This window comes from Anomaloglossus baeobatrachus, chromosome 5, assembly GCF_048569485.1.
Source record: "Anomaloglossus baeobatrachus isolate aAnoBae1 chromosome 5, aAnoBae1.hap1, whole genome shotgun sequence".
In the NCBI taxonomy this organism is placed as follows: domain Eukaryota; kingdom Metazoa; phylum Chordata; class Amphibia; order Anura; family Aromobatidae; genus Anomaloglossus; species Anomaloglossus baeobatrachus.
This window is the reverse complement of record NC_134357.1, coordinates 166,549,036-166,837,393: the sequence shown is the minus strand read 5'-3', so window position 1 is coordinate 166,837,393 and position 288,358 is coordinate 166,549,036. Positions and strand designations below refer to the sequence as shown.

The following is a 288,358-nucleotide window of genomic DNA, read 5'->3' as shown; positions in this document are numbered from 1 at the left end:
AGCCTTAGGCTGCTTTCACACTACGTTTTTTAGCATGCGTCATGAACGTTTTTTTGCTGCAAAAGCGGATCCTGTTTTTGCAAAGAAAAACGCTTACAAACGCATGTGTTATTTTGCAGGATCCTGTCACTTTAAGTTTATGGGCGGGCATTGGAGTCATGTGATCTGGAGTGAGGAGAACTGAACGTGAAGGGAGCCGACATCTGACAGCTGCGGAGGCTCGTAACCAAGGTAAACATCGGGTAACTTGCTTGGATACCTGATATTTACCTTGGTTATGAGCGTCTGCAGCTGGTAGGAGCAGGGCTGCCTGCTCACTGCACACGTAACTAAGGTAAACATCGGGTAACTAAGCCCACGGTTACCCAATATTTACCTTGGTTATGAGCGTCCTCCGCTCTCAAGCGGGGGAGAGAGGAGAGAGAGGGAGGGGGAGAGAGGGAGGGGGAGAGAGGGAGGGGGAGAGAGGGACTGATCACGCAAGGCTGGTTTCTGGGCATGCTCAGTAGAGCAAGCAGGATCCTGTCTATCAGCATGCCAGTGTTCACATACGTTTGCGTGCAGTATAGTCAGGATCCAGCAATTTGCAGTATTTGGACGCAGCTCAAAAACGCTACAAGTAGCATTTTTGAAAAAAGTTAAAAAACTGCAAGTCGCTGGATCCTCACTATAACACACAGCACGCAAACGCAGGTGAGCGCATGTTGACGTGAGTCCATTGCAAATGCATTGAAATGAAAATGCATTTGCACTGAATCCGTTTTTGCGTTAAAAAAAACGTTCATGACGCATGTTAAAAAAACTTAGTGTGAAAGCAGCCTTATTTTACTGAAATATATTTTTGGGGTTTTTTGTGGCTATTTCAGTAGTCCTAGGAGCCCATTCATTAAAGGGTTTATCATACTTTTCTAGTGTAAAACACTTCTAAACATTAATTTTTATTAGAGAAAATGAGAATAAAATCCAGCAAAATAGAAATGACAACACAGGAGGTTAGTCTGAGACTAGTTTCGGCAAAAGCCTTCTTCCAGTCTGAGTAGAGTAGCTCTCTCACACAGCATACTAATGAACCACATTGCGATTGGCATAATTAGTTTTTACAGGTGATCAATGTGGAGTGTGGAACACCCAGTCTGCTGGAGTAAAGAATAAAAAAAGAGGAAAAACAAGTTTATATATACATACAAATAATAGAGAGACACATAAAAACACTACCTGCCGGGTAGTCATTATAAATATATAAAGGACATATATAAGGATGCAAGTTTGAAGAGAGGAAGCAAAATCAAAAAGAAAAGTATCAAGCTATTCAATAAGCATATATAAGGTGATCACAAAGCAAGCACCTTCAATAAATATGTTTTTAATAGCATGAAATAAGGTCATATCTAAGATTTAACCCTGTAGGAAACCGCGTTTCCAATGAGAAAACCCACTTGGATTCTCTATTGAATAGGGTTCTTTTAATGTCACCACTAGAGATGAGCGAACCGGCCCCGATTCGGCTCGAGGTCGGTTCGCAACGGAGGTCCCGTTCGAGTTCGGCTCGTCGAACGTTCGACGAACCGAACTCGAACTGCATAGGAAACAATGGCAGGCAATCACAAACACATAAAAACACCTAGAAAACACCCTCAAAGGTGTCCAAAAGGTGACAAACAACTCACAACACATGGGAAAGTGACAAGGACATATACTCATGTGAAAACAAAAGAGCTGGACAAGGAAAAAGAGGAGGACACACAGATATATGAGTATATGCAAGGAAACATCGATTCCATTATTGTGCAACTTGAGCCCTGCTCATTTTAGGCTTCCAATCTGGATAAATTGCCTGAGCTCGCCACGTACGCCTTAGGGATCTTGTTGTGTACTGCAGCCAGCGTTCTCTCGGAACCTGTCTTCAGTGCTGCTGGGGGTCTGCTGGCAGATAAGCACACGTGTCTGTCCACTGACAATGTGGACATGGCTCTCAGAGGACTTTTCTTCCCCTGGGTTATCCAGGGGACGGGAAAGGCACGCGTATTTTTGAGAGTGCTTCATGCAAAGCATCTTTTTCTTTTTCAAAAGGGGGCTCAACCGATGCCAGTCAAGTGGGGTGTGTGTGGCCCAGTTAGTGGCAACGAGGGAGACTGTGGTTGGAGTCCCCTCGCTGTGTTTCTAAAAGAACCAAGATGAACAAGTCATGGCTCTCAGAGGACTTTTCTTCCCCTGGGTCAGCCAGGGGACGGGAAAGGCACGCGTATTTTTGAGAGTGCTTCATGCAAAGCATCTTTTTCTTTTTCAAAAGGGGGCTCAACCGATGCCAGTCAAGTGGGGTGTGTGTGGCCCAGTTTGTGGCAACGAGGGAGACTGTGGTTGGAGTCCCCTCGCTGTGTTTTACATGCTTTTAGAAGGGCATGACATGGCTTAGAGGTTGACTTTCAGCATCTGTAAACTGTTGGCTACCAAAATGCTGCCTTTCCAACCTTTTTAACCGAGGATTTTCGAGACCTTATGCCCATCGCAGTGCCCCAAGAGCCGATGCCCAGGCGCCACTCCTTCAACAAAGGCGTGCACGCTCTACACCAGCATGTCGCACTAAACATCACAGATTCCTTGAGAAACTCTGTGTGACAGGGTGCTTTTCACCACAGATAATTGGCCCAGTAAGCATGGACAGGGGCGTTACATGTCGCTGACTGGGCAATGGGTTACTGTGGGGAGAGATGGAGAAGGGTCTGCTGTACAAGTCTTGCCGTCCCCACGAGTTGTTTCAATCCTTCTTCTGTATGTAGAAGTTAATACACTGCTTCTGCCTCTTCAACCTCGTGTGGGTCCTCCACCTTGGCGCAAACCCTGTGTGGTCAGGCCACCCTTCCTTGTAACTGCGCACAAGGACTACCACACACCTCCTTACTATGCTGGCAGCAGAGCTCAATGCCATCAGGCGGTCAAAGGTTTACTTTCAAATGTATGGGAAATGTGAGTCACACCGCTGAGAAGTTGTGGACGGTTAGCTTTGGAGACCGAGTTTCATCAATGGTTGTCTCCACTCGACCAGCAGCCAGGGAAGGCCGGGTGCGACAATGATGCAAACATGGGTGCGGCCCTTCGCTGTGACAATGTGACACACGTGCCTTGTGTGGTTCACGTGTTGAACCTGGTTGTCCAGCAATTTTTAAAGCACTATCCTGGCCCACATGGCCTTCTGCAGAGAGCACGGTGTAACGCCTTCCTTGATCCACACACTCAGATGGGCTGTAAATGATAGGCTAGAGGGAAGCCACTCACCAAGCAGGACCCCTAGAACCCTGAAACCCTTTAACCCCTATACAGGGATTAGGAATTACACAGGGCCCAAGGTGATTAATACCTGTGGAAGGCTGCAGTTCCAGAGAATAGTAGTCAGGCAGGGTCAAAACATTAATTGAGGAACAGGAACAGAATGTGACGGCCAGGACTTAATCAGAAAACAAGCAGGGGTGAAATGCGGATCGGCCAACAAGGTACATAAACAGCAAGCAGGAAAAGTAGTCAGGTAACAAGCACACAAAATCATAAAACTGAACTGGGGGTAAAATTAACCAGAGGTTCATAGCTATGTCTGGCAGTGGTCTGCAGACAGGATGGGCATAAAAAAGGGTGTGGTGTCTTCCCATTGGTTGTAGCTGAATGATGGTATTTCATCTGTGAGATACCCACCAGCTACATTCAGCCAGAGATTCTGCATCTGTCAAGGTACTGCAGCCCAGTGGGTGAGCATAACCTGCGTCCACCTGCGCCGCTGGCATCGACTCCTCTCCCATCATCAGCACTATTCATGAAAGGAACACGTTGTCACCTGGCGACCGGAGTACAAATTGACGGAGCGGACTCCGTTGGTGACTTAACAGCCGTGTGCGGCAATGATGCAAACCTGGCTGCGGGCCATCGTCAGGGCAATGTGACACACGTGCCTTGTATGGCTCACGTGTTGAACCTAATTCTCCAGCAATTTTTAAAACACCATCACGGCCTACATGGCCTTGTGCAGCGTGCACGCTCGCTATGTGCTCACTTCCATCGTGCGCACACAGCAGCTCAACAACTTTCGTCGCTACAGAAGTCTTTAGGTCTGGTGGTTAAACGCCTGAAATGCGATGTGCCCACACGCAGGAATTTGAATCTGCACATGTTGCAGCGTTTGTGGCAGCACCGCCGAACCCTGCTGCAATACGTTATGACATATAGCCTGGGATAACTTGATCCAGAGGTGGTGCAGATCACGCTGCTGGAGTGGTGTCAGATCAAGGACCTATGCACCCTGCTACACAGTTTACAAATGTCGACGAAGATGTTTAGCACTGGCAATGTCATTCTCAGCGTGACAATTCTGGTCATCTACAGGATGGAGCACACTGTAATTATTATTCGGAGTCAGGTGTTGGGACAAGAGGAAGGGGAGGAAGTACAGGAGGAGTCATATGCGGAAGGGATAACAAGATCTACGAGGTCCAGATGGTCAGCGGCACCTATGCGGCAGTCATGGTGAGGGAGAGGGATTAACAAGGGCACATAGTATCAGCAAAAAGTGTTGAGGAAGGTGCAGGAGCCCATGAAGAAATGGAGGACGAACTGGCGATGGGCATGGAAGACTCAGCAGATGAGTGAGAGCTTGCTCACATTTCGGTTGTGCGAGGTTGTGGGGAGAGGGCAGAGGAAGGAGGCACGATTCTCACGTCTCTGCCACCAACACACCAAGGACTTGGTCCTCCTGGATGCACAAGACACATGAGCGCCTTCTTGCTGCACTACCTACAACATGACCCTCGGATTGTACGAATTCAAAGTAATCCAGAATACTGGGTTGCCACACTGTTAGATCCCCGGTACAAGACAAAATTTGGCAAAATAATTCCTGCCATAGAAATGGACGCACGTATACAGGAGTATCTGCAGAATGTGGTACGCAATCTTAGATCTACTTTTCCACTAAACACCAGTGCTGCACAGAGTGAATCTCAACGCTTTGTCATGGATAGGAGGAAATGGTCTTTTACTTGTCCACATCTGAGGGACCGAGGGCTGGCTGCTGTGCTGAGATGGCGTTGAGTACGGTGTCCCTGCAGAGTTGCACTTTTGGTCATATACCAAAATGAGTTGAAAAAGGACAGATGCTGGTGGAAAGGGGAACAGGTGTGTTGGAAAGGGGAAAAAGTTTTGGTCCGTGGATTTGGTGGTTAAGCAACAGTAACATTTGCTGAAGAAACACCATCTGTTACAGTGGGACTGGCAGATTTGGATAAAGTGGTATATACTATGTTACCGCTATATAACGAAAATTAATAAGAAAAGAAAGAGAAAGGTATATATCCCCATCAGCAGTCAGTGTCCACCGTGCTCCCAGTTGGAAAAGGAGAGGTTGGCAACTGGAAGGTTTGGTGGAGGATACAGAGCTGTGTGGCTATGAAACTAATAGTAGCCTGAACCGAGTTAGACGCCATTCGGATCTGGAGACTGGGAGCCCTGTTAGCGTCACAGGGTCCACATGCCCACCCAGCCCAGGAACTCCCTGTTAACAACACAGGGGCTATTGAGTACGCTGACCGTGTGCGTAGGGGCACACCTGTGGACAGCAGGCGCATCAGCAGCAGCAGGCCTGTTAATGCCACTGGGCTGCACAAGCAGGACTGGTAGGACAGGAGCTGGTCTTAACCGTTCTGCGTTACCAACTGTGGTGGTGGCCTGCATCGACACCCTATCCTTGCCTACCTCTGGCCTAAAGCCGCAATGGGTTCAACACATGGAGGTGTGCTCTTTCGGAGCATAATAGAAGACTGTGCACCTCCTTGTTGGCTCCAGCCCCTTTTATAACCTGGGTCCGCCCCAAACCAGGGTGAACCACAATGCACCTCCTGGAGACAATAGTAGAGTGACACGTCATGAGTGGCATAACTAGCGTCCTATTTGGAAACGCAACTTCAATGATGACCTCATGGCTGCCATGACCCAAACACCTCACCAGTCATCGTCTGACCAATAATAATGCGGTGACAAGTCATAGGGGTGGGCCTCTGCAAGCCATTTGGGAGGACACCTGATGCCCTGTGGTCTATATGGGACCCCCACATCAGGGGCAGGGCCAAAGAGTTTATTACCGGACATAGTCTCTGATGCAGTAAGTGCCTGGGCATGCTCAGTAGCATGAAATACAGTCTCTGAAAAAAGACTATCAGCTTTAGCATGGTGTCTAGGCACAAAACAGGACTTAGACCCGGCACGGAATGCAAGCACCTGTGCAAAGAGGCTTTTCACACTTAGTGTGGGAGCATGCGCTGTATCCCGAAATGAAGACTTAGCGTCAGGAATGGCACAGTCAGGCTGAGCATACTCACTAGGCGAAACACTATAATTAGGCTGCAGCTGGGGTAAATCGGCACACGCATGCGCACTAGCTGCCTCTCCACACTTAGACGTGGAGGGGAAATTGCTCTTGGAGATGCTGTCTATGAACAGAAGGAAAAGCTAAAGGAAGCCTGACTTTCTATCCCTCCGAATTATCAAATGCAGCAATGAATTCCCTGAGTTTGCTATAACATTAGCGTAGCAAAATGTGCATGAGGGTGTCATGTAGAGGTGCTAGAAATAGCTTGGCACCAGTGGGGCACTAATGGAATACAACAGCCAGTTCTATGATGCCACTAAATGGCAGTATTTTTTGCTATCATTATAGCTTATTAAAAACAGAGCAGGAGGGTGTCCTGCACAGGTGCTAGAAATAGCCTGGCACCAGTGGGGTACTAATGGAATACAACAGCCAGTTCTATGATGCCACTAAATGGCAGTATTTTTTGCTATCATTATAGCTTATTAAAAACAGAGCAGGAGGATGTCATGCAGAGGTGCTAGAAATAGCTTGGCACCAGTGGGGCACTAATGGAATACAACAGCCAGTTCTATGATGCCACTAAATGGCAGTATTTTTTGCTATCATTATAGCTTATTAAAAACAGAGCAGGAGGGTGTCATGCAGAGGTGCTAGAAATAGCTTGGCACCAGTGGGGCACTAATGGAATACAACAGCCAGTTCTATGATGCCACTAAATGGCAGTATTTTTTGCTATCATTATAGCTTATTAAAAACAGAGCAGGAGGGTGTCCTGCACAGGTGCTAGAAATAGCTTGGCACCAGTGGGGCACTAATGGAGTACAACAGCCACTTCTTGTATGCCACTAGGTACACTGACTGTTTGCTAGTATAATGCCTTAGTTAAAAAAAGTTGGAGTGTGCAATGCAGGCAGACGTGCTGCAAATATCTTTACAATAGTGTGAATAGACAAAAGTCCAATAGCCACGTTTAGGATGCCACTAGGTACATGACTGTTTGCTAGTATAATGGCTTAGTTAAAAAGAGTTGGAGTGTGCAATGCAGGCAGACGTGCTGCAAATATCTTTACAATAGTGTGAATAGACAAAAGTACAATAGCCACGTTTAGGATGCCACTAGGTACACTGACTGTTTGCTAGTATAATGGCTTAGTTAAAAAAAGTTGGAGTGTGCAATGCAGGCAGACGTGCTGCAAATATCTTTACAATAGTGTGAATAGACAAAAGTACAATAGCCACGTTTAGGATGCCACTAGGTACACTGACTGTTTGCTAGTATAATGGCTTAGTTAAAAAGAGTTGGAGTGTGCAATGCAGGCAGACGTGCTGCAAATATCTTTACAATAGTGTGAATAGACAAAAGTACAATAGCCACGTTTAGGATGCCACTAGGTGCACTGACTGTTTGCTAGTATAATGGCTTAGTTAAAAAGAGTTGGAGTGTGCAATGCAGGCAGACGTGCTGCAAATATCTTTACAATAGTGTGAATAGACAAAAGTACAATAGCCACGTTTAGGATGCCACTAGGTACACTGACTGTTTGCTAGTATAATGGCTTAGTTAAAAAAAGTTGGAGTGTGCAATGCAGGCATACGTGCTGCAAATATCTTTACAATAGTGTGAATAGACAAAAGTACAATAGCCACGTTTAGGATGCCACTAGGTACACTGACTGTTTGCTAGTATAATGGCTTAGTTAAAAAGAGTTGGAGTGTGCAATGCAGGCAGACGTGCTGCAAATATCTTTACAATAGTGTGAATAGAAAAAAGTACAATAGCCACGTTTAGGATGCCACTAGGTGCACTGACTGTTTGCTAGTATAATGGCTTAGTTAAAAAGAGTTGGAGTGTGCAATGCAGGCAGACGTGCTGCAAATATCTTTACAATAGTGTGAATAGACAAAAGTACAATAGCCACGTTTAGGATGCCACTAGGTACACTGACTGTTTGCTAGTATAATGGCTTAGTTAAAAAAAGTTGGAGTGTGCAATGCAGGCATACGTGCTGCAAATATCTTTACAATAGTGTGAATAGACAAAAGTACAATAGCCACGTTTAGGATGCCACTAGGTACACTGACTGTTTGCTAGTATAATGGCTTAGTTAAAAAGAGTTGGAGTGTGCAATGCAGGCAGACGTGCTGCAAATATCTTTACAATAGTGTGAATAGACAAAAGTACAATAGCCACGTTTAGGATGCCACTAGGTACACTGACTGTTTGCTAGTATAATGGCTTAGTTAAAAAAAGTTGGAGTGTGCAATGCAGGCAGACGTGCTGCAAATATCTTTACAATAGTGTGAATAGACAAAAGTACAATAGCCACGTTTAGGAAGCCACTAGGTACACTGACTGTTTGCTAGTATAATGGCTTAGTTAAAAAGAGTTGGAGTGTGCAATGCAAGCAGACGTGCTGCAAATATCTTTACAATAGTGTGAATAGACAAAAGTACAATAGCCACGTTTAGGATGCCACTAGGTACACTGACTGTTTGCTAGTATAATGGCTTAGTTAAAAAAAGTTGGAGTGTGCAATGCAGGCAGACGTGCTGCAAATATCTTTACAATAGTGTGAATAGACAAAAGTACAATAGCCACGTTTAGGATGCCACTAGGTACACTGACTGTTTGCTAGTATAATGGCTTAGTTAAAAAGAGTTGGAGTGTGCAATGCAGGCAGACGTGCTGCAAATATCTTTGCACTACTGTGACTACACAAAAGTCCAATAGCCACGTTTAGGATGCCACTAGGTACACTGACTGTTTGCTAGCATAATGGCTTAGTTAAAAAGAGTTGGAGTGTGCAAAGGACAGGAGGGTACAGTGCCAGGATTGTGGGGCTCTGGGTAGAGGAATGGAAGCTAATAGACTACCAATAGAAGGTGCTTTTTTTTAAATAAATCTGATCTGGTGTTTTTTTTAAATTTCTTTCAGTTTAATATCTTGTTCTAAAATGGGAAGGTATTATTTAATGATTTTAACCACTTCTGTATATTGCGGACTATAAGTGGTAGAAAAGACAATATTTCCCTGGGATAGAACATTTTTTGTTTTTTTATTTTTAGTTGACAATAATTGTTCTCTAGGAATTTTATTAACTATAGAGGCAGCACGATGTAGACTCCAATCAGGATATTTACGTGATTTTAATCTATGGCAGATTTTAGATTCTTCCTCAGAATAGATATTAGGAGTAGAACTGTTTCTATTTAAACGTATTAGTTCACCTACCTTGATTATATGGAGTGGATGACAAGATTTTGCATGTAAAATGCTGTTAGTAGCAGTTTTTTTTCTGTATGGTATAATGTCAATTTTGTTGCCATCCCCATTGGCTTTGAGTGTAACATCTAAAAAGTTGACTTCCATTGGATTTGTGTAATACGTGAATTTCAGATTATAATTATTAGTGTTGATTTAGTCAATGAATGCTGGAATATCAGAAGACGGACTTGCCAAACAAATAGCAGGTCGTCTATGAATCTTCCCATCCATGCCAAATTTTTCTTAAAGGGATTGTCATCACTATATAGATGGGACTCTTTCCAATCAGACTTCACAGTATTTCCCATGGATGGGGAGTACTTCGCTCCCATTCAAACTCCATTTAACTGGAGAAAATATTTGGAGCAAAAATAGAAATAATTATGAGTTAGAAGGTAATTAACCGCATCAACAAGAAATTTTTTATATCACGTCACACGATAACCAATGAAAATCATCTTTCCATCTAAATTGATCAAAAATTGACACCACAGCTTTTGTATCGCTCAGGTAACTTGGTATTTTAGTTACTAATGGTTGCAGGTAGAAATCCACCCATTCACTTAAATATTCACCCAGAGATCCAATGCCTGCCACAATTGGTCTCATGGGAGGAGGAAAAATTTCCTTGTGGATTTTTGGTAAGGAGTGGTATATAGGGAGAGTGGGAAAATCTACCAACAGATATTTTTTAATATTTTCTGTGATAGCTCCACTATATAAAGCCTCCTCCAAAAGTATTTCCAAATCCACTTTATATTTTTAGTAGGGTCTGCAGACAATTCAGTATATTGTTCCTGATTATTCAAATCATTAAAATTAAGAATTTTATATAAGCCACCATTTAACAATACCACTCCCCCTCCTTTATCACATTGTCTAATAACTAAATCGGTGTTATTTTTAATCTCATCTATACATTTGTATTCTTGTTTAGTAAGGTTATGTAATCTCGCATTGTCTGATAGTATTTTTTATTTAATTCAACAAGGTCTCTCTCAACCATTTCCTGGAAGCTATCTAGGACACCAGGACGAGATTTCAAGGGATAATCTCTCTTATTGGGTGTAGAGAACAAATCATTTAGACTGACATTATTGACTGAATTCTCAATATCCAAAGCATTCATATCTGAAAGAATTTTTAAATCTGAAAATGACAAAAAATGTCTTTGGTAGAGTCCTGTATATCCTCCTGGACAGTGGGAGAAAAATCTTGGTCAAAATTGCACTTCAAAGTAATGTTCCTGGCAAAATGATTAATGACCAATATAGTTTGAAAAATATTAAGTTGATTTGTAGGGGCGAAATTGAGACCTTTGGCCAGTATGGAAATCTGTTGTTCAAAGATAGTGTAACTGGACAAGTTCCACACTGGACAATCTAGTTGTACCGCTTCTTTGCTGTTCTTGTCCAGTAAGTTTTTCCTGCGGTGTTTCCTGCCGCCTCTCTTCCTTCTGCGTTTTTTGGAATAGCACCATATTTATTGAAAGATTTAGATGAATTGGCACTAAAGCCTGAGGCTGCAGAGGTATTCACTGAGTCATCAGAGCCCATTGAAGTGTCCTCAGCAATGCTAGAATCATTGAATGACACTTTATTCTGAGACCGTGTTTTTTTTTAGAATAGAATGGAATTTTTTAGGCCACTTATATATATTGCCCATCTTATAGTCCTGTACATCACGATGAAATTTATTTTTCTTAATTTCAGTAATTTCTTTCTCCAGTTTGGTTAATTTTTCATTCATGTTATCCTGTAATTTCTTAAAATTAACGTGATGTGAAAATTTCTTCAGCAATTCATTCATAACATTAATTTCCCCTTTTAATTGTTCCAGTACTTTATCTTTCTCTTGAATGAGCAATGAAATAAGTTTTAATGAACAGTCCGATAATATACTTTCCTACTGCTGGTTGAATTCTTCACCATACTTTGCGGTGGTGTTTTTTTTTTATACGTAGTCCCCTTGGGATCATTTTTCTTTTTTGAATAGCTTTGCAGTGTATTATGGTCCCACCAGACTTTAGTTTCCTTATGGAGTTTATATTCCAATTGCTCAAACAATTCTTCCATTGTTTGAGCAATTGGAATATAAACTCCCTTCTACACCCTGTGGATTGCTTCATCCAGGATTGCGAGCGGGTCCCACCAGTGAACATTAAAATCCAGCTGCTATAAGGGTAAGACAGCTCCTCCATTATACCTTTGTTTTGACTTCTAAACATTGTAACATTTTTCAATGTAAAGTTGAGCAAAAATGTTACGATGTTTGACATTTTCACACCAGTCCTCGACAGTTTTGCCAAAATGGACAGAGCATGGGTGGGACAAGGCATGGCAGCATTGCACTCCAAATTCATAACAATTTATGCCAATTTGGTGGCATAACGTCCACCTGACATTTTACTCCAGTCCCTGGAGTAGTATTTGTAGTGGAGTCTCTTAATTAATTTGTGTCATCTTACCCCACAAAGCCCAATATTAAAGGCCCAGTCACACTAAACAACTTACCAGCGATCCCAACAACGATACAACCTGATAGGGATCGCTGGTAAGTTGCTAGGAGGTCGCTGGTGAGATGTCACACCAAGCGACGCTCCAGCGATCAAAGATCTGTTGGCAAAATGATGTCTGCCAGATCAGTGTTTTTTTTAACAAGGGAGTCTATGGAGAATGGATCCATTAACAGATTGCAATGGATCCTGTAATAAGATATTTATCAATGGACAAAAAAATTGTTCTAGAACTTTTTTGAAAATGGATTTTTGCAGGATCTGTTCTAACAGATGAATACAGGACAATTAAACTCAGACTTACCTTTGTAGCATCCCTGCGGTACCAGGTGCCACAAATGTAACAGTGGAAATCCAAACCCCGGAATATCCATGCCAGTCAACACATCAGCACCTTCAGGCCATGCACACAACCCCAACAAAAAAATGGGAGACTATGTAGCAACAGGTAAAAGGGATGGGCACTGACTGGATAGTCACCACCCAATCTATAGGGAGAGACCCAGCAAGGTGAGGAGCCAGTGGTCAGTTGGGAAGTTGGCGGGAGGAAGCCGTTGTTCAGTCAGAGAGAAGGAAGTGAAGGAAAGAGTCGGAGTTGAGAGTAGTAGTCGGAGGAGTGAAAGAGTGAAAATACAGAAAGAAAGGAAAAGACCTGAAGTAACGATGGAGTGCTGTAGCAGGAGTGAGGGAGTGTGGAGTAAGGAACCGGTACTCCAGGGACCGTGAGTTACCTGTGAAAGTGGAAAACTCCAGGAACCGCAGGATGCCTGTGGAAGTCCTCAACCTAGGCTCACAGAACTCATTACAAGGCGGGGTGCAGACCCTAGGACAGCGGGGCACTTTTGATCAACTGTTAAATCTGCCAGGCGACAAGATCTCCAAAGAGTCTGAAGCATCAGCAGCAAGGAGTGAACCAGGGACTGACCCCTTAAATAGTCCAGGCTGCCTGCAATAGGACCAAGACAGAAACAGAAGGGTTCCCAAGCAGCTCTAGGCCACAGGAGCCCATCAACAACAAGTGTGCATGGAGGACAGGCAACCCAGGTCACAGCTGGCACGGACAACAAGGGGAGCAGGAACACCTGGATCCGGCACCAGCGGGTCCAAACACAACTAAAAACAAGGCAAGTTAAAACTGCAATACTATTGAGGACTGTTTCCTTACCGCTTCCATACACACACATTGACTGTTCCCTCTTATAACCTCCATCATCCACTGCTGGGGTCCAGCTCTGCTTGCGGAGGGCCCAATACACCTAGGCTACACTACTCCATCAGCCCCAGTAGAACCCTGCAGCGGCGGCTCCAATAACCTGGCCGCACACAACAAGTGGCGTAGTCAACAAACTCTTAATTTTATTTTATTTTATTTTTACCCCTTTTTATTTGGACCGACCCCCCAGGGTCACGGAACCGGACATCGGCCACGACCACGAATCCCCTGAGTGTCACACACACCCGAGTACCCCATAACCCTGGGGCATCACACCCTGGAGTAGCGTGACTAACCTACTACCTGGTATTCAATGGTATTCACTAGATCCTCAGATGGTGAGGATAGGCTGGACTGTAGGTAGTTACCAGGTACTACTCATAGGGCAGTTCCTGGACCTGCAACAACTGTTCGACGGGTAAAGAGTCAAGAAAGGAGTATGAGATACAGAAGGAACAGGCAAAGCCATAGTCAAAACATAGTCACCATCCAACCTGAAGAAACTGGAGAGGATCTGCAAGGAAGAATGGCAGAGGATCCCCAAATCCAGGTGTGAAAAACTTGTTGCATCATTCCTAAGAAGACTCATGGCGGTACTAACTCAAAAGGGTGCTTCTACTCAATACTGAGCAAAGGGTGTGAATACTTATGACCACGTGATATTTAAGGTTTTTCTTTTTTTATAAAATTTGCAAAAATGATGGTGTACAGAGTGTACATTAACGAGGAAAAAAAATGAACTTTTTTGAATTTACCAAATGTCTGCAACGAAACAAAAAGTGAAAAATTTAAAGGGGTCTGAATACTTTCTGTACCCATTGTACATTTTGTACTCTAAGATGTAATGTTAACGGAGAAATAAAGAAAAAAAACACTGCCCACCGATCTCCGGAAGTGTTTTGTTTTCAGCCCACAGCAAGACACTTCCGGAGGTGGTGGGCGGTGCTTTTTTTTTTATTTTTATTTTTTACATCTAAAATGTAGAATGAGTTATTTGCAATTGTATTAAAATCCCTTTTCTAACCTCATAGGCATCTACTGTACGATGACATTTTTTATGAAGGATTTAGAGAACTATTTGGACATAGACCCAGACATACCACAAATTTTAGAGCACAGTAAACTAAATGTCCTATTTCGAATAAAACCAGTTTGTCTATGATCCTATAATGATATTCTAATTGTTTGAAGCTGATATGGTGCACTTCACTTCTAAATCTAGTCCTCTAAGACAGTAATAAATGTGCTTTTTTAAAAAAAAAAAAACAAAGAAAACCAACTAAACAATAAACTATTAAATTTTACTTATTTTATTATTTCAGCTAATAAAGTGTATCTTATAAGGTAGATGTTCTGTGGTAAAATTTGAAGAAAAACTAGTAATGAGAAGCTGTTACAAGGTCAAAAGTGGTCATTTTCATTCCCCCTACTCCCTGAGTAGGACATGCTTTTGTTATATGGTGCCAGAGATATGGCTCTGTGTTGCCCTGGCCTATCAGGTCGTCACAGGGTATTGTGCAATCTGCCCTCCTGTGCAATATCCACCTCCTCCTTGGTTACGGGTCCCTAACCATTGGTGTTGCCAAAACCAGCTAATCAAAATCCTAGGAACACCCACCAGACACACCAGTGGACGGCCTAAGTGGAATAGGGTCTCCCACTTGGGGGGTTGGTTAAGGGGAGGTCTGGAGTGTCAGGAGTAGGCAGTGTAGTGTTGGAGGTGAAAGTGAGAGGAGGTCAGGAGCTGGGCTCCTTGGAACTACTAGGTAGCAGACGCTGGTCTGGGCCTGGTAGGAGCTTCACCCCCGGTCGCAGGGGATCGTGACAAGGGGCACGGCGGCCTTGCACCATCACTGGGCTGGGGCCAGGGCATGACATGGTACGTGAACCTAGGTCAGGGAGTAGCTTCAGGCAACCTGACAATTTACCCGACGAGAACGGAGCCTTCAAGATCGGCTCTCCACCCGCTCCAAAATTGGAGTACTAGCACGAGGGGATAGGACTTTCCACACATACGGTCCAGAAAATCCCAAGCGTGAACCCTGAGAGCAAGCTCCCTCAGTTAGCCATACTGGGGAGCGGGACCCAACTAGTTTCAAGCTACAGGGACCAACCAGAAGGAACCAAGGTGGCAAGGGAAAGGTCGCAGATCAATGAGCAAAACCAATAGAAACAGGACCCAAAGGTCCTCTCAGTGGCAGCGGTGTCCAGAACTTTGGTTTACTAAAGTTGTCGGAGTCAGCGTTATTGGACTGAGTGAGTACGCAAGTGACCCTTACCTCTCCAAAGACACCTCCCTGTCACCATCACTGAGTCCCGGGGCATCTACCCCTACCCGTGGAGGGGTTAAACACTTGGCTGCCCAATCCATCGCCACTGGGTACTCCCAGCCGCAGCGGTGGTACTCCACCTTACCACACACCACGGGTGGCGTCACAAACTCTTAATTTACTACCTCAATGTAAATACCCCCCATCATTCGAGTGGCCGCGAGACATCCCCCCCCGGGTCCGGACGCCCCTCAAGCTACCGCGGATCCGGATCAGAGCAGCTCGGCTGCTGACACGGGGGCGGTACAGCTCTCTTTATTTAGTGGTAATTGTGATGAACTTTGCCAACAGTGTGTGGCTCTATAACTGCATATGTTGTACAATGCACCATGTGACTAGTAATGAGACTCCAGGGTCAATGTGTTGACTGAAAGCCTTTTTTTTAAAAAAAAAGAAAAAAAAAAAAAAAAAGGTAAATTTAGTGCATTTTCACAGACTTACATTGAGAAATTGACTTCTGGTCCATACAGAAAACTCTTTGCGATCCAGCAAGGCATGTGGTGGGAAAGTAAACTGGAAAAGCGCTGATAATGTAGGAAGATAAAAATAAATACCGATAGGTCACTGTACAAAAACTTCCGAAATAGAATACAAAACCAAAGAAGATGGAAGTAGAATAGAATAATGAAGAAACAGTAAATTTTATTTGTTAAAATTGGCAAACTATTAAAATACACACAATGAGACAATGACAGAATAAACTGAACAACCCCAGACCAATAATGGAGAGGATCACAGCATACAGATAGTGTGCAAATGAAGTCACATGCATAGGCAGGTTACGGAGCTTATAACCAAAGTAGTTACTAAAGCTGTCCACTAGATGGTTGTGGTGTGCAGCTAAACCTATAACATAGTTTTTCTATTTTACAAATATGCATGAATTTTACTTGTAATCATAGAACACATAATCTATCCAAATTAACATTATAGATAGTTTACTGTGTGAGCCAAAAAAATAACCAAAATGTTAAAGTGGAAAGTTAAAAGTGGGAATGCATAAAAATATCAGTATAGAAATAAATCCAAGTGGATCCCACAAATAAAAGACAAACCAACCACAATCACATGTAAGGTCAGTCACGAAAGGACCCCGATGCATGGTTCACAATACCTTCTTTTAACTAATAAAATGTACTGTTTGTTCAGTATTCTAGTCTACTTCCCTTTTTTTTGTTTTCTAATGTAGTAAGATAGTGATAAGAGAATATATTTAAGGCCCTGTCACAGAGATAAATCTGTGGCAGATCTGTGGCAGATCTGTGGCAGATCTGTGGCAGATCTGTGGCAGATCTGTGGCAGATCTGTGGCAGATCTGTGGCAGATCTGTGGTTGCAGTGAGATTGTGGACAATTAGTGCCAGGTTTGTGGCTGTGTACAAATGGAACAATATGTCCTTGATTTCACTGCAACCACAGATCTGCCAAAGATTTATCTCTGTGTGTGACGGGGCCTTTAGATTTGTACTGTGTACATGCGCACTACCTTTGCAAGATAAGAAATAAGGATACATGCTAAGCGTGCTGGGTAATTTTTATTTTCTGCTAAGCCAGTACCGTAAATTCGCATTGATCTTTGTGTGTACCCATGCAGAAATATTCTTCATCGTAAAGCTCATTCATGTTCCCACACAATATGGTACTTACTTCATGATGCCTCCAAATTGCCTCCATTTATTCTATGTCCCTCCCCTCTTTCTCTCTCTCTCCCCTCCTCTCGTTCTCTCCTCTTTCTTTCTCTCTCCCCCCCTCTTTCTTTCTCTCCCCCTCCTCTCTTTCCCCCCTCTTTCTTTCTCTCTCCCCCTCCTCTCTTTCTCTCTCTTCCCCTCATTCCCCTCTATCTCCCTCAGGAGTGGCGGAGGGTGGGGGAGGAGGGAAGAGGAGTGGGAGGTGAGATTGGGGATAGCTACCTTACAGAAAGGATCTAAGCAGCAGGATCACAGCAGATGGGAGAGGCAACATATGAAGGAGGCAACAGATCAGGGAGGGTGAGAGGTGGGAGAGGGGGCAGCTGATGAAGAGGATGAGAGAGAAGGGCAGTAGATCGGGGAGGAGGGCAGCCGCAGATGGGGAGAACGGTGGCGGATGGAGGGGGAGCAGCAGATGGAGGAGGGCGGTGGTGGATCGGGGCAGTGGCTTACTGATGGGGCATGTGCAGGGATTGCTCTCCTCAGCTTCCACGGACGGAGTGAAGCTGAAGGTGGCGGTCACCTACGGGTCACCGACCCCATATCCACGGTTATTGGAGAGATCTGTCACAAGGCCGGTCTCTCCAATCAGAGCTGGTGGAGCTGGGGGAGGGTGACCCAGCTGAGGTCACACAGCTCCAGCCAATGATCAGTGCTATAGCTGCACTGATCATGGCTGGATTTCAATGTTTCAGCCATTTTCAATGGCTGAAGCATTACAGTGGTTGTGGTTGGCTGACGAACGCTGCTCAGCCAATCACAGCCTCCGTAGGCCCGGGGAGGAGGCATCACCCCTCCTGAGGTCAGACAGAGGTCCCCTCCTTCCCGAATCTGCGGTTTCTGTACACAGATTGCCCTCACTGGGGCTCCGGGACCGCAATTTCGCCATGACGTACTGGGCACGTCATGGGTCCTTAAGTACCAGGGAGTGACGCATGTGGGCTGACTCTGTAAACAGAGTCCACATGCAGGGAGGGGGAGCCGAGCATCTGCCCAAGCATCTCGCCGGTACTCGGAGCTCACCGAGTATACTGAACACTGAGATGCTCGGGTGAGCACCGAGTAGTGGCGAGCATGCTCGCTCATCCCTACTTGGGAAGTCATGCACAGCACCACCGATAATCTCGCGCCTGCGCAAATACATCACCCGCGCACGGGAAACTGTTTTTATGCTCGTCCCGCGATAGGGGCACAGCGAACTGCGCCTGCGCAAGACTACGCCAGCAGCGAGGATGACGATGACGGCGGCGTCATCCATGTCAGTCATGACAGGAGGACGGCGAACAGCGGCAGGAGGGGGGAGAGGAGCCAAAATAGAGCCCACCCATCTTGTCAACACAGTTAATTTGCATAGGAAACGGTGAGATTTTATAAAGTTATTGGGGTCTGCAAGGGGAGTCAGGGAACAAGGTGCACCTTCATAGAATGCAGCCCAGGAGCTGCAGAAGGTGATACTTTTGTTTTAATAGTGAAAAAACTGGTGACAGGTTCCCTTTAATAATCCTCATCCTGCCCCCCCCTTTTTTTCTTTAGTAAGGAAAGGGATTAGAGTAGGGAACATTATTAATGTCCTGCATACTGGCCCCTTTGCTTATTAATATCCTGAATTTTAACCCATGTAATTAATAAAGTCCCCAATCCTGGCTCTTCCTTTAGTGATGCCTCCCATCCTGGCTCCTTTCTTTAGTAATGTTCGCCATCCTGACCCTATGTTTTAATAATGTCCCCCATACTTGCCCCTTTCTTTAATACTGTACTCATTCCCTGCCCCTTTGTTTAATATTGTCTACCATCCTGAACCCTTTCTTCATTAATATTCCCTATCCTGGCCCTTTTCATTTATAATGATGGCCACTCTAAAACATTGACGTTGTTATCCTTAAGTAGAGATGAGCGAACCGGTCCCGGTTCGGCTCGAGGTCGGTTCGCCGAACGGAGGTCCCGTTCGAGTTCGGCTCGTTGAACGTTCGACGAACCGAACTCGAACTGCATAGGAAACAATGGCAGGCAATCACAAACACATAAAAACACCTAGAAAACACCCTCAAAGGTGTCCAAAAGGTGACAAACAACTCACAACACAACACAAACACATGGGAAAGTGACAAGGACATATACTCATGCGAAAACAAAACAGCTGGACAAGGAAAAAGAGGAGGACACACAGATATATGAGTATATGCAAGGAAACATCGATTCCATTATTGTGCAACTTGAGCCCTGCTCATTTTAGGCTTCCAATCTGGATAAATTGCCTGAGCTCGCCACGTACGCCTTGGGGATCTTGTCGTGTCCTGCAGCCAGCGTTCTCTCGGAACCTGTCTTCAGTGCTGCTGGGGGTCTGCTGGCAGATAAGCACACGCGTCTGTCCACTGACAATGTGGACATGGCTCTCAGAGGACTTTTCTTCCCCTGGGTCAGCCAGGGGAGGCGAAAGGCACGCGTATTTTTGAGAGTGCTTCATGCAAAGCATCTTTTTCATCTTGAAAATGGGGGTCAACTGATGCCAGTCAAGTGGGGTGTGTGTGGCCCAATTAGTGGAAACGAGGGAGACTGTGGTTCGAGTCCCCTCGCTGTGTTTCTAAAAGAACCAAGATGAACAAGTCATGGCTCTCAGAGGACTTTTCTTCCCCTGGGTCAGCCAGGGGACGGGAAAGGCACGTGTATTTTTGAGAGTGCTTCATGCAAAGCATCTTTTTCATCTTGAAAATGGGGGTCAACTGATGCCAGTCAAGTGGGGTGTGTGTGGCCCAATTAGTGGAAACGAGGGAGACTGTGGTTGGAGTCCCCTCGCTATGTTTTACATGATTTTCGAAGGGCATGACATGCCTAAGAGGTTGAGTTTCATCATCTGCAACTTGTTGGCAACAGAAAGGCTGCCTTTACACCCTTTTGAGACCGAGGATTTTCGAGACCTTATGCCCATTGCAGTGCCCCAAGAGCCGATGGCCAGTCGTCACTCCTTCTCCAAGAAAGGCGTGCCCGCGCTACCACAGTAGGTCCCACACAACCTCACCGATTCCTTGAGAAACTCTGTGTGTGACAGGGTGCATTTCAACACAGATACTTGGACCAGTAAGCATGGACAGGGGAGTTACATGTTGCTGACTGGGCACTGGGTAACTATGGTGAGAGATGGAGAAGGGTTTGCTGTACAAGTCTTGCCGTCCCCACGACTTGTGTGTCAATCCTTCCTCTGTATGTACAAGTTCCTCCACTGCTTCTGCCTCCTCAACCTCGTGTGGGTCCTCCACCTTGGCCCAAACCCTGTGTGGTCAGGCCACCCTTCCTTGTAACGGCGCCCAAGGAATCCCACACACCTCCTTACTATGCTGGCAGCAGAGCTCAAGGCCATCATGCGGTCAAATGTTTACTTTGAAATGTAGGGGAAATGTGAGACACCGCTGAGGAATTGTGGACGGGTAGCTCTGGAGAGTGAGACCGAGTTTCATCAATGGTTGTCTACAGTCAACCAGCAGTCAGGGAAGGTCGGGTGCGACAATGATGCAAACCAGTCTGCGACCCTTCTTCAGGGCAATGTGACACACGTGGTTTGTATGGCTCACGTGTTGAACCTGGTTGTCCAGCAATTTTTAAAACACTATTCCTGCCTACATGGCCTTCTGCAGAGGGCACGGTGTAACGCCTGCCTGGATCGACACACTCAGATGGGCTGTAAAGGATAGGCTAGAGGCAAGCCACTCACCAAGCTGGACACCCAGAACCCTGAAACCCTTTAACCCCTATACAGTGATTTGGAATTACACAGGGCCCACGTTGATCAATACCTGTGGAAGGCTGCAGTCCCAGAGAATAGTAGTCATGCAGGTTCAAAAACATTAATTGAGGAAGAGGAACAGAATGGGATGGCCAGGACTTAATCAGAAAACAAGCAGAGGTGAAATGCGGATCGGCCAACGAGGTACATAAACAGCAAGCAGGAAACGTAGTCAGGTAACAAGCACACAAACTCATAAAACTGAACTGGGGGTAACAGTAACAAGAGGTTCATAGCTTTGTCTGGCAGTGGTCTGCAGACAGGAGGGGCCTAAAAAAGGGTGTGGTGTCTTCCCATTGGGACCAGAGTACAAATTGATTGAGTGGACTACGTTGGTGACTTAAAAGCCGTGTGCGGCAATGATGCAAACCTGTCTGCGGCCCTTCGTCAGGGCAATGTGACACACGGGCCTTGTATGGCTCACGTGTTTAATCTGATTCTCCAGCAATTTTTAAAATACCATCCCGGCCTACATTGCCTTGTGCAGCGGGCACGCTGCTATGTGGTCACTTTCATCCTTCGCACCCAGCAGCTCAACAACTTTCATCGCTCCGGAAGTCTTAGGGTCTGGCAGTTAAACGCCGGAAATGCGATGTTCCGACACGCAGGAATTGGAATCTGCACATGGTGCAGCGTGTGTGGCAGCACCGCAGAGCCCTGCTGAAATACGGTATGACGTATACCCTGGGCTAACTTGATCCAGAGGTGGTGCAGATCACGCTGCTGGAGTGGTGTCAGATCAAGGACCTATGCACCCTTCTACACAGTTTCCAAATGTCGACGAAGATGTTTAGCACTGTCAATGCCATTCTCAGCGTGACAAATCTGGTCACCTACGTGATGGAGCACACTGTAAGCATTATTCGGAGTCAGGTATTGGTCCAAGAGGAAGGTGAGGAAGTACAGGAGGAGTCATATGCAGAAGGGATAATAAGATCTACAAGGTCCATACGGTAAGCGGCACCTAGGCAGCAGTTATGGTGGGGGATAGGGATTAACAAGGGCACATAGTATCAGCAAAAATTGTTGAGGAAGGTGCAGGAGCCATGAAGAAATGGAGGACGAACTTGCGATGGGCATGGAAGACTCAGCAGATGAGTGAGAGCTTGCTCACATTTCGGTTGTGCGAGGTTGGGGGGAGAGGGCAGAGGAAGGAGGCACGATTCTCACCTCTCTGCCACCAACACACCAAGGACTTGGTCCTCCTGGATGCACAAGACACATGAGCGTCTTCTTGCTGCACTACCTACAACATGACCCTCGGATTGTACGAATTCGAAGTAATGCTAACTACTGGGTTGACACACTGTTAGATCCCCGGTACAAGACAAAATTTGGCGAAATAATTCCTGCCATATAAAGGGACGCACGTGTACAGGAGTATCTTCAGAAGGTGTTACGCAATCTTCGATCTGCTTTTCCACTAAACACCAGTGCTGCACAGAGTGAATCTCAACGCTTTGTCATGGATAGGAGGAAATGGTCTATTACTTGACCACATCTGAGGGACCGAGGGGTGGCTGTTGTGCTGAGATGCCATTGAGTACGGTGTCCCTGCAGAGTTGCACTTTTGGTCATATACAAAATGAGTTGAAAAAGGACAGATGCTGGTGAAAAGGGGAACAGGTGTGTTGGAAAGGGGAAAAAAGTTTTGGTCCGTGGGTTTGGTGGTTAAGCAAAAGTAACATTTGATGAAGAAACACCATCTGTTACGGTGGGACTGGCAGATTTGGATAAGGTGGTATATACTATGTTACAGCTATATAACGAAAATTAATAAGAAAAGAAAGAGAAAGGTATATATCCCCATCAGCAGTCAGTGTCCACCGTGCTCCCAGATGGAAAAGGAGAGGTTGGCAACTGGAAGGTTCGGTGGAGGATACAGAGCTGTGTGGCTATGAAACTAATAGTAGCCTGAACCAAGTTAGACGCCACTCGGATCTTGAGACTGGGAGCCCTGTTAGCGTCACAGGGTCCACACGCCCACCCAGCCCAGGAACTCCCTGTTAACATCACAAGGGCCATTCAGTACGCTGACCGTGTGCATTGGGGCCACACCTGTGAACAGCAGGCGCATCAGTAGCAGAAGGCCTGTTAATGCCACTGGGCTGCACAAGCAGGACTTGTAGGACAGGAGCTGGTCTTAACCGTTCTGCGTTACCAACTGTGATGGCGGCCTGCATCAACGCCCTATCCCTGCCTACCTCTGGCCTAAAGCCACAATGGGTTCAACACATGGAGGTGTGCTCTTTCGGAGCATAATAGAAGACTGCGCACCTCCTTGTTGTCTCCAGCACCTTCTATAACCTGGGTCCGCCCCAAACCAGGGTGGACCACAATGCACCTCCTGGAGACAAAAGCAGAGTGACACGTCATGAGTGGCATAACTAGCGTCCTATTTGGAACCGCAACTTCAATGATGACCTCATGGCTGTCATGACCCAAACACCTCACCAGTCATCGTCTGACCATCAATAATGAGGTGACAAGTCATAGGGGCGGGCCTCTGCAAGCCATTTGGGAGTGGCCTGGCCACATTGTCAGGACACCTGATGCCCTGTGGTCTAAATGGGCCCCCCACATCACGGGCAGGGCCAAAGAGTTCATTACCAGACCTAGTTTCTGATGCAGTAAGTGCCTGACCATAGTCAGTTGCATGAAATAAAGTCTCTGAAAAAAGACTATCAGCTTTAGCATGGTGTCTATGCACAACACAGGACTTAGACCCGTCACAGAGTGCAAGTACCTGTGCAAAGAGGCTTTTCGCACTAAGTGTGGGAGCATGCGCTGTAGCCCGAAATGAAGACTTAGCCTCAGGAATGGCACAGTCAGGCTGAGCATACTCACTAGGCGAAACACTGGAGTTAGGCTGCGGCTGGGGTAATTCGTCACACGCATGCGCACTAGCTGCCTCTCCACACTTACACGTGGAGGAGAAAGCAGCCAGCTGGACAACCCGAGGCACAGGCCTAAATGGCAGCTGATGCCTGGGCGCAACTGAAACCCCAGCAGGCTGCTTGCGTTTAAGGCGTTACCGTTTTGTAACAACAAATAACATCCAAAAGAACAGGTGTACTTCTTCCCATGGATAATCTGATATGATCCCTTTTTTCATGGACACGACCATCGCTAACAAATGTAGATGAGGCCAAATCAGCAGCTGCTTCAATGGATCTGAATTGCTCCATAAAGTGGCCTCTCCTCCACCCCAATTTCAAGATCCCAAATACTCCATTCCTCTGTGGTGTCAATCCAATCGCACTTGCTTCCTAACAGCTCTCAAGTTTCCACCAGCCCTGCTGAGTATGGGGTGACAGAGATGGTTGAGTTTGCATAGCTGTTCAGTCGCACTATAGCCTGGGAATCAGAGGTCTGCTCCAAAGCTGCAATGAGTACAGACAAGGAAGTTATTATTATTTTTATCATTATTGATTTATAGAGCACCATTGATTCCATGGTGTTGTACATGAGAAGGGGGTTACATACAGAATACATATACAAGTAACTATAGACAGACTGGTACAGAGGGAAGAGGGCCCTGCCCTTGCGGGATTACATTCTAAAGGATTTTTGGGAGGAGACAGTAGGAGTTGTTTAGGTTGAGCGTCAAGTATGTATGGTGGTGGTGTCATTGAAGGTTATAGTCATTTCTGAACAGATGAGTTTTCAGATTCAGTTTGAAGCTTGCGTGTGTAGCAGATAATCTAACGTGTTGAGGTAGCGAGTTCCATGAGACAGGGGAAATGATCTGCGCAGATAGCCTGAAGCTTTGTGACTGGGATCCAGGCCCCGATGAAGAAGGTGCTGAGCCTAATCTACACCCTCATTTCCAAATAGTAAATCCTCCTGGTGGAGACAATGGGGAACATGATGAGGAGCACAGATACCTGATTGGAAGGACAACTTTACTATTGGGTCAGGGCAGGAAGAGGTTGTCTCGGAGGACTCAGGATGAGGGGAATGAAAACACACAGGGTTATTGATGAGGTTGGAGACAATACTTACTGTCAAACCAAAGTCAGCCAGTCGATGAGGTCAGCAGAGGAGGTGGAGGAGGATGCTATTGACGACGAGGTTACGTTGCGTCTTCCTGGCCAGAGACAAAGTACTGGAAGCACGTCAACAACTGAATCCTGGACCACAACTTTGACTCTGAGCAGATGTCGTGTTGGCTATGCAGGTCGCATGGGCTGTAGGCCTTTCCTAGCCTGTGAATTTTTGGACATCGCAAAGATCACCCAAGTCATGGAATCTGTAAGATTTGTCAACAATCTGTAAGTAGAAGGCAAAAACTCACACTTTTGAGTACTTCCTACATGAAGTATCACATGGATATGAATTGACAGCGTGAAGGTGTATTGCTCAGCTTTAGCAACTGTCAACGCAATATGCTTATTTGCCGTTCATTGCATGCATTGTTGCAGACTACACACAAGGGGCTGCTGTTTTTTTGGATCTGCCTTTGGTCACTATAGCAATAGAAAATTGCTCTTCGGGGGTGGACTTGGAGATGCTGTCTATGAACAGAATGAAAAGCTAAAAGGTGTGTGTTACAGCAAGGAGCCACCGCGGAAACACTTTGTTCAATTGTGAGGGGAGTTGTGTTGTACTTTGATGATGAGCACTGTAACGTCAGTGAGCAGCATCCTGTGCCACAGACCAACATTCTTACAGTGCTGTCTATACTGTTTACCGTGAGAGGAGCGTAAAGTCTGTATTTCTGGCAACTGGACATCACAGTACCCGGGTACGGTAGGCTGTGCCCAGACAATAATGCGGGCACAAAACACTTTGTTTTATTAGCAAAACACATATCTGTTCTGGGTAGGCCGACTATATAGACAATAAGACTTGCTGCCTCTGCACTGTCAAATTGTCACGTACAGTTTAAATCATAGAGGGACAGCAACACATGTTTGCATTGACTGTTGCTTTTCAAGATTTCCATGACTGTGTTGCAGAGCTGTGTGGTTTGCATTCACACTGTTATCATCTGCAATATCTGTGAGGCTTCAGCTAACAAGGGTATTCAGGGGGGGTCATGTGTTTTGTCTATGTTTAGGTAGATAACTTGGAAGCTCTTGTGATGCGCCACTGGTAAGTCGTGTTCACACACACACACACACACACACGCACAAACACACAATTACTGCTACACAGAGGGATTAGCAGGTAGTAGGCAACAGAATAGATTGTTCAATTATTTTAATTGTGTGCATGGTTCTTATTGTTTGTTTTGGTAAAGTTAAACAATCATTTATCAACCCAACTGGCTAGAGTCCTTTTCCTTTTGCCTGGTTTTGCTGCATACTGGGGAGCCCACCCTGTACACGACTTAAAATGAAGCATAAGTCGCAATGTGAATTTCACTGTGCTACAATGCGGACTAGCGTGCCTGTGCAACCACCGCCTGCCCCATCAAGTGCATCTGCGTGCTCTTCATCCTCTGTGACTGTGGGGACAGCAGTCACACATGGTTTTTCACACTGAACTTCCACTCCTTAACCCGCAACAGGGAGTGTGATTGGCAGGTCATCACTTGTTTTGGAAGTGGAAACAGAAGGTATTGTTGAGCTGTCAGACATCGAGAGAACCATCATTGGATGCAGGCTACATTATATCCACGCCTGCACCTTCGTCACAGATTGCCTGGACTACCTGCAGTTAATTGCATTCCAGAAATGGAAAGGAGTGTAGAATGCACATGTGTTGTACCTTGCTTGGCAGCAAAGGAACACTAACTTAGTATTCCAGACAATTTTAGGAAGGCAGAAAAAGAGTCAGCTCTTTGTGCAAATTAAATAGCGTGGCAAAAGTGGACAGATGGGTACAGTGGCCGTGTTCTGTGGGTACCAGGACAGTAAAAGAAGCCTCACTTTCTATCCCTCGTAATGATCAAATGCAGCAAGGAATTCCCTGAGTTTGCTATAAAATTAGCATAGAAAAATGGGCATGAGTGTAGAATGCAGAGGTGCTTGAGATTGCTTGGCACCAGTGGCACAATAAAGGAGTCCTACAGGCATTTTTTGTATACCACTAAGTGGCAGTATTTTTTGCTATAATTATAGCTTATTAAAAACAGAGCAGGAGGGTGTCATGCAGAGGTGCTAGAAATAGCTTGGCACCAGTGGGGCACTAATGGAATACAACAGCCAGTTCTATGATGCCACTAAATGGCAGTATTTTTTGCTATCATTATAGCTTATTAAAAACAGAGCAGGAGGGTGTCATGCAGAGGTGCTGCACATAGATTTGCACCAGTGGGGCATTAATGGAGTACAACAGCCACTTCTTGTATGCCACTAAGTTTACTCAATTTTTGGTATTATAATGTATTAGTAACAATGAGTTTGAGTGTGCAATGCAGGCAGACGTGCTGCAAATATCTTTGCACTAGTGTGACTAGACAAAAGTACAATAGCCACGTTTAGGATGCCACTAGGTACACTGACTGTTTGCTAGTATAATTGGCTTAGTTATAATGAGTTGGAGTGTGCAGAGGACAGGAGGGTACAGTGCCAGGATTGTGGGGCTCTGGGTAGAGGAATGGAAGCCTGCCTTTCTATTCCCTCCTAATGGGGAAATGCAGCGACGAAATCCCTGACCTTAGCTACACAGACGCTGTCTCTGTTTTCAGGACCTGTCACCTATGGCTCTGACCCTGCCGGTACGAGCCCTTAAAAGGACTGATAGATAGTGCTATCCCTATGCTGTCCAGCGTATCCAGTATCGGCGATAGGACAAAGGACGGAGCTGCGCCAGTGATGTCTGACACCAAGGACGCAGAAGAGATAATGGCGTCCGGACGGGCAGATACTCGTTTTTATAATGCAGGGACATGTGACATGGACATCCTATCACACATGCCGTTGCTTCTCTGGCTAAAAGTCCACTTAGCTGTGTGGGTGTCTGGGATTGGCTGACATGCTGGCCCGCCCCACAAGACGCGCGCGCTTAGGGAAGGAAGACAAGGAAAAAAAAAAGCGATCGCCATTATACAAACAGCAGTGATCTGAAGGCGCTGTTCACGCACACTATACACTGAAATGTAATAATAGTGTGAGTCACAGAGTGACTTACACTATTACAGTGGAAAGCCAGCTAGGAATTAGCTGTTTTTTGCTGCTAGAACCGTTCTCGAACGTTTCTAGAACTATCGAGCTTTTGCAAAAAGCTCGAGTTCTAGTTCGATCTAGAACAGGCCCCAAAATCACTCGAGCCTAGAACTGGAGAACCTCGAACCGCGAACCGCACTCAACTCTATCCTTAAGCCACTTTGTAACCAATTTGGCAGTATGCTTTGTTTCGATTTGGAAGACCATTTCCACTCAAGCTTAAGGCAGGCTTTGCACACTACGACATCGCAGGTGCGATGTCGGTGGGGTCAAATTGAAAATGACGTACTTCCGGTATCGCATGCGACATCGTAGTGTGTAAAGGCTCGATGATACGATTAACGAGCGCAAAAGCGTCGTAATCGTATCATCGGTGCAGCGTCGGCGTAATCCATGATTACGCTGACGCGACAGTCCGATGTTGTTCCTCGTTCCTGCGGCAGCACACATCGCTGTGTGTGAAGCCGCAGGAGCGAGGAACATCTCCTACCGGCGTCACTGCGGCTTCCGTAGGATATGCGGAAGGAAGGAGGTGGGCGGGATGTTTACATCCCGCTCATCTCCGCCCCTCCGCTCCTATTGGCCGCCTGCCGTGTGACGTCGCAGTGACGCCGCACGACCCGCCCCCTTAATAAGGAGGCGGGTCGCCGGCCAGAGCGACGGTCGCAGGACAGGTGAGTCCATGTGAAGCTGCCGTAGCGACAATGTTCGCTACGGCAGTTATCACAAGGATATCGCAGCTGCGACGGGGGCGGGGACTATCGCGCTCGGCATCGCAGCATCGGCTTGCGATGTCGTATTGTGCAGAGTGCCCCTAAGTTCCTGGCTGATGTCTTGAGATGTTGCTTCAGTATTGCAACATAATCTTCTTTACTCATGATGCCATCTATTTTATAAAGTGCACCAGTCTTCCTGCAGCAAAACAACTCCAAAACATGACGCTGCCATCCCAGTGTTTCACAGTTGGGATGGTGTTCTTCGTCTTCAAAGCTTCTCTATTTTCGGGGTTGTGGAGTTGGAGTCAGAATTAGAGAAATTGAAGAGCTGGAGTCGGAGGTTTGGTTTACCGATGCCACAGCCCTGCATAGAAGTATACCAGATATCTTACAGCAAAGATATGGTTAGCCACAGGCATATTTATGTATCTTTGAGCAGGGATGTGGAAAACATCAAAAGAAGCTGAGGTATAGTGTACAATAGCTCCAAGAAATCAGTCTTGAAACTTAAAAGGTTTTTTGCACCCAGTTCAGACTTAGAATGGTGTTCCAAACGTTATTCGTTATTGTTAGTAGTTTTTCGTTTGTGAACCCTCCCCACCACACCTATTGCCAATCCATATAATACGCATAAATAGCCTGGGTCTCAGCTTCCCATACACGGTAAGTTTTTTAACTGCATGAGAGGACACACACAAGCTAGGGACCCCAACGTAGAGAAATACTTTGGCGTAGTGTTGGGGCTCTATTGCATTGATCAATTCAGTAGTTAAATTTCTCTTGATTCATATGTTCATGGCAGTAATGCAGATTCCATTTTTCACATTTTCACTCTTCATATAGCTATTGGATTTTTCAAGTCAGTATTCACACAGCAGTTTCTGCTATTCCATGTATTCCCCTTACATAGTCACTGGTGTGCATACCTTATCTCCCCATAGTGATGTTTTTTTAGGTTTTTTGCACCCAGTTCAGACTTAGAATGGTGTTCCAAACGTTATTCGTTATTGTTAGTAGTTTTTCGTTTGTGAACCCTCCCCACCACACCTATTGCCAATCCATATAATACGCATAAATAGCCTGGGTCTCAGCTTCCCATACACGGTAAGTTTTTTAACTGCATGAGAGGACACACACAAGCTAGGGACCCCAACGTAGAGAAATACTTTGGCGTAGTGTTGGGGCTCTATTGCATTGATCAATTCAGTAGCTAAATTTCTCTTGATTCATATGTTCATGGCAGTAATGCAGATTCCATTTTTCACATTTTCACTCTTCATATAGCTATTGGATTTTTCAAGTCAGTATTCACACAGCAGTTTCTGCTATTCCATGTATTCCCCTTACATAGTCACTGGTGTGCATACCTTATCTCCCCATAGAGCCTATAAGCATGGACGCATTAGTAAGTTGAAGTTTGACAGAAGTTTGTCTCAGCAGAGTTTAGCAGATTTAAGTTTGTAACTTGTAGCTTGACTCTGAATTTATTAGCAGAGACAAATTAGTAACTTCTTTTTAGACATGTGGCACCCCTGAGGCTTCAGGTGTCACAGAGTACTGCACCTCCATTAGGGTGTAGTACTTATCCTGGGTCAAAGGAAGGTTGGTACCGGTTCCACACACCTACATACAGTTACAGTGGGCTTCCCTCCCCAATGGGGATCGGGTCAGGGTCGGGTCATAGTAAGGGTTCATTATAGCGGTTGGGTTTACATGACACCACCGCACCAGGGACTCCCCGATCCACTGGAACCGGGACTCAGGGTCAGGGAGAAGCAACCACCAGGGGGAGTGAGGAGTAGACAGTGGGAAGAGCAGGTTGACCTAGTGAGAGTAGTGAGCTGGCCGGTGGCAGCGGCTGGGGGCAGCAGCTTGGAACACACAACACAACTACAAAGAGAGAGAACAGCTACAGACACAGAGCAGAGTGGACATGCCGCAAGGCAGCTCTGTGGGCCAAGGCGTTTTCAACTTGGTCGCTGGGGAGAATCAGGCGGCTGCTTCCACAGGACCAGCGCTGTCGGGGTACAGAACCCTATGGCAGGCATACTTCACGTTGTCTAACAACTCTGCAAGGGTCGCGGGAACGACTAGGAAAGTAACCGGACCTGTCCCACCGAGTCTGGAGCCAAATAGCATATAGGATCCGGGGCTGAGGTCTTCGACCGGCCCTACATCAGAAACACGCTATAAGCATACAGAACAGGACACTTTACTGACATCGGGATCCCCAAGTGCTTCACGCCACAGGGATCCGATACTTAGTGCATCAAAGGAGGAAGGGCCAATAGGCTGACACACACCGGACCTAACCTTCCATGGATACGGGATTTGCTAGAGCTCATTGTGGCAGAGATTGGTACTCTTGGGCAGCACCTGAACTACCTGTGAGTAAAAGACCTGGAACCACAGCCCCTATCTCTGCCTCTCCTTTATCGGCGTCGGCGCTCAGCGCTGCGGTACGAACGGGGACTACCACCACCTTCGGCCATCCGCCATCATCCTCCCCGGGGTATCCCCACTCCGCCTGTGGGGAGCGACACCATCCCGGCTGCGACCTTCACCATCAGCCCCGGAGAGCAGCACCCTTAGTGGTGGTCCATCCCTTGCCATGGACCACAGGTGGCATCACAATTAGAGAAGAGCCACCCCCCTAGTGTTCGAGTTTGGTTCGCTTCGTCGAACAGTGGGTGTGTTCGTCGAACGTTCGTCGGACACCGTCGAACCCCATTGAAAACAATGGCAGGCAAACACAAACACATACAAACACATAGAAAACACCTTCTAAGGTGTCCAAAAGGTGACAAACAACTCAGAAGACACCACAAACACATGGAAAAGTGACAAGTACATATATTCATGCTGAAAGAAAAGAGCTGGACGAGTAAGAGGAGAAGACACAGATATAGGTATGTCATGCCCTTCTAAAATCATGTAAAACACAGCAAGTGGACTCCAACAAGAGTCTCCATTTTTTCAAAAAATTTGGCCACAGACACCATTTAAGTGGCATCAATTGTCCCACAGTTGCAAACTTAAAATGTTGATTTGTATGAAGCACAATCAAAAATACACAAGCCTTTACTCTCCCTAGGATGACACAGGGGTAGAAAAGTCCTTGCGGATCCATGACTTGTTCATCTTGATAAACGTTAGTCTGTCCACATTGTCAGACGCGTGCGCTTGTCTGTCAGCACACCCCCTGCAGCACTGAATATACGTTCCGAAAAAACGCTGGCTGCAGGACACGACAAGATCATCAAAGCGTAAGTGGCGAGCTCAGGCCATTTTTCCAGATTGGAAGGCCAAAATGAGCAAGGCTCCAGTTGCACAGTCATGGCATCGATATTCACTTGGAGATACTCCTTTATCATCCTCTCCAGGCGTTGACTATGTGTCAGACTTCTTGTGTCTTGTGGCCTTGCAAAGGATGGTCTAAAAAATTCATGAAACGATTCCATAAAATTGCTGTTACCATCAGGTACGGTGTTGCTGGTACGGTTTGAGTGATGATGACTCAACAGTCCCATGGTTGGCAAGTTAGAACTGTGCGACTCACTCTGTGCACCACTGGTGTTTAGTGGAAAAGCTAATCTCATTTTGTGTAACAGCTTCTGCTGATACTCCTGCATACATGCCTTTCTATGGCTGGAATTATTTTGGCAAATTTTGACTTGTACTGGGGATCTAAGAGTGTGGCAACCCAGTAGTCAGCATTACTTTGAATTCTGAGAATCTGAGGGTCATGTTGTAGGTAGTGCAGCAAGAAGGCGCTCATGTGTCTTGTATATTCAGGAGGACCAAGTCCTTGCTGTGTTGGTGGCAGCAATGTGAGAATCATGCTTCCTTCCTCTGCCCTCTCCCCCCAACCTCGCACAACAGAAATGTAATCAAGGTCTCCCTCATTTGCTGAGTCTTCCATGCCCATAGCCAGTTCGTCCTCCATTTCTTCCTGGGCTCCTGCACCTTCCTCAATAGTTTGGCTGCTACCATGCGCCCTTGTTAATCCCTCTCCCCCACCGTATCATGCCTGCCGCCTTGGTGCTGCTGACCGTCTGGACCTTGTAGATCTAGGTATCCCTTCCGCATATGAATCCTCCTGTACTTCCTCCCCTTCCTCTTGTCCCACCACCTGACTCCGAATACTGTTTAGAGTGTGCTCCAGCATGTAAATGACTGGAATTGTAATGGTGATAATGGCATTGTCAGCGCTAAACATCTTCATCGCCATGTCGAAACTGTGCAGAAGGGTGCATAGGTCCTTGATCTGAGACCACTCCAGCAGCGTCATCTGCCCCACTTCTGGATCTCGTTAGTCCTGGCTATATGTCATAACGTATTGCACCAGGGCTCAGCGGTGCTGCCACAGTCGCTGCAACATGTGGAGAGTCGAATTCCAGCGTGTCGGCACATCGCATTTCAGCCGGTGAACCGGCAGGCCGAAAGACTTCTGGAGCGATGCAAGTCGTTCAGCTGCGGGGTGTAAATGGCGGAAGTGAGCACATAGTGACCGTGCCCTCTGCAGAAGCCCATGTAGGACGGGATAGTGGGTTAAAAATTGCTGGACAACAAGGTTCAACACGTGAGCCATACAAGGCACATGTGTCATTGCCCCGGTGAAGGGCCACATCCAGGTTTGCAGCATTGTAGCACACAGCCTTCCCTGGCTGCAGGTTGAGTGGAGAGAACCATTGATGAAGCTCAGTCTCCAGAGCTGACCACAACTAGTCAGCTGTGTGACTCACATTTCCCAGACATTTCAAAATAAAGACAGCCTGATGCCATTGAGCTCTGCTGCCAGCATAGTAAGGAGGTATGCGGGATTCCTTGTGTGAAGTTACAACACGGGTGGCCTGACCAGACAGGCTTTGGGCGGAGGTGGAGGACCCAGATGAGGTGTAAGAGGCAGAAGCAGTTGAGGAACTTCTACATATAAAGGATTGACGCACAACTCGTGGGGACGGCAAGACTTGTACAGCAGACCCTTCTCCATCTCTCACCATAGTTACCCAGTGCCCAGTCAGTGACATGTAACGCGCAAAGGCAGCATTTCTGCTGCCAACAGCTTGCAGATGCTGAAAGTCAACCTCTTAGCTTTGTCATGGCTAGGAGGAAATAGTCTTTTACTTGTCCACATCTGAGGGACCAAGGGCTGGCTGCTGTGCTGAGACAGCATTAAGTAGGGTGTCCCTGGCAAACTGCTGGTCTGTGAGGAAAGTGCAGGCGGAGACATAATGTTGCCTTCATTCAAAGGTGGTGCTCTCAATGTCTGAGAGAGCTCAACTCCAGCAGCTGTTTCCACTTCCAAAACAACTGGCGACCTGCCAATCACACTGCCTGTTGCGGGTAAAGAGGTGGAAGGTCTGCGTCCAAAAGCATGTGTGACTGCTGTCCCCATAGTCACAGAGGATGAACACTTGAAGGGGCAGACGGTGGTTGGCCCGCTCCGCTAGGCCGCATTGTAGCACAGTGTGCTTCCCACTGCGACTTATACTTCGTCCATGAGCCGTCACATAGATATGAAGTACTCAAACTAGTGAGTTTTTGGCCTTTACTTAGAGATTGGCGGCAATTCTTACAGATGACATGAGTTGGGTGATCCTTTGTGATGTCAAAAAAGGAACCAGGCTAGGCAAGGCTTAGAGCCCATGCGACCTGCAGCGCAACCCTGACTTCTGCTCAGAAGCAGAGCTGTGGAGGGTGCAGTTGTTGACGTGCTTCCAGTACTCCGTCTCTGTCCAGGAAGGCACAACCTAACCTCGCCGTCAGTAGCATCCTCCTCCACCTCCTCTACTGACCTCATCGACTGGCTGACTGTGGGTTGACAGTAAGTGGGATCTCCAACCTCATCATCACCCTGTGTGTTCTCACTCCCCTCATCCTTAGAGCCAACCTCTTCCTGCCCTGACCGAATAGTCAAGTTGTCGTTCCAATCAGATATCTGAGTCTCATCGTCATCAGCATGTTCCTCATTGTCTCCACCAAGAGGAGTTACAGTTTGGGAATGAGGGTCTACATTATGCTCAGAACCTTCTTCATCTGGGCCTCGATCCAACTCACAAAGCTTCTAGGCATCTGTGCAGATCATTTCCTAGTCTGGACTCACTGCAGCTTTGGAGCAGACCTCTGATTCCCAGGCTATAGTGTGACTGAACAGCTCTGCAGACTCCAACATCTCTGTTACCCCATACTCAGCAGGGCGGGTGGAGACTTGAGAGCCTGTAGGAAGTAAGTGCGATTGGGGTGACACTTCAGAGGACTGGAGTATTTGGGATGTTGAGGAAGGTGAAGTGGAGGAGAGGCCACTTGATGGAGCACTTGAGATCCATTCAAGCACCTTCTCTTTTTGTGCCTCATCTACATTTGGTAGCGATGGTCGTGTCCGTAAGAAAGAGATCATATCAGATTATCCACGGAAAGAAGTAGACATCTTATTTTGGCTGTAAGATGGTCTTTTTTCAGCAGATGTTATTGTTGCTTTACCACCTACACCACGGACACAAACTATTTTTCCCTTTCCAACATGCATGTTCTCCTTTCCACCAGCATCTGGCCTTTTGCCACTCATTTTGTATGTGAACAAATTGGCAACTGTTTGTTGCAGTTAAAAAGTGGCTACTACAGATGGAGAGGTGGGGTAGCTTTCTTGACAGCAGTGCTACGCCACTGACTATCACACACTGACACTATGCCCAAGAGATTGCCTGGACTAGTTGCAGTTAAAAATTGTCTAGCAGAAATGGAGAGCTGGGCTATATTTGTGGAAAGCAGTGGTACGTCACTGACTATCACACACGTTGTTACTATGCCCCAATTACAAGTAGTCCCTAATCCCTAAACCGATGTGTAGATTGCACTGTATAAGTGTATAGCGCCCACAGCAGCAGCAGTAGCGGGAGCGGTGACTTACACACACCTGCAGCACTGAGATAATGGCGGTGATGGGGAAAATGGCCGGGTCTTATAGGGCAAGGACATCTGACATGTACAGCCAATGAAACATGCCCTTGCTTGTCTGGCAAAAATCCACTTTGCTGTGTGTGTGTCTGTGATTGGCTGACAGCCTGGCCTGTCCCACTGTACGCGCGATTAGGAAAAAAAAAAATGGCGATCGCCTTTCTTTCAGCACTCAACAGCACTGATCTAAACCCCGTCCCCCCCGCACACTATACGCTGAATTTTGATAATATTATTACAGTGACTGACAGTATTACAGTGAAAAGCCAGCTAGTAACTAGCTATGCTTTTGGTGATCAAACCGTTATCGAACGGTAACGCGAACGGTCGAACGTTCCGCAAATTGTTCGATTTCATCGAACGACACGAACATTGCCCAAAACAACTCGAATTTGAAATTGGCGAACGGTTCGATTCGAACACCGCTCATCTCTAGTCACGATCTAAAAAGACTTTCCTAACTGTCACTACCACCCCCATCCTCCATCCTTTCTCCCGCCTTCCTTCCCTCCTGTATGTCTCGGGGTCACGAACCCGGGGCAGGCCAGCCCGTCACGACGTAGATTATTTGCACCCTCGGCCCGGCGATGTGTTGGGTTAAAACCCCTCGACCCCGGGGTGTTACAGACACAGCAGAGCTGAGAGAGTAATAGCAACAGAATGCTGGAAATTATGTATAAGTTGCATAGGGATAATTAGCCATCTCCTTCATTGGAGCAGAGTCTACTGGAAGATGGGGCTAACTCCTCCAAAAGCATAAGATAGCAAGGTGCTACACTTCATGATTGAACACATGGCTGACTGAGGTAACCTTAAAAGACTTTAGGTGAGAATATTGGAGATGCTTTCGGGACTAAGGCCGGTGTCCCACTTGCGATTACCACGCGTATATCTCGCGCGAGTTTCACGGTGCATCACCCGTCATGGACTCACACGCTGCTCACAGGAGCGAGTCGGCTGCATAGAGATGCATGCAACCGACCCGCTCCTGTGAGCAGAGTGTGAGTCCGTGACGGGTGATGCACCGTGAAACTCGCGCGAGAAATATGCACAGTAATCGCAAGTGAGGCACCGGCCTAAGAGAGCTACCCAGAACACATAGAACAAAAGGAGCCAACCATAAGGGAGGGGTGCAATGGCTGGCACTGGAGCCAGGACAGGTGAGTAACATATAGACTCAAATCTGTTCATTCTGTTCATAGATTCTGTCAGATATTGCAGCTCTTCTTTATTTAAATAAATTGGAATTGCAATACTCCGGAAAACCTGTAGACACATATTGCACTATTGTTTTTTTTCAAAGAGCCATGATATTTCTACTCAAAAACAACCCATTTAAACTCATCTGTTCCCTAAAATAGACCCTTATGCCGGCGTCACACGGTACGATATATCGGGCGATATGTCGTCGGGGTCACGTCGTTGGTGACGCACATCCGGCATCGTTAGACATATCGTACCGTGTGACACCTCCGAATGACTGAACGAGCAAAAATACTCACCTTATCGTTGCTCATTGACACGTCGTTTATTTTGAAAATGTCGGTCCTCCTTCTGTGCTCCGGTTGTTCATCGTTCCCGAGGCAGCACACATCGCTTCGTGTGACACCCCGGGAACGACGAACACAGCTTACGTGCGTCCCGCCGGCAATGTGGAAGGAAGGAGGTGGGCGGGATGTTACGTCCCGCTCATCTCCACCCCTCCGCTTCTATTGGCCAGCCGCTGTGTGACGTCGCTGTGACGCCAAACCTCCCTCCCCCTTCAGGAAGAGGATGTTCGCCGCCCACAGCGTCGTCGTCCGGGAGGTAATTGCGTGTGACAGGGGGTTAACGACTTTGTGCGACACGGGCAACAAATTGCCCATGACGCACAAACGACGGGGGCGAGTACGATCGATCGTGCGATCGCCCGATAGATCGTCCCGTGTGACGCCGACATTCCAAGGATGGTGAGATGCTTGAGATCTTGGGTTAAGCAATAAGGAAAGGACATACAGTATATGTGGATGGTTGTCATTGCTGTAAGAGATTATTTATTGTCATTCATGTTATTTTAGACTTCTTATTCACAGTTTGGTAATTGAAAGGTTTGGGACTTTGCTTTCTATCACTTGCTGCAAGCCACCCTATGAGGAATATAATTGGATCTGGCAGTGAGCGCCAGAGAGAATGAAATGTATTGTTTCTGGTTAGCCTAGCGGTGCTGTGTAATATAAAAATGATTCAAAATAAAATCAATGCCATGATTTACATATGCAGAAACCAGATCTATATTCTACGGAGAATAAACAGAACATTTCCTAACTGAATCAGAAGCAATGAAATTATACCAGAACAATTGTATGTATTGGTATTAGGCTCATCTTACTTTTGCAATAAAATATACAGAATATAACAATTATAGTTAAGAGTTCAGATAGCACTAACAGGTTTTAACGCTCAAGCCAGTTTGGCTCTTTTAGTATGGAAAAGCAGAATTATTCTCTTGGAACAAGGATTCTGGGGTATAAAACTGTACCCCTAATGTGATGCACTTGGACTACTCAGATCGTCACAGGGTACTGCACAAACTGCCCTTCCCGTGCAGTATTCAAATCACCCGTAATTGTGGGTCCCCATCTTGCAGTGCTGCCTCCAACAGCAAATCAAATCCTAGATACACCCTGCACCACACCCAACAGGCACACCAGTGGACGGCTTAAGTGGAATAGGGTCGCACACCTAGGGGTCAGGTGGGGGAGGTGAGGAGTGTAGAAGAGAAGTGGGAAAGAAGTGTGGTAGCCCTCGAGCTAAGAGAAGCTCAGAGGAAGCTGGGAGTAGTGGCTCCCATGGGAAGTTGACTAGGTTGCAGACGGTGGTCTGGACCTAGAGGAGTCTGATCCCCGTTCTCAACCCGGCAATTAACCTGCGGAGAACGGAGCCTTTATGGACTGTTCCCACTGGCTTTAGAATCGGGGCATTAGTGCAACGAGGGGGATAGGGCCTTCCAAACAAGCAGCCCACTGAAATCCCAAGAGTGAGCCCTGAGAGCAGGCTCCCTCACTTAGCCACAGTGGGGAGCGGGACCCGGCAAGTTTCAAGCTACTGGACCACTACGGAGAATCTAAACCTTGTGTCAGGAGGCAGGTCACGGATCACCAGGGAGCACTGCAGGGGACGGGACCCGGACGAGCTCCCCTTTGAGAGGCAGCGGCACCCAGAGACTTGGTTTAACTGGTTGTCAGCGTCTGCTTATTTGCTGAGTGAGTACCTGAGTGACACCCCCTTCACGGCACCCCGTAGCATCATCCAGAGTCCCAGGACCTGCCCCAAGCCGTGGAGGGCAACAACACCTTGCTGCCCCACTTCATCACCCCGGGTACTCCCAACGGCAGTGGCGGTACTCCCAGTTACCGCACACCACGGGTGGCGTCACGAACTATACCTCCCCTGTAAATACCCCTTTCACTTTAGAGTGTGGCCCCTAAGCCCCCGTGTCCGTAGATCCTCGAGCCATAAATGGACAACACCCCCGGATCCGAGCGGTTCAATCCACTGCTGGGGCAGCACACCTCTAAAACGTCTGGCGTCACGAACATGTGATATATAAAAAGTTTTGATTAGATGATGAACTCACACTGCCAGATGACAGCATTACCATCTACGCTGTCAATGGGTTACAAGTGACTCAAATTGGGTACAAGGAGGTGACCATTAAGGTGGGATGGGTAGAGTTGGAAAGACAAGGACTCATTGTCGTACAGAATGACCTTAGTGATCGGAACCCTAAGATTATTTTGGGAACAAATGTCATTGAGAACTGTATGGGAGAAGTGTTGTTTTTACTCCAACAGCTATCTGAGACTGCAGGAGCAGGGCAGCAGAGAGTCCTGCAGCATGAAATCCAAGCCCTCCTGCAGCGGCAATAGGTAAATCACTTCGGAGGTGAAATTGGTTTTGTACAAGTAATGGATTTGGCCCCCCTTGTAGTGCCCCCACGGAGCAAGATGATGATATGGTGCAGGGCAGCCGTAGGCTCCCGTGGACAAGATTACCAGGCAGTGGTAGAGCCCCTGCCCTCAGAGCATTGGCCACAGTGTTAATGGCCAGAGGGGTAGTCGATGTCCGGAAGGTGAGGGTGCCCGTGTGAGTGTTGAATTGGGGGGGGGGGAGGCAGAGGAGGTTACATTGCCCAGGTATGCCACAATTGCCAAGCTGTTTATAGTGAACACAGATTCCCTCCATACAGTAAGTGCCCCAAACCCATCAGATCAGTCCCCTAGTGACAGTCCCACAGTTAGAGAAGTGGTGCCAGGAGTTACATGTGGGCACCGACTCTACACCTTCACATCAGAAACAAAGGGTCTACAGGTTTGTGCAGGAGTACGAGCAGGTCCTTAGCAAGCATCCTCTTGATTTTGGGCGGATAAAAAGGGGTACAACACCACATACCCACAGGCGCACATCCACCCATCAAGGAGAGGTATAGGCCCATACCACCTGCCCATTACCAGTGCGCCAAGGACATGCTTAGAAACATGAAGGGGGCTGGGGTCATCCGTAATAGTTGCAGCCCATGGGCAGCTCCCCTGGTACTAATGAAAAAGAAAGACGGCACTATGAAGATGTGAGGATGTGTGTGGATTACAAACAAATCAACAAGATCACATATAAGGATGCCTATCCCTTACGCCGAATTGAGGAATCGTTTGCTGCCCCGAAGTCTGTCACTTAATTCTCTACTCTTGATCTTACTAGCGGATATTGGCAAGTGGCTGTTGCTGAAGAGGACCGTGAGAAGACCGCCTTTGCTACCCCAATGGGACTATGTGAGTTCAATAGTATGCCGTTCAGGCTATGTAATGCACCAGGAACGTTCCAGAGACTCATGGAGTGCTGCTTGGGTCACTGCAACTTTGAAACTGTCCTGCTCTACTTAGATGACGTCATCTGGAACACCTAGCGGAAGTATTCAAAGCCCTATCCAGGTATGGGATGAAGCTAAAACCATCTAAATGTCACCTACTGAAGCCTAAGGTCCAGTACCTGGGACATGTGGTCAGCGCCGAGGGCGTGGCACCAGATCCTGAGAAGATCACAACCATCCAGAACTGGCCAAGGCCCAATACTGTCAGAGAAGTGCTGCAGTTCCTAGGCTTGATGGGGTACTACCATACGTTTGTCAAAGGCTACACTATGATGGCGGCCCCCTTACAAAATCTCCTGGTGGGGCAATCCAAGCATGGCAAGCCCACTGGCCCTCCGTTCAAGTGGGGTGAGGAACAAGAAGATTCCTTTGAGCAGATGAAGTTAGCTCTGACGGGGGATGAGATCCTTACATATCCCGATTACAGTCTCCCATTAATACTGTACACGGATGCCAGCAACGTAGGATTAGAAGCGATCCTGTGTCAGGTGCAGAAGGGCAAAGAGAAGGTAATTGCATATGCCATCAGGAAGCTGAGGCCTACAGAAACCCGCAGAACTATAGTTCTTTCAAGCTGGAGATCTTGGCACTCATGTGGGCCGTAACCGAGAGATTTGTAATGCCCTGGCAAAACCAGGTAGTCACACATAGGCCCCCGCATAACACCATCTCTCACCTAGGTTACATACAGCCGACATGAAACCCTAGCCACCCCCCTCAGGGCAAGACAGGCACACCAGTGGGCGGGACCAGGCGGTTAGGAAACACCCACCTAGGGGTCTAGACAGCCCGGGGCGGGAAAATAGATCAGATCAGATAAAGTCTAGAGTTCAAGTTGAGAAGAGTGGAGGCTGGGGCTAGGTGTAGCTCCAGCAGAGGTGAAGCTCAAGTTGACAGGTGCCAGGGTCGGAGCCCTGGTACCTTGGCTAGGTGGCAGATGGTGGTCTCTGTCAGCAGGCGACAGGAAGACGGAAGACGGAGATCCGAGGTGGAACGGGACAGGGTTGGAGCCCGCCGGTACCGACACCGGAGAACCGACCCGGAAACCGTGCACAGAGTGGGTACTTGGACCCTGAAGCCAGGACCGGAATCAACGGCCTAGCTAAATTAACCAATTGAGGGCAGGATTTTAGGTCTTGTTCCAACCAAAGTCCCAAAAGCAGACAGCAACCCACAGAGAGGGATAGGGTAACCGCCAGGGCCCGGTAGATCCCACGGGTCAGCGTCAGCGGGCACGGCTCCTCAGGTACACAACAAACCGGGAGCAGACTCCCGTTTTCCATACCGGGAAGTCCAGCACAACCAAAAACAGTGCAGAGGGAAAAGACAGCGACCACCAGCCCAGGTGGGGGACCAGAGTACAATCGGCCACGGTGGCCGGCCACCAGCACCTTGATTTACCAAAAGACTCATGTGATTTATTCAACTGTAAGTTACCAAACATCCCCTGGTACGTCCGGTCGTGCAGGCCCCTGCCATCGCCATCCCCTGTACAGAGCCACTGGACCCCGGGGCAACCATCCCTACCCACGGAGGGGTTAACATCCAGCTGCCATTACATCTCCCGCGGGGTGTCCCACAACAGCAGCGGTGGTGCCACCTTTCACCACACACCGTGGGTGGCGTCACGAACTGAGTACGGCCAAGCCCGTATAACTACGCCCCACTTTTCATTTGGCGTGTCCGCGTGACCCCCGGGTCCGGAGGATCCCTCGAGCCACACAGCGGGTCCGGATCCGAGCAGCCCGGCTGCTACAGGCGTGGGGGGCGGCACACCCCAAAAACTGGCGCCACTAACAGAATTGTAACCCATCCAACTACCTGGTGGAAGTGCGCCTTGTTTTGGACAGTCAGCGGTGATCCGTTGAATAATTTTGAGAGGTCGCCATTTTGCCGCCATTTTTAGGTGCGAAAAACGACAGCCCAGCGTCTTATCCCCTGAGAAAGGGCGCAAAGTTGAAGCCCCGCCCCCTGGGAACGAGGCCGGAAGGAAACAACACCCTGAGGCCGAAAACGAAACTAACCAGCCACACAAGGGATTGCTTGCAAAAGACCAAGGGGGGGGCGGGCATAGAGTCTGCAGCATGTGACCCGAGAAGATAAAGGGCAGAGACGCAAGAACTCTGCGACCTTTTTGTTCCTGGATACCAATGGAGAAGGATGGCTGATCTGTCTGGCAATCCAATTGTGGAGGAACCCGTGTCCTGAACAGCCGACTGGGTGGAAGCCCAGACAGACCGCATGTGCCGCAGAATCCAGGCCCAGGTCAATTTCCTGCTAAAGCGATGGACGGCCGAGATGAGGGAGCTAGCTGCAGCCGTTCGGGCCCGTGAAGTGGAGGCGACCTCGGAGGAGCGGGTAAGTGACCCATGCCCCTATGTCCCACCGGGACCGGCCCACCAGGCCAAGGAGCTTGGTCTGCCCCCGTCCGCCACGCCGCACCCTCGCTGCCCGTACCTGTAGCCGACACCCCGCTCGGTCCGCTGCCACAAGCCACGTTAGCGGTACCCGTTCAATCCGCTTGCAAGGACCCGCCTGCAGAATCCTCAGGCCGTGAGCACGCCACCACCCCAGCACCCGCACCAGTTCCACACCAGACTAAAACCTGGAAGAATCCCCCTCCGGTCCTGAGCCAGACTGCAGCCCTGATGATGCCACTCCCGGTCGCAGAGAAGGCAGCGCACTCAAAGACAACGGCCCCGGTAGTCCGCCCGGCTGCAGCAGAGGTGGCGCCCGACCGGAAGTCAGCATCGGCAGAGACGCCGACCGCTCCCCAAGTCCGGGTCTCGGCTGAGGCGCAGCCGGGATGCACTTGCGGGGCAGCAGAGCGGGCCATGACACAGTGGAGCCCTCCATTGCAAGTGACGCTGGTTGTAGCCGTCACGGAGGGTATCCGGCTTGGCTGGGCCCTGCCCCTGCACAAGAGGAAGTGGAGTATAAAACCGGTACACCATATTGGGAGCAGCAGCGGTACCAGTTAAAGAAAGAGATTGCTGCTCAGGAGAAGAGGAAGGTGGAAGTGTTATCCCGAACATACACCGAGAAAAGACCACCTTCTGGGTGCGGGTCCCAACATACCAAGGCCAGGTCCGCACTTTAATGCCCAAAGAGGTTGGGGCTTCATATACGAGCCGGGCCTGGAGGCCGAAATCTTCGTCTCCCGTAGAGATGTGGCCCCTCACCTACCAGTTGGCCACCCAGATCAAGACCTGGAGCCCGGAGAAATGGTCTCGTATACCCGGCACTGCGGAGAAAGGGGATGGTTCGCCCTCGACATGAGGAAGTGGGTGAAGATGGGTGCCCAGCTGCACATCTACCCCTCTCCGCCATCTCCAGACGAAGTTTAAGGTAGCGGAACCCCGGCTACCCCAGTTGTGAAAGTCCCCGTTGGGACCGTTCACCATAAAGTTCCAGATGTTTTAAAACAAGTTTTACAGTTTTAAAAATGGACCACGGCCGTGAACTGACAGGCCAACCCAAAAACTATTGGGCCTTGTAAATAATCCCTGACCACCTTTCTCATCCCGCCGCAGTCTCTGGAGAGGCTGATTGGAGGAAGGGCCTGCGGTAGAGTAGGCCGAGGCCCAGTCACCATTGAGACCGGTGACTATCCTCCAGGCCAGGGGTCCCCGGACTTGGGGCCCGTGACAAAAGACTGCCGGGTAAGGAACTTTTTACCCGGCCCGTGTGGGCGACACCCGGACCTGTTCCTGGACTTGGGCAAGGGGTGCGCACTAGTGCTTAACGGGGGCACCAGGGGCAGTTTGTTTTGGGTGGGGGTGCGGTGAGAATTGGCCCGGTCCGTCCTGCCCCGTTTTAGTTGTGTAACGTTTAAGAAAAGTGCCTCCCATAAGGGAAGAAAAAGAGAATTGTACGAATGTTATTATCCTTGTTATCCCCGATTTTATCTTTTCAGTTGCTGTTAAATAAATGTTGGTGGTCGGCAGCCCGCGGACGGTCTGTATTAAACCAAGGGGGAATGTGACGCCCTGGCAAAACCAGGTAGTCACACATAGGCCCCCACATAACACCATCCCTCAACTAGGTTACATACAGCCGACCTGAAACCCTAGCCACCCCCCTCAGGGCAAGACAGGCACACCAGTGGGCGGGACCAGGCGGTTAGGAAACACCCACCTAGAGGGTCTAGGCAGCCCGGGGCGGGAAAATAGATCAGATCAGATAAAGTCTAGAGTTCAAGTTGAGAGTGAAGGCTGAGCTAGGTGTAGCTCCAGCGGAGGTGAAGCTCAAGTTGACAGGTGCCAGGGTCGGAGCCCTGGTACCTTGGCTAGATGGCAGACAGTGGTCTCCGTCAGCAGGCGATGGGAAGATGGCAGCTGGAGATCCGAGGTGGACCGGGACAGGGTTGGAGCCCGCCGGTACCGACACCGGAGAACCGACCCGGAAACCGTGCACAGAGTGGGTACTTGGACCCTGAAGCCAGGACCGGAACCAATGGCCTAGCTAATTAACCAATTGAGGGCAGGATTTTAGGTCCTGTCCCAACCAAAGTCCCAAAAGCAGAAAACCACCCACAGAGAGGGATAGGGCAACCGCCAGGGCCCGGTAGATTCCAAAGGTCAGCGTCAGCGGGCACGGCTCCTCAGGTACACAACAAGCCGGGAGCGGACTCCAGTTTTCCATACCGGAAAGTCCAACACAAGCAAAAACAGTGCAGAAGGAAAAGACGGCGACCACCAGCCCAGGTGGAAAGCAAGAGTACAACCGGCCGCGTTGGCCGGCGACCAGCACCTTGGTTTACCAAAAGACTTGTGTGATTTATTCAACTATGATTAACCAAACATCCCCCCTGGTACGTCCGGTCGTGCAGGCCCCTGCCATCGCCATCCCCTGTACAGAGCCACTGGGCCCCGGGGAAACCATCCCTACCCACGGAGAGGTTAACATCAAGCTGCCATTACATCTCCTCCGGGGTGTACCACAACAGCAGCGGTGGTGCCACCTTTCACCACACACCGTGGGTGGCGTCACAAATTGAGTACGCCCAAGCCCGTACAACTACATCCCCCTTTTCATTTGGCGTGTCCGCGTGACCCCCGGGTCCAGAGGATCCCTCGAGCCACACAGCGGGTCCGGATCTGAGCAGCCCGGCTGCTACAGGCATGGGAGCGGCACAGATTCAAGCACTACCTGGCCTCCACAAAATGTATCGTGTACACGGATAATAATCCACTGATCCATCTGGACACGGCGAAGCTTGGAGCACTAGAACAGCGTTGGGTTGCAAGATTGTCGAATTATGATTTCACCATAAACTACAGGACTGTTCGCAAGAACACCAAAGCGGATGCACTGTCCAGGATGCCCCATTTGTCTGATGATGGGAAGGATGAGGATGACCTGGAGGATATCGAATTGCCTGCTTTCCAACGGCCCGCTAGTGTACAACGGCCCCGGTTCCATAGCAATCAGCAGGAGGCAACCTTCAATCTGTTACCCCATCACGGTTGGCAAGAAGCCCAGGATGGTGACCCTGCGATCAGGCTGATCAAAGCACTGTTAGACCGAGCTGGCTCCCGTCTTGAACCAGGCGCTCCAGAAGAAGCCAAAAAGCTGTGGCAGGACAGGAGTCAGCTATATCTCCACCAAGGCAAGTTATGCAGGAGTCTGACCAATCCTAAGACGCACAAAAGAATCTGCCAGATAGTGATACCCAAAACGTATGTCCCGGTGGTCCTGGCGGCGTACTACCATAGAGGAGGGCACTTTGGATGGAAGAAGGTGGAGATGTTGTTGAGAAGTCGCTTCTACTGGATTGGGATGAGAGATTCCATAGAAGCATGGTGCAGGAACTGTGGTCCTTGCGCCTTGAGGAGGCAAGATGGCACCAGTCAGTGAGCACCACTCCAACCAATAGTCACCAAGCAGCCCCTAGAGATTGTAGCTTTGGATCACGTCAAGCTAACCCCAAGCAGGAGTGGGTACACCTATGCACTCACGATGGTGGACCACTACTCCCGATTCCTGCTCGTGGTACCGGTGAAAGATCTAACTACCAGCACAGTGGCAAAGGAATTCCAAGCGCACTTCTTCAAGCCGCATGGGTATCCCGATCAGGTCCGCACCGATCAAGGTCCGGTGTTTGAGGCTGAAATCTTCCAGGAATTCTGTAGTCTGTACGGGTGTAAGAAGATACGCACTACACCGTACCATGCTCAGACGAATGTAATGTGCGAAAAGATGAACCACTTGGTGATTAACCTGCTGAAGACTCTACCACTTGAGGAGCGGAACCAGTGGCCTGAAAAATGGCCAGATCATGTTGACATCTACAACATTCCTGTGGGATCCACCAAATGTGCACCCGCTTACCTGATGAGAACCAGAACTGGGAGACTCCCAGTGGACTTAGGCAGGCTTTACACGCTGCGACATCGCTAGCAATTGCTAGCGATGTCGAGCGAGATAGCATCTGCCCCCGTCATACATACGATATCTGGTGCTTGCTGCCGTAGTGAACATTATCGCTACGGCAGCTTCACACGCACATACCTGGTCGGCGACGTCGCTGTGACCGCTGAACAATCCCTCCTTCAAGGGGGAGGTGCGTGCGGCATCACAGCGACGTCACCGCGATATCACTAAGCGGCCAGCCAATAGAAGCGGAGGGGCGGAGATGAGCGGGACGTAACATGCAGCCCACCTTCTCCCTTCCGCATTGCCGGTGGACGCAGGTAAGGAGATGTTTGTCGTTCCTGCGCCTTCACACACAGCGATGTGTGATGCTGCAGGAATGACAAACAACATCGTATCTGCATCAGTAACGACATTATGGAAATGAACGACGTGACACAGATGAGCGATTTTTTACGCTTTTGCGCTCGTTCATCATCGCACCTAGGATTTACACATTGCGATGTCGCTACCAGTGCCGGACGATATATCGGTAGCGATGTCGCAATGTGTAAAGCCCGCCTTAGAGATGGAGGTTGAACTGCCTGAAGCTTACTCGTCCGAAGCGGATTGGGACTCACGTTGCCAGATCCAGTATAAGCAGATTCAGAAGTATGTTGAAGAGAATTTGAATCAGAATAGAGAAAAGCAAGTAAGGAACTTCAACAAGCAGACAAAAGCTACTTCCTTCTCACCAGGTGAGATGGTACTGAAGAGGAAAACAAAGTTGCACAAATTGGATGACCAATGGGAGAGGGAACCTTACATGGTGCAACCATCCAACTTTGACAACCAAAAGACTTGCCTCATCAGCAAGGACCAGGGAAGAACCATGTCTACTGTCTCCCAGGACCACTTGAAGAGATGTCCAGAGCCCTTAAGAGTTGCAGTTGAACCTAAGCCCCAACCTCAGGTGGTGGAAAAGAAGAAGAGGACGATCCGTACCATTCTAGGTGACTTTCCAGAAGACTGGCCCATGCAAAATGGAGCAGTGGTAGTCCCTATGTTAACATTCCCACAACCCGTGGAAGAACCAGAACAGGAAAGGCTTACTGACACTGCACCCACTCCCGCACCTAGAGTAGTACCTGTACCCTTACCACGCACACGTAGAGTCCTACCAGCCACACCTGCCACTGAGGGCGAGGAACTTGTAGGAATCATTGCCATATCACAGGGGGAAGAGGAGGGTCCAGAATTCAGAAGGTCGACCCGGGTTAACTTTGGTCAACCCCCATTGAGATATAGAGATTGATGGTAGGGGTACTAGGCTATCTAAAGTTAAAAATGTTAGAAATCTGTGTTTTCTTTTCTTATTTTCCAAAATTTGATATTTTTCTTGAGCAATATAATAAGTGGTGGTTATATGCAAAATGATGATTACAGGTTTTAATCAACAGAGTACTTTACCTGAATAAGAAAGTTGATATGATGTTTGCACCTGGTGCATGGACTCCGTTTTCCTTTTATATATATAGTAGTAAAAATGGACCATGGCTGCGGGACTGGTTGCGGCCAGCACAGACTTGTGCTATTGTAAATAAGCACCTCCTGTGCCTACCAAAGTTGTTTCAAGCTACCGGACCACTACGGAGAATCTAAACTTTGCGCCAGGAGGCAGGTCACAGATCACCAGGCAGCACTGCAGGGGACGGGACCCGGACGAGCTCCCCTTTGAGAGGCAGCAGCACCCAGAGACTTGGTTTACCCGGTTGACAGCATCTGCTTATTTGCTGAGTGAGCACCTGAGTGACCTCCCCCCCTTCACAGGACCCTGTAGCATCATCCATAGTCCCAGGGCCTGCCCCTACCCGTGGAGGGCAACAACACCTTGCTGCCCCACTTCATCACCCCGGGTACTCCCAACGGCAGCGGTAGTACACGGGTGGCGTCACGACCTATAACTCCCCTGTAAATATCCCCTTTCACTTTAGAGTGTGGCCCCTAAGCCCCCGGGTCCATTGACCCTCGAGCCATGAACGGACACCACCCCCGGATCCGAGCGGTTCGACCCGCTGCTGGGGCGGTACACTAACACAAAACCCGGCACACAATTTATTTTCGTTTGCATTTGTACAAAATTCAAGAGAAAATTAGTTATTTGCCTCTGTTTCAAATAAGGGTTATGCAAAGGCACAGTAAAGGCCTCATGCTCCTCATTTGGAGCCTTGCTGTCTTCAACCATGTACATGAACACTTAGATATACAGTAATGTGCAACTGTTTGCTTTTAAAAATGGAATTGTTAAGAGTAAAGATGAACAGACTCGCAGATAATTGGGACTGGCAACACGGATCCGGGTGTCGCTACTCGTGGCTCAACGGTCTCCAGACCCGGGGGCTCAGGGTCACTCTAAAACATGATGAGGGGTTATTTACAGGGGAATTAGTTTGTGATGCCACCCGTGGTGTGCGGTAGTAGGGTGTACCGCCGCTGCCATTGGGATTACCCGGGGTGATGGAGTGGGGCAGCCAGATGACGTTACCCTCCATGGGTAGGGGAAGGCCCCGGGAGTCTGGATGGTAGGATGGAATGCAAGGGGAGCGCAGGCTCGCTGGTAGCAGGGGCTAATCAGGTACTTACTCAGAAGGAAAGCAGACGCTGACAACGTGGTAAACCAAGTCTCTGGGTGCCGCTGCCCTCCTGGGGGAGCTAGTCAGGGTTCCATCCCCTGCAGTACTGCCTGATGGTCCGGAGCCTGCCTCCGTGCACAGAATTTTAGTAGTGTCCAAGTGGCCCGTAAGATTGTAGCCGTCCGGGCCCCGCTCCCTGCTACCGATAGTAGAGGACCTTGCTCTCAGGAGCTCACACTTGGGATTTCAGTGGGCTGATTTGCTTGGAAAGCCCTATCCCCCTCGTTGCGCTAGTGCCCCCGATCTCTGAGCTTCGTGGGGACAGTCCATAAAAGCCCTATCCTCCGCAGGTTAATTGCCGGGTTGCTTGAAGCCTCTCCCCGACCTAGGGCCCAGTACTCCGACGTGCTTTCGGCCCCAAACCGGCTATTGGACTGCAGTGGCCGACCGCCCTCCTAGACTAAGCCAGGCACCCAGTCCCAATATCCCGCGACTGGGTCTCAGACTCCTCCGGGTCCAGACCACCGTCTGCAACCCAATCTGCTCCTACCCTGGGAGCGCTCCAACTCCCAGCTTCCTCAATCTCCTCACCGCTCAAGGGCTACCACTGCTCTTTTTGCTCCCCTGGAGCTGACTGACTTGTCACCTCCCACCACCCTGCCTGACCCCTAGGTGGGCGGCCCTATTCCAGCTTAGCAGCCCACTGGTGTGCCTGACAGGGTGTGGTGTGAGGTGTGATTGGGATTTTTGGATGCTGATGGAGGCAGTGCTGCAAGTTGGGAACCCAGAACCACGGGGGGTTGAGTCCTGCACTGGGAGATAAAGAGCGTGCAGTACCCTGTGATGACCTGACTAGTCCAGGGGCGTCACACACGCACTGTGTACTCACCAAAGCTCAGTGTTGTAACGTCCTGGATGTGGATTCACTGGGCTGTGCACCGGACTTCCCCAGAGAGGCAACCCGGAGCTAACCCCTATACAGGGACTGTTCGGTCACCCCGCCAGAGGGCATAAATGCACGGTAGCCGGAACACGGGAGGTACGAAGTCCAAGTCCTATAGAAGTCTGCAAGAGTCCAAAGGGAACCGTAGGCAGGACGGATGACTGGAACCGGGTTCAGGTGCCGAGTAGAGACAACAGGCAGGATCCGGATCCAGACGAGATGTGCAGAGCGAGGTAACCAGGGCCCGGTGACAGGATCCAACTGACGGATGATAGCGGAAACCACAGTAGACAGTCACGGGACACTTCCTGGAGAACTTCGCAATCGGGACAATGTCAAGGCGGCAGACAGGCTCTGAGGAAGTGACAGCGTTAAGTCTAGAGACAAAGTACAAAGGGACCTGAGCACCTAGCTATGGGAACACGTTGATCAGGCGCCGCCCACCTGAAAAGGGAAGTCTTATATACCCTGCACCTGGATAAGCCATATCCTGTTCCAGGGATGATGGGCCTATAAGACAAGGTGAGTGAGCGCGGCCCCACCCTAATACACATGCATGAAGCCTGGGACAGGGCGCAGAGGAGCCGGGGGCAAAGTCCTGAGCCGCAGCAAGCCGGGGGGGACTGCCGAGCAGGGAGCATGAGGGACGCAGGAGAGCATGCACGGGAGCAGCGGCCGCAATCGGTGAGCACGTGGACCGGATCAGCGGGTACGGAGCGGCACCGTGATATTGAAACAGGATCAGTGGGCACGGAGCAGTGTCGGGACACCGAGACCGGATCAGTGGGTAAGGAGTGGTGCCAGGACACCGGGAGCGTGACAAGTGTATGTATGGGATATGAGCAAATCTCTGCGTCCGCAATGATTCCTCCTCTGCTCATCCTGAGTCTCCTCATTCTGAGCCTCATCCTAATTCTCCTCATTCATAAACCAGTGGATAGGCAGGGGGGGGGGGTGTGAAGCCCCCCTTGCACTATTATAGTGGACAAGAGGAAACATCACGGGCGCAGAGATCTGCTCATCCTGAGTCTCCTGGTTCATGAATCAGTGTCGGACAGAGCCGGAAGGCTCAGAACGAGCAGATCTGTTCATCTTGAGCCTGGTTTAAGAAATGTGCAGCACTCCACTGAGTGGGCACAGAAATCTGCTCATCCTGAGCCTCCTGGTTCATGAATAGATGTGCAGCACTTTGACAGTGACAGTGCCGGCAGGGGGGTGCGGGCTGCACTCCCCAACCCCCAGCCAGCACTGTCGGTGTTAAAGGGCTGGTGGGAACCCAGGTATGACCTCCAGTGAACTGAGTGACATCACTGCTGCCAGCCGTGTTCTTCTTTTCAGTGTTTCCTGCAGCCTGGAGAGATCGGCCATGTTTTTGGTCTCTCCAGGTTCGGATGCGGCAAAGCCAAGACTGTCATGGAACCACATGTGGTTCTGCAGGGGTGTTTTTTGGAGTTAATAAAAAGAGGAAAGACGGTGCTGTATTTTAATTCAAATAAAGAATTTTTCTCCATGTTTGTGTTTATTTCTTTTTACTTATAGGATTAGTGATCGGGGTGTCTCATAGAACCCTTCCCATCACTAATTTTGGGCTTGATGACAGTTGTGCCCTGTTATTAACCCCTCATTACCCCGATTGGCACCGCTTCAGGGCAATCGGGAAGAGGCGGGTAAAGCGCCGAGCTTGTCGCATCTAATGGACAATATTGGCAATCGGTTACAATTTGCTATTTTTATGCTGGGGGCCCTAATAACAATAGGCCTCCCCAGTCTGAGAATGCCAGCCCCCAGCTGTCGGACTTTATCATGGCTAGATATTAAAATTGAAGGGGACCGCACGCCGTTTTTTTTAAATTATTCATTTAAATAGTTAAAAAAAGAAAAAAGCAGCATGTGGTTCCTCTTTTTTTATTTTGATACACAGCTTAGATAATCACAGGGCTGGGGGCTGCACCCTGTAGCCATATGCTAAATCTGTGCTGGGTACCGTAATATGGGGGGACCCCTCACCAATTGTTTTATTTATTTATTCATTTTTATACCACGATACTGACCCGCAGACAGCGCCTGTCATTGGCTGCAGGCAGACACTGTCACACTGGCTGGGGGCACATCTGACTGCAACCATTCATAGATGCCAAGGCGGTCGGTGGGCGGGGAAAGCAGTGCATATGGATGTGCAATGAAGAGCGGTCTAGGAAGTGAAGGAGAGGCTGCAGGAGCAGCGTACAGCCACAACAGAGCCTCAGTAAGTATAAAGCGCTCACTTCATTCTTATTTTGTTTACTTTTCCTTTATTTTTTTTTTCATTTATTGAGTGCTGAATCTGGATCAAACACTTGGAATCCCGGGCCCAGGTCCTGCACCCGGGTATCTTTGAAACCACGCAGATCTGGACTTTTACAGTCCGGGTCCGCTCATCAGTTAAGAATTTATCAATTAACAGAGTACAAAGTTGTATGAACCAACAAGAAATCTAAATCAAATCAATATTTATAGTGATCACCCTTTGATTTCAAATGAGCATCAAGAGATGGAAGGATTTGTTCAAGCCTACACTGACAAGCAAAAAGGTAACAATGTAACAATTGAACTTTTGACTTTCAATTTTCATATCTCACCATCCACTACTGCTTTACTGTAAATTTGATTCTACCTTTATTTTTATAGACAATAACCTCCGCATAAACTTGACTTGCAACTATTTGGCTGTCAGGATTCTGTTTTTTCTGTTTATCCTTTTTGGGCTTTTTGCCCTTTTCCAAAATGGCATCCCCTGCTTCCTTCTTCTCCATGTGTTCTGTATCCTCTTGCCTTTATAAATCCAATCCAGCCTCCAGTCCTCTGCTTGAGTATTCTGCTTGGTTTCCTTTTCCTAGTGGCATTTCAAGTTACTTCAGAAAATCCTGTGTGAAACTCCTGTTGCTACTGTTCAGAGGTTCTGCCACCTTCTGCTCACCTGCTGCTGATTTGCCCCTGCTGTAGCTCTTGCCTGACCTGCTTTTCAGACACGTAAGCTGGCTTACTTAAAGGGAACCTGTCAGCAGAAATTTCCCCTAAAACCTAACAGATTCCCCCTCTGCAGCTCCTGGGCTGCATTCTAGAAAGGTCCCTGTTATTATTGTGCCCCCTTTCTGACCAAAAAAAAGATTTTATAAAGAGGTACCTTTTTGGCTTCGGATTCTATAAATCTGACACGGGGGCGGGCAGCCTGATGGCCGTTATTCTGCCCCCTGGTCCTGTATGCCGCCCCCATCGCTGATTTCCATACTTTTGGACGCCGCCCACTGCTCCAGCCATCCCCGCGCATGCCCAGTGCCAGTCTCACGGGACTGAGCACTGTGACTGCTGGTGACGTGTGCGCAGGCAAGTGATTATGGGCGGGACTGTGACTGTTATCAGCAAGTACCCGCCCATAATCTCGTGAGCGCGCAAACCTCTCCAGCGTCACACTGTGCTCAGTGTAGATGCTAGACTGTATGGGCTGCTTCCAGGGATGACATCCCTCTGTCACGTGATAGTATTTTGAACACGCCCCTATCACGTGACAAAGGGACGTCATCCCTGGATAAAATAAATAATTAAAAAAAACGACGTGCGGTCCCCCCCAATTTAGATACCAGCCAGTATAAAGCCATACGGCTGAAGGCTGGTATTCTCAGGAGCTCCACGTTATGGGTAGCCCCGCAGCCTAAAAATATCAGCCAGCAGCTGCCCAGAATTGCCGCATCCATTAGATGCGATAGTTCTGGAACTCTACTCGGCTCTGCCCGATTTGCCCTGGTGCGTTGGCAATCGGGGTAATTAGGAGTTAATGGCAGCAACACATAGCTGCCACTAAGTCCTAGATTCATCATTGCAGGTGTCTGAGACACCCTCAATGATTAACCTGTAATTTAAAGTTAATAAACACACACAACGAAAAATCCTTTATTTGCAATAAAAAAACAATAAATACCCTCGTTCACCAATTTATTAAGCCCCAAAAACCCATCCATGTCCGGCGTAATCCACGGAGGTCCCGCGTCGCTTCCAGCTCTGCTACATGAAGTTGACAGGAGCTGCAGAAGAACACCGCCGCTCCTGCCAGATCCACACAGCAACTGAGGTGAGCCGCGCGATCAGCTGTGCTGTCACTGAGGTTACTCGTGGCCACCGCTGGATCCTCCACCTGTGACAGCAAGTCGCCCGAGTGACAGCGATGAAGTCACAGGTGAGTTGCGGTCTCGGGGGGAGGACTCCAGCTGGCCGCGGGTAGCCTGAGTGACAGCAGCGCTAATCGCGCTGCTCACTTCAGTCAGTCACTCAGGGTATTAGCGGTCACCGGTGAGTCCTTCACGGGTGACCGCTAATCAGTACGCGACACCCAGACAGAGCCGCGGTATGACAATGAAGTCGGGGTAAGTTCACCTGAGTTCATTCTCATCGTGCAACTCAGTCTGCTGTCAGCCGACATGTATCAATGACATTGTGCATCACACACGGAACATTTCACACGGACATTACACGTACTCAAACACAGCCATTCCACACATGCACACACGGCTAGCATACGCCATCACACGGATGTCATATGTACGGGAGAAACACCCCTAAAAAACGGAACACGGACCCGAAAAACAGAACGTGTGACACGTACGTTTTTTATGCAGAAGTGTGTTTTAGGCCTAAAGGCTTCATTTGATATTTTTACTGTGTGTTTATGTACTTGTTTGTTTTTCCGCTGCACTTTTTTGCTAATCACCTTGTGTTACAATACAAACTTTATCACCTATAAACCAGGTTCAATTGTGTCTATTGCTCCACGCAAATAGATTCCTGAGGTATCTATTATACTTATTACATGGGCATAGGATTAGTTATGCAAATTCTTGTCATGTCACTGCATTGTTACTGTTTTGCTTCTAAAAATCAAATTTTATTTTTTTTATTTAGTTAGTATTGCGTAAAGCCACCTTTTGGCTTTAAACACTGCCTAAATACTTTGATCATAGTCAAGAGTGTCTTGACCGAAGTTTGATCCCAGGTCTCTTCTACACATTCCCAATGTTGGTCCATACTGGTCGACTCACTTGGGTATGTATACAGCTTTATCTTCAACTCTACCACATATGTTCAATTAGGTTGAGGTCTGGAGACTATAGCGGTCAATCTAACGTCTCTACTTAATTGCCATTGATCTATTTCTTCTCCAGTCTTGATGTATGCTTTGGATCCTTGTCCTGGTGGAACACTATGTCGTCCTTTTCAAACCCATAGTACTCAAGTGTACAAAGTAACTTGTCTTGTTGGATACTCACATATAGCTCAGCATTGAGACCACATCAATCCTGATCAAGTATCCAACGCCTTTGGCTGTGAAACAACCTAATATCATCAGACTGCTTCCACTGAAGTTGACAGGTCCTTCAATTTCTTGATCCATTTGCCCCTTTTTCCCTTGTTTCTTCCAGATGCATTTACACCCATCAGAGGCTTGACTATTTACTTTTGTCTCATCGCTCCAAATCACATGTTTCCAATCTTCTACTGTCCATTTTTCAGATTTCTTTGCAAACTCAAGCCAACACTTCTAATGATGATATTGAAGTCGAGGCTTTTTTGCCTTTTTTTTCTTGCCACCATTTCATCTCACTATTATAAACCACGAGCCACGTCCACTGTCGTCTTTGTCGCACCAGAACTGATAGACCTCGTGAAAACCCCACTTGTTTACTCTTATATTTTCTCTGAATGTTCACCTCTTGGATTTCGAATGGATGGACGGACTTCATTTCATATTCTTCCACCTGTCATGGCACTCATATGATGCAGTTTGACAATTATCTTGGCTGAGAGACTGCTATCTATGAGCTGAATGATGTTGTTTATCTTTTTTTGGTAAATCTTTATGGCTGATCCTCGATTTGAACCAGTGACCTTGGAAATCATCCTAATAACACACTAAGCTATTAGGGAATATAAAAACAGGTTGTAATTTGTAGTATATAGGAAGAAATACATTTTTCCACCACCAGGTGCAAAACAGTAACAATGCAATCTGCATAACTAATCATGTGCTAAATGCCTGCAAGTCAAATTTATATATGAGATAGCCAAGATAATTGTCTACAAAATGATGGTAGTGTCACATTTGAAGCTGTAGTGGATGATGAGATATGGAGCATGATTGTTACCCTTTTGCTCGGCAGTGTATATCCACATTAGATCTGCGATTAGTACCCCAAGATGTTTGAAACAATTTCCGTGCCAAGTTCCCTCAACAATCGCATATTCATGTACCTAAAGAAATTGCTTTAATGCTATTCTAATGGCAAAGGGTTGTCATTAGTGAGGGGTGAGCACTAAAATGCTCGAGTGCTTGGTAGTCAAATAAAGCAGGTTGTACACTTGGACGGTCTTGACTTAAGTAACGAGCATAATTAAAGTCAATGGGAAACTTGACAGAAAACTGGAAATACAGCAAAGAAAGAACCTGACCACGGTGAAGGTAAGTAGAGTAAAATTTCAATTTTATTTTTTTTTATTAAAAAAAATCTGATTAAGGCTTAGCATAGCTGAAACAAATTGGTTTCTTCATCCCAGTTGTTTTTATGCATTTTGGATGTCTGACTGACAGATGTTTTTAATGGAAGAATAAATTGAAGTTTTACTCTATTTACCTCCACTGTGGTCAGGTTCCTGCTTCACTGGATTTCAAGTTTCTGTCATTTCATACCTGCCCAGGTGTATCTGTGAAATCTACAGGAGCCAGGAATTGGGTGAACAGGGAAAGCTGACATTCTTCTTTTATTGTGGTAATGAGAAACTTGAGTATTTTTCCAAAAGACTTTAACAGGAAGGCTGGAAGCCTTGAAAATAACTGAAATGGAATGAGAATAGCATGGGGAAGATGATTATATGCATCTCTGCTTCCCAATTTGCTGATGGGAATTAAATAAATAAATCATTTAAAAAAATGATGTGGGGTTCCCCCTATTTATGATAACCAGGCAAGGTAAAGCAGATAGCTGAGGATGATCTTTTCAGGCTTGGGACACCCTTGCTTATTTTGCTCCTTCCCAGCCTAAAAATACCAGCCTACAGCCACCCCAAAATTGGTGCCTCACATTAGTTGCGCTAAATTTAGTACTTTGCCTTGTTCTTCCTGATTGTCCTAGTGTGGTCACAATTTTGGTAACATTTTTGGGGGTTGATGTCCCCTGTGTTGAGTCAGCTGGCATCTCCATTTCTACCCTAGTAAGTTAAAAGAAAAAAAAAACACAGAAAATGAGTTTATTTGAATAAAGACTCCCCCACACTATCCCTCTTTGACCAATTGATTATAAAAAATGTTCCCATTAAACTCCTCCATCATAGTCCATGATCCACGGGTGCAGGTCTGGTGACTATGAGTAGCACTAAAGTTTTCACAGACACCGGGTAGTGATGACAATTCTCATCAGAGCTACTGGCTCAATGCTGCACTCAGCAAGAGCCGGCAGCTCTAATAAAAGTTGAATATCTGTACTTTACTGTTATTCACAGTCGCTGGAGCTGTATTTATGGATCATGAACTAGGATGGAAGAGGTGCTTGTGAACATTTTTAATAATAAATTGGAAAAAAAGGGGATAGTGTGGGGGAGTCTTTATTCACATAAACTATTTTTGTGTGTCTTTTTTTCTTTTTCATACTGGGTTATGTACAGTAATGGGGTTGTTTGATAGACTCCTCTCCATTTCTAACCCCTGGCCTTGATACCACTGACATTACACAGCTGACATCAACCTCAAAAACTATTACCCCAATTGCCACCACACCAGGGCCATCGGAAAAGCCAGCAAATCATCAGAATTGGCACATCTAATGGATGTACCAATACTGGCGTGGCTGCGGGCTGGTATTTTTACATTAGGTAGAGGCCATAGTTTATTTAGTTACTAGCTGTCTCCCTCTCTGTATGTCTATCTATCTTTCTATCTCTCGCTGTCTGTGTCTCTGTCTGTCTCTTTCACTTTCTTTCTCTCTCTCTCTCTATCTGTCTGTCTTCTGTCTCTGTCTGTCTGTCTGTCCGTTTGCCTCTTTCCCTGTCTGCCTCTTTCCCTGTTTGCATCTGTCTGTCTCTGTCTGTTTGTATGTTTCATTGTCTCTCTTTTCCATTCTGTCTCTTTCTTTCCTTGTCTCTCTTTCCCTATCTGCCTCTGTCTGTCTGTCTTTGTCATTCTCTGTCTGTATCTTTCCCTGTTTGTCTCTCTCCCTGTCTATCTCTTTACCTGTCTTTCCCCATCTGTCTCTTTCGCTGTCTCTGTCATTCCCTGTCTGCCTCTGTCTGTTTGTCTGTCTCTTTCCCTGTCTGACTCTGTCTGCCTCTTTCCCTGTCTGGCTCTGTCTGCCTCTTTCCCTTTCCCTGTCTGCTTCTGTGTGTCTGACTCTGTCTGCCTCTTTCCCTGTCTGTCTCTATCTCTCTCTTTCCCTGTCTGCCTCTATCTCTATCTCTGTCTATGCCTATGTCTGTCTGTCTATCTTTGTCCGTCTCTCCACTGACATCATATTACCTCACACAAAAGCTTCTTATACTAAGAATATCCTTCGTTGTCTACAGCAGCCAATTAGGGCTCCTATTAATGACCTGTAGCTCCCTTCACTTTAAAGGAGGCAGATTTTTTAGTGAATAACTGTAAAGCACAGGGTTACATTTTTCCCTCAAAACATAGTCTACGATGTTCCCTGAGTCAAATAAGGTATCTGTGCAAAATTTTGTGATTGTAAATGGGACGGTGCAAATTCCTTTAGCAAGCATACATATATATAGCTGAGTGTATATGTGTGTGTATGTATTAGATTTCACACGTACAGTAACTACACATGCAAGGCACATATATATCCATTAGACATATAATTAGTGCTTTGCGTGTGTAGTTTACTGTATTTGTTAATAAATAAAATAAACTATGTATGGTCCCCCATATTTTTGATAACTAGCCAAGGTAAAGCAGACATCTGTGGGCTGATATTATCAGGCTAGGAATGTCAATGGATATTGGCCTTTTCCCAGCCTAAAAATACCAGCCTGCAGCCTTCCTAGATCTGGCGCATTATAGTAGATGCTCCAATTCTGGTGCTTTGTTTGACTCTTCCTGATCGTCCTGCTGCAGTGGCAATCGGGGTAATATTTTTGGGATTGATATCAGGTGCGTAATGTCAGCTGGCATTAAGCCCAGGGGTTAGTAATGGAGAGGGTTCTATCAGATATCATTATTACTAACTCAGAAAGTATAAAGAGCAAATAACACACACAAAAAATATTTTATTTTAAAAAACACTCCCTTGAAGATTTCTCAGCAAAAAACCTTCATTGTCTTCTATTATACAGTGGAACCTTGCTTAACGAGAACAATCCGTTCTGGGACTGTGCTTGTTATTCAAGTTACTTGTTCAGCAGAGCAAGATTTCCCATTGGAAATCATTGCAATGCAGATAATTCGTTCCACAACTTGTTAAATGTCCCATCCTGGTCCCTTCTTCTATCATTCTACACATGCATAAACGCACACAAACACGTACAAACACACACAAACACACAAGCACGCATGCACACGCACATATTATATGCTCACCTTACCTTCCGTTCCATTCCGGGAATGACGAACAACAGCATTCCTGCGTCCTCTGGCAACGAGGTGGGAGTGACGTGAATACGGCTGCTCTCTGCCCCTCCACTTCTATTGGTGGCCCGCTGAGTGACGTTGCCGTGACGCTGCACGAACCGCCCCCCTTAAAAAAGAGGTTGTTCGCCACCAACAGCAACATCGCTAGGAAGGTAAGTCCGTTTGACGCGTCCTAGCAATTTTGTCCGCCACGGGCAGCGATTTGCCAGTGATACACAAACGACAGGGGCGAGTGCAATCGCTAGCGATGTCGCAGCGTGTAAAGTGCCCTTTAGATTTGTGACTTGGATCAAAAATGGACGTGATTTTTTTCTTGTGGACATATAACCTAAATAAAAAACACAGGCATGTGAACAGCAACATGGACTATAATGGGTGTGGTGTGTGCTCTGTCTGTGAAAAACATTGATAATACATATATGTGAGAAATGAATTTGGGAATGAGGCCGAAGGATTTCCGTCATATTGGAAGCATAGCGGGGATGGGTGTTTGGGAAACTGTGCAAACAGATATTTGCAAGAAATTACACATTTCTCGATTCTTTTTTTGTGATAGTTTTTATTTTCCTAGAAGAAGACAGGCATTACAAGAGTTATGGACATGATAGAAAAAATAATATTTCTAGCTTATAACTTATAAACTTTAAATTTACATATAATTTATTGTGTGCAGTATATAGTTTAATAATTGTTTATACTTTCAGAAAACCCTAATAACTATAAATCAGGCAGATAGGAATTAAACCATTAACTATGTATTCTGAAGGCCTGATACATGCCTCTGTCAATATACACATCTCGCCTTTTGAGTACTCAGACTATGTGTGTACATAACATCTGAAGCTGTCTTTAATTGATGGTGGCATTTCTTTTGAAATGATTAGCAATAAAAATGCATAAATAATTCAAGTGGAAGTCATTAATAGCCAAAGCTTAAAAACAAGGATAATGGAAAATCTAAGAATCTGGAGAGCGGGAAAAAGAATAACAGACTTCATCTTATCTTGTAGAAAACGAAATCACAATGAAATATAATGCCTATTTGGCGCAATGAAAAGATTCTAACTATATTAATACATACAATGTTTACTGCTTTAGCAACAGAACAATGTCAAATACTGAATGGCAAACACAGAAGAAAGGATATCCTATTGCAAAGATCAAGATGGGCATCCCATGATGGTGCTGGGTTTTAACCCTTAGGGTATGTGCGCACGTTGCTTTTTACCTGCTTTTTACCTGATTTTTTGCTGCTTTTTCTTCTGCTCTGTTTAATGCCAAAATGGATGTGTTCTTCTATTCAAGCAAAGTCTATGGGAATTTGGGTTTCTTGTTCACACTATGTTGTTCAAAATGCTGCCTTTTTGAGGCAGAACTTTGGTCAAAAACTCAGCTTTTCAAAGAAGCAACATGTCAATTGTTTTTGCCATTTGGGTTTTGCACTGCAAAGCTGAGTTTTTGACCAAAGTTCTGCCACAAAAAGGCAGCATTTTGAACAACATAGTGTGAACAAGAAACCCAAATTCCCATAGACTTTGCTTGAATAGAAGAACACATCCATTTTGGCATTAAACAGCGCAGAAGAAAAAGCAGCAAAAAAACAGGTAAAAAGCAGGTAAAAAGCAACGTGCGCACATACCCTTAGGACACAAGGGCTTAGTTTTTCATTTCTCTTTATTTTCATGACCCTTGTACTAAATTAGAACTTGATTGTTTTGGGGTTTTTTTTTGTTTGCTTGCTATTTAACAATGTAGTTTTTCTGAGGAAGGGAGTCCTGTAATGATTATGTGCACCCAATAGAAAAGGAGATGGAATTTATGAATGGCTTTTTTTACGTGGGACCGGTTTTCTTTTAATGGCACATTTTTTAGGAGAACATTTACTGTATGGTAAAACTTTTATTAATACAGTTTTGAAGAGTTTCATTTTGATGCTTTCACCTTGTGGTATAAATGACATTTAACTTTATTTTGTGCAGTATTTTTTGCAGTACAGCAAAATCCTACAGTGGGGAAAAAAAGGTATTTAGTCAGCCACCAATTGTGCAAGACCTACAGAAAACGTTAGACCTCTGTCATTGCCAACAAAGGACATATAACAAAATATTGAGATTAACTTTTGTTATTGACCAAATACATATTTTCCACCATAATTTGCAAAACAAATATTGCAAAATCAGAAAAGGTGATTTTCTGGATTTATTTTCTCATTTTGTCTCTCATAGTTGTGGTCTACCTATGATGTCAATTACAGGCCTTTCTCATCTGTATAAGTGGGAGAACTTGCACAATTGGTGGCTGACTAAATACTTTTTTTTTCCCCCACTGTAATTAGATAGAACTTCTATACGTTTTACTTCTCTTGTACAATAAATTTGTATTGGTGTCACCATTATCTGAGAGTCATAACGTTTAATTTTCTTTCGACTGTGTATGGACTGTGTATGGCCACCACAGTGCCGTACATGCACAGCAGATTACACAAATTCTTTGGTGGCAATAACATAAATATATTAAATATAGGGCCTTAAAAAAGTATTCATACCATAGGAAGTTTTCCACTTTTTTCCATGTTACACCCACAAACTTAAACGTATTTCATTGGAATTTTATGTGATATACCAAATAATTGTGAAGTAGAAAGGATATAATACATGGTTTACTAAATATTTAAAGAAATATAAATTGCGATGTGCATTTTTTATTTAGCCCCCTGAGCCAATACTTTGTAGGATCATCTTTCATTACAATTACCGCTGCAAGTCTTTTGAGGCATGTCACTGCCAACTTTGCTGACCTATAGGATTGAATACAGTATTTGTCCACTCTTCATTGCAAACGTGCTCAAGCTCAATGAGATTGGATCGCGAGCATCTGTGATCAATTTTCATGTCTTGCCACAGATTCTTAATGTAATTAGGTCTGTTCTGTAATTGGGTGTAGCGCTGACATCCCTGAAGAGACACCAACTTACTCACAACCCCGGCCGGGTTGCTTCCTCCCACACTGCCATGTGGCTATCCACGTGTGCTCCTGCTTCCTATTCCTCCTGCACGCAGCTCAGGTCTTCTAAGGCTATGTGCGCACATTGCGTTTTTTTGACGCTGCATTTTTGTGCATTTTTGGCCAATAAAAACGCACAAAAACGCACCCGCGTCGAAAAAACGCGTCAAAAAACGCATGCATTTTTACCGCGATTTGGTGCATTTTTGGCTGCGTTTTGTTGCGTTTTTGATCTCTGCATTTTGCTGCGTTTTTCAAATGCATTGCATGGGCGGAAAACGCAGAAAAACGCAGGAAAGAATTGACATGTCCATTTTTTTTTTCAAGCTCAAAAACGCAGCTTAAAAAAAAAAGTTGTGTGCGGACAGCAAAAATGAAAACTCATAGACTTTGCTGGGGAAGCAAAGTAATGCAGTTTTGAGGCCAAAAATGCACCCGAAAAACGCGCAAAAACGCCGCGAAAAACGCACTGTGCGCACATAGCCTTAGAGTGTGTGTAATGCCTGCCTGGATCAACAGACTCAAATGAGCTGCAATGGACAGGCAAGAGGGAAGCCACTCACCAAGCAGGACCCCTAAAACCCTTTAACCCCTATACAGGGATTTTGAATTACACAGGGCCCCCGTGATCACTACCTGTGGAAGGCTGCAGTCCGATGAGAATAGTAGTCAGGCAGGGTCGAACTAGGAAAGGCAAAACAGGGACAGAATCACACAGGCAAGGACGTAATCAGAAAACAAAGCAAATTCGGATCGGGCAGTGTGGTACAAAAACAGCAGGCAAGAGGATAGTTAGATAACAAGCAGAAGTCAGAGCACCAGAATCACTAAACAGAACAGGGCGGGACAGGAACCAGGAATATAGAACTATCTCTGGCAGTGGTCAGCAGACAGGATGGGAAATAAGAAGGGTGTGGTGTCTTCCCATTGGTTGTAGCTGAGTGATGGTAACTTCAGCAGGAAGACACATGCCACTTACAGTCAGCCAGTGGTACTGCTGATCCCAAGGAAGCCCAGCACAGTGGATGAGCAGAGCCTGCGCCCACCAGCGCAGCTGGCATCGACTCCTCTCCCATCACCAGCACTATACACGCCAGGAACACGGCGTTGCCTAGTGATCAAAGTAGAAGTCGTTGGAGCGGACTTCGGTGGGGACGTAGCAGTGTGCTTAGGGCACGCGCACTAGCCTTCCACTTAAGGAGCTGGCACGCTATTTTCAGGAAATGCCTCTCCGCCTATGGCAGAGAGGCACTATGTATTTAAGACACCCTCTCATTTGGGGAGGTGCCTGTGTGGCGCCCCTGAGGCTCAGTCACCACAGGGTTTTGCATCTGACTTAAGGTGCAATGCTCATCCGGTTAAGAAAAGGTTAACCATTGGTGTTTTCTAGCTTAAACAACACAGCCAAGATGAGAAATTCCCGATTGCTGGGACAACCACTAGTGAGTAATCAGAAGTTGGGGGATGCCTGGAGGTGGGCGAGCACACACAGTTTCACTTCAGAACAGCTTTACCTCAGAACAGTTTGGATGCAGGAGAGAGAACAGCTTGAGGCAAAGAGCAAGGCCTCTGGGAGGATGCCGAACGGCTCCCCCCAGAGGGGCCGACTGGGTACCGATCAGTCAGAGAGAAGCAGGAGATGACTGGGTGGAGCTGTGAGACAGAGAAGCAACTCGGTGGCCAAAGGGGGAGCCCCAACAGCCCCTTCAGGACCAGCACCTCATAGGGTGCAGAAACCCTAGGGTAGAACATACTACACGTTGGACTATCAGAATCTGCCAGGGAAGGGGGATTTCATGTTCCATTGCCCACCACAGAGAACCCAGAGCACAGAAGTATATAGAGACAGGAACCACGGCCATGGTCGGGTCCATAACAAGTTTCGTGCTGCCTCGTATGGGATGGCAACTAAAGCCAAGGACACTGGGGTCCCCAAGTAGCTTCACGCCATGGTAATCCACACTACAGAGCGCAATGTAGGAAGGTCTCTCACGCTTCACAACACCGGTTCTGACCTCTGATTCATCTGGGATCGGCTGGGGCCCATTACAGCGATGACCGGTACTCTGCGGGTATGGCACTCGAACTGTGAGTAAAACACCTGGAACTGCACCCCCTGTGTGAGACTCTGATTTGCCGGTGCCGCCGCCCCGTGCATCGGCGACAACGGCCCTTCCCCCTTCCTCACAGTCCTCCCTGGGGCTCGATCCACCTGTGGGGAGCTGGACTATCTGAGCTGCAGTAACATCAGCCCTGGAGGAGAGCGACATCTCCCAGCGGCGGCTAATCCCTGGCCGTACACCACGGGTTGCGCTGAAAAGCAAACCCCTATCCCCCTTGGACTCTATTTGCCTGTAGCCGACGGGGCCACGGAGTCGGGTCAAGCCATTCACAGCAACCCCACAAAACCACTGGCCTGGTGATGAGTATGCCCTGCAGATCCCATGGGGTGCTACACCTACACAGTGTCTTTAGTTAGTTTGGCTACCAGTCTGCTAGCTAGTTGTCAGGTCCAGTTATCCCTGTGTCAGTCACCTGTACCTGCCTTCCCTTACCTATCTGTTTGTGCCATCCCACTATGCCTGTCCGGACCTGCCTACCTGTTGCCAGCCTCAGCCATCCTGCCTGTACCTGTGCCTATACCTGAGTCCGTCTCCTGTCCTTGGGGTCACCTGCCACAGTCCTGGTCACTGCCCTGGTAATGGTACCTGGCGTCCGCCTTGTGGTAGGCGCTTAATCAAACTCACCCACTAGAAGGTAAGCCCGATTCCCCTCTGTGGCCAAGTAAGTCCACTAATCCCGCACGTTGCCCTTACAATGGCTGCAAGCGTTACACTAGGCCATTCAGATGATACAAAAATCAATTTAGGTACAAATTTTTAAAAAAAAAATTATTGAAGTTTGCCTATCCCAACATGATTTGTAAACTTGATTAGTTTAGCAAAACTCACCTAAAATGTTAAAGATCTCATAAGCCAGAGAAGAAGAATCACATAACCTCAGATGCAGCACAACGGCCTCCACCATAATGTCCTGTACATACAAATCAGAGTGAAGAGGGGGTTAATGCCGCGCATCAGCCAAAATGAAGATGTAGCATGTTGATGTTATAAACGTATTCTTTTATTCCATCGGTCTACGCGTTTCGAGGATACACCTCTTCTTCAGGACCAGTGCATCAACAAAAGTGTGTATTTTTCTTTTCCTGATCTACCTCACTGATCTGTTGGTATTACACTATCAGCGCTCCTTATTTTTCAGTTTTTCAGTTTATAATGTCCTGTAGGCATCCCACCCTATATTACAGCCCATCATGATCATTGATCACCCATAACCACTATAAAAGTCCAAGCAGAAGATGCGGTCACTAATTTGTGGGGAATGTGGAATGGAAAGGTAACAGCAAAACATAGTCAAAACTCAGAGAAACATAGAACACAGATTGTGTGAAGAAGATGATATATCGCTTTAATTACAAGAAAATTCATAGGGAGAAAATGGCTATTTTAAGAAGGAGATAAGAGACACTGAGACTGTTAAACCGTCTGTGCTGCAATTCACACTTACACTGTATATGTGACTGTGACTTAATCAGACATCTTTGTGATCTGACAAATTTACATTGCTCAACACCATTGTCTTGCACCTGTTCAGTGGTTCCAAGTACTGCATACAATATTGCATTTTTTTTAATTTCTGTGTCAACCAGATTTCATCACCGAAGTTAATTTTGGTTAATTCAGTAACATTTTGGACTGAAGGATTAACTCATCCCAGTCACAGCAGGATGTTACCTCTGTCAGTGACACCTTGAGCCAGTGTTCGATCCATTCCACCTTCACCGCCTATGTATTATTTTATTGTATGATGACTTATTTTTTTCTATGATGCTGTACTTCAGGAGCTAAAGAAGATATTTTATAAGATAGTGTTCCTGTTGTTGAGTTGGATGAGAACAGTCAGCATTTGGATTGGGATGAGGCAGAATATAAGAGGAGGATTTGACTGACATGTTAGTAGTGGTAGAAGTTGCATTTATTCCAATGTGGTAGTAGTGGCCCTGGTACTAGTGCCAGTCAATGATGAGGTACAAAGAAAACTAGCGCTTATGTCACAATGTGACTGCAGGATAGTGAGGGACAGGGGACTCCTAAACTATCCCTCACTCTAGGGGACTCTAGGCTATCCCTAACCTTCGGATTATACCTGATGGTGGAGATGCCAGAGTCACATGCCTTACTATTCTCCTTACCAGAACTAATCTGTTCCCACCCTCAGGGAAGGAAGGGGCTGGAGTGAGATGGTAACACAGATAAAGACCAATAGGGGAAAACCCAACCTCAGACATAATGCAATCTCACAGGAATAAACAATAGGACACTAAGCAGAAAAGCAAGACAAGGAAAGCAGCAACAAAAGGACAACAAGGGTTAACACCACAACTGCTCACAGCAATAATGCACAACAACCACCAGTAAGTCTGGATCACAACACCTCACCAGAGCAGTATAGAGATGATATTGCTGCAATTAAAGGAAGAGTCCATCCAACTGAATACAGATTTTACTTCAGAATTGAGAATTGTGATAACGACTGTTCAATTCTGTCAGAGAAAGTAGCAATTTTGTCTGATAAGATATATTAAAAAGTTGCTTATTTTCATGTGTACTATTGATTTCTAAAATAAAATTAAAATGAAGGTTACTCTTTAACATAGGAATTCATTTTTTAAAAAGAAAAAAGCAATTTCTTTTAGGTCCTGTGAAGATCCTTCAACATTCTTAGGATGTTGTTAAGGTGCAGTCAATAGAAACAGTAAGAAAATGGAGGCCATCCTTAAACCAGCCAGGTAGGAGCAGAATGACAGAATTAAGAAACTCTTTGTATTACTAACCTTCTTTTCCCTTTTACTTACTGCTTTGCCTATGTGTCATCAGTAGAGATGAGCGAACCGGTCCCGGTTCGGCTCGAGGCCGGTTCGCCGAACGGGGGTCCCGTTCGAGTTCGGTTCGTCGAACGTTCGACGAACCGAACTCGAACGTATAGGCTATAATGGGAGGCAATCACAAACACATAAAAATGCATGATAAATGTACACAAACAGTTAATAAACATTGCCATAACACTTACCGGTCCTCGCGATCCCTTCTGCACTCTGTCTCCTGCCGCTATTCCATGCGATGATCGCTGAATCCTCCCGGTGACCTGCACTGCCAGCAGAGATGCAGGACCTATCGTGACGTCAAAATAGCCATGTGACCAGTCACGTGGCTATTATCTCATTGGCTACAGACTGGTCACATGACTATGACACGTCATGTAGGACCTGCGAGTGCATCTCTCCGGTACACGGTGCACATATGTGTATCGCCGTGTACCGGCGACATGCTCTAGCACACGGTCGACTCCCCGTTCTGTTAGGGACCGGCTGACACAGCCGGTCATTAACGGAGATCACCGTTGCCATAGCAACGCAGTTAGCGGTGACGTCACCGCTAACCGCGGCTCCGAGAGCACCGTTGCTATGGTAACGCGTCTGTCAGCGTTACCGCTAGCAGCCAGCACTGATCACTCACGGAGTGAAGGCTGCACGCTGCTTCCCGATTGTAGTGATGATTGTAGTGAGGATGAGGTTCCCCAGCCCCAAGTGATGAGCTGGTGAATCTCATCCTCACTACAATTGTCACTACTACTACACTAGAAAGAAAGAAGACAGAAGAGCAGGATCGTGGAGGGCTGACAGGGGGTAATAAAGATGGAGTCTCTAATGTGTCTGTGTATTTATTTCTATTAAAGTATTTTTTCTCTGTGTGGTGTTTTTTTTAACCCTTTATTGGAGATTCTTAATGGCCGGGTCAAACGTGCCTGACATTAAGAATCTCTGGCTTAATACTGGCTAGTAAAACAAAGCCAGTATTAACTCATGATTACCCAACAAGCCACCCGGCTCCAGGGCTGTTGGAAGAGTTGGATACAGCGCCAGATGATGGCGCTTCTATGAGAGCGCCATTTTCTGGGACGGCTGCGGACTGAAATCCGCAGCAGAGGCGCCCAGAAACCTCGGGCTAACCTGTGCTGCGGATTCCAATCCCCAGCTGCCTAGTTGTACCCGGCTGGACACAAAAATGGGGCGAAGCCCACGTCATTTGTTTTTTAATTATTTCATGAAATAAGTGAAATAATTAAAAAAAAACGGGCTTCCCTATATTTTTGGTTCCCAGCCAGGTACAAATAGGCAACTGGGGGTTGGAGGCAGCCCGTGGCTGTCAGCTGTATCTGGCTAGCATACAAAAATATGGCGAAGCCCACGTCATTTTTTTGGTGGGCAAAAAAATTCTGCATACAGTCCTGGATGGAGTATGCTGAGCCTTGTAGTTCTGCAGCTGCTGTCTGCTCTTCTCCATACAGACAGACAGCAGCTGCAGAACTACAAGGCTCAGCATACTCCATCCAGGACTCTATGCAGAAGTTTTTTGCCCCCTGAAAAAATTATGTGGGCTTCACCATATTTTTGTATGCTAGCCAGGTACAGCAGGCAGGTACGGCTGCCCCCAACCCCCAGTTGCCTATTTGTACCCGGCTGGGAACCAAAAATAAAGGGAAGCCCTTTTTTTATTATTTCATGAATTTCATGAAATAATTAGAAAACAAATGCCGTAGGCTTCGCCCCATTTTTGTGTCCAGCCAGGTACAACTAGGCAGCTGGGGATTGGAATCCGCACCACAGGTTGGCCTGAGCTTTCTGGGCCCCACTGCTGCGAATTGCAGTCTGCAGCCGCCTCAGAAAATGGCATTTTCATAGAAGCGCCATCTTCTGGCGCTGTATCCAACTCTTCCAGCACCTGCCTGCTATACCTGGCTAGCATACAAAAATATGGCGAAACTCACGTCCTTTTTTTGTAGTTTTTTGGCAAAAAAAATAAAAAATGCTTCCCTGGATTTTCCATTGCCAGTGAAGGTAACACCAAGCAGTGGGGGTTAGCAGCCAGTAGCTGCTTGCATTACCCTTAGCTAGCAATACAAAAAATGCAGCGGGAGCCCATATTTATTTTTTTTAATTATTTATATAAATAACTAAAAATAAAATGGGCTTCCCTGTATTTTGATTGCTGGACATCACAGTGCTGTAAAAATAAATCTTTTAAAAAATGACGTAGCGCTCCGCGGTATTTTTGATTCTCAGCGCAGATAAAGCAGACAGCTATGGATTGCCACCCCCATCTGCCTGCCGTTACCTTGGTTGGCAATCAAAATACAGGGAAGCCCATTAATTTTTTCTATTTAAAAAATAGTTAAAAAAAAAAAAATGACGTTGGGTCCCCCCATTTTTGATAGCCAGCTAGGGTAAAGCAGACGGCTGTAGCCTGAAAACCACAGCTGGCAGCTTTACCGTGGTTGGGGATCCAATGTGGAGGTCCCCTCAGGCTCTTTTTTATAATTATTTTATAAATATTAATAATTACACAAAAAAAGTAGGGTCCCCTCCAAATTGGATCACCAGCCAAGGTAAAGCGGACAGCTGTGGTCTGGTATTCTCAGGGTGGGAAGGTCCATAGTTATTGGGCCTTCACAGCCTAAAAATAGCAGGCCGCAGGCACCCCAGACGTGGCGCATCCACTAGATGCGCCAATCCTGGCGCTTCACCCCAGCTCATCCCGTGCCCTGGTGCAGTGGCAAACGGGGTAATAAATTGGGTTGATACTAGCTGTAAAGTCACCTGAGATCAAGCCCAGCAGTTTGTGATGTCATGGCGTCTATTAGATACCCAACATCATAAACTGTCAGTACTAACAAAAACAAAAAAATCGACAAAAGAAATTTATTTGAAAAAACAGTCCCCAAAACATTTCCTCTTTCACCAATTTATTGTAAGAAAAAAAATAAAGGGGTCCCACGACGACTCTGGACCATCTAGAATATGGGGGGGAGACACTCAGGGAACGTATCCCCCATTTTCTAGGAGTGCGGACCCTTCATGTGAGGAGTGTGGGTGCAATGAATCTGCACTCACTCTCCCCGGGTCCACAGCAGCAGAGTCCATGTCGTAATGGTTGCTACCAAAGCTGCAATGCCCTGCTCATGAGGTAAGGGCATGCCTAATCAGGAGAACTACTGTAGAGGAAGCTCTGCTCACTGGTATATAGGTGCTCAGAGGTAATAATAGATAAAATTAGTGAGTAACCTCGGCACTCTAAATCTCCCAGACTAAGTCAGTAAGTCACAATGGATAGTAATGCAAAATCACTCTTTATTGGTCCATATTAAGAACATTTTTTTTTTCATAAGCATATATGTTTTTGTCTAAAACAAGTTACAAATGACGTTTCGGCCTGAGCCTTCGTCAGATTGGACTTAGCTGCATGTAATCATGAAAAATGACAATAATCAGTATCACATAAGAGTGAGAGAACAATAACATAAACTCGAACAATGTAGAGGTACAATTGGGATGCAGCAAAAAAATTGCAACACAGCAAGAAATGAAACACATGATACAAATGTCATAATACAGTACAAGGACAATATAGTAATGACAAATATGGGGTCAGAGTAGACTTAGACAGCTCTGGTACGAAAGAGATGTCAATCATAAAGTAACATGTGCAGTAGGTGTAGAGCTACAGTATGCATGGCAGAGCTAATGGGTAGACCGACCATAGAAAAAGTGGAGAAAAAATGGAGAAAAAGTGGAGAAAAAGTGGAGAATAAATGGAGAAAAAGTGGAGAAAAAGTGGAGAAAAAGTGGAGAAAAAAATGGAGAAAAAGTGGAGAAAAAGTGGAGAAAAAGTGGAGAATAAATGGAGAATAAATGGAGAAAAAGTGGAGAAAAAGTGGAGAAAAAGTGGAGAAAAAGTGGAGAAAAAGTGGAGAAAAAGTGGAGAAAAAGTGGAGAAAAAAATGGAGAAAAAGTGGAGAAAAAGTGGAGAAAAAGTGGAGAAAAAAGTGGAGAAAAAAGTGGAGAAAAAGAGGAGAAAAAAATGGAGAAAAAGTGGAGAAAAAGTGGAGAATAAATGGAGAAAAAGTGGAGAAAAAGTGGAGAAAAAAATGGAGAAAAAGTGGAGAAAAAGTGGAGAATAAATGGAGAAAAAGTGGAGAAAAAGTGGAGAAAAAGTGGAGAAAAAGTGGAGAAAAAGTGGAGAAAAAGTGGAGAAAAAGTGGAGAAAAAGTGGAGAAAAAGTGGAGAAAAAGTGGAGAAAAAAATGGAGAAAAAAATGGAGAAAAAGTGGAGAAAAAATGGAGAAAAAGTGGAGGAAAAAGTGGAGAAAAAGTGGAGAAAAAATGCAGAAAAAGTGGAGAAAAAGTGGAGAAAAAGTGGAGAAAAAGTGGAGAAAAAGTGGAGGAAAAAGTGGAGAAAAAGTGGAGAAAAAGTGGAGAAAAAATGGAGAAAAAGTGGAGCACCCTTTGGTGCCTTTCATGTGGCACTAAGGGGTGCTTAGCTTTGTATTTAGCCAAAAAAATGAAAAAAAAAATGACGTAGGGTTCCCCCTAGTTTTGTAGCCAGCTAGGGTAAAGCAGACGGCTGCAGCCTGCAGACCACAGCTGGCAACCTCACCTTGGCTGGTAATCCAAAACTGAGGGCACCCCACGCTGTTATTTTAAATTAAATAAATAATTTAAAAAAAAAAACACGTAGGGGTCCCCCAAAATTGGATCACCAGCCAAGGTAAAGCAAACAGCTGGGGCCTGATATTCTCAGACTAGGGAGGTCCATGGTTATTGGACTCTCCCAAGCCTAAAAATAGCAGGCCGCAGCCGCCCCAGAAGTGGCGCATCCATTAGATGCGCCAATCCTGGTGCTTCGCCTCAGCTCATCCCGCGCCCTGGTGCGGTGGCAAACGGGGTAATATATGGGGTTAATACCAGATGTGTAATGTCACCTGGCATCAAGCCCTGGGGTTGGTGAGGTCAGGCGTCTATCAGATACTCGACATCACCAACCCAGTCAGTAATAAAAAAAAAATAGACGACAAACACATTTTTATTTGAAAAAACACTCCCCAAAACATTCCCTCTTTAACCAATTTATTAGAATGAAAAACAAATCCAGGTCTGCTGTAATCCAAGGGGTTGCCATGACGATCCACACTGTCCCAGTCAATGAAGAGCAGGATGTTCCCCATTGGCTGGGAGAGCAATACAGTGACCTGAGCTAACATCAATGAGTCAGCCCAGGTCACTGCAGGGGATGACAAGTGCTGCTGTCAGCGAGGTACATTACCTGCGCTGATCTCCAGCACACTGACAGCCCCTGTCACTGAGTTCAATGACCGGCGCCTTCACAGCCAAATATCGCGAGAGGTCCGTGACGTCACCGCTAGTCAGTCTCGGGTCGGAAGCGAGAGGTGATGTGACAAGCGGCGGCCATGGAGGACAGTGACAGCGCTGAGGTCGGGATGGCGGGACTTCATCACCGCAGGTAAGCCGAGCGGGACCATGTGTGTGTGTGTGTGTGTGTGTATGTATGTATGTGTACGTGTGTGTGTGTATATGTGTACATGCCGCGGGCAGGAGGGGGCGGAGTGAGCTGAGCGGGGAAGTGTGGGCTTCCTGCACGTAACTAAGATAAACATCGGGTTACTAACCAAAGCGCTTTGCTTGGATACCTGATGTTTATCTTGGTTACCAGCTTCTGGCAGGCTGCCAGCGATGGCTCCTGCACACTGTAGCTGTAAAAAGCCCTGCTTTTTGCTGCTAGAACCGTTCTCGAACGTATCTAGAACTATCGAGCTTTTACAAAAAGCTCGAGTTCTAGTTCGATCTCGAACAGCCCCCAAAATCACTCGAGCTTAGAACTGGAGAACCACGAACCGCGAACCGCGCTCAACTCTAGTCATCAGTTATGGCATTCTGTATATGAACTCTACACTCAAAAATCTGTTATATGGTAGAAAAAGAACTGTCACTGATCTGCATTGCAGCAAATCCCTGATCAGCTGTGACAGTCCTCAATGATACGTTAATGTGTGACACCACCCTGCACTCCACGGATGGCATCTCATCAATTGGCTTACACTGATCTCTTCATCTCATCAACTCCTATTCATGCATATTTGGATATTTGTGGAATCCAGAAACAATGTAGAAGAAATGTGAATAATTACATTGTGACAAATCTCAACATACAGAATACTGTTCAACCAGTTGGAGATTTTCATTTTTAATGTGCTGCCAAGAAATGGTGTTATAGTCGTCACTCAGCTGTTTCAGTTCCAACTTTTTTAGTTTACCAATGCCATACATAAAAGGGGTGAACTGTTGCCAATATTTGTTTTAATTACAGTGTTCAGTTCTTGTAGGAAAAGCAAATGATCCAATAAATCTTTAAATTTTCAAGATACATGTCTATTAAAAATACAAAATATACAAAACTTCTTATTGCAAATTGTAGCTAAAATAATTTGTCTAAATCGCTCTGCACTACTAAGTACTATGAGGACTTCATGATCTGCAAAATGTGTATATACCCATCCAAGGATATATGTAATTAGTTACTAGTGATGAGTGCACCTGTGGATATTCAGGTTTGCCGAAAGAGTACAAACTAAACAAAAAAATTGGGCTTGGCAAGCAAAACTTCGTGCTGAACTTGACCTTCGAACAATGAACCCCATACAAGTCAATGGGTACGAGAAGTTTGTGGCTATAAAATGACTCTAGTAAGTGCTAGCGGGCTGCAAATGGAAGTTAAATTCTAGTAAGAGCAGGATAGTTTTACATACTGTGTTTCCCATAGATTCAGGCTGCAATCAGACTCTTTTATGAACCCATTGCTTAAGGTTAATCAATATTCCCTGCTTCCCCCACCCACCCTCTGTGCCAGTGTCTGTAATTCCTTGCAGAATGCTATAGCTGCCCTCCACCTTGTGTCCACGACTGTGATTGGTTGCACTCAGTTTGCTGTATAGTAGTGTAAAAATAAGTAAATAAAAATTTTTAAAATAATGTGGTGGGATATCAAAATAGAGGGGAAAAAAGACATAGGAGTCCCCCCATTTTTGATATCCAGCCATGGTAAAGCAGACAGATGGGGGCTGATATTATCAGGATGGGAGAAGCCATGGATATTGATCCCCCAGCCTAAAAATACCAGTCTGCAGCTGCTAAGAATTGTCGCATTTATTGGATGCAACAATTCCTGCGCTTTACTCACACATTTCAATTGCCCTGGTGCAGGGGAAATAGAAGGGGTTAATGACAGCTGTGATTTGTCAGCTGCAATCAAGTCCTGGATTAGTAATTTTGAGGGCTCTATGAGATTCCCCATTACTAATCCTGTAAATGAAAACAAATAAAACACAAACACTGAAAAAAATCCTTCATTTGAAATGAAAAACACACACGCTCTATTACTTCTTTATTAATGCCCAAAACACCCTTGCAGACCAGCATAATTCATAGAAAGTCCCAAGACAATCCCAGCTCTGCTACATACTAAAGTCGCAGCGTTCGGGCACATTAGAGAACATGACTGCTCGCTGCAGCTTCAGGCAGACACAGACTGAGCTGCAGCTGTAAGTGGTGACATCACGGAGTTTATCTGGGGTCACAGCTGGAGGCTGCCATGGTACCTGTGACGACAAGTAAACTCGCCTCAGGTGAACTTATTAATTCAGTGACATAACCTCAGGTGAACTCATTGAGTTGAAACAAACCTGAATCTCCTGGTAGAAAACCACATTTTTTTGTCAAGAGATGGAGATTTGGTGCTGGAATACATACACAAACTTCCTGCACCAACTCCGGCAAAAAAATACATCTTGCATCTTCTGGGAAAAAAACGCAACTAAACGCGATGTGATTTTGATGCATTTTTTGCCAAGAGATGCAGATTTGGAGAATAAATTCCAGCACCAAATCTGCATCTCCTGGCAGAAAATTGCACAAAAACCACGGTTCTGACGCTGTTTTGATGTGGTTTTCTGCCAGGAGATGCAAATTTGGTGCAAAAATGTTGTGCAGGCATCTCCTGGCAGAAAACTTCACCTTAACTGCATTTTTTTGCCAGGAGATTATTTATTATTATTATTATTATTATTTATTTATTTATATACCAAATTTCTGCACCAAATCTGCATCTTCTGGCAAAAAATTAGCAATGAATCATGATGTGATTTTTTTTTTTTTTTGTGCGTTTTTTTTTTACCAGGAGATGCAGATTTGGTGCTGGAGTGTTTGCAACCAAATACTTAATGTGCACATGGCCTAATCCGGTAATCTGGCATTGAGTTCAATGAGTTCACTTCAGGTCAGTTCACTTGAAGTCACAGCTACAGTACCATGGGAACCTCCAGCTGTTGCTCTCAGGTGAATTCAGTGACATCACCACTCACAGCTGCGGCTCCATCAGTGTGTCCCTGGCAGTCGCAGTGAGCGGTCACGTTTCCTAATGTGACTGCGTACTGCGATCTGAAATGTAGCCGAGCCAGGAACGTCAAGAGACCTCGTGTGGATTACGTTGGACCTGCATGGGGTTTTGGGTTGTTTTTTTTAATAAAGAATTTTTCTCTCTGTTTGTATTTGTTTCTTTATACTTACAGGATTAGTAATGGGGGGGTCTTAGAGACCACTGCCGATTTACTACTCCAGGGCTTAATGACAGCTGACAAATCACAACTGCCATAAACCCCTATAGTACCCCGATTGCCACTGCTACTCAGGTCAATTGAGATGAACTGCGGGCTGCTATTTGGGGAGGGCCCATTAACCATTGGCTTCCCCAGGATGAGAATACCAACCCCCAACTGTTGGCTTTATCTTGGCTGGGTATCAAAATTGCAGGGCATCGCACACCAGATTTTTAAATTATGTAATAAAATAATTCAAAAAAGCCACATGGGGTCCCTCTTATTTTGATACACAGCCAAGCATGGTTGGATGCTGCAGCCTATAGCCGTATGCTGTATCTGCGCTGGGTATCTATGTACGGAGCCCCCTGCATCATTTTTTAAATGTATTTATTTATTTTTGCACTTTACTTGGGCAGATAGAAAGCGTCTGTGGGGGCAGGCAATCAGATGCCAGCACGTCGGTAGTCTGACTGCAGCCAATCACAGACACTGTCACAGATGTTGGATGGAGGAAACAGTGCATATGCATGAGATGTAAAGAGTGGACCTGAAAGCAATGTTGCAGCCATGCCGTGGACAAATTTGTCCTGCTTTAACCATTTTGTTTCCTTTTTTTACTGTTATTTCCATGGCCAATCACAGCTGTGATGGCTCTGGAAGTGCCCACAACTTAAATGTTTGCTGATTAGCTGCTCTGCAACCTTTCAACAAGCTTTATTCGGGTGAAAAACCCGAACAGAAATCGGATGTATAGTCAAAACTCTGTATTTGGGGTTCAGCACCGAACACAAGATTCGCTCATCCCTAGTTGTTACAGTATGGCCTGTATGCCATCAGCTGTCAGTATCCAATGAGGAAGATTACTGCAATGGGAGTGATATAAATTTATAATAATATGTTAGCTCCCCCTAGTGGCGGCTGAAGGTAGCCAAAATTTTAGTGACTGTAAAAAGGGATTTGGAATTTATTGCAAAAACAAGATCTATAAAGCTATTATTCAGCGCATAATTTGGTGGGGAAAAAACAAAGAACAGGCGCACTATATTATGATCCATAGATATATAAACATTGATGACACTCCGAATTTCCGCATGATTAACTACATATCTCCATTATTATTACCATATTAAATAAATATATATAATTTGTCTTACTGATCATGCAGATCGTCTGGACTATATTTTGGACAATCGTATATTAACATATATATTATGATCCATAGGTATGAATCAGGTTTAAGTTTTCATTCTCTAAACAGCATACCTTATAAAATGTCATGTGATTGCTTGCTATAGCCAATGCTGACATTTTTTCTAAGAGACAAGTTTTAGGCATTAGGTCTTTTGTATGCACCTCTGCTTCAATTTTTTTTCTTTAAATTATATAGGTAGATTTGTACAACTAATGTCTCAAGAAATGTGAAAAGTCAAATATTTCTCTAGGAAGTTTGTTTTGCGTTTTCACAAACAATGATTTCACTTGGTGAAAGAGGTTGAGAGTTTTACTTTAACAAGGTTAATGCGTTGTGTAATGTCATGAATGGCAGAAATTAGTTTACTTTACTACAATCACAAGTGTGATTTATATATTCAATATATTACTGTAAAAATGTATTTTACTGGTTAAAGGTCAATACGCCAAGTCTCGTTATCAACATATAAGGCTACACTGTGTGGTATCTGGTTTAACCTGGATACATCACAGGTTCAAAAATATTTGCTTTCAAATAGCTCAAAATAGGATATAGGCACCTTTGGGGACAATTGTTTAGGTTACTTTTTTATGTAAAGGCATGTATTTTACACTAAAATATTTTTTTCAATTGGGTTTCATTATAATTTTTGCAGTTTGGCTTTTGCAGGCTCTTGCTCTCCTGCAAGTTGCTTGCTTCAGAATGAGTTAACTGATTTTTTTGAGCTTCTCTTAGTAGAGATCTGCAGTAACAAATCTGAAGAAAAGTTAAGACAAAAAATATCTAAGGGTTAGAAACCTCCCGTCAGAATGGACTTACGGATGGATTTTCAGTTAAAGAAGAATTTTCAAGTTTGGGCATTATCCCCTATCCATGGAATAGGAGGTAACTTCCCATTCCCAACAACCGTTGCTCTGAAGAGCCCAGTGTAAATGGAGCAATAGTCAGTCATGTGCAATGCCACTGCATTCATTTTGAGGGTTTTGCTCACACTGGTGTATAGCTCAGATGAACGCTGTCCAATGTTTTATCAGATAGCACTCGCTCCATTGTTATATTATGGGGAAGTGGTGACCAGCGCTTTTTTCTCATGGAGATTCAGAAAGAGAATAATATCTCTGTATGCTGCGATTGGCAGTTTATATTGGACAGCGCAGAACAATTCAAGTCAATGGGTACTCGCAAAACATCGGACTGTACTTGGATGTTATCCGAGTGCCATAGGGTCCGATAAACTGCAAGAGAGACAATGGAAAAGATGGAGTAATTAAGTTCTCTGGCTTTTCCACTCCTGTAATTCAATTTACCTTGCAGGAGAAACAAATCACAGTAAGCTGACTCTCGGCTCATACTTGGAGTTTGATCTGAGTGTCATTTGCATTCTCTCGCATTAATTTACTCTCGTCTGAGCATACCCATAATGGTACCACTGGAGGCTGTAAAGCTTGCACTCAGCTCGTGTTTAGAACATCTTGAAGAATGGTACAATAGTGAACACAGTAGACCAATGCTCTATTTACATGACGCTCTTCATAGCAATGGTTCTTGATATCTGTGGTGATCCTAGTGGTCGGAACTAGAGATGAGCGAACCGGTCCCGGTTCGGCTCGAGTTCGGTTCGCCGAACGGAGGTCTCGTTCGAGTTCGGTTCGTCGAACGTTCGACGAACCGAACTCGAACTGCATAGGAAACAATGGCAGGCAATCACAAACACATAAAAACACCTAGAAAACACCCTCAAAAGTGTCCAAAAGGTGACAAACAACTCACAACACAACACAAACACATGGGAAAGTGACAAGGACATATACTCATGTGAAAACAAAAGAGCTGGACAAGGAAAAAGAGGAGGTGACACAGATATAGGCATAGCACGCCCTTCTAAAATCATGTAAAACACCGCAAGGTGACTCCAAGCGGAGTATCCCTTTTTTCCAAAAATTGGGGCCCACACACACCCACCCCTTCAGTGGCAGAACTTGTGCCCTAGTTGTACACTTCACAGCTAGATTTGCATCAAGCACATTCAAAAATAAGCTATACTTAACCGTCTCCAGGATGACACCGGGGTAGGTAGCAAAGTCTTTGCTGAACCATGACTTGTTCATCTTGGCTCCTTTTAAAAAACACAGCAAGCAAGGGTTACTCCAAGCGAAGTCTCCCTTTTTTCCAAAAATTGTGCCCCACACACACCGACCCATTCAGTGGCAGCACTTGTGCCCTAGTTGTACACTTCACAGCTAGATTTGCATCATGCACATTCAAAAATATGCCATACTTAACCGTCCCCAGGATGACTCCGGGGTAGGTAGCAAAGTCTTTCCTGATCCCAGCTCTGTTCATCTTGGATCATTTTTAAAAAGCACAGCAAGCAAGGGTTACTCCAAGCGGAGTCACCCTTTTTTTCCAAAAATTGTGCCCCACACACACCCACCCATTCAGTGGCAGCACTTGTGCCCTAGTTGTACACTTCACAGCTAGATTTGCATCAAGCACATTCAAAAATAAGCTATACTTAACCGTCCCCAGGATGACACCGGGGTAGGTAGCAAAGTCTTTGCTGAACAATGACTTGTTCATCTTGGCTCCTTTTAAAAAACACAGCAAGCAAGGGTTACTCCAAGCGGAGTCTCCCTATTTTTCCAAAAATTTTGCCCCACACACACCCACCCATTCAGTGGCAGCACTTGTGCCCTAGTTGCAAACAGGATGTTTTGATTTGCATCAAGCACATTCCAAATCCACAAGCATTTACTCTCCCCAGGATGACACAGGGGTAGTAAATTCCTTGTGGATCCATGACTTGTTCATTTTGATGAACGTTAGTCTGTCCACATTGTCACTGGACAGACGCGTGCGCTTATCTGTCAGCACACACCCAGCAGCACTGAAGACACGTTCAGAGACAACGCTGGCAGCAGGACACGACAAAATCTCCAAGGCGTAAGTGGAGAGCTCTGGCTATTTTTCAAGATTTGAAGCCCAAAATGAGCAAGGCTCCATTTGCAAAGTCATGGCATCGATGTTCATTTGGAGATAATCCTGGGAGATTCACTCCCTGCACCTGCACGGTTGTTTGGTGGAAAAGCCGAGCTAAGATTGAGTAACAGCTTCTGCTGATACTTCTGCATACATGCGTCCCTTTCTATGGCTGGAATTATGTCACAAAATTTGGACTTGTACCGGGGATCTAATAGTGTGGCAAGCCAGTAGTCATCATCACTTCTAATTTTGACAATACGAGGGTCATGTTGGAGGTAGTGCAGCAAGAAGGCGCTCATGTGTCTTGCGCAGCCATGCGGACCAAGTCCACGCTGTGTTTGTGGCATAGAGGTGCTAACCGTTCTTTCTTCCTCTGACATCTCCCCCCAACCTCTTTCAACTGAAATTTGACCAAGGTCTCCCTCATCCGCTGAGTCTTCCATGTCCATGGACAGTTCGTCCTCCATTTCTTCATGTTCTCCTGCACCTTCCTCAACATTTTGCCTGCTACCATGCGCCCTTGTTGATCCCTGTCTCCCATGGTCCCATGCCTGCCGCGTTGGTGATGATGAACGTCTGGACCTTGGTGATGTTGTTGTGTCTTGCGCATATGAATCCTCCTGTAGTTCCTCCCCTTCCTGTTTTCCCACCCCCTAACTTCGAATAGTGTTTAGCGTGTGCTCCAGCATGTAAATGACTGGAATTGTCATGCTGATAATGGCATTGTCAGCGCTAAACATATTCGTCGCCATGTAGAAACTGTGAAGAAGGGTGCATAGGTCCTTGATCTGAGACCATTCCATCAGGGTGATCTGCCCCACCTCTGCATCTCGTTGGCCCAGGCTATACGTCATGGCGTATTGCACCAGGGCTCGGCGGTGCTGCCACAGTCACTGTAACATGTGGAGAGTCGAATTCCAGCGTGTCGCCACATCGCATTTCAGGCGTTGAACCGGCAGGCCGAAAGACTTCTGGAGCGATGCAAGTCGCTCAGCTGCGGTGGTTGAACGGCGGAAGTGAGCAGACAGTTTTCGTGCCCTGGTCAGAAGGCCATCTAGGCCGGGATAGTGTGTTAAGAATTGCTGGACAACAAGGTTCAACACGTGAGCCATACAAGGCACGTGTGTCACCTTGCCCAGGCGAAGGGCCGCACCCAGGTTTTCAGCATTGTCGCACACGGCCTTACCAGGCTGCAGGTTGAGTGGAGACAACCATTTATTAAACTCGGACCGCAGAGCTGACCACAACTCCTCAGCTGTGTGACTCTTATTCCCAAGACATGTCAAGCTAAAGACCACCTGATGCCGTTGCGCCCTGCTGCCAGCATAGTAATGAGGGGTGCGTGATTCCTTCTGTGCAGTGAGAATGCTGGTGGCCTGACCAGGCAGGCTTGGGGTGGAGGTGGAGGACCCAGATGAGGTGGAGGAGGCAGAAGCAGTGGCGGAACTTGGACAGACAGAGGATTGACACACAAGTCGTGGGGACGGCAAGACTTGTGCAGCAGACCCTTCACCATCTATCACCATAGTTACCCAGTGCCCAGTCAGCGACATGTAACGTCCCTGTCCATGCTTACTGGTCCAAGTATCGGTGGTGAAATGCACCCGTTCACACACAGAGTTTCTCAAGGAAGCGGTGATGTTGTGTGCGACATGCTGGTGTAGCGCGGGCACACCATTCTTAGAGAAGTAGTGGCGACTGGGCATCTGGTACTGGGGCACAGCGACAGACATAAGGTCTCTAAAATCCTGTGTGTCCACCAGGCGGAAAGGCAGCATTTCAGTAGCCAAGAGCTTACAGAGGGATAAAGTCAACCTCTTAGCTTTGTCATGGGTCGCAGGAAATGGCCTTTTATTTGTCCACATCTGAGGGACAGAGATGCTGTGTGTAGACGGTGTTGAGTAGGGTGTCCCTGGAAAAATGCAGGTTTGTGAGGAAAGTGCAGGCGGAGACATGATGTTGCCTTCATCCAACGTTGGTGCTATCGATGTCTGAGGGAGCTGTACACACGCACTTGTTTCCCCTTCCAAACCAACTGACGACCTACCAAGCAAACTGCCTGTTGCGGTTACAGTGGTGGAAGTTGTGCGTGGAAAACCAGGTGTGACAGCTGTCCCCACAGTCCTAGAAGATGAAGAGCGTGCGGATGCACTGGAAGGGGCAGGCGGTGGATGGTTCGCTCCGCTAAGCCGCATTGCAGCACGGAGAGCTTCCCACTGGGACATATGATATTTATTCATGTTACGATTCATGGAAGAAGTTGTTAAACTGCTGAGGTTTTGCCCTCTACTAACAGAATCACGACAAATTTTACAGATCACATAATTTGGGCGATCTTTTGCTATGTCAAAAAAGGACCAGGCTAGGCAAGGCTTAGAGGGCATGCGACCTGCTGAGCCCCCCCGACTAGTGCTCAGAGGCAGAGTGGTGGCTGAGGATGCAGTTGTAGACGTGCTACCAGTGCTCCGACTCTGTCCAGGAAGGCGCAAGGTAACTTCGTCGTCGGTTGCATTCTCCTCCACCGCCTCTGTTGACCTCCTCGAGTGCCTGACTGTGGGTTGACAGTAGGTGGGATCTAGAACTTCCTCATCAATTGTTGTGTTTGCACTCCCCTCACCCTCAGACCGAGCCTCTTCTTGCCCTGACCGAATATTTAAGTTGTCATCCCAATCTGGTATCTGCGTCTCATCGTCATCAGTATGTTCCTCATTGTCTATAACAACAGGTGTTACAGTTTGTGAAAAAGGGTCAACATTATGCTCAGAAACTTGGTCCTCACGGCCTGAATCAGAGTCACAAAGGTTCTGGGCATCACTGCAGACCATTTCCTGGTCTGTACTCACTGTAGCTTGGGAGCAGACCTCTGATTTCCAGGCTATAGTGTGACTGAACAGCTCTGCAGACTCAGCCATCTCAGTTCCACCATACTGTGCAGGGTGGATGGAGACTTCAGAGCTGGGAGAATGCAAGTGTGATTGTGCTGACAACTCAGAGGACTGGTGTTTTTGGATGCGGTAGTTGAGGTGGCGGAGAGGGCACTTGTTGGACCACTTGAGATCCATTCAAGCATTTTCCTTTTTTGGCCATCATCTACCTTTGTTTCAGTTGTTCGTGTCCGTAAAAAAGGGAGCACATCGGATTGTCCATGGTAAGTAGTAGACATCTTACTTTTGCTGGAAGATGGTCTATCTTCAGCAGATGATAATGGAGCTTTGCCACCTTCCCCACGGACAAACCCTTTTTTTCCTTTTCCAACACGCCTCTTCCCCTTTCCACCAGCATCTGTCATTTTGCCACTCATTTTGATTGCGACAAGATTGTGCACTTAAAATGTGGTATTAAAAATTGAGAGGTGGTGTAGATTGCAGCGGTGGTCTAGCTTTATTAACAGCAGAATAAACAACAATAATTATCCCTGACAATGCAACTACGGCCCTTAATTTGCTAGTATAATAGCTTTGTAACAATGAGCTTGGATGTTCAATGCAGACGTGCTGCAAATATCTTTGCAGTAGGGAGACAATACAGAAGTCCAACAGCCACTTTTAGGATGCCACTAAGTTCACTCAGTGTTTGCTAGTATAATGGCTTAGTAACAATGAGTTTGAGTGTGCAATGCAGAGGTGATGCACATAGATTTGCACCAGTGGGACACTAATGGAAGTCCAAAAGCCACTTTTAGGATGCCACTAAGTTCACTCAGTGTTTGCTAGTATAATGGCTTAGTAACAATGAGTTTGAGTGTGCAATGCAGGCAGACGTGCTGCAAATATCTTCGCACTAGTGGGACAATACAGAAGTCCAACAGCCACTTTTAGGATGCCACTAAGTTCACTCAGTGTTTGCTAGTATAATGGCTTAGTAACAATGAGTTTGAGTGTGCAATGCAGGCAGACGTGCTGCAAATATCTTTGCACTATTGGGACAACACAGAAGTCCAACAGCCACTTTTAGGATGCCACTAAGTTTACTCAGTGTTTGCTAGTATAATGGCTTAGTAACAATGAGTTTGAGTGTGCAATGCAGGCAGACGTGCTGCAAATATCTTTGCACTAGTGGTCCAACAGCCACTTTTAGGATGCCACTAAGTTCACTCAGTGTTTGCTAGTATAATGGCTTAGTAACAATGAGTTTGAGTGTGCAAAGGGCAGGAGGGTACAGTGGCAGGGTTGTGGGTCACTGGGTAGAGGAAAGGAAGCCTGCCTTTCTATCCCTCCTAATGGGGAAATACAGTGAGGAAATCCCTGACCTTAGCTAAACAGACACTGTCATCTTGTGTAGCTGTTAAACTCTGTTTTCACGGACCTGTCACCTATGGCTCTGACCCTGCCGGTATGAGCCCTTAAAAGGACTGATAGAAACTTCTATCCCTATTCTGTACAGCGCTGTGTATAGAGCGTACACAGCAGTATCGGAGATAGGAGCTGCGTCAGCGGTGACTGACACCAAGGACGCAGAAAGCAGATAATGGCGTGCTGGAGGAAAATGTCCGTTTTTATAATGCAGGGACATGTGACATGGACATCCTATCACACATGCCGTTGCTTCTCTGGCTAAAATGTGTCGCCCTGGGCAAGCCAGGGGACACAGGGCACACACCATCACACCCCACACTCCAGGTAGGCACATCACAGCTAACCAGAAATCCTTGTTGCCTTCCTCCAGGAGTCTGATGATGCACACCAGGGGGTGGGCCAGGCGGTTGGCTCCGCCCACCAAGGAGCTCACAACTCTGGAGGCAGGAAGAAACCAGGCAGTCAGCTCAGGGACGAGCTTGAGTAAACAACAGAGTTCAGCTCAGGGAGGAGAGGAGCTTAGAAAGTGAAAGTGAAAGTAGAGAGTAGTAAAGGAGAAAAGCAAGTAAGGTGACAGAAGAGAAAGACAGCCTGAAGGGTCCAGCTTGGTGAGGGCCAGAACAGCAAGGTCAGCGACGGCGGTGACTGTCTGGAGGGGGACCGTTTGGAAGTTCCTGGAAGGACCCCATTGGCTGTGTGCCCGGTGGTCTGGAGCAGTGTTCCGAAGGACAGTCAGCACCAGGGCAGGGGCCTCTCAGACCCCGGCAAGGCTAGGAGTCGCCAGATTTGCCAAATCCGTCAGTGACGGGGACGCAGCTCCCCCAACAACCAAGTCCCGAGTGAAGGCAACAGCCCAACCTGAACCGGGGAGACACCGCCACCGCCAGGGCACCAGTTTCCCCAGGGCCAGCGCCTGCGGGCAAAGTGTAGAGCTCCTCCGGCCCAGATTGCAGCCGGGGAGCGGGTAACCGGAGGGAATCCACCGATACCACAAGTCAACACAGGTGCAAGGAAGAGAGACATCACCGTCACCTACCGGGAGTGCAGGTGCAGCCGTCTGTGGGACCGTCCTACCAGCCGTTGGTTTACCGTACAAACTGTGTCCGTGTGTCAGGCTGAGTGAGTACCACAGTGCCGCAAGGCACAGCGCTGCCCCCCGCGTCCCTGCGCCCACCGGGCCCTACACTTTACATCTCATCACTGGGCCCCGGGATCACCAACCCCTACCCACGGAGGGGCAACACAACACCTGGCTGCTCCGCATCACCATCCCCGGGACCCCCATACTGAGCAGCGGTGGTGCAATCACCACAACCGTGGGTGGCGTCACGAACTATAACAATCCCCACACCCAACAAACACCCCCCTTTCACTCACGGGCGAGGAGTGTCGCTCGAGAAACCCCGGGATCCGGCCCACAGCTCGAGCCACCAGGAGCAGCTGCCGGACCCGAGCAGAAGGGGTGAGCGCGGTGTGCTGACACCCTCCTCCCCGCCCGCGACAACTTGGCGTCACGAACAGGATCTTACCGCTCTGCCGTCTGGTAGAGGTGCGCCTTGTTACCGCCGGAGGTATCCGGCAGAAAAATTTCAGAAGCCGCCATCTTTGGCGCGAAAAGTTCCCGCTCGAGCGTCTTCTCGAGCAGTAGAGGCGCGAAGGCCAAAACCCCGCCCCGAGAGAGGAGGGGCCGGAAAGAGCTAAGGGGGACGAAATGGCGGCTGGCCGCATGTAAGCGCGGCTATGGAAGCAGGGACGCCAGGACCCTGCGGCCATTTACTGGTTCCTGGAAGAGGCCGCTGCTAAAGATGCTGAGTCCGACCAACAACACCGTGGTCCCCGCGCCTGGCATGGCGGCGTGGGTGGAAGTCCGGACCGTCCAGCTAAGCAGCCGTCTGCAGGTCCACAGGCAGCTCCTCCTGGAGGAGCGGGAGGCCGACATGGTGGAAGTGGTGGCTGCTATGTGGAGATGCGAGGTGGAGGAAGATTTGGAGGAACGGGTAAGAGACCCACGTCCCTGTATTCCCGAGGGATCGGCTGTTGCGGCTGAGGGGCCCGGCCTACACCCGTTCACCCTGGGTCTCAGCGTCCCATACACGGTAAGTTTTTTAACTGCATGAGAGGACACACACAAGCTAGGGACCCCAACGTAGAGAAATACTTTGGCGTAGTGTTGGGGCTCTTCTGCATTGATCAATTCAGTAGCTAAATTTCTCTTTATTCATATATTCATGGCAGTAATGCAGGTTCCATTTTTCACATTTCATTCTTACAAATAGCTATTGAATTTTTCATGTCAGTATTCACACAGCAGTTTCTGCTATTCCATGTATTCCCCTTCCATAGTCACTGGTGTGCATACCTTATCTCCCCATAGTGATGTTTTTTAGTTTTTTTGCACCCAGTTCAGACATAGAATGGAGTTCCAAACGTTAATCCTTAATGTATTAGTTTTTCGTTTGTGAACCCTCCCCATACACACCTATTGCCAATCCACATTATACGCATATATAGCCTGGGTCTCAGCGTCCCATACACGGTAAGTTTTTTAACTGCATGAGAGGACACACACAAGCTAGGGACCCCAACGTAGAGAAATACTTTGGCGTAGTGTTGGGGCTCTTCTGCATTGATCAATTCAGTAGCTAAATTTCTCTTTATTCATATATTCATGGCAGTAATGCAGGTTCCATTTTTCACATTTCATTCTTACAAATAGCTATTGAATTTTTCATGTCAGTATTCACACAGCAGTTTCTGCTATTCCATGTATTCCCCTTCCATAGTCACTGGTGTGCATACCTTATCTCCCCATAGTGATGTTTTTTAGGTTTTTTGCACCCAGTTCAGACATAGAATGGAGTTCCAAACGTTATTCCTTAATGTATTAGTTTTTCGTTTGTGAACCCTCCCCATACACACCTATTGCCAATCCACATTATACGCATATATAGCCTGGGTCTCAGCGTCCCATACACGGTAAGTTTTTTAACTGCATGAGAGGACACACACAAGCTAGGGACCCCAACGTAGAGAAATACTTTGGCGTAGTGTTGGGGCTCTTCTGCATTGATCAATTCAGTAGCTAAATTTCTCTTTATTCATATATTCATGGCAGTAATGCAGGTTCCATTTTTCACATTTCATTCTTACAAATAGCTATTGAATTTTTCATGTCAGTATTCACACAGCAGTTTCTGCTATTCCATGTATTCCCCTTCCATAGTCACTGGTGTGCATACCTTATCTCCCCATAGTGATGTTTTTTAGGTTTTTTGCACCCAGTTCAGACATAGAATGGAGTTCCAAACGTTAATCCTTAATGTATTAGTTTTTCGTTTGTGAACCCTCCCCATACACACCTATTGCCAATCCACATTATACGCATATATAGCCTGGGTCTCAGCGTCCCATACACGGTAAGTTTTTTAACTGCATGAGAGGACACACACAAGCTAGGGACCCCAACGTAGAGAAATACTTTGGCGTAGTGTTGGGGCTCTTCTGCATTGATCAATTCAGTAGCTAAATTTCTCTTTATTCATATATTCATGGCAGTAATGCAGGTTCCATTTTTCACATTTCATTCTTACAAATAGCTATTGAATTTTTCATGTCAGTATTCACACAGCAGTTTCTGCTATTCCATGTATTCCCCTTCCATAGTCACTGGTGTGCATACCTTATCTCCCCATAGTGATGTTTTTTAGGTTTTTTGCACCCAGTTCAGACATAGAATGGAGTTCCAAACGTTATTCCTTAATGTATTAGTTTTTCGTTTGTGAACCCTCCCCATACACACCTATTGCCAATCCACATTATACGCATATATAGCCTGGGTCTCAGCGTCCCATACACGGTAAGTTTTTTAACTGCATGAGAGGACACACACAAGCTAGGGACCCCAACGTAGAGAAATACTTTGGCGTAGTGTTGGGGCTCTTCTGCATTGATCAATTCAGTAGCTAAATTTCTCTTTATTCATATATTCATGGCAGTAATGCAGGTTCCATTTTTCACATTTCATTCTTACAAATAGCTATTGAATTTTTCATGTCAGTATTCACACAGCAGTTTCTGCTATTCCATGTATTCCCCTTCCATAGTCACTGGTGTGCATACCTTATCTCCCCATAGTGATGTTTTTTAGGTTTTTTGCACCCAGTTCAGACATAGAATGGAGTTCCAAACGTTATTCCTTAATACACCCGTTCACCCTGCTGCCTCTCCCGCTACCCGCGTTAGCTGCTGCTGCCCCGCCACTAGGCCCGCTACCACCACCACCGGTAGCGGTACCCTGCCAATCCGCCCCGGCGGACCGACCTGCAGCAGAAGCTCATGACCACCCTGAACCGCTTCTATGGAAGAAGCCAAAGGCTGAGCCCGTCAGCAAAGATGCACCGGAGGCACGGCGGGGATGCAGCTGCCAGGAGGCAGAGCAGGCCATGTCACAGCGGGGTCCCTCATTACTGAAGGTGCCGGTCGTAGCCGACACGGAGGGACTCTGGCTGGGCCCGTCCCTCGCACATGCTGAACCGGAGCAAAAAGAAAGTGCTCCCGGCTGGGAGCGACGGCAACAGCAGCTGCGCAGGGAGATCGATGCCCGAAAGGGGTGTAGAGCGGATGTGCATGCCCGCATGAATATGGAAGAAGATCGCCTGCAGCGAGCTACCATTGGGGTCCAGAGCGGTGCACCATGTGAAGGTGGCACTAGAGCCCCACGATTGAGGATGGACTGCTAAGCCGGCGGTCCTCCGCCTAAAAGTTGTCCCCGTTGGGACCACCACTGAAGTTGTTGTTTGTTTGAAAGTTTGAAAGAAAATGAAGAAAAATGATACCGAGTACTTAACCTGATTTGCTTTTGTGATTGAACCGGCTGGAGCCGGCACCGTTGTCCCCGTGGGGACCGTTTAAGTTTATTGCATGGGAACTATCCATGGACAAGCCCGTGAACTTGCAGGGCACCACAAACGTTAAGTGGCTTGTAAATATGTTGGGTACCGTTACCGTTTCCGCAATACCGTCTCCGGAGAGGCAGGTTGGAGGGAGGGCCCTCAGCAGAGCAGGCTGGGGCCCAGCCACCAAAGGAACCGGTGGCCACCCTCTGGAGGGGAAGGACAGATCCCGCTCGGGTAACTTGTGCTGGACTGTGGGTCAAGGGGTGCTGCCTGGGTTTTAGGGGCAGCATCAGGGCCAGGTTGCTTGGGTGGGAGAGAGCGGAAACCGTGACCGTATACCGTTGCAACGTTTAAGTAAATGTGCCTCCCGTCTTGGGAAGAGTTTTGATTAAAAAAATGTATTTGTGTTTGCTTAACCCTTGTTACCCCTTTTACAGAAAAATAAAACCGGTGTAGGACGGCAGCCCGCGGACGGTCTGCATTTTTCTAAGGGGGAATGTGTCGCCCTGGGCAAGCCAGGGGACACAGGGCACACACCATCACACCCCACACTCCAGGTAGGCACATCACAGCTAACCAGAAATCCTTGTTGCCTTCCTCCAGGAGTCTGATGATGCACACCAGGGGGTGGGCCAGGCGGTTGGCTCCGCCCACCAAGGAGCTCACAACTCTGGAGGCAGGAAGAAACCAGGCAGTCAGCTCAGGGACGAGCTTGAGTAAACAACAGAGTTCAGCTCAGGGAGGAGAGGAGCTTAGAAAGTGAAAGTGAAAGTAGAGAGTAGTAAAGGAGAAAAGCAAGTAAGGTGACAGAAGAGAAAGACAGCCTGAAGGGTCCAGCTTGGTGAGGGCCAGAACAGCAAGGTCAGCGACGGCGGTGACTGTCTGGAGGGGGACCGTTTGGAAGTTCCTGGAAGGACCCCGTTGGCTGTGTGCCCGGTGGTCTGGAGCAGTGTTCCGAAGGACAGTCAGCACCAGGGCAGGGGCCTCTCGGACCCCGGAAAGGCTAGGAGTCGCCAGATTTGCCAAATCCGTCAGTGACGGGGACGCAGCTCCCCCAACAACCAAGTCCCGAGTGAAGGCAACAGCCCAACCTGAACCGGGGAGACACCGCCACCGCCAGGGCACCAGTTTCCCCAGGGCCAGCGCCTGCGGGCAAAGTGTAGAGCTCCTCCGGCCCAGATTGCAGCCGGGGAGCGGGTAACCGGAGGGAATCCACCGCTACCATCAGTCAACACAGGTGCAAGGAAGAGAGACATCACCGTCACCTACCGGGAGTGCAGGTGCAGCCGTCTGTGGGACCGTCCTACCAGCCGTTGGTTTACCGTACAAACTGTGTCCGTGTGTCAGGCTGAGTGAGTACCACAGTGCTGTAAGGCACAGCGCTGCCCCCCGCGTCCCTGCGCCCACCGGGCCCTACACTTTACATCTCATCACTGGGCCCCGGGATCACCAACCCCTACCCACGGAGGGGCAACACAACACCTGGCTGCTCCGCATCACCATCCCCGGGACCCCCATACTGAGCAGCGGTGGTGCAATCACCACAACCGTGGGTGGCGTCACGAACTATAACAATCCCCACACCCAACAAACACCCCCCTTTCACTCACGGGCGAGGAGTGTCGCTCGAGAAACCCCGGGATCCGGCCCACAGCTCGAGCCACCAGGAGCAGCTGCCGGACCCGAGCAGAAGGGGTGAGCGCGGTGTGCTGACACCCTCCTCCCCGCCCGCGACAAAAAGTCCACTTAGCTGTGTGTGTGTCTGGGATTGGCTGACATGCTGGCCCACCCTACTACACGCGTGCGCTTAGAGAAGGAAGACAAGGAAAAAGAAAAAGAAAAATGGCGCTCGCCATTATCCATACAGCAGTGATCTGAATGCGCTGTTCCCGCACACTATACACTGAAATTTCATAACAGTGTGAGTCACAGAGTGACTTACACTATTACAGCGGAAAGCCATCTAGTAATTAGCTGGTCTTTTTGCTGCTAGAACCGTTCTCGAACGTATCTAGAACTATCGAGCTTTAGCAAAAAGCTCGAGTTCTAGTTCGATCTAGAACAGCCCCCAAAATCACTCGAGTCGCGAACTGGAGAACCTCGAACCGCGAACCGCGCTCAACTCTAGTCGGAACATCACCAATTATGAAGTTACCCCCTTTCTTGTGGATAGGTAATAATTTGTAAAGTTGAGAATACTCCCTATGGGCTCGGTCATACAAGCTATTACAGTCATATGAAAAGTTTGGGCACCCCTATTAATGTTAACCTTTTTTCTTTAGAACAATTTGGGTTTTTGCAACAGCTATTTCAGTTTCATACATCTAATAACTGATGGACTGAGTAATATTTCGGGATTGAAATGAGGTTTATTGTACTAACAGATAATGTGCAATCCGCATTTAAACAAAATTTGACCGGTGCAAAAGTATGGGCACCCTTATCAATTTCTTGATTTGAACACTCCTAACTACTTTTTACTGACTTACTAAAGCACTAAATTGGTTTTGTAACCTCATTGAGCTTTGAACTTCATAGGCAGGTGTATCCAATCATGAGAAAAGGTATTTAAGGTGGCCACTTGCAAGTTGTTCTCCTATTTGAATCTCCTATGAAGAGTGGCATCATGGGCTCCTCAAAACAACTCTCAAATGATCTGAAAACAAAGATTATTCAACATAGTTGTTCAGGGGAAGGATACAAAAAGTTGTCTCAGAGATTTAAACTGTCAGTTTCCAGTGTGAGGAACATAGTAAGGAAATGGAAGAACACAGGTACAGTTCTTGTTAAGCCCAGAAGTGGCAGGCCAAGAAAAAAATCAGAAAGGCAGAGAAGAAGAATGGGGAGAACAATCAAGGACAATCCACAGACCACCTCCAAAGACCTGCAGCATCATCTTGCTGCAGATGGTGTCAATGTGCATAGGTCAACAATACAGCACACGTTGCACAAGGAGAAGCTGTATGGAAGAGTGATGCGAAAGAAGCCGTTTCTGCAAGCACACCACAGAGTCGCCTGAGGTATAGCAAAAGCACATTTGGACAAGCCAGTTACATTTTGGAAGAAGGTCCTGTGGACTGATGAAACAAAGATTGAGTTGTTTGGTCATACAAAAAGGTGTTATGCATGGAGGCAAAAAAACACAGCATTCCAAGAAAAGCACTTGCTACCGACAGTAAAATTTGGTGGAGGTTCCATCATGCTTTGGGGTTGTGTGGCCAATGCCGGCACTGGGAATCTTGTTAAAGTTGAGGGTCGCATGGATTCTACTCAGTATCAGCAGATTCTTGACAATAATGTGCAAGAATCAGTGACGCAGTTGAAGTTACGTAGGGGATGGATATTTCAGCAAGACAATGATCCAAAACACCGTTCCAAATCTACTCAGGCATTCATGCAGAGGAACAAGTACAATGTTCTGGAATGGTCATCCCAGTCCCCAGACCTGAATATCATTGAAAATCTGTGGGATGATTTGAAGCGGGTTGTCCATGCTTGGCGACCATCAAATTTAAATGAACTGGAAATGTTTTGTAAACAGGAATGGTCAAATATACCTTCATCCAAAATCCAGGAACTCATTAAAAGCTGCAGGAAGCGACTAGAGGCTGTTATTTTTGCAAAAGGAGGATCTACAAAATATTAATGTCACTTTTATGTTGAGGTGCCCATACTTTTGCATCTGTCAAATTTTGTTTAAATGCGGATTGCACATTTTCTGTTAGTACAATAAACCTCATTTCAATCCAGAAATATTACGGAGTCCATCAGTTATTAGATATATGAAACTGAAATAGCGGTTGCAAAAACCCAAATTGTTATAAAGAAAAAAGGTTAACATTAATAGGGGTGCCCAAACTTTTTCATATGACTGTATATGGGGCTTGTGCTGCCCGAGTAAAAGTTGGACAGCACTCTGAACAACATATTTTAATATGACTGCTCAGATAACAATAGAGTGGAAGATAAATGAAAACGATCCAGCAAAGAAACATCGAGGGTCCAGTAATTTAAAACTTGGCTTGTATTCCACTACAAAAAGGAGGAATTTGAGAAAAAAAAAAAATTGGCACTGCCGATACGTGTGTTACTCATGGCCTAAACGTTTGCTATGAATTACTCCAGTATATGCTGATGGAATCATGACTCTAATTAATGCACCTGTTCTGACAATTGCTTGTTAGAGGAAGTGGTTATTGCAGAGCAATAGTAAGTAATTCTAACCAGATGGTAAAAAATTTAGAACCTGGAAGTTTCTTTTGTAGATCTTTTTTCATTCTTCTTGCTCTCTACTGTTGGCAGCAACTCCAACTGGATCTGTGTGAGACTCTGCAGAGGCATTGATTTATAGAACCTTTAGTGCTGTGATCTTTTTCTCTACCCTTCTAGTTTTGGAGTTTACAGTCACGCTGTTAAAGGCACACAGATTTATTTTTTTTTTGATTGGCAAATTTTATTTATTTATTTTATTCACTTATAAAGCACTTTTAATTTCATAGTGCTTTACATACGTGATAATCACAGTCCCCACTGGGACTCACAATCTAAATTCAGTATGTTTTTGGAGTGTGGGAGGTAAACAGAGAACCAAGAGGAAGCTCACACAAACACGGGAAGAACATACAAACTCCTTGCAGATGTTGTCCTTGGTGGAATTTGAACTCAGGATTCCAGCGATGCAAGATTGCAATTGCAGTACCATCCACTGAGCCACCATGCTGCCCATGCACTGTCACAAGGAGATTTTTGACGGTTGTTGTATATTTTTGCTGTGAGCGGTTGTGGTGTTGTAGTGCCAGTGTCCCTGCACTACTGTTTCTCATGATTAAAGCCATGTTGTGCCTGACACGCGTAGAAGCAGATGTGGCGCCCTGGACAAGCCAGGTCATCACAGGTACTACACCAACACACCCCACACCCCGGCTAGGCACACTGAAGTCAAACACAAATCCTTGTTGCCTTCCTCCAGGGGCTGATGTCCACACCAGGGGGTGGGCCAGGCAGTTGGCCCCGCCCACCGAGGAGTTCAGTCCTGGAGGCGGGGAAAAGGCAGTCAGATCAGTTTTGGAGTTGAGTTAGTGAAGTGGTAGTAGAGGAGACTGACCGTGTCCGGGTGCGTGGCCCGGGCACATACAGCAAGGTTGGCAGACGGGGGTGACCGTCTGCAGGAGAGGCTGATTGGAGTGAACCGTAAGGACCGGGGACGGGCGGTGGCCCGCCGGTACCGGATCGGGGAGTGAAGAGAAGCTAGCACCATTCGGCAGGGCCTACGGACCCCGACCAGGCTAGGAGTCGCCGTAAAACCAGTCAAATCCGTTAGCGAAGAGAACCTCCGGGGTTTCCCAGCAGTCAAGACCCGATTGAAGGTAACAGCTCACACCGTAAAGGGAAACACAGTCACCGCCAAGGCTACAGTTCCCAGGGCCAGAGCCTGCGGGCAAAAGGGGCTCCTTCAGCATCCATCCAAGCTGGGGAGCGGGTTACCAGTGGGAAGCCATTGGAACTGTAAACACAACACAGGTGCAGGGAAAGGCAGTCACCATCAACCTACCGGGAGGAGAACAACCGCAGCCGCCTGTGGGACCCATCCATCTAGCCGTTTGTTTGACCAGAGACTCCGTGTAAATTACTGGCTGAGTGAGTACCACCGTGCCGTGCGGCACAGCGCTGCCCCCGCGACCCTGCACCTCACCAGGCCCCGTAACCCGCCTGTCATCCCCAAATCTTCCCCGGGGCCCCGGGACAACCAACCCCCCTACCCATGGAGGGGAGAACCAACATCCAAGCTGCTCCCTGTCATCGCTCTCGGGATCCCCGTCCAGAGCAGCGGTGGTGTCACAACTTCACCACAACCGTGGGTGGCGTCACGGACAATATCCCCCAAACCACCAAACCACACACCAACCCCCCCTTTCACTCATGGGCAAGCAACGCCGCTCGAGTCCCCGGGATCCGGCCCACCGCTCGAGCCATCACCGAGCAGCAGCAGCAGCAGCCGGACCCGAGCAGTGGGTGAGCGCAGTGTCCCCTCCTCCGCCCGCGACACAGACACTTAGCTGGTCTACTTTTGGAGATAAGTGGATGTTTTTCCATCGCTTTTAACTTTTATTCCTAATAAAGCAATGTTTTAAATTTTACTGAGCGGTGCTCAAGACCCCAAAAACAATCCTGCAATTGCACTTGTTTTGTAATTTCACCGCAATTGGAATTTTTTTTCCCATTTTTCAATACACTATATGGTAAAACTAATTATTTAATTCAAAAGTACAACTCGTTTCACAAAAAATAAGCCCTCACATGGCAATTTTGATGGAAAAATAAAAAAGGCTCTCGGAAGAAGGGGAGGAAAAAATAAAATTGAAAAATCGCCCGGGGGGATAAGGGGTTAAAATTAATGCAGCTTATTATTAAACATGAAGAAATGGATTTATACAAAATTAAAGTAGACATTAATAACTTACATCTTACAGGAGTATTCAGAAAATTATTTGCGGTTACAATAAAAAATCAATGACAATCTATCTAATTTGTAATCTTCTATTACAGAGACTAAAAAGAGAAAATTACAAACAGATCTGGATGATTATTCAAGAAATTAGGTTTATAATTGGAAGAAAAAAAAAACACATTCCATCCTAAAGAAACATACATATAAATGGGTCTTTACCAACAGCAAAGTAAGCACTGAAATTGATCTTTCTGCACTTACTACCTCAGACGATTTTTCTGACTCATATATGAGTTCTATGAGAGACCACTCCAGAAAAAATTACAAATCCAAGACAAATTTTTATTCATAAGATAATCTTCCAAAAAACACGGAGGAAATGGGAAGGTAGAAAACATAGGAAGAAGAATACACCGTATTTTCCGGCGTATAAGAGGACCTCCAACTTTACCAGTTAAAATATACTGTAGAGTATACTCAATTATAAACCGAGGCCCCTATTTTACCACAAAAACCTAGGAAGCCTTATTGACTCGAGTATAAGAATAGGGTGGGAAATACAGCAGCTACTGGAAAATTTCAAAAATAAAAATAGATCCCAATAAAATGTAATGTGTCCATCCTTGTCCCCCCTTGTGGTAATGTGTCCATCCTTCTGCCCCTTCAATAAATTTTATTCTCACCTATCCTTTGCTCCCACAGTGCCCTTAGCTGCTTCTTGCAGACCACAGGCACTTAGAACTCTCAGTGATCTCGTCCGGTGCACGGAGCCGCCGCTGCAGGCTGCTATCATGGCTTTACCGCAGTTGAATGCTTTACGGCGGCAATTCCACAAAGCATTCAACTGCTGTAAAGCCCTGAAAGCAGTGGCAGCTCCGTGCACCAGACGTGATCATCAAGTGGTGTGTAAGGTGTTAAATACTGTTTGTATAGAGTCTAGTGCAAGGGTACAAGGAAAACAGAGACACAGGTTTGCTAAACAGTTCTTGTATTACAACATACAAGTGCACAAAACATGAAGGGTTAAACAGTTGCAGGGTGCAGAGGCTGGGAACAAATTAAGCAGGAATGGATCCTCAAAGTTCAGCAGAAATGTCAAAGTATAATTCAGTTTCTCTTACTGTACTTGTAAATGTCCATGGCAGAGCAGAAGGGTCCTGTGTGAACACGAGTACCAGGGATCCAAAACAGAGGATGGCAGAAAAGTAGTTCTTCCAAAGACTTCAGGAGACCAGGTTACAGGCAGACTACAAACAGGATTCAGGAGCACTGGTCCATCAGCTGAGATGGCTTAAGCAGGTAATTGGCAGGGAACAGGGCGGGAACATAGAAGCTGAGAAATTCAAATTGACTGAGGGCAAAGGTGAGGGCAACAGAACAGGAAGCAAGATGGCCAATGAAGAAAAAACAGATCAAAGCAAAATGACAAAACAAGGCAAAAAGTCAGAAAACCTCACATGGTGCTTCTTGCGGACCGCAGACACATAGACCCCTCCATGATTGCATTCAATATACAGGGCCACTGCTGCTGTCAGCACTTTACTGCAGTTGAATGCTTTGCGCCGTCGTCGTAAAGCATTGAAGTGCAGTAATGCCATGATGGCAGCCTGTAGCGGACCATTCACCGGACAAGACCACTGAGAGGTCTAAGTGCCTGTACTTTTGCAAAGATTTTCAGGGGTTAAAAGTCATATTATACGCCGGAAAATATGGGCCTGCCTGCAATTCCAGACATCAGAAACACTAGAACTACCTATCTGTAATCTTTCTAGTTACATGCTCTCAGAAAGTCAAATTTCTCTATTGTCAAAGGGAGTTTAGGATTTTCCCCCACCAATAATTTTGATATTTTTAGAACCATTTTGGACATTAATACTTTGGCAAGGAATATTACATCAAATGTCTTTTTCTGTAGGGAAATAACAGCTTAGAAGTTCATCAAGGCAGATCTGTCCCAGAGTAGAGGAAGGATTCAACAAATTGTAGTATTCTAACATTTCAGGCACAGAAAACACTTTTGCATCTTAACTATGCAATTAGATTCTTTTTCCATTATCTCAACCATGAATGATAGTATCACAACTGCAAATCCATTTTTTTACCCTTTACAATCTCGTTCTGTGGCTTTGGACCAATACCAGGAATTGTTGACAAAGGAACTTATTGAATTACACAAAGGGACAAAAGGAAATGACAAGTGAGAAGACAACCTAACCATTAATGAACACAAAGCGTTAAATTAGTTTAAAAATAATAAAGACCTTTTAATAAGCAAGGATAATAAGTAGGGGCATTATAGTTATCCTTAATTTGGGATTATATAAACAAAACTTAAACCTTTTGTTCTTGAAAACCAGGATGTAAATCATGAAATGCCCAGTGATCCATCCCCAGCACTTAATAATCTCATATTAAAATTATTGGCGAAAGCACTTTCCATGGGGCTATTATTCAAAAGATCATGCATTATCTATATGTTGATCACCCTATGATATCCATCTATCATTCGCTCCCCAAGGTCCATTAAAAACCTCCTAGACCCATATTTTCATTCACACGGTCTCAGGGAGTAAACCTTGGAGCTTGGGTGGATCATCATCTAAAACCCCTGGTACAAATTATCCCTAGTTACATTAAGTCACAACCAACACAGGTAAAGGAGTCAGCTGGGGACTTTTATTCTCCGGCTGGGAAGTTCCATGGTTACTGGGCTCTCCTCAGCCTAAAAATAACAGCCTGCAGCCACCCCACAATTGGTGCATCCATTATCATGCTTTACTCAGCTCATCCTGATTGCCCTGGTGCGGTGGCAATTGGAGTAATATATTGGATTGATGTCTGCTGTGATTTGTCAAAAATCACAGCTGCCATCAAGCCCTGGGTAGGTAATGGAAATCTATGAGACCCCCTCCCATTACTAACCCGGTAAGTAAAAAGAAAAAATACACAAAAATCCTTTATTTGAAATAATAATAAAAAGCTTCACCCTCCTCCACCAATTTATTAACCCCAAAAACACCCCGGAAGGTCCAACGTAATCCACACGACTTTCCACAATGATCCCAGATGTGTTAAATCCAGAAGCCGCAGTGATGGAAAATGCAATTGATCATTACAGCTCCTGAGAGACACTGAAGGCAGTGGGGGACCGGCTGTGAGAAGTGGTGATATCAGTCAGGTCACCAGAGTGCACAGATGGGTTCCCATGGTACCAAGTGTGACTACCAGTGAACCCACTGCTGGATTATGGGACACAGCGGCATGGCAATCCAGAAGTTGGGTCACTGGAGTTCACACTCAAGGACTCCCCTGCTGCCCTCAGTGAACTCAGTTGAAATAGCTGCCGGATTGACGGATTGCTGTGTGACCGTGTCCCACAATCCAATAGTCCGGCAGCAGGTTCAACTGAGTTCATGGAGAGCAGCGAGTGAGCCCCCGAGTGTGAACTCTGGTGACCTGACTGCCAGATTGTAGGACACATTATACAGCAGTCTAACAGCCAAGTATCTCTGAGGCCCAGAAACCTTAAAGAAGACTTTAAAGATTCCTGGAGTTCCCAGCTGCTGGGACATATGGAGGCTGTGAAGTCTGGTAAGAGTTTACAGCCTCCAGATATCCCAGCAGCTGAGAACTCCAGGAACCATAAAGGCCCCCTTAAAGTTGCCCAGTTGACAGCTGCTGCAAGACCTGGTGGCTGTGAGCTCTGGCAAACTAAAACATCAGTGCTCACAGCAACCGGGTCTCCCGGCAGCTGTGCGGTCCAAAAACCTTAAAGAAGCCTTTAGGTTCCTGGAGTTCCCAGCTGGGAACTCCAGGAACCTTAAAGTCTGACTTAAAGGCTCCTTTATGTTTCTGGGCCACACAGTTACCAGACTGTCAGTCTTGCACTGCCGCCGTCAAATGTAGTACGACAGTGAGATCACCTGAGATTACTTCTGGTGGTTCTCACGGTACCTTCTGTGTGAGCTGCCAGCTGTGATCTCAGATGAATTTAGTGCTGGATTGTCAGACTGCACTGCTGCCGTAACACGCAGTCTGTTACGGGGGGCTGTCTGATAATAACTTAAAGGAGTATCAGACAGTCAGGGTCCACCGTGCAAAGACTCTGCTGCAGACTATGGCAGAGTGCAATACCTCTGTTAACTCACAGAAGGATATAATAAGTAAGTAAAGCAATTCCTCCCTTACTTGGAGGGTGTGTGGAATGATCTCTGTTAATAATCACAGAGACAAAGGCAATGTGTGCGAAATAGCACCTACCTAGGTCCGCTCTTCTAGTGGTGCAAAAGAGACGAACAGCAGCGTAAGCCGCACAAAGCTCCTACCTGCGTTCGCTCCACTAGTGTGCGAGGACACGAACCACTAGATATGGCACCTGCCTAGGTCCGCTCTTCTAGTGGTGCAAAAGAGACGAACAGCAGCGTAAGCCGCACAAAGCTCCTACCTCTGTTCGCTCCCCTAGTGTGCGAGGATACGAACAACTGCCAGGCGCAGTATAAGGAACGTTACCCTAGCGGCAACGTCCACCTACGAGTCGAATCACAAGGCCCAGCCAGACCATGTGCCTCAGGCACCTGCCTATGTCCGCTCCCCTAAGAGGTAAGGATACGGACAGCAGCCGAAGCTGTAAGGTATAAGAACACTACCCTGCCGGTAGCGCTCACCTAGCATAGACAGAGGAATGCCTAGAGGAACGCACACAGAGCGTCTACTCTTATGCATGAACCAAGAGGACTGAGCGCCATGCGGCGTGTGTCAGGGTCTTATATAGACTCTGTGCCTCATCCAAGATGGAGGACACCAGAGCCAATCCGCTGCCAGAACGACAAGAGTGACGTCATGCTGGCCTATCACCGAGCAAGGCGTCACAAGCACATGACCAGCGACCAATCGGCATAGAAGGTGTCAGAGACATGTGACCTCGTGTCAGCGATGATGTCACCCGCACATGTGCAATGGCTCCAAGATAGGACTTAGTCTCCAGCGCTCGCACATGTGCAGTAGCAAGAAATCTGGACATAGTCTCCAGTGCTCGCAGCAACCGTAACAGTACCTCCCCCTCAAGGGCCCCCCTCCCGGCGACGCAGGTAATCGGCAACTAAGTCGGGAGCATGGACAGCCTCCTCAGGCTCCCAAGAGCGATGTTCCGGGCCGTAGCCCTCCCAATCTATCAAGAAGAACCTGCGCCCTCTAACCATCTTAGAACCAACTATGGCTCGTACCTCATAGCTAGAGCGAGAGGAATCAGAAGCAGGAGAGTGCACTTCACGAGCGTGAGGTAAAATTGCCGGCTTTAGCAGTGAAACATGGAATTTGTCATGGATCCTAAGATGGACGGGTAACTTCAATTGGTAGACTACAGGATTTACCTGTTGAAGAACCTCATAAGGACCCAGGAAGCGAGGAGCAAATTTGACAGAGCTCACTCTAAGTTTCACGTTTTTTGCAGAGAGCCACACAAAGTCCCCTGGAGAAAAGACAGGAGCCGGGCGACGAAACCGATCAGACACCGTCTTCATACGGTCCTTAGCTGCTTGGATTGACTCTTGAGTCCGATCCCAAACCTCTCTGGCATTAGTTGCCCAGTCGGCCACAAGAGGAGGAGGTGCAGCAGCGGGAAACGGTACAGGTACCCTAGGGTGTTGCCCATTATTGAGTACGAACGGTGTCTGCCCAGTGGCCTCAGCCAGCGAATTGTTAAGGGCAAATTCTGCCCAGGGTAGGAGGGAGGACCAGTTATCGTGGTTCTCAGCAACAAAGTGTCGAAGGTATATAATCATGGATTGATTGGTACGCTCAACCAAACCATTGGTCTCCGGATGGTATGCCGAAGATAGATTCAACTCAATTTGCAGAAGGCTACAAAGATCTCGCCAGAAACGGGAAGCAAATTGCGGGCCTCTATCACAAATGATACGATCTGGCATCCCGTGAAGCCTAAAGACATGCTTGAGGAATAGTTTGGCTAGTACCCTGGAAGATGGGATTCTCGATAACGGTACGAGATGAACCATCCGGGAGAAATGGTCCGTAATGACCCACACAAATCTATGTCCCTGTTAACATGGAAGATCACCCACAAAGTCCATGCCTACCACCTCCCATGGTCTATCTGTCACTGGTAAAGGATGCAAGAGCCCAGCCGGTCTCTGCCGTAATGGACGGTTGCGAGCACACGAGTAGCAGGAACCGACATATCTCTTGACGTGGCTGGCTAAGTGTGGCCACCAATACCACCTCTCCAGTAACTCTCGTGTCCGCCTAATACCAAAATGCCCACCCACCTTTGAGGTGTGGGCCCATGACAGTATATCATTCTGTCGATCAGGCGGAACAAAGGTCTTGCCCGGTGGGATTTGGTCTAACGTCACAGGGGAGAGCGTATGAAAAACCCTGGAGGGAAGGATAAGACGAGGTTCGTCAATCTCTTCCTGGGTAGAAAGCATAGAGCGAGACAGGGCGTCTGCCTTGTTATTCTTACTCCCAGACAGATAGTTGATGGAGAAGTGAAAGCGGGAGAAAAACAAGGACCAGCGGGCTTGGCGAGGATTCAGACGCTGAGCGGTTTGTAAGTACGTCAGATTCTTATGGTCTGTATAGACCTGGAAAGGATGTTTCGCTCCTTCCAGCAAGTGACGCCACTCCTCCAAGGCTAATCTCAAGGCAAGCAGTTCCCTATCCCCAATGGTATAGTTTCTCTCTGCCGGTGAAAAGGTTTTATCAAAGAAGAAACACGGCCTTTTTCTACCTGCACCGTTCTTTTGATACAAGACCGCACCAGCACCCACTGAAGAGGCATCAACCTCTAAGAGGAAGGGCTTACTCTCATCGGGTCTTTGAAGAACGGGAGCAGTTGAAAAGTGTCTTTTTACTGCCTCAAAAGCCTGAGATGTCTCAGTAGACCAGGCTTTGGGATTAGCACCTTTCTTAGTCAAGGCCACCAAAGGGGCCACCAAAGTAGAAAAATGGGGTATGAACTGCCTGTAATAATTTATGAATCCTAAGAAGCGTTGCACCGCCTTCAAGGAATGAGGTTCGGACCATTGCAGGACAGCAGAGAACTTTGCAGGATCCATAGCCAGGCCCTCTTGTGAGATAATGTAACCCAAAAAAGGCAATGAGGACTGCTCGAATACACATTTCTCGAGTTTAGCAAACAATGAGTGCTCCCTTAAACGGGAAAGGACACGAACGACATCCTGACGATGAGTCTCCAGATCAGGACAAAAAATCAGGATGTCGTCCAGATACACCACTACTGAGGATAACAGTAAATCCCTGAACACATCGTTTACGAAGTCCTGAAATACTGCGGGTGCATTACATAACCCAAAAGGCATGACGAGGTATTCATAGTGACCGTCTCGGGTGTTAAAAGCGGTCTTCCATTCGTCACCCTTTCGAATTCGTACCAAGTTATACGCACCCCGCAGATCCAACTTCGTAAAAACTTGAGCTCCTCTCAGTCTGTCAAAGAGCTCCGAAATTAAAGGTAATGGGTATTTGTTCTTTATTGTGATTGCGTTGAGACCCCTGTAATCTATGCAGGGACGCAAATCACCCTCTTTCTTCCGAACAAAGAAAAACCCAGCTCCCGCGGGAGAGACAGACTTACGAATGAACCCCTTCTCTAAACTCTCTCTTATATAGGTCGACATGGCCTCCGACTCAGGTATCGACAGGGGGTAAACCCTGCCTTTAGGTGGAACCGAACTTGGGATAAGGTCTATGGCACAGTCATACGGCCTATGGGGTGGAAGAACCTCAGCACCCTGTTTGGAGAACACGTCAGCGAAATCCAGATAGGGTGTAGGTATGGGAGAGAGATCAGTAGATGCAACCGCAATGACCTTAGGTGGTAAGGGAAGACATCGAGACTGACATTTCGAACCCCAACTAATAATGCTGTCAGACTCCCAGTCAATGTGAGGAGCATGAGTCCGAAGCCATGGAAGACCCAGAAGGACGTCGTCTATACCCTCAGGCAAAACAAGAAAAGAAATCTCCTCTATGTGACCCTGAGACAGGGAAAGGCGCAAGGGAACTGTCCTCAATGTCAGACAACATAGTTCCATTAACAATACGGACAGGAATAGGCGCCTCTAACATGATAGAGGGAATATTGTGTCCCTTTACAAATCCTGAGGACACAAAAGTCCCGTCAGCTCCGGAATCCACAAAAGCCATAATAGGCCATGTATTCTCAGATAACGAGAGCTGACCTGGGATACAACACTTAGAGGGTGCAGAAGACGTCTCTAGTAACCCCCCTCTAATGGTTACTAGGCCAGGGAGTTTCCCTGACGACTAGGACACTTGTTGGCATAGTACCCAGCCTGACGACATACGTAACATATAGGAGGACCAGACTTGCGTAGTCTGGAGGACGTATGACCTAACTCCATAGGAGTGGGAGATGTTTCAGATGCTGAGGAAGATGGTAGTGGACCCTCAACAACTGGAATAGCCCGATGCTTAGGGCGTGAGGAAGAGACCTCGAGTCTACGTTCCTTATGGCGTATATCGATCCTCGTTGCTACTGTGATCAAGTCCTCCAGAGAAGCAGGGACCTCACGAGTAGCAAGAGCATCCTTGACATAGCCTGCCAACCCTCTCCAGAAGATAGGAATCAACACCTTCTCTGGCCAATCTAGTTCTGCCACCAGAGTTCTAAAAGCAATGGCATAAGAACTAGTGGATAACGAACCCTGAGATAGATCTAACAGTCTCAGGGCCGCATCATGGGTAACCTGCGGACCCATGAATACCGCCTTAAGAGCATCAAGAAAGTCTTGATGTCTCAGAGTAACCACATCAGAGCGCTCCCATAGGGGAGTCGCCCATTCTAAGGCGGGCTTTGCACACTACGACATCGCAGGCCGATGCTGCGATGCCGAGTGCGATAGTGCCCGCCCCCGTCGCAGCAGCGATATGTGGTGATAGCTGGCGTAGCGAAAGTTACCGCTACGCCAGCTTCACACACACACTCACCTGCCGTGCGACGTCCCTGTGGCCGGCGACCCGCCTCCTTGTTAAGGGGGCGGGTCGTGCGGCGTCACTGCGACGTCACACGGCAGGCGGCCAATCAGAGCGGAGGGGCGGAGATGAGCAGGATGTAAACATCCTGCCCACCTCCTTCCTTCCGCATATCCTACGGAAGCCGCAGTGAGGCCGGTAGGAGACGTTCCTCGCTCCTGCGACTTCACACACAGCGATGTGTGCTGCCGCAGGAGCGAGGAACAACATCGGACCATTGCGTCAGCGTAATTATGAATTACGCCGATGCTATACCGATGATACGATTACGACGCTTTTGCGCTCGTTAATCGTATCATCCAGCCTTTACACACTGCGATGTCGCATGCGATGCCGGAAGTGCGTCATTTTCAATTTGACCCCACCGACATCGCACCTGCGATGTCGCAGTGTGCAAAGTGCCCCTTAGGCTTTGTCCTGAAGTAAGGAGATGATAAAGCCTACTCTGGACCTCTCCGTAGAGAAGCGAGAAGAGTTGACCTCTAGGTGTATCTGACACTGACTAATGAAACCACGACATGATCTGGCATCGCCAGAATATCTGTTTGGCAGAGCAAGTCGAGGATCATGTGCAGCTGTCACCATGGTCTGAGGTTTATCCTCTATACTCTTGAGCCGTGACTCAAGTACTTGTATGTAACGGTGTAACTGCTGATATTCTGCCATAACTGCCAGACCCTTGGCTCAGTCCTAATGTTACGGGGGGCTGTCTGATAATAACTTAAAGGAGTATCAGACAGTCAGGGTCCACCGTGCAAAGACTCTGCTGCAGACTATGGCAGAGTGCAATACCTCTGTTAACTCACAGAAGGATATAATAAGTAAGTAAAGCAATTCCTCCCTTACTTGGAGGGTGTGTGGAATGATCTCTGTTAATAATCACAGAGACAAAGGCAATGTGTGCGAAATAGCACCTACCTAGGTCCGCTCTTCTAGTGGTGCAAAAGAGACGAACAGCAGCGTAAGCCGCACAAAGCTCCTACCTGCGTTCGCTCCACTAGTGTGCGAGGACACGAACCACTAGATATGGCACCTGCCTAGGTCCGCTCTTCTAGTGGTGCAAAAGAGACGAACAGCAGCGTAAGCCGCACAAAGCTCCTACCTCTGTTCGCTCCCCTAGTGTGCGAGGATACGAACAACTGCCAGGCGCAGTATAAGGAACGTTACCCTAGCGGCAACGTCCACCTACGAGTCGAATCACAAGGCCCAGCCAGACCATGTGCCTCAGGCACCTGCCTATGTCCGCTCCCCTAAGAGGTAAGGATACGGACAGCAGCCGAAGCTGTAAGGTATAAGAACACTACCCTGCCGGTAGCGCTCACCTAGCATAGACAGAGGAATGCCTAGAGGAACGCACACAGAGCGTCTACTCTTATGCATGAACCAAGAGGACTGAGCGCCATGCGGCGTGTGTCAGGGTCTTATATAGACTCTGTGCCTCATCCAAGATGGAGGACACCAGAGCCAATCCGCTGCCAGAACGACAAGAGTGACGTCATGCTGGCCTATCACCGAGCAAGGCGTCACAAGCACATGACCAGCGACCAATCGGCATAGAAGGTGTCAGAGACATGTGACCTCGTGTCAGCGATGATGTCACCCGCACATGTGCAATGGCTCCAAGATAGGACTTAGTCTCCAGCGCTCGCACATGTGCAGTAGCAAGAAATCTGGACTTAGTCTCCAGCGCTCGCACATGTGCAGTAGCAAGAAATCTGGACATAGTCTCCAGTGCTCGCAGCAACCGTAACACAGTCCAACAGTCCAGCACTGAATTCACCTGTGGTCACAGCTGGTGACTCACACAGAGGGTACCATGAGACCCACCAGAAGTGACCTCAGGTGAACTCAGTGCTGGAATGTCGGACTGTGCTGATGCCATGGCACGCAGTCGGACAGTACGGCACTGAATTCACCTTAGATCACTTCTGCCAGCTCCCATGCAGTTTTGAGTGTGTCCTGGAGGCAGTGGTGAGCGGTCATGTGTTCTAATGGTACCGCTCACCATGGCCTCCGGATGTTGCAGAGGTGGGATTGTTGTGGGACATCGTGTGGATTACACTGGACCTGCAGATTTTTTGGGGGGTTAATAGGTTATTGAAAATGGGTGTGTTATTTATTATTTCAAATAAAGGATATTTGTGTGTTTGTGCTTTTTTCTTTTTACGTACAGCGTTGGTAATGGGGGTGTTTCATAGACACCTCTCCATTACCAACCCAGGGCTTGATAGCAGCTATGATTTTTGATAAATCACAGCTGATATCAACCCCATATATTACCCCAATTGCCACCACACCAGGACAATCGGGATGAGTTGGAAAAGCGCCACAATTGGCGCATCTAATGAATGTGCTAATTGTGATGCAGCTGCGCCCAGTAAGCATGGATATTCCCAGCCTGAGAATAAAAGGCCCCAGCTGTCACCTTTATCTGCGTTGGTTATAACAAATAGGTGGTGAACTGCACATTTTTTTTCACTGCACCTTTTAATCACAGTAATGCCAGTAGCAAATATGGCTACAGCATTACTGTGATTGGCAGGCAATACCCGCATGTTTAGTGGCTGAAAATCAGGTGCCAAACATGTGGGAAGGGAACTCGAAACTCACGAGGCAAATACCAAAATACTCGATTAGTATCAAATATCTCGAGTACCTTAATGTTAGTTTGAATAAAGAATAGTGCCTAATATTTTCACTCATCACTACTTAGGATATAAGCCAAATCAGAATCTCAATTTGCAGACACTGTGTTTTGGGGTATTGCCACTCATCAGTGCAAAGTATGAAATCTGATTTAGCTAGGTGAGAGGCTAAGAATGGGATCTTGGGGTAAAGTTTCTCCTTGTGGAGAGGGACATATCAGGTCTGGCATGCCAGTATGAGGAGACTTTAAAGGCACCAAATGCTCAACGTAAGCATGTGGTCTTTGGCTAAGTTCACATTTCCGTTGTTTTGCATCAGTCACATGCATTGCTTGATGCATGTGACTGATGCGCTGTACAACGGATGACAAAGAACAGAATTCTTTGTCGGACTCTGTTGTGTGCGGGGGGGAGCGGAGTATAAGGGGGCGGAGTTCGGGGTGGGTGGAGCCGAGTGAGGCCGTGCACTGAGGACGTTAGTGCCGCGGGGACTGCAGGGCTGGGGACAGGTGAGTGTGTGAGTGTGTGTGTGTGTGAGTACATGCTGAGTGCGGGAGGGGGCGGAGATGAGCGGGGAAGTGTCAGGCTCCGTGCACAGCCAGGGTAAATATCGGGTAAAAGCAAAGCACTTTTTGCTTGGCTACCCAATATTTATCTTGGTTACCAGCATACACCGCTTAGCGCTGGCTCCCTGCACATGTAACCACTGTAAATATCGGGTAACTAACCAAAGTGCATTGCTTGGTTACCCGATGTGTATCCTGGTTACGGGTGCAGGGAGCCAGAGAGCGCATGCGCAGCAAAATCCTATGGATCGCGCTGCTCAAAAACCGTTACAGGCTGCGTTGCTCCCGCCCAGTGGTCAGTTAAAAAACGACTGACCGCGACGCAGCGGATACAACGCAGCATCATCAGTCGCAATCCATCACTAATAGAAGTCTATGGGGAAAAACAGGATTCCTGCAAAATATTTTGCAGGATACCGTAATTCCTCAAGGCGACAGATTGTGACTGATGCAAAACAATGGAAGTGTGAACCTAGCCTTAGTGTTTTTATTTGAAAGGAGGCAAACTGATTTAGAAGGGGTTCTCCGATTACTGGACAACCCCTCTAATATGGGAGTGCTTGCTGTAGAAATACCTCACAAAACCCTGATAAACAGTGATTACTACAGAGGAAATAAAAGATTAATGGTAATTCCAATCAACTGCAGTTTTGTGTAAAAATATTTTGTTGTAGGGAAAGATTCTGAAATAAAATAGAGATGTTATCATCCAGACATTCTTTATCTAGAGAGACTTGTATAAACATCCAAGAGAAAAGCTGATGGTGAATGAGAAAGTGACTAAATGCCTCATTATTATCCATTTCCTCCCCGCCCCTGTCAGCTCTCTCCTCACAACACCAGACATAGATCAGAAGGAGGGGAGGACTCAGGAGACTTCTCACAGGAACGCTCTATGAGGAGGTGACCATGAATGGAGTGTGCCTGGAGAGCTTCTCAGATAAGGTCCACATTTGGTTATGATAGAGTGAGAAGACGTCTGCTCTTACCCCACACATCCTTGACAGCAGCTGGGTCTTCCTGCCCCTGAGAACAAGCAGCATGTCTGGTGAGTTACCTGCTCCTCTGACACCTGTAGATGAGCCTTGACAGTAGAATTTCTTGGCTGGAAGTTCTTGACAGGATGCATGTGTGTACACTTACACTGGAAAAGGTAATAAGAGCAATATGGGATTAACCACAACACAAAACCAAAGCAAATGACTTTTTTTTCAGTATTAAGGGAAACCTGTTTGGTTTCTTTATCTCTGTGTAAGCAATCATGTACTTTCTGTGCTCCTTTGGGTGGTGGTGAATACACTCAGGGCAGCAGGAGCTAATCAGGGCTGCACATGACCTTCTGAGGAGCAATGCTATAACTATGTCAGAGCTCTGGTCAGCCAGTCTCTACTATAGCTGACCTCCACCTGGGTGACTGGAGCATGGCTGTCCTCAGACCTGGGCACCATGAGCAGGTTGTAGTCACAGCTGCTCAGTCTGTTTATAAAGCAGATTTTCCTGCAGTTTATAATTACAATGAATGCAGCTGATGTCTTCAGATCAGGATTAGCATTAGGCAGGGATCGCTTAGAATCATAATGATTTATTATGGATGTGTCTGTGAAAAGATATTCAGTGTTTGTATGTGTATAAATAAATATGCTGGCTGTAGGTCAGTAGCAGTTTTCTATGTTTCTTATTTCTCTCCCTGCCCAAACAAGTTGTATGTTTCTCAGATAATTCCGCCAATTCCTGCTACCTAGGTAGACTCCTAAGACTAAACTGTCTTAATAGAAAGCATTGAAATATCTCTAAAATTGCTTGTCTGATATCTATCTAGACAGACATAATTATATTGCTGTTGTATATAAATAAATAATGAATGTTTTCCGTCTTAATTACTGAAATATTACTTCCGCCAGATCTGTGTAGACCACTGCAGTACTGAAATGCATGACTTTGTAGAATAGGGAAATGTGCAACCAATGATGGACATGTTTTCTGCTTGGGGTTAAAGGGATCCTGTCAGGTCCAATATGCACCCAGAACCATGAGCAGTTCTGGGTGCATATTGCTAATCTTTACCGAACTGTCCCTGTATGTACAACCCCTAGCAAAAATTATGGGCTTACCTGGTTCTGAGGATGTTCATTCAGTTTTTTACTTTTGTTTAAAAAAAGCAGATCACAGACATGGCACAAAACTAAAGTCATTACAAATGGCAACTTTCTGGCTTTAAGAAACACTAAAAAAAAATCATGAAAACATAATGAGCTAGCCAGTAACTGTTACTTTTCAAGACCAAATGTAGCGCCCCTGAGACTCAGGAGCTACAAGGAACTGCATCCTGTCAAAGATGCAGGATCTACCCCCCTGGAACCCAGAAGACCAGTGCCGGTAACACCAAAACATTCATACAATCCCTGTTTTCTCCCCCCTCCCCTCCTCCAGCTTCAGAGTAAACGGTAATAGAAAATGAGTGGGACTCAGCACCAATATGGATGAATAAAAATCTTCATGCTTTATTTGAGAAGTTTAAAAATAAAGAAAAAGGTCACAAATCATCCAAAATCGCCATGCGACTTGCCATGCGGCGCATGGCGATTTTGGATGATTTGTGACCTTTTTCTTTATTTTTAAACTTCTCAAATAAAGCATGAAGATTTTTATTCATCCATATTGGTGCTGAGTCCCACTCATTTTCTATTACCACAACTCCTTGTCAGCATGGAATAAATGAATACAAAAGTGGTCAGCTGCAGCCCCGATATTGCAACAGGATGGGGGATGATCAAAAGAAATCGGGTTAAATGCTGCGCTAAAAACCACAATCCAAAGATATATCGTGAATTCCTTTTCTGACCTGTGAAAATAAAGAAAAGGAATTCACGATATATCTTTGGATTGTGTTTTTTAGCGCAGCATTTAACCCGATTTCTTTTGATCATCCCCCATCCTACTAAGAAATAACAGCAGTTTCTCGTTTTTCACGTTTACCATTGATTTATGGTAAAAAAACCCCCAAAAAACAAAGGTTTGACAGTGAAATAACCAGTGGTGCATAGCGTTGCCAGAATGCACTGTTGTAACTGCCCTGAAGCCGCACATTCTGCTCACTTATGTAAAGAGGAGGTGGAGTCTGAATGTTTTACCTGCAGTTAATTCCTTTATGATTTCAGCACTACTGTTCCCAGCATTTTATCCTGTAGTTAACCCCTTAACGACCATGGGCAGTAATATTACGTCCTAGTGGTCATAGTGTTAATCCCCGTGGCTGCTGCAAGCAGCCTGCAGCAATCAGTGTACATGTCAGCTGATTTATACAGCTGACATGTGTACCTGCCAGGCACGAGTGGAATAACGTTCCATCTGTGCCTTTTAACCCCTTAAATGGCGCTGTCAAGATGTGACAGTGCCATATTAAGAGATCGCGGTAGATCTGTACTCACAGGCAGATACCGGAAGTCACGTGACGTGATCACGTGGATCTAGTGGTTGTCATGGTAGCACAGGGTCATTTGATGACTCTTGTAGCTCACATGACTCAGGTTCTGTAAGAAACCGCCAAATAGTGGCTGTAACAAGAGATGATCATTTCTCCCTGTCCGAGTGGTGCACAAAACCTCCATCTCTTGGCAAAAAAATTAGATTTTTCTGCCACAAGATGCAGGTCTGATTGAATTCCGTTCACCTGAGGTGAGTTTTCCTGCATTCACTGGTGGGCTCCCATGAGAACCTCCAGCTGTGACCACACATAAATTCAGTAACATCACAGCTGTGGCTCTGTCAGTCTCTGTCTGCAGCCACAGCAAGCGGTCATGTTCTGTACCCGCGCCCTGCAATTGCAGGATGTAGCAGAGCCAGGATCGTTGTGTGACCTTGTGTGGATTATGTCAGAACTGGGTGTTTTGGGAGTTAATAAAGGAGTGCAAGAGGGTGTTTTTTAGTATTTTATTTCATATAAAGACTTTTTTCAGTGATTGTGTTTATTTCTTTTCACTTACAGATTAATAATGGGGGTCTCATAGACACTTCCCATTACTAATTTAGGGCTTAGTGGCAGCTGTGAGCTGTCATTAACCCCTTACTTCCCCATTTCTGCCGCACCAGGGCAACTGGAATGAGCCAGGTAAAGTTACTGGATTGTTGCATCTAATGGATGTGACAATCCTGGGTGTCTGCAGGCTGCTATTTTTAGACTGGGGGCCAATAACCATGGGCCTCCCTAGCCTGAGAATACCAGCCTCAATCTATCTGTTTTATCTTGGCTGTCTATGAAAGTTGGAGGGGGCAATTCTTTCAAATACAACACCTCCTTAACAATAGCCCTAAGGTCACTAGTCCCCCAGCTGGGGACTATAACTCAGTTAAAAATTATTTCCAAAATAGCAAAATTGAAGGTCTTTCCTTCACCTATAATTTATTAAATGCTCCCTCCAGAAGATAAACAGCTTTCATATATGTCTAGGTGGGAGAGGGAGCTTTTTTCCCCACTCCCGGTCCAAACCTGGCACTCCGCCACAAGATGGATCCATAGATTCTCTTCGTGTCTTAACGACATAGAACAAATTAAAAAGATTCACCTAAGGTGGTATAATTTTCCTACTAAATTAGCGTCCTTTCTGCCCAACTTTTCCCTGCTTTGCTGGAGGGGTTGCAACCAGAGAGGTACGCTCAGCCATATGTGGTGGTTCTGCCCCAAGATACTTGAGTTCTGGAACATGGTTTTTGATGTGATACAGGTGGTTACAGGCCTTCGGCTTTCCCCCTCCCCAATCCTAGCTGTCTTACATATGGGCATAGACTCGATCCCTGACCCTTTCAAAAGCACTATTTCCCATGTCTGCCCACAATTAAGAAAATGTATAGTGCATAAATGGAAATCTCCACTCACACCAACCAAGGCAGAGTTGATCGAGAGGCTGAATATGCATTGGGTGTATGAAAAAAGTTTATTCTATGGTCTACAGACGAAAACTTAGTCATTAGGACTTCTGGGCCTCCTCCCCTTTTACCTCTACGCCTTCTTCCACCACTGCCCCTTTTTTTTTTTAAGCCCTCCACATCCCTCATAAGCTTTGTTGGGCAACAAAAAAAAGTGACAGGGATATTGCTATGTATAGAATATATATCTTGTGGCTGCTGTTCTCCCCCCCCCCCCCCCCCCCGCCCTCTTACCCCCTCCTCCCACCCCATCAGTTAGTGTTTCATGATCAAAAGGGGCATTTAATGTCTCGCAATGATACTGCCTTTATGCTCCTAAGTGTAAATGCAAATGTACCTTTTGATTCTCTTTGTATTGTTTGCCTTTATAGCTGGAATTTTCAATACAAACTCTATGATTAAAAAAGTTGGAGGTGACCACACACCGTTTTTTTTTTTTTTTTTCTCATTTTATTTAAATAATAATAATTAATAAAAATGCATGGGGTTTCTCTTATTTTGATACACAGCCAAGGTAAGTACACAGCTGGGGGCTGCAGCCTGTAGCCATATGCTTTATCTGTGCTGGGTATCATAGTATGGGGGAACCCTATGCCATTTTTTTAAATTATTTTAACACCAATATAGCCACATTCACAGCATCTGTGATTGGCTGCAGTCAGGCACGCTGCCTGACTTCCACCAAGCAGAAGCCGGGACTTCAGGTGGGCAGAGGAAGCAGTGCATATGTATAAAGGATAATGAGCGACCCCACAAGTAGTGTTACAACCACCGGAAGACTGGTAAATCTAATGTGCCTGCTTTTCCCCATTTTTATTTATTTATTTATTTTTTTTATTTACCCGAGTTGCCGGATCCTGATGATGACTCTGGGATCAGTCACCGAGTACTTTTGAACTTGCGCGGATCCGAACTTTTACAGTCCGGGGCTGCCCATCACTAGTAGGGATCACATATTACACTACTGCTCCTATACAAGGGGATGGAGTGGGAATCACACTTTACACTAATGCTCCCATAACTGCGCCAATTCTGTTAGTTGGTGCTGCTCATTGTATCATACATAGGGGTTACATACGCAGCCTGTATTATATGTGATGCTATTTGGTACTGGGATCAGAGTTGGGTATCCCATATAATAGGAGCAGTGGTTTGCTGGATATGAAAAATAGAGGGAACCCGTGTCATCTCTCATCTCTCTGCTGTACCTTGGCGGGTTATGAAAAACAGAGTGAATCCAACACTTTTTTTATTTGATTTATTCAGAAAAAAAAACAAAACTTGGGCTCCCCCCATTTTTCATATCCAGCACAGGAACAGCAGCAGCTGCAAACCTCAGCTATCTACTGTACCTTGGCGGGTTATGAAAAATAGAGGGGATCCCATTTTTTTTTAATTTATATAATTAAAAAAAAAATGACATGGGGTCCCCCCCATTTTTCTAAAGTCAGTCGAGGTACAGTAGACAACTGGGGGCTGATATTATTAGGGTGGGAAGTTCCATGGTTATTTGGCCCTTTCCAGCCTAACATTAGTAGCCTGCAACCACCCCAGAAGTGGCACATCCCATAGATATGCCAATTCTAACGCTGGACATGGCTTTTCCCATTGCCCTTGTGCGGTGGCAAATGAGGTAATAAATGGGGTTGATGCCAGCTGTGAATTGCCAGCTGACATCAAGCCTTGGTATTAGTAATGGGTGGGCGTCTAGCAGTCACCCCCAATAGGAATTCCATTATTGAAAGTAAATAAAAACATTTATATTAGAACAAACCCCCGAACTCCATCCCTCATTGACCAATTTATTTAAAAATTTATTAAAATACAAAAAGTTCTCAGTAATCCATTTAGATGGATGTCCCCCGATGTTCTCCAAAGTTGAACCTGAAAAGAGAACTAGAAATTAGTTAGATAAAAACAAAAGACGCCCTCTTTTCCAATTTACTTCGCTGTCAGGGGTGCACACACCAGTGTGTGCGTGTGTGCCTGTAGGGGCAATGACATCACAGGGGCAAATGAGTTTATTTACCCGACCCTGTGACGCCACTGTCGCACGATATCGCTACCCACGACCGGGTCACGCGACACTGACATCACAGGGTTAGGTGAATCTATTGTGAACTCACCTCACCTGACCCTGTGCCGTGCAATCCAGTGCTGATGTCGCGGGTCGCTCGGCAGTGACATCTTGGGCTCAGGTAAGATGAACGCTGCTGTCGGCTTGTTCAGTCTATTCTCCAGGTGATCGTGTCATGTCCTCCAATCAGCTGTTCCTGGTTACGGTCTCCACTCCTGTTGTGACCGCGCGTGCTCCCGCGGTTACAACGAGAGCAGAAGATGCAAGGGCGCATGCGCCTCCCTCTCAACCACAAGACAAGAATAGCAGGGGGTAACATAATCTTGACAAAGATGGTGCCAGAGATGAGCGCTATGGGCAGGCGCCAACTCCAATGCCATCTTAGTGAAGAAATTAGTAAAAGGCTTTTCTAGTAAAATTAACATAACAGAGAGGGGGAGGAACAGGCAGGGGGGCGGGAATCACTTTGAATACCCCCAGCTAATTAGCTGATCCTCAGCTGTTGTCACTCAACAAACTACAGATTTTAGAAACGTTACTTTCTTGGATTTCAAAACCTATACATCCAAGCTGTCAACTAAAGATATGTATAGAATCAACATGATAGCGCCAGTATAGCACTGGCTTCAGGCTATATACAAAAATCCTGATGATTGGTTCACTTTAATCACCATCACCTGTTCAATACTAAGGAAATCCTGAAAACATTCATTGGTGGTGGGCTTTGAGTATTGGAGTTTGGGAACACTGCTGTAGATAAATTCCTTTAAAGCACCACTTCAGTGATTTTTAGTTTTATTTTATTTTTTTCCTCCCCAAACACCCCCTAAGTATTATACTTAGCCTCTTTTTTGGCGCCACTTTGGTCTTGTGGTGCCATCTTGTGGCTGTAACTCCTGACTTGTTGGAAGTCAAAAGTCATGTCACAAGCACTCACTACAACTCTGGGAACCAATAATGAGGCTCTGAATTGCATTGATTTGTGATCTCTAGTGTGCTCCATGAAACACTGGAGCAGCTGGCAGGTCACAATTCGCTGGAGACCAACAGGAATGGTAGTGACTGGTGAGGAAGCTGCTGAATTCAGGACAAAGGCCAGGGGTTTTAAATTTATAGCCTCACTCCAGTGGTGCAATAAAAAAACACTGGAGTGGTGCGCAAAGCTTTGGGTCACTTATGGCTGTTATGGTTGTTTATGCTGTTTCGGCACCTCAGGGGATCAGCTAGTGAAGCCCACAATCTGTTGAAACATAATCTGTGTTCTAAAGTAGCACTTTCCATGTGATCTCTGCCGTGTTCAGAAACAGTGTACACCACATATAGCGTAAAAATTGCGTAACAAATTGTCATTTCAAATTACCCTTGCTTACGCCTTTGTTAGCAGAAAAGCCCTACGTATTTTTTGTTTTCACTGACTAATTTTATGAACTTCTGTGATTTGTAGTTTGAGAGCTAAAAATGCTCACAACACCAATAGGTAAATTACTTATGGAGTTTAGTAAACCAAATGCGGTTACTCGGGTCTGTTTCGGCTTTTTGGGCACCTCAGAGGTTCTACAAATGCAAAATGGTAATCAAATTTGCATTCCAAAAATTATATAGCACTCTTTGCATTCTGAGACTTGCCATGTGCCCAGACATTAGCTTTTGACCAGATATGGTGTATTGCTGTGTTCAGGAGAAATTGGATAACAAATTATGGGATGTATTTTTTTTCCCATTACCCCTTGTGTAAATTATAAATTTGGTGCGAAAAAACTGTATTTTTAGTGGAAAAAATGTAATTCCCCTCTCCTTTCCCCCACATTTTAAATGTTATAATTAGTATAAAGTTTCACGAATCACCTGTAGGTTAAAAATGCTCAGTACATTGCCAGATGAGTTCCTTGAGGGGTCTAGTTTCTGCTGTTTTGGCCTGTTAGGGGCTCTGCAAATGCGCCATTGCATTCACAATCTATTCAAGACAAATTTACGCTCCAAAAATCAAATGGCCCTTTTTCCTTTCCGAGCCCTGCCATGTGCCCAAACTGCAGTTTTTTAACTACATATGGGTTATTGCCAAGTTTGGGAGAAATTGTTTAACAAATTGTGTTTTTGGTTTTTTTTTGTTTTTTTTTGTATTCATTGTGAAAATTACAAATTTGAGGCTAAAACTTTTTAAAAGAAAAAAAAAAATTCATTTTACATCCACATTTTAAAAATTTTTGTGAAGCACCTATGAATTCAAAATTCTCCACACCCCTAGATGAATTCCTTCATGGGTCTAGTTTCTCAAATAAGGTCAGTTGTGCAGATTTCTTTTGTTTTTGGCTCAGGAGCTCTGCAAATGAAACATGGTGTCTGCCATCAATTCTAGCCAAATTTACCCTCCAAATACCAAATTTTGCTTCTTCCTTTCCAACCCTTGCAGTTTGTCCAAACAGAACTTTTCTGACTACATGTGGGGTATCACTGTGCTCAGAGGAAAGTAACAAACTGTGACATTCACTTTATTGTATTACCTCTTGTAAAAGTGAAAAATTTGGGGCTAAAGCAATATTTTCATGACACTTTTCAGTATGATAACCAAATGTTATCATATTCTGTGTCGCACCTATGGGTCCAAAATTCTCACTATACCACTAGATAATCATTGAGGGCTGTTGTTTCCAATATTGGGTAAGTTGTGAGGGGTTTCCACTGTTTAGACACTTTAGGGGCCCTGAAAATGTGATATAGTAAATGTGACGCCCCTGAGTGTCAGATGCCACAGGGTACTACATCTAACCCCAGATTCCTGGAAGACCAGTGCTGGTAACTAACACAACACACACACACAAATCCACGCCCTTTTATCCAGACTGGGTGACAGGCTAGAGCTGACGTTTCTAATGGTACCAATTTTTTGCAGATGCTACATTTTGATCACCTGTTATTGCATTTTGCACAAAACTTGCGGCGACCAAAAAACATAATTTTTTGCGTTTTGGAATTTTTTTGCCGCCACGCCATTTACCGATCAGATTAAATGTTTTTATATTTTGATAAATCGGGCATTTCTGAACGTGGCGATACCAAATATGTGTATTTTTTTTTAACCCTTTAGTTTTCACTGGGGCGAAAGGGGGGTGATTTCAACTTTTAGGTTTTTATTTTTTTAAAACTTTTTTTCAAGTTGTTTTTTTTATTTTTTTTTTATTTTATTTTACTAGCCCCCTTAGAGGACTATATGGATCAGCAATCTGATCGATCTTCCATATATTCAGATCTCAGCTACAGAGCTAAGATCTGAAGATATGCTGCTTTACTCTTAGTGCTGGCACTATGCCACCACTGAGAGAAGGTGACTCATGTTGGCTACAGGCGTCATCACATGACCCTGTGCTACCATGCAACCACCGGAAGTCACATGATCATGCACGTGACTTCTGGTGGGGGCGGGGTAAGTAAAAGTAATGGCCGCGCACATATACATCTCGCTGCCAGATTTTGGCAGCGAGATGTAAGGGGTTAAAAGTTGTGGGTGGAAAGCGATTCCACTCGCAACTAGCAGGCACATATGTCAGCTGTTGAAATCAGCAGGCCACGGCGATGATAGTGACACGATCCATGATGTACCCAGTACATCATGGGTCGTTAAGGGGTTAATTTTACTAGTACTGCTAGGGGACTATAACGATCAGCAGTCTGAATACTCTTCCATTTCTCCAGATGACAGCTGAGAGCTGCAGAAAAGGAGCTCTCATTTTACAAACTGCAGTCTGCTGGCTGTAAGAGGAAGTGACTCATGATAGCTACAGGAGTCATCACATGACCCTGTGCTACCATCGGATCCACGTGATCACATCACGTCACTTCCGAAGGAGCCGGGTAAGTGAAAGCTTACATCGTGCTGTGACCTTTTCACAGTGTGCTGTAAGGGGTTGACAGGCACGAGTGGGTAGCGAATCCACTCATGCTTTATTGCCAAATATCTCTGCTGTTAAAATCAGCTGACATGTGCAGCGATCACTGCCGACTGCTGGCGGCAGCAGGCCGGCATTAACCTGACATGATCCATGATGTACCCAGTACGTCATGTGTCGTGAAGAGGTTAAAGCAACAGTTAGAGGAATAATGTATGATTTTTCTTCTTTTCATGCCATTTTGCATTAATTCCTGTGTAGCACTTGAAGATTTAACAAACTTCCTCACAGCAGTTTTTAAGTATTTGAGAGGTGTGTTTGTAATATCACTTTTTTTTTTAGTTTTTAAGATATAGACTCTTCAAAGTCCATTTGAATCTAAATGCAGTACAGACCAAAAGTTTGGACACACCTGATTCAATGAGTTTTCTCTATTTTCATGACTATTTTCATGAAAATTGTAGATTCAAATTGAAAGCATCAAAACTATGAATTAACACATGTGAAATGAAATACAAAAAAGTGTGACACAACTGAAAATATGTCTTATATTCTAGGTTCTTCAAAGTAGCCACCTTTTTGCTTTGATTACTGCTCTTGGCATTCTCTTGATGAGCTTCAAGAGGTAGTCACCGGAAATGGTTTTCACTTCACAGGTGTGCCCTGTCAGGTTTAATAAGTGGGATTTCTTGCCTTAGAAATGGGGTTGGGACCATCAGTTGTGTTGTGCAGAAGTCTGGTGGATATACAGCTGATGGTCCTACTGAATAGACTGTTAGAATTTGTATTATGGCAAGAAAAAAGCAGCTAAATAAAGAAAAACGAGTGGTCATCATTACTTTAAGAAATGAAGGTCAGTCAGTCCGAGAAATTGGGAAAACTTTGAAAGTGTCCCCAAGTGCAGTGGCAAAAACCATCAAACGCTACAAAGAAACTGGCTCACATGAGGACCGCCCCAGGAAAGGAAGACCAAGAGTCACCTCTCTAACAGCAGCTCACGTTAGAGACCAGGTCAATGCCACACAGAGTTCTAGCAGCAGACACAAATCTAGAACAACTGTTAAGAGGAGAATTTGTGCAGCAGGCCTTCATGGTAAAATAGCTGCTAGAAAACCACTGCTAAGGACAGGCAACAAGCAGAAGATTCTATTTTGGGTTAAAGAACACAAGGAATGGACATTAGACCAGTGGAAATCTGTGCTTTGGTCTGATGAGTCCAAATTTGAGATCTTTGGATCCAACCACCGTATCTTTGTGCGACGCTGAAAAGGTGAATGGATGGTCTCTACCTGCCTGCTTCCACCGTGAAGCATGGAGGAGGAGGAGGAGGTGTGATGGTGTGGGGGTGCTTTGCTGGGGACACTGTTGGGGATTTATTCAAAATTGAAGGCATACTGAACCAGCATGGCTACCACAGCATCTTGCAGCGGCATGCTATTCCATCCGGTTTATGTTTAGTTGGACCATCATTTTATTTTTCAACAGGACAGTGACCCCAAACACACCTCCAGGCTGTGTAAGGGCTATTTGACTAAGAAGGAGAGTGATGAGGTGCTACGCCAGATGACCTGGCCTCCACAGTCACCAGACCTGAACCCAATCGAGATGGCTCGACCGCAGAGTGAAGGCAAAAGGGCCAAGAAGTGCTAAGCATCTCAGGGAACTCCTTCAAAACTGTTGGAAGACCATTTCCGGTGACTACCTCTTGAAGCTCATCAAGAGAATGCCAAGAGTTTGCAAAGCAGTAATCAAAGCAAAAGGTGGCTACTTTGAAGAACCTAGAATATAAGACATATTTTCAGTTGTTTCACACTTTTGTTAAATATTTTTCATTCCACATGTGTTAATTCATAGTTTTGATGCCTTCATTGTGAATCTACAATTTTCACAGTCATGAAAATAAAGAAAACTCTTTGAATGAGAAGGTGTATTCAAACATTTGGTCTGTACTGGAAGTCCCTAAAGAAACAGATCTTGTCAATTTTTTGAGAAAATGAAAATTTGCTGGTAATGTTTTAACCCTTTATAATATCCTAATAAAATAAAATGTTTATTAATTTTGCACAGCATGACTAACTGGTTTAAGAGTACAAGAATTAAAGGTTTCAAATTTGCCTGAATTCCGATATGTTTTTCTTGATTTAAATTTACCACTACCCTAAAGTATGTGTCATGAAAAAACAATCTTCAAATCCCTGAAATAGGTTGGAGGGTTCCAGAGTTACCACACAGTGACACTGGTCAGATTTCAAAAATTGTGCTTGGTCATTAAGATCAAAATTGGCTCTTTTACTAAGGGGTTAATGATGCATTTCTGGCAACCTTCAGCCTCCACCAGAGGGCGCTTTGTACATACTGTGTGTTCATATACAGTTGAAACCAGAAATTTACATGCACATCTGTCTTTTGAGATAGTGTATGTTTTTCTGACATGAAATCAGAATAATATTTTTATGTTTTAAGTCAATTAGACACCAAAATTATTTATATTTGCCAAATGCCAGGAGAGAGAGAGAGAGATATGGGACCGCCCATATGATGATGTCATGTCTTTGGAAGCTTCTGATATGTTTATTGGCAACAATTAATTAGAGACGCACCTGTGGATATATTTTAATGCACACCTGAAACACACTGCTTCTTTGTGTAGGATTATGGGAAAATCAAAAGAAATCAGCCAAGATCTCTGATGCAATTTACAGATATCTGAAGGTACCTCTTTTATCTGTACTAACAATTATACCCAAGTACAAGCAGGATCGGAATGTCCAGCCAGCATACCACTCAGGAAGCAGACAGATTCTGTGTACCAGAGATGACTGTGCTTTGGTCAGACATGTGCATATCAAGGCAAGAGCAAAAGCAAAAGACCTTGTGAAGATGATGGCGGAAGTTGGTAAGATTGTGTCATTATCCACAATGAAACAAGTACTTTATTGGCCACTCTGCCAGGAAGAAACCATTACTCCAAAAAAATAGAATAGCCAGATTAATGTTTGCACATGCATACAGGAACAAAGACTTTAGTTTCAGGACAGGTCTCCAGAAATTACCATTGAACTGTTTGGCCATAATGACCATCGTTACGTTTGGAGGAAAAAGTGAGAAGCTTTGAAGCCTAATAACACCACCCCAAATGTGTTTTGGGGTTGTTTTGCTGTATGAGGGACTCGTGCACTTCACAAAATAGATGGCATGATGAGGAAAGATTATGTAGCAATACTGAACGAACATCTCAAGACATCAGCCAGTAACTTAAAGCTTGGGCAGAAATGGGTCTGCCAAATAAACAATGACCCGAAGCATACTGCCAAACTGGTTACAAAGTGGCTTACGGATAATAAATATGGATGATCGAATACCCTATTTTTCTCTTCGCCGAATATCCGACGAATACCTAACGGCTATTCGAGTATTCGCAAATGTTCAACCTCCAATGTAAGTCTATGGGAAACCAGAATAATTTCATGTTGGACCTGTCGGTGACCTGTGGTGACTGAGGAAAAGGCTGAAATGAATGGGAAAAGGCAGAAACAGTATGGGCACAGCCTGTAGAAGGTGTGTGCCTGCATTTCTGCCCCCTCCCAATTCATCCAAGATGACAGGACGCACACTAACGTACCCTCTTTCTCTGATTACTGTTGCATGTGCCATGACACATGCGACAGAAAACTCCTCCCCGGGTCCAGCTAAGTCCCCCCCACCCCATACCACCCGGTATTTCCTGGTGTTCCCCCGGAGTTTTTACCTTTTTGCATCGTTCATCCCTACCCCCGCGTCCTGCCTTCTTCACAATAAACGCTGGGCGCATGCGCAGAGAGCGGCTGTCCGCTCAGCTTCCTGTGTTCAGTGAAAGCTGCGCACGCTGGCTGCACGGACACTGCTGCTGTGGACCCGGGGAGGGTAGGTGCAGATTCTTTGTCGTTGTGGGACTTCCAAAATGGATTACAGGGATTTATTTTTATTTACAGTAAATTGGTGAAAGAGGGAATGTGTTGGGGAGTGTTTTTTCAAATTTTTTTTTTCTATTTTTATTACTGACAGTTGGTGATGTTGAGTATCTGATAGACGCCATGACATCACCAACTGCTGGGCCACCGCACCAGGGCAACGGGATGAGCTGGGGTGAAGCGCCAGGATTGGCGCGTCTAATGGATCTAATAGATCCACATCTGGGGCGGCTGTGGCCTGCTATTTTTAGGCTGAGAAGGGCCAATAACTATGGACCTTCCCACCCTTAGAATACCAGACCACAGCTGTCTGCTTTACCTTGGCTGGTGAACCAATTTGGGAGGAACCCCATATATTATTTTTTATTTTTTTTTTTATTATTTACCGTATTTTTCGGACTATAAGACGCACCTGACCATAAGACGCACCCTGGTTTTAGAGGAGGAAAATAGGAAAATTAAAATTTTAACCAAAAAATATGGTCATGACAAACTGTTATGGGGCGAGGATCTGCTGCTGACACTGTTATGGGGGTAATGTCCCCAAATTCTCTACTAAGGTACCCCATTCTGATAAGGATCCTCCTGCCTTGTATATGATCCTGCTCATATACCCCCCATCCTGCTAATAATATACCCCCCATCCATCCTGCTAATAATATACCTTCCATCCATCCTGCTCATGATATACCCCCATCCATCCTGCTCATGATATACCCCCCATCCATCCTGCTCATGATATACCCCCCATCCATCCTGCTCATGATATACCCCCCATCCATCCTGCTCATAATATACCCCCCATCCATCCTGCTCATAATATACCCCCCATCCATCCTGCTCATAATATACCCCCATCCATCCTGCTCATAATATACCCCCCATCCATCCTGCTCATAATATACCCCCCATCCATCCTGCTCATGATATACCCCCATCCATCCTGCTCAAGATATGCCCCCATCCATCCTGCTCAAGATATGCCCCCATCCATCCTGCTCAAGATATGCCCCCATCCATCCTGCTCAAGATATGCCCCCATCCATCCTGCTCATGAAATGCCCCCATCCATCCTGCTCATGAAATGCCCCCATCCATCTTGCTCATGAAATGCCCCCATCCATCCTGCTCATGATATGCCCCCATCCATCCTGCTCATGATATACCCCCCCATCCATCCTGCTCATGATATACCCCCCATCCATCCTGCTCATGATATACCCCCCATCCATCCTGCTCATGATATACCCCCCATCCATCCTGCTCATGATATACCCCCCATCCATCCTGCTCATGATATACCCCCCATCCATCCTGCTCATGATATACCCCCCATCCATCCTGCTCATGATATACCCCCCATCCATCCTGCTCATGATATACCCCCCATCCATCCTGCTCATGATATACCCCCCATCCATCCTGCTCATAATATACCCCCCATCCATCCTGCTCACGATATACCCCCCATCCATCCTGCTCACGATATACCCCCATCCATCCTACTCATGATATACCCCCCATCCATCCTGCTCATGATATACCCCCCATCCATCCTGCTCATGATATACCCCCCATCCATCCTGCTCATGATATACCCCCCATCCATCCTGCTCATGATATACCCCCCATCCATCCTGCTCATGATATACCACCCATCCATCCTGCTCATGATATACCCCCCATCCATCCTGCTCAAGATATGCCCCCATCCATCCTGCTCATGAAATGCCCCCATCCATCCTGCTCATGAAATGCCCCCATCCATCCTGCTCATGAAATGCCCCCATCCATCCTGCTCATGATATACCCCCCATCCATCCTGCTCATGATATACCCCCCATCCATCCTGCTCATGATATACCCCCCATCCATCCTGCTCATGATATACCCCCCATCCATCCTGCTCATGATATACCCCCCATCCATCCTGCTCATGATATACCCCCCATCCATCCTGCTCATGATATACCCCCCATCCATCCTGCTCATGATATACCCCCCATCCATCCTGCTCATGATATACCCCCCATCCATCCTGCTCATGATATACCCCCCATCCATCCTGCTCATGATATACCCCCCATCCATCCTGCTCATGATATACCCCCCATCCATCCTGCTCATGATATACCCCCCATCCATCCTGCTCATGATATACCCCCCATCCATCCTGCTCATGAAATGCCCCCATCCATCCTGCTCATGAAATGCCCCCATCCATCCTGCTCATGATATGCCCCCATCCATCCTGCTGGTGTCTGCAGCATCGCGTCTTCCTGTCTGTGCCGGCGGTAAGCTGATCGATTCTGGTGGATACTAGCGGCGCGCACAGCGATGACGTCATCGTGGTGCGTGCCGCTAGTGTCCAGATCAGCTGACCGCCGGCACAGACAGGAAGACGCGATGCTACAGGGGGGCGGCTCCACACACGGTGACGGGTGAGTACACTGATTCACTGCACCCCGCGCTGATAATGATGCACGGGGGGCAGTAAATATAGCCGCACATGATCACTCCTGGCTGTAGTTACCAGGGGTGATCACGGCCGGCTGCTAATTATGCACGCACCCCCCCCCCCCCGCCCATCACCCCGCCCACCAGTCAGCGCCGGTTTCGCTGAGAGATGATGGGCGGGAGGATGGGCGTGCATATGTAATGAGCGGGCCCACGTGGTCACGGCAGGCTTCTACAGCCTGCTGGTGCTGCCGATGACCCGCTCCACCGCGGCACCCTCATTCCCCGCACCCGCAACCTTCTAGTCAGACCATAAGACGCACCCCCCACTTTCCCCCAACATTTGGGGGGAAAAAAGTGCGTCTTATGGTCCGAAAAATACGGTATTTATAAATTTATAAAAAAAAAAAAGCCTGGGGGCCCTCCAAATTGGATCCCCCACTAAGGTAAAGCTGCAAGCTGTGGTGTACAGGCTGCAGCCATCTGCTTTACCCTAGCTGGCTATCAAAAATGGGAGGGAACCCCACGTCGCTTTTTTTTTTTTTTAAATTATTTATTTTTTGGCTAAATACAAGGCTAGGCACTCTTTTTAGTGCCACATGAAAGTCACTAAAGAGTGCCAGCTTAGAATATGCAGGGAGGTGGGACATTTATTTATGTGTTTGACATCGGTCTGCCTGTCTATATATCCTTTTTATCTATATCGATCCCTCTATATCGATCCCTCTATATCGATCCCTCTATATCTTTCCATCTATCCGATAGAGGTATAGATAGATAATGGAGGGCTAGATAGATGGATGGAAAGAGGGATAGATGGATGGATGATATTACAGCTTTTATTTTTGATGTATGTGTTTCCCACCCAACAGTATGTGTGATGGAGAAGTGAACCTGCAGGAGCTTGGATCTGAGTTTTCGCAGGGTCGCGAGCTTACCGACATCACCGACTGTGAGAAATTACCTTGAGTTACCCCTGCAGCATCGTTCACGGAATGAGGCTGCATTCAGCACTCGCTCACAGACATCGCTGAATCAGTATTGAATACGCCGGACCTGGATATTTGAGGGGTTAATAAAGTGGTGACAGAGGGACTTTTTGGTGTTTTATTTCAAATAAAGGATTTTTTGGTGTGTGTTTTATTTACTTTACTTACAGATTAGTGATGGCATGTCATAGACACTGCCATTACTAATCTTGTACTTAGTGGCAGCTATAGGTTGCTATAACTCCTTATTACCCTGATTTCCACCGCATCATGGCAATCAGGAAGAGCCAGTGACACGCCGGAACTGTCGCATCTAAGGGATGCGACATTCTCGGGGTAGCAGCGGGCTGATATTCTTGGCTGTGAGAGGGGGGGCCGTAACCATGGCCCTAGCCCTCCCCAGCCTGAGAATACCGGCCCACTGCTGTGTGCATACCTCAGCTGGGTATCATTTGGGGGGACCGCTCACCGTTTTTAATTATTTATTTATTTATTTTACTACACAATATAGACCCGCCCACAGGCGGCTGTGATTGGTTATCAGTAAGACAGCTGTCACTCAGCGTGGGGGCATGTCTGACTGCAAGCAATCATAGGCGCCGGTGGGCAGGGGATGCAGGGACTACGAGATGGAATAATGTATGGCCGGCATTTTCAAAAGCAGGAGAACCCGCCACAGTGTGACAGCTGTGCAGCTCCGCACCCGTGATCGGTGAGTAAGAAAGAGAGAGGGAGAGACCGACTGACTAAAATGGCCGCTGGCTTATATAGCCCCTATGACGCTGTGCGGCCAAGGCAATCATGGTAACACCACAACAAAGATGGCTGCGGCATTACTGTGAGGGCAAGCAACATCAGATGTGTTTATTGGCTGGAAAAAGGCGCCAGGAAATCCAGAAATGAAAATGAAAGTATCGAAGCGAATACCACATTAGCCGTCGGATATCGAATACCTTGAATACCCCATTATCCATCGGATACCGAATAGTGGCAAATACATTTGCTCATCCCTAATAATAAAGTCAATGTTTTGGAGTGGCCATGATAAAGACTTGATCTCAATCCTGTTGAAACTTTATGGGCAAAGCTGAAAAGGCCGGTGCGAGCAAGGCAACCTACAAACATGGCTCAGTTACACCAGTTCTGTCAGGAGGAATGGGCCCAAATTCCTACCAACTATTGTGAGAAGCTTGTGGAAGGATATCAGAAACGTTTGACCCACATTATACAGTTTAAGGGCAATGATACCAAATACTAATTAAATCTATGTAAACTTTTGACAGAAAATAATGAAAATACCTTAAACCTTTTTCTCTCCCTATCCCTCTCTCGTTATTATTCTGGTATTTTCAAATATAAATAATTTTGGAAATCCTAATTGACCTAAAACTTGAAAGGTTTATTCTGATTTCATATCAGATAGTGAGAAAAACCTGCATGTGTATTTTTAGGTAGTATATGTAAACTTCTGGTTCCTATTGTATAGCGGTGAGCGAGCCCTGCCATTCTCGGATGCTCAGTACTTGTGAACAGAAGTTGGATGCTTGGAAGGGCGTGACTCAAGCACCAAAGTATAATGGAATTCAAAGATTTTGTGCAAAGTGCTCAAGTCTACCATTGACTTTCATTATGCTTGGCATCCAACTGCTCTTAACGAGAACCGAGCATGGTAGTGCTAGCTCATCACTATTAACATATAAAAATGATACAGTAAGCGCCCTCTATTTAGAAGTGAAGCTTTGTGTCAGAAATGTGATATTTAATGAGGGGCGAACGTGCTTGGTACTTGATTAAGCATCAGTGTGCTCTGCCAAGTATTGTGGGTGCCCAGATGTGTTATTCATGAAACATTGAACACAAAGCACAGGCTTGCTTCAGTGAGTGATGTGAGCAGGCACCGCAGTGTGACCCACCTGCGGTCTCTGAATGGCACTCACTGGGGGTAAAAGAACATTTTTGGATGTAGTGTCTCCAAAAATCACCCAGACCGCCCTTCCTTTTGGAAATGCTCTGTTTATGCCTGGCTGTATGTAGGCGGAGAGCTGAATTTGCCAATCGTTGACTTTTATTATACTCTGTATTCGAGTTGAGCTTATCTGAGCGTCTGACCAACTCAACTCAACTAATGAGCAGTCGATCATCATAATGTTCACTCACCATTTTGAGTACTGTACTGCTCGCCTTTCATTAGTGATGTTCTAAATTAAAAATAAAAAAAAAATGTATTTCTCCATCAGTGCTGAATTTAATTTAGACAAAAAGAAATATTCAGTTTAACCCTGACCTCTAGTCCCCTTGTGATATTGACAACCTACCATTTCACATTGTTCTTCCATTCACAGTAATTTGTGATGTATGCAGCTTTATTTGTATATACCTAAAGCTCTACTTTTTTTGGTCATTAGAACGAGCGGCAGCTGTTGCTGGTGGTGTGGTAGGTGCTGCACTTCTGTTGCTTCTACTTGGCATCGGTATTTACTTCTTATGGAAGAAAAGGTGCTTTGGACCATCCTATGAGGAACTCTTGAATGTGAGCACACCGACACACACCGAAATCATAAACGTTGAAGAAGGTGCTTCTGCTTCATCAATCCATGCCAGGGAAACGGGGTGAGACTTCTGTGATCCTACTGAGGTTTGTTACATGGACCCAGTATGTAATTTTTTTTTATCTTAAGATATATTGATTGTTCCTCGAGTTTCATATTTTACGTGATATTAAAGGTAAAAATGTTTATGCACCATAATATTCCTTAGTTCAGTTTTCAATGTTGATTAGTATTAACTTTGGAAATCAAAGGATGTAAAGAAATGTCAATGCTCTGCAAATATTAAAAAAAATAGCCAATTTTAAAACATTTCAATTAATTCAGTATCGGTTATGTGCACCACTTGCAGGATTAGGATGTAAATACCTATCCATATGGTTAATAATGGTTGAGGAATGTTCTGCCATGCTAATTGCACTTGGACATCTAAATCATCAAGCTCTACTGTTGGCCGCTCCCTTTGCTATTGCTGATCAATTGTCTCCCCTCAAGTCCGTCTGGGATGTAAGTCCAGAGACTCTGTAGACCAGGGGTCTCAAACTCGTCAGAGTAAGTGGGCCGCACATAAAAAAAATTTAGGGCATAGGGCCGCATTCCTTTCAAATTTAATACAATACAATATAATTGTTAATCAATTATTTCAACTATTATAACAATGCTACATTAGTATGCGCTGAGAATCAAAAATACCGTGAAGCAAAACATCATTTTTTTATATTATTTATTTGTCAAAGAGAGTGGGCATCTGTGATTGGCATCAGCATCAAAATGTATAAGCAGATTCCAGGTTATTCCAACAGCCAAGCACAGACACTCATTCTCTGTCACAGCATTAAAAAAATTACATAGCGCGCCGCAGTATTTTTGATTCTCAGAGCAGATAAAGCGGACAGCTATGGGCTGCCACCCCCAGCTGCCTGGCTTTACCTTAGCTGGCAATCAAAATACAGGGAAGCCCAATTGTTTTTTTAATTAAATAATGAAAAAAAAAAAAAAAAAATGCGTGGGCTCCCGCCATATTTTGATCACCAGCCAGGTAAAACCAGACAGCTGAGGGCTGGGATTCTCAGCGTGGTAAGGCCCAAGCATTTTGGGCCCCCCGCAGCCCACAACCGCCCCTGGAAATGGCGCATTCATCACAGCGCAGTTTCCAGGTGCTTTACCTGGCTCCACCAGCGTCGCTGGTGGCAGTGGCACGCTGGGTAATAATGGGGTTAATACCAGCTTTGTATTCTCAGCTGGTAGTAAACCCGAAATTCATGGTGTCATGTCAAATTAGATGTGACCACTATGAATTTTTAGTAAACAGTAAAAAAAAACTCAACACAGAGAAAAATATTTTTATTAGAAATGAAACAAAAAACACATTTAGGGACTCCATCTTTAAAAAAAACAAAAAAAAAAAAGCTTCCCTCTGACGTAGTCCAAAGTCAATGTCAGCTCAGCTTCATCGCTCTGAACAGATGAGCGTCTGTCCAGACCGACAAGAAGGCTGAGACTGAAAGTAACATTTTACGGTCTTCCAGTCACCATCATCATCAAAATCATTTTTATCATCATCATACACACACACACGGCAATCATCATCATCATCATTATACACACACACACAGCCAACATCATCATCATACACAGCCATCGTCATCATCGTCACTCACAAACAGCCACCACCACAATCATCATCAGTCACTCACTGCCACCACCGCCATCATCATCAGTTGCACACAGTCACCACCACCATCAGTCACATACAGCCACTACCGCCATCATCATCATCATCATCATCAGTCGCACACAGCCACCACCACCACCATCATCATCAGTCACAAACAGCCACCACCGCCATCATCATCAGTCGCACACAGCCACCATCACCATCATCAGTCACAAACAGCCACTACTGCCATCATCATCAGTCACACACAGCCACCACCGCCATCATCATCATCAGTCACACACAGCTACCACCGCCATTATCATCAGTTGCACACAGTCACCACCACCATCATCAGTCACACACAGCCACTACCGCCATCATCATCATCATCAGTCGCACACAGCCACAATCACCATCATCATCAGTCACAAACAGCCACTACCGCCATCATCATCATCAATCACACACAGCTACCACTGCCATCATCATCATCAGTCACACACAGCCACCATCATCATCATCATCAGTCACACCCAGCCACCACCGTCATCATCATCATCATCAGTCACACACAGCCACCACCGCCACCATCACTATCATCATCAGTCACAAACAGCCACTACTGCCATCATCATCATCATCAGTCACACACAGCCACCACCGCCATCATCATCATCAGTCACACACAGCCACCATCGCCATCGTCATCATCAACAGTCGCACACAGCCACCACCGCCATCATCATCAGTTGCACACAGCCACCACCGCCATCATCATCATGAGTCGCACACAGCCACCACCGCCGTCATCATCCTCATCATCATCAACACACAGCCATCATCATCATCATCCACACACACATACAGCCATCATCATCATCCACACACACATACAGCCATCATCATCATCCACACACACATACAGCCATCATCATCATCCACACACACACACAGCCATCATCATCATCCACACACACACACAGCCATCATCATCATCCACACACACACAGCCATCATCATCATCGCACACACACACACACAGCCATCATCATCATCACACACACACACACAGCCATCATCATCTCATCACGCGCACACACACACACAGCCATCATCACACACACGCGCACACACACACAGCCATCATCACACACACACACAGCCATTATCACACACACGCACACACACACACACACAGCCATCATCACACACACGCACACACACACACAGCCATAATCACACACACGCGCGCACACACACACACACACACACACAGCCATCATCATCACACACACACACACACACACACACACACAGCCATCATCACACACACACACAGCCATTATCACACACACGCACACACACACACACACAGCCATCATCATCACGCACACGCACACACACACACAGCCATCATCACACACACGCACACACACACACAGCCATCATCATCACACACACACACACACACACACACACACACACACAGCCATCATCACACACACACACAGCCATTATCACACACACGCGCGCACACACACACACACACAGCCATCATCATCACGCACACGCACACACACAGCCATCATCACACACACGCGCACACACACACAGCCATCATCATCACACACACACACACACACACACACACACAGCCATCATCACGCACACACACACACAGCCATCATCACGCACACAGCCATCATCGCACACACACACAGCCATCACCATCACACACACACAGACACCACAAACGTTCTAACGTGCCCTATGCTCTTGTTCCTTTTGCTGCCCTCGCCGGCAAAGCAGCTGACGTCAGCGCTGCTCGGGTCGCGCTGCTGAGCACGAGTTGAATGCCGCCGTCGATTGCTTCACCCTGACATCTGATTGAACTCCGCTTTTGATTGCTTCTCCCTGGCGGCTTCTCCAATGCGGAAGTGCGGCCGGCCGCGGCTGCAATGTGAAAGAGCGGCTGGCGACCGCTAAATGACTGGAGGCAGTGGAGGGCAAATATCAAGTGTTCTGCACTTTGTCTGTGGGCCGCATAAATCAGACTGGCGGGCCGCATGCGGCCCGGGGGCCGCGTGTTTGAGACCCCTTTTGTAGACCATGGTAGCACATTTACCCCATGCAGATTGTAAACAGTATCACAAGTAACATGAGGCCTGACATTGATGGGTTGAAACCTGATAATGTGACATTCCCTCATGAAAATCTTTTCATGGCATTATTGACATGGTCTCCAGATTATTCTATTTTATTTCATCCAAGACAACAGCAGGACTCCTCACTGAAGAGGATAGAGCTTAATTCCAGGTTTCAATACCTGTACACCTGATAGCCTTTGGGGCCTGTGGCACGAGGTCAATGGAACACTTGTAGCTGGACGCCTGGCTTGTAGTCCAGTGTCACACAAACGCCTTGGTGTCTGACTTCTAATTTCATTTGAAGTACAAAATGGATCACTCTGCAATTCTTCAAATCTGACAAGACCATGTAGGCAACATTAAGAAGCGTCCTTCACGAGGAAATGTCACACCAATCAAACTCCCAGGTTTATAGTATGAAGGGGCACAATGTATGGTTGCCGAACTCCTCTTATATTCATTACAGGTACACTAACCTTTCGCTGCATTGATTTGGTCGTGGAACCATTGGTGTGCCTATTTTTCACCACCAGGCTATATACTGCTTGTGTTACTATGAGCAGGATACAAGGTGATTTCTACTTTTTTTTTTTTTTTTTTATTTCTAATAAATCACCCATGTTGTATTATAAACAGCATGGTCCAGTTTGATGAGCATCAATGGTCTGATGTTTGCTCCTGGTCTATTTGCTGAATCCTCATAATCCTCCTGCTCTGATGTGGATAACTCGTCTAATGTCATTCATAGATCACTGTGAATGTCGTGCCTGTACAGTTAAAGTGCAGTCACTCATAGCTCAGTCCTAAGGTTGGTGCATGCGCACTGTAAAGCTTTGCTCTGCCTATAGTATTTACTGATAAATCAGGTTAAGGTTGATGGCTTTAGTCTACATTGGGAAAACCAGCTGACAGGTTGCTTTCAAAGCCTTGTAATAAAGAAATAAACAAAGGCCCAGATTCATGAAAGTGTTATCCCCAGTTTTCTAAAGTGAAAGGCTGTTTAAATGTTCACAAATTTTTGTGCAGCTCGGAAGAATTTTGGTGGTTCCACTCCAGTAATGGAGAGTGGCGCCAAAATGAGTGGGATGGGACTTGGCAAAGCCTGCAAGTCTGATTCGTGAAATTTGTCAAAAGTGGTGTAAACTTCGCAAGAAATATTCTCTAGTTAGGTACTACAGTACATTCCTGGTGGAGATGCACGGCGCTTGGAAGAGGCGCCTAATTAAGTGGCATGTCTCAATGAATTAGACGCATTTTTCTTCAACACACCCCTTCATTTAGACTCATGTGATACATACCAGTCTTAATGAATCGGGGCCAATAAGCAAAGGCTGCAAATCATAGGTCACTGCTGCTGTGTTTGTCCCTTAGGCCAAAATTTGCCAGCACCTCGATATAGGGGTATTAATAGGGTTTTCTCATGAAGATAGTTAATTTTAAAGTTGATTTTAATCAATAAATCTTATAATAATAATAATGTATACAACTGGATGTGTTTAAAAAAAAAAAAAAAAAAAAAAAAGTTCCTGTGCAGAGATAATCTTATATATGTGACCCTGTTACCGTGTCAAAAAATAAGCCCTTCCCCAAAAATAAACCCTAGCAGGAATTTATGGCCTTTCGGAGCAAAACTTAAATATAAGCCCTACTCCGAAAATAAGCCCTAGTCACGGTTCAATTATGAAGTGTCCATGCAGCAAAAAAGTTAAAGAATACAGCAGGACACTTCATTATAGAAAGCAGACACTCCTTAAAGAAAGAAGACTGAAGACCCTGAAATCATACTCACCAGACGTTGAAGGGGAGGACCTGCAGCAGAACACACTCTCACACATACACAATCACACATCAGAGAGCGCATGCGCACTCTCCACATACAGCAGTACTGATTGCTCCTGGCCGGCAGAGGAGCCTTGGACACAGTGCGGTGGAACACATAGAGGATCTGTGGTGGAACGCATTGACGCCTTCCACTGCTGAGTTATCCATACATTCCACTGAACTGCGTCCCATCTTCCCTTGCTGGCCGGATGCGGTGTGTGTGTGTGTGTGTGTGTGTGTGTGTGTGTGTGTGTGTGTGTGTGTGTGTGTGTGTGTGTGTGTGTGTGTGTGTAAAATCTGATGTATGCGTATTCGTATGTGTATGTGATCTAATTTATGTAAGTGTGTTGGCCAGAAGGAGGGGAGGACAGTTTGTAGCACACCTGCGGAGAGCACCTGCCAAAGATAGCAGGAAGACCTGGGAGCCACACAGATGTTTAGGGTCTGGTAAATGTGTCTCCTGGGAAGGTCTGGTCTGCTTTTTTGGGGGGTTAAACTTACCTCCAACCATGTTTCCCCAAAAATAAGACCTACCCAAAAATAAACCCTATCACTTTTTGGGGGGCAAAAAAGTATGACAGGTCCTTGTTTTTGGAAAAACAGTGTGTACTGTGTAATGGACATCTCTGACTGTACAGGGACATGGTATGATCATGCCACATCTCCTGGGCAGGGGAGGATGTAAAAGAATATATAGATAGTTTGATGCCACAGGAGTGCTGATCCTGTTCGGGGACGCCACAGGGCTTGTTCAATATGGCGAACAGGTAATGTCAGTTTTATTATATGTCGTGACGCTACTCATGGCTTGCCGTCAGGGATGTGGATGACCGCCGCTGCAGGTTTTACGAGCGTCTGGGGCTGATGGGGTCTGCAGCCAGATGATGTAGCCTCCCGTGAGTGAGGCAGGCCCCAGGGGCTCGGGTGAGCAGGGTAGCGGGTCCCGGAATAACACAGGCTGAGTCCAAAAGTCTTTCAACTGTTTTTTACTCACTTCAGATGTTGTTGTGAGCTAACCCGGGCGTTGCTGTGATTAACCAGGTAAGACCAGAGTGCAGCGTGGACCAAGTGAGATGGCTCCAGGCTCTGTCCCCTTATGAGTCCCTGTGTTGCTGCTGAGGCTCAGATTCTGTAAGGTTGGTGAGGTACTTGTAGTTCCCCTCACCGGCAGGTTTAGCAGGTAGTTAAACTGGAGTCTGCTCTAGGGACTTGTACCCCGTACGTGCCTAGTCACCAAGAGCACCGTACTCTGTCTACCAGATGACCGTTTTCCCCCGCTAACCGTTACTACCCCGTGCAGGGTCTGACTAGTGGCCGCGCACGTATTCCTCTCGCGACCGCTGCTCACCACCACCAGACTGGCTCTCTTCCTTATCCTGACAACCTCTGCACTTTAGCTCCCAGCCCCTCCGCTACACCCCTTGATAAGATTTGAAGGCCAGTCCGCTCCTGAGACTGCCCAAGGGTCCCATCTACTGGTGTGGGAGAACTGGTTGCTATGTGTCTGTGCGTACACACCTCGTTCTGACCCTTAGGATTACCTGGAAGTACTGTCCCAGCATGAGTGCAGTACTCAGTGGTGCCTGATCGGGTCAGGGGCGCCACAATAGCACAGCATGGGATCATATCTGATTTCTTATTTTGAGGTAAAGAATTTCTTTACCTTTTTTTAAAAATTGTTTTAGCTCATAGAAACAATTTACTATTCAAAGCTGTAATTTTTGTATACTTTATTACTTCCTCCTCAACTCAAAAGATGTGGTGTAATCAGACTGTATTCTGTGCATGGGCAGACACTGTCATTACACTGTACACAGTAGGGGCACATATATGATTATATCAGCACAGGAATTTTTTTTTTTTAAATACATCCAATTGTATAAATTATTATTATCCTATGATCTATTGATTAAAATTAAACCCTTTAACACTAGAACTTCTGAGGTAGTCATTTTGACTACTTTGCACTATGTATTTCTATATAGGTGTCACGAGTCCAGTAGTTCTAGTGTTAAGGCACTTGTAGGACAAATACTATGGCAGCAGGAGGCAACGTTGGGCCCTGGCTCTTAAACAAACAAAGAAAAAATATCAGAAAGAGACAAACAAATTTTTAACCAATCATTTCTCGCTAAACTATAATGGGCTGCCTCTCCAATAACCTGATATTAATATATGATTATGAAATGACAAAGATCAAAATTAAAATGCAGCTTAAAGTGGAATTGCACAGGTTCTCTATAGCTGGAGTGTCAGTCCCCAGAACAGACTGCCCTGGTACTGAATGCACACAACTTTAGAGAATACTGAAATAAATATATATTTTTTTCTTTTGTACTAATAACAGTGATTTATAACTGTTACAGTAAAAAATTGCAGTTTTTATTTATAGCCTTATCTACTTTTCTGACAATTCAAGGAATAAAAGTGTGCCCTTCGTTGTGCCACCAAAGTTTTATGGAAGAGACTGGGTTGGATTGCAGAATGGAGAACGCATTCAGGACGACAATGAGCCCTATGTTGCCCCAGATTTCCTTCCTCGATCATCATTCTGTTCTATGGGTAAAGTTATATTGTTAAAATTGGGGCATATTCTCGAGAGTGAATGTTATTAGTAAAGCCCTTTGCTAGACTAATGAAGAAATGTTTTTACTGCTTGGTCTTATTATTTAGGGTGATTATGATTTGGGTGTTTACTTTACATATTATTGACTGTATTATTTCTCTTAGGTGGAGCATATGTTCTGGGTTCCATCAACCCGGCTTTGTATAAATATCCAGAAGACAACAAAGAAACAGATTTTCCAGAGGGAAACATTGGCCGTATCTGGTTTGCTGTAGAATATGAATATGAGACGGAGAGGCTGGTGGTGTCACTTATCAAAGTGAGGAACCTCCAATTCAGCTCCGACTCGTGCAACCCTTTTGTGAAAATGCATCTTCTGCCTGATGAGAGACGTTATCTACAGTCAAAGACAAAGCGTAAAACCTTGAACCCACAGTTTGATGAAAATTTTGTGTTCCAGGTACATACTGATATAAAGCGTTTGGGACTAAAGGTACCATCACACTAAGCGACGCTCCAGCGATCCCATTAGCGATCTGACCTGCTAGGGATCACTGGAGCTTCGCTACATGGTCGCTGGTGAGCTGTCAAACAGGCAGATCTCACCAGCGACCAGTGACCAGCGACCAGTGACCAGCCACCAGCGACGCGTGGAAGCGATGCTGCGCTTGGTAACTAAGGTAAATATCGGGTAACCAAGCGCTTGGTAGCCAGAGTACACATCGGTTTAATAAGCAAACCGCTTTGCTTATTTACCCAATGTGTACTCTGGCTACGAGTACTCTGGCTACACACTTTTAAGGCCACGTCTCACTAAGTGACATCGCTAGCAACATCGCTGCTGAGTCACGGTTTTTGTGACGCAACAGCGATCTTGCTAGCGATGTCGCTATGTGTGACATCCAGCAACAACCTGGTCCCTGCTGTGAGGTCGCAGATTGTTGCTGAATGTCCTGGACCATTTTTTAGTTGTTGCTCTCCCGCTGTGAAGCACACATTGCTTTGTGTGACAGCGAGAGAGCAACAATCTGAATGTGCAGGGAGCCGGCTTCTGACAGCCTGCGGTAAGCTGTAACCAAGGTAAATATCGGGTAACCAAGCAAAGCGCTTTGCTTGGTTACCCGATATTTTTCTTGGTTACTAGCGTCCACCGCTCTCAGGCTGTAAGTGCCGGCTCCCTGCTTCCTGCACTCGTAGCCAGAGTACACATTGGGTAAATAAGCAAAGCGGTTTGCTTATTAACCCTATGTATACTCTGGCTACGAGTGCAGGGAGCCAGCGCTAAGCGGTGTGCGCTGGTAACCAAGGTAAATATCGTGTAACCAAGCACTTGGTTACCCTGATATTTACCTTAGTTACCAAGCGCAGCATCGCTTCAACGTGTCGCTGGGGGCTGGTCACTGGTCGCTGGTGAGATCTACCTGTTTGACAGCTCACCAGCGACCATGTAGCGACGCTCCAGCAATCCCTGCCAGGTCAGATCACTGGTGGGATCGCTGGAGCGTCGCTTAATGTGATGGTACCGTTACAGCTATTGATAACTATCGCTGCATATGGCCTTGATCGGCAATTTCCCGTACCATGGCTGTTGCCTGCCATACAGTCATAAGACAATATTATACTAGGAAACAGCTGATACTGGGTGTGTAAATCGATTTCACTGCACACAAACTAAAAAAAGTAGGCACTTGACTTTAACCCAAATAATTACTATCTCCAGAGTATAGAATTCTTGCTCAGAGAAGCAGTTTAGTTCTGGTTGCATCATTATCATTGCTTTCTATGACATTGCATTGTAACGTGTAGAAAGCCTTTAGTGGATCTTAAGTGATTTGGACTAAAATGTGTTCTAAGTCTTTTCATGTCACTTGGAAACTTCCATTTGTACAATTTTTTTATAGTTTATATGAAATAAATGTAAAATTAGAACTAAAATGAAAAAAAGATTGCACATTTATTCTTCCTATTTGACAAGTGAAAAGACTGAAAGTGAAGGACGGACTGAGCATAGGCATCCAGTAACATTCTTATGACTGACTAGATATGAGAAATACCAACTTTCAGGTTTTTCAGGATTGTTCTCTGTATTGTCAGGTTCTACCTTTTCTCATTCATGTGCTTGGAATTTTTCTCATTCAAAATCTTGACTCTGTCTGGCCTGTGTTCTGTGATTAGAAGTATCTCATTCTGCTGTCTTCTCAGATCTTCATGTGGCTTACCATACCATAGCTAGATCTTTCCTTGGGAAAGAAAATTAATATAATTACTGCTTCTAGTTTCAGTATTAAGCCATTGGCATAGCCAGAGGGGCTTGTGGCCCAGCAAATAGATGCCAGGAGTAAATGGCGCTGTGTGGCTTCTTGCCAACCTGCCAATGTATAAGAATCTCATCTTGGAAGTTTTGGTAGAACGCTATGTTCTGCATAGTCTGGTAATATGTCAACAGTAAGGCTAAGAACACACGGCGAGTAAAATGGAGCAAGTGGAATGAGATACAAAAATCACATTCCGTTCTGACCAATGTTACTCTATGGGGTCGCTCCCATGAGTGATTTTTTTTTTTTTCTCAGCCCTAATCGGACCGAGAAAACCATTGCAGCATGCTGTGGGTGGAATCCGAGTCATTTTCACTCGCACCCATACAAGTCTATGGGTGCGAGAGAAACATTGCACTGCACTCACTTTACATCGGAATGCAGTGCCATATACGGATCAGCTGATAATGGAGCAGATAGTTAGATTAGTCCCTCCCTCTCCTCCACAGCTGTGCTCCGATCGCAGGATCGCATTACAGATAATGACACTCGGCTTACACTCACAGCAGAGCAGGAGCCAGGGGTCATTAGCATAATGCATACGATACTCTCACATCTGATGCTAAATGCCTGTGTGTCCTCAGGCTTAATATTTTGTTACCAAAGTATATTAGCACTTTTTAATTGATGGAGAATCCAATTACTACATCCCCTATATGCCGAAAATTAAAAAGGTAAGGTAAAGGTGGACATACACATTAAATGCCGGTCAACCAAATGCTTGCTTGTGTCGTGCCCCAATGCAGCCGAGCTGCTCGGATCCGGGCGGTCCGTGGCTCGAGGAGTCCCGGATCTGGGGTCACCGTCGATCAGTTTTAAATAAAAGGAAAATAGTAAAAATATAGTCCGACTACGCCACTCGCAGTGCTCAGCCAGGGATGGTATGGCCGCTGCTGCCGGTCCTCTCTGGGGATGATGGATTGGGCAGGGTGGATGATGAAGCCCTCCGTGAGTAGGGCTTTTCCCCAGGGGTAGGTAAGGGTTAACATGGAGGAACAGGGAAATAACTCAGTCCAGACCGGGAAATGCAGTTTTGTTGTTTTTCTTACAGCTGGGTTCGCACCCTGGAGACGTGCTGGATCCCAGATGTGCCCGAGTCCTGTGTCCCTGTGCCAGCAGACCTGGTGCCACTCGCCCACCGATACACTCGTGTGTGTGTGTGTGTGTGTGTGTGTGTGTGTGTGTGTGTGTGTGTGTGTGTGTGTGTGTATCCTCCCAGGCTTGAAGCACCCGGAGGTCCATCTGGTGTCTGGGTCCTGCCGCAGGCAGCTTGGACTATTTAAGGGAATATGTCCCGGTCTTGCCTTTGCTGCTGATGCCTCGGACGTTAGTGGTGGCAGATGAGTCCTGAAAACCCACCCGTCTGGCAGAGTTAACAGATGACTTGAAGTCCCGGTCTGTTCTGGGATCTGCACCCCATGCGTGCAAAGTACTGGGAGCCCTGGATTTCCACCCCCACAGGATTCCACTGTCCCTGGAGCTTGATCTCCGGCTCTCCAGCTACTTTTTCCCCTGAGTGGCTGATGTTTCTCCTCAGGCCCTGGCAGTGTCTTTACTCCTACTCCGCCGGCTTTCTTACTCCTCACTTTTCTTTCAGTTTCCTTCCTCTTTCTCTGTGTCTCAAGATTCCTTTGTCTGTCTTGACACCTGTTCTGTCAACTCTCTCTCTTCCTTACTACTGCTCACTACCGACTCCTTTCAACCACCCTCCTTCTTCTCTCTTTTCTTCCCTACTCTCGTTCTGCTGTCTACCACCACCCCCCCCAGTCCACTCACTTCTCCCCCAGGTGGCTGCCTGTTCACTAACAGTGTCTAGCCTTGTCACCTGGTTCTAAGTGTAAGTATCCTGGAGTGCTGCTGTGTGTACTGACTGTTAAAGTTACATAGGACCAGATCTGTTACAGTGATGTTACCTTGTTTTGTGACACCTGGTTACCGCAGGGGCATCGCACTTGGCCAACAGCTTTCAATTACAAGATTTAACTCTCATTGCAAGTGTTCTGGATAGGAAGAGGGTGGTAAGCCTTCTCCTTCCCCTATCTGAGGATTTTAAAGGGATTCAGTTAGCCAGTTTTTACTATTTGATCTGAAAGTGTCACGGGCGGGGAGGAGGGTGTCAGCACACCGCGTTCACCCCTTCTGCTCGGGTCCGGCAGCTGCTCAGTGGTGGCTCGAGCTGTGGGCCGGATCCCGGGGTGTCTCGAGCGACGCTCCTCGCCCGTGAGTGAAAGGGGGTGTTTGTTGGGTGTGGGGATTGTTATAGTTCGTGACGCCACCCACGGTTGTGGTGATTGCACCACCGCTGCTCAGTGTGGGGGTCCCGGGGATGGTGATGCGGAGCAGCCAGGTGTTGTGTTGCCCCTCCGTGGGTAGGGGTTGGTGATCCCGGGGCCCGGTGATGAGATGTAAAGTGTAGGGCCTGGAGGGCGCAGGGACGCGGGGGCAGCTCTGTGCCTTGCGGCACTATGGTACTCACTCAGCCTGACACACGGACACCGTTTGTACGGTAAACCAACGGCTGGTAGGACGGTCCCACAGACGGCTGCACCTGCACTCCCGGTAGGTGACGGTGATGTCCCTCTTCCTTGCACCTGTGTTGACTGATGGTAGCGGTGGATTCCCTCCGGTTACCCGCTCCCCGACTGCAATCTGGGCCGGAGGAGCTCTACACTTTGCCCGCAGGCGCTGGCCCTGAGAAACTTGTGCCGTGGCGGTGGCGGTGTCTCTCCAATACGGGTTGGGCTGTTGCCTTCAATCGGGACTTGGTTGTTGGGGGATCTGCGTCCCCGTCACTGACGGATTTGGCAAATCTGGCGACTCCTAGCCTTGCCGGGGTCCGAGAGGCCCCTGCCCTGGTGCTGACTGTCCTTCGGAACACTGCTCCAGACCACCGGGCACACAGCCAACGGGGTCCTTCCAGGAACTTCCAAACGGTCCCCCTCCAGACAGTCACCGCCGTTGCTGACCTTGCTGTTCTGGCCCTCACAAAGCTGGACCCTTCAGGCTGTCTTTCTCTTCTGTCACTTTACTTGCTTTTCCTCCTTTTCCACTTTCCTTCCTTCACTTTCACTTAGTTGTTTACTTTCTCACTTAGCTCCTCACTCCTGCTCCTCCCTGAGCTATCTCCTCACTCAAGCTCTCCCTGAGCTCTTCTCACTTGCCCTGCCTGGGCTATCTGCCTGGTTACTTCCTGCCTCCAGAGCTGTGAGCTCCTTGGTGGGCGGAGCCAACCGCCTGGCCCACCCCCTGGTGTGCATCATCAACCTCTGGAGGAAGGCAACAAGGATTTGTGGTTAGCTGTGATGTGCCTACCTGGAGTGTGGGGTGTGGTGGTGTTGTGACCTGTGTCCCCTGGCTTGCCCAGGGCGACACATTAGCAGCATAATATAGGGACTGAGAACTGGATTCCAGTGATGACACTTTGCTCAGCAGCTTGCTGTAGTTTCAATACAATCACTTTTTTATCAGACTAGGTGTCACATGCAACCCAGTCCAGCTAATCTGTGTAACCCCCCCCCTCCCCACCACTGATTGTCAGCTTACTGACAAGTGACAATATACATTGTACACTGGTAATCACTAGTGTGGGCGAGGTTATATGTGCCGCCCCCATGCCAGCAGCTGAGCTGCTCGGATCTGGATCCGCAGTGTGGCTCAAGGGATTCTTCCAGACCCGGGGGTTACGCGGACACTTCAAATAAAAGGGGACGTATTTGTAAGGGATTTGCTGTAAACTGTCTGTGACACCACCCACGGTGTGTGGTGAAGTATGGCACCACCGCTGCTGTTGTGGGCACCCCGGGGGGCGATGGGATAGCAGCTGGATGTTAACCCCTCTGTGAGTAGGGATGGATGCCCTGGGGCCCAGTGTCTCTGTGCTGAGGGTGGTGATTGCAGGGGCCGGTCAGACCGGGGAATATTAGTTTACTCATGATAAAATAATCAGACGAGTCCAGTGTTAAACCAAGTGGTGGTGGCCGGCCGCCGCAACTGGGTGCATTCGGGTCCCACACCCGGGCTGATGGTCTGTGTCACTTTCCTCTGCACTACTGTGAGCTCTCTTTGGGCTCTCCGGTATGGAACACGGAAGCCCGCTCCCAGAACTACGGGTGGGAGCCGTGCCCGCTAACTCTGGCCCTTGGGATCTGCCGGGCCCTGACAGATGCCCTATCTTCCACGGTGGGCTGTTGTCTGCTTTTGGGACTTTGGTTGGGACAGGACCTGTAATCCTGCCCTCAATTGGTTAATTAGCTAGGCCGTTGGTTCCGGTCCTGGCTTCAGGGTCCAAATACTCCCTCTGTACACGGTTTCCGGGTCAGTTATCTGGTGTTGGTACCGGCGGGCTCCAACCGTGCCCCGGTCCACCTCTGATCTCCGGCAGCCATCTTCCCGTCTCCTGTTTGACACGGACCACCATCCGCCACCTAGCCAGCACGCTGGGGCTCCAACCCCAACGACTTTCCACTCTGGCTTGCACTTGAACTTCCACTCCTCTCGACAACTCCACTCCACTTGAACTACAACTTCACACTCTCAACTCTTAACTCAACTGACTGTTTTTCCCGCCCCGGGTTCTCCAGACCCCTAGATGGTGTTTCTCATCTGCCTGGTCCGGTCCACTGGTGTGCCCTTCCTACCCTGGAGGGGGGGGTTACTAGGATTTTGTCTGCTGTGTGAAACCCAGGGGCCTATTCTGTGGGACTACCTGGCTGTGCCAGGGTGTCACATTCCCCCTTAGTTGAATGCAGACCGTCCACGGGCTGTCCAACCACCACAGTTTATTGTAACCGGGACTGGAATAAGAAAAAGGGGTAACAAGTATAATAACATTAATACATAAAAACATATTTCTTCCCTTTTACGGGAGGCACAATTCTTAAACGTTGCAAACATAACGGACCACTTTCTCATTGCACCCACCCAAAACAACCTGTTCCCTGGTGCCACCGTTAACACTGGTGCACACCCCTTTTCCCAAATCCAGGAACGGGTCCGGGTGACGCCCACACGGGCCGGGTAAAAAGTTCATTACCCGGCAGTCCATCTCAAGGGCCCCAAGTCCAGAGGGACCCCTGGCCTGGAGGTTAGCCACTGGTTGCATTAGTGACTGGGCCTCAGCCTACTCTTCCGCAGACCCTTCCTCCAATCAGCCTCTCCAGACACTGCGCCATGTGCAACAAGAAGATAAATGGGGGTATCTACAAGACCCAAAAGTTTCTGGGTTGGCCTGCCAGTTCTCGGCCATGGTCCATTTAAAACAAGGGCATTTTTCTTTAACTGGGGTAAACACAACTGGGGTAGCCGGGAACCGCTACCTTTTACTCATCTGTGGTTGAAGATGGTGGAGGGGGGTGGAGGCACAGATTTACATCTTCTTTCGCCCACCTTCTTACATCTAGGGCGAACCACCCCCTCTCTCCGCAATACTGGGTGAAAGAGACCAGCTCTCCTGGCTCCAGGTCTCGATCCGGGTGGCTCGTAGGCAGATGGGGGGCCACATCCCTTCGGGATACAAAAATCTCGGCCTCCAGGCCCGGCTCGTAAAAGCCCCATCCCTTTTGGGAGTTGAAATTCCGGACCTGTCCTTGGTAAGTCTGGTCCCGCACCCGGATAGTTGCCTGCCGGAGATTGACCTTCTCCCGGTAGGTGCGGGTTAATACCTCTGCCTTCCTCTTTTCTCGGGCAGCGATTTTAGTCTTCAGCTGCTGCCATTGCCACTCCCAGTACGGGGCACTGGTTCCGTGCTCTGCATCCTCCTGCTCAGTGGCTCGGCTCATCCGGATACCCTCACTGCCGGCTACGACTGGCCTCATTTGTGGTGGAGGGTTCCGCTGACTCGTGGCCTGCTCTGCCGCTTTGCAGGTGCTTCCCGGCTGCGCCCCAGCCAGGACCGGGTACTGGGGAGCGGTTGGCGTCTTTGCTGCGGCCGTCTCTTGATCGAGTGTCGCCTCCGTTGCGGCCGGGCGGACTGCCGGAGACGTCGTCATCAAGCGCACAGTCCTCCTCGGGAGTAGGGTAACGTCATCCTTGGTGCAGCCAGGCTCTGGGCCGGAGGGGATGTCTTCCGGGCTTTGGCTTTGCGCGGGGCTGGTACAGGTGTCGGAGCGGTGACTGGCTCATGGTCCAAGGACCCCATTGCGGGTACTCGTGGGCAGTTGTAAGGGGTACCGCTGCCGTAGCTTGGGGCAGCGGACCGAGTGGGGCACTAACTGCAGGTGCGGGCAGCGAGGGAGACTAAGTGGCAGACGGGGGCAGACCGAGCTCCCCAGCCGGTTGGGCTGGTTCCGGTGGAACATAGGGGCGTGGGTCTCTTACCCGCTCCTCTGAGGCCATCTCCTCTTCGCGCGCCCGGACGGCTGCAGCCAGATCCCTCATCTTGGCCTTCCATCTTGCCAGCAGGAAATTTGCTTGGGCCTGGATCTTGCGGCACATTTTCGCGGTCTGGGATTCCACCCAGTCAGCAGTCCCGGGAGCAGGTTCCTCCATTTTCGGGTTGCCAGACCGGTCAGACATCCTATCAAGATGGTGTCCAGGAACAGAAGATGGCAGAGTCCTGGTGTCCCTGCCTCTTATCTCCTTGGGTCACATGCCGCAGTTTTCCGCTTGCCCCCTGGTTTTTCGGGAGCAGACCTTTTTCGCGGCTCTCAGTTTCGTTTTCGGCCTCAGGAGTCACTTCCTTCCGGCCCTTTTCCCAGGGGGCGGGTCTTCAACTTCGCGCCCTTTCTTGGGGAAGAAGATGCTGGGTTGTTGTTTTTCGCACCCAAGAATGGGGGCAAAGATGGAGACATTTTCAAAAATTGTTGCAGCGGAATACCGCTGACAGTCCAGAACAAGGCGCACTTCCACAGGTAAGTGGATCGGTTCGTATCCTGTTCATGACACCAAGTTTTGAGGTGTGCTGCCCTCATGCTAGCAGTCGAGCTGCTCGGATCTGGATCCGCAGTGCGGCTCGAGGGATTCTTCCAGACCCGGGGGTCACGCAGACACTTCAAATAAAAGGGGACGTATTTGTACGGGATTTGCTGTAAACTGTCTGTGACACCACCCACGGTGTGTGGTGAAGTATGGCACCACCGCTGCTGTTGTGGGCACCCGGAGGGCGATGGGATAGCAGCTGCATGTTAACCCCTCCGTGGGTAGGGATGGATGCCCTGGGGCCCAGTGTCTCTGTGCTGAGGGAGGTGATTGCAGGGGCCGGCGCACCCGGTCAGACCGGGGAGTATTAGTTTACTCACGATTTAAATAATCAGACGAGTCCAGTGGTAAACCAAGGTGGTGGTGGTGGCTGGCCGCCGCAACCGTGTGCATTCGGGTCCCACACCCGGGCTGATGGTCTGTGTTCCTTTCCTCTGCACTACTGTGAGTTCTTTTTGGGCTTTGTGGGACAGTGTTATGCAGGGGCCTATTTTGTGGAGCTACCTGGCTGTGTCAGGGCGTCACATATACAGGGCTCAGTATTCCGATCACTATATCTACCACAGAGAAAATGGGGATTCTATCAAAACTGCAGCAAGCAGCGCAGTGATGCATACCACGAATTGGGCTCTTTGTACTAACATCACCCTTCTCTCAGATTTCATGAATGAATGTCAGCAGGTTAGGTGTGTTGTTGTGTTTTTTGTTTTTTTTTTTTTTTTTATTAAGTTACCTGCACCGCAATGTTTCTGGATATCCACTGTAACATGGTGTACTGATTTGAGTAGAGCAGTGTTAAACTACGTTTCACAGATTGCCAAATGGATGATTTCCCTGCTACACTGCAAGATTTTCAATTTAGTACAGCATTTTATGTTCCACAGGTTTCTGGAAAAACATTGCATCAAAGGACTCTAAGGTTTTCTGTCTACCATGTGGATAAAATAAAGAAGCATCACCTATTAGGACAAGTTATCTTTCCTTTGAAAAATGAGAACTTGAGTGATGATGGAAAGCTGGTTATTTGGAGAGACTTAGAACAAGAAAATTTAGAGGTAATTCATTATGTAAACGACGGCCACAATACTGTGGTTTTTTTTTTTTTTTTTTTTTTGTTTTTTTTTTACATTATGATAATCAAATGAAGCCTTATGAAATATTTCTGTTCTCTCCCTTTAAAGCCGCCATCTGAGTATGGAGACATCCAGTTCTCGCTAAGCTACAATGATTACCTTGGACGCTTGACAGTGGTGGTGCTCAGAGCTAAGGGTATTCAGTTCCAAGAGGAACGTGGTGTTGTTTGTGAGTACAACATTTTCATTATTCCTTTGTAATAACACTTTAAAGCACAACAATTAGTACAGTGTGGAATATTATATTTCTTCAGCGCTCTATTGGGAGACCCAGACGATTGGGGTATAGCTGCTGCCCTCTGGAGGCCACACAAAGCACTACACTAAAAAGTGCAAGGCCCCTCCCCCTCTGGCTATACCCCCCCGTGGTATCACGGGTTCTCCAGTTTTAGCTTTGTGTGCGAAGGAGGTCAGACATCCACGCATAGCTCCACAGATTTTAGTCAGCAGTAGCTGCTGACTATTTCGGATGGAAGAAAAGAGGACACATATAGTGTCCCCAGCATGCTCCCTTCTCACCCCTGGATGGTGTTGTAAGGTTGAGGTACCTATTGCTGGTACAGGGCTGGAGCCTGACATGCTGTTTTCCTTCCACATCCCCCTGAGGGGCTCTGTGGAAGTGGGATCCTGCCGGCCTCAAAGCTCTGATGCCGGGCTCCATCCACAGACCCATTTGAACCTGCTGGATAGGGAGCTGGAGTACCGTTCAGGGACATGGCCCTGCACCATTACAGGTACTCTGTGTCCCCGTACACACAGGCACAGCACACTCCAGACTTGCTGGGTGTGCTAGTGCGCCGGGGACAGTAAAGGGTTACAGTCACTGCAGCCTTGCTGAGTGACTTTATGTTTTGGGAACTACCGCGCCGGACGCTCCGGGAGCGGCGGCGCGGCTGGGACTTGTAGTTCGCCGGGGACTGGGCGCCGACCGCGCTTTTACGGCGGCGGCGCTTATAACTCCAGTCCCCGGCTTCTGCGGCCTAGTGCCGCTTCGTTCCCGCCCCCTCCCTGTCACTCAGGGAAGGGGACAGGCGCTGAACAATCAGCAGCGCCGAGGGCTGGAGCCTTTTTACATGCTCCAGCCCTCTCACTGCACACTGTCGGGCGCCGGATTCCCGCTCTGCCTTGGGGCACGCCCACGGCCCGCCCCTCCTCACACGAGCTGGGGAAGAAGCCGGCAGCCATTACAGAGCTCGGGGCACCAAGGCAGGACAGTGGCGTTCATACACCCGCTTATAGGCGGGCGGTAAGGGCACACATAGTGCTGACCACAATAGATATGCAGTGTATACATGTGTTGTTTTTAACTGCATAGGTCGCTGTATGCCCGCTTGGGGAGCGACTCATCAGCAGCAGGAAAGCAGGTGTGCTAAAGCACAGGCTTTCTAGGCTGCTTGTTTTGCACGACTGAGGTGTTCATTTGTGTTTATGCTGATATGCTATACCTTGCACTGTACAGTCGCTAGTCTTAGCTATATTCTTCTGGAATGGCTAGACTACAGCAGCAGAAAACCAAGGGTGCTGGGGCACAGGTTTTTTTCTATGCTGCTTGTATTGCAGGGGCTGCAGTGTGCATTTGTACTTGTGCTTGTATGCTATACATTGCACTGTATGGTCACTCTTCTGGGCTATATTCCCCTAGATGACCAGTCTACAGCAGCAGAAGAGCAGAGGTGCCAGGGCACAGGCTTCTACGCTGCTTGTATTGCATGTGCTGCAGTGTTCATTTGTACTTGTGCTTGTATGCTATACATTGCACTGTAGGGTCACTCTTCTGGGCTATATTCCCCTAGATGACTAGTATACAGCAGCAGAAGAGCAGGGGTGCCAGGGCACAGGCTTCTATGCTGCTTGTATTGCTTGTGCTGCAGTGGTCATTTGTACTTTATGCCTGTATGCTATACATTGCAATGTACGGTCACCAATCTTGGCTATATACTTCTAGATAGCTAGTCGGCAGTGGCAAAAAAGCAACACAGTTTTCAGTGCTGTTTTTACTACATGGGATGCTGTTCATGACACCGTCCCATTGTGTGCATGCTCCCCTGTAGCACGTCGTCTGCCGGGGTCTCTAGCACTTCGTCTGCCGGGGCTCTACTAGTTGTGGCCAAAGAAACCTCCTGTCAACCCTGTCCATGGACAGGGACGGAGTAGTCATAATTTAGAGACTTGCACCCATGGGCAATCTACTTGAACAAAAGGCAGCTCTTCAGGGCTTTGATACTGACATCGCTCTCAATCCGGATACACCGGGTGGTACCGCCAGGAATGATCCTATACCGTCCACCAATGGAAGGTTGGATCTTCCTCCCTCAGCTCCCCCAGTGGAGATAGGAGACGAACAGGAGAAGTTCCTTTTCAGTGTCTCACGCAGATATTGAGTATTTTTCTGGCCACGCTGACTTCAGAGAAGCAGTCCAGGAACACCACGCTTACCAGATAAGCGTCTTCTCCAAACGTTTTTAGGATACACGTTATCCCTTTTTTCCCCTGACGTGGTCAGCGCTGGACCCAGGGTCCAAAGGTGGATTCTCCAATCTCCAGGCTTGCATATAGAGCCATAGTTGCACTGGAGATGGGGCTTCACTTAAAGATGCCATTCACAGACAGATGGACTCTGGTTGAAATCTGTCTAGGAGGCTATCGGCGTGTCGGTTGCTCCGGCATTCACAGCCGTATAGGCAACCTAACCTTTTCAGCGGTTCTTGCGCAGCTGGCCTTGAGCACATGTACATCTGTACCGCAGAGGCGTCCGTAACTCCGCAATGTCTGCACGGCGACTTACCCTATTAATGCTGTCCTAAAAGTACAGTCGAGGTTTCGGTCCTTCCCAAGCTCGGGCAGGTCCCAATTGTCCTCGTGCAAAAGGGCTACAAAACCTCAGACGGGCTCAGATTCCGGCCGGGCTCAATCACGCCCAAAGAAGGCAGCCGGAGGAACCGCTACCAAGGCGGTCTCCTCATGACTCTCAGCTCTCTCCCTCTCTCCGCATCCGCGGTTGATGGCAGACTCCCCCGCCTTTGGCGACATTTAGCTGCCACAGGTCACAGACCGGTGGGTGACGGACATTGTGCTCACGTGCACAGGACAGTGTTCTGTTCTCGTCCTCCGACTCCATTCTTCAGAACGGCCCCACCTCTCCACCGAGCAGATGCCCTGCTGCAGGCGGTGGACGCTCTAAGAGCAGAAGGAGTGGTGATCCCTGTCCCCCCTCAGGAACGAGGGCGAGGGTTTGTACTCCAATCTCTTTGTGGCTCCAAAAATGGACGGTTCCTTCCGTCCTGTTCTGGTTCTGAAACTGCTCAACGAGCATGCGAACGCCAGGCGGTTCCGGATGGGATCCCTCCGATCCGTCATTGCCTCAATGTTTCGAGGAGACTTCCTTGCCTCAACAGACATCAAAGATGCCTATCTCCACGTGCCAATTGCTACGGAGCACCAACGTTTTCTACGTTTTGTGATAGGAGACGAACATCTTCTGTTCGTAGCTCTGCCATTCAGTCTGGCGACAGCCCCACGGGTGGGCACCAAGGTCATGGCAGCAGTGGTAGCAGTCTTGCACTCTCACGGAGTGATTCCGTACTTGGACGATCTACTCGTCAAAGCAACCTCCCTCGAGGCATGCCAACGCAGCCTGAATGTTACGCTGGAGACTCTCCAGACTTTCGGGTGGATCATCAATTTGGCAAGGTCAAATCTGTCTCCGACTCAATCACTAACGTATCTCGGCATGGAGTTTCATACTCTATCAGCCATAGTGAAGCTTCCGCTGAACCAGCAGCGTTCACTGTGGACAGAGGTGCAGTCTCTCCTTCCAGGCCAGTCGCACCCCTTAAGGCGCCTCATGCACTTCCTAAGGAAGATGGTGGCAGCCATCGAGGCAGTTCTCTTTGCGCAGTTTCATCTGCGCCAACGGCAATCGGACATTCTCCGCAAATGGGATGGGCAGTCAACCTCCCTGGACGGGAAGTCTCCCTTTCCCTGACGGCCGAGGACTCGCTGCAATAGTGGCTTATTCCCACCTCATTGCCATAGCCCCCATCCTGGGCAGTGGTCACGACAGATACGAGTCTGTCAGGGTGGGGAGCAGTTTGTCTCCGCCACATGGCTCAGGGGACGTGGACTCAGCAGGAGTCCACCCTTCAGTTCGATGTGCTGGAAATCGGGGCAGGGTATCTTACCCTATTAGCTTTCCAAAAGTGGCTAGAAGGGAGCAGATCCGAATCCAGTCGGACATCTCCACAGCGGTGGCATACATCAACCACCAAGGAGGGACACGCAGTCAGCAGCCTTCCAGGAAGTCCGGCGAATCCTCATGTGGGTGGAGGACACAGCATCCACCATATCCGCAGTTCACATCTCGGGCGTAGAAAACTGGGAAGCAGGCTTCCTCAGTCGCCAGGGCATGGACGCGGGGGAATGGTCCCTTCACCCGGACGTGTTTCAGGAAATCTGTTGCCGCTGGGGGGGGGCCGGACGTCGACCTAATGGCGTCTCGGCACACCAACAAGGTCCCGGCATTTATGGCACGATCGCGCGATCACAGAGCTCTGGCGGCAGACGCCTTAGTGCAAGATTGGTCGCAGTTCCGGCTCACATATGTGTTTCCACCTCTGGCACTCTTGCCCAGAGTACTGCGCAAAAATCAGATCCGATTGCAGCCGCGTCATACTCGTCGCACCAGACTGGCCGAGGAGATCGTGGTACCCGGATCTGTGGCATCTCACGGTCGGCCGACCGGGGTCACTACCAGACCGACCAGACTTACTGTCTCAAGGGCCGTTTTTCTCCATCGGAATTCTGCGGCCCTGAACCTGACTGTGTGGCTTGTGTGTCCTGGATCCTAGCGTCTTCAGGATTATCCCAAGGGGTCGTTGCCACCATGAGACAGGCTAGGAAGCCCACGTCTGCTAAGATCTACCACAGAACGTGGAAGGTTTTCTTAATCTGGTGCTCTACTCAGGGAGTGTCTCCCTGGCCATTTGCATTGCCTATCTTTCTTTCCTTCCTACAATAGGAGTTAGAAAAGGGCTTGTCGCTAGACTCCCTCAAAGGGCAAGTCTCAGCACTATCCGTGTTCTTTCAGAAGCGTCTAGCACGTCTTTCTAAGGTGCGCACGTTCCCGCAGGGGGTTTGTCATATCGTACCCCCGTACAAGGGGCCGTCGGATCCATGGGATCTGAACAGGGTTCTAGTTGCTCTCCAGAAGCCGCCTTTCGAGCCTCTGAAGGAAGTTTCTTTTTCTCGCCTGTCACAGAAGGTGGCGTTTCTCGTTGCGATCACATCGCTTCGGCGAGTGTCTGAGCTGGCAGCTCTGTCATCCAAGGCTCCCTTCCTGGTGTTTTCACCAGGACAAGGTAGTGCTGCGCATCATTCCGGAGTTTCTCCCTAAGGTAGTATCCTCGTTTCATCTTAATCAGGATATCTCCTTACCGTCCTTTTGCACTCATCCGGTTCACCGGTATGAGAATGATTTACGTTTGCTAGATCTGGTGAGAGCACTCAGAATCTACATTTCACGCACGGCGCCCGTACGCCGTTCCGATGCCCTTGTCGCTCGTACGCGCAAGAGGTTGCAGGCTTCTAAAGCCACCCTGGCTCGATGGATCAAAGAACCAATTCTGGAAGCCTACCGTTTTGCAGGGCTTCCGGTTCTTTCAGGGCTGAAAGTCCATTCAACCAGAGCCGTGAGTGTGTCCTGGGCGCTACGACACCAGGCTTCGGCTCAACAGGTGTGCCAGGCAACTACCTGGTCGAGTCTGCACACTTTCACCAAACATTTTCAGGTGCATACCTATGCTTCGGCGGATGCCAGCTTAGGTAGAAGAGTCCTGCGGGCGGCAGTGACATCCCCGTAGGGGAGGGCTGTTTTGCAGCTCTAACATGAGGTATCTCTTTACCCACCCAGGGACAGCTTTTGGACGTCCCAATCGTCTGGGTCTCCCAATAGAGCGCTGAAGAAGAAGGGAATTTTGTTACTTACCGTAAATTCCTTTTCTTCTAGCTCTTATTGGGAGACCCAGCACCCGCCCTGTTGTCCTTCGGGATTTCTTGGTTGTTTGCGGGTACACATGTTGTTCATGTTGAACGGTTTTTCAGTTCTCCGACGTTATTCGGAGTTAATTTGTTTAAACCAGTTATTGGCTTCCTCCTTCTTGCTTTGGCACTAAAACTGGAGAACCCGTGATACCACGGGGGGGTATAGCCAGAGGGGGAGGGGCCTTGCACTTTTTAGTGTAGTGCTTTGTGTGGCCTCCAGAGGGCAGCAGCTATACCCCAATCGTCTGGGTCTCCCAATAAGAGCTAGAAGAAAAGGAATTTACGGTAAGTAACAAAATTCCCTTCACTGCTATGAAAATATCAAACTGCATATATCCACTAAAAACAATAAACAATTTAGTCCAGCTTACATGTTGTAAGAGGGCTGCTGGTCATGTAGTCGATGAGAGGTATGTGTTGCAGAGGTGGTTATCTTCTGTAATGTAAGCCTGGGAGCAAGCTTCAGTACATGTAGTACTGGCAGAATATTAGGGCCGGGTTTTACGAGCAGCCGGAAAGACAGGCGGGTCTGGCTGCTCACATACAGTACTTCACCTCTAGGTGTGGCTTTGGATATAAAAGGAGACCAGTAGTCTCATATGGTGTCTGTGTCGGAAGGTGGGTAGACCTTCAGTGTAAAGCTCTGTTTGAGAAAGAGGACTGCTTATCTTGAGTGGGCGATCCCGCTGTACCACAGACTTACTTTCTTGTTTTTACCTTTTATGCTGGAAAAGGTTTGCTTGATGTTTTCTCCTGGAGCTGTTTTTATGAGACGTGTGAATAAACCAGCCGGACTATTTAAACAAAAAACATTCCTGTTATTACCTCATCCCGCAGCTGAGTGAGAAGCCTATTCACACTGTGTAAGAGGGATGCAGAGCAGCACACTTATTAGCACAGAAAAATATAATATAAATCTTGTATTTTATGCTGAAACATTAAATTAAATGAACACATCAGTGTCTTCTATATGTTATGGGACCTCATTGACCCTTAATCGTAGCATGGCATAAGAAAGACACATACAGATATTAATTATTCTTGGACTGCCTATAGACTATAAATGTCGGGGCAGTCCACAATTTACTGTGCGCTGACATTACAAAACATCAGTACAGAGTAAGCAGCTTGCACAAAGTTCTGCTGCTTTGGGGGTGCAGAGCTGGCTGTATGACACAGCCAGACTCCCAACACAGAAGATGAATGATTTATTAGTATGTCTATCTTCTCGATCACTGTATACACAGAGCAGAACCAGTGCTTGTGCTTACAGATCAGGAAGCATTAACAATGCAGTGGTCACTCTGGATTATATTATTATTATAAGGATTATTACACAAATTGGGGGTAGGGTGCACTACATAAGAATCAAATCAATAGATCACAGGCCAAGCAGCTTGTACATAAAACATACAGAAACAATTCTTTACTGAACAGCTTCTAATGAAAATAACCAAGCTATGTCTACTTTTCACTCCGCAAATGGCCACTCTGAGGTTATGGCCACTCTGAGGTTAAACTATCTTCAGATACTTATATCTGTCAGCTTCCCTATCTAACGGAGTCAATAATTGTCAGTCCTAATAAACAAATACATTCTGTGTTATGATATATGCAGCAGTTTCACAAACTGTTACGCTAGAAATTGGGTATGATGCTGTTGGCAATCTCACATCACTGTGTACTGCACAGTTAAGAAGGAGACAAGGGCCCTGCTCACTCAGATCACCCACGAGACTTGAACTTCTCCCTTCGTTATTTGACTATGTGGTCAGAACTCCAGACTGGCATGGTGTCTGGGTTGACCACAAATTCGGGGCTCTGGATCTACTTCTTGCAGATGACAAAACTCTTTCCTATCCAGGGTGTCAATAGTCATGGTTGATTACTTTGCAGAGCGATGAGCAGTCCGCACACCTGCTTGCACATTGGCTTTTTTTTCGCGCCAACTCCTCCTTTCCTATGACATCCTGGGCATTATTTTGCTGCTGTGCCACTGTTGTCACCTGACTCTTTGTCTCCCTTTAACTCTTCACTCAAGGAAACTGCTTTGTCATTGATTCATTCTGGGTGTTGTCTTTGGCCAACATAGTGCAACTTTCTCCTACCAACCCCGTTAAATCTGATTGGATGCACTGACTGTCTTGTCCACTTCCATACACTCCTCCCTTTTGGACCCAGTGATTATCACTGGGTGCAGGAAGAGCAGGGACTGTTGGGTTCTCCTAGAACTCTTCAGCTCTGATATGCAGGTCGGAAGCTATAAATCCCATGCAACTGAAGAAAATATACCAGCCCCAGTACAGGGGAAGACTGCAATAAAAATGTATTTGGTTAAGTTCTCACCAAATACTCATCGAAGGAACGTAGTCTTACTATGTTAAAATTAGAGATGAGCACATCAGGCAAGATTCAAATTCACCTATTTGCAGATTTATTTATTTTTTCTCCCCTGGTAAACTCTATGGAGAAGATATTCTCCATGATTTTAATGTCACTATGCTCAAACATATCTCCAGATCCCAGATCATACTAAACTTAATATAAAAAAATAACAAAAATATCTATTCTCACATCATGTCACGGTCGTCTCCCTTTGATAGGATCAGGCTCTGAGTCTTAGTACCATCTGATACTCTCTACACATTAAATGTGTTTTTTCCTTTTGGCATACACGGGGTTAATGTCAGTTTTCTCATTGCTCATTACCCCTGATTAGGTGTTTCCACTGATAACAACTCCCAACCTGGATAAATACCCTCTGCTCACAGCAGAGGGTGCTGGTTACTCAGAATTAATTCTGGAGCTTTGTCTTGAGCAGGAAGGAGGTGTTTGCTGCTGCTGCTGCTGGCATCTTCAGTTATTTGGTGTGGATGTATCCTGTTGTTTAGTTACCTTCTCCCTTACCTTATTTACCCACTATACACCTTCTCGTAGCCACCCTGATGTTTGTTTTTTTTGGGGTGCGTGAGTTTGTTATCCCCCCCCAGTCTGCGCTGTTTTTCGATGGGGTTTGTAACTACTCTCCCAGCCTGACCCTTTGGTGATGGGTGTGTAGGGTATTACATCAGGGTCTAGAACAGGCTATAGGGACATGCTGGGGACCCAGACCTCACTACCATTGAGTGCACCTCTGGGGTGAAGGTCAGCTCAGGGTCCTATCTAGTCTGAGGGCCAGCTTAGGGGTCCCTACCCAGTCACTTCATAGTCACCAGTGTGACCATCACGTATCCAATCCCTCTACTCTCATCAGCTGTCTGGTCCTACCTGCATCTACAGATTGCCATCACCCATGTCGAATCCCTGTGCCTATCATGTGGGGCCAGAACTTAAAGCATTAATAGAACTTGCACAGAACCCTCTTGAACCCTCAGCAATTCCACTACAATTTATCTGCTCTTATCCAGTTAAAATGCCACCCAAAGGTCCTCTATATGGGGGGCACAGTGTGAGTGTAATAAATTAAAAATACAAAAAAAAACTTAGAATAAGTGAAATAAACCTAAAACATTGGGAAAGGATACATTTCCTATTTTTCCTTTCACCTATGACAGCACCACAAGAAAGGGGATCCTCTCATCAAGGACTGAAAACCTATATAGTACAAGTGTAAAACCTCTTCTAAACCCCCCCTACCGCCCCACCCCAACTGCATGAGTTGGTTTTCTGTCCTTGAACGGAAACCTACACACTACACAAAGGCCTTAGAAGAAGGGTTCACTGCCCTCCTTATCCAAGACGAAGCATCCCCTTGAAGAAGATGCTGCAGCCCCCAAAGGATAAAGTGCCAAAAATAGCTGTAGCCATGGCCAAAGTCATCTAAAAGATCTACATTACCTTTTGAGGACATGGGAGTAATTGGTACTCAAGTCGAGCAATTTGTGATGCTCGAGTGTTCGTCTCACCTAATGAGCAGAATGGAAGTCAATGGGAAATTCGATAATTTTTCCACACTCTTTCCCAGGTGGGAAAATTTGCTGAAATGGATTGACACAGCACTTATATAGAATGGGAACAGCATGGGGAACATGCCTGAATACATATACTTCCATATCGCTACTGGAAAAAATGTTGTCCAGAGTATCCGCCACTTTTACAGACTGACAGTAAAGTGACTCGCCCACCCCAGGGCTCTGGGACACCCGGTGCCGGGCCGGACTAGTCCGGGGGGTAGTCAGCGGTGGCAGGCCCCGGCTCCGTGACCCTGGCGGGGTCAACTAATATGGCGGTTGTGGGGATGGTGATTATAATTAAGTTTATGGAAGATTTGTGAATCGTGACGCCACCTGTGGATTGCGGCTATGGAGCCGCCACTGCTGGATAGGGCCTCCGGGGCTGATGTAATGGCAGCTGGGATGGTTCTGCTCCCCACAGGTGGAGCGGTACCCTGGGGCAACCGTTTGTGCTTATGAAAGTCTATGCAATGGTGGGGGGCGGTGCAGGGCCAATCAGGTAGTGTAAAAAACCGACACAAACAGTCTCTTTACCTTCTTTTCTTTTACTTGGCAACAGTTTAGTCCTGGGAGACTGTCACAGGTTGTAAGGGTGCTCCGGTCGGCCTGGAAGTACCTGGGGTGTTCTCCTTGGCCAGTCGAGTAATGAGGCCTACTCCCTGCTCTTTCTCTGCTTCTACAGGACCCTGCAATCTTGATTTAGCAGTGGCCCTCTTGCTGCTGGGACTTGTGGTACGTCTGGTGCTTCTCTTCTGGAGTCCACACCGGGCCCCTGTGATGCAGCTGGACCTTCGGGTTCTTTATGGGGCCAGGGGACCTGCAGCCCTCCTGCCCGTCGGATTCGGCTACCGGGGAAGGGTTTTACACCCTGGCAACCACAGACTCCGACGTCTGATGTTTTGTTGCGTGCTCTTCTGAGGCGAACAGGTTATGACCCGTCCTCCTCTAGCATCTTCTCTATGGGCCTCGCTACGGCTCCTGCTTTCCTGGGCTGAGCTAACCTAGCTCCAAACCCCAGCACACACGACCGTACTACTCAGCTCCTCTCTCCTTGAACTTCCCTCACAGACTACCTAACTCCTCCCCCAGGTCAGGCTTAAGGAAATGCTCCCTGGAACTCCAGGTTTAGAGCTCCCTCTGCTGGCCTGAGGGAGAAACGGTGTTGAATGTTGGTACTTACTGGCCAATAGACTTCCCCAATTACCTCCAGGCTCAGCATTAATCCTTTGGAGGGGCAACACTGTTGTGGCAACCAGATGCTGGGGCGCCACAAAAGCATTTCATACTGTAGATGACAACATGGATTTAACAGGAAAAAATGTTAAGACACATTCTTCCCTGTATAATAACTTGTTTATATAAAGCCAATTTAATTAGAGAGAAAAAAAACACTTTCTCAACCCCTTAGGCTATGTTCACACTTAACATTTTTGCGCTCCTTGCAAAAAAATGCTGAAAAAAAGCTTAACGAATGGACTTTCTTCTTCTTTCAAAAATACTGCATTTTTCCATTTCACCCAAAACAGGAGAATCCAGAGTAATAAATTGTGCAATATAGAACAATATTTATTGGTGTACAAACATGCAAGACACACAAAAGGAAAAAATGGCCATTATAAAACCCCATTAAAAACACCATAGACAAGGGGAAGGTAGCCTTAAAGTGGGACAGGAATACAACTACATAGATGTACAATACAAGTAACCTGAACTAGTAATGACTGTCTCATATACAATATACCATGCATTAATACATCATGTGTAACACTTAAATCAACAAAAGAGACATGAATTGTTGCATCTTGCCATAAATTGCAGTTATACAAGAAGTCAAAAGAGGCTGTAGTGGATATATCCCAGGATTCCTAGTAATATAGCCTATACAGTGCAAACATGGCACAAAGCAGTAAACAGGTCACTGGAAGCAAAAAGGTGCTATATGAAAGTACTACAAGTCCCAGTAAGGGGATCCCCATGAAGATAAGCCCCCTAACCATCCAACGCACGTTTCGCCATTATATAAATACTCTTGTGGATACAGCTTCATCAGGGAGGGAATCTCCTTCCCTGATGGCCAGATTACGAGTGGCACAACAAGGATCTTTAAAAGATTTTCCTCAGGCTAAGGTGGATGGTTGTTCCTCATGTGCTGGTTAAGCCATCATGCAGCCCCGAAGGCTTCACAAACATTGAAGCAGGGGGCTTCCAAAATTTCTTTTTTTTTTTTTTTTTTTTATAACCAACCAACAATGTTTTGTGTACTGAGGAAATCATCCAGCCCTTTTTTAAAAGCTGTTATAGTATCTGCCATTACAACCTCTTGTGGTAGTGTATTCCACAGTCTGACTGCTCTAACTGTAAAGAACCCTTTCCTATTTAGGTGTCGGAATCGCTTTTCTTCCACTCGCAGTGAGTGCCCCCTGGTCCTTAGTATTGTTTTTGGAAGAAATAAGTCATGTGTCAGTCCTTTATATTGACCACACATGTATTTATACATATAAATGAGATCTCCTCTGAGACGTCTTTTTTCTAAGCTAAACATATCTAACTTTTTCAACCTGCCATCATATGGGAGGCCTTCCATTCCTTGTAATAGTCTAATTGCCCGCCTTTGAACTGACTCTAACTTCTGAATGTCCTTTTTAAAATGTGGAGCCCAAAACTGGATCCCGTATTCCAGATGTGGCCTTACAAGTGATTTATAGAGGGGTAACAATACGTTGGGATCACGGGATCTAATCTCTCTTTTTATACACCCTAAAATCTTGTTTGCTTTAGCATTTGCTTTTGACATTGAGTGCTGCTGCTCAGCTTATTTGTAATGAGAATACCCAAGTCCTTCTCCTGTTCTGTAGTCCCGAGTTTACTTCCATTTAATGTATACGCAGCTATAGGATTACTCCGTCCTAGGTGCATTACTTTACATTTATCAACATTAAATCTCATTTGCCAAGTATCTGCCCATTCTGACATCTTATCCAGATCTTTTTGTAATATTGTACTATCCAGGTCAGTTTTTAATATCCTACATAGTTTGGTGTCATCGGCAAAGACTGACACTGTACTATCAATCCCATCCACAAGGTCATTAATAAAGAGAGTAAAAAGAATCGGTCCAAGCACAGATCCCTGCGGCACCCCACTGCTGACTATAGCCCATTTAGAGAATGTACCATTTATGACTACTCTTTGTTTCCTATCTCTTAGCCAATTCCTTACCCAGTTGCATATTGTGTCCCTTAGTCCTTGCTTCTGGAGCTTTAGTATAAGGCTATTATGTGGTACAGTATCAAATGCCTTTGCAAAGTCCAAATAAATCACATCAGCTGCATTACCAATATCCAGGTTTGAACTTACCCCCTCATAGAACCCCAACAGGTTGGTTAGACACGACTTATCTTTCATGAATCCATGCTGTTTGTCAGTTATCATATTATTTTCTGCAATATATTTTTGCATGTCATCCCTTAAAATGCCCTCAAAAACTTTGCATACTACTGATGTCAGGCTTACTGGACGGTAGTTGCCTGGATCTACCCTCTTACCTTTCTTAAATATCGGTACCACATCAGCAATCCTCCAATCCTGAGGCACCAACCCCGTTACAAGTGAGTCTAAAAAGATGAGATACAGCGGTCTGTCGATTACGGAGCTCAATTCCCTCAATATTCGTGGATGAATGCCATCTGGCCCTGGGGATTTGTCAATGTTTAATTTACTCAGACGTAGGCGTACTTCATCTTGTGTTAAATTAATTATATCGGGTGGTGGACTTTGATTTTTCACTTGTTGAATGATCCCTGGTACAGTCAGTTCCTTGGTGAATACAGATGAGAAATGCCTATTTAATATCTCAGTCTTTTGTTTGTCCTCTATAACTAACTTGTTATTATATTTTAAGGGTCCGATACTATCCTTTGTTTTCCTTTTGGCATTAATGTATTTATAAAAGATTTTGGGATTTATTTTAATGTCATTGGCGATTTTTGTTTCAGTAGCTAGTTTTGCTTGTTTGATTTCTTTTTTGCATTGCCTATTGATATCTTTATACTCCTGCAATGCTATTTCTGTATTCTCAGCCTTTAAGATTTTAAATGCCCTTTTGTTTTTGTTTTATTATACTTTGTACAGTCTTATTTATCCATAGTGGTTTCTTTTTATTCCTGGACATTTTATTACCAGAGGGTATACGTTTTTTACAGGACTCTAGTAGTATATCCTTAAACTTACCCCATTTATGTTCGGTATCCCCAGTTACCATGACTTTGTCCCAATCTACACATTTAAGCTCTTCCCTTAATTTGTTGAAATCAGCTTTCCTAAAATTCCAGGTTTTAGCATTCCCCCTTTGAAATGTTCTATTGAATATTATGTCGAAGCTTACCATATTATGATCGCTGGTGCCCAAGTGCTCCCGGACCTGTAGATCTGAAATTGTATCCGGTCTATTTGACAGGACCAGATCTAGCAAATTATCTCCCCTGGTCGGTTCACCTACCATCTGAGAGAGGAAATGGTCTTGAATGGTAGATAAGAACTTACAGCTTTTAGCAGAACCAGAAGATTCTATGTCCCACTGTATGTCTGGATAGTTGAAATCCCCCATAATAAGAACCCGATTATTATTATTAGCTGCCTTTTCAATTTGTTCCAGCATTTCACCCTCTATTTGTTCAGGTATGTTAGGAGGCTTATAGCAAACTCCAATTATCATTTTTCCATTATTCCCCTCCCCATGTACATTTACCCATACTGACTCTACATTGTTGCTGTTCCCCTCAATGTCATCATACAACACAGGTTTTAGGTTAGATTTGATAAATATACACACCCCACCACCTTTTTGGCCTTTCCTGTCCTTCCTAAATGTACTATAACCCTGTATGTTTGTCACCCAGTCATGGCTTTCATCCAGCCAGGTTTCCGTAATGCCCACCACATCATAATCCATGGTTAACATAAGAGTCTCCAATTCATTCATTTTGTTTGCAAGACTTCTTGCATTTGCCAGTAGACATTTAATCCTATTAACACCTTTATTACTCCTAGCCTCCCTACGTTCCTTGTATGTCCCATCCCCCCTAATCCTTCATTGACCCCTTCCGTTTCCCTGTCTCTATCTGCTCTATCTATCCCCTTATTTGCTCCACTACCCTCCCTCCCCCCGATCCTAGTTTAAAAGCTCCTCCATCCGTCTGACCATTTTCTCCCCCAGCACAGCTGCACCTTCCCCATTGAGGTGCAGCCCGTCCCTACCGTAGAGCCTGTAGCCGACTGAGAAGTCGGCCCAGTTCTCCATGAACCCGAATAATCTCGAAGATGTTTTGCCAATAAAAATTCATGAATCATACAGGGGGAACTTCTCCAACCCTTTCCAGAGGAAAGAACACACCACAAGTCCTTTGTCCATTTGTTCACACAAGGGATGCATTTGTTCCTTTCTCCCATTGTATGAACATATCTTTATTTATTTATTTTCTACATGGAGTTGAGGCAAATCTGAGGCTCAGTCACTGTTCCCTCCCTGCTTAAGTTGATTCTGTGGATTTTTTTTTTTGTTTTGGTATATTCACATACACCTCTTCACATCCCAAAAAGGGTATTCGGTTCATGGTTTACTTCTTGTCCTCCTTCACGATATCAACAGGGTTATTATGCGGCCCTCACTCCAAATGTTTACATGGCCATCAGGTGGCCCTTAATCATAATTTTACTTGCCATAGACTTGTGCAAAATCAGGAATCCCACACGCCACATACACAGCTACCTCAAAGCGTAAGTTGATTCCGTAGCGTTTTAGTGCTGCCGGGGACATAACTGATACACGCATCTGCCTGTCAACTGAAAATGCTTACAGGCTGACTGTTCTAAAAATGAACAAGGCTTGGATTGGCCCTGACTTCCCAAACCTAGCGGATGATAGCAGAACATAAAGCTAATTCAAATGTTTGTTTATTTATTTTTTTTTCTGGTGTAGACTCATGCACCTCTCCCCCAAAAAAGATTATACGGGTCATGTTTGTTTGTTTGTTTGTTTTTTTTTCATGTCCACAGTCATTATGTGGCACTCAATAATCAGCAAAGATCGGTTTGGTTTGGTAACTGTTCATGGTTACACTATTGCAGAAACCATCGACTTCTGGCCCAACCTCAGCTATGTCACAGCCAGGCGATGCAGATTTGGTGTATAAATGTTAGCATCAAATCTACATCTCGGGCCAAAAAATTGGTTTTCGGCTAGAAAATGCAGGACTGATTTAAACTCCGTTCACTTGAGGGGACTTTTCCTGCGGTCATAGGTGGGGTACTGTGGGAACTCATGTAATGTCACAGCTGTGGATAAGTCAGTCCCTGCCTGCAAGCGCAGCATATGGTCATCTTCCGTGCCTGCAAGCTATGATTGCAGGATATAGATGAGCCGGGGTTGACATGGTACCTCATGTAAATGGGTGTTTTGGGGGTTAATAAAGGCGTGAAAGAGTGTGTGTTTTTTTTTGTTTGTTTTTATTTGTATTCAAATAAAAGATTTTTTCGGTGTTTGTGTTTATTTTTACTTATGGATTAGTAATGAGGGAGGGTCTCATAGATGCATACTGTTTAATAATCTGGGTTTAGAGGCAGTGGTGAGCTGTCATTAACCCCTTATATTACCCTGATTGCCACTGCACAAGGGCAATAGGGATGAACTTTGTAAAGTGCTGGGATTATCACATCTAATCAATGCGACAATTCTGGGGGCTGCAGGCTGCTATTTTTAGGCTTGAGGGCCCAATAATCATGGACCTCTCAGGCCTTGGAATACCAGCCCCCAGCTGTCAGCTTTAACTTGGCTGAGTAACCGGCAATCTGACTTACACCTATCATAGACGCTATCACAGACAATGGCAGTGCATATGCATGAGGGATAATGAGCGGCACTAGAAGCAATGTGACAGCGGAGACTCCGAAAGTGTAACGCTCCTGTTTTATTTCCTTTTTTTCTTTCTCGTGCAGCCTCCCTAGCCCTTACTAACACATAGCTACCCATTGAATACAATGGTGTTTGGATATGTTTGTTGTCCTATTTGGCAAACACCGGGAAAGTCAACGAGCACAAACCAAACCTTGACAGGTTCCCTCATCTCTACTTACGACTCACAAAGGGTTAAAGGTAACACATTATAAAATGACAACTGTCCCTGCAGGTTCCCTTACAGACTAGAGATCCCAAACCTTCAGACTCTGAGGTTCCTACTGAACTTGGAATAGACCTGACCATAGATTCAGTAATGGCAACTCGGGCCTATGCTACCCGATCAGCGATCAAGCGCTTCACATTCCTCCTAAGAAACCGGAAGCCTGAGCAGAGTGCAAATTACCTACAGAAGAGAAAGTGTGCTGAAATAGAAAATGATGCCAGATTGAGTAAGACTAACAACAAATGTAAAAGCTAATGCATATACTGCTACTTACTGACAACAAACATAAGAGGGGTGAAGAGTAGAGAACAAACACAGCAGAGATAAATAATGGTTTTCCACTGACTGGCAGAAACTAACAGGAATATGGCTTGGCTTCAAAATGATATCACCAGCAGAGAATACTAGCAGGAGGAACATACTTAAAGCCGCACCCAAAAGGTGATTGGGCAGGCAAGCAAGTAAATTAATACACCTGTTATCCATGCTTTGGTTTTATTAGGGTAACGGAAACTATACGCCTGAAGAAAAGGTGAATCTACTGTGGTCTGGTGGACAGGGAAGACTCAAGGGTTCGAATCCATGCACATGACAGAGAGAAGGTGGACATAGAGCAAGGGTTAGGTGTTCACTCTTCTTTTCTGATGTATTCTTATTCAATCCTCCCACCCAAAGAACGGTATACACTTCATGGTTTATTATTTTTCTTGTCCTCCTCAACCATATAAACAGGGTCATCACGTGGCCCTCACTCAACTAACAAAACATTGAGGAATCAACCAAGATAGTAAGCGGCTATGATGCCATAATCTGCGTAAACCTACCGCTTCTGTGTTAACTAAAATGCTCGCTTCTCACAAAAAGGAAGCTTTGCCTGTGGTCTTTGTGGAGATAAAGTACACAGGGTGATACGTGCTTGCATATCTTGACTGCTTGCCCTTGAAATGTTGCCATTTAGGCTTATAGGCTGAGGCTTTCTGCAACTTCATGGCACTGGCAATTCTGAGTTACTTGGTCCCCAGCTGGCAATATATTTCCTGGTGTGCCGCCCATGCCTTACAACTGCACTTCTTCTATAGCATCACCCGTGCCATGACCAACGCAGTTAGGGTGCAGCAGCAGTATACCTATAGAATGATTGTAAAGCAATAAACCCTTACTAATTGCCTCTAATCCAAAACCATCCCTCCTCCAGCAGCTATCCCTACACTGAATGCAGCTAATAGCTGTATTAATAGGGAATGGACTGAATGCAGCTACAGTGCCTTGCAGTGGGATTCACCCCTTTTGGGTTTTTACTTATTTTGGTACATTACAAAAATATTTAAACAGGTTGTAATCTGAGTTGTGTGTGATGCATCATAACTAAATAGTCTAAGTTGGATAAGTGAAGTGACAAAATTAAAGGCAAAAATTAAATTCATGGGATAAAATAATTGCTATGTGAACATGTAGTCATCCTTTTGCTATGAAGACCCTATAAATTTATGGTGCAAGCAATTACATTAAGTCCCATGCTTCGTGAAACTAAGATCAATCTAAATGTGAATTGACCATCAAGCGTCTCGAGCACCCTGTTGCTCGATCGAGTGCTGAGCACACTCGCCCATCGCTATTACACAATCTTTTAGATAGCTACTTGAGAAATGCCTGGGAACCCTCAGCAGAGGCCTTTATTCCCTTTTACGACCTAGAACATATACGTACATCCTAGGTTGCTTCCCACCGGTTACTGCGATCCTGCAGTAATCCGCACACGTCTGCTGATCTGATCAGAGATCCACCTGCGCTTGTTAACTCCTTAGATCACGCTGTCAAACGTGGGTCGCGCCATTCCACTTTGTCATTGTTGGCCCCATGACTCGATCGTGGTGTGACAATGGGTTGGCATGGCAGTCTGGAGATGATGACCCGTGTTGCCGGCATCGCTCTAATCAACACAATCAACTGGACTGTGCAGTGATAAAGTCCCCTAGGTTCACTAGTAAAATAAATAAAAAAATGTAAGCAAAGGGTTTTGTTTTTTCAAAATCCAACTCTCCTCATTATTTTGCCCCATTTGAGAATAAAATATAAAATATATACAATTTGGTATTGCCGCATTCAGAAATGTCCGCTCTATCAAAATATAAAATCATTTATTTTGATTGGTAAACTTTGTAGTGAGAAAAAAATGTCAACCTCAAAAATTAAGAGTTTTGTTTGGTCGTCACAACATTGCATTAAAATGCAATAACAGGCGGTTCAAACATCGAATCTACACAAGAATGGAATAATTAAAAATGCTAGTTCAAGGCACAAAAATATAAGCCGTCAATGCGCCCAAGATTCTGAAGAATAAAAACTTCACAGGTCTCAGAAATAGCAACAAAAGCGCTGATTTTTTTTCTATTTTGTTTATAATATTTTACCAACTTCTGAATTTTTTTTTCACCACTTGGATAAAAGTGAAGCTATACATGTTTGATATCTACAAACTCATATTGACCTCGGGAATCATAATGCCAGGCCAGTTTTACCATATATTGAACATGGGAAATAAAAAAAACCCCAAAACAATCATACAATTGCACTTTTTTTTTACAATTTTAACGCACTTGGAATTTGTTTTCCCCTTTTCAGTACACTATATGGTACAACTTGTGTCGCAGAAAACAAGCCCTCATATGGCTATATTGCTGGAAAAGTAAAGTTATTGCTCTTGGAAGAAGAGGAGGAAAAAACAAAAATGGAAAACAGAAAATTACCAGGGGGCGGGGGGGGCTGAGAAGGGGTGAAGCGGTTAAAGCCGTCAATCTCAGAGACATGTACACCCAGGTCCATGATTGCCTGGCTAGACCAACTACATAGTTGACTTGGGGATAAAGTGTTAATGCAGGGAGCAGCAGTATTCCTAGCAGATGCATCATTGGATTTTATGAGATTGGCAGTTATGTCAGCAGTTCGCTGATGCAGACTGCAAATCCCTAATGCTTAGGCTAGTTTCACACTTGCGCTATTTTGACGCAAACGGAATCCGTCACTAATGTAGTACAGTTCATTTATTTACAGTGGAAGCGCGTTACTATGGTGCGTGTGACCCGCTTGTGTCCACATGATGTCGCGCTTCCACTGTAAATAAATGAACTGTACTGCATTAGTGACTGATACACTTGCGCTATTTTGACGCAAACTGAAAGTGAGCCCTTACATGCTGGTCGGGTGATATTCAGTCAAAGTCCTAATTGTGTTCTATCCCATGAGGAGGAGAGTATCTGTTTTAGCCCTGTGCTGGATGACCAGATCCTGGCAGTGGCGTAGCAAAGGGGGAGCGGAGGGGGCGGTCCGCCCCAGGCGGCACGTGTTGGGGGGGCGGCATTTTGGGGGTAAAAAATTAAAAAATATAAAAACACAGAACAAATAATAATTGTTGATTAACCTCTTAATGACCCATGACATACTGGGTACGTCATGGGGACATGGTACTTAACGACTCGCTGAAATTGTGACCCCGGAGCCTCGGTGGCTGTGATCGGTGTGCAAAAACCTTTGATTCGGGGATGAGGGGACCTCTGCCTGACCTCAGAAGGGGTGGTGTCTTTTTCCCTGGACCTACGTAGGCTGTGACTGGCTGAGCGGCGTTCGTCAGCCAATCACTGCCACTGTGATATGGGATATGTGATATGGCTGAAACATTGAAATCCAGCCATGATCAGTGCAGCTATAGCAATGATCACTGGCTGGAGCTGAGTGAACTTTGTTTCATCCGCCCCCAGCTCTCATTGGAGAGATCGGCCTTTTGACCGATCTCTCCAATCACCTTGGATCTGGGGCCGGTGACCTTTAGGTGACCACTCCCCTCAGCTTCACTTCATCCGTGAAAGCTGAGGAGAGTGATCCCTGCAAGTGCCATTTGGTAAGTGCCCCCGATCAGCCCCCAATCCACCGCTGCCCCCGCCACTGCCCCTTTCAGCCGCGCCGCCGCGGCAGCAGAAGTAATCGTCCCCGATCCAGTGCCGTTACTGCCTCCGATCTGCCACCGCCCTCCGCCATATGCTACCCCCCTCCATACACCACCGCTCTCCCCATCAGCCGCTGCCCCCCTGCATCCACCACCGCTCTCCCCATCAGACGCTGCCCCCCTGCATCCGCCACCGCTCTCCACATCAGCCGCTGCCCCCTTCATATGCCACCGCTCTCCCAATCAGCCGCTGCCCCCCTTCATACGCCACCGCTCTCCCCATCAGCCACTGTCCCCCTCCATCCGTCACCCAATACTCAAGATACCCAAGTTATATATATTCTGGATTATCGATGGCCAACAGAGGGGGGCAGCAAATTTGACGACCTCTCCGGGCAGCAAAAGCAGTTGCTACGCAACTGCATCCTCGTCACATCTGAAGATGACATGAAGAGATTTGTTCAATTGTCCATCACTGCATACAGGAGGTCCTTTTAGGTGGAGAAGACCTCATAGAGAAATAGGAAGACTGGCAGAGGAAAGACACAGGGATCATGTTTAGGGGTCCCTTCGCAGAAATTAAAAACTTGTACAAAAAAAATCTGTTTTTATAGACGTTCCAGTAGAAAAAGAAAGAGAAGGTTTCTATTCACTGGTAGTGAACGTCTGGGAGGACGGTAAGCACAGGGGATCCTGTGTGCTTGTGGAAGCTACATGTCAGAGCCATGCGGGAGTCAGAGGCGCTGAGTGGCAGGGAACTCTAGCCGGAAGCTGCTCTGCCAGGTTGGCACATGCGCAGAAGCAAAGTGACATCACAAAGCTCAGGCGGGGAACCTGTTAGGGTTGTGGGAATGCTAATCCTACACGTTTCAATCGAGTTACTCCGTCAGGGTTAGTACATGGGTGCACAAAATAGTGTTTAAATAGTTTACAGGCAAAGCAGTTGGTATTGCCCTGTAGCTGTCTGGTGATGGATGTGTGTGTGTTTGTGCATGGGAATCTGGCTGCCAGCAGTGTAGTGATGGCATAGGCGTAAGGGCATAGAACTGAATACTAGGGGAAAAATGTTTCATGTCAAAAAGGGAAAGGGGAGTTCGCAGGATCAGAGTGAGTAGATATGGGATGAGCCAAGAATAGAGATGGAAAATGGTTTCAACTCTATCTTAATCTTTTGTTTTGTAAGTTATTTATAAATATAGATTTTACATAATTTTTTCTTTTTATACTCTTCTTGTTTATTAAGGGTTTCTATCTAGCATTTTTTTTTTTAAACCTATACATGGGTCAACCAATTTAGACCTCCTTCCTTCTCCACATCACTTCTTCCTTAACCTGACCCACAGGTCCATTGAGCGCTGATGTCCCCCATTAATCAGATTACACTAATTGCCTGTTAGACCCTGCTGATGGCTGGGTCTAACAGAACACCATACTTGGCACACTGGGTGTTCATTGCTTGACCTCCGGTTGCCATGAAAACCTTTTATCTCAATGTGATTTTTGTCATGGGGATGCTGATGGGATGAGAGAGCACACTCCCTCTCACAACCTTCTAAATGCTGAGATTGTTCTTGATCGCAGCATCTAGAGGGTTAATCGGCCATGGACGGCATGCCCATGGGCCCTAGCTGTTACAGCAGGATCTTCGCTGTCATCTAAGCCGAGCTCCTGATATGATCGTGCAGGAAATGCTGATGTTTCAGCACCTTCCACACAGTCATGCTGTTATCTGTCAGTCAGATTCACTGACCGATCAGAGTGCAAGGACCTCTGTAATTAGTCCCTTCATCTGTCTGTGCCAGTCAGCTGTCAGCATGGAGCTCTCACTGTGTGTTTTCACACAGAGACTCTTTAAAGCAATTACAGACATAGCATGTCATGATGCGGGAAAAGACACCTGCTCATGACGTGCTATGGTCGTCATTCCTCGTAAAGGGGTTAAAATGATAAGGCTCAGACTTCTATCTTCTGTGTTTCTTATCGTCCTCTTCTTCTTTTTTTTTTTTTTTTTTTCTTTCTTTAAAGGGAACCTGTCAGCAGAAATTTCCCCTAAAACCTAACAGATTCCCCCTCTGCAGCTCCTGGGCTGCATTCTAGAAAGGTCCCTGTTATTATTGTGCCCCCTTTCTGACCAAAAAAAAGAGTTTATAAAGAGGTACCTTTTTGGCTTCGGATTCTATAAATGTGACACGGGGGCGGGTAGCCTGATGGCCGTTATTCTGCCCCCTGGTCCTGTATGCCGCCCCCATCGCTGATTTCCATACTTTTGGACGCCGCCCACTGCTCCAGCCATCCCCGCGCATGCCTAGTGCCAGTCTCACGGGACTGAGCACTGTGACTGCTGGTGACGTGTGCGCAGGCAAGTGATTATGAGCGGGACTGTGACTGTTATCAGCAAGTACCCGCCCATAATCTCGTGAGCGCGCAAACCTCTCCACCGGTCACACTGAGCTCAGTGTAGATGCTAGACTGTATGGGCTGCTTCCAGGGATGACGTCCCTTTGTCACGTGATAGGGGCGTGTTCAAAATACTATCGCGTGACAAAGGGACGTCATCCCTGGAAGCAGCCCATACAGTCTAGCACAGGGGTCAGGAACCTTTTTGGCTAAGAGAGCCGTAAACGCCACATATTTTGAAATATAATTCCGCGAGAGCCGTACAATATGTTTAAAGGGCCATTGACAGATCAATCGCTCCAATGTTCACTTAGTACAGCAAGGAATGCTCCTCCCTGCTGTATAAAGCCACAACTGGACTGAAACAATGGTAATTAGCAGTAAAAAAATCAAATAACTTACATTGTGAACTTGCGATGCATGACATCAGTCCAGCAGTCTGGCTTCTTCTTTTTCCTGCGCATGACTGGAAGCTGGCATTCTTCCCACCTGATGTTGAGAGAATGCCAGCTTTGAGGCATTCGCAGAAGAAAGAAGCTGGAATATTGGACATGTCACACAACGCATTGTCAGTTATGTCAATTATCTATTTTATTATTTTACAGCGAATTATTGTTTAGGTCCAGCGGTGGCTTAGTGCAGCAGAGAGGAACACTCCTTTGTGTACTAAGTGACCGCTGGAGCAATTGTATCTGTCAGTGGCCCAGACACCCTGTTTCCCATACAGCCTGCACCCCCCATATCACACACACACACTGCTCCCCATACAGCCTGCACCCCCCATATCACACACACACACTGCTCCCCATACAGCCTGCACCCCCCATATCCCACACACACACACTGCTTCCCATACAGCCTGCACCCCCCAGATCTCACACACTACACCCCCATATGTCACATACCCTGCTTCCCATACAGCCTGCACCCCCCCATATCACACACACACACTGCTCCCCATACAGCCTGCACCCCCCATATCACACACACACACACTGCTCCCCATACAGCCTGCACCCCCCATATCCCACACACTACACCCCCATATGTCGCATACCCTGCTCCCCATACATCCTGCACCCCCATATCACACACACTACACCCCCATATCTCACACACCCTGCTTCCCATACAGCCTACACCCCCATATCTCTCACACCCTGCTTCCCATACAGCCTGCACCCCCCATATCACACACACACACACACACACTGCTCCCCATACAGCCTGCACCCCCCAGATCTCACACACTACACCCCCATATGTCACATACCCTGCTTCCCATACAGCCTGCACCCCCATATCACACACCCTGCTCACATATCTCACCCTGCCTGTACCCCAACTTACCCCTCTCAAACACTCTGCACCCCTTCACATGCTTCTGTCACAGTCTGCAGCCCTCATATGCCCCTCACCCTGCAGCCCCCCTCACCCTCATGTCCCCTCTTTTCTTATTACCAGTCATGTGTCCAAATCTCCTTCAGGATTCAGTTCTCTTGCTTTCTGCCCGGCATCCTGTGTCTCCTCCCACACAGTCACATGGGCGTGACATCATCGCAGGTCCTGCAGGATGGAGATTCTGTCTGCTGTGCAGGTCAGGACTAGCACTCCTGCAGCGACAGACATGGCTGGTGGCCTCTCCAGGTCAGGGGCCCCTCTACTGACACTGGGCTCCCCTGACTCACAGTTCGGCCACTACACAGCAGCACTACACATAGACGCAGAGCGGCTGCCGGGCCCCTATGTGTACTAGTGCCACTGTGTAGTGGCCGGCCTGTGAGTCAGGGGAGCCCAGTGTCAGTAGAGGGGCGGCTCACTTCTCCTCGTTCCCCCGCTGATCCGGTCTCCTCGGCGCATCGTCCATTGCTGTCGCTCGCTGACCTCTCAGCAGGCGCGCAGTGATGACGTCATCGCGCTCGCTGCAGAGCTGTCAGAAGAACGCCGACAGTCACAGCGGGGAGAATGATAAGAGAGAGAGCGCGCCGCTCACTCTCTCATCATTGCTCTCAATTGTATCGGCACCTGCGATGCCGATGCAATTGAAAGCTCGATCCTCGGCGGGGGGCGGTGACAGCGCGGCCACCGGGGCACCCTGAGTAGCCGGGTGCTGGCGCCGGCCCTGATCCTTCCCATACACAGGTAGGAGCCCTGTCTGCGAGCCAGATACGGCCATCAAAAGAGCCATATCTGGCTCGCGAGCCATAGGTTCCCGACCCCTGGTCTAGCATCTACACTGAGCACAGTGTGACCGCTGGAGAGGTTTGCACGCTCACGAGATTATGGGCGGGTACTTGCTGATAACAGTCACAGTCCCACCCATAATCACTTGCCTGCGCACACGTCACCAGCAGTCAGAGTGCTCAGTCCCGTGAGACTGGCACTGGGCATGCGCGGGGATGGCTGGAGCAGTGGGCGGCGTCCAAAAGTATGGAAATCAGCGATGGGGGCGGCATACAGGACCAGGGGGCAGAATAACGGCCATCAGGCTGCCCGTCCCCATGTCACATTTATAGAATCCGAAGCCAAAAAGGTACCTCTTTATAAACTCTTTTTTTTGGTCAGAAAGGGGGCACAATAATAACAGGGACCTTTCTAGAATGCAGCCCAGGAGCTGCAGAGGGGGAATCTGTTAGGTTTTAGGGGAAATTTCTGCTGACAGGTTCCCTTTAAACCAGTTCTGGTATTATGTAATCTGTATTAGCACAACCATGTCTATGTGGACTTTTATTAGAAACGTAGATATTTTTTTTTTTCTCTGCTTTTGAAATAATTTTTTATTTTCCCTTTTTACTTTAGTTTTCATATACTGTATTATCCATACTTTGTAAAATAAAAATATTTTTGGATGGTAGTTCATCTTCATACAGTGTTTAGATAGAGATCTAACAGACGGGTTTACTTTCCTATGAGCCGTAAACAGCAAGGTGCTTATATAATTGGCAATTAAATGATCTTTAGATGGACGGACCACATGCATGGACAGAAGACAATCCACCACTTATTAAATAAAGCATGCTGCTAATGCTATTTCATTACACTTTTTAGTATAAGGACATAATGATTCAAGCCTATAACCAGATGTATGTTCCACTATTATATTTTCTCTACTTTTATTATTATTCTTCATACGTTACTAAAGTACATTAGACATTATTTGGATACAGAATGCTAGAACACATTGAAAGCTTTCGCACTGGTACCATGGTTTGTCAACTTCATTTTTAATTACAGAAAGTGGCCAAAAGTATTTTCTTCTTAAGTGAAGTTTGTAATGAATTTTCTTCTGTGGTGTGCCTGTTATGTTTTTTGTTTGTTTTATTTCCTTCCCTGGTAATGTGAGACTTTCTTATCATAAGCATTGGATTTAATTTCATAGGATCCGCTTGTGATCACACACAATTCAGTGTTTGCATTCATAGGAAATTGAATTTACGGATGGACTTCTGACAAGGGATCCATCTATAAGATTTGGACTTGTATCCTATCAAGGTAATGAGTCATGTGCCTGATGCAAATGACAAATAAGGTTGAGTCATTATTGTGAAGCTTGCAGGATGGTGACCTTGAAAATGTCATGAAATCTGTCTGAAGGTCACAAAGAGTAATTTAATATATTGTGCAGCTAGCACTTGTGTCCAGTAAAATCATATTCATGATGTGATATTTTCCTTCCGTTAATAATTAAGTTATGATAATATCTAAATTAATTTAGGTGGGGCTGATTAACTTTAGTATGGCCTGTTTTTATATTAATTTAAAAAGTAAGGGCCATGCCAGCGAATGTTATTTAGTTACAACTACTACACTGAGACTAGAGTATTTGTAGGATTTTTATTTTTTCATGTGAATTTTAGTTGTATGATGCTGATCTACAACACCACAATCAATAGACAACCATGCTTGGCAACTCTTAACTATAACTATAACATAACTATAACTATACAATAATACATTTCTAAGAGATTTTGAATTTCTTTTTGTAACTTTTATTGACAGACTCAGGCTGGTAGACGGAGTTCACACTGAGCATTTAAAAATAATGCTGTGGAAGCAGCCCTTATCCATAGTAATTTCCCCACTGCAATATTTTGGATCAGTATTTATAACCCAAAACCAGGAATGGGTCCAAAACTTGGAAGTTATTTATATCCTTTGCAAGCCAAAAGCATGAGTGCCACATAAATCCTGATCAAAAAACTGCTTCTGATATCGGTCTTAGGCCTGTGTAACACATGTTGGTAAATGGCCATAATGCACACCTGCAACAGCGATGTAGTTATATATATATATATATATATATATATATATATATATATATATATATATATATATATATATATATATATATATATATATATATATATATATATATATATATATATATATATAGCCTTATTCTGTCTGTCTGTCTGTCTTGCTCCAAAATTGTGTCCCGGGACATGTCCTTACGGTGACAAACAGCGGATTGGCTGCTGGCCTCGCCATGGCCCCGCCCCCCTGCACAGATTGGCCGCTCGCCTCGCCTCCTCCCCCCGCACGGATTGGTCGCTCGCCTCGGGTCCGTTCCCCCCTCGCACGGATTGGCCATGTCCTTACGGTGACAAACAGCGGATTGGCCGCTGGGCTCGCCATGGCCCCGCCCCCCGCACAGATTGGCCGCTCGGCTTCACGGATTCGCCATGGCCCCGCCCCCTGCACGGATTGGACGCTCGCCTCGGCTCCTCCCCCTCGCACAGATTGGCCGCTCTCCTCGCCCAGGCTCCGCCCCCGCACGGATTGGCCGATCGCCTTGGCTCCTCCCCCTCACACAGATTGGCCACTCTCCTCGCCCAGGCTCCGCCCCCCTGCACGAATTGGCCGATCGCCCAGGCTCCGCCCCCCACACGAGGTGAGCGCATCAAGGGCCTGCAGTGGCGGAACGAACGCACGCACACACACGCGCACACACACACCGCATCCACATACTCACAACATCCCGTGATATCGCTTGCTTCTCGGTGGCGATACTGTGTAGTGATCTTCCAGGACCTGCCGGAGGATCACATGGCCGGAAGCATGTGGTATCTCCGGATGTTGTGATTGTGTCAGCGCGTGTATGCGATCGGATGTGTGTGAGTGTGTGTATGCGATCGGATCTGTGAGTGTCGGCAGAGGAGCACGGCGTGCAGCACAGCTGCTGGGACCGGCCACCGGTTGGCACAGGGAGAAGTGGGGTGTGTGTGTGAGTGTATGCGATCAGATGTGTGCGTGTTTAATGTCTGATGTGTGACTGTGGAGCACGATTGGGAGTGCGCAGCCTAGGGGATGGAGCACGATGGGGAGTGCGCAGCATGGGGGATGGAGCACGATGGGGAGTGCGCAGCATGGGGGATGGAGCACGATGGGGAGTGCGCAGCATGGGGGATGGAGCACGATGGGGGGTGCGCAGCATGGGAGATGGAGCACGTTTGGGAGTGCGCAGCATGGGAGATGGAGCACGATGGGGGATGGAGCACGATGGGGAGTGCGCAGCATAGGGGATGGAGCACGATGGGGAGTGCACAGCACGGGGGATGGAGCACGATGGGGGGTGCGCAGCATGGGGGATGGAGCACGATGGGGAGTGCGCAGCATGGGGGATGGAGCACGATGGGGGGTGCGCAGCATGGGGGATGGAGCACGATGGGGAGTGCGCAGCATGGGGATGGAGCACGATGGGGAGTGCGCAGCATGGGGGATGGAGCACGATGGGGAATGCGCAGCATGGGGGATGGAGCACGATGGGGAATGCGCAGCATGGGGGATGGAGCACGATGGGGAATGCGCAGCATGGGGGATGGAGCACAATGGGGAGTGGGGATGGAGCATGATGTGGGGTGCGCAGCATGGGGGATGGAGCATGATGGGGGGTGCGCAGCATGGGGGATGGAGCACGATGGGGGGTGCACATCTCCCTCCAAAACACACACACACACACACACACACACACACACTGCCACACACGCACTGCACAACACACCACACACACACTGGGAACCACAAACACTGCCCTAAACAGACACCCACACACACAACGCCGCACACATACAACACCCAACACACAAACACCGCGGCACACACAAATATACGCACATACCGCGCAACACACATTGCACAAAACATACCTCCCCCAAAACACACACACACACACCCACACAAACCGCGCAACACGCGTACACAATGATACAGACACACAGCGCTCTACAAACAACGCAACACACAAACACCGCTCTCACCCCCCGCCACACCCAGACAACACCCAGAACATGTACAGCACCCTACACATTGCTAACTACAGACAACAACATCTATCTATCTATATCTATATCTATATATCTATATATATATATATATATATATATATATATATATATATATATATAATATATATACAAAAATCATACATTAACTACACAATACGTAAATTCTAGAATACCCGATGCGTAGAATCGGGCCAACTTCTAGTATGTTTAATAAAGCAGCAACGTTAAATGGAACTTGTCACCAGATTTGTCCCATGTAAACTGCGGCCACCACCTGTAACCCTTATATACTGAATTCTAGAGTACTGTATTTATCCCCAAGCTGATTTGTATAATATAAAAAAGACCTTTTATTATACTCACCTGAGGGGCAGTCCGGTCTGATGGGCATTGCTGGTCTCTGTCTGACGTCTCCTATCTCTCGTCCATCACCGTCGTCCTTCCCTGCTCAGTGTGGATGATGCATCATACATCATCCACACAGAGGCTTCTATTTTGCTTATAATACTCACCCTGTGGGGCGGTTCAGACCAATGGGTGTTGCTGCTCTTGGTCCGGTGACTCCTCTCTTCTTGGGATTGCCGTCCTCCTGCCCAGCCCCGTGTGACAATTCTGGGCAGCTGCAGGCTGATATTTTTGTGCTGGGGGGTCCCATATGGCATGAGTCTCCCCAGCCTGAGAATAGCAACCCCATGCTGTCTGCTTTATCATGGCTGGATATCAAAATTGAGGTGGACCGCACGCCGTTTTTTTAAAATTATTTATTTAAATTTTAAAAAAGTTGCATTATAGTCCCTCTTATATTTGTACACAGCCAAGATAAGCACATGACTGGGGGCTGCAGCAGTATGTTTTATCTGTGCTGGGTATCATAATATGGGGGACCCTACCCCAATTTTTTTTTATTTTTTATTTTTAAACCAATATAGATGCACACTCAGCGCTTCTGATTGAAAGCAGACTGACATGCTGTCACACAGGGTGGGGGGACGTCTGACTGCAACCAGATACCGGGACTGTCAGTGGGCGGGGAAAGAAGTGCTTATGTATGAGGTTAATGAGCGGTCCTAGAAACAGTATGAACAGCCCTGGAAACAGTGTACATCGCATATGAGAGACTCTGTAAGTATAATGCGCCTGCTTTACCTTTTTATCTTTTTATTTTTTTTTTTTTTTAATTACCCAAGTTGCTGGATTTGAATTATTACCCGAATTTCTCTGAGAATTCCGGGCCCAGGTTCGATGGTTGGGAACTTTTGAACCAACGCGGATCTGGACTTTTACAGATAACTCCTAGATATGAACATTCAGTTTGCCCAGCTTATTTTGCAAAAAAACAAACTGATTAGGAGTTTTAGTCCTGGAAGGTAAAGGGCTGTGAGCTGTGGACTATGAATGGTGTGGTCCATATAATGTCGGGCCTTTATCCTAGCAGTGTAATCCTGTTTTATTTATAGGTTGGGCGAAGTATTGTACCATACAAGTAATTTTGCTTCTCACATCTTGTTTTTAAACATACATTGAAGTGTAACGTGCTGAGGAGTAAGCTTGTGCTATATGGTACTTGGTTATGAGTTATATATTAGATTACAATTAATTGATATATATTTAGTCAGTAATAGTTGTAGCGACATCTTATAAAATTTGAATTAGACAAACCTAGCTATTTTTAAAGAAACTTTGATGACAAATTGTTTCACCGCGATTTGTAATATTGTAAAGACCCTAAATGTGACAATGAGGACTCTAGCTCTGTACCAACATCTTTTGAGCTTTTTAATGTAAACACAGCCTTGGCAATGTCCAAGTGGCCTATAACTTATCTGGTTATGGGTAAATGGTTAACTGGTGGGTGGCAACCAACAACATGTTTGATAATGCACTGCATTGGCATCCTTTTTTAAAACTATACTTAGTCTTTTGATCAGGCACACCATTCTGTCATTTCATTTAAGTCCATGAGAATAACTGAAATTTACTGTGGGGATCCAACTCAGAATCTGCTTGCCTAGGTTTGTCGTCTATGCCAACATGACTGATTTATGCACTTTATAAATATTGCATGTAGTGTCCGGATTTGTTGATGGACATTCATTTTTGTTACAGAGACTGCATGTATGTTCAACTTTCGATGTTACTTTCCATCTAAATGTGACACCCTGGACTAGTCAGGTCGTCACAGGGTTCTGCACAATCTTTCTCTCCCTGTGCAGGACTCAAACCCCCATGGTTCTAAGTCCCTATCTTGCGGTATTGCTTCCAACAGCAAATCCTAGTTACGCCTCGCACCACACCTGTCAGGCACACCAGTGGGCTGCTTAAGCTGGAATACGGCCGGCCACCTAGGGGTCAGGCAGGGAGGTGGGAGGTGACAAGGCAGTTAACTCCAGGGGAGCGAAGAGAGCAGTCAGCTCTAGGGGAGCAAACGGAGAGGAGTAGTTCATTAGCTGGGCTGGGACTGAAGGCATGTCAGGGTACATGGACCCTAGGTCGGGGAGAAGCTTTAAGCAACCTAACAATTAACCTGCGGAATACAGGGCCTATATGGACTGTTCCCATGAAGCTCATAGATCGGGGGCACTAGCGCAATGAGGGGGATAGGGCTTTCCAAGCAAAGCAGCCAACTGAAATCCCAAGCGTGAGCTCCGGAGTAGAGTTGAGCGTGGTTCGTGGTTCTCCAGTTCGCGGTTCGAGTGATTCTGGGGGGTGTTCTAGATCGAACTAGAACTCAAGCTTTTTGCTAAAAGTTCGTTAGCGCGAGTTACGTTAGAGAACCGTTCTCTATCAGCAAAAAGCCTAGCTAATTACTAGCTGGCTTTTCACTGTAATAGTGTGAGTCACTCTGTGACTCACAGTATTATCAAATTTCAGCGTATAGTGTGCGCGGGCTGCGCGTTCAGATCACTGCTGCTGGGATAATGACGATCGTCATTTTTTAATTTTTTTTCTTCTTCCTTCCCTAGGCGCTCGTGTAGTGGGGCAGGCCATCATGTCAGCCAATCCCAGACACACACGGCTAAGTGGACTTTTTGCCAGACAAGCAAGGGCATGTCTCATAGGCTGTCCATGTCACATGTCCTTGCATTATAAAAACGGACATTTTCTTCCAGCACGCCATTATCTGCCTTCTGCGTCTGGGTGTCAGTCACCTGTCACGCAGCTCCTGTCGCCGATCCTGCTGTGTACGCTATACACACAGCGTTCTATAGATTAGGGACAGAATTTTATTTCAGCCCTTTTAAGGGCTAATTACAGCTGGCTCAGAGCCATAGGTGACAGTCAGGTCCGTGGAAATGCTTTTTACAGCTACAGATAACAGCGTCTGTGTAGCTAAGCTTAGGGACTTCCTTGCTGCATTTCACCATTAGGAGGGATAGAAAGTGAGGCTTCCTTTCCTCTACACTGACCCACAACCCGGACACTGTACCCTCCTGCCCTTTTTAGCAAAGGCATTTTAATTGCAGAGTGCTGCCAGTTAGTGCCATCCAAAGAGTGGCTGCTGTCCTCCATTATTGTGCCACTTGTGCCAAGCAAGTCCCACCACCTCTGTATTCTCCCCTCCTGCCAATTTTTGCAAAGCTATTTTAATGTAAAAGAGTGCTGCCAGTTAGTGGCATCCTAAAAGTGGCTGTTGGACTCCATTATTGTCCCACTGGTGCCAAGCAATTTCCAGCACCTCTGCATTGCACCCTCAAGCTCATTTTTGCTAAGTTATTATAATAGCAAACTGTGCTGCCAGTTTAAGGGCCATAGTTGCATTGTCAGGGATAGTCAGTGTTGTTTCTTCTGCTGTCAATACAGCTAGACCACCTCTGCAATCTACACCACCTCTCAATTTTTACTACCACATTTTAAGTGGACAATCTTGTCGCTATCAAAATTAGTGGCAAAATGACAGATGCTGGTGGAAAGGGGAACAGGCGTGTTGGAAAAGGAAAAAAAGTTTTTGTCCGTGGGGAAGGTGGCAAAGCTACATTAACATCTGCTGAAGATAGGCCATCTTCCAGCAAAAGTAAGATGTCTACTACTTTCCGTGGACAATCCGATGTGCTCCCTTTTTTACAGACATGAACAACTGGAACAAAGGTAGATGATGCACAAAAAAAGAACATGCTTGAATGGATCTCAAGTGCTCCAACAAGTGCCCTCTCCTCCACCTCAACTACTGCATAAAAAAAAAAACAGTCCTCTGAGTTGTCATCCCAATCACACTTGCTTTCTCTCAGCTCTCAAGTCTCCATCCGCCCTGCACAGTATGGTGGAACAGAGATGGCTGAGTCTGCAGAGCTGTTCAGTCACACTATAGCCTGGGAATCAGAGGTCTGCTTCCTAGCTACAGTGAGTACAGACCAGGAAATTGTCTGCAGTGATGCCTAGAACCTTTGTGACTCAGATTCAGGCCGTGATGACCAAGTTTCCGAGCATAATGTTGACCCTTATTCACAAACTGTAACACCTGTTGTAATAGACAGTGAGGAACATACTGATGACGATGAGACGCAGATAACAGTATGGGATGACAACTTAAATATTCGGTCAGGGCAGGAAGAGGCTCGGTCTGAGGGTGAGGGGAGTGCAAATGCAACGCTTGATGAGGAAGTTCTAGATCCCACCTACTGTCAAGCCACAGTCGGGCACTTGAGGAGGTCAACAGAGGCGGTGGAGGAAGATGCAACTAATAACGAAGTTACCTTGCACCTTCCTGGACAGAGAAGGAGTACTGGTAGCACGTCTACAACTGCATCCTCAGCCACCACTCTGCCTCTGAGCACTAGTCGGGGTGGCTCAACAGGTCGCATGTCCTCTAAGCCTTGCCTAGCCTGGTCCTTTTTTGACCTTGCAAAGGATCGCTCAAATCATGTGATCTGTAAAACTTGTCGGGAATCTGTTAGAGGCAAAAACCTCAGCAGTTAGACAACTTCTTCCATGAATCGTCACATGAATAAATATCATATGTCCCAGTGGGAAGCTCACCGTGCTACAATGCGGCCTAGCGGAGCGGACCATCCACCACCTTCCCCTTCCAGTGCATTTGCGCGCTCTTCATCTTGTAGGACTGTGGGGACAGCTGTCACACCTGTTTTTCCACGCACACCTTCCACCACTGTAACCGCAACAGGCAGTTTGCTTGGTAGGTCGTCAGTTGGTTTGGAAGGGGAAACAAGTGCGTGTGTACAGCTCCCTCAGATATCGATAGCACCAACGTTGGATGAAGGCAACATCATGTCTACGCCTGCACTTTCCTCACAAACCTGCATTTTTCCAGGGACACCCTACTCAACACCGTCTACACACAGCAGCCAGATCTCTGTCCCTCAGATGTGGACAAATAAAAGGCCATTTCCTGCAACCCATGACAAAGCTAAGAGGTTGACTTTATCCCTCTGTAAGCTCTTGGCTACTGAAATGCTGCCTTTCCGCCTGGTGGACACACAGGATTTTCAAGACCTTATGTCTGTTGCTGTGCCCCAGTACCAGATGCCTAGTCGCCACTACTTCTCTAAGAAAGGTCTGCCTGCGCTACACCAGCATGTCGCACACAACATCACCGCTTCCTTGAGAAATTCTGTGTGTGAACGGGTGCATTTCACCACCAATACTTGGACCAGTAAGCATGGACAGGGACGTTACATGTTGCTGACTGGGCACTGGGTAACTATGGTGATAGATGGTGAAGGGTCTGCTGCACAAGTCTTGCCGTCCCCACGACTTGGGCATCAATCCTCTGTATGTCCAAGTTCTTCCACTGCTTCTGCCTCCTCAACCTCAACTGGGTCCTCCACCTCCACCCCAAGCCTGCATGGTCAGGCTACCAGCGTTGTAACTGCGCAGAAGGAATCACGCACCCCTCCTTACTATGCTGGCAGCAGAGCGCAACGGCATCAGGCGGTCTTTATCTTGAGATGTCTTGGAACTAAGAGTCACACAGCGGCTGAGTTGTGGGCAGCTCTGGAGACTGAGTTTGGTAAATGGTTGTCTCCACTCAACCTGCAGCCTGGTAAGGCCATGTGCGACAATGCTGCAAACCTGGGTGCGGCCCTTTGCCTGGGCAAGGTGACACACGTGCCTTGTATGGCTCACGTGTTGAACCTTGTTGTCCAGTAATTTTTAACACACTATCCCGGCCTAGATGGCCTTCGGAACAGGGCACGAAAACTGTCTGCTCACTTCCGCCATTCAACCACCGCTGCTGAGCGACTTGCATCGCTCCAGAAGTCTTTCGGCCTGCTGGTTCATCGCCTGAAATGCGATGTGCCGACACGCTGGAATTCGACTCTCCCCATGTTATAGCGACTGTGGCAGCACCGCCGAGCCCTGGTGCAATACGTCATGCCGTATAGCCTGGGACAACGAGATGCAGAGGTGGGAAAGATCACGCTGATGGAGTGGTCTCAGATCAAGGACCTATGCACCCTTCTGCACAGTTTCGACATGGCGACGAATATGTTTAGCACTGAGAATGCCATTATCAGCATGACAATTCCAGTCATTCACATGCTGGAGCACACGCTAAACACTATTCGGAGTCATGGGGTGGGACAACAGGAATGGGAGGAAGTACAGGAGGATTCATATGCGCAAAGGACAACAACATCACCAAGGTCCAGACATTCATCATCACCAAGGTTGCAGGCATGGGACCATGGGGGACAGGGATCAACAAGGGCGCATGGTAGCAGGCAAAATGTTGAGGAAGATGCAGGAGAATATGAAGAAATGGAGGACGAACTGTCCATGGACATGGAAGACTCAGCGGATGAGGGAGACCTTGGTCAAATTTCAGCTGAAAGAGGGGAGATGTCAGAGGAAGAAAGAAAGGTTAGCACCTCTATGCCACAAACACAGCGTGGACTTGGTCCGCATGGCTGCGCAAGACACATGAGCGCCTTCTTGCTGCACTACCTCCAACATGACCCTCGTATTGTCAAAATTAGAAGTGATGATGACTACTGGCTTGCCACACTATTAGATCCCCGGTACAAGTCCAAATTTTGTGACATAATTCCAGCCATAGAAAGGGACGCACGTATGCAGGAGTATCAGCAGAAGCTGTTACTCGATCTTAGCTCGGCTTTTCCACCAAACAACCGTGGTGCACGGAGTGAATCTCCCAGTTGTAACTTGACAAACATGGGACGGTCACGTCATCATCAACAGTCTAACCGTACCAGCAGCACCGTATCTGGTGCTGGTAACAGCAATTTTATTAAATCTGTTCATAATTTTTCTAGACCATCCTTTGCAAGGCCACCAGAGACAACAAGTCTAACACATAGTCAATGGCTGGAAAGGATGATACAGGAGTATCTTCAAATGAACATCGATGCCATGACTTTGCAAATGGAGCCTTGCTCATATTGGGCTTCAAATCTTGAAAAATGGCCAGAGCTCTCCACTTACGCCTTGGAGATCTTGTCGTGTCCAGCTGCCAGCGTTGTCTCTGAACGTGTCTTCAGTGCTGCTGGGTGTGTGCTGACAGATAAGCGCACGCATCTGTCCAGTGACAATGTGGACAGACTAACGTTCATCAAAATGAACAAGTCATGGATCCACAAGGAATTTACTACCCCTGTGTCATCCTGGGGAGAGTAAATGCTTGTGGATTTGGAATATGCTTGATGCAAATTTAGCTGTGAAGTGTACAACTGGGGCACAAGTTCTGCCACTGAAGGGGTGTCTGTGTGGCCCAATTTTTGGAAAAAAAGGAGACTCCGCTTGGAGTCACCTTGCGGTGTTTTACATGATTTTAAAAGGGCATGCCATGCCTATATCTGTGTCTCATCCTTTTTTTCCTCGTAACGCTGTTTTGCTTTCGCATGAGAATTTGTTCTTGTCACTTTCCCATGTGTTTGTGTTGTGTTGTGAGTTGTTAGTCACCTTTTGGACTCCTTTTGAGGGTGTTTTCTAGGTGTTTTTATGGGTTTGTGATTGCCTCCCATTGTTTCCTATGGGGTTCGAACCGTTCGCCGAACCAAGCTCGAGCCGAACCGCGACAGGTTCGCTCATCTCTACTCCTGAGCGCAAGCTCCTCTGCTACTCCTAGCAAGGAGCAGGGCCTGGAAAGATCCAAGCTGACAAGCCAACTGAACACTCTAAAATACAGTGCCAGGAGGCAGTCCGTGGACCACCATGCAGTACAGCAGGGGATGGGACCCGGACGAGCTCGCCAAGAGGGCATTGGCACCCAGAGAATTGGTTTACTACGTTGTCAGCATCTGGTTTCTTGCTGAGTGAGTACGTGATTAAACCCTACTCCCACCCAGCCCTGCGCTCCCCCTACACTGTCTCCAACTAACCAGAGTCCTGGGGCCTTTCCTTACCCATGGAGGGTAATGTCATCTGGCTGCCCCACTCCATCACCCCGGGTACTCCCTATTGCCGCACTCCACGGGTGGTGTCACAAACTATTTCTCCCCTGTAAATACCCCCCTTCTTCATTCTGGTGTGACCCTTTTAGCCCCCGGGTCCGGAAAGCCACGAGTAGCGACGTCCGAATCCGAGCAGTTCGACCGCTGCTGGGGCGTTACATAAACATGATGTCCAGACCATTGGGAACAGAATCTAAGTTCTATTCCTTGAGTGATCACCATCTCCATAAGGCTATGTGCGCACGTGTGTTTTTTTTTTTTTCTTACGTTTTGGTTGCGTTTTAAACTGCACTGTCATTCGACAAAATGCATGCGTTTTGCTTCCCCAGGAAAGTCTATGATAAACCAGAAATTTCATGCGCACGTTGGTTTGTTTGACAAATATTTGTCAAAATCATTGCCTAAAAAAAAGCAGCATGTCACTTCTTCTTCATTGCGTTTTGTGAACATTTTCCACCCATTGAAATTAATGAGGTGTGTCCAAAACGCAACCAAAATATTTAGCTGTGCAGTTACACTGTCTTTTGGATGCATTTTTGTCAACAAAAACGCAGGTCATCAACTTTTTTCCATTTTCTCTCTCTCTCTCACGCTGATCACCGGCGCAGCGAGGCTGTTATGGCGTCTCCTGCTTCTAAAAGTGCCGACCGCTCATTAGGTTCATTTAATATTCACTGCAATTGCTCATTAGGCTCCTTTCATTTTCACTCTTTCCCCAATCCACCGGTGCCTATGATTGGTTGCAGTCAGACACGCCCCCACGCTGAGTGACAGCTGTCTTACTGCAACCAATCACAGTCGCCGGTAGGCGGGTCTATATCGTACAGTACAATAAATAAATAATTTTAAAAAATGCTGTGCGGTCCCCCCCCTCAATTTTGATACCCAGCCAAGATAAAACCTCACATCTGATGGCTGGTATTCTCAGACTGGGGAGATCCACGTTATTGTGAGCACCCCAGCCTAAAAATATCAGCCAGCAGCGCCCGTAATTGCTGCATCCATTAGATGCAACAGTCCCGGGACTTTACCCGGCTCATCTTGATTGCCCTGATGTGGTGGCCTTCGGGGTAATAAGGAGTTAATGGCAGCCCACAGCAGCTACCAAGTCCTAGATAAGTGATGGAAGGCATCTATAAATCACCCCCTCACCACTAATCTGTAAGTGAAAGTAAATAAACACGAACACCGAAAAATTCTTTATTTTAAATAAAAGAAAAAAAAAAGCCACCCTCTGTCACCACTTTATTAACCCCCCCAAACACCCGGCAGGTCCGGCGTAATCCACACGAGGTCCTACGACGCTTCCAGCACTGCTACATCTGACACTCACAGCAAGCAGCCATACACTCCCTGATAGTTCTGTCGCTTATTCATGTTTATATAAATAAAAGCTTATAACCTGACTTTAAATTCATCCATTGGTTTTATAAATTTACTCTTTTGAAAGCTGAAACCCTCCTAAATTTGGTTTAGGTTATAAAAATAAAGTTGTTGCACAGCTGAAATATTGATCATTTAAAGAACACAGAAAGGTCAGATTTTGGCAAGACAAACGTTTTGTCACCTTGTCATATAGTGCACCGAATCCTAGTTTACATACTCAACGGTGCTCATTAAATGATTGGTTGATTAGTGGGTGTGTATAAAAAGAAACCCAGCACCCCAGACCTTCACTTGAACTGAAACTTGACCTCTGACAACATGCCAAAAATCCACCCCGCAACCGAAGCCTTGATTATCAAGAGGTTGAAGACCAGATCCAGTGCAGAGGTGGCTGGAACCTTTAATGTGTCTCAGCATCAAGTACAAATAATTAAAAAAAGATTTGAAGAGACTGGAGATGTTTTTAACAAGCCCAGGTCCAGCAGACCCCGCAAGACAACTGCTCAGGAGGAACGTTTGTTGGTTAGAAAATCCAAAGCCTACCCCTCGTCCACTGCAGCAGAGCTCCAATAGGCCTGGTCACCTCAAGTCCCTGTGTCAACTAGAACAGTTTGTAGGATTATGTCTCGAAATGGCCTCTATGGTCGAATCAGTGCCCAAAAGCCAGCACTAAACAAATGGCAATTAAAAAACCGTGTTGCATTTGCAAAGTCCCACAGCCTGCTAAACAGATGGACGCTGGCAAAGTGGCAGAAATTGGATTTCTCTGATGAATCTTCAGTTGAATTACACCACAGCCACCGCAAATACTGCAGGAGACCTACTGGAGCCTGTATGGATCCAAAATACACCCAGAAAACAGTTAAGTTTGGTGGTGGAAAGATCATGGTCTGGGGTTACATTCAGTATGGGGGGGTGCGAAATATTTGCAAGGTGGAAGGCAATAGTCTAAAATATCAAGAAGTATTATATACCTCTTACATTCCCAATCATAAAAGGGGTCACATTCTGCAGCAGGATGGTGCTCCATCTCATCCATCCATCTCTACAACAATGTTCCTCCTGGCAAAGATCAAGGTGCTCAAGGACTGGCCAGCCCAGTCACCAGACATGAACATCATTGAGCATGTTTAAGGTAGGAAGAAAGAGGAAGCTTGGAAGACAAAACCAAAGAATCTTGATGAACTCTGGGAGGCATGTAAGACTGCATTCTTTGCTATTCCTGATGACTTCATCAATCTAGTGTATGAATCATTGTTGAACCGCATGGATGCAGTCCTTCAAGCTCATGGAAGTCACACAAAATATTAAATATGGCTTTAATAGCACCACAACATTCACCAATGTAATGCAACATATCTTTCACCTTACTTTCTGTGGTCAACAAAAATTTTGTCTTGCCAAAATCTGACCTTTCTGTGTTCATTAAATGATCAATATTTTAGCTTTGCAGCAACTCTATTTTCATAACCTAAACCAAATTTGGGAGGGTTTCAGCTTTCCAAAGAATAATTTATAAAACCAATGGATGAATTTAAAGTCTAGTTATAAGCTTTATTTACATAACACGGATAAGTGACAGAACTTCTGTCAGGGAGTGTAGAGCATGACTGCTCGCTGTGAGCTCCACGTAGCAACTGAAGTGAGTCATGCTATCAGCAGTGATATCACTCGGGTTAGTCACTGCCACAGCTGGAGTCCTCCACGAGTAACTGAGGTGAGCCGCGCGATCAGCGGTGCCGTCACTCAGGTGATTTCCGATCATAGCTGGAGTCCTTCACCTGTGACTGTAAATCAGGCCACGACACAGTCAGAGCCACGCGATGAGAATGAACTTGGGTGAACCTCTGACGTCACAGCTCCAGGCCTTCCCACCCTATTAGCCCCCAGTTATTTTCTGCCCCTTGACTGGCTTTAGAAAAACGGAGGGACCTCCACATCATTTTTTTTTTTTCTTTTTTTTTTTTTAAAACAAGTAATTTAAAAAAAAAAAAAAAAAAAAGCATGGGATCCTCTCTATTTTTCATAACAAGCCAAAGTACAGCTGACAGCTGAGGGTTGCAGCCTGCGGCTGCTGCTGTTCTTGTGCTGGATATGAAGAATTGGGGGGGCCCCACGTCACTTTTTTTTTTTTTTTTTTTTTACCAAAAAAAAAGCAGCAGTCCAAGAATTGCCCTATTCTGTCTGTCTGTCTTGCTCCAAAATTGTGTCCTTACAGTGACAACTGTCGGATTGGCCGCTGGGCTCGGCCTGGCCCCGCCCCTCCACACGGATTGGCCGCTCGGCTCGGCCTGGCTTCGCCCCCCGGCATGGATTAACCATTTGGCCAGGCCCGCCCCCCGCATGCGATGCCCGCTAGGCCACGCCCCCCGCATGCGATGCCCGATAGGCCATGCCCCCGCACGCGATGCCCACTAGGCCACGCCCCCCGCACACACGATGCCCGCTAGGCCACGCCCCCCGCACACGCGATGCCTGCTCGGCCACGCCCCCTCACACTATGCCTGCTCGGCCACGCCCCCTCACACTATGCCTGCTCGGCCACACCCCCCGCACACGTTGGGCACCTGTACACCTCCCCCCCAGAACAACTCCTCCCATTATACTCCTCTTTCCCCAGGACTACTCCTCCCATTATACTCCTCCTATTATAATCCTCCTATTGTACTCCTCTGAGGGGTACGCAGAATGGGGGGATGGAGCACGATGGGGGGTGCAGCATGGGGGTGGACCATGATGGGGGGTGCCCAGAATGGGGGGATGAAACACGATGGGGGGTGCGCAGCATGGGGGATGGAGCACGATGGGGGGTGCACAGCATGGGGGATGGAGCACGATGGGGGGTGCAGCATGGGGGATGGAGCACGATGGAGGGTGCAGCATGGGGGGTGGACCACGATGGGGAGTGCCCAGAATGGGGGGATGGAGCACGATGGAGGGTGCAGCATGGGGGGTGGACCACGATGGGGAGTGCCCAGAATGGGGGGATGAAACACGATGGGGGGTGCGCAGCATGGGTGATGGAGCACGATGGGGTATGGAGCACGATGGGGGGTGCTCAGAATGGGGTGATGAAACACAATGGGGGGTGAGCAGCATGGGGGATGGAGCATGATGGCGGGTGCGCAGCATGGGGGATGGAGCACGATGGGGGGTGCAGCATGGGGGATGGAGCATGATGGGGGGTGCAGCATGGGGGGTGCACACCTCCCCCCAAAACACACACACACACCGCACAACACACCACACACACACTGGGAACCACAAACACTGCCCTACACAGACACCCACACACACTGCCCTACACAGACACCCACACACACAGACAATGCTGCACACACACCGACACCGCGGCACACACAAATATATGCACATATCACGCAACACACAAATATATGCACATACCGCGCAACACACACATTGCACAAAACATACCTCCCCCCAAAACACACACACGCACCCCACACACACACGCACCCCACACACACACACACACCCAAACTGCGCAACACACACAGCACCACACACACACACACACACACACACACACAACACGCTACAGACACACAGCGCTCCACAAACAACGCAACACACACAATGCAACACACAAACACCGCTCTCACACACCCCCACACCCAGACAACACCCAGACAACACCGCTCTCACCCCCCCAGATCTAGACAACACCCAGAACATTTACAGCGCCCTACACAACACTTGTCAACTACACACAACATCTATCATATATATGAAGAAAAAACAAAAAGCAGCACCAAATGTGCACTACAGCACTAAACATTCCAAACTGTACTTATTTTAAAAATTTTGAGATTTTTGGCAAAAAATTGCAATTTCTTGAGCTGCTTCGCCACGTCACGGCAAATCTCATTTGAAGCAGTCCTACACTAAAATATTTTTATAAAATGTGCCATACGGCCTCACATATGAATAGTAGAACTGCTCTTAGCAGCACTCACCTGGTCTATTTCAATCCCGTACCCATGACTGAGTCATGGCTGTGGGCGGGACAGGTCCAAGCAAATGCTGCATGAAGTAAATAGCCTGTGGACAAAGCCTGATGACTTAATGTGAACAGTCACCAACCGCCAAAATCTAGACAGATGGAATACATCCCAAATTGGGGTGCAAAGCAAGGTGGAGGTCAACCACCGACCAATTCAATGAAGAAAAAACAAAAAGCAGCACCAAATGTGCACTACAGCACTAAACATTCCAAACTGTACTTATTTTAAAAATTTTGAGATTTTTGGCAAAAAATTGCAATTTCTTGAGCTGCTTCGCCACGTCACGGCAAATCTCATTTGAAGCAGTCCTACACTAAAATATTTTTATAAAATGTGCCATACGGCCTCACATATGAATAGTAGAACTGCTCTTAGCAGCACTCACCTGGTCTATTTCAATCCCGTACCCATGACTGAGTCATGGCTGTGGGCGGGACAGGTCCAAGCAAATGCTGCATGAAGTAAATAGCCTGTGGACAAAGCCTGATGACTTAATGTGAACAGTCACCAACCGCCAAAATCTAGACAGATGGAATACATCCCAAATTGGGGTGCAAAGCAAGGTGGAGGTCAACCACCGACCAATTCAATGAAGAAAAAACAAAAAGCAGCACCAAATGTGCACTACAGCACTAAACATTCCAAACTGTACTTATTTTAAAAATTTTGAGATTTTTGGCAAAAAATTGCAATTTCTTGAGCTGCTTCGCCACGTCACGGCAAATCTCATTTGAAGCAGTCCTACACTAAAATATTTTTATAAAATGTGCCATACGGCCTCACATATGAATAGTAGAACTGCTCTTAGCAGCACTCACCTGGTCTATTTCAATCCCGTACCCATGACTGAGTCATGGCTGTGGGCGGGACAGGTCCAAGCAAATGCTGCATGAAGTAAATAGCCTGTGGACAAAGCCTGATGACTTAATGTGAACAGTCACCAACCGCCAAAATCTAGACAGATGGAATACATCCCAAATTGGGGTGCAAAGCAAGGTGGAGGTCAACCACCGACCAATTCAATGAAGAAAAAACAAAAAGCAGCACCAAATGTGCACTACAGCACTAAACATTCCAAACTGTACTTATTTTAAAAATTTTGAGATTTTTGGCAAAAAATTGCAATTTCTTGAGCTGCTTCGCCACGTCACGGCAAATCTCATTTGAAGCAGTCCTACACTAAAATATTTTTATAAAATGTGCCATACGGCCTCACATATGAATAGTAGAACTGCTCTTAGCAGCACTCACCTGGTCTATTTCAATCCCGTACCCATGACTGAGTCATGGCTGTGGGCGGGACAGGTCCAAGCAAATGCTGCATGAAGTAAATAGCCTGTGGACAAAGCCTGATGACTTAATGTGAACAGTCACCAACCGCCAAAATCTAGACAGATGGAATACATCCCAAATTGGGGTGCAAAGCAAGGTGGAGGTCAACCACCGACCAATTCAATGAAGAAAAAACAAAAAGCAGCACCAAATGTGCACTACAGCACTAAACATTCCAAACTGTACTTATTTTAAAAATTTTGAGATTTTTGGCAAAAAATTGCAATTTCTTGAGCTGCTTCGCCACGTCACGGCAAATCTCATTTGAAGCAGTCCTACACTAAAATATTTTTATAAAATGTGCCATACGGCCTCACATATGAATAGTAGAACTGCTCTTAGCAGCACTCACCTGGTCTATTTCAATCCCGTACCCATGACTGAGTCATGGCTGTGGGCGGGACAGGTCCAAGCAAATGCTGCATGAAGTAAATAGCCTGTGGACAAAGCCTGATGACTTAATGTGAACAGTCACCAACCGCCAAAATCTAGACAGATGGAATACATCCCAAATTGGGGTGCAAAGCAAGGTGGAGGTCAACCACCGACCAATTCAATGAAGAAAAAACAAAAAGCAGCACCAAATGTGCACTACAGCACTAAACATTCCAAACTGTACTTATTTTAAAAATTTTGAGATTTTTGGCAAAAAATTGCAATTTCTTGAGCTGCTTCGCCACGTCACGGCAAATCTCATTTGAAGCAGTCCTACACTAAAATATTTTTATAAAATGTGCCATATGGCCTCACATATGAATAGTAGAACTGCCTTAGTGCACATTGGTGCTGGCTCTTTGTTGTTTCTTTGTTGAATTGGTCGGTGGTTGACCTCCACCTTGCTATGCACCCCAATTTGGGATGTATTCCATCTGTATAGATTTTGGCGTTTGGTGACTGTTCACATTGGGTCATCAGGCTTTGTCCACAGGCTATATATATACTTCATGCAGCATTTGCTTGGACCTGTCCCGCCCACAGCCATGACTCAGTCATGGGTACGGGACTGCAATAGACCAGGTGAGTGCTGCTGAGAGCAGTTCTGCTATTTATATGTGAGGCCGCATGGCACATTTTATAAAAATATTTTAGTGTAGGACTGCTTCAAATGAGATTTGCCGTGACGTGGCGAAGCAGCTCAAGAAATTGCAATTTTTTGCCAAAAATCTCAAAAAAAAAAAAAAAAAAATTTTTATAATGCAGTTTGGAATATTTGATGCCTTAGTGCACATTGGTGCTGGCTCTTTGTTGTTTATCTATCATATATATATATATATATATATATATATATATATATATATATATATATATATATATATATATATATATATATATATATATATATATATATAAAATATTATATCATACAGTAACTACACAATACGTAAATTCTAGAGTACCCGATGCGTTAGAATCGGGCCACCTTCTAGTATATTCATATTCTATATGTTCTTTCTATCTCTCAACCTCTATCTATTATTCTATCCTATTGAAAACGAATGCATTTTTTTATCAGACAGTGTTTACAGTTGTCAAGTCTGCCAGAGGGTGCATATTTTTTTATTTTTTTGTCAAATTAAGAACAAAGTGTGCGGACATACCCTAAATTTGTCTTGATGGCAACAAGTAATACTCCTGAATGAAGAACATGCAAAGGTATTAACCCCCCTCCCCCATGACTTCTAACCTATTGTCACATTACAACATGTTTAAATATTTTTGTAATGCAATTTGTATGTAATGCATCATCACTATATAGTCTAAGTTGGGGAAGTGAAATAAGAAAAATAAAGGCAAAAATTAAATGTACGGGATAAAATAAATTAAAAGTTACCATGTCAATATATAGTCATCCCTTTTTGCTTTGAATCCCCTAAATTTTTTGGTGCAATCAATTACCTTCATAAGTGACAGGCTTAGTGAAAAGGAGTCCACCTGTGTGCAATCTAAGTATCACATGGTCTGTCGGCATAAACGCACCGTTTCTGAAAGGCAACAGAGGCATTGTGGCGCCCCTGACCTGGTCAGGCACCACTGAATACTGCACCCATGCTGGGGGCAGTGCAACACAGGTAATCCAGAAGGCTGACCGAGGTGTGACTACACAGGTGCATAGGTGTGACTACACAGGTGCATCAGGTCTCACACATCTACCTTTGGGAGGACCCCTGAGAGATTCCAGGAGGGTGCGTGGCCTCCATGTCAACTCAAGGAATGTGGCAGAGAGCCTGGTTGCTTGGTTGCGTAGGCAAGAACAGGAGAGAAGGAAGTAGTGAGCCGAGTTAGTGAGTGCAGCTCAGGGAGAGCAGACGCATGCAGCAGACCCTGGAGTCTGGCACAATCTGACAGCGCACGTGCAGTGGCTACCGACGGGGGAGAACGGTCACCTGGGAGTGCCACCCAAAAACCACCCGAGGCTGGAGGCAAGCGGTGGCTGAGTAAGGGGACTGCCAGGGAGGTACCAGGCCCGTAAGGGTAACAGGTCCCAGTGCAGAGATTCATTCAATTTTCTCCTGCCAAATCTGCCGGAGGGGGCACTTCAGACCCCCACCAAACATCAGAGTCTGCAGCCACGTAGCAACGAGAGGGCCCATAGCTCACAAGAGGCAAGCAGCCGGAGTGACCTGGTCCAGGTTACAAGCAAACGGGCCGAAAAGAGGGGAGAACAGGCAGCAGAAACTTCCCTGGGTGTCTCCCGTAGGGACTTCAAGTCGGGGTCACCCCAAAAACATCAGGGTTAGAGAAGGAGAGTCGGTAGTCACCCTCACAGTCAGCCTGAAGGAATTCCTGGTTTCTCCTGGTTCATCCCAGCTACGCTCGAGTACTCACCCTGCCATCTGATGTGAGTAAAACCCCTGAAAGACATTCTGGTTGTGCGTGTGAGTCATTCTGCGACCTGTGGTTCCACACACCTACACATGGCCCGCCTCACTCTCGGGAGGCCACTACATCTAGCTGCATCCAACATCAGCCCCAGGCATCCCCTAATCTGCAGTGGCGGTCACCCTGACCGCAATACCGAGAGTGGCGTCACGAAAATCCTAAAAGAAGGTTCCCTACCTGTGACCAGACTGTTCCTCCACGTGGAGTCCCTGAAGGTAATGCACTAGCACCGACACAACACCTGTGGGGCTTCACAGCATCAACACCATTGAAGGGACTGTCAGGATCCTCAACGGTTGTGATCTTTTTTAATAAGACAGCTGTCTTTAATGCAGGTAAGGCGTTGATTAGGAGCATCTAAGTGGTCTGTAGTAGCCAGAACTCTTAATGGCTGGTAGGGGATCAAATACTTTTTTCTCTCTGCAAAATGCAAATAGATTTCTATAATTTATTCAATGTGATGTTTTGGATTTTAATTTGCATCTTCTATCTCTCACTATCAAAATTAACCTACCCTTGAAATTATAGACTGCTCATGTCTTTGTCAGTGAGCAAACTTACAAAATCAGCAAGGGATCAAATAATTATTTCCTTCACTGTAGCCTAGACCATCTTTATGTAGAGCAGCAATTCCTTTTTCAGATCCTTTGCCATGAGGTACCATGTTGAACTTTCATTGACAAATTGAGTGTGAGCGATAACCCCAAATTTAACTCACCTGCCCCCCCATTCACAACTGAGATCTTGTAACACTAATGAGTCATGTAACAGCAGGAAGGGAAAATGGCTAATTAGGTACAATTTGGCCATTTTCACTTAGGGGTGTACTCCCTTTTGTTGGCAGAGGTTTAGACATTAATATTTGTGTATGTTATTTACAGGGCTTGATACGATACACTTTATTGATCCCGAGAGAAATTTTAATGGCAGCGTAACATAAACATGAAATACTTAATTACAACAATCATTAAAATGGACAGAAGACTTTAAAACATTGCTTATTATTAATGACACGTCATACACAATTGGTAAACCAATAAAATAACGTTCACTTTGAGGATTTCACGCTTAGATAATTGTTATACAATCCCATAGCAGTCAGCACAAACTATTTCCTGTGTCTTTCCTTCTTACACCTTAGCAGGATTATACCTGGAGTCTCAAACATGCGAGCTTCTTTCACGTGGAACCCCTTACAATCGTGGCCGATGCAGGGTGCTGTCAGCACTTAATTTCAATTGTATGTATTGGTGGCGCCACGCAGAGAAGCTCTCTGCCCAGCTATACCAATGGCAGCCACTGGCCAATCAAGGGCCAGCAGCATATGATTGGCCGGCAGCTGCTATTGGTATAGCTGTGCACAGAGGTTGCCTCTGCGCGGCACTGCCAATACATTCATCTGAAATAAACTGGCGATAGTGGGGGCTCCCAGCACCGGCCGAGATTATCAAGGGGTCTACGTGTCTGCGGGCCGCAAGAAGCAGGAAAGAGGATGTTGAGGGAATGGAAAAGAGATGAGAATTTTGTTTTTTTTAACTGTATGTGAAGAGCTGCACAATAGGGAACATTACTAAAGGATAGGGACAAGGATGGGGCACATTGCTGCAGTATGGCAGCAAAGTTGGGCATATTGCTACAGGATGGGGACCAAGATGGGGACATTAGTACAGGATTGGGACAAGGATGGGGATACTACTACAGGATGTTGACAAGGATGAGGGCACAATTTTACAGGATGGTGACAAGGATGTGGGCATTACTACAGGATTGGGAAAAGGATGGGCACATTACTAAAGGATGAGGACCAGGATGGGGGACGTTACTGCAGGGTGGGGACAAGGATGTGGCACATTACTAAAGTATGAGCACGTTACTACAGGATAGGGACCAGTATAGGAACATTGGAAAGTTAACCAACATTACTATATGGTGTTAATTGTAAGACAATATTACTTAAAAGAAGGGGAAAAAAATTAAAAGCATGCTACTTTTTTACCATTTAAAAATTGTTTTTTTTATATGTAAACTAAAATAAACAAAAAAAGTGCACGTTTATTATCGCCACATCCATAATGACCCAAGCTATAAAACTGTACCACAATCCATACAATGAATGACTTGTTTAAAGAAATAAAATGAAAAAGCAAAAAGTGTTCAAAAAGAGTGATCCAAAAGTGTATAGAAAACATATATGGTATCACAAAAAATGTCACTTTGTCCTGCAAAGAATGCTCCCCCCAAGTTAATTTTTTTTTCTATATGCAGCCCATATACCCAGCCAAGTTTGAGATCTCCTCAAAAATATCAAGATCGCGGGCCACCACCGAGCTCGCTCTCACCGCGTGTGAGAAACTCCCGGTTTGGTGCTCACCTCTTGTATTTTTGTGGTGCTTTTTTCGCAAACAGAATGGAGTGGAGACTTTTTTTTTTTTTCTTTTTTTCCAATTAACAAAATTGCATTATGCTAATTTGTCAGGACCTACGAGTTTAATATTTGACTCTGAATTAAGGGTAGCAGACTGTCAATTCGCAGTGAATTGATTTGATAGTCAAGCTCATGTCGAGAAATAGAATAATCAGTTTTTTTTTGTTTTTGGTTTTTTCTTTCTTTAACATAACCCAACCAGAAGATGCCTAATAGCAGTTATAATTATAACATTTAATGATTGCATGTACCAGCTGCTCCCTGATCCACAACAGCTGCTATTTTATCATAATAACAAATGCTTCCAATGTAATTTAGAGAAGAATAAAACCATAATTAATAACAAACATAAACTGTAAGATTTTAAATGGATGTGATACTGCCAATGTTATACATGTATGCTTGAAATAAAACCAATGTATAAAGCTGGCATGGCTTCATCATATTTTGTAAAGGTAACAAGCGCTAGCATACTACTACTAGTAGTAGTACTACTACTACTACTACTACTACTACTACTACTACTTCCTATTCAGCTACGCTTTCCAGCTGTGAACACGTTTTGAAGTGTTCTGACCAGAGAGTCTGAATAATAAGCTCAGAGGTGTCATTTTTGGCGCCTGTGGAAATAAGGGTATGTGCCCACTATCAGGACTCACTGGGGCTGCAAGTCTTATCCGCAGGAGACTGCAGCTGCTTGTACCCACAATCAGGGTTCAGTGCACTGTAGTCTCTCACTTGTGTTCTCCCTATGGAGAACACATGCGAATCCACAGCAAACAATTGACATGCTGCGGCTTGGAAAGCCGCACAGCAGGTCAATGTTTACTGCAGAAAAAAACAAGCACAGTGGGCACAGGATTTCTAGAAATCCTGTCCACTATGCTTGTACTTTAGAGCACTACCTTAGTGCAATTCTTTTAAACATAAAAAGACTATATCTGGATAAAAAAAAAGCGGGATCTTGGCACTGCAAGCAGTAAATTAACTGCTTGCAGCACCCAAATATCACTTTTCTTTGGTACAGATATAGTGACTTATGACTCTTTAGGGAGAGAGCGGTTGGTGCAGCAGCGGAGTGGACTCCTCGGACCTTCCTCAGTCATCTCTGACTCATCACTGGAGTATAGAGATGCGTGGTTTACCGCTGACCTAGGCGGCGCACTGGGGGTATTGTGGACATGGAAGGACATGGGACTATTCCAGTACACAGTACTTGGAGTTTGGCAACTGCAGCAACCAGACAATCACTTCACCTGCGGCAGGACAATTGTGGCAGTCACAGAGAAGGCTGCATTCGCACATCTGTAACCACTCCTGCAGTCAGCATTGTGCCTGTTAGCACAACCACAAAAAAGTGAGTGCAAACTCACCAATTTCTTTCTCCATCATCTGGAAGCACTCACACTCCAGAGCGCTCTATTTCTCATTTTTCTCTTCTAAAGAATTGTAGGCAGACTCTTTGGGACCAGATTGCAGTTATGTATTTTGGGTTTTTTATGACAGGCCTAGGTCCTAAAGTTATAGGAGAAATACTTTTGGCATTGTAGGCCGATGGTGTTCCTCGCCCTAAGCTTGATGAAGTGGAGGTTAGCTATCGCATGGATGGTGCTGCTGGAGGGGTCCCACCTATGGATGGACCTAGTCTGGGCAGAGTTGCAGTAGAGCCAGCCTGAAGGCGGACTAAAGCTCATTGAGCAATACTGAAAGGCTGCAGAGCGGCAAACCGAACATCAGTACTAGCTACAGTTGTGCTCAAAAGTTTACATACCCGGCAGATTTTTTTCTTTCTTGGCCTATTTTTATAGAAGAATCATAACACAAAAACATTTTTCCACTCATGGTTAGTGGTTGGGTGAAGCCATTTATTGTCAAACTACTGCGGTTTCTCTTTTTAAACTTAATGCCAACCAAAAACATCCAAATGACCCTGATCAGTAGTTCACAAATCCCAGTTCTTAATACAGTGTATTGCCCCCTCTAACATCAATGACAGCTTGAAGTCTTTTGTGGTAGTTGTGGATAAGGCTCTTTATTTTTTCAGATGGTAAAGCTGCCCATTTGTCTTGGCAAAAAGCCTCCAGTTCCTGTAAATATCTGGGCTTGCTTGCATGTACTGCGTGCTTGAGTTCTCCCCAGAGTGGCTCAATGATATTAAGGTCAGGAGACTGAGATGGCCACTCGAGAACCTTCACTTTGTTCTGCTGTAGCCAATGATATGTTGACTTGGCCTTGTGTTTTGGATCATTGTCATGTTGGAGCATCCAAGAACGTCCCATTCGCAGCTTCTGGGCTGATGAATGCAAATCTGCATTCATCTTTCCTTTAACTTTGACCAAAGTTTCCTATGCCTATGTAACTCACACATCCCCACATCATCAGTGATCCACCTCCATGTTTTACAGTAGAAAAGGTGTTTGTTTGTTTTTTCATCATAGGCTTTGTTGACACCTCTCCAAATGTAACATTTATGGTTGTAGCCAAAAAGTTTGATTTTGGTCTCATCACTCCAAATTACCTTGTTCTTCACGTTTGGAGGCTTGTCTCTGTGTTGTTTTGGCGTATTGTAGGCGAGATACTTTGTGGCATTTGCACAGTAATGGCTTTCTTCTGGCAACTCTACCATGCAGCCCATTTTTCTTCAAGTGCCCCCTTATTGTGCATCTTGAAACAACTAGTTTTTAGTGCTTCCTGTATTTCAGCTGATGTTATTTGTGAGTTTTTCTTTGCATCCCAAATAATTTTCCTGGCAGTTGTGGCCGTAATTTTTGTTATTCTACCTGATCGTGGTTTGGTTTTTACAGAGCCCCTGATTTTCCATTTGGTAATTACAGTTTGAACACTGCTGACTGGCATTATCAATTCCTTGGATATCTTTTTGTATCCCTTTCCTGATTTATACAGTTCAACTATCTTTTCCTGTAGATCTTCTGCTTTCCCCATGACTCACAATCCAGAAATGTCCGGGGGTGGATGTAAGATGCAAGAGTCTAATTACAAGCAAACAGGTCACAAGTGAGGATTTTAATTTTTTTTTTTTTTTTTTTTTTTTTTTTTTTTTGCTTTTTTTACCTAGGTTGAAAAAAGACCTAGGTCCATCCAGTTCAACCTCCCTCCACCAGCTCTACATTTAGTCACTAAGTCATTTATAACCAACAATGTTTTGTGTACTGAGGAAATCATCCAGCCCTTTTTTAAAAGCTGTTATAGTATCTGCCATTACTACCTCTTGTGGTAGGGCATTCCACAGTCTGACCGCTCTAACTGTAAAGAACCCTTTCCTATTTAGGTTTCGGAATCGCTTTTCTTCCACTCGCAGTGAGTGCCCCCTAGTCCTTAGTACTGTCTTTGGAAGGAATAAGTCATGTGCCAGTCCTTTATATTGACCACACATGTATTTATACATTTAAATGAGATCTCCTCTGAGACGTCTTTTTTCTAAGCTAAACATATCTAACTTTTTCAACCTGTCATCATATGGGAGGCCTTCCATTCCTTGTAATAGTCTAGTTGCCCGCCTTTGAACTGACTCTAACTTCTGAATGTCCTTTTTAAAATGTGGAGCCCAAAACTGGATCCCGTATTCCAGATGTGGCCTTACAAGTGATTTATAGAGGGGTAACAATACGTTGGGATCACGGGATCTAATCTCTCTTTTTATACACCCTAAAATCTTGTTTGCTTTAGCAGCTGCTGCTTGACATTGAGTGCTGCTGCTCAGCTTATTTGTAATGAGAATACCCAAGTCCTTCTCCTGTTCTGTAGTCCCGAGTTTACTTCCATTTAATGTATATGCAGCTATAGGATTACTCCGTCCTAGGTGCATTACTTTACATTTATCAACATTAAATCTCATTTGCCAAGTATCTGCCCATTCTGACATCTTATCCAGATCTTATTGTAATATTGTACTATCCAGGTCAGTTTTTAATATCCTACATAGTTTGGTGTCATCGGCAAAGACTGACACTGTACTATCAATTCCATCCACAAGGTCATTAATAAAGAGAGTAAAAAGAATCGGTCCAAGCACAGATCCCTGCGGCACCCCACTGCTGACTACAGCCCATTTAGAGAATGTACCATTTATGACTACTCTTTGTTTCCTATCTTTTAGCCAATTCCTTACCCAGTTGCATATTGTGTCCCCTAGTCCTTGCTTCTGGAGCTTTAGTATAAGGCTATTATGTGGTACAGTATCAAATGCCTTTGCAAAGTCCAAATAAATCACATCAGCTGCATTACCAATATCCAGGTTTGAACTTACCCCCTCATAGAACCCCAACAGGTTGGTTAGACACGACTTATCTTTCATGAATCCATGCTGTTTGTCAGTTATCATATTATTTTCTGCAATATATTTTTGCATGTCATCCCTTAAAATGCCCTCAAAAACTTTGCATACTACTGATGTCAGGCTTACTGGACGGTAGTTGCTTGGATCTACCCTCTTACCTTTCTTAAATATCGGTACCACATCAGCAATCCTCCAATCCTGAGGCACCAACCCTGTTACAAGTGAGTCTAAAAAGATGAGATACAGCGGTCTGTCGATTACGGAGCTCAATTCCCTCAATATTCGTGGATGAATGCCATCTGGCCCTGGGGATTTGTCAATGTTTAATTTACTCAGACGTAGGCGTACTTCATCTTGTGTTAAATTAATTATATCGGGTGGTGGACTTTGATTTTTCACTTGTTGAATGATCCCTGTACAGTCAGTTCCTTGGTGAATACAGATGAGAAATGTCTATTTAATATCTCAGTCTTTTGTTTGTCCTCTATAACTAACTTGTTATTATATTTTAAGGGGCCGATACTATCCTTTTGTTTTCCTTTTGGCATTAATGTATTTATAAAAGATTTTGGGATTTATTTTCATGTCATTGGCGATTTTTGTTTCAGTAGCTAGTTTTGCTTGTTTGATTTCTTTTTTGCATTGCCTATTGATATCTTTATACTCCTGCAATGCTATTTCTGTATTCTCAGCCTTTAAGATTTTAAATGCCCTTTGTTTTTGTTTTATTATACTTTGTACAGTCTTATTTATCCATAGTGGTTTCTTTTTATTCCTGGACATTTTATTACCAGAGGGTATACGTTTTTTACAGGACTCTAGTAGTATATCCTTAAACTTACCCCATTTATGTTCGGTATCCCCAGTTACCATGACTTTGTCCCAATCTACACATTTAAGCTCTTCCCTTAATTTGTTGAAATCAGCTTTCCTAAAATTCCAGGTTTTAGCATTCCCCCTTTGAAATGTTCTATTGAATATTATGTTGAAGCTTACCATATTATGATCGCTGGTGCCCAAGTGCTCCCGGACCTGTAGATCTGAAATTGTATCCGGTCTATTTGACAGGACCAGATCTAGCAAATTATCTCCCCTGGTCGGTTCACCTACCATCTGAGAGAGGAAATGGTCTTGAATGGTAGATAAGAACTTACAGCTTTTAGCAGAACCAGAAGATTCTATGTCCCACTGAATGTCTGGATAGTTGAAATCCCCCATAATAAGAACCCGATTATTATTATTAGCTGCCTTTTCAATTTGTTCCAGCATTTCACCCTCTATTTGTTCAGGTATGTTAGGAGGCTTATAGCAAACTCCAATTAGCATTTTTCCATTATTCCCCTCCCCATGTACATTTACCCATACTGACTCTACATTGTTGCTGTTCCCCTCAATGTCATCATGCAACACAGGTTTTAGGTTAGATTTAATAAATATACACACCCCACCACCTTTTTGGCCTTTCCTGTCCTTCCTAAATGTACTATAACCCTGTATGTTTGTCACCCAGTCATGGCTTTCATCCAGCCAGGTTTCCGTAATGCCCACCACATCATAATCCATGGTTAGCATAAGAGTCTCCAATTCATTCATTTTGTTTGCAAGACTTCTTGCATTTGCCAGTAGACATTTAATCCTATTAACACCTTTATTACTCCTAGCCTCCCTACGTTCCTTGTATGTCCCATCCCCCCCTAATCCTTCATTGACCCCTACCGTCTCCCTGTCTCTATCTGCTCTATCTATCCCCTTATTTGCTCCACTACCCTCCCTCCCCCCCGATCCTAGTTTAAAAGCTCCTCCATCCGTCTGACCATTTTCTCCCCCAGCACAGCTGCACCTTCCCCATTGAGGTGCAGCCCGTCCCTACCGTAGAGCCTGCAGCCGACTGAGAAGTCGGCCCAGTTCTCCATGAACCCGAACCCTTCCTTCCTGCACCAATTTCTAAGCCACATATTTATCTCCCTAAGCTCCCGCTGTCTTTCTAGTGACGCTCGTGGCACCGGTAGTATTTCTGAAAACACCACCTTGGAGGTCCTGGACTTCAGCTTCTCTCCTAGTTCCCTGTAATCATTTTTAAGGACCTTCCACCTGCCTCTAACTTTGTCATTAGTACCAATGTGCACCATGACCGCTGGGTTTTCCCCAGCCCCACCCAGCAATCTGTCTATCCGATCCACAATATGCCGAACCCGAGCACCCGGCAGACAACACACTGTTCGGCATTCACGGTCTCGGCGACAGATGACCCTGTCTGTCTGCCTAATTATAGAGTCCCCTACCACCAACATCTGTCTGGGCTTTGCTGCACTCCTATTTCCCTCCTTCCTATAGCAGTTGTTTTCCTGGTTGCTAGGAGCAACATCCTGCTGTAGTGACCCTAGTCCAGGCCCTTCATTCCTAATATCAGCCAAACAGGCATATTTACTAGGTTGTGCCAGGTCAGGACTAGGCTCCCTGACACTTTTTCCCCCTACCTCTTCTTCTAACGGTTACCCAGCTACCTACCTCTGGGTCCTGATCTTCCCCACCTCCACCCTCCTCCATATCACTGGCCCCAGCCAGAGAAAGCTCAGTGAGCTCTAAACTCCTCTCCAGGTTTGCAATGCCCCTTAGTGTTGCAAGCTGCTTATTTAGATCAGTTACCTTGGCTTCCAAACACGCAACATGCTTGCATCGAGTGCAGACATAGTCACCCTCGAACGGCTGCTCAAGGCATGCATACATCTGACAAGATACACACCTGGTAGCATTGTCCATGGAGCACCTATCAAATGGGGATCAACAGTAAAGTAGAAAAACAAAGAGAAAAAAACCCAATGGGAAACGTCTAAGGATACATTCAAACTATGTTCTTGTGTCAAACTATGTAATTGTGTTGAAACTATGCACTTATCTTAAATTCAGCACTTAAGTTCAGTTCAGCACCTCGCTCGCTACCTTTTTTTTTTTTTTTTTTTTTTTTTTTTTTAGCCATTCAAACCCATTTGTGTCAACTTCTGTACATGTAATCAGGCCAAAATCACCAAGGTATGTGAACTTTTGATCAGGGTCATTTGGATGTTTTTGGTTCTCATTCATATTCTCTTAAAAAAGGCTAAAAAAGCAAAAAAATATGCCAAGGTATGTAAACTTTTGAGCACAACTGTAGATCTTCCCTGGCTCCATTTATTGGTCCCTCAGCACCACTAGTCCAGCAAGTCTGCTATAGCCAAGCACACTTATCTGTGTTTAAGAAGGATGCGGACCTGGGCAACTTCTTTGCAGCCTTTGAGATGCACTGCAAACACTACCAGATCCTGACTGCACAATGAGCCAGGTACTTAACTCCCACGACTGAGAGGGGCAGTCCTGAAGGCAGCTCTACCTATAGAACAGAGTGAGGTCTATGAGGCCATCAAAAAAGGTCCTGATAACTGCATTTAACCTAACTCCTGAGGTGTATCAGCAAAAATTCTGCAAAATCTAGTGTCTTCTACAGGAGTACTGTGCCCTCTCTGACCGCAAGCGGGTTGTCATGGAGCAGTGAACCAACGGCATATCTGACACCACTGCGTAGGCCATAAAAAACTTGTTCATGAAAGAGCAGTTCCTGAACATCTGCCCATCAGATGTACTACAGTTCATTATGGACCATGAACTGAAGGATATGGCTCAAGCAGCAAGCCTTGCAGACTCCAATGTGGCCAATCAGGAGCCTCAGCCCCAGGAGAGTGAAAGTGTTCTTTGAAAAGATACCTACTACAGCTGCCCACAGCAAGCCTGTCTGTAATTCCTGCAAGTACTTTACTTGCAGCCAGACAAGATACATCAGCATTGCCTGCCCAGAAAGGCAGATGAATCTCACGATCAATGCCCAGGGGCCTAATGCAGCTGTTCTTTTTGGGGTTGGGGCTCTTGGGAGGGCCTATGAAAACTTTCAAACAAATTTTCTGGGCATCACTGACACTTTGGTGCTCAAGGACCTCAGTGCTGAACGAACCCTCATCCAACCTGAATTGGTGTCCTCTGAAGACGGTTTTCTTGGAAAGATCCTGTCTGTCAGTGGAATAGTGGAGTTTTCAATGACTTGCTGATGACACAGGTTTTCCTAAACTGGGGTGCCAGGTGGGGATTGGAAGAAGTGGGGGGTGTCTGAGAATCTCCCCACAAATGTTTTATTAGGGACTTATCTGGGACTGTTTGTTGCTCAATACATTCCTGACAACCCTCCCAGATTTGAAATTTCATGTAAATCAAATGTGGATAATGTGGATGTCAATGTGCGTAATGATTATGTATTTCACTGTACAGGGCAATTCAAAAATGTCATTGTGCTGGGTGATTGTTGCTGGGGATTTCCTCAAAGTTGTAAAAATCAATGCTACGGGCAATGGAGACAGGCACGAGGTCCATGGGGAAGGTAGGCTGTGCAACTTACAAGTGTCATGATAGACTGTGACATGGGCAGGAGTAGCTGACTCATGATTAGCACTGATGATGAGATATTAAGGGTGAATGGGAAAGTGGTAACCAGAGCCTGTCAGGGTGATGGGAAAAGTAGTACCCTTAACCTGTCAGGATGTTGGGAATGCACTACTATGTAGACTGCCCCTGGGGGTCATCCTATATAGCCACTGTCACCCACAGTCAAAGAACCCAGAATGCAGACAGTGACTTTTGGATCCTCGTCATCCAGAGGGGATAACAAGACCAGTTGCTTACCCAGAGCAGGTCCCCAAGCATTCCTATGAGTTTGGGGCATTAATGTTACTTCTGGCTACCTCTAGTCAGGAGTTTCAAGTGGCACTATATACAGGTGCCCATTTAGAAGTGTTCAGGATCTGATGGAGAAGGCGAATCAGTCCCAAATTAATATTAGCCAGATGGATGGTATTTTATATGCCGTATTTTAATGTATATGGAAGCTAAAATCATAAAAGGAAACATGGCATTAATAGCATCCACCTGGGAGCTACAGCAGGGTAGATATCTTTTAGGATGAGTGCTCTCCTAATTTTTGTGACTCGAGCAGGAACCTATTGAAAAGCCCATTTTTGAGGTCACCAAGGGGGAGGTATGTGGGCGTGACTTTTATCTTATCAAAGCATATTCTGAAATATAATCATTGTTCAGTGTTGTAAGATGCAGCTTACTGTAAAGGGGGCTTTACACATTGTGACATCGCTTCCGAAATATCATCGGGGTCACGTTGTTAGTGACGCACATCCGGCGCCGGTAGCGACATCGCAATGTGTAAATCCTAGGTGCAACGATAAACGATCGCAAAAGCGTCGACAATCGGTGATCTGTGTAGCGTTGTTCATTTTCATAATGTTGGGTCGACTGCAGGTACGATGTTGTTTGTCGTTCCTACAGCTCCACACATCGCTGTGTGTAAACCCGCAGGAGCGACAAACATCACCTTACCTGCGTCTCAACGGCAATGCGGAAGGGAGAAGGTGGGCGGGATGTTACGTCCCGCTCATCTCCGCCCCTCCGCTTCTTTTGGCCGGCCGATTAGTGACGTCGCTGTGATGCTAAATGCACCTCCCCCTTGAAGGAGGGATTGTTCAGCAGTCAGTGTCGTCGCTGAGCAGGTATGTGCGTGTGAAGCTGCCGTAGCGATAATGTTCGCTACGGCAGCAATTACCACATATCGCATGTGCGACGGGGGCGGGTACTATCACGCTGGACATTGCTAGCCGATGCTAGCGATGTCGCAACGTGTAAAGTACCCCTAAGTTTGCTCCATTTTCAAATGGAGAGCTTCCCTCCATAAAATATTTGAGCCATTTCTGTGACCACAGGTCTACTAGTACTTTTCTTACATTTTATTTTGTGATTTTTCTATGCACTGTATTGTTTTGTCCCCTTTTCTAATATCTTTTATATATTTTTATAAACACTTCCTACTTTTCAGATTAACTATATAAAACGTAATTGCTTTGTTCCACTTGCTCTATAAACCACTTCCCTGAAGCTTTGTGAGGCCAAAGGTTACCAGTAGCTGGTGTACGATTAGTATGTTTAAAGGGAACCTATCGCAAGGATTTTCCCTTTATAACCTGTGGTCAGCACCAATGAGGCCTTATACACAGTATTCTGGAATATTGTATATAAGTGCCCAGGCCACTCTGTACAACGTAAAAAAGACCTTTATTATACTTGCCTGTGTGGGGAGATCGGGTACAATGGGCAACGCTGGTCTCTGGTTCGGCACCGACTCTATGCTGTGCAGTCTTGTCCTCCAGCTGTATGTGAATGACTCACCCTACATCATCCACAAAGAGTGCTGCATTGTGCATGTTTTAGGGTAATGTTAGTTCATGTGTTGGAATGTGTGTTAGTCATATTATGGTAATTAGTGATGGGCGAACCCCCGATGTTCGGTGTTCGGAAGACTCGCCCAAACGTTTTGTAAAGTTCGCGCTCGGGGTCTGATATAACGCAAACTTGCGTCCGAACACCGAACTTGGACTTTACAGTTATATGATGGGGCGGGGAGACTGTAAAATAAAGAATAAGGTTAATAATAAACATTGTCATTATACTAACAGGTCCTGCGACGCGTCCTTCAGACTCTGTCTCCCACCACTTCTCCTTCTGAGTCCGATCATCGTTGTGTCGCCCGGTAACCAAAGGACCTTCTGTGACATAGCATGTGACCAGTCACGTGTGAATATTGTATTATCTCATTGGCTACAGACTGGTCACATGGCTATGACGTCATGCTAGGTCCTGTCAGTGCATCTCGCCAGTACGCGGTGCTCGCCCAAGCATCTCAGTACTCGTTATACTCGGAGAGTGCCGTGTACCGGAAAGATGCTCGGGCACATGGTCAGCTCTCCGTCCCTGCATGTCGGCGCTATTTACAGAGTCAGCCCACATGCAGGGATTGGCTGCCACAGCTGATGGTTAATAGCGGTGCCAAGAATCAGGTGATCGGAGATCACCGTTGCTGTAGTAACCCGTCCGTCAGGTTACTATGGCAACGGTGGCAGCGGAGAAGTCACCGCTTACCAACCCAAAGCTTCTGCTCACTCATTGAGTGATTAGACTGCATGGGGAGCAGCAGTGTTCTTCCTCCCATCCCGTGCTGTCTGATATAGTAGAGCTGCATGGGTTGAAGGAGAAAGAAGACAGAAGACCAGGATCATGGAGGGGTGAGAGGGAGTAATAAAGATGGAGCACCCAAGTGTGTCTGTGTATTTATTTCTAATAGTGTTTTTTCTCTGTAGTGTCCTTTTTTTTTTTTTTTTTTTTTTAACCCTTTATTGGAGATTATTAATGGCCAAACTTGCCTGTCATTAAGAATCTCTGGCTTAATACTACCTAGTAAAACAAAGTTGGTATTAACCCCTTATTACCCAGCATGCCACCTGGCACCAGGGCCACTGGAAGAGTTGTATACAGCGCCAGAAGATGACACTTTTATGAAAGCGCCATTTTCTGGGGTGGCTGTAAACTGAAATTCTCAGCGGGGGGCCACAAAGCTTGGGCCAACCTGCGCTGCGGATTCCAATCCCCAGCTGCCTAGTTGTACCTGGCTGGACACAAAAATTGGGCGAAGCTCATGTCGGGTTTTTTTTTTTCTAATTTCATGAAATTTATGAAATAATTAATAAAAAAAGCTTCCCTATATTTTTGGTTCCAAGCTGGTTACAAATAGGCAGCTGGGGGTTGGGGGCAGCCAGTACCTACCTGCTGTACCTGGCTAGTATACAAAAATGTGGCAAAGCCCACGTAACTTTTTTTTGTTTTTGGCAAAAAACTTAAAGGTTTCCCTGGATTTTCCATTGCCAGTGAAGGTAACACCAAGCAGTCCGGGTTAGCAGCCAGTAGCTGTTTTGATTACCCTTAGCTAGCAATAGCAAATGCAGTGGGAGCCCACGCATATTTTTTTTATTATTTATTTAAATAGCTAAAAAAAACTCGTCTTCCCTGTATTTTGATTGCCTGACATCACATTACTGTAAAAATAAATTAAAAAAAAAATGATGTAGCGCTCCACGGTGTTTTTGATTCTCAGCACAGATAAAACAGACGGCTAGGGGCTGCCACCCCCATCTGCCTGATTTACCTTGGCTGGCAATCAAAATACAGGGAAGCCCATTCATTTTTTTTTTATTTTTATTTTAAAAGAATAATTAAAAAAACAAATGCGTGAGCTTCCGCCTTATTTTGATCGCCAGTCAGGTAAAGCCAGGGAGCTGGGGGCTGGGATTCTCGGCAGCCTGCAGCCGCCCCTGGAAATGGCGCATTGTTTCTTAGTTCCATTTCCAGGCGCCATACCCGGCTTTTCCAGCGGCCGTGATGGCGGTGGCTCGCTGGGTAATAAAGGGGTTAATACCAGCTTTGTATTCTCAGATGGTACTAAGCCCGAAATTCATTGTGTCATGCCAAATTAGACATGGCCACCATGGATTTCTAAGAAACAGTAAAAAAAAAAACACAACACAGAGAATTTTTTTTTTATTAGAAATAAAACAAAAACATTTAGAGACTCTATCTGTATTATAAAAAAAATCCTTAGTCTGACATATTCCACTGGGACAGCAATGTCAACTCTGCTTCATCACTGTGCACAGACAGTGTCTATACATAGAAGCACAGCGAGCCATGTCAGGTCTGCTACATCTCTCTGGACAGAGCAATGAAGCAGAGGCTGACAGTGAGGGGATGATTGCACTGGCGTCTCGCATTGCATCACTGCACTCTCAGGACAGGAGCACCTCAGCTGTGGAAATACATGAAAAAAACAAAGAGAAAAATTGTATGAAAAATAGCCTGAATAATAATGAATAAAATGCAAGTGCTTAATAACAGGGTAGTTAGTATATACATTTTGCAAAAAGGTAAGAAGCCGTCCCACCTCGTGACGGTGTACCCATCTGGGACGGTCCCTAACCAACTAAAGTTAAAACCATTATATATACCTGACTTGTGTCTATCAAAACTCCAATGTGGATGGTAACAAGTGGTCAGCTGGGTCCCAGATTAAATACACAACAAAGTGGGAAGCAATTGGTTGTTCAGCCTCAGTATAAGGAGGGCTGCACCCCCAACTTGCAGTAAAGCAAGATAGCAGACAAAAAACGCCAAAAAACTGAGCTGTAACAAAAAAAAAGTAAACATGCACGTTCCAAGCATGTAAATGGCAGCCTTTAGACAAGAAAAAAAAACAAAGAGAAAAATTGTATGAAAAATAGCCTTAATAATAATGAATAAAATGCAAGTGCTTAATAACAGGGTAGTTAGTATATACATTTTTTCAAAAAGGTAAGAAGCCGTCCCACCTCGTCACGGTGTACCCATCTGGGACGTTCCCTAACCAGCTAAAGTTAAAACCATTTTATATACCTGACTTGTGTCTATCAAAACTCCAATGTGGATGGTAACAAGTGGTCAGCTGGGTCCCAGATTAAATACACAACAAAGTGGGAAGCAAAGCTGGACAGAGCGATGAAGCAGAGGCTGACAGTGAGGGGATGATTGCACTGGCGTCTCGCATTGCATCACCGCACTCTCAGGACAGGAGCACCTCAGCTGTGGAAATACATGCAGCTGACCTGCTGCCGTCGGGAGATTATGCGCCATGATGCGATGACACTCGCATCACGGCGCACCAGGACCTTTGATGTCATGCTCACGTGACCAGTCTGTAGATAATGAGGTAATACAACATTCGCACGTGACTGGTCACATGGGTATGACGTCCTGGTCACGGCAGGTCCTTTTTAGCCAGAGGTGCTTACCGGGGGAACAACAATGATCGGACGGACACGGAAGCAGAAGCGCTGGGAGACAGTCTGCAGAACGCGTCGCGGGACCTGTAAGTATGATCATAATGGGTTTTTTTAATAACTTGCTTTTTTTTTTTTTTAACAACCCCTGGACCCGAACTGTAACATGAACTGTAACACGAACGTCCTAGAAAGCTCGTGTTCAGAGTCGTGTGCATGAACACCATGTGTTCGGTACGGACCCCAAACTTTACAGTTCGGTTTCGCCCATCCCTAATGGTAAACTGTATTTAGAGCAACACATCAGGTCACTTTTATCTATTACAAGCAACAAAATATTATGGTGTATATAGAGGAGCGTAACTTGCATGATTTACTATGCAAAACATTTACAAGTGAATTACAAAACACGTACCAAGGTGTTTCTTCTGCATTTGGAAACTTATAGATGACTGTTTTAGCTAGTAAAGAGGCTAAGCAGTATATACTTAATAATTATTTTCACCTGATCTATATAAAATGTAATTTTTAAGGGTTTTTTTTTCTTTTCATTCTGCAGTATGTTCAACATCTTCCTACTTTCATCTTTTATTGTTTGCTAATTCTGATGTCTGGTTTTAGCAAAATCTAATTATCCTTGATGAAAAATATGGCAGATTCCATAAAGGAAGGAAATACCACTAATGGAACTTTTCTTCCTTTACAAGTCACTTGTATCTCAGGCAACAGAATAATAATAAAAAAAAAACGTTTTTCAAAATGTATTTATTGCAAAGTGTCTACATTTTTCATGTTTTTTATATTCTTATGGTGAAACTTTTTACTGTTCACCACTTTTTAACCATTTAATTCTTGAGTCGATGTAAACTTTTGACAGTTATATCTCCTTTTTTCACTAAAATTTCAGTTTTTTTGCAGTAAAAGCACTTTTCAGGTTCACAAAACATCTATGAATAATACAATCCCAGTGGACTGGTGCCTTTTATAATTTATTGTGTCTTTACATGCATACAGTCATGTATGGTCCATGCAACTCACAGGTTGTGGCCTGGAATTTCCATTTTTAAAATCAAGAGGTGAATGAGTGACGGGATTAGGCCTTTTGCTCCCACATCCTTGGCACTACAGGCAAAAGACATTTTGGAGACCCTACTTGGAGTCTCCAAATTTACAAAAATTAAGGTCCGACAATAGGAAAAGTGGCAACAATTGGCCAATACTACATATTGTAGAATGCCAGAACATGGATGCGTAGGACCAGCCCTGTAACAAGACCCGAATCAGCATTTCTACTTCCACCAGAGACAGCAAGATGACAGATAGGGGTTAGGGCTGGTGTCCCCAGTCCCCTGGCACTACACCATCGCCTAGTCTGCACAATCTGGGAGTGGAGTGGCAAAGTAATTGGACTTCATGACTTGTTCATTTTGATGAAATTTAGGTGGTCTGCTCTTTCAGGGAACAGCTGGATGTGCTTATCTGTCAGTACACCGCCAGCACCGCTGAGTACACTGTGCTAAGAGAACGCTAGCTGCCAGGCATGCCAAAAGTTCCAAGGAGTGACTGTCGAGCTCAGGCCACTCTTGCATTTTTGAAGACCAAAATGCAAAAGGGTCAAATCCCCGCCTTATGGCATCAATATTGAGCTTTAGATATTCCTGCACTAAGTGTCAGACTTCTACTCTGTTCTGCTGGTGCATGCGATGGTTTTAAAAATGTGTGCCAAACCTCACAGCTATTGCTCCTGCCACTTGAACTGCTGCTGCTGTTTCTGCAATGACAACGCATCGTTTCCATGGTTGGAATTCAAGAACTGCAATGCACACTTTGTGCCTCACTGCTGTCTTGTGGAAAACTACTGTTAAGATGGTCTACAAGCTTGTTTCGTTACTCCAGCATCCGCGAGTCCCTTTCCAGAGGGGAAGCATATTGCTAAATTTACTCTTATACTATAGATCTAACAAAGTGGCAACCCAGTAGTCCGCACTATTTTGAACCCTAACAATAAGAAAATCATGTGGCAGATAGTGCAGCAAGATGGCAGTCATGTGTCAGACGCTTATATAAGGTCCAAGTCAATTTTATGTTGATGGTGGAGTAATGCTCAAGTTTGCTTCCTCCATCCCCTTGCACCAACCATGAACAACAGCGACGAGATCCATATCTTCTTCATCTACTGAGTTTTCTGCGCCCCTCACCTCTTCCTCCTCCATTTTTTTCCTCGGGTCCTACACCTTCTCTACCAGTTTCTGTTACCATGAGCACACCTTGACGGATGGACTCCACCCGCCTGTGTGACAACTGTCTGGACCTTACAGAAATTGGTATGCCTTCCTCATCTCATCTATGCTTCCTCCTCTTCCTCTGGGACCACCACCTCCTCCCGAAGAGTATTCAAAGTGTGCTCCAACATGTAGCTGAGAATAGTGATGCTGATGACTGCATCATCAGTGTTAACCATCTTTTGTAGCCATTTCAAAACTGTGCAGAAGGGTCTAGAGGTTCTTCACCTGTGCCCACTCTGCAATTGTGATTTGCCCGACATCCAGACTGTTGTGTCCCAGGCTATGTGTCATGACACAGTGCACCAGGGCTTGTTGCTGCTGCCACAGTTGCTGCAACATGTGCAGAGTGGAATTACACAGTGTTGGCACATCGCATATCAACCCAGTAACCAGTATGCTGAAAGACCTTTGTAGCAATTCAAGTCAATTTCAACAGGGTGAGAATGGTGGAAGTGAGCACACAGTGACCGTGCCTTCTGTACGGAGACCTGGATGAGAACAGTTTTGAGAGTGGCGGAGGAAGAAGCATCCGATGTGGTTGATGGGGCATCGGGTGGTTGGTGATGCCTGCTAGGCTGCATTTTAGTGCTACCACATGTTGGTTGTTCATTTGACGGTTCATGCACAAATTATTCATGCCTGCCTCTGAGTCATTTTTTACAAAGTTTTTAGAGAATATGAGTTGGGTCATCCATTGTGGTTACAAAAAAGACACAATCTGTGCAACCCTTGCCATCCTTGTAAACCTGCCACTGCTGCTGGACACAGCCAGAGTTGTGGCTGATGATGCAGTGGTTGTCCTGGTTGCATCACTATGAGTTTGTATGGGAAACACCTAGCCTTCCTTGTCCATCTCCTCTGCTGAGCTACTCGGCTGCATGCCTCTGGGTTCACACCAAGTGGGATCCACAACTTCATAGTCATCCTCTCTGTTGTCCCACGCCTCACCCCGACAGTCACCCTCCTTCTCTTTCTGACCTGACATCACATCACAGTACCGTACGCATGCACCTTAGATATTTGAGTCTCATCATCCTCACCTCCACCTTTGGGGGTTAATGTCTGTTCATGAGGATCTCAATCCTCCTCAGACCCTATTTTATCTGGGCCCGGATCCAGCTGACAAAGATTTTGCACATCGGCGAAGATGCTTTCCTTCTCTTCAATCTGTGAATTTTTAGAGCAGACCTCTGATGCCCATGGGATAGAATGTGTGAACAGTTCTACAGACTCACCTATGTGTAGTTTCCCATGTGAAAGTGAAATTGTGGTGGCACCTCTGAGGAATGAACTGTGTGTGTGATGCTCAGGTGCAGAAAGAGGAGGAGATGCCACTTGATGCAGAGCTTGCCATCCACTGTAGCACATGCTGTTTCTGGCCCTCATTTACAAGTTGAAGCGATATGCGGCTGCCAAAGAACTGAAGTAAATATTTAAAAAAAATAAACTTCCCATGAGATAGTAAGATATAAATTACTATTCATGAAGGTTGAAATGACACTATAAACAAAATATTTGATGTTAAAACATGTATTTTCTTCAATAAAATTAAAATAATTCCTTCCTGCAGTAACCAGGATCACAAGTGCATTTAAAAGACAGGGTTTCTCAGAAAGCAAAACAGGATAAGATAAAAAGTTTGGGACCACTGTATCTAATAGCTGGGTAATATTCTATATATGAACAGCCTGATGAAAATGACAATGATATACTAATCAAAAAAATGCATGTAAAATCAAATAATAATAAATCCAGTGTAGTGATAAATAGATGAGTACATGTCCAAAGATCTGGTGTTGCTAAAATATCAGTATGATAGCTGTTTAGTATTATCAGGCCAAATAACGCTAATGACCGTCCCACAGCTAAAGTATGCCTTCTTCCCAACACGCGTTTCATTGCGTATCTTACTTCCTCAGGGGGGGTTGGTGCGTGAATGAGTCAGAAATATATATTCTATTGATGACCCCCAAATCTAGGGATTTATTGATTATGTACCTAAAGTAGCCTGTCCAGCAACGGAAGTTGTTCTTCATTCTCTTGGGATAGGACAAGCCAGTGTTTGCTCACTAGAGCTTTGGCTATGATTAGCAGGCACTAAAAAGTACCAATACCTATTTAGTTCACTGGCAAAGTTTTAGCAGGCACTAAAAGGTAGCAACTCCTATTTAGATGATTCACAGGCAACTTTTTAGCAGGCACTCACAAATTGCAATCCCTATAATGAAATGCTGATTTGTGGCACAGACCATTCCCTACACTGTACGTCCCTGTTCTACACTATCGCTCTCCTATCTATCTCAACTACCTTTGATTAAACCCCTGACTAAGCTAACTGTCTAGCAGCAGCCACGGCAGCACCTTTCTAAAGCTTTAGCAATCCCAAAATAGTGCAGAAAGCACATGTCAACATTTTATATGCAGAGGGGCATGTGACTTAGCCAGCCAATGACACAAGCCCTTGTGTCTAAACCTTGTGGATGTTTTCTGTGCCGTGACTGGCTGCAGAAAGAACCATACAAAAAAGTGTGCCGCTCCTTTGGCCTTTACCCACCCCCTCCCTTCATTAACCTCTTTGCGACACATGACATACTGGGTATGTCATGAATTGTCAGGTTAATCCCTGCTGGCTGCCGCGGGCAGCCGTCAGCAATCTCTGCACATATCAGCTGATTTGAATAGCTGACATGTGCGGCTATCAGGTACGAGTGGATTCGCTACCCAATCGTGCCTGTTAACCTCTTACAGTGCGCTATGAAAATGTCACAGCACTCTCTACATGCTGGCTGTGGTAAACATTCACTTACCTGACACCATCGTAAGTCACATGATGTAATCACGCGGATACGATGGTTGTCATGGTAGTACAGGGTCATGTGATGACTCTTGTAGCTATCATGAGTCAGGTACTCTTTTCTGCAAATCAGAGCAATACTGCTCTAATCTACAGCAGAGAATGAGCGATCAGACTGCTGATCCTTATAGTCCCTTAGGGTGATTAGTAAAATAAAAGTGGGAAAAAAAAGTCAAAAAAATAAATAAAACTACCTAAAAATTCAAATCACTCGCCGTTCGCCCTGTAGAAAATGAAAGGGTTAAAAAAATAAAAATATGCACATATTTGGTATCACCACATTCAGAAATGCCCGATCTATCAAAATATAAAATCAATTAATCTGACAAACATTATCGGAGCTCAGGGGTCACGCGAAGGGTGTGAGTTGAGCACAATAGAGTTGCTCACAGGCACTATTAGCAAGACAAGGTATTTGAGAGAAACATTGTTTCTCAACATAATATTGATGTGACCAGTAATGAATATGGGAGAACCACCCATTTAATTCCTAAGTGTTCACATTTTTTTTTCTGGCAACAAAATATCTACATGGCATTTATTTAACATTTTCATCAGTCCAGTTGCCACTGGCCTAGCTGATATTAAAGTGAATCTGTCAGCAGTGTTTCACGACATCCAAACTATTTTTATATATTCATGTAGCTCTTTCAAAGACAAATCCAGACATATATCTTTTACATGGCCAGTTAAATTCATATGCAATTGAGGCTGAAGAGCTATTTGCAGATCTGAAGAAGCCTCTGTCACTAAAGCTACATTCCCTGCCTAGCTGTGCCACCTGAATGACTGGCAGTCTTTATGCAATGAGGTGGTCCGGGTGGTGAATAGAGCTGGAGTGACAGAGGCTTCAGATCTTCAGCCTCCTATCCATATCATTTTAAAACTGATTTCTCAGTAATGGAGAAATGGACCAGCCATGTAAGGGTATTACATGAGTGGTCTTTGAAATGGCTATATGGTCATATAAATAGTTTGCAGGGTGAAATCTTGGTGACAAATGCCCTTTAAAAACTGATTATAATAATTTATCCTGGATAATAAAGATTGCAGGAAGTGTTGTTGTTTAAATGACTTTACACTGGACTCTTCCCTCCTCGGGATCACTGGGAGGCTGCCCAGTGTGCCACCTCGCAACATACTGTAAATTACTCAATTTTTGTTTTGTAATTAGATCTACAGACTGAAATAGCTCTGTGTGATTAATATTTTTTTAACACCCTTTTTAGGCCCTGCATATGTTAAGGTGTCCCTCATGAATCATAACAGATTTATCAAGAGCAAGAAGACTTCTGCTGTTCTAGGAACTACAAATCCTGTTTATAATGAAACTTTCAGCTTCAAGTTGGAACAAAGTGAATTAGATACAGCAAGTCTTAGTCTCTCTATCCTGCAAAATACCGAAGGAGATAGTAAGTCATTTCAAACTTACCTTAAAGGTACATTCATGGCCAAAAGTGTTGGCACCCTTAAAATTATTACAGAAAATGAAGTATTTCTCCAAGAAAATTATTGCCATTACATTAATTTTTGTTATGTACATGTTTATTGCCTCTATTTTTTTTTTGTTTGTTGTTCCACTACACACAGAGGAAAGCAAAGGCATATTGGATCTCATTTTACTCAAGACAAAAAATGGGCCTGACAAAATTGTTGGCACCCTCAGATAGTGGCAAGCTTAGAAAACAGTTCTGTTTCTTTAGTCGGAACCCAAGTTCCTCGCCTGACACCATGTAGAATCCTTTCTCTTGGTGCAGGTCAGTGATTCCCCAGCTGGAGCTGAAGTTCCTCAGCTGGGGGCATGTAGAATACTATACTGATAGGAGCAAAGTCCTATTGTAACTCTCCGTTTTCAATTCAGGGTATTGGTTCTTTCAGGATTGGTTGGAGATGGCTGTTCTCTCATTGATCGTAAGTTCAATCCAACTGCATAACTTTCCTCTGAACCATGCAGTCAGAGGGGCTGAGGCAATAGACATATATAAACCATAAGGCTCTGATCAGTCTTGGAAGAGACAATGATTATCTTCTCTTGATTTAACAAACAGTAGGACACGTACATCTAGCCTAATTAAGAACACAAACTTCATTGACTATCATGGTGGCGGGCTCTGTTCACATTGCAGATTCTGACACTCCGCCCAATTTGTTTCTCTGGTGTCTGGGATCAACACAGACAGACTCTTGTGTCAACCTGCGGTATGCTGAATTATAGACAGACTAGCAGGCATTAATCTCTGCTAGTCTGCTTGTTAGGTTCCTTTGATCACATGTGGCGGGGAACCAATCATATTTGCTCACCTATTTAAGCTGGATAAAATCTTCTACCCATGCCAGCTATAGTTGCTATATTCTATTGTTATATAGCACACCACTGAAGAGTTGTTGAAAGGTCTAACAGACCACATATATCTGTGGCTCGCTCTGCTGAACTGTCAACCATGAATGGTCATGTGTGATAATGGGCATAACCTGGTGGCGATTCTGAAGCTTGGAAAGCTGACACGCAACATGTCGAGCACACATGCTTAATTTAGTGGTTCAGATTTTTCTTAAAATCTACCCAGATTTGGTGGAGCCATTTGTGAAGGTGCACTGTGTGTGCGCTTATTTCTGCAAGTCAGCTAGAGCTGTATATAATACTAGTATGTTTGTCTAATGAATGCATATACTTGCCCAATTTTTGAGTGAAATATTAAGAAGACTGTTTTAAAAATTGATCACAAGCTGGGATCAGAATGTATTCTGTACATTTATTGCTGACTGTATTGCCACTCCTCCCTATGGGCTAGGTGGGCCAAACACCTGGGTCCACAGTCATTCCCTTTGGGTCAAGATAGTCGGGCAGGTTAAATTATGCCTGCTTCATAAGAACAAGAAAAACGCATACCACATATGTCATGATCTGGCCTGTGGGCCAAAACTGGCCGAAATGAGTTTTTATTTGGCCTGCAAGCCTATTCTGTATGGAGGCCTATATGAAGCCCATTATTTTCTGTGGACTGTTATGTGGGGCCCAATATTTTCTTAGAAGGGCTATGTGAGGCCCATTATTTTATATGGAGGACTATGCGGAGTCTGCGACTAGTTTGGCTGGTGACTTTGTACAGTTTTTTTTTTAGTTGTGGCCCTCCATGTATTTGAGCTTGACATACCTGCTCTATACTATGTCACAAACTGTTGTCATAAGCGACGGAGAAATGTGGTGAGCAGTGGGCCAGCTATTAAGGCTATGTTCAGACACCACATTTTTGCATCATTTTTTGGCAGCGTTTTTAATTAGTTTCATGCAAATTAAAAGCTGATATTACACTCTCAGCAAAAATGATGAGATTTGATAAAGCTAAGGAACATGATTTGTTTATTTTGCCTGACTTAAATGGGAAACAGCCGCGTTTTTCCAAGAATGGTAAGCATATGGGCACACACTGTTTATTGCGTTTTTTTGTCACAAAACTTTAAGTAAATTCTTGTGTCTGCAAATGCGATGAGCATTTAAGGCTATGTGCGCACGTTGCTTTTCATTGTGAGCACAAAGATGCAGCGTTTTTGTGTGTTTTTGGCCGCTAAAAAATGCACAAAAACGCACCCTTGTTAAAAAACGCATAAAAAACATGCGTTTTAGCACTTTTTTGCCGCATTTTTGTTGCATTTTTTTCCAATGCATTGCATGGGTGAAAAATTCTGACAAAAACGCAGAAATAATTGACATGTTGCATCTTTATGGTCACCACAAAAACGCACCTAAAGCAAAACTGCACTGTGCGGAAATCAGAACTCGTAGACTGCTTGGGAAGCAAAGTCATGCAGTTTTAAGACCAAAAATGCACCCGAAAAACGGGCAAGAATGCCATGAAAAATGCACCATGCGCACATAGTCTTAAAGTTTTTTTGCCCTTGCAGATTTGGTGCAGAATTAAATCTGCAGCATGTCAATTCTGTTGTTTTTGCAGCATTTTTTATTCAAATGTCCACAGGTAGTTTGTGCTTACACTGATACACTCTGAGTCTGAAGGACAGCTTGAATTACTTTGGAACTTGAATGGAGCTGCTAATCCACCATCCAGACTACCCTGCTTTACCTTTCATTATTCTTCTCTGCCGCCCACATTCACGGAGATTAGCTACAATGCCATGGGTTGTAAATGTTATTGTGAACCAAGGACAAAGGAACATCAATATTTCAGGAGATTGACTTATAACCTTGAGATTTGTTGGTATTTTTCAATAATTTTGTTCTCAAGTCCTCAGACGGTTCTCTTTTCCTCTCTCTGTTCCCCATATTTAGTGTACACAAACAATACAAAGATTGGGTCAACTTTGCTTCTTTTTATGTGTGATGTTAATATTGCCCACACCTGTTACTTGCCACCAGTAAGTTAGAACGAGCATCACGTGCTTGAAACAAAGTTGATTACTCACAGTTTTGGAAAGGTGTCAACAATTTTGCCTGGCCAATTTGGAGGGTTTTGTGTGGAATTAGGTCCAGTTTACCTTCTTTTCTGTTTTTCTTGTAGTGTTTCATTATGCACGGAGGACATAAACCTGTGAATAACACAAAATGTGTAACTGCAATAATTTTCTGATAGAAATACTTCATTTTCACGCACAATTTCAACAGTGCCAGCACTTGTTTGTGTGTGTGTATGTGTGTGTGTGATGCATGCATATATTGTTCGTGTCTGTATATGTGTGTGTGTGTGTGTGTGTGTATGTATGTGTATGTATGTATGTATGTATGTGTGTATATATATATATATATATATATATATATATATATATATATATATATATATATATATATATATATATATATATATAATACACATGTATATATGTGTGTGTGTTTGTGTTAGACTGAAGGGGTCTGGCTACTATTCATAATACTGTCCATTCTGAGCATTGGCAAAGTTTGGTTAACAGATAAAAATATGACCTCTATATATTGCTATCCTGTGGCCATGTGAATATATGTTCTTTTTGTTCTGGGCATGTGATTATGCCATATGAAATTAATGGTTACATGTTCCCTACACAAAAAAAAAAAAAATAACATTTATCCTACAAACTGATGTATGAATGAACCGTATGGAAGTGTATTGCACCCTAGTATACTGTTCGCTGGAAGGGCTATCCGTGTGTCATAGATTTTGAATGGAATGGTGGTCACTCTACTGCTCAGTACAAACCGGACCAAGGACTTTTGCTTTCTTGATCAGCAGATTTCTTCGTGAATAGACCTCAAGGAGTCATACATTTATTATAAATTTTATGGTTCATGAGCCCAACTTCTTAAGAAATGTTTTCTTCCTTCATGTAATACCAATCCTAACAAACTGAGAACAAAAGGGGAAGTTTTCAATCTTCCAGTTGCTGCAATTGAATCCTTCTCTTGTTCAGGAAATTTTGAAAAAGATGGCAAATATGGAAGTATGATTGTTCCGTTAGGAGTGCATCCTGATCAGAACTACTCGTATAGTGTAGATTTTTTTTTTCCCCAACGAGGGTTAAATCTTTCCATATCCTATAACATAAATGGAAAATCCAACAACATAAACGTGTGAAATAGCATTGCCTTCCCACCTGTTTAGTCAACCTTCACCTGGCCAATATAATCTCACAAGTTAAACATACTACTGTTAGAGCTCAGTACATGCAGTCACATTGTCTAGTGTTCAGGACAGTTATTTTTACACCATAGCAGGAAAATATTGTGCACAGATGTCAATTCAAAGAGTGTATCTTAGTTAGTTGTATTAAGAAAGGATTGCCCAGCTTTTTTCCCCCAAAATCAGCACCATCCTTAGGCTGCTTTCACACATCCGGTTTTTGCTGAGCGGCACAATACGGCGCTTTGCAGATAAAACACAACCTTTTCTCTTGCCGCCGGTTGCGTTTTTTCCGCATAGACGTGCATTAGCGCCGGATTGTGCCGCATGGCCTTATGTTCCGCCCGTTTTTTGCCAGATGCGGCATATTTAGCCCATGCGGCGGCCTGGCACGTTTTTTGTGCGGCAAAAAAAAACGCATCGCGCCAGATCCGGCGCGATGCGGCCCGATTTACAATGCAAGCCTATGGACGCCGGATGCGATGTCCTGGGGCAAAAACCGCATCTGGCCACCGGATGCGTTTTTTTTTGCACTGCGCATGCTCAGTATCAACCCGCATCTGTCAAAAAACGGACGGGCCACATGGAAAAACTTATGCAACGGATCCGTTTTTTTCGCCGCATCCGTTGCATAGGTTTTTGAGCCAGATTGAGCCGCACTGCAAAAAACGGATGTGTGAAAGCAGCCTTAGTGGCTATACCTGGTATTGCAGCTTGGCCCCATCTGCCTAAATCCACTACACCAGGTGAAAATGATTACAAAAAAAACAACACTCAATTCTCTGATTGGGGACATAAAAAAAAAATCTTTTATCCCTAATCATTGGTGACCAAGTTAATTTGTTACTTGGAAAGCCAGCGTAGACCATGACCGTGCCTTACACTTGCAAATGATCAGTCCTTTTTTTTTTTTTTTTTTTTTTTTAACAGCTGTCCAAGACTACTGCGCTATACAGACAGAGTTGGAGACTGTCTATATGTATTATATATTTATTTTTTTTTTCGTCAAATGCTCTAAGCATCGATTGTAGCATATATGGAAGTATAGTTTACTAAGTAATTGTACATTATGCAGCAAAGCAGAGAATTGGCCTTTTAGAAGTCAATTAGCTAGAATAATCAGGAAACTCTGCCAGCTGTATAAATCAGGGAGGAGGATAGGGAAGAAATACAGAATTACTGTTTAAAAGCCCTGGAATAATTTGATTGAGAAAATGTTTGTGCCTTGATTTCATACTTAACCTTCTAAAATGTAATTTTATAAAGATTTGGAAGGAATTAAAGAACAAATTGGCCTGGGGATTAGTTTTAAAATATTTTTTGAGTTCAAACATAAAGGACCCCAGTCAACACCGGTGTAGGTGAACAGCCGGCAGTAATTTCTACTTGGAACACATTATTATAGAATAGTGTGTAGAGCTGACCGAACCTGAGGTTCGGTTTTTGAACTGAACACCAACTTAAAATATCAAGGCTTGTGTTTGGCACTTTAAGTGCGTACTTAACTCACATGAGCAACTGTGCTAAGGTACGCTTGGTGCTCAGCTGTGTGTGAGCCGCTGGCAGTGTTTGAATGGCTGTCACTGGGGGTAACAACCGCATGATCACAACCACAAACAAAAATTTGAAAATGCCCGCCTACCCTTTCCCAGAAGTGATTTGCTTATGGCTGGCTGCATGTGGGTAGAGACTCAAACTGTCAATTATTGTTTCTGAACCTCCTCTGGCAAGGTTCTGACACGTGGAGGTTCGGTTCATCTGCTGCCAGCAAACTCAACCTACAAAGGTTCACTAATCTTTAATAGGGGGATTCTCATCATAGTTAATGCCACTAAAGCCTGCTTTACACGTTGCAATTTCACATAGGATATCGTATGCGATTTGCAACGCCCCCATCGTATGTGTGGCACGTTCAATTTGTTGAACGTGCCGCACAAACGATTAACCCCCGTCACACATACTTACCCGTCCATACGACCTCGATGTGGGCGGCGAACGTCCACTTCCTGGAGTGGGAGGGACGTTCGGCGTCACATCGACTTCACGCGTAAACCTCCCGCCCACCTCTTTCCTTCCGCATTGCCGGCTGGAGCTGCGGGACACAGGTAAGATCTGTTCAATGTTTTCGGGGTGTCACACACTGTGATGTGTGCTGCCTTGGGAACATTGAACAACCGGACGTGCAATTCTTCAGGATTCAACGACGTGTATGCGATGAATGTTTTAACGTTCAATCGCAATCGCACATACCTGTCACACACTACAATGTACCTTACAATGCCGGATGTGCGTCACTTACGACATGACCCCGCCGACACATCGTAAGATATATTGTAGCGTGTAAAGCGGGCTTTACAAATCATTAGTGTTTGACAGCCAACATATCCACAATCCATAAACTTAAGCTTAGAGCTGTGGCTCCTTTCCAATGTTTCCCTGAGCAGTCACTGTAGACCACCAACGTACTTGAAACTGGCAACTTTATGCACATAGGTGGGGAGCGCCAATATGACAGAACAAAGGATTTAGGGTTTTTCCATTCATTTGTGGAGCACCAGAAGTTGTAGTTCTCCTGAGCAGAATTTTATGGCATACCCTAGTGATAATGGGAGTTCCAATTTATATTTACAAGAACTAACTATTGCTATTTCTTTTGAATTTAGAAGGCAATTTATTGGGCCGTGTTGTGGTTGGACCATTCATGTATACAAGAGGACGAGAGCTGGAACATTGGAATGAAATGCTCAACAAGCCCAAAGAGTTGGTGAAGAGATGGCATGCCCTGACCATTAGTTCCTAATGAGTAGGAACAAAATACGTCAAGAAACAACAATGGATGGAAAGAAAAGCTAAGATGAGGGGAAATCTTCAGGATAATCTTCCACCAGGTTTAGCTTTAGATCTGGTTCATTGAACCAGGCTGGGTATGGAGGATAGGTTTTTCAAAAGGAAATCTGTGATGCTTGCTAGTGTCATGTCTACAACATTGAGTTTTATCATCTGAAAAGAGACTACAATGTGTTATTCAACATTGATGGATGGGTATTACCCTCTTATATAAACTTTGTCAAAATGGCAAAACACTTCCCATCATGTTAGCAGAATTTTAAATTATCATAATACTTTGTCAAATAAAGCATTGCTGTATAGTATTCATTGTTTCTTATATTGAAATTACTTGCCAAATAATGAGCATTACTTATCAATTTTCAAAGCGAGTGTTCCTGGAATTTTGCATTTATAGTCATGGTAGGCACAAAGGGGCCTAAATATGTAGCCTTTGTGTCAAGTCCAACGTTTATTTTCCTAGGCCAGTTATGAGTGTATTTTAAGTTTTGTTTAAACTTAATATTGTTTTTCTTTCACGATTAAATGTGCTGAAGACACGATATGACAAGCACTTATATGGTAAAAACAATATCGTCAAAACATGGGCTATTGTATCACTCGATTGTTTTATTATATTTTTTTAATTTTTTATATTTATTTTTGTCTATACTTAAAAATAAAATGCTGAAATATTTGACTCTTTTTTCAGCAGTCATCTCATTATTACAGAAAGGACAATACATGGCAGTCATGAGAAACCTACGGTCTTAAGCTGGTGTCACACATAACGACGACGACAACGACGTCGCTGCTACGTCACCATTTTCTGTGACGTTGCAGCGACGTCCCGTCGCTGTCGCTGTGTGTGACATCCAGCAACGACCTGGCCCCTGCTGTGAGGTCGCCGGTCGTTGCTGAATGTCCAGCTTCATTTTTTGGTCGTCACTCTCCCGCTGTGACACACACATCGCTGTGTGTGACAGCGAGAGAGCGACGAAATGAAGCGATCAGGAGCTGGCACTGGCAGCTGCGGTAAGCTGTAACCAGCGTATACATCGGGTAACCAAGGGAAGACTTTTCCCTGGTTACCCGATGTTTACGCTGGTTACCAGCCTCCGCTCTTGCTGCCAGTGCCGGCTCCTGCACTGTGACATGTGGCTGCAGTATGCATCGGGTAATTAACCCGATGTATACTGTAGCAAGGAGAGCAAGGAGCCAGCGCTAAGCAGTGCGCGCGGCTCCTTGCTCTCTACACTGTGACATGTAGCTGCAGCACACATCAGGTTAATTAACCCGATGTGTACTGTACCTAGGAGAGCAAGGAGCCAGCGCTAAGCGCGGCTCCCTGCTCTCTGCACATGTAGCACAGCGACGTTATGATCGCTGCTTCTGCTGTGTTTGACAGCTAAGCAGCGATCATAACAGCGACTTACAAGGTCGCTGTTACGTCACCGAAAATGGTGACGTAACAGCGACGTCGTTGTCGCTGTCGCTTAGTGTGACACCAGCTTTAAGTATTGAATTCCATGGTTTGCATATCCAGACAGACCAGTTAGAAAAACAAACAAAAAAAAAATGGTCCCAAGAAGGTGTTAAAATTAGGAAAATATGAACTTTGGTGAGCAAAAGAATATCAAATTACACTTTAAAAAAAAAATAAATCAAAACAAGGTCAAAATGCAGAAGCACTCTATATATCAATAAAAAAAAAAAAAAACAAAAAAACACAAACCATCTATAGCAGCAATAAATTGAAGAAATCATTTTTTGTATGACTCATACATTGTTGTGAAGGAATTTTGCCTCATTCTTCTTTAGAATGTTAAAGTTTGTTTCTGGGAATAATGTTGTCAGAGAATAATGACGTGCCCATGGGGTCTTGGGGGTTACTCTGCACTGGGCCGTTGTGGAATAGGGATGTCACAGCGGTCTGGCCCGGTTTCGTGACCCTGGCAGTGTCAATGACGATGAAGATGGGGATGGGGATGATGGGAGTAGTTATTCATGATGCCACCTGTGGTGTGCAGCCAATTATTAGCCGCTGCTGCGGGAAGTCCGTCTTCTGGGGCAGATAGGGACGCAGCTTGGTTGTTACAGCTCTCCACAGGTACATCTAGGCCCCAGGGAGGATGGGAGTGGTAGTCTCTGTGATTTAACGTTGGGGTGCAGGACTGAGGACGCCGGTAATAACTGGACAACACAGGGGGCTGTAGTTTCTTTACCTTTACTTGGCAGTTGTTATTACAGGCCCAGGAGTCTGTTCCAGAAGATGATGAGGGTCCAGTCAGCCTTGAAGCAATGAGGGGATTCACCTTGCCAGGTGAGTTGGAGACCTTTCTTGTTGCACTATGTGTGTGAATCTCTGTGTGGCGTGAAGCCGCATAGTGACCCTCTTTCTAGAAGTTGTTTGTCCTTTCCCTTATGGCGGGCAGTGCAAGCCGGACAAGAGTACCGCCTGTGTAGCCGGGGCCCCTGGCTCTATCTTGCTGCTTCACCTTTGAGTGTTCTTGTGGGCTAGGGGACTTGAAATCTCCTGCCCTCCGGGCTTCACTGATGGGGCTTTAGCACCCAACAGTCTAGGACCCTGGTGTCCTGCTTCTGCTCCTGGTCCTGGGAAAGCTTTGTGAGACAGCTCTCTTTCAGCGACAGTCTGTCTGCTCACCTCTAATCATCTGAAGTGATTCACTTCCTGTTTCTGTGTGAGTGTAAGTAACCCCTCCTTCAGGCCAGTATGCTTAGAGTAACTTCCCTCAAAACAGGTACTTAAGCTCCCCTTACTGGCCTAGAGTTAAGAAATGTTGAATGTTGATGTACCTGACATGAGAAACCCCCTCCGTGCCTCCAGGCATAGCATCACCCCCGGTGAAGAGGGCAACAGTACTGTAGCTCCCGGACACTGGGGTGCCACATTCCCCCCTAGTGAAAGTCAGTACTCCCGGACTGAGGAAACATTTTTCAAAGAAATACAAAACATTACAGTTAATACATTTTAAAGAAACAGAATATTTGTCTCATTTTCTGTATATTACGTAACTTTTGCTATACAGTCGAATTTCGATACCGGACAGGTTTCTGACTGAGGGTGGTACGCTGTGACCTACATAGGACTGGCGGTAACCCCTCACTGTCTGGTCTGTTATCTGACCTGTCCTGGTTGCCTATGTCTACTCTGCAAGTAGGCCTAGAGCTTACTGGCAGGACGAGCAGTCACTCATGATTCCATGGACTCACCATGGGCACAACAGATTCACCACTGGTAGGGGGTAGGTTTTGTGGTCCGCTGCTGGTGGGGTGTCTGTTTCACTGGCCGATTGATCTTCGGGTTGGTCTTGACTCTGCCGCATCAGGTAGGGCAATTTGAGAGAAGGTCAGGACAGGGACTTCAAAGGCTTGATTCACCTGTGTCCAGGTCTTGGAAAATCCTCCAAGGATGGTTTGAATTGTCTTCCTTCTGCTCTGTAGGCTGGGGAGCTTCTGGATCGTCTTCTCTGATCTTCAGTTGGTTAGGGCATACCTTCAGATGATCTCTTGAAACTGCTGCTGAAGTCTTTTCTCCATCCTTGCTGATGAGGCACACTTTATGGTTGTCAAAGTTTGAGGTTATGATAGTATATGGCTCAGCCTCCCACTGGTTCTCTAGTTTGTGCACCATCCATTTTCTTTTCAGGACCTGTTCTCCAGGTGCTGAGTGAGTTCTGGGGCCGTCTGGCTGTAATTCTTCTCCTGTCTCAGCCTTGCCTGGGATAGACTCTTCTCTACACATTCTTGGACCTTACAGTACTGTTGCTGTTGCTCAGTATCCCAGTCTGCGTCCGGTTAGGCTGCCCCAGGTGCTAGAACTTCCGTACCCAGGTCTATGGGTAACTTGCCAGGTCTTGCCTGCATCAAGTAGGCTGGGGTGCAGTTGGTGGTGTTAACCGGGATATGGTTATACATGTCTACCAGACCCGGCAACTCTCTGGCCACAGGTTTCTCTCTTCAAAGGGCAAAATCTTCAGCGGGTCTAGAACCACCTGGTTCATCTTTTCACATAACTAGAGATGAGCAACCCGGTCGCGGTTCGGCTTGAGCTTGGTTCGCCGAACGGAGGTCTCGTTCGAGTTTGGTTCGGCGAACTGGTTCGGCAAACCACTCGAACCCCATAGGAAACAATGGGAGGCAATCACTAACACATAAAAACACATTATAAATGTACACATACAGTTAATAAACATTGCCATAACACTTACCAGTGCCCGCGATGCGTCCTTAACTCTGTCTCCCGTCGCTTTTCCATCGGTAATCACTGCGTCCTCCCGGTAACCAGCAGTGATGCAGGACCTATCGTGACGTCAAAATAGCCATGTGACAGTCACGTGTCTTTTATCTCATTGGCTACAGACTGGTCACATGACTATGATGCGTCATGTAGGACCTGCGAGTGCATCTCTCCAGTACGCGGTGATCGTTTGTGTACCGGGGACATGCTCTGGCATGCAGTCGGGTTCCTGGTCTGCTTCCCCATTCCGTTATAAACCGGCTGCCACAGCCGGTTGATAACGAGATCACCGTTGCTATAGTAACGCGCCTGTCAGTTGTGACGTCACCGCTCACAATCAGCAGCTCCTTCTCACTCACGGATTGAGAACACTGCATGGGGAATAGCACCGCCTTCTTCCTATGCAGCACTGCTGATGGAGTAGAGCTGCATGTGTTGAAGGAGAAAGAAGATGAGAGCTGGATCGTGGAGGGATAAGAGGGAGTAATAAACATGGAGTCTCTGTATTTATTTCTATTAAAGTATTTTTTTTCTCTTTGTGGTGTCTTCTTTTTTTTTTTATCCCTTTATTGGAGATTCGGGTCAAACTCTCCTGACATTAAGAATCTCTGGCTTAATACTAGCTAGTAAAACAAAACCAGTATTAACCCTTATTACCCAGCAAGCCACCGTCACCAGGGCTGTTGGAAGAGTTGGATACAGCGCCAGACGATGGCGCTTCTATGAATGCGCCATTTTCTGGGACGGCTGTGGATTGCAAGTCGCAGCAGAGGCGCCCAGAAACCTTGGGCTAACCTGTGCTGCGGATTCCAATCCCCAGCTGCTTAGTTGTACCTGGCTGGACACAAAAATATGGCGAAGCCTACGTCATTTAATTATTTCATGAAATAAGTGAAATAGTTAAAAAAATGGGCTTCCCTATATTTTTAGTTCCCAGTCGGGTATAAATAGGCAGCTGGGGGCAGCCTGTAGCTGCCTGCTGTACCTGGCTAGCAGACAAAAATATGGCAAGGCCCATGTCATTTTTTTGGTGGGCAAAAAACTCCTGCATACAGTCCTGGATGGATAGTAGAAAAAGGTTTTTTGCCCAGCTCACCTGTGCAATGGAAGCCAGTAATCCTGGGCTGTGCACGGAGAAGAGATTTGGAGAGCCAGTCCATGTGCATTGAAAGTGATTGAGAGATTTCCCCAGCACAAAACTCCAGGCACTTTGTTCTTTAAAATAAAAACTTCTTTATTTTCTTGTCATTAAAAAGTCCATGCTATAGTGGTTAAGCCCATATCAGAGAGGACGCGTTTCGAACATCCAGTTCTTATTCAGTCTCTCTGAACTGAATAAGAACTGGATGTTCGAAACGCGTCCTCTCTGATATGGGCTTAACCACTATAGCATGGACTTTTTAATGACAAGAAAATAAAGAAGTTTTTATTTTAAAGAACAAAGTGCCTGGAGTTTTGTGCTGGGGAAATCTCTCAATCACTTTCAGTCCTGGATGGAGTATGCTGAGCCTTGCCGTTTTGCAGCTGCTGTCTGCTCTCCTCCAGACAGACAGCAGCTGCAGAACTAGAAGGCTCAGCATACTCCATCCAGGACTGTATGCAGGACTTTTTGCCCCCGCCCCCCCCCCAAAAAAAATTATTTGGGCTTCACCATATTTTTGTATGCTAGCCAGGTACAGCAGGCAGCTACGGGCTGCCTCCAAACCCCAGCTGCCTATTTGTACCCGGCTGGGAACCAAAATATAGGGAAGCCCTTTTTTTTATTATTTCATGAAATAATTAAAAAACAAATGACGTGGGCTTCGCCATATTTTTGTGTCCAGCCAGGTACAACTAGGCAGCTGGGGATTGGAATCCACAGCACAGGTTCGCCTGAGCTTTCTGGGCCCCTCTGCTGCGAATTGCAGTGTGCAGCCGCCCCAGAAAATGGCATTGTCATAGAAGCGCCATCTGGCGCTGTATCCAACTCTTAATAGTGGGGTTAGGGCTAGCTGTATTTTATCAACTGGCCCTAAGCCCGAAATTCATGGTGGCACACCAATATTAGACATGGCCACCATGAATTTCTAGTACCGATAAAAAGAACCATAACACACAGAAAAATATTTTTATTATAAATAAAACACAACACAATTAGTGACTCCATCTTTATTGAAATAAAGAACCCCCCTCCGCAGTAATCCTGGGTCAAGGCTCCCGCGCCATCCAATCCGGATCCAATATCATCTGATCGGTTTGCTGGAAGGCAAAGCGATCAGATGATGTGTCAGGTTCAAGGGCCTGATTCACATGACACAGCAGCTGATTGTATAAACGCCTTTTATACAATCAGCTGATGCATCAGTGCAAAAAAACCCCACAACAAACTATACACTTCAGTGCAGACTCCTGTCCGACAGCATCAGCTGATAGTTTAGCAGGCCGGGCGGTAAAAAGCCGGCCTCACCGCTCGACTTATAGTGTCAGCTGATTCCGTCAGGTGACCGCATCAGCTGATCATCGCCAGGTCTGAGAGAGAGAGAAGATAAAGAGAGGAAAAGAGAGAAGCAAAAGAGAAGAAAGAGAGAGAAAGAGAGAGAAAGAAGAGAGAGAGAGAGAAAGAGAAGAAAGAAGAGAGAGAGAGAGAAAGAGAAGAAAGAAGAGAGAGAGAGAGAGAAAGAAGAGAGAAAGGAGAGAGAGAGAGATAAAGAAGAGAGAAAGGAAAGAGAGAGAAAGGAGAGAGAGAGAGAGAGAGAAAGGAGAGAGAGAAAGAAGAGAGAAAAAGAAGACAGAGAAAGAAGAGAGAAAGAAGAGAGGAAGAGAGAGAGAGGGGAGAGAGAAGAGAAAGAAAGGAGAGAGAGAAAGGAGAGGAGGAGAAAGAAAGGAGAGAGAGAAAGGAGAGCGCTAGAGAGAGCGCTCACAGCTGATGTCCGGCTCCTCCCCTCAGTGCATAATTAAATTATATTTATGAATATATTATAAATATAATTTAAAATTAAAAATAAAAAAAAATTAATAAATTTACCGGGTCTAGAACTCACAACCTTATGCTCCCTAGGTAAGTACTCTATACACTCAGCTATTGCTTCTAATGTGAACAACAGGTACATTTGGTAGTCTTGAAGTCTGGAATGCTGAAGTCTCAGCTGACCACGTGATTCGTTTCATTGCTATGTGAAGCTCATGCAGAGCACTCGTGTTCTGTAGCAGAGATGACAGTGTCGTGTGGATTACGTCGGACCTGGAGGGGTATTGGAGGATTTTAATAAAATGGTGAAACTGTTTTTTTGTCTTTTATTCCAAATAAAGGATTTTTCGCGGTGTGTGTTTATTTACTTTCACTTTATAAATAGATAATAATTTTAATTTAAAATAAAAAAAAAAAAAAATTCTTTACCAGGACTAGAACTCCCAACGTTATGCTTCTTAGGCAGGCCCTTTATCCACTAGTCTATTGCTTCTTATGAAAGAGAGAGGTAGATTTTCTAATCTTGAAGCCTGCTGTGCTGACTGAAGTCTCTGCTAACTGCATGAGTCACTTCATTGCTACGGAGCCACTACATCCCGAGAGAGCAGAGCTGACCTTGTCGTGTGGATTACTTCGGACCTGGAGGGGTATTTTTGGGATTAATAAAGGGGTGAACCAGGGTTGTTTTTTTTTGTCTTTTATTCCAAATAAAGGATTTTTCGGTGTGTGTGTTTCTTTACTTTCACTTACAGTTAAATCATGGAAGGTATCTCGGGGAGACGCCTGCCATGATTAAACTCATTATTACCCAAATTGCCACCGCACCAGGGCAATTCGGGATGAGCTGGGTATAGAGTCCCGCAGGACTGTCGCACCTAATGGATGCGGCAATTCTGGGCTGCTGCAGGGTGATATTATTAGGGTGGTGGGCTCCCCATACCGTGGCGCTCTCCATCCTGACAATACCAGCCTCCAGCCGTGTGGCTTTATCCTGGCTGGTATCAAATATGGGGGCAAATGCATTTTTTTTAAAATTTATTTATTTTAATGCACGATATAGACCCGCCCACCGGCGGCTGTGATTGGTTGCAGTGAGACAGCTGTCACTCAGCTTGGGGACGTGTCTGACTGCAACCAATCATAAGCGCCAGTGGGCGGGGAAAGCACGGAAAACTAATTGACTAATGAAGCGGCAGCCATTTTCTAAAGAGGAAAAGACGCCGCAGATTTGTGACAGCCGGGGAGAGAGACGCCCGTGATCGGTGAGTAGGAAAGGGAGAGGGATTGTGCTGGGGATGCAGGACACATGCAGATAGCAACATGTGCACATAGCCTTACTGTGAAAAGCCACATTTATAGTGATCGAACCGTTCTCGAACGTAACTCCAGCTGCCGAACTTTTAGCAAAAAGCTCGAGTTCTAGTTCTATCTAGAACACCCCTCAAAATCACTCGAACCGCGAACTGGAGAACCATGAACCGCGCTCAACTCTACACATAACCCATTGGTTTGGGGATGGTACGGCGTCATCCTTATTTTCTTGCAGACGTACAGGTGACAAAATTCTTGGAACACTTCGGCTTCAAAGGCTGGACCCTGATCAGTGAGTACTTATTAGGGTAATCATGGGGCCGACAAAAGTATTCTTGGAACGCCTTGGCTTTAGTCTTGGCCGTTTAATCTTTCACTGGGACCACGACCAGGAAACGGAAGTAATGGTCTACTATGGTGAGAGCGTAAACATAGCTGTACCGGCTCGGAGCTAGCTTCACATGATCCAGGGCTACTAGCTCAAGTGGCTGCTTCATGACAATTGGCTGCATGGGAGCTCTCTGACTTTCGCAGTCCGCCTCAGGTTGCATGGACCACACTCTCAGCATCACCACTCGATCACCTTTCTCATGCCGATTCAGTAAAAACGGGTGCGAAGCAGTGCCTCCAGCTTCTTCCATCTGAAGTGCCCTGCCCCATCGTGGTAAGCCTCCAAGACCATAGAGGCATCCGTCCGGACCACTATCTGCTAGACCAACTCATTAGCTCGGGCGTCTGTTTCTTTTACACAGTTTACTCTTGTAGATGAACCGTTTACCCATCTCTTTCCACAGCTGTTGTCCTTCTTGTGGAGCATCTGGACCAGGGTACTAGTCAGCTTGTGTCAATAGCTCTTTGACTAAACAGACTGTGGAGTCACTGTCTGGCATTTCTTCCCATTTATGCTGGGACAACGGGTTGAGAGGGACTATTTGAGCGCTTTTCCGTCACAAGGTGCGAGCACTGGGATACACAGTGTCGGTAGAAGGCCGGCATCTCTATTTCCTCCATCTCATTCGGGTCCTCTTCAGCTTCAGGCAAATGGGGCATTCTGGACAGCGTGTCTGCGTTTCCGTTCTTCCAACCTGCTCTGTACTTGATAGTGAAGTCATAGTTCCAGTGTTCCAGTGCACCGAGCTTTGCTGTCTCCAGGTGAGTCAACATGTTATTGTCGGTATATATCGTGAACTTTGCTGAAGCCAGGTAATGTTTGAAACGTTCGGTGACAGCCCAGACCATGGCGAGAAACTCCAGCATGAAGGACCTTTAGTTTTCGGGATTCCGTTCAATGGGACGAAGCTTCCTGCTGGAATAGGCGATCACTTTCTTTCTGTCCCCCCTTTCCTTGGACAGTACTGCTCCCAGTCCCACATTGCTGGCGTCTGTGTAAAGGATGAGAGGTTGGCTGTAGTCTGGGTAAGCTAGGATCTCTTTTCCAGTAAGAGCCATCTTCAAATGGATGAAGGACTCCTCTTGTTTGCTGGTCCACTTGATTGGAGGACCCCGGTTCTTGGTCTGGCCCACCAAAGAGGTGACGCCATCTTGGTGAAACCTCTGATGAACCTCCAGTAATAGCTTACCAGGCCTAGGAACTGCTGCACTTCCTTAATGGTGGTGGGTCTTGGCCAGTACTTGATGACAGTGACCTTTTCAGGATCAGGGGCCACACCTTCGACGCTCACCACATGACCCAGGTACTATACCTTTTGGCTTCAGCAGGTGACACTTGGACGGCTTCACCTTCAGGCCAAACCCAGACAACGCCTCAAATACCTCGGCCACATGCTGCAGATGATCTTTATAAGTCTTTGAATAAACTATGACGTCATCCAGGTACAACACGACTGTTTCAAAGTTCTTATGCCCTAGGTAGCACTCCATTAACAACTGGAACATTCCCGGTGCGTTAGAGTCTGAATGGCATGAAGTTGAACTCGCAGAGGCCCATGAGTGTCGTGAACGCAGTATTCTTCTTGTCAGTATCCACCACGGGAACCTGCCAGTACCCACTGGTGAGATCTAAGGTAGAAAAATAGTTAGCGGATTTCAGGGCTGCTAATGACTCTTCTATTCTGGCTAACAGGTACGCATCCTTATGTGTCATGCGGTTAACCTGCCTGTAGTCCACACACATTCTCATCGTGCCATCCTTCTTTTTACCAGGACTAAAGGCCCCTTTACACACTGCAACATTGCTAATGACATCGCTGTAATGTCACCGGTTTTGTGACGTAATAGCGATCTCCCCAGCGACATTGTAGTGTGTGAAACGCATCAGCGACCTGGCCCCCGCTGTGAGGTCGCTGATCGCTACAAATCTTTCAGGACCATTTTTTGGTCCTTTGTTTCCCGCTGTGGAGCATGTATTGGTGTGTTTGACACTGTTACAACGACTTCGTTAGCGACTTCCCTTTCAAATAACTGCTTTGACACGTCCCCAATGACTAGCTAGATTGTTCTGCATGTCCGGGATCGCTAGAAAGTCTCTAAACGCTGCTGCGTCGTTTGCCAGGTATGCCTGTTGGACAGCTCACCAGCGACTCGCCAGAGACTTTGTAGCGATCTCGGCCAGGTTGGGATCACTGGTGGGATCACTAGAAAGTCTCAGTGTGTAAAGGGGCCTTAATGGAGCAGCCCAAGGGCTACAACTATCTCTGATCACCCCAGCCTCCTTCATCTCCCGCAACATTTCTTTAGCACGTTGGTAGTGAGCCGGAGGCACAGGGCAGTACCTCTCTTTGGGGATGGTCTCCAGTGGGGATTTAGTGTTGAACCCCTTTCACCTGCCCAAAATCTAGAGGGTGTTTACTAAAGACCCGCTCATATTCCTGTACTACCCTCTGGACCCCCTGTTTTTAGTGAGAAGGTGTAGAGTCACTGCCGATGTGTAACTGTTGGCACCAATCCTCCAGCTGCCCCTCAGCGCTGTTTCCTTTCGACTGATCTGATGGGGCCAAGGGTCCCACTATCTCTATGGCGTTGTTACTGACAGTGTACAGCTTAGCCACAGTGGCATACCAGGGGAGTTTAACCTCTTCCTCCCCGCAATTTAGAACACTGATGGGCACCCTTCCCTGGCAAACATCGACTACCCCTCTGGCCTTCAAAAGGTTTGGCCTACTGTCTGAATACACAGGTTCTACCAGGGCCTGGTAATCTTGACCCCTGAGACCCATTGCTGCCCAACACGAGATTAACATTTCGCTTCTTGGGGGTACCACAATGGGGAAGGGGTCACTCACCCTGACACTGCCAATTTCCCCTCCAGTCTGCTCAATTTGTTGCTTCTGCATCAGAGCTTTAATCTCCTTCTGTAGGGCTTGGTGCTGCCCGACACTGGCAGTCCCGGCTATCTGCTGTAACAAAACAATTACTTCTGCAAAACAATTCTCTATTACATTGGTACCGATAGTTATCATTGGAGTATGTTCTCGACGATCAACATCCACAATTATTATTCCTTGTGACTTCAACTTTACTCGTCCCATTTTAATGGTCACCTCCTTATACCCCACCTGTGGCAAGGGCTGGCCATTACTAGCGATTATTGACAAGTCTGCATCTGGGCCGCGAGTAATGTCAGAATCAGTCCAGTACCTTTTGTACAGAATATACGGCATTCTTGTCGCCTGGGATCAAGTGTCCAGGAAGGGCATTCATCGGGATGCCATCCAGCATGATTGGAAGGACCGGTTGCTTTCCCACATACTTGTCCCACCAGTTAGATGGGTCAGATCTTCCCACACCCGAGGGTCGGCCCCTGGCCCCAGGTACCTGAGGATCTGAAGGACAGTCTTGAACATAGTGTCCGCTTTGTCATAGAGACGGCAAATCGGTCGTCCAGCGGAGTCACAGCTATCGATGACCCGTCCCCGAGCCGGTGGAATCCTCTTCTGCCGTCATCTCGGGATGTCATCTGGACCTGTGGCCAAACCGATGTTCATGGGCTGCGGGGTCTCCTGCAATGTCTGCAGAGTTCTGGTTAGAGCAGCCATGTTTCTATTCAGTTCTTGGAACTGGAGCCTTAGGACTGCGGAAGAGTCACTACCTAGGGTTTGTGCATCCGCCCCTACGATGGTCTGGGCAGAGGGCACCACCTCCGGGTACGTGATGGCAGGGAGCTGGAGTGGTATAGCATCACCTGGGGTCGAGTCTCGCAGCACCGGAATGGCCCAGTCCTTGTGCAAAGTTGAGGTCAAGGTTCTGTAGGACCATTATGCGTAGCTGTGTCTGGGGGGCTCCAGACAGGAGCCCCTCAAACTGCTTGGTTAGCAGCCTGTCCTCCTCATGCACACTTCTGGAATCCACTTGTTTAACGGCCCTCATTGCCTCTTGAAGATTTAAAGCATAGTCCCTTATACGGTCCTGGACCCTTTGCTTGCACCCGAAGAATTTCACTTTTATCTCCGCTGCTATGTGGGTATTATAGGTGTCTCCCAGCCTAGCCAGGACTTGTTTTACAGTACTTTTGTCAGTGTCCAGCCAGGACTTTACCTCCTGCTGGGCTGCATCATTTAGCTGGCCGATTAAAATGCTCACTTTCTTGCCCTCTGTTAGGGGGTATACGTCAAATAAGCTACACAGTCTTTCTTCGAAGTCTCTCAGGGTCTGCGATTCTCCTGAATATTGCGGTAGTCACGTTGCTCTAGGTATGGCAGAGAGGGCGACATAACCAGCGCTGTGACTAATGCGGCAGCCTGATCCCCTTCTTGGTTGGATATCCTTCTCCCCACCTGGTGAACCTCAGCTGGGGAATCAGGGGGTTAACACACAGCTGCTCTGGTGGCGGGACTTCTCTTTGCGCACTTTCCTGGGTTCTGCCCATGATGGCACGCCCCCTTACTTCGCTCGCACCGCGCGGCTAATGGCAGCGACCGCTATTTTAGTGAACACTATAACACTAACACACAGTCCGTTAGGCAGACAGTAACCGTCGGTAACTGGCATGAAATCCTGTTCGTGACGCCAAGTTGACGCGCCCACGAGGTCTTGAGGGTTACTCGTCACCGGGCCGTTGTGGAATATGGATGTCACAGCGGCCTGGCCCGGTTTCATGAACCCGGCGGTGTCAATAAAGATGGAGATAGGGATGATGGGGGCAGTGATCCATGACGCCACCTGTGCTATGCGGCCAGTTATTAGCCGCCGCTGCGGAAAGTCCTCTATAAAAGAATAAATATTGCCAAATGCTTCCCCCCTTTAAAGGGATGCAGGCATGCTGGATTATTGAAACCAACTTGTACACAACTTTAAGAGTGGTTTTCTCCAAGACAGCAATGAGGTACACAGTGTGAATCACTGTTCTACACTTTCAAACCCGGGAAAATTGAGTTGTCCTTGCAGAAACATTAGCAGCAGCAGTAGTTTAAGAAGCAATTTCTGTCACTTGTTGCACCCGTTTTTTAGACCATCCCTTGCACCAGCAGAACAGAGTACAAGTCTGACACATAGTGAATGACTGGAGAGGATGGTGCTGGAGTATTTAGAGCTCAATATTGATACCATCAGGGGGAAGTTGTATCCTTTTGTATTTTGTTCTTCAAAAATTGAAGAGTGGCCTGAGCTTGCTAGTCACGCCTTTGAAGTTTTGTCATGCCCAGTAGCCAGCATTTTCTCCATGTCTTCAGCATTGCCGGTGGTGTCCTGATGGATACGCGCATTTGTGTTGACTATTCATTTGTTTTTGCCTTCCATTGAATTCAATGGGTTTGGATATGTTCATTGAACTTTTTGTCAAACCTTTTTTTGCGTTCACAGCTGAAGTTAGTGAAGACAAACCGAACTGAACCTTGGGAGGTTTGCACATCTATAGTCACTACAACCACCCATACATATGATGGTCACCACATTCCCCTTTTAGTATCATGTCCACCTCAGCCCCCAGATGATATGGAGAAATAGCGTGCACACTGTAGGTAGTTGAGGTGCGAGTAGTTGGGTTAATGAACCCTAGATATAGTCAGAAAAACACTGCACACTCCTTGTATTTTGCCAATTTGGTGAAGATTTAATAATGGCAAATTTATCAATAGAGTAAAATGCCAAGAGGGGAAAGATACTAGTCAAAAATGACCACTCTAACATTTCAAATTGGTTGGCCTTGTTTACAGAGTTGCTGTCATAGGTAGTTCACTGTGATATGGGCTTGAAGAGGCAGAGGGCCCTTGGAGAGCTCACTTGGGTAGGATGTCCGCCGGCACTGCAGTATTGATTCACCATTATTAAATCTTCACTAAATTGGCAAAATACAAGGAGTGTGTAGTGTTTTTCTACACAACACAGCCCCATCATAGTATCATACTATAATGTCTACCACAGTCCCCACATAGTATGATGGTCACCACAGCCCACCATACAGTTTGATGGTAAACACAGCCCCATATATAGTATCATTTTATTAGCCTTAAAGGTGTGGCACCTTGCGCCAACCACTGCCAAAAGCCACAGTGTGCCAGCAGCGCAGGTGACCTGATGCCTCACAACACCATGCTGTAAGGCACAGCCCCCTCCAGGACCCACTGACACAAAACCATCCCAGCAATGGCCGCTGCACAGAACCAATTGCTATGGAAGGTGCTGGCCAACGCACCCTCTACAAGCTCCCAGTATGTGAACTAAGAGAAAAAACGCAGTTGTTCGGGTCGTTACAATTACAGGGACACCAAATATGTCCATGTTATTTGCTGATTTGTGATGTTTATTATTTTATAAAAAAGTGTTTTTATTATTTTTAGCAATTTTATTAGAAGAAAAAAAAACTCCTCTCTTCCTCTCTCTAGAATACAGGAGATAGAGACACTGCTCTGTACCTTGGAGCTATGTGTCCTGTGTAATCTGCTGTGTAAGAGGCTGCATTGTAAGTTAATTTATGTAAAATCCTCCCTCTGACATCATCAATCCTAGTGGCTCAACAGCTAGAGCAGCTAGGAAAGCTAGGAGGCTGCTGGACACCAGTTTGAAAGTTGCTAGTTTGAATCCAAGCTGGTGAAAAAAAAATAATTTATTTGTATTTTTTTTCCTCATTTCTTTATAATAGTTTTATGGGAAGAAATGAATCTGACTCTTTCCTTCACCTACAAAGAGATGCAGTATTCTATCTATCTATCTATCTATCTATCTATCTATCCATCTATCCTTTATCTATCTATCTTCTATCCATCCATCTATCCTCTATCTATCATCTATCTATTCATCTATCCTCTATTTATCCTCTATCCATCTATCATCTATCCTATCTAATCTATCCTCTATCTTCTATCCTTCTATCTAATCTGACTCTTTCCTTCACCTACAAAGAGATGCAGTATTTATCTATCTATCCCTCTATCATCTATCCTCTATCTATCCTCTATCTATCTATCCTCTATCCTTCTATCTAATCTATCCTCTATCTTCTATCCTTCTATCTAATCTATCCTCTATCCTTCATCCTCTATCTAGCCTCTATCCTCTATCTAACATCTATCCTTCTATCTAATCTATCCTCTATCCTTCTAATCTATCCTCTATCCTTCTATCTAATCTATCCTATCTAATCTATCCTCTATCCTTTATCCTCTATCCTTCTATCTAATCTATCCTCTATCCTTCTATCTAATCTACCCTCTATCCTCTATCAATCCTCTATCTATCTATATATCCTCTATCTATGATCTATCTATCCTCTATCCTATCTAATCTATTCTCTATTCTCTATGCTTCTATCTAATCTATCCTCTATCCTTCATCCTTCTATCTAATCTATCCTCTATCCTTCTATCTAATCTATCCTCTATCCTCTTTCTTTCATCCTTCTATCTAATCTATCCTCTATCCTTCATCCTCTATCTTCTTTCCTTCTATCTAATCTATCCTCTATCTTCTATCCTTTTATCTAATCTATCCTCTATCCTTCTATCTAATCTATCCTCTATCCTTTTATCTAATCTATCCTCTATCCTTTTATCTAATCTATCCTCTATCCTTTTATCTAATCTATCCTCTATCCTTTTATCTAATCTATCCTCTATCCTTTTATCTAATCTATCTTCTATCCTTTTATCTAATCTATCCTCTATCCTTTTATCTAATCTATCCTCTATCCTTTTATCTAATCTATCCTCTATCCTTTTATCTAATCTATCCTCTATCCTTCTAGCTAATCTATCCTCTATCCTTCTATCTAATCTATCTATCCTTTATCTATCTCCTATCTTTCCACTATCCTCTATCTATCTTCTATCTATTCTATCCTCTATCCTTCTATCTAATCTATCTATCCTTTATCTATCTCCTATCTTTCCACTATCCTCTATCTATCTTCTATCTAATCTATCCTCTATCCTTCTATCTAATCTATCCTCTATCCTTCATCCTTTATCCTTCTATCTAATCTATCATATATCCTCTATCCTCTTTCTTCTATCCTTCTATCTAATCTATCCTCTATCCTTCATCCTCTATCCTTCTATCCTCTCTTCTATCCTTCTATCTAATCTATCCTCTATCCATCCATCTATCTAATCTATCCTCCATCCATCCCTCCATCCATCCATCCATCGCTCCATCCATCCATCCCTCCATCCATCCATCCCTCCATCCCTCCATCCATCCCTCCCTCCATCCATCCATCCCTCCCTCCCTCCTTTCATCCATCCCTCCCTCCATCCCTCCCTCCATCCCTCCATCCCTCCTTTCATCCATCCATCCCTCCCTCCATCCATCCCTCCCTCCATCCATCTTTGCAGCTGGATAATCTACTTCTGATTTCTCTACTGCAATATAGAGGTTAAGAAGATTACCAAATTGTCCTATGTTTTACAATACGGGCAGTGGCTCAGTGGTAGAGCTGCTGCCTATGGAACAATGAGCTTTCACAATTCACAGGGTTGAGTCCTGGCTGCCCCTGATAATCCAGAGCCGATGATAATTTAATTTATTTACTTATTTATTCACTGCACTGAGGGGAGGAGCCGGGACATCAGCTGTGAGCCGCGGGGCTGCGGGACACACCTCTAAAATCGCAGAATCCGGGATGGTTGGGAGGTATGGTCTACTGCTAATTAAAAATGCCTGTGCCAAATGGGAGGCATGCTGGTACTGTGTAGCGGCCATTGCTGGGGTGCTTTTGTGTTGGTGGGGCGATGTGGTCTGGAGTCATGGGGACTCTGCCTTGCAGCATAGTGTTGGGAGGCACCAGGTCATCTGCCCTGCTGGTGTACTGTCTCTTTTGGCGGTGGTTGGCAAGCTGTACTGTACCTTTTAGGCTTAAAAAAATGTTAGGGACCCCCGCACAACAGACTAGAGAAACTGAATAACCTGTGATAAGAACAGGGAAAACGTGTTGCACAACATTTCTTACCAGTGAAAAAAAAACTTAATGTCATTGTTTCTGGCCTGCTAAATAGCTGTGAAAAATAAATGACAGAATGATATACTTTATTTTCTGTCTTCAGAATTATGTGTATATATACACTGCTCAAAAAAAATAAAGGGAACACTAAAATACCACATCCTAATCTCAAAGAATGAAATATTCCAGTTACAAATCTTTATTCATTAAATACTGGAATGTGTTGAGAAAACACAGGAAACAGAAAACATAAAAATGATCAAGTTAAATCAAAATAATATCCCATGAAGGTCTGGATTTGGGGTAATACCCAAAATAAAAGTGGAAAATCAAATTACAGGCTGATCCAACTTCAGCAGAAATGCCTCAAGACTAGTGATGGGCAGACTTGGACTGTAAAGGGTGCTTTACACGCTCATTGCTAACGATATATCGTCGGGGTCATGGTGTTTGTGACGCACATCCGGCATCGTTAGCGACATCGCAGCGTGTGACAGGCTGGGGCAACCTAAAACGATCGCAAAAAAGACAAAAATCGTTTGTTTTGGAGAGGTCATTTAATAAAAAATCGTTGTCAGGTAAGTAGCGATGTTGTTCCTCGTTCCTGCGGAAGCACACATCGCTATGTGTGACACCTCAGGAGCGACGAACATCTCCTTACCTGCGTCCACCGGCAATGAGGAAGGAAGGAGGTGGGCGGCATGTTCCGTCCGCTCATCTCCGCCCCTTCGCTTCTATTGGCCGGCCGCTTAGTGACGCCACAGCGACGTCGCTATGACTCCGAACGCACCTCACCCTTGAAGGAGGGATTGTTTGGCGGTCACAGCGACGTCGCTGACAAGGTATGTGCGTGTGACGCTGCCGTAGTGATAATGTTCGCTACGGCAGCGATCACCACATATCGCACGTACAAGGGGGCGGGTGCTATCGCGCACGACATCGCTAGCTATAGCTAGCCATGTCGCAGCGTGTAAAGCACCCTTAAAAGTTTGGATCTGCGTGAGTTCAAAAGTACCTGTGCACCAACCCTGAGCCTGGAGTTCTCAGGGACCTCCGGGTACTGTTCCGGATGTGGCAACTCGGGTAATTAAAAAAATAAAAAATAAAGGAAACAAAGAAAAAAAAAGGAAAAGCAGGCGTGATATACTTACCAATCTACTGCACGGCTGTAACACTACTTCTGGGGTGCTCATACTACTGCCAGGCACGCTCATTATCCTTCATATATATGCATTGTTTTCCCCGCCCACTGGCAGGCCTGGCGTCTCTAATTGGTTACAGTCAGACAGCGCCACATACCCTATGTGACAGCATGTCTGACTGCTTGCAATCACACATGCTGTCTGTGTATGTATATTGGTATAAAAATAAATAAAACATTTGGAGTAGGATGCCCTCATATTATGATGCCCAGCACAGATAAACCATATGGCTACAGTCTGCAGACCCCAGTTGTGTACTTATCTTGGCTATGTATCAAAATAGGAGGGACCGCATGTGGCTTTTTTTTATTATTGAAATAATTTAAAAAAACGCTGTGCAGTCCCACAATTTTGATATCCAGCCATGATAAAGCTGACAGCTGGGGGCTGGTATTTTCAGGATGAGGAGACCCATGGTTATTGGGCCACCCTCATCTTAAACATAGGAGCCTGCAGCTGCTAAGGATTGTCACATCCATTTAATGCAACAATATTGGAAATTTGAGGCCACGCCCACCGCCACCAGCCTGCCTGCCTGCTAGTATTTTCAATCATGTCTCAAGGTAATTTCCCTTAAATTGTATATCTAGTTGACATATCACCCTAGCGCTTGCAAAGGGAGAGTAAACACATTGGGGACTATTATCTGCCTACTCTTAATTATATGCTTTCCCTATCTGCCTTGCCTCTGGTTTTGATATTAACCCTTTGGCTCTAGCAGCTTCACTATATCTGCTGGTGGTGTTTGTGCAATTCTGTGTCTCTGACGAATTTTAGATCTTTTTGTCATTACTGTCTGTCCTTGTGTCACATGCACTTTAATTAAAAATGGATTTTGTATTTCACTAAGTACTTGTTCTTGGTCTCTTTTTTTACCAGTGGTCTTCCTCCCATCCTATCTACTGGTGTTTTTTGACCACTGGGACTTTCTTTGGTTAGTAATATTGGAAATTTACCCAGCTCATTCCGATTGTCCTGGCGCCGTGGCAATCAAGTTAATAAGGGGTTAATGATAGCTCACAGCTGCTACTAAGCCTTAGATTACTAGTGGGAGGTGTTGGGAATGTCATCCAAGTGGGTGCTGGTGTGGAGCTTCCACTGGTGGCCAGGAATGGTAACGAAGCTGAATTTTAATCTGTGATTCAGACAGGTGATGGAATTAATTGGGAATTCAGGAAATCCTATTGCAGATCAGCCTAGTTTATTTAGGAGAGCATTTTGTGCCTGGCAGTCACGGGTGATGTGCTTGGCAGTCGCGGGTGATAAATGTTCCTGTCTTCTTCTGAAGATAGCTGAGTTTTCCCTGCTGGTTTTCCCATTTATTTAGTGCCTGAATCTACTCCAGATAAGTTTACTGTTTCTTTGCGTAATTGCTGGATTTGTACTTCAGTGTTTCTGCACATTCCATTTGGTTCTGTGTTTGGTTTCTTGTATGTGAGAATCTGTCTTGCTGCTTCTGTGAGCAGGGCAGTTCCTCCAGCAAGAAAGGGGGCTTGCTGTCTGTTCATGTTTGTATTAGTTGCCCTTTACAATATTTGTTCTGTGATTTTGTTCCTTTCCATTATATCTGCAGTTCTGTCTAAAGTGTCTGGCATAAGAGTACCTGATATAGTGGGGGAGAGTCCGTGTGGTCTCAGTATTTTTTATCAGGACATTGATATTTTTTGCAGGGTTTTTTGCTGGCCGCAATCAGTTATCTGTCCTGTCCTGTTCTATCTAGTAAGTCGGGCCTCACATTTGCTGATCTATATGTTCTATCTGTGTATTGTGTTTTCTTACATCATCGTTGTTGCATGTTGGGGGCTTGCTATTTCTTTGGGGACTGCTCCAAGGCAAGTTAGGATTCCTCATTTCTATCTTTGAGGTGTAGCAAGTTTCTCAGGCAATGACTGTGTCTATATGTGTTAGGAAAATCCCACTGCTACTTCTAGTGTTGTCTGATAGGTAGGGGATTGCGGTCAGCTCCGTTTCCAACTACTCTTGTGGTTTTGCGTTTTTTTATTAATGGGATTTTTCGTGATCGTCCACAGTTACCAGATTGGAACAGTATGACCGGCCACACAAAAAAACAGGTACTCAAAAGAAGGAAATACTTTTTTATTCTGTATATTTTTCCTCTTATTTTTTTGGGTTCCATGGAAGATCTTTTTCTGGCATGGATATCAACCAGTTTTCTGATCGTGTTCAGCATCTTGCTTCTGAGGTTGAGGGTATATCGGCGTCTCTTAGACAGACTCCTGTTGTAGAACCGAAGGCTATGTCCGCACTTTGCGTCGTCCTAGTTGCAGTTCTAAATGCATTCTTTAGCAGAAATTGCTTTGGCCAAAGTTGATTTTGACCACTAAATCGCGGTAAATACGCATGCGTTTTTACCACGTTTTATCCACGTTTTTAGCGCTTTTTACATGCTTTTCCATTGCGTTTAGACAGATGCGTTTTGAACATTAAGACACTGCTAAATAAAGTTTAAACAGTCAAACACACTGAAAAAAGGGGGAAAAAAGGAACACATATATAATTATTGAAATCCTAATGAAATTAGTTATATTTCATATAATTATAGCGGTTTTATACTATTTATCGCTAAAATAGCAAAAAAATTATAGTTTTCATTAATTTAATTGTCGGACTATGTGTGTGTGTAAAGGGACATATCATTCATTATTTTGATGTCAGAAAAGCATTTATATTGTCCAAAAAGCATTCTTTCTGCAGGTAAAAAGCATGTAAAACGCTGGAATTTTGATGTTTCTTGATTTTTACAAATTCTCATTCACTTCAATGTTAGCAAAACGCAGCCCAAATGGCAAAAACAATTGACATGCTGCTTCTTTTAACGCTGAGTTTTTGCCTAAATTCATGCAAATTAGAAGTAGCGTTTTGAACTGCAAAGTGCGGACAAGAATTCCACTTTTCCCATAGACTTTGCAGCAAAATCAAAACGCGTTCGTTTTGGCATGAAAACGCTGCAGCTCAAAACGCTGCAGAAAAGCAGGTGAAAACGGAAAGTGCGGACATAGCCTAAAATTTCCGTTCCTGAATATTTTGGAGGAGAGGTCTAAATTCCTGAACTGTAAAAATAATTGTAAAATTATTTTTTGCCTTAAGACCTAAGTCCTCAGGGAGTCCTATGCAGCAGGTTAGGATTGTCATCTCCTTGTTGCGCAGTGACCCTCAGGACTGGGCCTTTTCCTTAGTATCTGGTGATCCGATTCTTGCTGATGTGGATTCCTTTTTTCAGGCCCTGGGATTGTTGTATGACGAACCTAATGTTGTGGATGAAGCTGAGAAAGCCTTGATGGCATTGATCCAGGGTCAGGATTCCCCTGAAATTTTTTGTCAGAGATTCAGAAAGTGGGCGGTAATTACCAAATGGAATGATGCTCTTGTGGCACTTTTTCGGAAGGGTCTTGCAGATACTGTAAAAGATATTATGGTGGGATTTCCTATCCCTTCGGGTCTCGATGCCTCTATGACCTTAGCCATTCAGATTGATAGAGCGCAAAACGATATGTGCTGATGTATTGCGTGCGGAACAGTCTTCGGAGCCTATGCAGTGTGATAGGGTTCTCTCTAATACTGAGCGGCAGGGCTTTAGATGGAGAAACAAGTTGTGTTTCTATTGTGGAGACGCTTCTCACACTATGTCTGTATGCCCTAAACGAGAAAAGAGATTAATTTACTGTCGGTACTGTGCAACCTAAATTTCTTTTGTCAGTCTCTTTAATTTGCTTGTTATCCTCATTTTATGCTATGGCTTTTCTTGATTTAGGGACCGCCCTAAACTTAATGGATTTTAGGTTTGCTAATGCGGGCGACACACGGTACGATCTATCATGCGATTGCACAAGCGATCATACCTGCCCCCGTCGTTTGTGCGTCACGGGCAATTAGTTGCCCGTGGCGCATAAAGTCGTTAAAACCCCGTCACACGTACTTACCTCCCGAACGACCTCGCTGTGGGCGGCGAACGTCCACTTCCTGAAAGGGGAGGGACGTTCGGCGTCACAGCGACATCCCACAGCGGCCGGCCAATAGAAACGGAGGGGCGGAGATGAGCGGGATGTAAACATCCCGCCCACCTCCTTCCTTTCGCATTGCCACCGGGACGCAGGTAAGCTGTGTTCATCTTTTCCGGGGTGTCACACGGATCGATGTGTGCTACCCCGGGTACGATGAACAACCAGTGCAAAGAAGAATAAACGATTTTTTTTAAAAATGAGCGACGTGTAAACGATTCGCGATTCGTAACCGAATTGCGTTCATTTACAGCCGCTCGTAGGTGTCACACGGGACGACGTCGCAAACAATGTCGGATGTGCGTCACGAAAACCGTGACCCCAATGACATATCGCACGACAGATCGTCTCGTTTGACGCCTGTATTAGAGTCGTGATTTTTCCATGGTACCTTTGCAAACTCATATTCCTTTAAGGGGCATTGATGCTACTCCCTTATGCCTGCTTTACACGCTTCAATAAATCTTTCAATCCGTCGTCGGGGTCAAGTTGTAAGTGACGCACATCCGGCATCGTTCGTGACGTATTTGCGTGTGACACCTACGTGCAATCAAGATTAAACGAAAATACGGTGATCGCATACACGTCGTTTATTCCTCATACTTTGGACGTTTTGTTGTATGAACCTAGTCAATTGTAACGTGTGACATCCCTCATACGATTTTGATGTCTGAGGCTATGTGCGCAGGTGTGCGCTCTGCACCGCAGCTTAAAAAAGGTCTGCTTCAGAGCGCAGCTGAAAAGCTGCGTTCTGAAGCGCCTCACAATGTCTGTCATTCACTAATCTCTGTCAGTCCGTCACTATCTCTGTCCCTCTCTCTCTGTCCATGTCAGTCTATCCCTCTTACCCCCTCTCTCATACTCACCGATCTCCGATCCCCGGCCCGGCTCTGCACGGCATTCACACTGCTCCGGCGGCTTTTACTGTTTTGAAAAAGCCGGCCGCCCATTAAACAATCTCGTATTCCCTGCTTTCCCCGCCCACCGGCGCCTATGATTGGTTACAGTGAGACACGCCCCCACGCTGAGTGACAGGTGTCACACTGCACCCAATCACAGCAGCCGGTGGGCGTGTCTATACTGTGCAGTGAAATAAATAATTAAATAATTAAAAAAAACGGCGTGCGGTCCCCCCAATTTTAAAACCAGCCAGATAAAGCCATACGGCTGAAGGCTGGTATTCTCAGGATGGGGAGCTCCACGTTATGGGGAGCCCCACAGCCTAACAATATCAGCAAACAGCCGCCCAGAATTGCCGCATACATTATATGCGACAGTTCTGGGACTGTACCCGGCTCTTCCCGATTTGCCCTGGTGCGTTGGCAAATCGGGGTAATAAGGAGTTATTGGCAGCCCATAGCTGCCAATAAGTCCTAGATTAATCATGTCAGGCGTCTATGAGACACCTTCCATGATTAATCTGTAAATTACAGTAAATAAACACACACACGCCCGAAAAAATCCTTTATTAGAAATAAAAAACACAAACATATACCCTGGTTAACCACTTTAATCAGCCCCAAAAAGCTCTCCATGTCCGGCGTACTCCAGGATGGTCCAGCGTCGCTTCCAGCGCTGCTGCATGGAGGTGACCGGAGTTGCAGCAGACACAGCCGCTCCGGTCACCTCCACACAGCTAATGAAGACAGCCGCGCGATCAGCTGAGCTGTCACTGAGGTTACCCGCTGTCACTGGATCCAGCGGTGGACGCAGCGGTGGCCGCGGGTAACCTCAGTGACAGCTCAGCTGATCGCGCTACTCACCGCTGCTCCTCTCACCTCCACGCAGCAACTGAGGTGAGTAGCGCGATCAGCTGAGCTGTCACTGAGATTACCCGCGGCCACCGCTGCATCCACCGCTGGATCCAGTGACAGAGGGTAACCTCAGTGACAGCTCAGCTGATCGTGCGGCTGTCTTCATTTGCTGTGTGGAGGTGACCGGAGCGGCTGTGTCTGCTGCAGCTCCGGTCACCTCCATGCAGCAGCGCTGGAAGCGACGCTGGACCATCCTGGAGTACGCCGGACATGGAGAGCTTTTTGGGGCTGATTAAAGTGGTTAACCAGGGTATATGTTTGTGTTTTTTATTTCTAATAAAGGATTTTTTCGGGCGTGTGTGTGTTTATTTACTGTAATTTACAGATTAATCATGGAAGGTGTCTCATAGACGCCTGACATGATTAATCTAGGACTTATTGGCAGCTATGGGCTATGATTTGCCAACGCACCAGGGCAAATCGGGAAGAGCCGGGTACAGCCCCAGAACTGTCGCATATAATGTATGCGGCAATTCTGGGCGGCTGTTTGCTGATATTGTTAGGCTGGGGGGCTCCCCATAACGTGGAGCTCCCCATCCTGAGAATACCAGCCTTCAGCCGTATGGCTTTATCTGGCTGGTTTTAAAATTGGGGGGACCGCACGCCGTTTTTTAAAATTATTTAATTATTTATTTCACTGCACAGTATAGACACGCCCACCGGCTGCTGTGATTGGGTGCAGTATGACACCTGTCACTCAGCGTGGGGGCGTGTCTCACTGTAACCAATCATAGGCGCCGGTGGGCGGGGAAAGCAGGGAATACGAGATTGTTTAATGGGCGGCCGGCTTTTTCAAAACAGTAAAAGACGCCGGAGCAGTGTGAATGCCGTGCAGTGCCGGGGATCGGTGAGTATATGAGAGAGGGCTGCTCAATTCAGTCACTCAGGAGTTTAGCGGTCACCGGTGAGTCCTTCACAGGTGACCGCTAATCAGGACGCGACACAGACAGAGCCGCAGCATGACAATGAAGTCGGGTGAGGTTCACCCGAGTTCATTCTGACAGTGCGGCTCTGTCTGTGTCTGCTGTCATCTGCCATTCAGCTCTGCTACATGGCTGTCTGTGTCTGCTGTCAGCGGCCATGTAGCAGAGCTGAATGGCAGATGACATAGTAAAAACGCATCCCTACACATTACACACGCTTGGCAAGTCAATAAATAAAAAAAAAAAAGGGTGCCCAATGCATACGTCACGGAACACATGATCTAAAGGATCGCACACAAAATTGATCAATTTAACATAGACTACTAACGCACGTGTGACAGCAAATGAACGACCTACGTGCAATCTCATTCAATCGCATATGCGACCTGGGCGTGTCACATCGCATACGAGATCGCACACCTAATTGTAAGGTGTGAAGCTGGCTTTAGCTCAGAACAAACCCCAATTTTGGACCCAATTGACTGAGGGTTGCAGCAGCTCATCAGAATTGTAAATTTTTGGTACTACACAACTTGCATGATATTTTGGTACTGGGATTTCCTTGGCTGCAGACCCATAATTCAGTTCTAGATTGGAGATCCTTGTCTGAGGTTAGTTGGGGTTGTCAATGTGTGCATAATGACGTTTCTGTGTTGTCTATTTCTGCTCAGACACTTGATGTACCTAAATATTTGTCAGAGTTCCTTGATGTGTTTAATAAGACTGGATCTGATTCCTTGCCTCCCAATAGGGATTGTGATTGTGCCATTGACTAAGGGGTACTTTACACGTTGCGACATAGCTACCGATATATTGTTGGGGTCATGGTTGTTGTGACGCACATCTGGCGCCGGTAGCGACATCACAATGTGTAAAACCTAGGAGTGATGATGAACGAGCGCAAAACAGTCAAAAATCGCTGATCTGTGTCACGTTGTTCATTTTCATAATGTCGCTCCTGTTGCAGGTACGATGTTGTTTGTCGTTCCTGCAGCACCACACATCGCGGTGTGTGAAGCCGAAGGAAAGACCAATATCTCCTTACCTGCGTCCAGCGGCAATGCGGAAGGAAGAAGGTGGGCGGGATGTTACGTCCCACTCCTCTCCGCCCCTCTGCTTCTATTGGCCGGCCGTCTGGTGACGTTGCGGTGACGCACCTTCCCCTTGAAGGAGGGATTGTTCGGCGGTCACCGCGGCATCACCGACCAAGTATGTGCATGTAAAGCTGCCGTAGCGATAATGTTCGCTACGGCAGCGATCACCAGATATCGCATGTGCGACGGGGCCGATGCTAGCGATGTCGCAACGTGTAAAGTACCCCTTAGTGCCAGGTTGAAAATTTCCTAAGGGACGGATTTTCAATTTGTCTGTGCCTGAACATGATGCTATGTGAACTTATATTAAGGAGTCATTGGAAAAAGGTCATATTAGACAGTTATCTTCACCCCTGGGTACCGTTTTTTTCTTTGTGTCCAAGAAGGAATGGGTCATTGTATAGACATTGATAGTCATTGATGAGACCTTGTATTGACTATCGCCTCTAAATCACTGTTAAATATCAGTTTCCTTTTCCCCTGATGTCAGATCTGTTTTCCAAAGTTAAGGGGGCTAAATGGTTTACTAAACTTGATCTTCAAGGGGGATGAATGGAAGACGTCTTTTAATACCCCTAAGGGGCATTTGAGTACCTAGTGATGCCTTTTGGGCTCACTAATGCCCCCTCCGTTTTCCAGTCATTCATGAATGATACTTTCCGGTAACTAATTGGTAAATTTCTGATCGTCTATTTGGATGATAATTTGATTTTTTCTGATGATTGGGACTCTCATGTGGAGCAATTTCGGACTGTTTTTCAGGTTCTGAAGAACAATGCATTGTACGTTAAGGGGTCAAAAATGTCTCTTTGGCGTACAAAAAAAAAATTTCTCTTTGGGGTTTATTTTGTCCCTGTCTTCTATTGAAATGGATCAGGTCAAGGTTCAGGCGATTTATGATTGAGTTTAGCCTACTTCTTTGAAATCCCTTCAGAAATCTTTGGGTTTCGCAAATTTCTACCGTAAATTTATAGGTAATTTCTCTAGTATTGTTAAGCCTTTGACAGATTTGACCAAAAAGGGGGCTAATGTTGAGAATTGGACCCCAGAGGCCATTATGGCCTTACAGAAGCTTAAAAAGAGGTTCACTTCTGCCCCAGTCCTGCAGCAACCTGTTTCTCTTCTGTTTCAAGAGGAGATAGATTCCTCAGAGATTGGAGCAGGAGCTGTTTTGTCTCAAAGAGATCCAATAACTTCCAAACTGAAGCCTTGCGCCTTCTTCTCTTGGAAATGTTCTCCATCTAAACAAAACTATGATCTGGGTAATTGGGAATTATTGTCTATGAAGGGGAATTTTGAAGAATGGAGACATTGGCCGGAGGGGGCTATACATCAAATTGTTGTGCTCACTGATCATAAGAACCTGACCTACTGTACCTTGAATCTGCCAAAAGACTGAATCCTAGGCAGGTCAGGTGGGCTTTATTTTTTACACCTTTCGATTTTGTGGTCTTTTCTATGGGGCACCAAGAATATTAAAGCAGATGCCCTCTCTAGACGTTTCTTTGCTTATTCTCTTGATGTTGCTGAGCCACCTACCATCCTGAATGAAGGTGTGGTCCTCTCCGCCATTTCACCCGATTTGAGGTTAGCACTTGAGAGATTTCAAGGGGACAAACCAGAGAGATGTCCTGGGGGAAACTGTATGTTCCTGAGCAATGGAGGAGTAGTTATGTCCGAGATTCATTGTTCCGTTTTGGCTGGTCATCCTGGAACTTTTGGTACTAGGGATCTAGTGAGTAGGTCTTTTTGGTGTCCTTCTTTGTCTCGGGATGTCAGGAGCTTTGTGCAATCTTGTGGCCATTGTTCTAGATCTAAGCCTTGTTGTTCACGTTCTAGTGGGTTGTTATTGCCATTCCCTGTGCCTAAGAGACCTTGCACTCATATCGCTAAGGATTTTCTTTCTGATCTTCCTGTCTCTCAGAGAATGACGGTTATTTGGGTTATTTTTGATAGATTTTTTTAAGATGGTCCATTTGGTACCATTGCCTAAGTTGCCATCTTCATCAGAGTTGATGCCCTTGTTTTTTCAACAGGTGGTTCGTTTATATGGTATTCCTGAGAACATTGTGTCAGGCAGAGGAGTTCAGTTTGTGTCCAGATTTTGGAGAGCATTCTGTTCTAAATTAGGAAATGAGCTCTCTTTTCCGTCTGCTTTTCATCCTCAGACCAATGGTCAGATGAGAGAGCAAATCAGACCTTGGAAACCTATTTGAGATGTTTTGTATATGCGGATTAGGATGACTGAGTTTCTTTTTTGCCATTGACAGAGTTTGCTCTCAATAATAGGGCTATCTCTGCTACATTGATGTCTCCGTTTTTCTGCAATTTGGGGTTTCATCCCAGGTTTTCTTCAGGGCAGGTTGAGGCTTCGGCCTGTCCGGGAGTTGATTCTGTGGTGGAGAGAATGCAGCAGTTTTGGGGTCAGGTAGTTGACAAATTGTTTCAGTCCCAGGAGAATGCCCAAAGGTTTGCCAACCGTTGTTGGACTGTTGATCCCCGATTTAAAGTGGGGGACATGGTTTGGTTGTCCTGCAAAAATATTCCTATGAGAGTTTTTTCTCCTAAATTTAAGCCACTATTTGAGTATTCGCGAATTCGCGAATTGCCCCCCCGGACCTGTCGGTGACCTGTGGTGACTGAGGAAAAGGCTGAAATGGATGGGAAAAGGCTGAAACAGTATGGGCACAGCCTGTAGAAGGTGCCTGACTGCATTTCTGGTGTCTTTGAATAACGTGGTCAGAGCAGCATGCGGCGTTTATGTAGTCGCCAGAACAGCTCTCAAACCAAAGTAAGAAGGGAAATTGCTAAGAAACAGTTTCTAGTGCCTAATCACTGTAATAAAACGTCTAATCAAGCCCCGACTTCCAAAAAAAAACACTTTAGCATATGTTCACATGTTTAGTTTTTTACATTTGTCCTTTTTCGATTAGAAAGGGACGTAACTTATACATTATATTGGTGTCTGTCTCACACCTTCATTTTTGGGACATATTTGACAGCACTTTAAAAGGTCAGCTGCATTGTGCCCGTTGGGATGTTGATCTTGCCCTCCTCCTCCACCAGCACCACCAGCTCCAGTGGCCCTCTACTCAAATGTAGGAAGGGCCACTGGCTGTCCTCAAATCTCATACTTCTTAGGGCTCTCAGGTGGGGAGCGATGGCAGTCATTTGTAGTTTTCTGCATCCCCTATATCATTAGTGTAAAAGTTGGAATAAGTACTTCATAACACTTTACAGTGCTATTGCCAATGTGGCTATTTGGGTATTGGCCTTGCCCTCCTCCTCCTCCACCAACACCACCGGCTCAAGTGGCGCTCTATTCAATTGATTCAGAAATGTATGTTTTATGGGTAAATGAACGCTATGCTGGGACATTGAAGCTGATGTCGTTGATAATGATTGCATCTGACAAAAGCAGTTTGAGAGCAGGAGGCATCATCGCCTGCTTCCTAGTCCGCAGTTTGTGAAGCATGCAGCATCGTGGAAGTGGCAGTTGTTTCACTCTGGAACTCAGGCTTTATTCCACTAGCTAAAACCGAGGATTTAAAAAAATTCAGTATCACCAGGGGGGAATGGTTCAAACACCATGGAGCACAGCATCAGAAGGTAATCCCAATAGCTCTCAACAGCTTTTTTTTAAAAAACAAAATTGGTAGGATTTACAACAGGGCATAACATGCCAAAGAGTTTAATAAATTCAGTTTATAGGGCTATCAATCATGCAATGTGTGTAGTTATGGTTTCTGCCCTTGGGTGCGTAACGGGGTATTTTCACTTCTTTTCGAAGGTCTGTGGTATGGACAACTGACCGGAACGCTGGGACATTGAAGCTGATGTCGTTGATGATGATTGCATCTGACCAAAAGCAATTTGGGAGCAGGAGGCATCAGCGCCTGCTTCCTAGACCGCATTTTGTGAAGCATGTAGCACCGTGGAAGTGGCAGTTGTTTCACTCTGGAACTCAGGTGTTATTCCACTACATAACACCGAGGATTTAAAAAAATTCAGTATCCTCAGGGGAAAATGGTTCAAACACCATGGAGCACAGCATCAGAAGGTACTCTGTTATGAACCATGGAAGATCACAATAGAACTGTAACGCCTGGTCCCACCAGACCCCGGGGGGGAAGCTCTCCCTCACATCTGCCCAGTCCCAGCATGGCTCCCACATGCACTCCTGGTCCCAGTCCCAGGCAGCGAAGGCCTTCCTCTTACCGGTCCCATGGCTCTGCAGACGCTGCTCCTACTCCCAGGCCTGCTGCAGCCTCTTCCTGTCTCCCTTCCTCACACAGAATTGCAGTAAATGACTCTAGGCTGCGCGTGAGGCCACGCCCCCTTTCTTAAAGTGGTATGCCCCGTTTTCTGGAAGTGACCTCAGAGGTCACCTGTTACCTAATAGGTATTTAGGTTCACCTCCCCCGGCAGCAGGCGCCCGAGCAACGCTGCTACTTGAGCTCTGCTAGTGTCCAGGCCCCTTTGTACTTCTGTTACCTGTTTGTTATCTGCCCGTTACTAATACTCTATCTCACCGAAGTGCCGTCTGTACCTTCCGGCCATACCCGCAGTGGACATCACCAGCCATACCCGCAGTGGACGTCACCAGCCATAGTCGCAGTGGACGTCACCGGCCATACCTGCAGTGGACGTCACCGGCCATACCCGCAGTGAACATCTCCGGTACCACACCCGTGTTCTGCCTGCTGCAGACGTCGTACCCAAGCTACGCCTGGTCGTACAGAGACTCCTACCACCGGTTCCTGGCTGCCGTGCATTTAGGCCTTCTGGGGAGGCGCCGCACAATCCCTGTACAGGGGTTCGCTGTTGGTTGCCTTCTCAGGGGAGTCCGGTGCACGGTCCAGTGGGTCCACCTCCGGACGCTCGCCGGTCCCCAGTGAGCGTAACAAGAACATTGGCAAAAAAGGTGACAAGAGCAACTAATCTGGCCGCCATCCCCTTACTAACCATCAACACTAGAAGTAGCTGAGGGGTGAACTAACATTCTATGTACCGCGAACCCAGCTGGAGAACCAGCTATTCTAAAGGAAGGAAGGATGAATAGCTCTCTGCCACAGAAATAAACCGCAAAGGTATAGCAAGCCCCCCACATTCAAAGACTACGGTGATATAGGAAAAAATACACAGATGGATGATAGGATTCGCAAAGGTAAGGCCCCATTGACTATATAGGAAAGGATAGGAAAGGGGCTGATGGTGACCAGAGAAAAAACCTACAAAAATCCAAATACCTGATAGTACAAAAAGTCCTCAGCTCGCACGATCTGAGCTCCGTCCTATATCAGGCACTCTTGTCAAACCAATGAACAGAAAGCAGGAACAATTACAAATTCAAGAAGCAACAAACACATGGACTTATAGGAGCAATGCTCCAAACATAGCTGCAGGTAGCCTGGTATGAATGGAGATGGTGGCTGATAGGCACTACACTATACCTGAACCCGTTGTTTTGGGACCTTTTTTGCAAGTTGTAATACCTATTCCTAGTATAATAGACACAAGGGATGTAGCAGTGCTGAGATTGTTGATTATTAGTAGCAGATGTCAGGACAGCTTTAAATCTCTCCCTGCCTGCGAATAAGCTCTCCCCATATCACACACTGCAGTAACAGACCGTATGCACCACTAAAAAGAGGATTTTTTTTCCCGCAGGTTTAAAACAGGAACGGCTATCACCTAACTAAACAATGCAGTAACACTGTCCCTATACCTGGTTCTATGATTTACACAGCTGGTAGCAGCTTGTGGACAATGTGTTCAGCCCTTACAAGGACTATTTTTTATTCTGCAGCAGGAACGCTATCTCATAGAACGCACTGCACTGTCCCTATACCTGGTTCTATGATTTACACAGCTGCTAGCAGCTAGTGGACACTGTATTCAGCCCTTACAAGGACTATTATTAGTTTGCTGTATAAATGCTGTCTCGCACACAGTACAGTCTAGTTATACCGGCAGCTCAGGAATGAATGCGTGCACAAAATGGTGGCAGCCTTATACAGCCCCTATGACGCTGTGTGGCAAAGCCAATCACAGTAACACCTCAACAAAGATGGCTGCGGCGTTACTGTGAGGGCAAGCAACATCCGATGTGTTCGCTGGAAAAAGGCACCAGGAAGGCAGAAATGATAATGAAAGTATCGGAGCGAATACCATATTAGCCGTCGGATACCGAATACCTCGAATACCCCATTATCCGCCGGATACCGAATACTGGCGAATACATTCGCTCATCCCTAATAACTACATATATATAATCAAACAATCTTTGCGTAAGGGCCCCACTAAACAGTCCTTCCTCCAAAAGTACCTTTAATTCACCATTATATGCTATGGTAGGATTCTAAATATTTCCTGATAAGAATTCAAATGTTCTAAATCCAATAAATTTAGCTTCTCATACAAGCCAGCTTTCAAAATGACAATCCCCTTCCCCTTATCAGCTTCACATATAAGCGAATGCTTGTTATTGAATTATTGTTATTGATTAAATCATTAAGGGCATTTTTATTTCCTGCAGATAAATTGGTTGTAACTAAAGATGAGCGATGTTCGAGGTTCGCCAATTTCATGTTCGAGTGATTTTGGGGGGTGCTCGAGATCGAACTCGAGCTTTTTGCTAAAAGCTCGATAGCTCGAGTTACGTTCGAGAACGGTTCGATCAGCAAAAAGCCTAGCTAGTTACTAGCTGGCTTTTCACTGTAATAGTGTGAGTCACTGTGATTCACACTATTATCAAATTTCAGCGTATAGTGTGCGGTGGGTCGCGGTTTAGATCTGTGATGCAGCTGAGTGCTAAGATAATGCCGATCGCCATTTTTTTTTTCTTTCCTAAGCGCGCGTGCAGTGGTGCGGGCTAGGATGTCAGCCAATCACAGACTGCTGGAGAAGGGGAAACAATCACAGACACACACACAGCCACACACACACAACAGCCAATCACAGACACACACACAGCTAAGTGTACTTTTCCCTTTTCCCTCATGCCGCCATTAGCTGCTTTCTGCGTGTGGGTGACAGTCACTGCTCACGCTGCTCCTGCCGCCGCTCCTGCTGTGTACGCTATACACACAGCGCTCTACAGATTAGGGACTGCAGGTTTTTTCAGCCCTTTTCAGGGCTGATTTCCAGGCGCTCAGAGACATAGCTGACAGGCAGGTCCGTGGAAATGCTGTATACAGCTTCAGATAACAGCGTCTGTGTACCTAAGCTCAGGAAATTCCTTGCTGCATTTCATCATTATGAGGGATAGAAAGTGAGGCTTCCTTTCCTGTCTTGGTACCCACAGAAGCCGGCCACTGTACCCACCTGCCCACTTTTGCCACGCAATTTTATTTGCCCAAAGAGCTGACACTTTTTCTGCCATCCACAAAGTGTCTGCTATAGTAACTTAGTTTCCCACTGGTGCCAAGCAAGTACCACCAACTCTGCCTTCTACCCTCCTGCCCATTTTGCTATGCTATTTTTATAACAAACAGTGCTGAAACTTAGTGGCAACCACAAAGTGTCTGCTATAGTAACTTTAGTTTCCCACTGGTGCCAAGCAAGTTCCACCACCTCTGCGTTCTACCCTCCTGCCCATTTTGCTACGCTATTTTTATAGCAAACAGTGCTGTCAGTTTTAGGGACATAGTTGCATTGTCAGGGATAGTCAGTGTTGGTTCTTCAGCTGTCAATAAAGCCAGACCACCTCTGCAATCTACGCCACCTCTCAATTTTTGGTACCACATTTTAAGTGTCCAATCTTGTCGCTAACAAAATGAGTGGCAAAAGGACAGATGCTGGTGGAAAGGGGAACAGGCGTGTTGGAAAAGGAAAAAAAGTTTGTGTCCGTGGGGAAGGTGGGAAAGGTACATTAACATCTGCTGAAGAGAGGCCATCTTGCAGCAAAAGTAAGATGTCTACTACTTTACGTGGACAATCCGATGTGCTCCCTTTTTTATGGAACAAAACAACTGGAACAAAGGTAGATGATGCACAAAAAAACCACATGCTTGAATGGATCTTAAGTGCTCCAACAAGGGGCCTCTCCTGCACCTCAACTTCAAAATCCAAAAAACAACATTCCTCTTAGTTATCATCCCAATCGCACTTGCTTTCTCCCAGCTCTTAAGTCTCCACCCACCCTGAAGAGTATGGTGTAACAGAGATGGCTGAGTCTGCAGAGCTTTTCAGTCACACTATAGGCTGGGAATCAGACGTCTGCTCCCAAGCTACAGTGAGTACAGACCAGGAAATGGTCTGCAGTGATACCCAGAAGCTTTGTGAGTCATATTCAGGCTCTCATGACCAAGTTTCTGAGCATAATGTAGGCCTTCATTCCCAAACTATAACACCTGTTGGTGGAGACAATGAGGAACATACTGATGACGATGAGACGCAGATACCAGATTGGGATGACAACTTAACTATTCAGTCAGGGCAGGAAGAGGTTAGGTCTGAGGACGAGGGGAGTGCAAACACAACGCTTGATGATGAAGTTCTAGATCCCACATACTGTCAACCCTCAGTCTGGCACTCGAGGAAATCACCAGAAGTGGTGGAGGAGGATGCAACTGACGACGAAGTTACCTTGTGCCTTCCTGGACAGAGTCGGAGTACTGGAAGCACGTCTACAAGTGTATCCTCAGCCACCACTCTGCCTCTGAGCACAAGTCGGGGTGGCTCTGCAGGTTGCATGTCCTCTAAACCTTGCCTAGCCTGGTCTTTTTTTGACCTTGCAAAGGATCTCCCAAATCATGTGATCTGTAAAATTTGTCGGCAATCTATAAGTAGAGGCCAAAGCCTCATCAGTTTGACAACTTCTTCCATGAATCGTCACATGAATAACAAGCATAAGTCCCAGTGGGAAGCTCACCGTGCTGCAATGCGTCCTAGCGGAGCGGGCCATCCACTGCCTGCCCCTTCCAGTGCATGTGCACGCTCTTCATCTTCTCTGACTGTAGGGACAGCTGTCAGACCTGTTCTTCCACGCAGACCTTCCACCACTTTAACCACAACAGGCAGTTTTTTTGGTAGGTCGTCAATTGGTTTGGAAGGGGAAACAAGTGCTGGCGTACAGCTCTCTCAGACATCGAGAGCACCAAGTTTGGATGAAGGCAACATCATGTCTTCGCCTGCACTTTCCTCACAGACCAGCAGTTTTGCAGGGACATCGTACTCACCACCGTCTCCACACAGCAGCCAGATCTCGATCCCTCAGATGTGGACAAATAAAAGGCCATTTCTTCCGAGCCATGACAAAGCTAAGAGGTTGACTTTATCCCTCTGTAAGCTCTTGGCTACGGAAATGCTGCCTTTCCGCCTGGTGGACCCAGAGGATTTTTGAGACCTTATGTCCGTCGCAGTGCCCCAGTACCAGATGCTCAGTCGCCACTACTTCTCCAAGAAAGGTGTGCCTGCGCTACACCAGCATGTCACACACAACATCACCGCTTCCTTGAGAAACTCTGTGTGTGACCAGGTTCATTTCACCACCGATACTTGGACAAGTAAAAATGGACAGGGGAGTTACATGTCGCTGACTGGGCACTGGGTAACTATGGTGATAGATGGAGAAGGGTCTGCTGAACAAGTCTTGTCATCCCCACGACTTGTGCGTCAATCCTCTGTATGTCGAAGTTTCTCCACTGCTTCTGCCTCCTCAACCTCGTCTGGGTCCTCCACCTCCGCCCCAAGCCTACCTAGTCAGACCACCCGTGTTGCAACTGCGCACAAGGAATCCTGCACACCTCCTTACTATGCTGGCAGCAGAGCTCAACGGCATCAGGCGGTCTTTAGCTTGAAATGTCTTGGAAATAAGAGTCACACAGCGGATGAGTTGTGGTCAGCTCTGCGGTCTGAGTTTCGTAAATGGTTGTCTCCACCCAACCTGCAGCCAGGGAAAGCCGTGTGCGACAATGCTGCAAACCTGAGTGTGGCCCTTCGCCGGGGCAAGGTGACACACGTGCCTTGTATGGCTCACGTGTTGAACCTTGTTGTCCAGCAATTTTTAACCCATTATCCCGGCCTAGATGGGCTTCTGAACAGGGCACGGTCACTCTTTGCTCACTTCTGCCGTTCAACCACCGCAGCTGACTGACTTGCATCACTCCAGAAGTCTTTCGGCCTGCCAGTTCATCGCCTGAAATGCGATGTGGCGACACGCTGGAATTCCACTCTCTACATATTACAGCGACTGTGGCAGCACCGCCGAGCCCTGGTGCAATACGTTATGACGTATAAGCCTGGGCCAACGAGATGCAGAGGTGGGGAAGATCACGCTGCTGGAGTGGTCTCAGATCAAGGACCTATGCACCCTTCTGCACAGTTTCGACATGGCGACGAATATGTTTAGCGCTGACAATGCCATTATCAGCATGACAATTCCAATCATTTACATGCTGGAGCACACGCTAAACACTATTCGGAGTCAGGGGGTGGGACAAGAAGAAGTGGAGGAAGTACAGGAGGATTCATATGCGCAAGGGATAACAACATCTACAAGGTCCAGACATTCATCATCACCAAGGCGGCAGGCATGGGACGGTGGGGGAGAGGGATTAACAAGGGCGCATGGTAGCAGCCAAAATGTTGAGGAAGGTGCAGGAGACCAGGAAGAAAGGGAGGACGAACTCTCGATGGACATGGAAGACTCAGCAGATGAGGGAGACCTTGGTCAAATTTCGGTTGAACGAGGTTGGGGGTAGATGTCAGAGGAAGAAAGCACGGTTAGCACCTCTATGCCACAAACACAGCAAGGACTTGGTTCGCATGGATGCGCAAGACACATGAGCGCCTTCTTGCTGTGCTACCTACAACATGACCCTCGGATTGTCAAAATTAGAAGAGATGATGACTACTGGGTTGCCACACTATTAGATCCCCGGTACAAGTCCAACTTTTGTGAAATAATTCCAGCCATAGAAAGGGACGCACATATGCAGGCGCAGAAGCTGTTACTCGATCTTAGCTCAGCTTTTCCACCAAACACCAGTGGTGCACGGAGTGAATCTCCCAGTTGCAACTTGACAAACATGGGACTGTCTCATCATCAACAGTCTAACCGTACCAGCAGCACCGTATCTGGTGCTAGTAACAGCAATTTTATTGAATCGTTTCATAATTTTTTTAGACCATCCTTTGCAAGGCAACCAGAGACAACAAGTCTGACACATAGTCAACGGCTGGAGAGGATGATACAGGAGTATCTCCAAATGAACATTGATGCCATGACTTTGCAACTGGAGCCTTGCTCATTTTGGGCTTCAAATCTTGAAAAATGGCCTGAGCTCGCTGTGGAGACACGGGGCTCAGTGGGTGCTCTCGTCCACTAAAACCCGCCGCCTTTAGAAAGACAGTGTGGCTCAGGGCTCATCCCAACTGAACACCGGCCTCCTTAACCGTGGGCGTAACACTACTCAGACAACACAGGGTGAGGGAACCACATTAATTAGACTTTATTGGATCCCCAAACAATTAACGGCACATAACACATAACCAGCAAAACACAAATGTAACAGGCAACAGAGTCTCACCCTTCCGCTGGCTCACCAGGGATTTAGAATGTCCATGCCTCAGAGCTTCCAGGGCCGCTTACTCCAGTCCAGCAGCACCCCGCTTTTGGCGGGCACCCACCGAGAAAGGAATAATGCCAGATTTAGGAAGCTGTGTGAGGTCTGCAAAGTCTGTAACAGGTGACTGAACTGTCCCAACCTGAGTGTCCTCCTTAGGTAGTCCTGGTTTGATGTTACTATCCTGGCAGCCGGAGTCGAAATCCCTAGGCTGTGGATATGGTCTCCAACCGGAACCGGGGTCCCTAGATCGAAGCCATAAGATATCCTGATCCTCTAGTCAGCTCCAAAGAGCTTAGACTGGATCCATGTCAGACTTCCGGGATTTCCAGTTCTCTTTTGAAAGAGCTTGCCCTCGGTTAACATGGAGTTTGCTGTTCTGTTGCCCTACTTCCTGTCCAGCTGTTTAAAAGGCCGCCTCTAAGCTTAGTCCAGTGCCTGAGTATACTGCTTGCTGTGTACTCCTGCTTTGCTGCTCTTGGTTCCTGATTAACATTTTGGATCCTCCCGAAAAACAACCGACACCGACTTTGGACTTCACTCGGACTCATCAAGCTGTGCCCGGACTCCGTCTGCCGTCTTTGGTCAGCACTTCTGCCCGGTTCCTTCCGGTTCGTAACCACTCTGGACTCTCATCTCGTGCGGACATTTTTGGACAATACCTCTGGCCCTTTGTGTCCCGGCTGCTGCGCATTTAGGCCTTCTGGGGTGATTGCCAGACAGTCCCTGTATAGGGGTTCGCTCTTGGTGGTCTCCCTGGGGGAGTCCGGTGCGTGGCCCCGGGAATTCCCTTCGCTCCGATCCTGGAAGGTATTTCCGGTGTTTATTGTTCTACTGTGTTTTGTTCCGTTTATGTACATATCGTTGGTTACCTGTTATAAACATTTCTGCACCAAGAACTCGTCTCTGATTGTCATTGCCCTAACGCAATCGAAATCCTCAGTACATACAATAGTATTACATTATAATCAGGCCATAACAGGATTTCGCTGGGGCAATGACTGAGACACGAGTAGATCAGCTTTTTTCCATGATTAACTCCTTGCAGCAGGAGAGGGAGGCGGTGCAGACTAAACTTAGAGATGTGGAGGCACAGCTGGGCCATGATCACCAGGTACTTGGTCCGGCTATTCAGGATTTGCAAGTCAGAGTGGAGGCTCAGGAAGCCGCCCCCACTACGTCCGTATCAGCTGCCGGTATGCCTAGGTTACCCCCATTTCGTTTCAGTGGTGATCGTAGTCAGTTTCGTGGATTTGTTAACCAGTGTATACTGTTTTTTGATGTACATGCTGATTATTACCGTTCTGACCGGTCAAAAGTGTTATGTATAATCATGTTATTAACCTCACGAGCACTGGCTTGGGCTAATCCTATGATAGAGAATCGGGATATCCGTTTAAATCACCTGGATGACTTTCTGACCGCAATGGCGCAAATGTTTGATGATCCGAATCGCCGTGCTACCGCTGAATCGGCTCTCCTTTCCTTACGTCAGGGAAAGCGGTCTGTCGTTGAATACGCCACTGAGTTCAAGAGGTTAGTGGTAGACACCGACTGGGGAAACAATGCGTTATTGTCAGTTTTCAGAAAAGGTTTGTCCGGTACCATCAAGGACGAGTTAGCTCGTTCCGAATCTCCAGGGGATTTTGAACTGTTTCTCCAACACTGTGTGCGTATTGATACCCGCTTGACAGAACGTAGACAGGAAAAATGGGCAGCTGTAAACCGGGTAACCAACTTTGCGTTTCCTTCCAGAGAACCCGCTCTCAGGACGCCACGGGAGGCCGAGGACGTTCCTATGCAAGTGGACTCTCTGCAAAAGCGAGAGACCAACGAACGTCGTGAACACCGGCTCCGTGAGCGTTTGTGTTTCTATTGCGGTCAATCGGACCATTTCTTGATTGACTGCCCGAGACGTCCAAATCGCCCAAATAAGGTATTGGCAGCCATGGCAGAGTGTGACAACACGGACGCAGAGTCCGATATCTCTGAGGCAAGTGGACACCTGGATGCGGTATTTCCCTTGACTGTAATGTCAACATCACCTAAGGACTCAGAAGGGAAATGCACCCATTGCTCGCTTCCCATTCAGATTCGGTGGGAGGGACAGTTAATACCTACATCTGCTATGATAGACTCTGGGGCAGGGGGTAATTTCATGGACTCTTCTTTTGCCAGGAAACACGGTATCCGGACTCAACAAAGATCCTCACCGGTTACCATGGAGACGGTAGACGGATCTCCGTTAGTTTCTGGACCAGTTGATCGGGAAACAGTACCCCTAGAATGTGTGATGAAGCCAGGTCAGCAGGAGACCCTTGTTTTCATGTTGATTTCTTCTCCCCATTTTCCGATTATTTTAGGAATTCCGTGGCTACGGTCTACAAATCCAGTCATCGATTGGGAGACTAAGGAAATATCCTTCCCACCGCAGAGTGGTCCGACCATTAGTCCAACTGTACCGGTTCCAGTAACACCGAATGCGGAGGGCACTGTACAGGTACCTGTTCTACCCCCGGTTTATCATGACTTCACTGATATATGCGACAAAAGAAAAGCAGATCGGCTTCCCCCGCATAGACCGTATGATTGTCCCATAGACTTACTCCCAGGGGCGGAGATCCCGTTTGGTCATGTCTACCCGTTGGCGGCACCTGAGCTAGAAGCACTAAAGGATTACATCGATGAAAGTCTAGCCAAGGGATTTATTCGCCCTTCTACCTCACCAGCAGGGGCACCCATCTTTTTCGTGAAAAAGAAAGAGGGGACTCTGAGACCTTGTATTGACTACCGGGAACTAAATAAGATAACCATCCAGAACCGGTATCCGTTACCGTTGATTCCTGAGCTATTGGAGAGAGTCCAACAGGCAAAGATATTCACTAAATTGGATCTCCGTGCGGCATATAATCTACTCCGCATACGTCCCGGAGACGAGTGGAAGACAGCGTTCAGATGTCGGTATGGACATTATGAGTATCTAGTGATGCCTTTTGGACTTTGTAACGCTCCTGCGGCTTTCCAACACCTAGTCAACGATATTTTTAGGGATATAATGGACCAATTCATGGTGATTTACCTGGATGATATCTTGATCTTTTCTGATTCCCTACAGGAACACCAGGAGCACGTCAAGACAGTACTTACCCGTCTGAGGGATAACCACCTGTACATTAAACTGGAGAAGTGCGAATTCCATTACTCACAAATACAATTTTTAGGATATGTCATCTCTCCTCAGGGACTGAACATGGAGTCTGGCAAAATACAAGCAATTCTAGACTGGCCGGAACCGGGAAACATCAAGGAGGTACAACGCTTTGTCGGTTTTGCCAACTTTTACCGACGCTTTATCCGTAACTTTTCAGAGATCGTCCGTCCCATCACTCTGTTAACCAAGAAAGGACAGAAGTTTGTGTGGTCCGCCCAGGCCCAGGAAGCTTTCAATCGTCTCAAGGTTTGTTTTACCTCAGCGCCAATACTAGTATACCCGAATCCCGCACTCCCCTTTATTGTGGAAGTCGACGCTTCCGATTATGCATTAGGGGCTATCCTTTCCCAAAGGACTGGGGACAAGAGTCTCTTGCATCCGTGTGCTTTCTTTTCTCGCCGGTTGTCCCCTGCAGAAAGGAACTATGACATTGCGGACAAGGAATTGTTGGCGATTATTTCAGCTTTTAAGGAATGGAGACACCACTTACAGGGAGCTGCACAGCAAGTGATAGTACTCACAGATCATCGTAACCTGGAATTTCTTAAGTCTGCCAGGTGCCTGTCTCCACGGCAAGCCCATTGGAGCTTATTCCTTAATCAGTTCAATTTTATCGTTACATACCGTCCAGGTTCACGTAATGGGAAAGCCGATGCCTTGTCCCGAATCCACGCCATGGACTCCGTGCCTGGAACCCCGTCTCAGACCGTGTTATCAGATGCCAATTTCGTTGGAGTAATCCAGGACCAGGACTTGTGGAAGGACATCAAGCTGGCCTATGATGGTGACGTATTTCTTGCTGCCCCCCCGAATGATGTGACTCTTGTTCTTCGGAATGGTGTGTGGTTGAGAGAGCGACGTATTTATGTCCCGGAGGCCGTAAGACTTCGGGTTCTCAAGTTGGTCCATGACTCCGTGTTGGCTGGTCATAGGGGGGTACAGAAGACGCAGGAATTTCTGAGTCGTTTTTTCTGGTGGCCTACCTGTTTAAAGGATGTAAAAGACTATGTCCACTCATGTGTGGTTTGTGCCCGGTGCAAGGTCCCTCGTGTGGCTCCTACGGGACTCCTCCAACCGTTACCCGTTCCATCTCGCCCTTGGGGATCCATCTCAATGGATTTTATTGTGGAGTTGCGAGTCTCAGGCGGTCACAATACCATTTTAGTGGTGGTGGATCGGTTGACAAAAGCTGCTCACTTTATTCCGTGTACCGGTCTTCCCTCAGCCGCAGAGACAGTGGATTTGGTTATCCAGAATATATTCCGATTGCATGGGGTACCAGATGAGATCATCTCTGACCGGGGCGTGCAGTTCACGTCTAAGTTCTGGAAGGGGTTTTGTTTGGCACTCCAGATTGATGTCTGTTTATCTTCTGCATACCATCCTCAGACAAATGGGCAAACCGAACGGACTAATCAAACCCTGGAACAGTACCTCCGATGTTATGTCAGCCATCTGCAGGACGATTGGTTGAAGATGCTTCCTTTGGCGGAGTTCTCGTATAACAACACTCAGAGCAGCTCCACTAAGGTAACGCCCTTTTTCGCTAACTTGGGTTACCATCCGAATGTTTTGCCTAGGTCACCGGTTGCGGTTTCGGTGCCAGCGGTGTAGAACAGATTGACGGAGCTACGACAGAATCTGGAGGTTCTAAAGGACACTGTGGCTGTGGCTCAGGAGCGTTACAAGAGGTCGGCAGACACTCACCGGAAACAGGCACCCATGTATAAGGTAGGGGACTCGGTGTGGTTATCCACCAAAAACCTGAGATTGGGTGTTCCTTCGCAGAAGCTGGGACAGAAATTCATCGGTCCGTTTAAGATCACCGGGATCGTGAGCCCTGTGGCCTGTCGGCTGCGGTTGCCGCACCATTTAAAGGTACACCCGGTCTTTCATGTTTCTCTCCTCAAACCCGTTTCCCCTAATACGTTTCATGGTCATGTCGTGCCTCCTCCTCCGCCTGTGATGGTTGACGGCGAGGAGCAGTTCGTGGTTGAGGACATTATTGACTCCCGGCTCCATCGTCATCGGCTTCAGTATCTGGTACGTTGGCAGGGGTACTCCCCCGAGGACGATTCCTGGGAACCCGTGGGTAACATTCGTGCGCCCCGGAAGGTTGCTCAGTTTCATCGGCGGTACCCGGACAAGCCAGGCCCTGATCCGTCCTGAGGCCGTTTCTGGGGGGGGGGAGTACTGTCAGACTTCCGGGATTTCCAGTTCTCTTTTGAAAGAGCTTGCCCTCGGTTAACATGGAGTTTGCTGTTCTGTTGCCCTACTTCCTGTCCAGCTGTTTAAAAGGCCGCCTCTAAGCTTAGTCCAGTGCCTGAGTATACTGTTGCTGTGTACTCCTGCTTTGCTGCTCTTGGTTCCTGATTGACATTTTGGATCCTCCCGAAAAACAACTGACACCGACTTTGGACTTCACTCGGACTCATCAAGCTGTGCCCGGACTCCGTCTGCCGTCTTTGGTCAGCACTTCTGCCCGGTTCCTTCCGGTTCGTAACCACTCTGGACTCTCATCTCGTGCGGACATTTTTGGACAATACCTCTGGCCCTTTGTGTCCCGGCTGCTGCGCATTTAGGCCTTCTGGGGTGATTGCCAGACAGTCCCTGTACAGGGGTTCGCTCTTGGTTGTCTCCCTGGGGGAGTCCGGTGCGTGACCCCGGGAATTCCCTTCGCTCCGATCCTGGAAGGTATTTCCGGTGTTTATTGTTCTACTGTGTTTTGTTCCGTTTATGTACATATCGTTGGTTACCTGTTATAAACATTTCTGCACCAAGAACTCGTCTCTGATTGTCATTGCCCTAACGCAATCGAAATCCTCAGTACATACAATAGTATTACAATCCATCAGCATCCATCAACCTTCATCAACCCTGGTGGCTTAAAGAAGTCCCTTTTATAGCCATAACCTTCCCTTAGGATACACTGCGTCCTCATCGATTGGTTGGACAAGATTGCTTCTCCCATTGGATGAATTTCAAGCTGCATGGATAATCATTTAAATGATGTGCATAGAAAGACTCAGTATATCTACATGGAGTCGGCAAGTCACCGACTAGACAATGGCTACTAAGGTAATTACATTATCAATACACAACTACAATACAATGATTACTGGAAAAGTCTGGAGAGCAATAGCTAAGCAAACATGACTTAGCACACATAAGAACAATAGTCTTGCTGAATGTTAAGAAACTTTAACCCATGAGAGTCCATGTCGTCACACTCGCCACTTACGCCTTGGTGATCTTGTCGTGTCCCACAGCCAGCGTTGTCTCTGAACATGTCTTCAGTGCTGCTGGGTGTGTGCTGACAGATAAGCACACGCGTCTGTCCAGTGACAATGTGGACAGACTAACGTTCATCAAGATGAAAAAGTAATGGATCCGCAAGGACTTTACTACCCCTGTGTCATCATGGGGAGAGTAAAAGCTTGTGGATTTGGAATGTGATTGATGCTAATGTACCTGTTAAGTTTGCAACTGGGACACAAGTGCTGTCACTGAAGTGGTGTCTGTGTGGCTCAATTTTTGGAAAAAAGGGAGACTCTGCTTGGCGTCCCCTTGCGTTGTTTTTAAAAATGAGCCAAGATGAACAAGTCATGGTTCAGCAAAGACTTTGCTACCTACCCCGGTGTCATCCTGGGGACAGTTAAGGCTGGCATATTTTTGAATGTGCTTGATGCAAATCAACTTGTCCAGTTTGCAACTGGGGCACAAGTGCTACCACTGAAGTGGTGTCTATGGGGCCCAATTTTTGGAAAAATGGGAGACTCTGCTTGGAGTCTCCTTGCTGTGTTTTGCATGATTTTAGAAGGGCATGCCATGCCTATATCTGTGTCTCCTGCTTTTTTTCCTCGTCCAGCTGTTTAGTTTTCGTATGAGTATTTGTTCTTGTCACTTTCCCATGTGTTTGTGTTGTCTTGGGAGTTGTTTGTCACCTTTTGGACACCTTTGAGGGTGTTTTCTAGGTGTTTGTGATTGCCTCCCATTGTTTTCAATGGGGTTCGAGAGGTTCGTCGAACGGTTCGCTGAACCGAACTCGAACGCGACGTCCATTCGACGAACTGAACCGAACTCGAGCCTCTAGAGGTTCGCTCATCTCTAGTTGTAACAACAGGATTATTTTTAATTTATTTATCTAATTCTATAAGTTAATTTTCCACTAGTTCTTGAATGAATCAAGAACCAGAGGACGTGATTTCAAAGGATAGATCTGGGGATTCTTTGAATGAAAAGACAAATTCAAGTCTATATCATGTTTTATGCTCTCACATTGTAGTTGTGTTTTTTGTTCTACAAAGGAAAACATGGAATCTCTCTCCACAAAATCCATATCATCATGAGGAGGCACATCATCATCTTTAGAAATATGACATTTGATGGTAAAATATGATCTAAGCTGTGGGACAGCACTGGTGTCACTCACACTGCTTCTATCTCCAGCCCCTGATGAGAATTCATTTAAGGGTGCTGATAGATGTTGTGGGGTGGTGCTGTTGTCAGTCACACTGCTTCTATCACCACCCCCTAATGATGATTAGTTTAAGGGCTGTGATAGCAGCTGTGAAGCAGTGCTGGTGTGACGCCTTGACAAAATCAGGTTGTCACAGGAGACTGCATCCATCTTCCAGATGCAGGACTCTCTTCTCCTTGTCCTACCAACACAACCCCACACAAGTACAAACACCAGCTACAAAAGCCTAGTCACTCCCCCAAGACAATAGGGACACACCAGTGGGCGGGGCCAGGCAGATGGTGACGCCCACCTAGGGGTCCTGAGGTGTTCGGGGAGGGAACAAGTCAGTCTGAGTCAGACAGAGAAAGAGTGGAGAAGTTAAGCTGAGACAGAGGAAGTGAGAGGAGTGAAGTGGTAGTCAGGGGTTGTAGCTCTCGGACTTCCAGACTACCTGAGCTGACTAGGAGGCAGACGGCAGAGCATGGCCACAGGCGACGGAGATCCGGTCGCGGGAGACCTTAAGTGGACCGGGGCAGGGTTGTAGCCCGCCGGTGCCGACAGCGGGAATTCGGTCCGGAGGCTGTGCACAGTCGGGGTACCTGGATCCCAGGGAGAGGACAGCTGCAAGCACCTTTCCGATTAACCAGCAGGGGACAAGATTCCAAGTCTTGTCCCACCAGTAGCCCCGATAGAGCGAGACGAAAGCCCAACGCGGGGGATAGGGCATCTGCAAGTGCCTGCAAAAATCCCAAGGATCAGATCTCGCGGGCCACAGCTCCCATAGCAAAGACACTGGGAGTGGACTTTTCCCGTTTCATGCGGACTAGTCAACACATGAGACACCAAACTAGAGTGCAGGAGGAAGGGCCCCTGTTCTGTTCCCCGGTGTGCGGGACCCGAGCACACCCCTCCGGAGGCTACCGGTATCCGACACTTGGTTTACTACTTGGACTCTGTGTGACTTATTCAAAAACAATGAGTACACCAGTATCCAGCCTGCAGACTGTGCCCCAGCACTGCACTCCACTTACACCTGGGCCCCGGAACAACACATCCCCTACCTGTGGAGGGGATACCATCCTGCTTCCCTGCTACATCAACCCCGGGTGCCCTATACCAAGGCAGCGGCGGCGTCACCAAACTATCACTGTAACCCATGGGTGGCGTCACTGACAAACTCTCCCCTGTAAATAACCCCTTTATACAGTTGGGGGCGGCGGGCTGCTGCATGAGCCCTGGATCAGGCTGGCACTCGAGCCACAGCCATGATCCTGGATCCGAGTGTCTCAAGTAGCCCCCCTGCCATGGCCTGCGCCCCCGCCCGCGACACTGGTGCCACTCACACAGCTTTTATAACTGACCCTGATATTGATTTGGTTCACGTTAATTATAGAACCTGTGATGCAGCTCTGGTGTCACTTAGGCCGGGGCACACAGGGACTAATGTGATCCTCGCATCACAATCAGCTCGCGCTGGCAGCACAGCAGGATCCGAGTGTCATGAGAGTGTCACTGCGACTGAGGTCCGATCATGTGATCGGACCTTAGCTGCGGGGAACGGGCCGGCACTGAGGAGGGGCGGGCCAGTACTGAGGAGGGGAGGGCTGGCATGGAGGAGAAGAGGGAGGGATTTATCTCCCTCTCTCCTTCGTAGCCGGCTATTGACATTCTCGCCCTGCACTCATGGTACACCGGTGTACCGCGAGTGCAGTGTGATCTTTCTCTCGCCCCATAGACTTGAATGGGTGCGAGAAAAAGAGTCTTGCATTACAATTGCCGCCTGCTGTGATTGTTTTCTCGGTCCGAGTGGGGCCGAGAAAATAATCGCTCATGGGTGCTGGGACATAGGTTAGTATTGGTCCGAGTGAAATGCGATGTTTTATCGTATTCCACTCCGTCCGATTTTCATGTCGTGTGGTTTAGGCTTAACCCTACTTCTATCTCTGCCCCCAGATGATTTCTCATTTCATACTAAGAAGCAGCAGTGATTGAGACAGAAGCAGAGTGCTGACAATTTAGTTACTTCACCTGTAGCACCCATCAGTATTATGGATTTAGGATATTTTAAGAGGATGACAATGAAAGAAACTGTGGGAAGTATGCTGTGGAGTAGAAATAAAGGTTCGCCAATTTCAAATTTTGTACAAGCCTTAGCTTGTTCGTTCAGGCTCGGTAACCCTAAGCACTTTCCGCAAAAGTCGGTAATGTTCATGTTTGTTCAACCACTGATCACATTTAAAAAAAATGCTTTTCTAATAACATGTTACGATGTTATGCTTTTGGATAGGATTGTGGTGCTGTATGATGAATGGGGGGATGTGTTTAATGAGTGGAGGGGGTAGGGACTCGGGAGAAGCCAGAAGTGCATGGCACCATTTTTTTTTTAAAAAAAAGCCAAAAAACAGGCAGATAGAAATGCTCACCACTTTGCAGGTATGTCTGTGTAATACCTTCAGATAACCACCTTTGGATCCAAGCAGGATATAGGGTAGCCAGCCACACAGAAGATCAATAAACATAAAGAGAAAAATCCGCTGGGAATCCGTCAGGTGGAGTAAAATTTAACTTTTAATTATTCCATAATAAAATCCATAACACTGGCATTTAGTATACTGACATCATAGGTGGTTAAATGTGGAAAAAACAACGCGTTTAGGCAGCGGTTCCTTCCTCCGGTTTCCTATGCCTGTCACTCATGCATCTCTTGATTTTTTTTAACATGAAAATGCCAGCCCATATTCTATGTGCAGCATGGACCATATTTCCCTGGTGTGCAAACACACTATGAGGAAATGGGGGGATTGTTGCCACTGTCCTGCTGTCTGCTTGAAAAAATTTTAAATATCAAGATTCTAATATTAGTCTCCAAGTTGTGTATTGTCTGTAGTGCCAGGGTTCTGGGAGCAAGAGGCCTACGCCTGTCACTCATGAATCTCATGATTTTTAAAATGAAAATGCCAGGCTACATCCTGTGTGTAAGTCAGGGCAATCAGGCAGTGTTTGAATTTATATGCATTGGAGAACAAAGTCACACAGCTGAAAATGTTGTGGACCACTATCCAGGTCCAGTTTGATCAATAGCTGTCTCCACTGAACCTGTAGCCAGAGAATGCCATCTGCAATAGTGGTGCAAACCTGGAGGTAGTAGTCCACCTGGGCGACATCACATATGCACTGCATGAATCAACCCGGTTTTACAGAAATTTCTAGGGCACTTTTGCGGCCTGGATGCACTGCCACAGAATGCACGGTTACTGTGTCTCACATTTTAAAATTAAAATGACAGCCCACATCCTGTGTGTTGCATAGACCATAATTCCCTGGTGTACAAACACACTATGGGGAAATGGAGGGGGGGGGGCAATTGATGCCACTGACCTGCTGTCTGTCTGAAAGGTTTTTAAATATCAAGACTCCCAGATGGGTCTCCAAGTTGTCTTGTCTGTAGTGCCAGGGTTTTGGGAGCAAGATGCCTACGCCTGTCACGCATGCATCTCTTGTTTTCTAAAAGTGAAAATGCCAATGTGTTGCATGATCTATACTACCATGGTGTGAAAACATACTATGGGGAAATGGGTGGGGAATTGATTCCACTGTCTTGCTGTCCCGCTGTCTGCCTGAAATTTTTTTAAATATCAAGACTCTAATATTGATCTCAAGTTGTGTCTTGTCTGTAGTGCCAGGATTGTGAGAGCAAGAGGCCTTCACCTGACACTCATGCATCTGTTGATTTTTTACAATTAAGATGCCAGCCCACATCCTGTGTGTTGCATGGACCATACTTCCTTGGTGTGCAAACACACTATGGGAAAATGGGGGGCGGGACTTGATGCCACTGCCAATATGGGTCTATAAGTTGTGTCTTGTCTGTAGTGCCAGGATTGTGGGAGCAAGAGGCCTTCACCTGACACTCATGTATCTGTTGATTTTTTACAATTAAAATGTCAGCCCACATCCTGTGTGTTGCACGGACCATACTTCCGTGGTGTGCAAACATACTATGGGGAAATGGGGGGTTCGGGGACTTGATGCCAGTGCTAATATGGGTCTTTAAGTTGTGTCTTGTCTGTAGTGCCAGGATTGTGGGAGCAGGAAGCTTACGCCTGCCACTCATGCATCTCTTGATTTTTTAAAATGAAAACCCAGGCACATCATGGAATCATCCAACAAATGAGCCTCTTGTTGCTGCAATATCTGCAACATGATGTCTGTATTGTTAGTATTAAAAATAGTGCTGACTACGGGATTGCCATTCTGTTAGATCCACGGTACAAGAGTAAATTTAGCAAGGTGCTTTCCCCCTAGATATGGATGCGTGGATGCTGGAGTATTGAAACAAGCTTGTAGACCATCTTAACAGTAGTTTTCCACAAGACAGCAGTAAGGCAGAAAGCATGCATTCTGGAATCCAACCACGGGAACGTCGTGTCATCAATGCAGAAACTTTAGCAGCAGCAGTAGTTCAAGTGACAGAAGCAATTTTTGTGAGATTTGGCACACATTTTTTAGACCATTGCATGCACCTGCAGAACAGAGTAGAAGTCTGACACATAATGAACGACTGGAGAGGATGGTGCAGGAGTATCTTGAGCTAAATATCGATGCCATAAGGGGGGGATTGGACCCTTTTGCATTTTGGTTTTCAAAAATGGAAGCATGGCCTGAGCTCGCCAGTCATGCCTCTGGCATTTTGGCCTCCCGGTCAGCCAGTGTTCTCTCAGAATGTCCCTTCAGCACTGCTGGCAGTGTATTGACAGATAAACATATCCACGTCTTATCTATCTGTCATACCTTATCTATCTGTGCCCTGAAGGCATAGACCACCTAACTTTCATAAAGATGAACAAGTCTTGGGTGTCCAATGACTTTGCCACCACAGTCCAAGACTGTGCAGACTAGGCGATGGTGTAGTGCCAGGTTTCTGGGGGCAAGATGCCTACACCTGTCTGTCATCTTGCTGACTCTGGTGAAGGTAGATATGTTGGTTCAGGCCTTGTTACAGGGCTGGTCCCAAATATCCAGGTTGCATTGTTGGACTATTTGTAGTCTGCGCCAATTGTTGCCACCTTTCCTGTTGCCTGACCAAAATTTTTTTAAATGTGGAGGCTCTAAGTGGGGCCTCCAAATTGTCTTTTGACTGTAGTGCCAGGGTTTTTGGAGCAAGAGGCCTACAGCTGTCACTCGTGAATCTCTTGAATTTTAAAATGAAAATCCCAGCCCATATCCTGTGTATTTTGCATGGACCATACTTCCCTGCTGTGCAAACACACTATGGGAAAATGGGGGGAGGGGGTACAATTGATGCCGTTGTCCTGCTTTCTGCCTAAATGTTTTTAAATATTAAGACTCCAAGATGGGTCTTCAAGTTGTGTTTTGTCTGTACTTCTGTCTAGTCTGTACTGGCAGGGGTATGGGAGCACCAGCTCTACACCTGTCTCTCATCCACCTCTATATTTTTTATGTCAATAGTCTAGTAAGCTAATGGCTATGCCAAAACAGTGGTGCTGCACTGTAGAACATATTTTTGCTATTTTGGAAACTTTTCGACCCTTCTAAAAGTGTTTCCTCTGCCTTAGGTTTGGAAAGGTTCAGTGTTCAGTTTGGCGAACGGTTTGGCGAATGTAGCGTTTGTTCGGCAAAGCTCGGAGAACTGAACTTTAAAAGGTTCGCTCATCTATACCGTGGAGAAGTGATTGCCCCAGCCTCTTGATGACACCTAGTTTGAGACTCCTCACAAAAGGAAATATCACAGGAAGTGAAGTACAATAAAAATAATTTAAAGCTTGACAGTCATTTTAATTTTTATTTAATAAATCACTTAAGGGGATCTTCCTCCTTGAGAAAGCAACAGTACCTTCGTGCTCTGGTGATGATCCTGCGCTCCTGGTCTGGGGGTTCCGTACTGATGTTGGATTAAGGCTCTGTATTTTCCTAGCTGCACTTGCAGCTTAGTTAATTATGGTCCTTCTGTGTTATTATTCATATCCTCCCTGTGTCCACAATTTGGTCTCTTCATGTGAAAAACTTTCCTCACTGAAGTAATTTCACTTCTACCATTAGTGGACTGCTGAGGGATATAGATATATGATTTTTTGTAGGGACCATTCCTTACTGGACATTATGTATTCCCCTTCTCCTGTTGGGGGCTCCATGATGATGTGGGACTAGGCTTTTTATTCCTTAGTTGCACTTGCACTTTAGGTATTTATGGTACTTCTGGATAATGCTTTAAAACTATATTCTCCCCTTATCCACAAGGTTTTACCCTAATGTGAAATATCACCCGTGGTAAAGTTTACTTTTTCCTACTATTTGTGGTCTGTGGAGGGGCTACTTGCACTACTACGAATATTGTAATGGGAACCATTTCCCACTATAGATCATGTACCCCCCTATCTCCTGTGGTTGTTCTTAATATTCCATTTTATTAATTCTGTATGTGATCTCCTAATAAAGAATTCTATATTTTGCCCATATACTCCTGGTTTTCTTGCTTTTTGATGCGTTTTCTGAGTAGTGCAGAGACTGATTCAGGGTAATTTGGGCTGACTCCATTGCTTACCTTAAATGGCTCGTATATTGAGAATTTAGTTTTAATAAATCACTAGTACACATGAAAATAAGAAATTTTGTAATATATTTTATCAAACAAATTAGCTTTTTCTCTGCGAGAATTGATCAGTCATTATCCAAGTTCTCAATTCGGAGGTAAAATGTATATTCAGTGAAGACTTTCCCATTACTGAGATAGGAGATGGCAGTTATTACTGATGAGATCAAGAAGAGAGGAGGGAAGAGCTAGAGGCAGGGGGAGGAGCTAGATGCAGAGGGAGGAGCTAGATGCAGAGCTCCACCCCCTCTTGTCTCTTCTATCTACATAGATTTTCAGCAGTAATAGCTGTCATCTCCAATCTCAGTGATGGGAAAGTCTTCACTGAATACAGATTTTACCTCAGAATTTAAAATTTTGATAATGATTGATCAATTCTGGCAGAGAAAGAAGCAAATTAGTCTTATAAGATCTATTACAAATTTGCTTTTCTTTAATGTGTACAATTTGTTTATGAAGTAAAACTTTAAACAATGGTTATGCTTTAAGGATTAGAGGTACAAGTTTAGTGTACTTTATAATAAAGGAAAATCCAAAAGTGCTAGGATGAAAAAATAGATATTTACAGTGCCACGTAAAAGTTTGAGCACCCCTGGTCAAAATTCCTATTATTGTGAACAGTTAAAGGGGTATTTCCATCTCCAAGATCCTATCCCAATATGTAGTAAGTGTACTGATAATAATATTAGAAAATACCTCCAATTAGAAATGTAGTATGCTTCTCTTGATATAGCCATGTCTCTTATCTCATGTGCAGGGCATTCAAGCTTACCTATCCGTGTTTACATCCACTCATATAGTGATAGTTAGTTGCTCATGGTCGTAACCATGGATACCTAAGCTGCAATGCCCTGCACGAGGTAAGAGACATGGCTTTATCAGGAGAACTATACTACATCTCTAATTGGAGGTATTTGCTAATATGCCTACTATATATTGGGATACGATGTTGAAGATGGGAATATCCTTTAAAGCAAGTTGAAGACTAAATGATTCCTAAAAGGCATAAAGTTAAAGATTACATATTTCCTTTGTCTTTTTCGCAAAAAAAATATTATTGTAATTTTCGTTTTATAAGACGCATCGGATTATAAGATGTACCCGAAATTTAGAGAAAGAAAAAGAAACTGTCGGCGGTTCGAGCTTCAAAGAAATGGCGCCCGGAGTTGGCGCATGTGCAGATTGCGCCATTGGCTCAATGACGAGCTGAGATTATATCTGCTCATGCACCACCCCCAGGTGGCATTTTCCTTAAGTCCGCTCCTGAGAGATCAATGGGCCGGACGTGGCACCTGCGCAGATGAGATATTGAGCCAAGAGCTCCATCTGCACACATGCTGACTCCGGGCACCATTATTTCAGGATGGCCCCTACCTCACTGCCTGCAGTGAGCCCAACACCGCCTGCAGCACAGCACACAGCCCACAGCATTGCCCATGCCTGCTGGGACCATTCTCCACCACCCCCCAGTAAGTTATATTCGGATTATAAGACGTACCCCTTATTTTCCTCCCAAATTTTTGGGAGGAAAAGTGCATGTTATAATCCATAAAATATGGTAAATATCTTACTATTTATATTTTACAATTACCAAAAAGAAAAATGTAGAACCCCCTTTGGCAAGTAGCACAGCTTTTAAAAGCTGTTTATAGCCAGGCAAAGGTCTTTCAATTCTTGTTTGAAGGAGTTTTAATCATTCTTCCTTGTAAACGTCTTCCAGTTCTGTAAGATTCCTGGATCGTCTTGCATGCACTGCTCTTTTGAGGTCTAGCCACAGAGTTTGAATGATATTCAGATCATTAGACTGTGAAGGGCCATAAAATCTTCAGCTTGCGACTTTTGAGGTAGTCTGTTGTGGATTTTGATGTGTTTAAGATCCTTATTCATTTGTAGAAGGTATCCTCTTTTCAACTTCAGCTTTTTGGCAGATGGTGTTATGTTTCCATGAAGAGTTTGTTAAAATGTCATTGAATTTATTATTCCCTCTAACCGTGAAATATTCCTCATGCCATTGGCTGCAAAACAATCCCAAAACATGATTGATCCACCCTAATATTTAATAGTTGGGGTTATGTTCTATCCCTGAAATTCTGTGCCCATTTTTTTCCACACACTTTTAATCATGCTGGCCAACAATGAGGTCTATTTTAACTTCATGGGTCCAGAGGACTTGTTTCCAAAGTGCATTCGGCTTGTTTAGATGTTCTTTTGTAAACTTCTGATGTTGAATTTTATGGGGAGGAGGACGCGGAGAGGTTTTTCCTGATGAATCTATCATGAAGGCCATATTTGTGCAGGTGTCCCTGAACTGGTAGAGCAATGTAGCACGATTCCGGAGTCTGACAATTCTTCCTGAAAGTCTTTTATAGTCAAGAGGGTGTTCTGATTTGCCTCTCTTACAATCCTACGAGCAGCTCTCACAGAAATTTTGCTTGGTCTTCCAGTATTTTGACTTCTACTATTCCTGTTAACTGCCATTTCTTAATTGCATTGCTATCTTCTTTTACCCTTCTGCTTTGTGGGCCTCAACCATTTTTATTTTCAGAGTGCTAGGCAGCTGCTTACAAGAACCCATTGTTGCTGTTTTTTTGGCATAAGATTAGAGGAGGTTGAATTTTTATAAAGCTGTGAAATTTGCATCACCCGGCCTTTCCTAATGATGATGGTGAACAAGCCATAACTGCAAGAGGGTAATTAAGATCTGAAACTTTGGTCAAAGTTAGCTGAGCACATAAATCTCCAAAGCTACCCAAATGTTTGCATTGGTCCATATTCCTTTTTGTAATTTTAAAAATGCAGAAGATTTTTTTTTTTTTTGCATAAAATAAAAAAGATATGTTTCTTTTAGAGATCATTTTATCTTCAACTTGCTTAACTGTTCACAATAATAGTAATTTTGACCAGGGGTGCACAAACTATTACATGCTACTGTACAGTGTGATGGTTTGTGTGGGATGAATTATATTGTTCGGAGGACTGTGTGGGGGGCATTATATTATTTGGAGAGCTACTGTAGGCCACCATACAGTGTAAAGAGGAGTTGGGGCTATTATATTGTATGTAGGCCCATTATACTGTATGGGGAACTGTGTTGGGGTTATAGTAGGGAATCTTACTGTGTTTGAGTCACCATACTTTGCTGGTGTAGTTAAGGGGGTTACAGTAGGGTTCTCATAATATGTGTGGAGGGTACTGTGTAGGAATCTATTTGGGTTATCATGCAGTGTTTGTGGGGCACTTTTGTTGGTATCTAACTTTATGGGGGCAATCTAGGGGCTTCAGTAAGAGGAAATTACTTTGTAAGGGCTGCAAAGTTGTGAAATATTCTCTTCTAAGACTCAATCAAATATTATTATTTTAGGTTGTGGGTAGTGGAGGCTGGCAAAATACAACTTTTGGGGTCCCATGATTTCTATGTATGCCCCAGCTGCCATATAAGATTTTCCTTTAAAAAATGTGGTGGGATATCAATATGATATGACAACATGCTCTAATCGGTGTGGTCCTGCTGCTAGTATTTGTCATGCTGTGACTGCAGGTGTTACGCCAGTTGCTAGAGGACTCCCAGTGAGCAGCGCAACACAGAGGTAAGACCACAGTTTTGGTAAATCTCCTTCCAGTGAATGTCTGCTGAATCGCAAATCGAAAGTTACTGAGCGCTAGCAGTAGGAATTCAGACCACAAAGATTGCTGGTATAAACTCCTCTCTCAGTAGACGGAGGTGCACATGCAGAGATGCTTTATTGTTATGTACAAGCTTTTTTATAGAGCAATAGTGGGTTAATCTTTTAGCAAAATTCCTAGCAGTATGCCATTGGTTATATAAGAAGCATATGCAGAAAGCATATGATGTATATGTCCATATTTGGGATTTCCTCTTAGGCCCTTCCATTGTTCGTGGGGCCCTTATCTTCAATCCACCGTGACTCGCAGGGTCTTTTTCACGTAGCACCATGGGGCCGCTATCTTCAACCCACCATTACTGGCAGGGTCCTTGTCACGTAGCTCACCAGTCATGGATCTGAACTTGTGCAGATGCAGCCAGTCATCATCAATATCTTTATTCTGTTCCCTTTTTTATTAGACATCGAGACATCGGCTGCAGGCTTTGGTGTACACACACTTGCTTTTTGATATGCAGCAATAATCAGGAAACAGGCTCTATCTTGTTACTCATATACAAAAGAAAACTTAGTTATTGAAAAACATATATATATATAAAAAAAAAAAATTATATATATATATATATATATATATATATATATATATTGTATTCTGAAAGTAGAAAAGCATATAGAAAACTATAAGGTATTCTCACAGTCCCCCTAAAATATTTTTCTATCTGATTCCCTAAGCTTATCCCTACCTGAATTACCTTTGAATCGGACTGCTCCCAAGCGGGGAGAGTAGTGGAGTCTTCACTGTTTTGAGATTAATGATCCCTTATGGAGCACTCCTCTTTGTTGCTGGGTTTCTCAGGACTAGAGGATTCCAATTATCCCTGTTAATTCCCTGTACTATCATTATTTTGGTAATGGGCTGTGGTTCTTATGGGAGGTATGTACATATCAGTTTCTTGTTCAGACTCATCAATGAGGGGAAATGTCGGGGTCAATTCTTCTACACCTTTAGGCAATATTTTCTTGATACATGGGATAACACCGATTACTACAAGAAATAGGACTACAAGTATTATCAGTATAGTTATGACTATCTGGGCTGGCCATTTCTGCCATGCTGTCATCCATGAAAAATATTGATCACATAGGTCTGCCACCCCAGAATTCCTTTTTAATTCTTCCGACAAGCTAGTTAGTAGAGTTGAGCGATGTTTGAGGTTCGCCAATTTCATGTTCGAGTGATTTTTGGGGGGCTCGAGATTGAACTCGAACGCGAGCTTTTGGCTAAAAGCTCGACAGTTCGAGTTACATTCGAGAACGGTTCGATCACCAAAAAGCCTAGCTAGTTACTAGCTGGCTTTTCACTGTAATAGTGTGAGTCACTGTGATTCACGCTATTATCAAATTTCAGCATATAATGTGCGGGGAGGACGCGGTTTAGATCTGTGGTGCACTGCTGAGAGAATGCCGATTGACATTTTTTTTTTCCTAAGCGCGCGTGCAGTGGGGCAGGCCAGGATGTCAGCCAATTAAAGACACACACACAGCTAAGTGCATTTTTGCCAGACAAGCAAGGGCATGTGTCATAGGCTGTGAATGTCACATGTCCTTGCCTTATAAAATACGGCCATTTCCCCTGTCGCCGCCATTATCTCTTTTGTGCGTGTGGGTGACAGTCACCGCTCACACTGCTGCCGCCAATCCTGCTGTGTGCGCTATAGACATAGTGCAAGCTACACAGCACTGTAGGGATTAGGGACTGATGGTTATTTCAGCCCTTTTGAGGGCTTATTTGCAGGTGTTCATAGCCATAGCTGCTAGGCAGGTCCGTGAAAACGCTGTGTACAGCTTTAGATAACAGAGTCTGTGTACCTCAGCTCAGGGAATTGCTTTCTGCATTTCATCATTAGGAGGGATAGAAAGTGAGGCTTCCTTTCCTGCCCTGGTACCCACAGAACCCGGGCACTGTACCCACCTGCCCACTTTTGCCACGCAATTTTATTTGCCTAAAGAGCTGACATTTTTTCTGCCATCCTAAAAGTGTATGGAATACTAAGTTACTGTTCCTTTCCTGTCCACTGACCCACAGAACCCGGGCACTGTACCCACCTGCCCACTTTTGCCACGCAATTCTATTTGCCCAAAGAGCTGACACTTTTTCTGCCATCCTAAAAGTTTCTGGAATAGTAACCTAGTTTTCCTTTCCTGTCCTGGTACCCACAGAACCCGGGCACTGTACCCACCTGCCCACTTTTGCCACGCAATTTTATTTGCCCAAAGAGCTGACACTTTTTCTGCCATCCTAAAAGTGTCTGGAATACTAAGTTACTGTTCCTTTCCTGTCCTGGTACCCACAGAACCCGGGCACTGTACACACCTGTCAATTTTTGATACGCAATTCTAATTGCAAACTGTGCTGCCCCTGTTAGGGGCATACAAAAATTGTCTGTGATAGTCAGTGTTGGTTGTTCAGCTGTCTATAAAGCTAGACCACCTCTGCATTGTACACACCTGTCCATTTTTGATACGCAATTCTAATTGCAAACTGTGCTGCCACTGTTAGGGGCATACAAAAATTGTCTGTGATAGTCAGTGTTGGTTCTTCAGCTGTCAATAAAGCTAGACCACCTCTGCAATCTATACCAACTCTCAATTTTTGCATCCACATTTTAAGTGGCCAATCTTGTTGCTAACAAAATGAGTGGCAAAAGAACAGATGCTGGTGGAAAGGGGAACAGGCGTTTTGGAGAAGGAAAAAAAGTTTGTGTCCATGGGGAAGGTGGGAAAGCTACATTAACATCTGCTGAAGATAGACCATCTTCCAGCAAAAGTAAGATGTCTACTACTTTCCGTGAACAATCCAATGTGCTCCCTTTTTTACGGACCCGAACAACTGTAACAAAGGTAGATGATGCACAAAAAAAGAACATGCTTGAATGGATCTCAAGTGCTCCAACAAGTGCCCTCTCCTCCACCTCAACTTCAACATCCAAAAAACAACAGTCCTCTGAGTTGTCATCCCAATCACACTTGCTTTCTCCCAGCTCTCAAGTCTCCACCCGCCCTGCAGAGTATGGTGTAACAGAGATGGCTGAGTCTGCAGAGCTGTTCAGTCACACTATAGCCTGGGAATCAGAGGTCTGCTCCCAAGCTACAGCGAGTACAGACCAGGAAATGGTCTGCAGTGATGCCCAGAAGCTTTGTGACTCAGATTGTGGCCCTTATGACCAAGTTTATGAGCATAATGTACACCCTCCTTCTCAAACTGTAACACCTGTTGGTGGAGACAATGAGGAACATACTGATGATGATGAGACGCACATACCTGATTGGGATGACAACTTAAATATTCAGTCAGGGCAGGACGAGGTTAGGTCTGAGGGCGAGGGGAGTGCAAACACAACGCTTGATGATGAAGTTCTAGATCCCACTTACTGTCAACCCACAGTCATGCACTCGAGGAGGTCACCAGAGGCTGTGGAGGAGGATGCATTTGACGACGAAGTTACCTTGCGACTTCCTGGAGTCGAAGTACTGGAAGCACGTCTACAACTGCATCCTCAGCCACAACTCTGCCTCTGAGCACAACTCGGGGTGGCTCTGCAGGTCACATGGCCTCTAAGCCTTTCCTAGCCTGGTCCTTTTTTGACCTTGCAAAGGATCTCCCAAATCATGTGATCTGTAAAATTTGTCGGCAATCTATAAGTAGAGACCAAAAACTCACCAGTTTGACAACTTCTTCCATGAATCGTCACATGAAAAACAAGCATAAGTCCCACTGGGAAGCTCACCGTGCTGCAATGCAGCCTAGCGTAGCGGGCCAAACACCGTCTGCCCCTTCAAGTTCCTCCGCGCGCTCTTCATCTTGTATGACTGTGGGGACAGCTGTCACACCTGTTTTTCCATGCAGACCTTCCACCACTTTAACCGCAACAGGCAATTTGCTTGGTAGGTCGTCAGTTGGTTTGAAAGGGGAAACAAGTGCTGGTGTAGAGCTCTCTCAGACATCGAGAGCACCAAATTTGGATGAAGGCAACATCATGTCTCCGCCTGCACTTTCCTCACAGACCTGCAGTTTTCCAGGGACACCCTACTCACCACCATCTCCACACAGCAGCCAGATCTCTGTCCCTCAGATGTGGACAAATAAAAGGCCATTTCCTCTGAGCCATGACAAAGCTAAGAGGTTGACTTTATCCCTCTGTAAGCTCTTGGCTACCGAAATGCTGCCTTTCCGCCTTGTGGACACAGAGGATTTTCGAGAGCTTATGTCCGTTGCAGTGCCCCAGTACCAAATGCCCAGTCGCCACTACTTCTCCAAGAAAGGTGTGCCTGCGCTATACCAGCATGCCGCACACAACATCACCGCTTCCTTGAGAAACTCTGTGTGTGACCGGGAGCATTTAACCACCAATACTTGGACCAGTACGCATGGACAGGGGCGCTACATGTCGCTGACTGGGCACTGAGTAACTATGGTGATAGATGGAGAAGGGTCTGCTGAACAAGTCTTGCCGTCCCCACGACTTGTGCGTCAATCCTCTTTATGTAGAAGTTCCTCCACTGCTTCTGCCTCCTCAACCTCATCTGGGTCCTCCACCTCCGCCCCAAACCTGTCTGGTCAGGCCACCCGCATTGTAACTGTGCACAAGGAATCCCGCACACCTCCTTACTATGCTGGCAGCAGAGCTCAACGGCATCAGTCGGTCTTTACCTTGAAATGTCTGAGAAATAAGAGTCACACAGCTGAGGAGTTGTGGTCAGCTCTTGCGAGCGAGTTTTGAAAATGGTTGTCTCCACTCAACCTGCAGAAAGGGAAGGCCATGTGCGACAATGCTGCAAACCTGGGTGTGGCCCTTCGCTGGGGCAAGGTGACACACGTGCCTTGTATGGCTCATGTGTTGAACCTTATTGTCCAGCAATTTTTAACACACTATCCCGGCCTAGATGGGCTTCTGCACAGGGCATAGTCACTCTCTGCTCACTTCCGCCGTTCAACCGCCGCAGCTGACCAACTTGTATCGCTCCAGAAGTCTTTCGGCCTGCCGGTTCATCGCCTGAAATGCGATGTGCCGACACTCGTGAATTAGACTCTCCACATGTTGCAGCGACTGTGGCAGCACCGCCGAGCCCTGGTGCAATACGTTATGACGTATAGCCTGGGCCAACAAGATGCAGAGGTCGGACAGATCACGCTGCTGGAGTGGTCTCAGATCAAGGACCTATGCACCCCTCTGCACAGTTTCGACATGGCGACGAATATGTTTAGCGCTGACAATGCCATTATCAGCATGACAATTCCAGTCATTTATATGCTGGAGCACACGCTAAACACTATTCGGAGTCAGGGGGTGGGACAAGAGGAAGGGGAGGAAGTACAGTAGGATTCATATGTGCAAGGGATACCAACATCTACAAGGTCCAGACGTTCATCATCACCAAGGCGGCAGGCATGGGACGGTGGGGGAGAGGGATTAACAAGGGCGCATGGTAGCAGCCAAAATGTTGAGGAAGGTGCAGGAGACCATGAAGAAATGGAGGACGAACTCTCGATGGACATGGAAGACTCAGCAGATGAGGGAGACCTTGGTCAAATTTCGGTTGAACGAGGTTGGGGGAAGATGTCAGCGGAAGAAAGCACGGTTATCACCTCTACGCCACAAACACAGCGATGACTTGGTCCGCATGGATGCGCAATACACATGAGCGCCTTCTTGCTGCACTACCTCCAACATGACCCTCGGATTGTCAAAGTTAGA

At 46.1% G+C, this 288,358-nt stretch overlaps 1 protein-coding gene across 2 annotated transcripts; it reads left to right on the top strand.

The window, feature by feature from the left end:
• Positions 1-109,886: 109,886 nt before the first annotated feature.
• On the top strand, positions 109,887-226,909 carry LOC142309829 (synaptotagmin-15-like). Of its 2 annotated transcripts, XM_075347288.1 has the most exons (8): positions 109,887-110,085; positions 129,723-129,927; positions 137,911-138,053; positions 138,222-138,517; positions 148,172-148,342; positions 148,469-148,589; positions 219,019-219,201; positions 226,062-226,909. In XM_075347288.1, the coding sequence occupies exons 1-8, from the start codon at positions 110,079-110,081 to the stop codon at positions 226,196-226,198; spliced, it is 1,263 nt and encodes a 420-aa protein (XP_075203403.1). In that variant the 5' UTR covers positions 109,887-110,078; the 3' UTR covers positions 226,199-226,909. The 2 variants fall into 2 exon arrangements, with proteins under 2 accessions (XP_075203403.1, XP_075203404.1); XM_075347289.1 differs by lacking the exon at positions 109,887-110,085 and having other exon boundaries at positions 129,810-129,952.
• The last annotated feature ends 61,449 nt before the right edge of the window (positions 226,910-288,358 follow it).

Bases quoted from the DNA above. Each gene is read 5' to 3' on its own strand.
- LOC142309829 (XM_075347288.1), top strand. The intron at 138,518-148,171 runs GTACATACTGAT...TATGTTCCACAG, and splicing joins ATGAAAATTTTGTGTTCCAG to GTTTCTGGAAAAACATTGCA. The intron at 148,343-148,468 runs GTAATTCATTAT...CTCCCTTTAAAG, and splicing joins TAGAACAAGAAAATTTAGAG to CCGCCATCTGAGTATGGAGA.